At 43.3% G+C, this 288,358-nt stretch overlaps 4 protein-coding genes and 2 pseudogenes across 20 annotated transcripts; 1 reads left to right on the top strand and 5 right to left on the bottom strand.

Annotated features, from left to right (window-relative positions):
* Positions 1–6,365: 6,365 nt before the first annotated feature.
* Positions 6,366–7,297, bottom strand: LOC101146232 (UDP-glucuronosyltransferase 1A10). The gene is given in 2 exon segments (XM_031008571.3): positions 6,366–6,409; positions 6,412–7,297. Coding segments are annotated over 2 exon segments (930 nt in total).
* An 11,506-nt stretch (positions 7,298–18,803) lies between these two features.
* On the bottom strand, positions 18,804–26,372 carry LOC101145885 (UDP-glucuronosyltransferase 1A8). Its single transcript, XM_019022567.3, is given in 4 exon segments — positions 18,804–18,896; positions 25,518–26,126; positions 26,128–26,198; positions 26,201–26,372. Coding segments are annotated over 4 exon segments (945 nt in total).
* A 10,171-nt stretch (positions 26,373–36,543) lies between these two features.
* On the bottom strand, positions 36,544–40,580 carry LOC101145511 (UDP-glucuronosyltransferase 1A9-like; annotated as a pseudogene).
* A 12,238-nt stretch (positions 40,581–52,818) lies between these two features.
* Positions 52,819–72,425, bottom strand: LOC101145157 (UDP-glucuronosyltransferase 1A7-like; annotated as a pseudogene).
* Positions 71,914–163,632, top strand: USP40 (ubiquitin specific peptidase 40). 15 transcript variants are annotated; one of them, XM_031008654.3, is made up of 32 exons: positions 71,944–72,057; positions 73,170–73,387; positions 75,942–76,009; positions 78,829–78,942; positions 81,733–81,897; positions 84,223–84,369; positions 87,245–87,388; positions 89,529–89,657; positions 96,400–96,495; positions 97,997–98,104; positions 104,995–105,295; positions 109,384–109,465; positions 111,320–111,491; positions 113,335–113,419; positions 114,337–114,407; positions 115,410–115,729; positions 117,785–117,908; positions 119,216–119,273; positions 126,279–126,332; positions 127,103–127,191; positions 128,761–128,847; positions 138,978–139,014; positions 140,289–140,353; positions 142,076–142,150; positions 145,640–145,766; positions 147,922–148,016; positions 149,688–149,806; positions 150,863–150,928; positions 153,182–153,392; positions 153,533–153,628; positions 157,844–157,938; positions 161,661–163,632. In XM_031008654.3, exons 2-32 carry the CDS (start codon positions 73,189–73,191, stop codon positions 161,770–161,772), a joined length of 3,711 nt encoding a protein of 1,236 aa, XP_030864514.2. In that variant the 5' UTR covers positions 71,944–72,057; positions 73,170–73,188; the 3' UTR covers positions 161,773–163,632. The 15 variants fall into 15 exon arrangements, 12 of the variants coding, with proteins under 12 accessions (XP_063551366.1, XP_030864515.2, XP_030864514.2 ...); XR_010129725.1 differs by lacking the exon at positions 71,944–72,057 and having other exon boundaries at positions 73,154–73,387; positions 161,661–161,826; positions 162,070–163,632; XM_055379825.1 differs by lacking the exon at positions 150,863–150,928 and having other exon boundaries at positions 71,959–72,057.
* A 3,723-nt stretch (positions 163,633–167,355) lies between these two features.
* Positions 167,356–287,628, bottom strand: DGKD (diacylglycerol kinase delta). Of its 3 annotated transcripts, none has more exons than XM_031008643.2 (30): positions 287,444–287,628; positions 253,833–253,943; positions 251,722–251,802; positions 207,851–207,955; positions 207,434–207,566; positions 206,407–206,513; positions 205,890–206,015; positions 204,880–204,982; positions 204,050–204,212; positions 200,387–200,495; positions 196,622–196,761; positions 195,588–195,672; positions 194,208–194,302; positions 194,014–194,113; positions 193,013–193,286; positions 192,261–192,410; positions 191,348–191,476; positions 190,332–190,428; positions 187,515–187,625; positions 185,391–185,487; positions 185,073–185,180; positions 184,004–184,117; positions 182,490–182,624; positions 182,033–182,184; positions 179,913–180,024; positions 179,637–179,729; positions 175,131–175,250; positions 172,235–172,352; positions 170,890–171,020; positions 167,356–170,090 (listed from the first exon to the last, which is right to left on the bottom strand). In XM_031008643.2, the coding sequence occupies exons 1-30, from the start codon at positions 287,597–287,599 to the stop codon at positions 170,001–170,003; spliced, it is 3,645 nt and encodes a 1,214-aa protein (XP_030864503.2). In that variant the 5' UTR covers positions 287,600–287,628; the 3' UTR covers positions 167,356–170,000. The 3 variants fall into 3 exon arrangements, with proteins under 3 accessions (XP_030864503.2, XP_018877826.3, XP_055235805.1); XM_019022281.4 differs by lacking the exon at positions 287,444–287,628 and adding an exon at positions 286,465–286,991; XM_055379830.2 differs by lacking the exons at positions 251,722–251,802; positions 253,833–253,943; positions 287,444–287,628 and adding an exon at positions 222,932–223,620.
* Between the last annotated feature and the right edge of the window lie 730 nt (positions 287,629–288,358).

Genomic DNA, 288,358 nt, shown 5'->3' with positions numbered 1-288,358 from the left:
CTGGGCTAGAAGGGAACCTGCTGCCTTAAAAGAAAGGACCCAGTCCTGCCAGCGTTCATCGCCTGCTAACTGAAGAGACCTTGGAACCTGAATACCAGCAGTGAACCCTCGTACTACGTCAAGGGCCTTGGTGAGCCTCTGAGACTTACTGGCTCTAGGTGAGATTCAGCACATTCCCAGCTGTGATGGCTATGGCGCAAAACTCATTCTGCTTGAGGAAAGCACAAGGAAAGGTAAAGGGGACTTTGCCTTATAACTTAGGTACCAACACTGCTGCAGGGGGATAGAGCATCAAGAGGGCTTTTGGGGTCCCTGATTCCAGGACTTGACTCGGACGGCATTTCTGGAGCTGCCCTGGGATAGAGGGGAGCCCACTGCCTTGAAGGGCAAGTCTCAGGCCAGGCAGCATTCACCACAAGTTGACTTAAGACCTTGGGCCTTAAGGGAACACCAGCAGAAGTCTGGCAGTACTGTCCATGGCCAGGGGTGGCAGTGGCTACAAGGTGAGGCTCCTCTGTCTTTGCAAATAAGAGGGAAGAATGGGAAGGACTGCATCTTGTGGTTTGAGTGCCAGCTCAGCTGCAATACAATAGAATACCAGGTGGAATGCTAAGGTTTTTGACTCTAGTCCCTGACTCCTAGATGGCACTTCTGGACCCACCCAGGGCCTGGGGGACCTTGCCATTCTGAAGGGAGGGACGCAGGTCTGGCTGGCTGTATCACCTGCTGATTGTAAAGCCCAAGGGCGTTGAGCAAACATAGGCAGTAGCCAGGAGGTGGTTACAGCAGGCCTTGAGCGAGACCCAGAGCTGTGCTGGTTTCAGATCTGATCCAGCACAGTCATAGTGGTGATGGCCACAAGGATGCTTGTGTCACTCCACCCCCAGCTTGAGGTGGCTCAGAACAGAAAGACAGAGAGAGAGAGAGAGAGTGAGAGAGAGAGAGAGAGACTCTGTATTTTTGGGAGGAAGTAAGGGAAGAAAACAAGAGTATGTGCTGGAATCCAGAGAAGTATCTTGGATCTTGTCCAAGACCATCAAGGCAATACATCTACAAGTCTGCAAGAACCACAGCGTTACTAGGCTTGGGGTGCCCCCTAAAGCAGAAACAGCTTAGATTACAACACCTAAGTCCTTTCAAATATCTGGAAAGCCTTTCCAAGAAGGACGGCTACAAATAAGCCCAGACAATGAAGACTACAATAAATACCTAACTCTTCAATGCCCAGACACTGAAGAATGTCTGCTAGCATCAACGCCATTCAGGAAAACCATGACCTCATCAAATGAATTAAATAAGGTGCCAGGGACTAACGCTGGAGAAACAGATATATGCGACCTTTCAGACAGAGAATTCAAAATAGCTGTGTTGAGGAAACTCAAAGAAATTCCAAATAACACAGAGGAGGAATTCAGAATTCCAGCATATAAATTTAACAAAGAGATTGAAATCATTAGAAAGAATCAAGCAGAAATTCTGGAGCTGAAAAATGCAATCGGCATAATGAAGAATGCATCAAAGTCCTTTAATAGCAGAACGGACCAAACACAAGAAATAATTACTGAGCTTGAAGACAGGCCATTTGAAAATACATGGTCAGAGGAGACAAAAGAAAAAAGAATAAACAACAATGAAGCATGCTTATAGGATCTAGAAAATAGCCTCAAAGGGGCAAATCTAATAGTTTTTGCCCATAAAGTGGAGGTAGAGAAAGAGATAGGAGTAGAAAGTTTATTCAAAGGGATAATAACAGAAAACTTTCCAAACCTAGAGAAAGATACCAATATTCAAGTATGAGAAGGCTAGAGAACACCAAGCACATTTAACCCAAAGAAAACTACCTCAAGGCATTTAATAATCAAACTCCCAAAGGTCAAGGATAAAGAAAAGATTCTAAAAGCAGCAAGAGAAGAGATAAATAACAAACAATGGAGTTCCAATACATCTGGCAGCAGCCTTTTCAGTGGAACCCTTACAGGCCAGGAGAGAGTGGCATGACATATTTAAAGTGCTGAAGGAAAAAAAACCTTTTACCCCAGAATAGTATATCTGGTGAAAATATCCTTCAAACAGGAAGGAGAAATAAAGACTTTCCAAGACAAAAGTTGAGGAATTTTATCAATTCCAGACCGATCCTACAAGAAATGCTACAGGGAGTACTTCAATCAGAAAGAAAAGGAAGCTCATGAGCAAGAAGAAATCATCTGAAGGTACAAAACTCACTGGTAATAGTAAGTACACAGAAATACACAGAATATTATAACATTGTAACTGTGTGTGCAAACTACTGTTATCCTACGCATAAAGACTAAACAATGAACAAATCAAAAATAATAACTAAACAACTTTTTAAGATATAGGCAGTACAACAAGATATAAATGAAAATCACAAAGAGTTAAAAAGTAGGGAGCAAAGTTAAGACTAGTTTCTATTAGTTTTCTTCTTGCTGTGTGTTTGTTGATGCAAATAGTGTTAAGTTGTTATCAGGTTAAAATAAGGTTTATAAGATAGTATTTGCAAGCCTTATGGTAACTGTCATGGGTGGCAACTCTCTGAGACTGGTGTGGCATGGGAGGTAAAAAGAATTTACCAAGATACTTGTAGGTAAAGAAAGGCAGATTTATTAGAGAAAGTAGGAAAATATGTTGCAAGATAGTCAGCAAGAGAAGAGCTGGCTGCAAGGAGACAAAGGCTTGCTGAGGATTTTGTAGGATGGTGCTTGTGCTGCAGAGAGCTAGGTGCAGTACTGATAATGCCAAGGTTGCAGTGAGATAACTTGCATTTTTCTATCAGCTGAGGGTCTGGTGATCGCTGGGTGCAGGAAGATTATGTTATTTTTGCAGGAGGGCTATGTGTCCTAGACCATGAAGAAAGGGAGACTTATAGCTTATCTGCTTTTTCTTTTTGCTTTCCCCTGGTCCTGCCAGCCTAGCTTTTTTTTCCTAATTAGGGCTCCACATTTCCCCCCTGACATAGCAACAATGACAAATCTTTGGCATGTGAGTGAAGGTCTCATCTTCCAACTGCTTCCTACTCACCAGGGGTATAGAGTTGGCCATACCTAAGATTATTGGCCTATCAGGAGGTTACATGGACCTAGATCCCTGGGTTGGTACCTAAATTGGGCAGGGTCACTGTTGGACTATGGGAGAACAGCATTTGCAGCCTAAAAAAGAGACTATTCTCTCCCATTTGAATGGTCTTGACACCCTCATAAAATTTGGAACCTACTCAATTGACCAAGGATGTATGGGTTTATTTCTGAATTCTCTGTTCCATAGATCAACATAAAAAGATGTCATATGAGGCAATTGGAGGTAAATTAATTATGGGCTAGAAATGAGATAATATTAAAGTATTATTATTGTGTTAGGTGTGATAATGATATTGTGGCCGTGTAACAAATTTTACTTATTTTTTATATTTAATAAAATATTCAATGATGGAATGACAAGCCAAGAATTTCCATTAAAAAATGACAGCCAAAAAGTTTCTTTAAAAGGTCAGAATAAGGGGATAGATGAATTAACACAGCAAAATACTGAAAATTATTTAGCCTAAGGATTGATATACAGGTGCACAATACACTATAGTCTTTTCATTTTGTATGTTTGAAAACTTTGAAAATAAAAACTTGAAGTAAATAATTTTAGTGGGAGGCCTTAGTCTTGTCAACCAAAAGCTAACTTTCAATTTGGATCTTGGACTATAGCCAGAATCTTAGAGCAATGGGGAAAGCACAGATCTTTTCTTGCTCTGTAACCACATTCTATCCCCAGGTCTGCAGAGCTGCACCTACCATGGATGGTATAGATGAAGCCTGAATTCTTTTCCCCTAAAACCAGTCATCAATTCTGTTGGAACTCACCAAAAATTCAAAGAGACTAAGAGTGACTTCCTCTTTTTCTCATTAAAACTATTTCAGTGTTCTGCTGAATTATTTACACATCATTAATCAACACACACACATTAGAATACTGAAATGTAAAAGAATGACCATACCAATTGATAGAGTTTAAAAGTTTGTCCCCTCCAAATCTCATGTTGAAATTGGAGATGGGGCCATCTGCCATCATTGTTAAAGTATTTAATTACATCCCTGGATGTAATTCTCCTGGATAGACTCAAGGAGATTTTGTTACAGGAGATCTTCAAGAAATCCCCCGTGCAGGGTCTGGGACACTGCACGCAAACACACCTGCACATACACAAACACATACATGTGCAAAAACATACTCTATCATCAAGTAATGCTTCCTTCTCATCAGACAGATGAGACTCAGACTCGGAATCCTGTTTCCCAGCAACATGTAACCAACTGCATGCTTTTCCCAGACACATCCTGGCATCTGAAACAAGGAAAGAGCAATATGCAGTGTTCATCGTTCTTTTGATGACAATTTACTTTTACTTTTGTGGTTGGGCCATATCCAAGGCTCTTTGACAGAAAGCCCTCTTTGAGATCGAATTCCTCTGTGAGAATTCTGCTGCCTTTACAGGTATAATCATAAAAATATACATTAATATACATAACCCTCTGCAAACTATAAAAACTTTCATACATGTGTATATTCTTTAATAGATATAGAAACACATTTATTTCATATCTCATAAAAGATATTTACAATCAAAATAAATGAAACCATATATAGTTTAATGTTTCATTTTTTATAGATATCCCTCTATCACAGGTGATATAAAATCATATATAGGTTTTTATATCTTTAAAGGCCTCTAGGTGACCCTGTGAGCCACAATAAACTCAGCGTGGGTTCAGGAAGTGGCAGATCCTCAACTCGGCCGAAGGCTGTGGGGTGTAGGCAACACATGGGTGGTGCTTGGTACTGTAATTAATGGAGGATAATGAGGAGAAAAGTGCTTTGATAAGTCCAACCTCTTAGAGTCCTGCAACTTGCATCTCCTTGCCTGGTCTTGCCATGAGCTGAAAGTCATGCCTAATTTTGAAAGGCCTACAACTGTAGTCTTCCTGCTTTTTAGAAAGAGCATTATTTCACTTTCCTATGAGATGGCTGAACGGTCACTCTTTGACCAACCATCTGCCAATGACAGACATAACTGTGTTACAAAGTCTACTGAATCTTGTAAGAAACCAGAACAATACATAAAAATGTGTACTCCACCCCTAATAAAATAATATAATGAGATGAGACACCAGGTGTTTCATCTGGATTTAGCAACTATGCGTTTGCCAAGAATCTTATTCTGGTATTTTTCAAGGATTTTTCAGTCAAAAGCAACGGAATCCCTATTTAAACTGGCTACTCTAACAATATTACTCAATAATGTTTTGGAAGTATATGATCCAGCAAAGCAAAAGAAGCAGTATAAATATCAGACAAGGGAATTACTTGCAGATGGTATTGTATATTGTACATCAGTGCATACTACAAAATAATAAGAAAAGTTAGTGATGTGGCTAGATACAAGATACATATGCAAAAACCAAAATTTTAATTACTAGTAATCAGTTAAATGTAGAAATGGAAACATTGCCCTGTACAAAATAGTTTCAAAAGTAATAAAATGCCAAGGAATAAATGTTAAAAACAAACATAAAATGCTTATATAGTGAAAATTTTTATTTATGTATATAAAACAAGATCTGAATAAATAGTGAGACATATATGTTCCTGAACAGGGATACTTAATAGCAAAAAGAGGCCAGTCTTCTCAATTCAGGAAAACCCTGTAACCCTACGTGTAGGACTCTAGTCTACTAAGATAAAAGCAAGAATATAGAAATATATTCACGCAAGGAAAGTATTGAAGGGTGTTTACACAGCCTTATTCACAAAAGGAAAGAGAGGAAAATGGCTATATATATATCAATATTAATTGGTTAAAAAACTACATTGCATCCAAAGTAAAGAATTTTATGCAATTATTAAAAGAACTTGTCAAATCTGTCTGTATTGGTCTATAAAGGTACCCATAATTTATTGGCAAGTGAAAAATGCAAGATAAAGAAGAATATGTTCAGCCCAATACTAGATTTTATTTTTACTAAATAGGTATGGGAACTTACATGAGATATTGCATATGCCTAAAATACTTTTTTTCAATGAAAAGAATGTACACAAAACTGTTAAGAGCATTTCAACTACGGGGTCACATAGAATTAACAAAAAACGGAAGTTTCATTTCTTGCTGTGGTTTTTGGTACTTTTCTAAACATGGTATTTTAAAATGTAGCCTGAATATGATCTATAATTTTTAAATTATTACATATACTTTCATGAAGGGCAGTTTTATAAAATTTGATAATTGATGAGTACATGAATTCGCACAAAATAATTTGTTAAACTGGAAAGAAATTTGAAATGCAACAAACGAAAATGTCAAATCACAATTCAGTAAGGAATCCTTTTTTAATTTCCAAAGCCAGATTATTCTTAATGTGCTAAAGGGGAGATAACTTACCTTAGGCACTGGCTTTCCCTGATGGCAGTTGATACCACCAATGAAGATCATGTTGGGCATCACGGGTTTGGGATAGTCCAAAACAAAGTCCGTTCGCAACAACCAAATTGATGTGTGACTGTAGAGATCATATGCCGTGACAGGGGTTTGGAGAATTTCAGAGGCTATTTCTAGGGCATTTCTAAAAAGATACTGGCAAAATAAATGGTCCTCCAAGTGCACGATGTGGTTCCATACTCTCTCCTTGAAAGTCATGGCATCTGAGAACCCTAAGAGATCATTGGGGACATAGGAAAGAGGAGCAGGGCACTGTGCACCTTCTTCAAGATGGTGGCAAAATATTCCCCTGGTGAAGACCACAGAGGGGAGGGAGAAATATTTGGCAACAATTAAGCCACAGGTATCAAAAGGATCCAGAAACACTGCATCAAAAGAACGCTCCTTTAAGTATTCTACTAATTTTCGGTCATTAAACAAACTCCTGCAATGCGAAAAAAATAAGTCAAGAAAATCACTGGATGAACTCATTAATAGAGAAAATATACTTTGTGCCTGTGCTTTCCACTGAGCATGGGCGAAAACCATGAATTCCCGGTTCTGATCTTCCAGAGTGTACGAGGTTGAGTAAGTCTTCACTGTGCAATTCAGTGATCTTTCCAGTTGCCAACTCACCTCTGGCATAACTACAACCACCTCATGCCCCCTGAGGATAAGTTTCTCCACCACCGACTGCATGGTGAACCAGTGACTCCCATCCATGGGCACTACCAGCAGCTTCCCTGCCTCGGCAAAGCCACAGGTCAGCAGTAGACACACACATAAAGGAACGGGGCTGGTCCACCCTGCGCGAGCCATGAGAGAACTGCAGCCCGAGCCAGCAGCTGGGATTCTAAGCTGCTGTGATACAGTAGGCGGAAGAAGTACAGGCACAAAACCTGACCCCAATAGAGGGCGTGTATTTATCCTTTCATAAAAAAAAAAAAAAAATCACACTCACTGCCAATGATTTACTCATAAGAACAATAACACACGAGTATCATTTGCTGAGATATCTACTTGTATGATTTCCAGACAAGAGTAGATTATGGTCTTCGCCTTGGAAGGAGAGCACGCTGCAAGTGAGTTTAGAAACAGAATCATTCAGCAATGCTTTCGGACCTTGAAGATTCGGAAAGATAAAGTGAAAGTAAATTTGAATAATGCTAATATTTTTGGAATTTATCCCAAAGCAAAATTTAGATTTTGACTTTAGCCAACCAAATACTCTCTGTCCAGAAAGAAATTGGCATCTCATGTTCCAAGGAAAGACAGCAAGGCTCTTAGCACTGACCTCCCTACTGGCAAGAAACTGGGGCTCACCTGCATCTCTGCAATGCATAATCATTGCTGGTTGTCTTCTTCCATATCCAAACCCTGAGAGGCCTCTGAAATGCCAAAATGAGATTGACAACCCTGCCTCCATGGACCATACCAGGGACTTGATGGAAAGTGACCATCACCTATTTTAATGACTTTCCTCAGATAACGTTGCATGCAGTGGGGAGTTGCTGCTGGCCCAGTCCTTGTGCGAACACTCTGCTGGGCTGCCTCTCTGTGACTGCTCTACTTCTATATTCTAAACACACCATCACTCCAGTGACCTCTTTCAGGAAAATATGTACTTGTCTCCCTCAGTCTGCTGAGGACTCCTGGAAGTCAGAGGTGATGCCATCTTTGTGTTTTTACCCTCCTTTCACAGTAGCCATGCTTTGCCTTTGATGTAGTTTGTATGTTTCTCCCCTCCATATATCATGGTCAAATATAATCCCCAGTGTTGGAGATGAAGCATGGTGGGAGGTGTTTGGGTCATGGGCATGGATCCCTCATGAATGGCTTGGCACTGTCCTCCCAATAGTGAGTGATTTCTCATGAGATTTGATTGTTTAAAAGTATATGACAGTACATGTATCCCAGAACTCTTAAAGTATAATTTTTTTAAAAATGCCAAAAACCCTCTTCAGAATATTATTCAGGAGAACTTCCCCAGCCTAGCAAGACAGGCCAACATTCAAATTCAGGAAACACAGAGAACACCATAAAGATACTCCTCGAGAAAAGCAACCCCAAGACACATAATCATCAGATTCACCAAGGTTGAAATGAAGGAAAAATGTTAAGGGTAACCAGAGAGAAAGGTCCTGTTACACACGAAAAGAAGTTCATCAGACTAACAGCAGACCTCTCTTTAGAGACCCAACAAACCAGAAGACAGTGGGGGCCAATACTCAACATTCCTAAAGGAAAGAATTTTCAATCCAGAATTTCATATCCAGCCAAACTAAGCTTCATAAGTGAAGGAGAAATAAAACCCTTTACAGACAAGCAAATGCTGAGAGATTTTGTCCCCACCAGGCCTGCCTTACAAGAGCTCCTGAAGGAAGCACTAAATATGGAAAGAAAAAACCGGTACCAGCCACTGCACAAACATACCCAATTGTCAGGACAATTGACACTATAAAGAAACTGCATCAACTAATAGGCAAAATAAACAGCTAGCATCATAATGACAGGATCAAGTTCACACATAATATTAATCTTAAATGTAAATGGGCTAAATGCCCCAATTAAAAGACACAGACTGGCAAATTGGATAAACAGTCAAGACCCATCAGTGTGCTGCATTCAGAAGACCCATTTCACGTGTAAAGACATATAGGCTCAAAATAAAGAGATAGAGGAATATTTACAAAGCAAATGGAAAGCAAAAAAAATCAGGGGTTGCAATCTAGTCTCTGATAAAAACAGACTTTAAATCAACAAAGATCAAAAAAGACAAAGAAGGGCATTATATAATGGAAAAGGGATCAATGTAACAAGAAGAGCTAACCATCCTAAATACATATGCGCCCAATACAGGAGCACCCATAAAGCAAGTTCTTAGACACCTACAAAGAGACTTAGGCTCCCATACAATAATAGTGGGAGACTTTAACACTCCATTGTCAATATTAGACAGATCAACGAGACAGAAAATTCACAAGGAAATTCAGGACTTGAACTCAGTTCTGGACCAAGCAAACCTAATACACATGTATAGAACTCTCCAACCCAAATCAACAGAATATATATTCTTCTCAGCACCACACTGCACTTATTCTAAAATTGACCACATAATTGGAAGCAAAACACTCCTCAGAAAACGCAAAAGAACAGAAATCATAACAAACAGTCTCTTAGATCACAGTGCAATCAAATTAGAACTCGGGATTAAGAAACTCACTCAAAACTGCACAACTACATGGAAACTGAACAACCTGCTCATGCATTACTACTGGGTAAATAATGAAATTAAGGCAGAAATAAATAAGTTCTTTGAAACCAATGAGAACAAAGACACAACCTACCAGAATCTCTGGGACACAGCTAAATCTGTGTTTAGAGGGAAATTTATAGCACTAAATGCCCACAGCAGAAAGCAGGAAAGATCTAAAATCAAAACCCTAACATCACAATTAAAAGAACTAGAGAAGCAAGAGCAAACAAATCCAAAAGCTAGCAGAAGACAAGAAAAAACTAAGATCAGAGCAGAACTGAAGGAGATAGAGACACAAAAAACCCTTCAAAAAATCAATAAATCCAGGAGCTGGTTTTTTGAAAAGATTAACAAAATAGATAGACCACTAGCCAGACTAATAAAGAAGAAAAGAGAGAAGAATCAATAGACACAATAAAAAATGATAAAGGGGAGATAACCACTGAGCCCACAGAAATACAAACTACCATCAGAGAATACTATCAACACCTCTACACAAATAAACTAGACATTCTAGGAGAAATGGATAAATTCCTGGACACGTATATCCTCCCAAGACTAAACCAGGAAGAAGCAGAATTCCTGAATAGACCAATAACAGGTTTTGAAATTGAGGCAGTAATTAATAGCCTACCCACCAAAAACACCCAGGACCAGATGAGTTCACAGCCGAACTCTACCAGAGGTACAAAGAGGACCTGGTATCATTCCTTCTGAAACTATTCCAAACAATAGAAAAAGAGGGACTCCTCCATAACTCATTTTATGAGGCCAGCATCATCCTGATACCAGGATGTGGCAGAGACACAACAAAAAAAGAAAATTTCAGGCCAATATCTCTGATGAACATTGATGGCAAATATCCTCAATAAAGTACTGGCAAACTGAGTCCAGTAGTACATCAAAAAGCTTATCCACCATGATCAAGTCGGCTTCATCCCTGGGATGCAAGGCTGTCCAACATACACAAATCAATAAACATAATCCATCACATAAACAGAACCAATGACAAAAACCACATGATTACCTCAATAGATGCAGAAAAAGCCTTCGATAAAATTCAACAGCACTTCATGCCAAAAATTCTTGATGAACTAGTTATTGATGGAACGTACCTCAAAATAATAAAAGTTATTTATGACAAACCGACAGCCAATATCATACTGAATGGGCAAAAGCTGGAAGCATTCCCTTTGAAAACTGGCACAAGATAAGGATGCCCTCTCTCACCACTCCTATTCAACATAGTATTGGAAGTTCTGGCCAGGGCAATCAAGCAAGAGAAAGAAATATAGGGTATTCAAATAGGAAGAGAGAAAGTCAAATTGTCTCTGTTTGCAGATGACATGATTGTATATTTAGAAAACCCCATCATCTCAGTCCAAAAACTCCTTAAGCTGATAAGCAACTTCAGAAAAGTCTCAGCTGACAAAATCAATATGCAAAAATCACAAGCATTCCTATACACCAATAATGGAAAAACAGAGAGCCAAATTGTAAACTCCCATTCACAATTGCTACAAAAAGAATAAAATACCTAGGAATACAACTTACAAGGGATGGGAAGGACCTCTTCAAGGAGAACTACAAACCACTGCTCAAGTAAATAAGAGAGGACACAAACAAATGGAAAATCATTCCATGCTCATGGATAGGAAGAATCAATATCACAAAAATGGCCATACTGCTCAAGGTAATTTATAGATTGAATGCTATCCACATCAAGCTACCATTGACTTTCTTCACAGAATAGGAAAAAACTACTTTAAAGTTCATATGGAGCTAAAAAATAGCCTGTATATCCAAGACAATCCTAAGCTAAAAGAACAAAGCTGGAGGCATCATGCTACCTGACTTCAAATTATACTACAAGGCTACAGTAACCAAAACAGCATGGTACTTGTACCCAAACAGATATATAGACCAATGGAACCGAACAGAGGCCTCAGAAATTATGCCACACATCTACAACCATCTGACCTTTGACAAACCTGACAAAAACAAGCAATGGGGAAAGGATTTCCTATTTAATAAATGGTGTTGGGAAAACTGGCTAGCCATATGTAGAAAACTGAATCTGGACCCCTTCCTTACACCTTATACAAAAATTAACTCAAGATGGATTAAAGACTTAAACATAAGACCTAAAATCATGAAAACTCTAGAAAAAAACCTAGGCAATACCATTCAGGACATAGGCATGGGCAAAGACTTCATAACTAAAACACCAAAAGCAATGACAACCAAAAGCCAAAATTGACAAATGGGATCTAATTAAACTAAACAGCGTCTGCACAGCAAAAGAAACTATCATCAGACTGAACAGGCAACTTACAGAATGGGAGAAAAATTTTGCAATCTATCCATCTGACAAAGGGCTAATATCCTGAATCTACAAGGAACTTAAACCAATTTACGAGAAAAAAAAAACCCATCAAAAAGCGGTCAAAGGATATGAACAGACACTTCACAAAAGAAGACATTTATACAACCAACAAGCATATCAAAAAAAGCCCATCATCACTGGTCATTAGAGAAATGCAAATCAAAACCACAATGAGATATCATCTCATGCCAGTTAGAACAGCAATCATTAAAACTCAGGAAAGAATGTATGCTGGAGAGGATATGGAGAAATAGGAACGCTTTTACACTGTTGGTGGGAGTGTAAATTAGTTCAACCATTGTGGAAGACAGTGTGGTGATTCATCAAGGATCTAGAACCAGAAATACCATTTGACCCAGCAATCCCATTACTAGGTATATACCCAAAGGATTATAAATCATTCTATTATAAAGCACATGCGCATGTATTTTATTGCAGCACTATTCACAATAGCAAAGACTTGGAACCAACTCAAATGCCCATCAATGATAGCCTGGATAAAGAAAATGTGGCACATATACACCATGGAATACTATGCAGCCATTAAAAAGGATGAGTCCATGTCTTTTGCAGGGACATGGATGAAGCTGGAAACTATCATTCTTAGCAAACTAACACAAGAACAGAGAACAAAACACTGCATGTTGGAGTTGGAGTTGCAAGTAGGAGTTGGACAATGAGAACACATGGACACAGGGAGGGGAACATCACACACCAGGGCCTGTCGGGGGGTGAGGGCCTAGGGGAGGGAAAGCATTAGGAGAAATACCTAATGTAGATGACGGGATGATGGGTGCAGCAAACCACCGTGGCACGTGTATACCTATGTAACAAACCTGCACATTCTGCACATGTATCCTAGAACTTAAAGTATATAAAAAAAAAAAAAGAGTTTTAGAGCAGGAAAAAAAAAAGTATGTGCTACCATGGCATATGTTTACCTATGTAACAAACCTGAACATCTTCCACATGTACCCCAGAAATAAAAATTAAAATTAAAATAAAAAGTATGTGCCATCTCCCCTGTCTCTCTCTTGCTCCTGCTCTTGCCATGTGACATGCCAGCTCTCCAACACCTTCTGTCATGATTGTAAGCTTCCTGAGGCCTCACCAGAAGCAGATGCTAGCACTCTGTTTCGTATAAAGGCTGCAAAACTGTGAGCCAATTAAACCTCTTTTCTTTATAAATTACCCAGCCTCAGGTATCCTTTACAGCAATCCAAACAGACAAATACAGCCCTGCACAAAGAAAATCAACCGGAATATTTGTTGCACTGGACAGAATTATATTCTGCAGGTTTTCTTGATACCTTCATGGACGAGCTAAGCAGTGTGTGTCAGGCAACATCTTAAAGAACATTTAGTGAGAGATTCTGCAAACAACCTTGGGGTATAATCCTTGTAGGAGCACAAGATGGCTCCTTTCGGGACACCCTAACTGGTACTAGACATTTGCTTAGTCACCTTTTCTTTTGGTGACTGGGGCACTTGCAGATGACTGTCCTTGAAAAATAAACATGACGGTCAGTGATCTACCTTCCCTGGAGGCTTACTTCAGAATAGAAATCAATGAAATGGAAAATGCATTTAAAAAACAGGCAAAATTAATGAAACCAAAGCTGGTTTGTTGAGAAAATTAATGCAACCAAAGCTGGTTTGTTGAGATCAATTAATTTGGTAAAGCTCTAGCCACCTTGATCTGAAAAAAAAAGAGAGAAGAAATAAATTATCAATATTAGGAATGAGAGAGGTGGTATCACCATAGATTCTACAGATGTTAAAATGTTAAGAGAATAACACAAACAAGTTTATGCCAAAAAAAGTCTACAACTTAGATAGAATGGACACATTTTGTTAAAGACACAAACTGCCAGACTTTTCACAAGAATAAATGCATAACCCCAATAGAAGTAACCTGTATCTTTTAAATTGAATTTGTATTTGTAATTCAAACCTTCCCACACAAAACAAAGTGAAGCTCAGATGACATCACTGATGAATCCAGCAAACATTGAAGAATAAATAATACCAATTATTCACAAACTAGTCCCAAAAACTGAAGCCTAGGGGATTTCCTAATTCATTTTATGAGACCAGCATTATCACAGTACCAAAACCAGATAAAGACATTAAAAGATAGGAAAATTACAGACCCTCATGAGCTTAGATGCAAAAATTTTAAACAAAATATTGGCAAGTCAAAGTCTGTAATATTTTAAAATAGGTACTACACAAAAAGATTAGACACCATAACCAAGTGGGGTTTATCCTAGGAATGCAAGGCTGGTTTGACATTAGAAAATGAATCAAGGTTGTGCCACCATGTTCATAGCAGCATAACTCACAACAGACAAGAAGTGGAAACAACCCAAGCAAAAATGTGGTGTATGTATACAGCATGAAATATTATTCAGCCTTAGAAAGGAAGAAAATTCTGACATATGCTAACATGAATGAAACTTAAGGGCATTGTGCAGAGTGAACTAAGCTAATCACAAAATGACAAATGCTGTATGATTCTACTTATATGAAGTATCTAAAATAGTCAAATACATAGAATAAAAGAGTGGAATGCTGGTTGGCAAGGGCTGAGAGGAGGGGAGAATGGAGTATTCTTTTTTAATGGGTCCAAAGTTTCAGTTTGGGAAGATGAAGCGAGTTCTAGAGATGAATGGTGGTGTTGGTTGCACAGCAAAGTGAACGTACTCAATACTGAACTGTGCACCTAAAGTGATGAAGATGATATATTTTATGCTATGTGTTTTCACCACAATTAATGATTAAATAAATAATTTTATAAATCAATTAAAGTAACATACCATATAAATAAACTAAAAAAGTATAAGCATATAATTATCTCAATAGGTATGGAAAAAGTGTTTGACAAAAATCCAAAATCCATTTGTGATAAAAAATTCTCAACAAACTCGGAAAATAAAGGGAAGTATCTTAAACTAATGAAGGACATCTTGGAGGAACCCACAGTTAATATCATCCTTGATGGTAAGACTGAATGCTCCACTCCTCAAGGCAAACACATGCCGAGGACAGGGGCCCTCCCCACTTCTACTCAACATTGTTCTTCAGGTTCCAGCCAGTGCAATCAGGGAGGAAATAGAAGTAAAAAGTGTCCAGATTGTAAAGAAAAAATAAAAAATGTCTCATTCACAGACAATAAGTTTATCTATGTAGGAATAATAACAAACTCTACAAAAATCTCCTAGAACAAATACGTAAGTTTAGCATGGTTGCAAGATACAATACTTAAAAACTAATCTTCTTTCTGTATACAGTTGACATTGAACAGTAGGGTTTTGAGCTGTGTGGATCCACTTATATGCAGATTTTTAAAAATAAATACATTGCAAAAATTTTAAGAAATTTCTAACAGTTTGAAAATATATATATATATAAACCACATAAACTAGAAATATCTAAAAATTTTTAAAGTTATGCCATGACTGCAGAAACCATGTGCAGATACCATGTTATTATTTATTACTTTAAAATATGCACAAATCTATAAAAAATTTATTAAACCACACACAAACACTTCCAGAGTGTACATTGCATCATTAGCACAGGAAAGAAATACAAACATAGAGAGGCAGCATTAAATCTTAACTGCATAAAATTACCTATAGTATATACTACACTACTGTAATAATTTTGTAGCTACCTCCTGTTGCTATTCCAGTGAGCTGAAGTGTGGCTTAAGTGCATGTGATATAACACTTATACTCTCTGTTTGAGCATTTCATCTCTCCAATAAATTGCATGTCAGAGTAAAAAGTGATCTCTCATGGATCTACTGTATTTTTCATCGTGTTTGGTGCAATATTGTAAACCTTGAATACCGTCATGGGACTACAGAGTGCCACTAATGATGCTGGAATTACTCCCAAGAAGCAAAAAGAAATCATGACGTAACCAAAAAAGTCGAACTGCTTGATTGGGACCATAGGCTGAGCTCTACCGTGGTGATTGCCTGCCATTTCAAAATAAATGAAGCTAGATAAGGACAGTGGAAAAGAAAGAAAGAAAGAAAGAAAGAAGGAAGGAAGGAAGGAAGGAAGGAAGGAAGGAAGGAAGGAAGGAAGGAAGGGAGATTCATGAAGACATTGCTGCAGCTATGCCAGCAGGAGCCAAACCTTGCATTTTTTTCTGAAATACGTTTTTGTCTCATATTGAAAATGCAGCTTTAACGTGGGTGTAGCATTGCTATAAGAAAGGCGTATTTATAGATGCCAATGTGATTTGAGAAAATGCAAAGTCATTATATGACAACTTAAAGCAAAAGAGAGGTGAAGAATCTAAAACTGGAAAATTTAATGGCAGCAAAGGATGGTTTGCTAGTTTTAGAAAGGGGTTCAGCTTTAAAATTGTCAAGATAACAGGAGAAGCAGCCTCTGCCAAGCAAAAGGAGACAAATGAGTTCCCAGATGCCATGAAGATAATTATTGAGGGGAAAGCATATCTGCCTGAACAGGGTTTTAATACAGATGACAGTGCCCTTTTCTGGAAAAAAACAAAAACAAAAACAAGATGACACAAAAGACATTTATTAGCAAGGAAGTAAACCAAGCACCAGAATGCAAGGCAGGAAGGGATAGGCTAACTCTACTGTTTTGTGTAAATGCAGTCAAGTTTACACTCAGGACTGACCTCATGTGTAGAACTGCCAAATCTTAAGCCTTGAGGGGACAAGATCAACACCCACTGACAGTTTTTTGGTTGTACAACAAGAAGGCCTAGACAACAAGAACACTTTTTCTGGATTGGTTCCATCAACGCTTTGTCCCTGAAGGCAGAAAATGCATTGCCAGTAAGGGACTGTCTTCTAAAATTCTTTTGATATTGGACCATTCCCTAGCCACCCAGAACCCATGAGTTCAACACTGAAGGTGTCAAAGTGGTCTACCTGCTTCCAAACCCAACATCTCTAATTCAGTCTCTCAATCAGGGGTCATAAGGAACTTTAGAACTCATTACACACAGTTTTCTATGGAAAAGATTGTCAATACTAGGAAAGAGAATCTGGATAGAGAATGTCATGAAAGTCCAGAAGGATTACACCATTGAAGATGCCATTGTTGTTATAGAAAGAGCTGTGAAAGCCACCAAGCCCCAAACAATTCATTTCTTCTGGAGAAAACTGTGACCAGATGTTGCGAATGACTTCACAGGATTTAAGACAGAGCCAATCAAGGAAGTCATGAAAGGGATTATGGATACAGCAACATAAGGTGGGGGATAAAGTGCCTCAAAATATGAATCTTGGAGAAATTCAAGAGTCAATAGACACCACACTCGAGGAATTAATAGATGACCTGATAGAGATGAGTGCTTTCCAATCAGTACTTGATGAGAAAGAAGATGTAGAAGAAGCAGTGCCAGAAAAAAAAATGGCCTTACACAATACAAGCCTCATAGAAAGCCTTCCAGTTATTTAAGACTGCTATTGACTTCTATTACAACATGAACCCTTATGGGAACTGAAACTAAAGCAAATGGGGAAGAAGGATTAGTACTGTATAAAAGCATTTTTAAATACATCAAAGAGAAAAAAACAGACAGTAATTATGATGTATTTCCATAAATTTACACCAAGTGCACCTGCCTCTCCTGCCTCCACTTCCACCTCCTCTACCTCTTCTGCCTCTGCCACCCTAAGACAGTAAGACCAACATCTACTCCTCCTCCTCCACAGCCCACTCAATGGAAGACGATAAGGATGGAGACCTTTATGATGATTCACTTCCACTTATACATACTCAACTTTTATTTTAGTTTCAGGAGTACATGTGCAGCTTACCTGAGTATATTGTGTGATGCTGATGTTTGGGGCATGATTGCTCCCATCACCCAAGTACTGAGCATATTACCCAATAGTTTTTCAACTCCTGCATCCCTTCCTCTCCCCTTTAGTAGTCCATAGTGTCTATTGTTGCCATCTTTATGCCCATGAGTACCCACTATTTAGCTTTCACTTCTAAGTGAGAACACATGGTATTTGGTGTTCTGTGCCTGTATATATATTCCCTTAGGATAATGACCTCCAGCTGCATCCATGTTGTTACAAAGGACATGATTTCATTCTTTTTTTATGACTGCATATTCCATGGTGTATATATACCACATTTTCTTCATCGAATCCACTGTTGACAGGCACCTAGGTTGATTTCATGTCTTTTCTATTCTGAATAGAGCTGCAATGAACATACCAGTGCGTGTGTTTCTTGGTAAAATGATTTTTTAAATATATATATCCAGTAATGTAATGAGATTGCTGGGTCGAATGACAGTTCTGTTTTAACTTCTTTGTCAAATCTCCAAACTACTTCCCACAGGGGATGAACTAATTTGCGTTCCCACCACCAACAGTGTACAAGTGGTCCTTTTTCTCAGCAGCTTCGCAAGCATCTATTGTTTCTTGACTTTTTAATAACAGCCATTCTAACTGGTGTGAGATGATATCTCATTGTGGTTTTGACTTTCATTTCTCTGATGATTAGTGATGTTGGGCATTTTTTCATATGTTATGTTTTTAAATAACATTTTCCTTTCTCTAGCTTGCTTTATTGTAATAATACAGGATATAATACTAATAACATCCAAAATATGTGTTAATTGACTGTTTATATTATTGGTAAGGCTTTTGGTAAATAGTTGGTTGTTAGTAGTTATGTTTTTCGAGAATCAAAAGATCTGTGTGGATTTTCTACTTCACACGGGTTGGTCCCCTTCATTCCCACATTGTTCGGGGGTCGTTTATACTAGCAATGAACAATTAAAAATTGGAATAAAAATATCACTTAAATAGCATCAAAAACGTGAAATACTTAGGAATATATCTGACAAAAATTATGAAAGACTGTACACTGAAAACTACAGAACACTGATGAGGCACTTAACATAAATAGATATGTTAATGAATTGGAAAATTCAAAATTGCTAAGATGTTGTTTCTCCCCAGTTGATCTATAATTTCAATACAATCCCAATCAAAATCAAACTAACAAACTTATTCTAAAATCCATGTGGTAATGTAGCAGACCTACAATAGCAAAAACAATTTAAAAAAATAGGTAACACTACCTCATTTCAAGATTATTACACAGCTATAGTAATCAAATATTTCACAAATATTTCAGTGGAGCAGAATACAAAGTCTAGAAATACATGCACAGATGTATGAACAGCCAAGTTTTTACAAAGGTACAAGAAGTGCATTGGAGAAAAGGCCACTCTTTTCTACAGTTGAATATTCACATGCAAGAAAACAAGAAAAGACCTCCGCATCTTCGTACCAAAAACCTATAACCCCAGTTTAACCATGATAAAAACGTCAGGCAAACACAACTGACATTCTAGAGGAACATTCTACAGGACATCTGACCAGGACTGCTCAAAACTGCCCAAGTCACCAAAAACAAGGAAAGTCTGAGAAACCGTCACAGGCTGGAGGAGACTAAGGAGACATGATGACTACATTTCAGGTGGTATCAATGGGATCCCATAAAAGAACAGGGATATTAAGTAAAAATCAATGAAATCTGAAGGAAACAGACTTTAGCTCATCATAATGTGTCATATTGGTGAATGAGTTGTGATGGATGTGCCATAGAAACATAACATTTAACAATGGGGGAAACCAGATACAGGGTAGATAAGAATTCTCTGAACTATTTGTTGCAACCTTGCTATAAACCTCTATTTATTCTAAAACAGAGTATTTGTAAGAAAAGTCACTCAACAGACTGTGAGAAAATATTTGCAGGACCCCTGTCGATGCACATGGTGAAGGATTCATCAGAGGCATGATGGGAGCTGTCTGGATGATCTCTGCAAATGGTCTTGGAGTCTGATGCTGGAGATTAAGGACCCCAGGGTGGGTCTTCTGTTGAAGAGACTATTCTTTCCCATTTGAATGATCTTGACACCCTTATCAAAATTTGACATCTTGTCAATTGGCCAAGAATGTATGGGTTTATTTCTGAATTCTCCATTCTATTCCATTGATCTATATGGAAAGATGTTGTTCAAGAAAATGGGGGGAAATTTAATTATGAACTGGAAATGAGATAATATAAAAAAATTTTTACTGTCATAAATATGATAATGATATTGTGGCTATGTAACAAATGTTTCTTATTTTTTATATTTAATTAAGTATTCGGTGATGGAATGACATGCCAAGAATTTCTTTTTAAAATGACTAGATGGCATTCACAATTACTACAAAGAGAATAAAACACCTAGGAATCCAACTTACAAAGGATGCGAAGACCTCTTCAAGGAGAACTACAAACCACTGTTCAACGAAATAAAAGAGGACACAAAGAAATGGAAGAACATTCCATGCTCATGGATAGGAAGAATCAATATCACAAAAATGGCCATAATGCCCAAGGTAATTTATAGATTCAATGCTATCCCCATCAAGCCACCATTGACTTTCTTCACAGAATTGGAAAAAACTACTTTAAATTTCATATGGAACTAAAAAAGAGCCCATATAGCCAAGACAATCCTAAGCAAAAAGAACAAAGCTGGAGGCATCACGCTACCTGACTTCAAACTAAATCACAAGGCTACAGTAACCAAAACAGCATCATATTGGTACCCAAACAGATATATAGACCAATGGAACAGAACAGAGGCCTCAGGAATAACACCACATATCTACAATCTTCTGATCTTTGACAAACCTGACAAAAACAAGAAATGGGGAAAATATTCCCTATTTAATAAATGGTGCTGGGAAAACTGGCTAACCATATGTAGAAGGCTGAAACTGGATCCCTTCCTTACACCTTATAGAAAAATTAACTCAAGATGGATTAAAGATTTAAATGTAAGACCTAAAACCATAAAAACCCTAGAAGAAAACCTAGGCAATACCATTCAGGACATAGGCATGGTCAAACACTTCATGACTAAAACACCAAAAGCAATGGCAACAAAAGCCAAAATTGACAAATGGGATCTAATTAAACCAAAGAGCTTCTGCACAGCAAAAGAAACTATCATCAGAGTGAAAAGGCAACCTATGAAATGGGAGAACATTTTTGCAATCTATCCACCTGACAAAGGGCTCATATCCAGAATCTACAAAGAACTCAAAAAAATTTACAAGAATAAAACAACCCCATCAAAAGTGGGCAAAGGATATAAACAGGCACTTCTCAAAAGAAGACATTTATGCAGCCAACAGACATATGAAAAAATGCTCATCATCACTGGTCATCACAGAAATGCAAATCAAAACCACAATGAGATATCATCTCATGCCAGTTAGAATGGCGATCATTAAAAATTCAGGAAAGAACAGATGCTGGAGAGGATGTGGAGAAATAGGAACGCTTTTACCCTGTTGGTGGGAGTGTAAATTAGTTCAACCATTGTGGAAGACAGTGTGGCAATTCCTCAAGGATCTAGAACTAGAAATACCATTTGACTCAGTGATCCCATTACTGGGTATATACCCAAAGAATTATAAATCATGGTACTATAAAGACACATGCACACGTATGTTTATTGCAGCACTATTCACAATAGCAAAGACTTGGAACCAACCCAAATGTTCATCAATGATAGACTGGATTAAGAAAATGTGGCACATATACACCATGGAATACTATGCAGCCATAAAAAAGGATGAGTTCTCCTGGCTAACACGGTGAAACCCCGTCTCTACTAAAAATACTAAAAATTAGCCGGGCGTGGTGGCGGGCGCCTGTAGTCCCAGCTACTCGGGAGGCTGAGGCAGGAGAATGGCGTGAACTCAGGAGGCGGAGCTTGCAGTGAGCCGAGATCGCGCCACTGCACTCCAGCCTGGGCGACAGACCGAGACTCCGTCTCAAAAAAAAAAAAAAAAAAAAAAAAAAGGATGAGTTCATGTCCTTTGCAGGGACATAGACGAAGCTGGAAACTATCGTTCTCAGCAAACTATCACAAGGACAGAAAATCCAACAGCGCATATTCTCACTCATAAGTAGGAGTTGAACAATGAGAACTCATGGACACAGGGAGGGGAACATCACACACTGGGGCCTGTCGTGGGGTGGGGGACTGGGGAAGGGATAGCATTAGGAGAAATACCTAATGTAAATGACCAGTTGATGGGTGCAGCAAACCAACATGACACATGTGTACCTATGTAACAAACCTGCACGTTGTGCACATGTACCCTAGAACTTAAAGTATAATTAAAAAAAAGATTGACACAAATTTCTCTTTAAAAGTTTTCTTTAAAAAGACAGAAAAAAGGGATAGATGAATCCGTTCAGCAAAATAGTGAAAATTATTTAACCTAAGATTGATATATGGGTGGTCATGACACTAAGTCTCTCCGTTGTATAGGTTGGAAAACTTTGAAAATAAATACTTGAAGTAAACAATTTTAGTGGGAGGCCTTAGTCTTGTCCACCAAAAGCTAACTTTCAATTTGGATCTTAAACTGGAGCCAGAAACTTAGAGGAATGGGGGAAGCACAGATCTTTTCTTGCTCTGTAACCATATCCCATCCCCAGGTCTGCAGAGCTGAACCTACCATGGATGGTATAGATGAAGCCTGAATTCTTTTCACCTAAAACCAGTCATCAATTCTGTTGGAACTCACCAAAAATTCAAAGAGACTAGGAGTGACTTCCTCTTTTTCTCATTAAAACTATTTCACTGTTCTGCTGAATTATTTACACATCTTTAATCAACACACACACATTGGAATACTGAAATGTAAAAGAATGACCATACCAAAAGATAAAGTTTAAAAGTTTGTCCCCTCCAAATCTCACGTTGAAATTTGATCCCTGACGTTGGAGATGGGGCCATCTGCCATCTTTGTTAAAGTATTTAATTACATCCCTGGATGTAATTCTCCTGGATAGACTCAAGGAGATTTTGTTACAGGAGATCTTCAAGAAATCCCCTGTGCAGGGTCTGGGACACTGCACACAAACACACCTGCACATACACAAACACATACATGTGCAAACACATACTCTATCACTAAGTAATGCTTCCTTCTCATCAGGCAGATGAGACTCAGACTCTGAATCTTGTTTCCCAGCAAGATGTAACCAACTGCATGCTTTTCCCAGACACATCCTGGCATGTGAAACAAGGAAGGAGCAATACGCAGTGTCCATCCTTCTTTCGACGACAGTTGACTTTTACTTTTGTGGTTGGGCCATATCCAAGGCTCTTTGACAGAAAGCCCTCTTTCAGATCTGAATTCCTCTGTGAGAATTCTGCTGGCTTTACGCATATAATCATAAATATATACATTAATATACATAACCTTCTGCAAGTATAAAAACTTTCATACATATATATTCTTTAATAGATATAGAAACACATTTATTTCATATCTCATAAAAGATTTATAATCAAAATAAGTGAAACCATGTAGAGTTTAATGTTTCATTTTTTTATGGATATCTCCCTATTGCAGGTGATATAAAATCATATATAGGTTTTTATATCTCTAAAGGCCTCTGGGTGACCCCTTGGGCCACAATAAACTCAGTGTGGGTTCAGGAAGTGGCAGAGCCTCACACTCGGCCAAAGGGTGTAGGGTGCAGGCAACACATGGGTGGTGCTTGGTACTGTAATTAATGGAGGATAATGAGGAGAAAAGTGCTTTGATAAGTCCAACCTCTTAGAGTCCTGCAACTTGCATCTCCTTGCCTGGTCTTGCCATGAGCTGAAAGTCATGCCTAATTTTGAAAGGCCTACAACTGTAGTCTTCCTGCTTTTTAGAAAGAGCATTATTTTACTTTCCTGTGAGATGGCTGAACGGTCACTCTTTCACCAACCATCTGCCAATGACAGATATGACTGTTACAAAGTCTACTGAACCTTATAAGAAGCCAGGACAATAGACAAAAATGTATATTCCATCCCTAATAAAATAATATAATGAGATGAGACACCAGGTGTTTCATCTGGATTTAGCAACTATGCATTTGCCAAGAATCTTATTCTGGTATTTTTCAAGGATTTTTCAGTCACAAGCGACCAAATCCCTATTTAAACTGGCTACTCTAACAATATTACTCAATAATGTTTTGGAAGTATATGCTCCAGCAAAGCAAAAGAAGCAGTATAAATATCAGAAAAGGGAATTACTTGCAGATGGTATTGCATATTGTACATCTAATGCATACTACAAAATAATAAGAAAAGTTAGTAATGTGGCTGGATACAAGATACATACGCAAAAACCAAAACTTTAATTACCAATAGTCAGTTAATTGTAGAAATGGAAAAATTGCCCTGTAAAAAAGTAGTTTCAAAAATAATAAAATGCCAAGGAATAAATGTTAATAACAAACATAAAATGCTTATATAGTGAAAATTTTTATTTATGTATATAAAATAAGACCTGAATAAATAGTGAGACATACATATTCCTGAACAGGAAGATATAATAGCAAAAAGATGCCAATCTTCTCAATTCAGGAAAACCCTCTAACCCTACATGTAGGACTCTAGTCTACTAAGATAAAAGCAAGAATATAGAAATATATTCACACAAGGAAATTATTAAAGAATGTTTACACAGCCTTATTCATAAAAGCAAAAATGGAAAATGCCTAAACATATATCAATATTAATTGGTTAAAAAAACTACATAGCATCCAAAGTAAAGACTTTTATGCAATTATTAAAAGAATTTGTCAAATCTGTCTGTATTGGTGTATAAAGGAATCTACAATTTATTGGCAAATGAAAAATGCAAGGTAAAGAAGAATATGTCCAGCACAGCACAAGATTTTATTTTAACAAAATAAGTATGAGAATTTACATTAGATATTGCACATAAATGAAACACTTTTTTTTATACTGAAAAGAATATACACAAAACTGATAAGAGCATTTCCTCTAGGGGTCAGAAAACTTAGGAAAAAGGGGAGTTTCATTTCTTGCTGTGGTTTTTGGTACTTTTCTAAACACAGTACTCAAAAATGTGGGCTAAATATGATCTATAATTTTTAAATTAAATATATACACCTAAAATACTTTTTTTAATGAAAAGAATGTATGCAAAACTGCTAAGAGCATTTGCTCTAGGGGGTCACATAGAATTAGCAAAAAAGGAAAGTTCAATTTCTTACTGTGGTTTTTGGTACTTTTCTAAACATGGTACTCAAAAATGTAAGCTGAATATGATCTACGATTTTTAAATTATATACACACACCTTCAAGAAGGGCAGTTTTATAAAATTTGATAACTGATGAGTACATAAATTGGCACAAAATAATTTGTTAAACTGGAAAGAAATTTGAAATGCAACAAATGAAAATGTCAAATCACAATTCAGTAAGGAATCTTTTTTTAATTTCCAAAGCCAGATTATTCTTAATGTGCTAAAGGAGAGATAACTTACCATAGGCAATGGCTTTCCCTGATGACAGTTGATACCACCAATGAAGATCATATTGGGCATCACGGGTTTGGGATAGTCCAAAACAAAGTCCGTTCGCAACAACCAAATTGATGTGTGGCTGTAGAGATCATATGCTGTGACAGGTGTTTGGAGAATTTCAGAGGCTATTTCTAGGGCATTTTTGAAAAAATACTGGCAAAATAAATGTTCCTCCAAGTGCATGATGTGGTTCCGTACTCTCTCCTTGAAAGTCATGGCATCTGAGAACCCTAAGAGAATTCTGGGGACATAGGAAAGAGGAGCAGGGCACTGTGCACCTTCTTCAAGATAGTGGCAAGCTATTCCCCTGGCGAAGACCACAGAGGGGAGGGAGAAATATTTGGCAACAATTAAGCCACAGGCATCAAAAGGATCAAGAAACACCGCATCAAAAGAACTCTCCTTTAAGTATTCTACTAATTTTCGGTCATTAAACAAACTCCTGCAATGCGAAAAAAATAAGTCAAAAAAACCATTGGATGAACTCAGAAATAGAGAAAACAAACTTTGTATTTGTGCTTTCCATTGAGCATCGGCGAAATCCATGAATTCCCGGTCCAGATCCTCCAGAGTGTATGAGGTTGAGTAAGTCTTCACTGTGCAATTCAGTGATTTTCCCAGTTGCCAACTCACCTCTGGCATAACTACAACCACCTCATGCCCCCTGAGGATAAGTTTCTCCACCACCGACTGCATGGTGAACCAGTGACTCCCATCCATGGGCACTACTAGCAGCTTCCCTGCCTCAGCAAAGCCACAGGTCAGCAGCAGAGAAACACATAGGGGAAGGGGGCTGGTCCACCCTGTGCGAGCCATGAGAGAACTGCAGCCCGAGCCAGCAGCTGGGATTCTAAGCTGCTATGATACAGTAGGCGGAAGAAGTACAGGCACAAAACCTGACCCCAATAGAGGGCGTGTATTTATCCTGTCATTAAAAAAAAAAAAAAATCGCACTCACTGCCAATGATTTACTCATAAGAACAGGAATACATGAGTATCATTTTTTGAGATACCTACTTGTATGTATCTCATAACAGTACTATAAGAGTAGCTTATGGTCTCTGCCTTGGACAGATCAAGCCCAGTGCTGTAATGTGAGTTTAGAAACAGAATTACTAAGCAATGCTTTAGGACCTTGAAGATTCAGAAAGATAAAGTGAAAGTAAATTTGAATAAAGCTAATATTTTTGGAATTCATCCCAAAGCAAAATTTAGATTTTAACTTAAGCCAACAAAATACTCTCTGTCCAGAAAGAAATTGGCATCCTATATTCCAAGGAAAGACAGCAAGGCCCCTTAGCACCGACCTCCCAACTGGCAAGAAATTGGGGCTCACCTGCGTCTCTGCAATGCATAATCATTGCTGGTTGTCTTCTGCCATATCCAAACCCTGAGAGGCCTCTGAAACGCCGAAATGACATTGACAACCCTGCCTCCACGGACCACACCAGGGACTTGATGGAAAGTGGTGACCATCACCTATTTTAATGACTTTCCTCAGATACATCACATGCAGTGGGGAGTCTCTACCCAGTCCTTGTGCGAGCACTCTGCCGGGCTGCCTTTCTGTGGCCGCTCTACTTCCACATTCTAAACATGCCATCACTCCAGTGCCCTCCTTCAGGAAAATATGTACTTGTCTCCCTCAGTCTACTGGGCACTCCCTGAGGTCAGTGGTGATGTCATCTTTGTGTTTTTACCCTCCTTTCACAGTAGCCATGCTATGCCTTTGATATAATTTGTATGTTTGTCCCCTCCATATATCACGGTCAAATATAATCCCCAGTGTTGAAGGTGAAGCATGGTGGGAGGTGTTTGGATCATGGGCGTGGTTCCCTCATGAATGGCTTGGCACTGTCCTCCCAATAGTGAGTGATTTCTCAGGAGATCTGGTTGTTTAAACGTATGTACCGAAAACACTCTTTAGGATATTATCCAGGAGAACTTCTCCAGGCTAGCAAGACAGGCCAACATTCAAATTCAGGAAAAACAGAGAACACCACAAAGATACTCCTCGAGAAGAACAACTCCAAGACACATAATTGTCAGATTCATTAAGGTTAAAATGAAGAAAAAATGTTAAGGGCAACCAGAGAGAAAGGTCTGGTTACCCACAAAGGGAAGCCCATCAGGCTAAAAGCAGATATCTCTGCAGAAACCCCACAAGCCAGAAGACAGTGGGGGCCAATATTCAACATTCTTAAAGAGACGAATTTTCAACCCAGAATTTCATATCCAGCCAAACTAAGCTTCATAAGCGAAGGAGAAATAAAATCCTTTACAGATCAGCAAATGCTGAGATATTTTGTCACCACCAGGCCTGCCTTAAACAAGAGCTCCTGAAGGAAGCACTAAATATGGAAAGGAAAAATGAGTACCAGCCACTGCAAAAACATACCCAATTGTAAGGACAATTGACACTATAAAGAAACTGCATCAACCAATGGGCAATATAACCAGCTAGCATCATAATGACAGGATCAAATTCACACATAACAATATTAACCCTAAATGTAAATGGGCTAAATGCCCCAATTAAAAGACACAGACTGGCAAATTGGATAAACAGTCAAGACCCATCGGTGTGCTGCACTCAGGAGACCCATCTCACATGCAAGACACACATAGGCTCAAAATAAAGAGATGGAGGAATATTTACCAAGCAAATGGAAAGAAAAAAAAAGCAGGGGTTGCAATCTTAGTCTCTGATAAAATAGACTTTAAATGAACAAAGATCAAAAAAGACAAAGAAGGGCATTACATAATGGTAAAGAGATCAATGCAACAAGAAGTGCTACCCATCCTAAATACATGTGCACCCAATACAGGAGCACCCAGATTCATAAAGCAAGTTCTTACAGACCTACAAAGAGACTTAGACTCCCATACAATAACAGTGGAAGACTTTAACACCCCACTGTCAATATTAGATAGATCAATGAGACAGAAAAGTAGCAAGGATACTGAGGACCTGAACTCAGCTCTGGATCAAGCAGACCTAATAGACATCTACAGAATTCTTCACCCCAAATCAACAGAATATGCATTCTTCTCAGCACCACATTGCACTTATTCTAAAATTGACCACATAATTGGAAGTAAAACAGTCTCTCAGACCACAGTGCAATCAAATTAGAACTCAGGATTAAGAAACTCACTCATAACCGCACAACTGCATGGAAACTGAACAACTTGCTCCTGAATAACTACTGGGTAAATAATGAAATTAAGGCAGAAATAAATAAGTTCTTTGAAACCAAGGAGAACAAAGACACAACGTACCAGAATCTCTGGGACATGGCTAAAGCAGTGTTTAGAGGGAAATTTATAGCACTAAATGCCCACAGGAGAAAGCAGAAAAGATCTAAAATCAAAACCCTAACATCACAATTAAAAGAACTAGAGAAGCAAGAGCAAACAAATTCAAAAGCTAGCAGAAGACAAGAAAAAACTAAGATCAGAGCAGAACTGAAGAAGATAGAGACACAAAATATTTTCAAAAAATCAATGAATCCAGGAGCTGGTTTTTTGAAAAGATTAACAAAAATAGATAGACCACTAGCCAGACTAATACAGAAGAAAAGAGAGAAGAATCAAATAGACACAATAAAAAATGATGAAAGGGAGATCACCACTGATCTGAGAGAAATACAAACTACCATCAGAGAATACTATAAACACCTCTATGCAAATAAACTAAAAAATCTTGGAGAAATGGATAAATTCCCGGACTTATACACCCTCCCAAGGCTAAACCAGGAAGAAGTCAAATCCCTGACTAAACCAATAACAGGTTCTGAAATTGAGGCAGTAATTAATAGCCTACCAACCAAAAAAAGCCCAGGACCAGATGGATTCACAGCCTAATTCTACCAGAGGTACAAAAAGGAGCTGGTTCCATTCCTTCTGAAACTATTCCAAACAATAGAAAAACAGAGACTCCTCCATAACTCATTTTATGAGGCCAGCATCATCTTGATACCAAAACCTGGCAGAGACACAACAACAACAAAAAAAAAGTTCAGACCAATATCCCTGATGAACATTGACAGTGAAAATCCTCAATAAAATACTGCCAAACCGAATCCAGCAGCACATCAACAAGCTTATCCACCATGATGAAGTTGGCTTCATCTCTGGGATGCAAGGCTGGTCCAACATATGCAAACCAATAAACGTAATCCATCACATAAACAGAACCAATGACAAAAAACACATGATTATGCCCATAGATGCAGAAAAGACCTTCAACAAAATTCAACAGCCCTTCATGCTAAAACCTCTCAATAAACTAGGTATTGATTGAACATATCTCAAAATAATAGGAGTATTTTATGACAAACACACAGCCAATATCATACTGAATGGGCAAAAGCTGGAAGCATTCCCTTTGAAAACTGGCACAAGACAAGGATGCCCTCTCTCACCACTCCTATTCAACATAGTATTGGAAGTTCTGGCCAAGGTAATCAGGCAAGAGAAAGCAATATAGGGATTCAAATAGGAAGAGAGGAAGTCAGATTGTCTCTGTTTGCAGATGACATGATTGTATATTTAGAAAACCCCATCATCTCAGCCCAAAATCTCCTTAAGCTGATAAGCAACTTCAGAAAAGTCTCAAGATACAAAAATCAATGTGCAAATATCACAGGCATTCCTATACACCAATAAAAGAAAAACAGAGCCAAATCATGAGTAAACTCCCATTCACAATTGCTACAAAGAGAATAAAATACCTAGGAATACAACTTACAAGGGATGGGAAGGACCTCTTCAAGGAGAACTACAAACCACTGCTCAAGTAAATAAGAGAGGACACAAACAAATGGAAAAACATTCCATGCTCATGGATAGGAAGAATCAATATCGTGAAAATGGTCATACTGTCCAAGGTAATTTATACATTCAGTGCTATCCCCATCAAGATACCATTGAATTTCTTCACAGAATTGGAAAAAAACTACTTTAAAGTTCATATGGAACTAAAAAAGAGCCAGTATAGCCAAGACAATCCTAAGCAAAAAGAACAAAGCTGGAGGCATCACGCTACCTGACTTCAAACTATACTACAAGACTACAGTAACCAAAACAGCATGGTACTTGTACCCAAACAGATATATAGACCAATGGAACAGAACAGAGGCCTCAGAAATTATGCCACACATCTACAACCATCTGACCTTTGACAAACCTGAGAAAAACAAGCAATGGGGAAACGTTTCCCTATTTAATAAATGGTGTTGGGAAAACTGGCTAGCCATTTGTAGAAAACTGAATCTGGACCCCTTCGTTACACCTTATACAAAAATTAACTCGAGATGGATTAAAGCCTTAAACATAAGACCTAAAACCATGAAAACCCTAGAAGAAAACCTAGGCAATTAACTCAAGATGGATTAAAGACTTAAACATAAGACCTAAAACCATGAAAACTCTAGAAAAAAACCTAGGCAATACCATTCAGGACATAGGCATGGGCAAAGACTTCATAACTAAAACACCAAAAGCAATGGCAACCAAAAGCCAAAATTGACAAATGGGATCTAATTAAACTAAAGAGCTTCTGCACAGCAAAAGAAACTATCATCAGATGGAACAGGCAACTTAAAGAATTGGAGAAAAGTTTTGCAATCTATCCATCTGACAAAGGGCTAATATCCAGAATCTAAAAGGAACTTAAACCAATTTACAAGAAAAAAACAACCCCATCAAAAAGTGGGCAAAGGATATGAACAGACACTTCACAAAAGAAGACATTTATATGACCAGCAAACATATCAAAAACAGCTCGTCATCACTGGTCATTAGAGAAATGCAAATCAAATCCACAGTGAGATACCATCTCATGCCAGTTAGAATGGCGATCATTAAAACTCAGGAAAGAACAGACGCTGGAGAGGATGTGGAGAAATAGGAACACTTTTACACTGTTGGTAGGAGTGTAAATTAGTTCAACCATTGTGGAACACAGTGTGGCGATTCCTCAAGGATCTAGAACCAGAAATATCATTTGACACAGCAATCCCATTACTGGGTATATACCAAAGGGCTTATAAATTATTCTGCTATAAAGACACATGCACACGTGTGTTTATTGCAACACTATTCACAACAGCAAGGATGTGGAACCAACTCAAATGCCCATCAATGATAGACTGGATAAAGAAAATGTGACACATATACAACATGAAATACTATGCAGCCATAAAAAAGGATGAGTTCATGTCCTTTGCAGAAACATGGATGAAGCTGGAAACCATAATTCTCAGCAAACTAATACAGGAACACAAAACCAAACACCGCATGCTCTCACACATAAGTGGGAGTTGAACAATGAGAACGCATGGACACAGGGAGGGGAAAATCGCACACCAGGGCCTGTCAGGGGGTGGGGGGTCTAGGGGAGGGATAGCTTAGGAGAAACACCTAATGTAGATGTCAGGTTGATGGGTGTAGCAAACCACCATGGCATGTGTATACCTGTGTAACAATGTTCTGCACATATATCCCAGAACTTAAGGCATTTAAAAAGAAAGAAAAGTGTAAGAGCAGGAAAAAAAAAAATGCATGTGGCACCAGGGCATATGTTTACCTATGTAACAAACCTGAACATCTTCCACATGTACCCCAGAAATAAAAATTAAAATTAAAAAGAAAGTATGTGCCATCTCTCCTGTCTCTCTCTTGCTCCTGCTCTTGCCATGTGACACGCCAGCTCCCCATCACCTTCTGTCATGATTGTAAGCTTCCTGAGGCCTCACCAGAAGCAGATGCTAGCACTCTGTTTCGTATAAAGGCTGCAAAACTGTGAGCCAATTAAACCTCTTTTCTTTATAAATTACCCAGCCTCAGGTATCTTTTACAGCAATCTAAACAGACAAATACAGCCTTGCACAAAGAAAATCAACCAGAATATTTGTTGCACTGGACAGAATTATATTCTGCAGGTTTTCTTGATACCTTCATGGACGAGCTAAGCAGTGTGTGTCAGGCAACACCTTAAAGAACATTTAGTGAGAGATTCCACAGACAACCTCAGGGTATAATCCTTGTAGGAGCACAAGATGGCTCCTTTCGGGACACCCTAACTGGTACTAGACATTTGCTTAGTCACCTTTTCTTTTGGTGACTGGGGCACTTGCAGATGACTGTCCTTGAAAAATAAACATGACGGTCAGTGATCTACCTTCCCTGGAGGCTTACTTCAGAATAGAAATCAATGAAATGGAAAATGCATTTAAAAAATGGCAAAATTAATGAAACCAAAGCTGGTTTGTTGAGAAAATTAATGAAACCAAAGCTGGTTTGTTGAGATCAATTAATTTGGTAAAGCTCTAGCCACCTTGATCTGAAAAAAAAAGAGAGAAGAAATAAATTATCAATATCAGGAATGAGAGAGGTGGTATCACCATAGATTCTACAGATATTAAAATGCTAAGAGACTATCATGAACAAATTTATGCCCAAAAAATCTACAACTTAGATGAAATGGGCACATTTTGTTAAAGAGACAAACCGCTAGACTATTCACAAGAATAAATACATAACCCCAATAGAACTAACCTGTATCTGTCGAATTGAATTTGTATTTGTAATTCAAACCTTCCCACACAAAACAAAGTGAAGCTCAGATGACATCACTGATGAATCCAGCAAACATTGAAGGAACAAATAATACCAATTATTCACAAACTAGTCCCAAAAACTGAAGCCTAGGGGATTTCCTAATACATTTTATGGGACCAGCATTATCACAGTACCAAAACCAGACAAAGACATTATGAGACAAAAAAATTACAGACCTTCATGGCCTTAGATTCAAAAATTTTAAACAATATATTATTAAGTCAAATTCTGTAATATTTTAAAATAGTTACTACATAAAAAAAATTATACACCATAACCAAATGGGGTTTATCCTAGGAATGCAAGGCTGGTTTGACATGGTACCACTATGTTCATAGCAACATAACTCACAACAGCCTATAAGTGGAAACAACCCAAGCAAAAATGTGGTGTATATATACGGTATGCAATATTATTAGCCTTAGAAAGGAAGAAAATTCTGACATATGCTAACATGAATGAACCTTAAGGACATTGTGCAGAGTGAACTAAGCTAGTCACAAAACGACAAATGCTTTATGATTCTACTTATATGAGGTATCTAAAATAGTCAAATTCATAGAATAAAAGAGTTGAATGCTTGTTGACAAGGGCGGAGAGGTGGGGGGAACAGAGAATTATTTTTTAAGGGGTCCAAAATTTCAGTTTGGGAAGATGAAGAGAGTTCTGGAGATGAATGGTGGTGTTGGTTGCACAGCAATGTGAATGTACTCAATACTGAACTGTGCACCTAAAGTGGTGAAGATGATATATCTTATGCTATGTGTATTTCACCACAATTAATGATAAAATAAATAATTTTTATAAATCATTTAAAGTAACATACCATATAAATAAACTAAAAATGTATAAGCATATAATTACCTCAATAGGTATGGAAAAAGTGCTTGACAAAAATCCAAAATCCATTTCCAATAAAAAAAAAATTCTCAACAAACTAGGGGAAAAAAAGGGAAGTATCTTAAACTAATGAAGGGCATCTTGGAGGAACCCACAGCTAACATCATCTTTAATAGTGAAAGACTGAATGCTCACTCCTCAGATCATGCCAAGGACTGAGGGGCTGTTACCGCTTCTATTCAACATTGTTTCTGCAGGCTACTAACCATAACCCTAATCTAAGGAAGAGAGGCAAACACAAGGATTCAGGGCAAGAAGGGATAAACTAACTCTACTGCTTTGCGTAAATGCCATTGCTTTTACAAATAGCACTGCCCGCATCTATAAACCTGCTAGCCTCCACACCTTGAAGGGAAAAAATCAATACCCACTACCAGTTTTTTTGTTGTACAAGAAAGCCTCGACAAGAACACTTCTTCTGGATTGGTTCTACATTGCTTTGTCTTGCCAGTAAGAGACTGTCTTTGAAAGTTCTTTTGATTTTGGACAACGCCCCTAGCCGCCCAGAACCCACGAGTTCGACACTGAAGGTTTCAAAGTGGTCTACCTGCCTGCAAACCCAACATCTCTAATTCAGCAACAAAAGTTGGGGGATATGGTCTTTCAAGATATAGATCTGTGAAAAATTCAAGAACGAATAGACACCACACCAGAGGAATCAGCAGAAGATGACTTGAAGGAGATTGGTGCTTTTGAATCTGTACCAGGTACTAAAGAAGCCATAGAAGAAGCAGTGCCAGTAAACAAACTGCTATCAAAACCAAGGAAGGCCAGAAGCGGTGGCTCACGCCTGTAATCCCAGCACTTTGGGAGGCCGAGGCCGGCGGATCACAAGGTCAGGAGATCGAGACCATGGTGAAACCCCGTCTCTACTAAAAATACAAAAAAAATTAGCCAGGCGCAGTGGCGGGCGCCTGTAGTCCCAGCTACTCGGGAGGCTGCGCCAGAGAATGGCTTGAAGCCGGGAGGCGGAGCTTGCAGTGAGCTGAGACCGCGCCACTGCACTCCAGCCTGGGCGACAGAGCAAGACTCCATCTCAAAAACAAAACAAAACAAAACAAAACAAAACAAAAAACAAGGAAAGTCTGAAAAACTGTCACAGGCTAGAGGAGATGAAACAAATGTGATGAGTAAATGTCATGTGGTATCCTGGATGGGATCCCAGAAAAGAACAAGGACATTAGGTGAAAATTAATGACATCTGAAGAAAACATAGACCTTAGTTCATCATAATATGTTAATGTTGGTTAATGAGTTGTGATAAATGTGCATAGTAATCCAAGATTTATCAATAGGGGAAACTGGCAAAGGATATACGGGAATTCTCAGTGCTGTTTTTTGCACCATTGCTTTAAATCTAAATTTATTGTAAAATAAAAAGTCTATTTTTAAAAAGACATCTATGTTTTTTCATGAGCAAAGATTTCAAAAGACAGTAACCAAAGAAGGTACACAGACGGCAAACAGGCACATGTAAGGATGTTCAACATAATTAATGATTAGGGAAATCAAACTAAAACTGAGGTTTAATCCACATCCCGTTAAAATAGTTGCAATGAAAAAAACTGACCATATCAAATGATATAGCTGAGTTATCTGTCCCTCCCAAATCAAGTGTTGAAATTTGATCTCTAATATTGAAAGTGGGGCTTAGTGGGAGGTGTTTGGGTGGATCCCTGATGAATGACCTAGTGCCCCCTCCCAGTAAGGAGTGAATTTCCCATCTATTAGTTTCAGCAAGAACTGATTATTAAAAAGAGCCTGGCACCTGCCTCCTTTTTCTCTTGCTTCTCTCTCGCCATGTGATCAGCACCCTCCACCCTCACCTTCTGCCATGAGTGGAAGTAGCCTGAGTCTCTTGCCAGATGCGGATGCTGGTGCCATGCTTCTTGTATCGCCTGAATGAACCACAAGCCAAATAAACATGTTTTCTTCATAAATTAACCAACCTCAGGTATTCCTTTATCGCAATGCAAACGGACTAAGACATCCAGTGTTGGTGAGTGTGAACAGCTGGACCTCTCATATGCTTGTGGTGGGAGGGCACCTTGGTCTGGCCGCTTGTAAATATTGTCTGGCAAATTCTCAAAAAGGTAACCATACACCTACCATAGGTCACAGCTATTCCACTGTTGGGTATTTATCCATAAGAATAAAATACTTCCTGTATTGTGTGTATTGTTTAATTTTCTGTATATTATGATATTTTCACATCTTAAAAATCCCTATCTGGTAGGGATGCAGTGCACCTCCCTGGGTCAGCCAATTATTAGAGATAGCAAAAGGCCTGCCCTTAGAGCTTAGAGCCCACTGAAATTATTCAAACCAACCAATGCTAAACTGTTTCTCCTGCCCTATCTTGCCTTTCCTGAAGAAACTCCAGTAGAGCTATGGTCTAGCCTCTACCCTTATTCCTATTCCTTCTGCCTCCTGTATTTCAAGTCAAAAAGTGTACAAGGTACTACTTTGCCACAGCCACTACTTCCATTCTATAGCAGTCAGGATTCAATGAGAGAAGTAAAGCTGCTGGGGATCCACATGATGAAGAATTCATCAGAGCCTACGAATATGGAAATATAGTAATGTAAAGAAAGTATTAAAGAGTGTTTACACACTAATGTGCATAAAGACAAATTTGGAAAATGCCTAAATCTATCTCAACATTAATTGGTTGAAAAAACTACATTAAACCCAAAGTAAAGACTTTTATGCAATTACTAAAAGAACTTATCAAATCAGTCTGCATCAGCCTCTAAAGATGTCTATAATTTATTGGCAAATGAAAAATGCAAAGTAAAGAACAATATGTTCAGCCTGCTACTAGATTTTATTTTAACAAAATAGGTGTGAGAATATACATTAGATATCTGCATATACATAAAATAATTTCAAAAAATGAAAATGATGCACACAAAACTGCTAAGAGCATTTTCTATACAATTAGCAATAAAGGGAAGTTTCATTTCTCACTGTGGTTTTTGGTATTTTCCCAAAAAGAGTATGTTTAAATGCAACCCGGATATGACCTACAAATAAAAAATTGCTAACTGAGAGGTCCATGAAATGGCACAAACTGATTTACATAACTGGAAAAAAATTCCAAATGTGACAAATGAAAATGTTAACTCACAGTTCAGTAAGTGTTATAGTTTGGATATTTGTCCCCACCCAAATCTCATGTTGAAATATAATACGCAATGTTGGAGGTGGGGCCTGATGGGAGGTGTTTGGATCATAGCGGTGGATCCCTCACAGCTTGGTGCTGTCCTTGCAGTAGTCGGTGAGTATTCACAAGATATGGTTGTTTAAGTGTGCAGACCACCCCCATCGACCCTCTTTCTCCTGCTTTTGTCATGTGATGTGCTCCTGCCTCACCTTCTGCCATGAGTAAGTGCTCCCTGAGGCTTCCCCACAATATGAACAGATGCCAGCACCGTGCTTGTACAGCCTGCAAAATCTTGCGTCAATTAAACCTCTTTTATTTACCAGTTACCCAGTCTCAAGCATTTCTTCATGGCTACACAATGAAGAATAGAAAATTGGTACCAACAGAAAATAGCACCAATAGAAAATTGGTACTGAGAGTGGGACATTGCTATAAAGATACTGAAAATGTGGAAGTGACTTTGGAACTTAGTAACAGGCAGAGGTTTGAAGAGTTTAGAGGACTCAGAAGAAGACAGGAAGATGAAGGGAAAGTTTGCACCTTCTTAGAGACTGGTTAAATGATTTTAACCAAAACGCTGATAAAAATATGGGCTATGAGCACCAGGTTGATGAGGTCTCATGTGAAAATGAGAAAGTTATTGGTAACTGGAGTAAAGGTCACCCTTGTTGTGCCTTAACAAAGAACTTGGCTATACTGTGTTCACGCCCTAGGGACCTGTGGAAGTTTGAACTTGAGAGTGATGACCTAGCGTATCCGGCAGAAGAAATTTCTAAGCAGCAAAGCATTCAAGATGTGGCCTGGCTTCTTGTAACAACCTACACTTAGATGCAGGAACAAAGAAAGGACTTCAAGTTGGAAATTATATTTAAAGGGGAAGCAGTGCATAAAAGTTTGGAAAATGTGCAGCTTCGTCATGTGGCAGAGAAAGAAAAAGCTTTTTCAGGAGAGCAATTCAGGCAGGACATGGAGCCACCACTTGTTAGAGAGATGTGCATAACTAAAAAGGAGCCAAATGCTAAGGCCTCAAAAGCATATCAGAGATCTCCAAGGCAGCCCCTCCCATCACAAGCCTTGAGGTCTATGAGGACTGAATGATTTTGTGGGCCAGGCCCAGGGCCCTGATACCCTGTGCAGCCTCAGGACACTGCTCCCCACATCCCAGCCACTCCAGCTCTAGCCTCAGCTCAAAGGGCCCCAGATACAGCTTGGGCTGCTGCCTCAGATGGTGCAAGTCATAAGCCTTGATGGCTTCCATGTGGTGTTAAGCCTGTGGGTGAGCAGAATGCAAGAGTGAAGGAGGCTTGGCACCTTCCACCTAGATTTCAGAGGATGCATGGGAAAGTCTGGGTGTGCAGGCAAAAAGCCTGCTACAGGAGTGGAGCCCTCACAGCAAATCTCTACTAGGGCAGAGTGGAAATGTGGGGTTGGAGCCCCCACACAGAATCCACAATAAGGTATCGCTTAGTGGAGCTATGAGAAAGAGGACCACCATCCTCCAGACCCCAGAATGGTATACCTTCTGGCAGCTTGCACCCTGCTCCTGGAAAAGCTGCAGGCACTCAACAATCTGTGAGAGCAGCTATGAGGCCTGAATCCTGCAAAGCCACAGGGTCATAGTTGTCCAAGACTATGGGAGCCCACCCCTTGCACCAGTGTGTCCTGGATGTGAGACATGGAATCAAAGGAGATTATTTTGGAGCTTTAAGATTTAATGATTGCACTGATGGGTTTCAAACTCACATGGGGCCTGTAGCCCCTTTCTTTTGGCTGATTTCTTCCTTTTGGAATGGGAGCACCCAATGCCTGTACGCCCATTGTAACTTGGAAGTAAATAACTGTTTTTTATTACAGGCTGATAGGTGGAAGAGACTTGCCTTGTCTCTGATGAGACTTTGGACTTTGGAATTTTGAGCAAGTGATGTAATGAGTTAGATTTTGGGGGACTATTGGAAAGGCATTATTGTAGTTCGCAATATGAGAAGAACATAAGATTTGGGGGAATAGGCAGGGGAGAAATGATACAGTTTGGATATTTGTCCCGTCCAAATCTCATGTTGAAATGTAATTCCCAGTGTTGGAGGTGCGGCCTGGTGGGAGGTGTTTGGGTCACAAGGGCAGATCTCTCATGAATTGATGCTGCCCTTGTAATAGTGAGTACTCACAAGATTTGGTTGTTTAAGTACGTGGCACATCTTCTCACTCTCTCTTGCTCTTGCTTTTGCTATGTGACATGTCTGCTTCTACTTCACCTTCTACCACAAGTAAAAGCTCCCTGAGCCCTCCCCCAGAAGGTTTACTTGGCTCATGGTTCTGCAGGCTGTACAAGCACATACTGGCAACATGCTAGTACAGCCTGCAGAATCATAAGCCAATTGAACCCATTTTCTTTATAAATTATCCAGTCTCAGGTATTTTCTATAGCAATTCAAGAATGGCCTAACACAATGCAAAATCTTTTTTTATGATCCAAAGCCAGATTTTTCTTACTACACTAAAGGAGAGATGACTTACCTTAGGCAATGGCTTTCCCTGATGGCAGCTGGTACCACTGATGAAGACTGTGTTGGGCATCCCAGGTTTGGGATAGTCCAAAACAAAGTCAGTTCACAACAACCAAATTGATGTGTGGCTGTAAAGATCATATACGGTGACAGGTATTTGGAGAATTTCAGAGACTATTTCTAGGGCATTTTTGAAAAAATGGTGGCAAAATAAATGTTCCTTAAAGTGCATGATGTGGTTCTGCACTCTCTCCTTGAAAGTCATGGCATCTGAGAACCCTAAGAGACCTCTGGGGACATAGGAAAGAGGAGCAGGGCACAGTGCACCTTCTTCAAGATAGTGGCAAAATATTCCCCTGGCGAAGACCACAGAGGGGAGGGAGAAATATTTGGCAACAATAAAGCCACAGGCATTAAAAGGATCCAGAAATACTGCATCAAAAGAACTCTCATTTGAGTATCCTACTAATTTTTTGTCCTTAAACAAACTTCTACAATTTGAATAAAATAAGTCCAAAATACCACTGGATGAACGTGTCACTAGAGGATATAGACTTTGTACTTGTGATTTCCAGTGAGAATCAGCGAAAACCATGAACTTCGGTCCAGATCCTCCAGAATGTATGAGGTTGAGTAAGTCTTCACTGTGCAATTCAGTGATCTTTCCAGTTGCCAAGTCACCTCTGGCCTGACTACGACCACCTCATGCCCCTGAGAATGAGTTTCTCCACCACTGACCTCATGGTGAACCAGTGGCTCCCATCCATGGGCACTACCAGCAGCTTCCCTGCCTGGGCAAAGCCACAGGTCAGCAGCAGACACACACATAGGGGAAGGGGGCCATTCCGCCCAGCAGGAGCCATCAGAGAACTTCAGCCAAGAGTGAGCCAGCAGCTGGAATTCTAAGCTCCTATAATATTTGTAGGCAGGAGAAATACAGGCAAAACTTGCCCCCAAAAAGAGGCCATGTATTTTCCTGTTGATCCCCCCCAAAAAAAAAATCACACATACTGCCAATGATTTACTCATAAGGATAAGAACACATGAGTAGCATTTGCTGAGATACCAACTGTTAAAATTTATCAAAACTTATACACACAAACACAGACTATACATGACACCATTTCTAGTCAACAGAAAAGTAAAAAAAGAAAGGTTGCAGCATTAAGTCATAAGTGCATAGAGTTAACTGTGCCTACTGTACTATTGCGATAGTTTCATAGCCACCCCCTGTTGCTATTGCAGGGAGCTCAAGTGTTGTAGGTATGCACTCAGAACGCCACGTGAGGCTGATCATCTCCATGTGTGCAGTTCATCCCTCCAGTAAATTGTGTATCACAGTAAACACTGATCTCACAGTTCTCATGCGTTGTTTGTCATGTTTGCTGCATATCAGAAACCCTAAATGATACCATGGGGCCCATACAAAGTGTCGCTAGTGATGCCTCAAGTGCTCCCATGAAGCAAAGAAATTCACGATATTATAATGAAAGTTGAATTGCTTGACATGTACCACAGGTTGAGGACTGCAGCTGTGGTTGGCCATCATTTAAAAAAAAAAAAACGAAACCAGATAAGGACCATTGTTAAAAAAAGAAAAGAAAATTCACTAAGCCATCACTGCAGTGAGGCCAGCAGGCTTCAAACCTTGCACTTTTTCCAAAATACCTTTTTATCTCATATTAAAAATGCAGCTTTTCAATCTCAGTAGACTCCACTGCCAAGGTAGAAACAAGGATATTCAAAGAGTTAACGGATAAAAATATCTAGGATTCCATCCATGGGTTAAAGATTAATAGTGACAAAGGTCTTTCTGAGAAACTGGCAGATTTTTTTAACCAAGTGAAAACTCTCATATATCCTAAGTGTTTAAGAAGTCTCTTGGTGGTAACAGTAATGACAGCACCGTGGTGTGCACAGTCCACACGGAGGAGTAAGTTCTTTACAGCCCCATGGGAAGTCCTCTGGGCCCTATCAACAAATCCAAGAGCAAAAGTAGAATATTAAGGTAGGAAAACAGACCAGATTGTTGGGGAAAGCTCACATATTTCAGAAGAAAAAGACTGAAACTAGAGTCATTATATCCATAGATAAGTTGTCAAAGAGTAATTCTGTATCATGCTTATCTAAATAAAATTTTATTATAAAAATGCAGCTTTTATGTGGGCGCAGGCTTGTTACAAGAAAGGCATACCTACATTCTCTACTATTACCTGAGAAAAACAAAGCCATTATATAACAACACAAAGCTAAATAAAGGTGAAGAATATAAAGCTGGAGAATTTAATGGCAGCAAAGAATGGTTTGCTAGTTTTAGGAAGAGGTTTGGCTTTAAAAATGTCAAGATAACAGAAGCCATATGCAGCAGATAAGTTCCCAGAATTCATGAGGAAAAGCTTCGAGAAGAAAGAATACCTGCCCAAACTGGTTTTTAATTCATGCTAAAGTGCCCTATCTAGAAAAAAAATGCCACAAAGGACATTTATTAGTAAGGAAGAGAAGTGGGCACCAGGATTTAAGCCAGGAAGGGATAGGCTAACTCTATTGTCTTATGCAGATGTTGGTTCCATGCTGCTTGTACAGCCTGCAGAACTGAAGGCTAAACATCTCTTCTTTATACATTAGCCAGTCTCAGGTATTCATTCATAGTAACACAAACAGACTAAAACACCAGGTGCTTGTGAGCAGGAAGAGCTGGTCCTTTCATATCCTGGTGGTGGGATGGCATAGCTACTTGAGAATATTGTTTGGCAGTTTCTTAAAAAGGTAAACATATACCTATCATAAAGCACAGCTATTCTATTGCTAGGTATTTATCCATGAGAAAAAAAAAGAGCATACTTCCTGTATTGTATGTATTTGTTAATTTTCTGTATATTATGATGTTTCCACATCTTAAAATCCCTTTCTGACTGAGAATGGAGTCCGTCCCCAAGCCAGCCAATTATTAGAGAGAGCAAAGGGCCCAGCCTTATAGCTCAGAGCCCACTGAGATTATCCAAACCAGCCAGTCCTAAACTGTTTCTCCTGCCCTGCCTGTCTTTCCCACAGAAACTGTAATAGGCCATGGTCTAGGCTCTCCTCTTGCTCCTGTCCCTTCTGCCTCTTGCATTTCAAGTCAAAAAGTGTACAAGATGCCATGGTGCCACAGCCCTTACTTCCTACCTATAGCAGTCAGGGTTCAGTGAGAGAAGCAGAGCTGCTATGCATACCCATGGTGAGGGATTGGCCAGATGCACGGTGGTAGCTGACTAGACAATCTCTGCAAACGGCCTTGGTGTCTGATGCTGGAACTTAAGGACCCCAGGGTGGGTCTTCAGGCAGGGCAGATGGATGTAAAGTGGGGACAGCGAGGGGAAGCTAGGTCCCACAGAAGGGACTGGAACTCGGGTTGTTTTCACTGCCTCCAACCTTGATGAAGAAGCTGACCTTTCTTGATGACTCCTGTTATTAGTTCGTTTTCACACTGCTAATAAAGACATACTTGAGGTGGGGTAAATTATTTTTTTAAAAGAGATTTAATGCATCCTGGGCCCAGCCCAGGAAACCATTTTTTCCTCCTAAGCTTCTAAGCCTATGGTGGGAGGGGCTGCCATGAAAACCTCTGATGTGCCCTGGAGACATTTTCCCCATTGTATTAGGGATTAACATTTGGCTCCTTATTACTTATGCAAATTCTGCAGCCTGCTTGACTGCAAACTTTCTGAACCTTTATGTCTGCTTCCCTTTTAAAACTGAATGCCTTTAACAGCACCAAGTCACCTCTTGAATACTTTGCTGCTTAGATACTCACAGCTCCACGTGGCTGGGGAGGCCTCACAATCCTGGCAGAAGGCAAAAGGCATATCTTATGTGGTGGCAGGCAAGAGAGAAAATGAGAGCCAAGTGAAAGGGGAAACCCCTTATAAAATCAGATCCCGTGAGACTTATTCACTATGAGGAGAACAGTATGGGGAAAACCACCCCCTTGATTAAATTATCTCCTACTGGGTCCCTCCCACAACACACAGGAATTAGGGAGCTCAAATTAAAGATGAGATTTGGGTGGGAACACAGCCAAACCATATCATTCCACTTCTGGCTCCTCCCAAATCTCATGTCCTCATATTTGAAAACAAATCATGCCTTCCCAACAGTCCCCTAAATCTTAACTCATTTCAGCACTAACTCAAAAGGCCACAGTTCAAAGTCTCATTCCAGACAAGGCAAGTCCCTTTTGCCTATGAGCCTGTAAACTCAAAAGCAAGTTAGTTATTTCCTGGATACAAGGAGGGTATAGGCATTGGGTAAATGCTCCCATTCCAAATGGGAGAAATTGGCCAAAACAAAGGGGCCACAGGCCCCATGCAAGTCAGAAATCCAACAGGGCGGTCGTTAAACCTTAAAGCTCCAAAATGATCTCCTTTGACTCCATGTCTCACATCCAGGTCATGTTGATGCAAGAGGTGGGTTCCCATGGTCTTGGGCAGCTCCGCCCCTGTGGCTTTGCAGAGTACAGCCTCCCTCCCAGCTGCTTTCACAGGCTGGTGTCACGTGTCTACAGCTTTTCCAGGTGCAAGCAGTCATTGGATCTCCAGTTTTGGAGTCTGCAAGATGGTGGCCCTCTTCTCACAGCTCCACTAAGCACTGCCCCAGTGGGGACTCTGTGTGGGGGCTTCAACTCCACATTTTGCTTCTGCACTGCCCTGGCAGAGGTTCTCCATGAGGGGGCCACCCCTGTAGCAAACTTCTGCCTGGATATTCAGGTGTTTCCATACATCCTCTGAAATCTAGGCAGAGTTTACCAAACCTCTGTGCACCCGCAGGCTCAACACCACGTGGAAGCTGCCAGGGACTTGCACCATCTGAAGCCAGGGACTGAGATGCACCAGTGGCTGGGACACAGGGCACTAAGTCCCTAGGCTACACACACCAGGGGTGTCCTGGGCCCAGCCCAGGAAACCATTTTTTCCTCCTAAGTGTCTAGGCTTATGGTGGGAGTGGCTGACATGAAGACCTCTGATGTGCCCTGGAGACATTTTCCCCATTGTATTAGAGATTAATATTTGACTCCCTATTACTTATGCAAATTTCTGCAGCCTGCTTGACTGCAAACTTTCTGAACCTTTATGTCTGTTTCCCTTTTAAAACTGAATGCCTTTAACAGTACCCAAGTCACCTCTTGAATACTTTGCTGCTTAAAAATTTCTTCTGCTGGCCAGGCACAGTGGCTCATGCCTGTAATCCCAGCAATTTTGGAGGCCAAGGCAGGCAGATCACAAGGTCAGGAGTTTGAGACCAGCTTGACCAACATGGTGAAACCCATCTCTACTAAAAATACAAAAATTAGCTGGGCGTGGTGGCACGCACCTGTAATCCCAGCTATTCAGGAGGCTGAGGCAGGAGAATTGCTTGAACCTGGGAGGCAGAGGTTGCAGTGAGCCAAGATTGCACCACTGCACTCCAGCCTGGGCGACACAGCGACACTCCATCTTAAAAAAAAAAGAAAAAAAAAGGACATTTCTTCTGCCAGATACCTTAAGTCATCTCCCTCAAGTGCAAAGTCCCACGAATCTCTGGGGCAGGGGCAAAATGCTGCCAATCATTTTGCTAAAACATAACAAGAGTCACCTTTGCTCCAATTCACAACAAGTTTCTCATCCCATTGTCCATATCATTATCAGCATTTTGGTCAAAGCCATTCAACAAGTCTCTAGAAAGTTCCCAACTTTCCCACATTTTCCTGTTTCTTTCTGAGCCCTCCAAACCCTTCCAACTTCTGCCAGTTATCCAGTTCCAAAGTTGCTTCCACATTTTCAGGTATCTTTACAGCAGCACACCACTCTACTGGTATCAATTTACCATATTAGTCTGTTTTCACACTGCTGATAAAGAGATACAAGACTGGATAAATTACTTTTTTGAAAAGAGGTTTAATGGACTCACAGTTCCACATGGCTGGGGAGGCCTCACAATCAAGGCTGAAGGTGAAAGGCATGTCTACGTGGCAGCAGGCAGGGGAGAGAATGAGAGCCAAGGGAAAGGGGAAATCCCTTATAAAATTCTCAGATCTCATGAGATGAATTCACTACCATGAGAACAGTATGGGGAAAACTGCCCCCATGATTCAATTATCTCCCACTGGGTCCCTCCTACAACACGTGGGAATTATGGGAGCTAGAAGTCAAGAGGAGATTTGAGTGGGGAAACAGCCAAACCATATCATCCTATACCTCTGGAACAGGGATCACGCTGAGGAAGTGACAGAGGGAAAGAAATTGGTGGGGAAGGAAACAGAGAAAAGGAAGAAGGAGAGAAAAGGAAAAGGGGAGCTGCACAGAGGAGGGATGAAGAGTGGCATAAAATAAAGCCTGTGAGCCAGGGAAGGCAAGACGATGGGGACCGTGATAGCTGGTGGGGGCCTGCAGGCCACAGGGCATCACCAAAATGCCCCCTTGAGTGGGCCAAAGAGGCAGTGTATCCTGTGGGGTATCACATTGTCAGGACAGACTGAAGGAAAGGAGAAGACGGTGAGGGGAAGCAGCAGTAATCCACACTTGACCTGTGACACCAGGGATTCCAGAAAGCCACAGAAAGGTTAGGTCCTAACACCGGCAGAGGCTCCACCTGGGCTCACTTGTTCAGGAAGTCTCATAGGAAAGGAAAAAAAAAAATGTTTAACCAAGGGAGCTGCCACATGAAGCATATGCGTGTTTATCTGCACATCTTTTTTTTTTTAAATTATCATACTTCAAGTTTTAGGGTACATGTGCACAATGTGCAGGTTAGTTACATATGTATACATGTGCCATGCTGGTGTATCTGCACATCTTAATGCGGATGCCCAGGAAGGTGTAAACTGAAAAGAAAATACTAAGTGCCGCCCGTCTCCCACAACAAGTGAATGCACCCCTCCTGGCCAGAAAGACCCCAGAGAAACCAAAACTGAGTCACAGCCACGACGGGACAGAAGCCTGGACACGCCTCGTCAAACTCCTTCCCGTTTGTGGTATAAACACAACTGACCCGCTTTAATGTTAAAATAGAGATGAGACAGACACAATGGACTTTTTGTGGCCATCAGATACCAAACTACACACAAGACCTCAAGCCACACCAGGCAAGAGTTGAGTCATGGGCACCTACACTTAAAGAATCAACTATGTTCCGACTGCCACAGAGTTTTTCTTTTTCTCTAGCAGCTAAATAAGCACAGGTCTAGAGAAAAACAATGTTAAACAAGTGCAGCTCCACCAGATGCTAACTGATGCCCATCCTTTGTTCCATAAGCCACAAATACAGCTTTCGTTGGACAAGAGGCTGATTTCAGTAACTTTCTCCTGGTAAGAAGACCAGTGACTGGTGACCACAGACTGGTTCTGGCCAATTTACGGAGACTGTGAATTTGAGTGCCTTTGTGCCCTGAAAAGACCTTTTGATGTATTGGGCCTAATTGTAATCCATTTAAATATGATGTCTCCACCCCAGGGTGAACACGGGTCATATGTAACATGCATGTGTGTTCAATACACATGAGTCAGCACGGCCTTCATAAATATTCATAGCTCCTCCTGTAACCTGGTGAATATATATGTTTAGCCAGTTTGTTCAGCATAAAGCTCCTACCCCATCCCTTCTCCTTTCAAGGGCCTGTGTCTGGTATTTGCCAGAGGTCATGCTTCCCAGCCAGCTAGATGGCCGCCTTGAAGGCTGTAACCTTTTCCAAGAAATACAGACTCCTTTTCCAAACTTATAATTCTGTAATTTTTCAGTGATCAGAGGTGTAAAAGTGAAAGTGAGAAAACTGATCATAGCAAGAGGCAAAAAATGCTGGAGTGAGGGGATGGGGGAACTGATACTTAACTAAAAGAATTGTTAAGAGAATGGCTGGGGCTCAAAGCCAACCCCACTTAGCATTGCTCTTGCAGGGATGTGGCTCTGTGAACCTCCAGGGACAGGAGAGACTTGCCTGACAGGCACCCTGAGGCCAGAGAGGCGTCCTTGCTTCAGGGAGACCAGGACAGTGATCATCCACCCCCATATCCCCAATAAGATAAGAGTCTGTGAAACTCTTTTGGCGAAACACACTAGACAGTTTCCCTTCTTTCTAACAGTTTTTCTAGGACAAGATGACTTTATCTCCTGGCCTGGCTTCTGCATGGAAGGAACTTGTCACCCATTGGAAATGACAGCAGAAAGCAGAAGATAACAGAAGCATGAGCCTCCTTAAGTCATGCCCCTTCTGAATCTCCTAGTGATGTGGCCAGCTTCCAGTGCTCCAGTGACAGTGACCTGCTGTCGCTGCTCCTTGGGGAACAAGGAGTCTCCCGGGACATGAGACTTCCAGTGTTAAACTGGGAATATTCTGGGCAAACCTGCATGAGTTATCACTTTAGTGAGCAGAACGGTTGCTAGGTTCCCAAAACACAAGGTTATAAGGAAAACTGGTAGCTGATGATAGACTTTGCCCTGGTGATCACTAATTATTCAGTGTTTGTGACAATGTATTTAGCACCTTAACAAAACAGAAAGTATTCTGTTTAGTTTTTATTTTTATTTATTTATTTATTTATTTTTTGAGTCAGAGTCTTGCTCTCTCACCCAGGCTGGAGTGCAGTGGTGAGATCTCGGCTCACTGCAACCTCCGCCTCCCAGATGCAAGTGATTCTCCTGCCTCAGCCTCCTGAGTAGCTGGGATTACAGGTGACTGCCACCACACCTGGCAAATTTTTGTATTTTTATTAAAGACAGGGTTTCACCATGTTGGCCAAGCTGATCTCAAACTCCTGACCTCAGGCTCACAGGCGTGAGCCACTGCACCCAGCCTTATTTCTGATTAAACACTACTCACATAGCACCATTGGATTCGGTCTAAAACAGTGCTGCTCAAGGTAGGGTTTCCAGCTCATTGTGTTACCCGCCCATCTCAGCACAGGTGCAGACCCTGCAGGAAATACTTAGAAATTCCTGTAGCAATTGGTGTTGCTGTCAGCCAAGCAATCCTCCGTAGTTTTGCATTTTATAGTCTGATTTCATTTCACTTTGTAGCATTTTATTTTTTTTATATGTTACAGAAAAACATGGATCTGTAATGAATTGCAGAAAACTTTTTGTGTTATTCCTTAGTCACAGATAGGTTAAGAAGCTGTGCTGTAAACTACTCAATTTCGTGATGCTCTGCTGGGGTGCAGAGATGTATCTAAAATTTGTACACGTTATGCTAACAAACAAGATGCTATAGGGTTTGGATCATAATCCTGAAAGACATAATCCCAAAACCCGTAATTCTGAATGTTGAATTCCAAAATATCAATTCCCTAAGGATCCAAATCCCAAAGGTCTAACTCCCTAAAATCTAAACTCTCTAACAGTTAAAATCCCAAAAATCACAATCACAGGATAGGTTAATTTGGAGTTTTTTCCTTTTACTTTTTCTTCTTTTTAGGTTTTTTCACAAGATTAAATTGTCAGCATTCTTTTTGCAATTTGCTATGCTATATGTATTTCATCTGCACATCATTTCCAATACCAAAGGCAGAAAGTGTGTGGAGACTTTTAGAGAATTCTAATTCATTTTATGCTCACAAATTTGACTCCATGAAAGTGCGTTATCAAAGGGTTAACCGTGTGTAAGCATTAGGCATGTATGTAAAAACGTTGTAACGTCCTCAATAAATGAAGAGATGTCCCTTTTGTACATCTGTATTTGTGAAAGATAAAATTTCTCAGCCGGCCGTGATGGCTCATGCCTGTAATCACAGTACTTTGTGAGGCCGAGGTGGGCAGATCACCTGAGGTCAGGAGTTCAAGACCAAGCTGGCCAACATGGCTAAACCCCATTCTACTAAAACTATAAAAATTTGCCAGGTGTGGTGGTGGATGCCTGTAATCCCAGCTACGTGTGAGGGTGAGGCTCTCAAGACTTGGGCACTTTGAGCAACTGTGTATGTGGTGGCGACCCATAGAGGTTTTTGACTGACCTCATGAAAAGTCTCTGTTCATTTTTCAAGGTATGTCAGATGATCAGAGCTGTAAAGCTCAGTGCACACAATTACCAACCACAATGATATATGTTTATACTTTTCTTTTTTTGACCTGTTATTCTATGAATATGATTCATCTGCTCACAAGTGATACACCTATGTGACAGTCATTAGTACACCTGAGGGTTTACGCTTGCAAAAATATGTATTATTATTATATATTTTAGGGTGTAAAGTGGCCTATGAAGTGTTCTGTCCTGTTTTTATATATTTTTCAAATAAATCCCCATTTAAAATATAAACAGATATCTTTTAAAGAATTTTTAAAGTTATTTTTTCTGGAATTATATTTGTGGGACCTTGATCTTTCAGGATCTTAACATTCAAGATTTTGGGACTTCAGGTCATTGAGGATTGTGATCGCCTCCCAGGAGCCTCCATGTCAAGCATGTATACGTTTGTTTGCACATCTTAGCGAGGGAAGCCATGTGAGTTGTCTTTTCACTCTCGTGATAGTGTCCCTTGATGCACGAAAGTTTTTTATTTTGATGTCAAATATGTCTGTGTTGTTTTTGTTGGTGTTTCTGATACTTTTGGTGTCACATCCCAGAAATCTAGGTCATTAATACTTGCCCAAATGTTTCCTTCTAAGTTTTACATTTCTAGCTTTTCTATTTAGCTATTTGATCCATTTCAAGTTAGTTTTTGCATATAAGGGTGCAACTTCATTCTTTTGCATGTGGATATGCAGCTGTCGCAGCGACCTCTGTTGAAGAGATTATTCTTTCCCATTTGAACAGTCTTGGCACCACAGTAAAAATCAATTGGCCAAGGATGTATGGGTTTATTTCTGGATTCTCAACTCCATTCTACTGATCTGCATGTAAAAGACATTTTTGAGACAATTAGGGGAAATTTCATTATGGATTATGAGTGAGACAATATTAAAGAGGTATTGATTCTGTGAGGAATGATAATGATATTGTGGCTATGTAACAAAATTTCCTTATTTTTCATATTTAGTGAAGTATTTGGGGATAGAATGATATGTACAGCATTTCCATTAAAAAATTATAGCCAGAAGTTTTTTTAAAAAAGAAACAAAAGAGCAGATACATGAATCAGTATAATAAAATGTTGAAAATTATGTAACACAAAGATGGATATATAGGTGTTCATCACACTATAGTCTCTCCTTGCCATATGTTTGAAAACTTTGATTAAAAAAAAAAAGAAGTTGAATTGAATAATCTTGGTGGGAGGCCTTGGGCTTGCCCACTAACAGCTTACTCTGAATTTGAATCTGGAATGGAACCAGATCTTAGAGCAATGGGGGAAGCCCAGATCTTTCCTTGCTGTGAAGTCACTTCCCACCCGCAGTTCTTCAGAGCTACACTCACCCTGGATGGTACAGAGTAATCCTGAATTCCTTCCTACTGGACCTAGTCATCAATTCTGCTGGAACTCACCAAAAACTAAAAAACCCTGGGAGTGATTCCTTTTTTTTTTTTTTCAATTAAAATTATCCTGATGTTCTCTTGAATGATGATCTGCCATCTTCATTAAAGTATTTAATTATGGCATTGGATGTAATTCCCCTGTATAGACTCAATGAGTTTTTGCTACTGGAGACCTTCAGGAAAAACCCCTATGTAGGATCTGAGACACTGCATGCAGACACATGTGTGCATGCACACACACAAACACACGTGCACATACAGGGGCACAGATGCACACTCCATCAAGTGATGCTTCCTTCTCATCAGACACTTCAGACTATGACTCCTGTTGTCCAGCAAGATACAACAAACTGTATGCTTTTCCAAGACACAGCCTGCCCTTCTAAATAAGGAAAGAGAAATCCAGTGTCCATAGGTCTTTCAATGACAGTTCACTTTTGTAGGTATGTTGTAACCAAGGCTCTTGGTCAAAGGGCACTGTTTGATATCTGAATTCCTCTTTGAGAATTTTCCTTCCTTTATTCTTAAATTTGTAAAGATACGTATAAATATATAATTTTACACATCTATAAAACCTCTTATACATACTTATCCTTTAATACATACATGAAACAATATATTTTTGACACATAAAACCATAAATATATAAAATGATAAGTGGTTAATATGTTTCCTATTTTATAAATATATCTTCATATGATAGGTGATATAAAATCACATATATCTTTCTGTATCTCTACAGCCCTCTGGGTGACCCTGTGAACCACAAGGAACTCAGTGTGGGTTAAGGAAGTGGCAGGATCCCACAACCAGGTAGAGAGTGAGGCTGCAGGTAACACCTCGGTGGTGCTTGGTGCTGTAACTGAAGGAGGGTGAAGGGGAGAGAAGCACTTTGAAAAGCCTAGCCTCTTAGAGTCCTACAACTTGCATCTCCTTGCCTGTTCTTGCCAAGAGCTGAAAGCCATGCCTCACTTGAAAGGCCTAAAACTGTATTCTTCCTGTTTTTTACATTATTTCACTTTCCCATCAGTTGGCTGAAAAGTCAATCCTTTACCAAACATCTGCCAATCTGTGAGAGACACAACTGTGTTACAAAGTCTACTGAAACTTGTAAGAAGCCAGAACAATGAACAAAAATGCATGGCCCATCCCTATAAAAGTAATAGATGAGGGATCATCACACGATTAATGAAAATGCATATTATGAAAAACTTATGCATGGATTTCAAATTTCTTTGCACCAAAACAAACTTATGCTAACTTGTTAAAACATGTCTGAGTAGGATCTAGTTTGAGGCACTAAGAAGGATAAGACATCAGTTGGAAAGAAGTCCCCATCAAAACAACACGAATTCTGCTACAATTGAAGCAATAGCCTAAAATTTATGCTGAGGCATGAGGGAAGAATGGTGAAATCACTGATGCTTTACAGAAAGTTAATGGGGAAAATGCTCCAAAAAATTAGCAGTTTACAAATGGGTAATTCCTTTTAAGAAGGGACAAGATGATGGTGAAGATGAAGCCCACACCAGCAGACCATCCACACATCATTTCACAAGGAAACAATTAATCTTGCTCATACTCTAACTGAAAAGGACTGACAATTAACAGCAGAAACAATAGCCAACACAACAGAAATTTCAATCAGATCAGTTTACACAATTCTGACAAAAATTTCAGTTGAACAAATTTTCCACTTGTTGGGTGCCAAAACTGTTGCAGCCAGATCATCTGCAGACAAGAACAGACCCCTCAATGGAAATTATAAACAAGTGGGATCCAGACCTTGAAGCATCTCTTCAAAGAATTGTAACAGGAGATGAAACATAGCTTTACCAGTAAGACCCTGAAGACAAAGCACAATCAAAGCAATGGCTACCAAGAAATGAAAGTGACCCAGTCAAATCAAAAGCAGACTGGACGAGACCAAACGTCATGGTAACACTGTTTTGGGTGGCTAAAGGCATTTTGCTTTATACTTTCTTCAGGGTCAAAGAAAGACAACATCTGTCCATTATTGTTGTTTTGAAGAAGTTAGCCAAATCTTTAGCAGAAAAACATCTGGGAAAGCTTGCAACTATGTTGCATCCAAAGTAAAGACTTTTATGCAATTATTAAAAGAACATATCAAATCTGTAAAGTTGTCTCTGACTTACTGGCAAGTAAAAAATCATGGTAAAGACAACATGTCCAGCCTGATAGATTTGATTTTCATAAAATAAGTGTAAACATTTACATATATGCTTATATATAAAGTAATTTCAATAAATGGAAACACATGCTTACAAAACTGCAAAGAGCATTTTACTGTAGCAGGTATTACAGGATTAGCTAAAATGAAAGTTTCATTTCTTATTGTGTTTTTAAGTATTTTTCCAAAAATACTAAAAAGGTCATAATTGCTTGGAAGGCTTACATAGGAGGATCACTTGAGCCCACGAGTTTGAGTCTAGCCAGGGCACCATAGCAAAACTGTGTTTCTAAAAAAAAAAAAAAAAAAAAAAAAAAAAAAATGCAGTGGAAATTATGAACGATTAACCAACTGTATAGACATACATATTAATGAGGCCATTATATAAAAGTTGCTAACTAACAAGCATGTGGATGGCACAAAATAATTTTTTACATAGAAAAGAAATTTTAGATGCAATAAACACAAATGTCAAATCCCAGTTCAGTAACAAATCTTTTTAAATATTGAAAGCCAGAATACTTTTAATGTGCTAAAGGAGCAACGACTTACCATAGGCACTGGCTTTCCCTGATTGCAGTTGATACCACCAATGAAGATCATACTGGGCATCACAGGTTTGGGATACTCCAAAACAAAGTCCATTCACAACAACCAAATTGATGTGTGGCTGTAGAGATCATATGCCGTGACAGGTGCTTGGAGAATTTCAGAGGCTACTTTTAAGGCATTTTTGAAAAAATATGGGCAAAATAAATGCTCCTTTAAGAAGATGTGGTTCCATACTCTCTCCTTAAAAGTCATGGCAAGTGAAAATCCTGAGACATATCTAGGGCTGTAGGAAAGAGAAGCAGGGCTCTGTGCACCTTCTTCAAGATAATGACAAAGTATTCCTCTGGTGAAGACCACAGAGGGGAGAGAGAAATATTTGGCAACAATTAAGCCACACATAGCTAAAGGATCCAGAAACACCGCATCAAAAGAACTCTCCTTTAAGTATTCTACTAATTTTCAGTCATTAAACAAACTCCTGCAATGTGAAAAATTAAATTCTAAACATTTGGATGAACTCATTAATAGAGAAAATAAGCTTCATACTTCTGCTTCCCATTGAGCATTGGCAAAAGCCATGAACTCCCGGTCCAGATCCTCCAGGGTGTATAAGGTTGAATAAGTCTTCACTGTGCAATTCAGTGATCTTCCCAGTTGCCAACTCACCTCTGGCCTGACTACAACCACCTCATGCCCCCTGAGAATGAGTTTCTCCACCACCGACCACATGGTGAACCAGTGGCTCCCATCCATGGGCACTACCAGCAGCCTCCCAGCCTCAGCAAAGCCACAGGTCAGCAGTAGACACACACATAGGGGGAAGGAGGCCAGTCCACCCTGCAGAAGCCATCAGAGAACTTCAGCCCAGAGTGAGCAGCTGTGATTCTAAGCTACTGTGATACAGTAGGTAGCATTTGCTGAGATACCTACTTGTAGGTTTTCCACACAAGAGTACCTTATGTTCTTTGCCCTGGGGACAGATCATGCCCTGTGCTGCAATGGGGGTTTAGAAGCAGAATTATTCAGCAATGCTTTTGGACCTTAAGAATTCAGAAAGATAAAAGGAAAGTAAATTTGAATAAAGTTCATATTTTTGAAATGTGTTTCAAAGCAAAATTTGTATCTTATCCTCAGACAACCAAAAGCTCTCTGCCCAGAAAGGAACTGGCATCTCATGTGCCAAGGACAGACAGTAAGGCCCTCAGCACTGACTTCCTAACTGGCAGGAAATGAGGGCTCACCTGCATCTCTGCAATGCACAGACATTGACGCTTCCATTTCCAAACCCTGAGAGGCCTTTGAAAGGCTGAAATAAGATTGAAAACCCCGCCTCCATGAACCCTTCCAGAGATTTGATGGAATGTGACAGTCACCTATTGTAAATGGCTTTCCTCAGATATGTTGCCTGCAGTGGGGAGTTGTGGCCCTATCCTTGCCTAAGCACTCTGCTGAGCTGCCTCTCTCAGCCTGCTCTGATTCCTCATTCTAAACAGAGCTGTAGGCCTCTGCTGTGGGCTCACCCCATCGGTCTGGTGCCTTCTTTAAGGAATATGTATCGGTCACCCCCAGTATCCTGAGCACCCCTTGAAGACAGAGGTTATGTCTTCTTCCTATTTTCATCCTCCTTCCACAGCACCCATGCTATACCTGGCATAGAGGAAGTTCACGGAATTCTTGTTGCATTGGGCTGAATTACATCATGGAGATTTCCATGGATTAGCCCAGCAGTGCGTGTCAGGTAACACCCTGAGGAACATTTAGTGAGGGAATCAGCAGCCAACCTCAGGGCATAATTCTTGTAGGAGCACAAGATGGCTCCCTCCAGGACGCATTAATGGGTACTAGACATTGTTTAGTCACCTGTCTCTTGGTGACTGGCGCACTGGCAGATGACTGTCCTTGAAAAACAAATATGACAGTGAGTGATCTACCTTCCCTGGAGGCTAACTTCAGTGTAGAAATCAATGAAATAGGAAATAGAAAAACAATGGAGAAAACCAATGACACCAAAGCTCGCTTTTGGGGCAGATCAATTAACCTGACCAATGTCTAGCCAGGCTGATTGGAAAAAAAAGACAGAAGATATAAATTACCAATACCGGGAATGGGAGAGGTAGTATCACCATAGATTCTACAGGTATTAAAATGATAAGAGAACATGGACAAATTCATGCCAATAAAATCTACAGCTTAGATGAAATGGACAAATTTCTTAAAAGACACAAGCTGTCAGACTTTACACAAGAAGAAATTAATAACACAAATGACATAATCTGTACCTTTTAAATTCAAATTGAATTTTGAGTTCAAATGTTCCCACAAACAAAAAGGTAAAGTTCAGATGACTTCACTGATAAATTCTACCAAACACTGAAGGAAGAAATAATACCAGTTTCTCACAATCTAGTCCAGAAAACAGAGGGAGGAGCCAAGATGGCCGAATAGGAACAGCTCCAGTCTACAGCTCCCAGCGTGAGCGACGACGCAGAAGACAGATGATTTCTGCATTTCCATCTGAGGTACCCGGTTCATCTCACTAGGGAGTGCCAGACAGTGGGCACAGGTCAGTGGGTGCGCGCACCGTGCGCGAGCCGAAGCAGGGCGAGGCATTGCCTCACTTGGGAAGCGCAAGGGGTCAGGGAGTTCCCTTTCCGAGTCAAAGAAAGGGGTGACGGTCGGCACCTGGAAAATCGGGTCACTCCCACCCGAATACTGCGCTTTTCCGATGGGCTTAAAAAACGGCGCCTCACGAGATTATATCCCACACCTGGCTCGGAGGGTCCTAAGCCCACGGAGTCTCGCTGATTGCTAGCACAGCAGTCTGAGATCAAACTGCAAGGCGGCGGTGAGGCTGGGGGAGGGGCGCCCGCCATTGCCCAGGCTTGATTAGGTAAACAAAGCAGCCGGGAAGCTCGAACTGGGTGGAGCCCACCACAGCTCAAGGAGGCCTGCCTGCCTCTGTAGGCTCCACCTCTGGGGGCAGGGCACAGACAAACAAAAAGACAGCAGTAACCTCTGCAGACTTAAATGTCCCTGTCTGACAGCTTTGAAGAGAGCAGTGGTTCTCCCAGCACGCAGCTGGAGATCTGAGAACGGGCAGACTGCCTCCTCAAGTGGGTCCCTGACCCCTAACCCCCGAGCAGCCTAACTGGGAGGCACCCCCCAGCAGGGGCACACTGACACCTCACACGGCCCGGTACTCCAACAGACCTGCAGCTGAGGGTCCTGTCTGTTAGAAGGAAAACTAACAAACAGAAAGGACATCCACACCAAAAACCCATCTGTACATCACCATCATCAAAGACCAAAAGTAGATAAAACCACAAAGATGGGGAAAAAACAGAACAGAAAAACTGGAAACTCTAAAAAGCAGAGCGCGTCTCCTCCTCCAAAGGAACGCAGTTCCTCACCAGCAACGGAACAAAGCTGGAGGGAGAATGACTTTGACGAGCTGAGAGAAGAAGGCTTCAGACGATCAAATTACTCCGAGCTACGGGAGGACATTCAAACCAAAGGCAAAGAAGTTGAAAACTTTGAAAAAAATTTAGAAGAATGTATAACTAGAATAACCAATACAGAGAAGTGCTTAAAGGAGCTGATGGAGCTGAAAACCAAGGCTCGAGAACTACATAAAGAATGCAGAAGCCTCAGGAGCCGATGCGATCAACTGGAAGAAAGGGTATCAGCAATGGAAGATGAAATGAATGAAATGAAGCGAGAAGGGAAGTTAAGAGAAAAAAGAATAAAAAGAAATGAATAAAGCCTCCAAGAAATATGGGACTATGTGAAAAGACCAAATCTACGTCTGATTGGTGTACCTGAAAGTGATGGGGAGAATGGAACCAAGTTGGAAAACACTCTGCAGGATATTATCCAGGAGAACTTCCCCAATCTAGCAAGGCAGGCCAACGTTCAGATTCAGGAAATACAGAGAACGCCACAAAGATACTCCTCGAGAAGAGCAACTCCAAGACACATAATTGTCAGATTCACCAAAGTTGAAATGAAGGAAGAAATGTTAAGGGCAGCCAGAGAGAAAGGTTGGGTTACCCTCAAAGGGAAGCCCATCAGACTAACAGCAGATCTCTCGGCAGAAACCCTACAAGCCAGAAGAGAGTGGGGGCCAATATTCAACATTCTTAAAGAAAAGAATTTTCAACCCAGAATTTCATATCCAGCCAAACTAAGCTTCATAAGTGAAGGAGAAATAAAATACTTTACAGACAAGCAAATGCTGAGAGATTTTGTCACCACCAGGCCTGCCCTAAAAGAGCTCCTGAAGGAAGCACTAAACATGGAAAGGAACAACCAGTACCAGCCACTGCAAAATCATGCCAAAATGTAAAGACCATCGAGACTAGGAAGAAACTGCATCAATTAACGAGCAAAATAACCAGCTAACATCATAATGAGAGGATCAAATTCACACATAACAATATTAACTTTAAATGTAAATGGACTAAATGCTCCAATTAAAAGACACAGACTGGCAAATTGGATAAAGAGTCAAGACCCATCAGTGTGCTGTATTCAGGAAACCCATCTCACGTGCAGAGACACACATAGGCTCAAAATAAAAGGATGGAGGAAGATCTACCAAGCAAATGGAAAACAAAAAAAGGCAGGGGTTGCAATCCTAGTCTCTGATAAAACAGACTTTAAACCAACAAAGATCAAAAGAGACAAAGAAGGCCATTACATAACGGTAAAGGGATCAATTCAACAAGAAGAGCTAACTATCCTAAATATATATGCACCCAATACAGGAGCACCAAGATTCATAAAGCAAGTCCTGAGTGACCTACAAAGAGACTTAGACTCCCACACATTAATAATGGGAGACTTTAATACCCCGCTGTCAACATTAGACAGATTAACGAGACAGAAAGTCAACAAGGATATCCAGGCATTGAACTCAGCTCTGCACCACGTGGACCTAATAGACATCTACAGAACTCTCCACCCCAAATCAACAGAATATACATTTTTTTCAGCACCACAACACACCTATTCCAAAATTGACCACATACTTGGAAGTAAAGCTCTCCTCAGCAAATGTAAAAGAACAGAAATTATAACAAACTATCTCTCAGACCACAGTGCAATCAAACTAGAACTCAGGATTAAGAATCTCACTCAAAACCGCTCAACTACATGGAAACTCAACAACCTGCTCCTGAATGACTACTGGGTACATAACGAAATGAAGGCAGAAATAAAGATGTTCTTTGAAACCAATGAGAACAAAGACACAACATACCAGAATCTCTGGGATGCATTCAAAGCAGTGTGTAGAGGGAAATTTATAGCACTAAATGCCCACAAGAGAAAGCAGGAAAGATCCAAAATTGACACCCTAACATCACAATTAAAAGAACTAGAAAAGCAAGAGCAAACACATTCAAAAGCTAGCAGAAGGCAAGAAATAACTAAGATCAGAGCAGAACTGAAGGAAATAGAGACACAAAAAACCCTTCAAAAAATTAATGAATCCAGGAGCTGGTTTTTTGAAAGGATCAACAAAATTGATAGACCGCTAGCAAGACTAATAAAGAAAAAAAGAGAGAAGAATCAAATAGACGCAATAAAAAATGATAAAGGGGATATCACCACCAATCCCACAGAAATACAAACTACCATCAGAGAATGCTACAAACACCTCTACGCAAATAAACTAGAAAATCTAGAAGAAACGGATAAATTCCTCAACACATACACTCTCCCAAGACTAAACCAGGAAGAAGTTGAATCTCTGAATAGACCAATAACAGGAGCTGAAATTGTGGCAATAATCAATAGTTTACCAACCAAAAAGAGTCCAGGACCAGATGGATTCACAGCCGAATTCTACCAGAGGTACAAGGAGGAACTGGTACCATTCCTTCTGAAACTATTCCAATCATTAGAAAAAGAGGGAATCCTCCCTAACTCATTTTATGAGGCCAGCATCATTCTGATACCAAAGCCAGGCAGAGACACAACAAAAAAAGAGAATTTTAGACCAATATCCTTGATGAATATTGATGCAAAAATCCTCAATAAAATACTGGCAAAACAAATCCAGCAGCACATCAAAAAGCTTATCCACCATGATCAAGTGGACTTCATCCCTGGGATGCAAGGCTGGTTCAATATACGCAAATCAATAAATGTAATCCAGCATATAAACAGAGCCAAAGACAAAAACCACATGATTATCTCAATAGATGCAGAAAAAGCCTTTGATAAAAGTCAACAACCCTTCATGCTAAAAACTCTCAATAAATTAGGTATTGATGGGATGTATTTCAAAATAATAAGAGCTATCTATGACAAACCCACAGCCAATATCATACTGAATGGGCAAAAACTGGAAGCATTCCCTTTGAAAACTGGCACAAGACAGGGATGCCCTCTCTCACCACTCCTATTCAACATAGTGTTGGAAGTTCTGGCCAGGGCAATTAGGCAGGAGAAGGAAATAAAGGGTATTCAATTAGGAAAAGAGGAAGTCAAATTGTCCCTGTTTGCAGACGACATGATTGCATATCTAGAAAACCCCATTGTCTCAGCCCAAAATCTCCTTAAGCTGATAAGCAACTTCAGCAAAGTCTCAGGATACAAAATCAATGTACAAAAATCACAAGCATTCTTATACACCAACAACAGACAAACAGAGAGCCAAATCATGAGTGAACTCCCATTCACAATTGCTTCAGAGAGAATAAAATACCTAGGAATCCAACTTACAAGGGATGTGAAGGACCTCTTCAAGGAGAACTACAAACCACTGCTCAAGGAAATAAAAGAGGATACAAACAAATGGAAGAACATTCCATGCTCATGGGTAGGAAGAATCAATATCGTGAAAATGGCCATACTGCCCAAGGTAATTTACAGATTCAATGCCATCCCCATCAAGCTACCAATGCCTTTCTTCACAGAACTGGAAAAAACTACTTTAAAGTTCATATGGAACCAAAAAAGAGCCCGCATCGCCAAGGCAATCCTAAGCCAAAAGAAGAAAGCTGGAGGCATCACACTACCTGACTTCAAACTATACTACAAGGCTACAGTAACCAAAACAGCATGATACTGGTACCAAAACAGAGATATAGATCAATGAAACAGAACAGAGCCCTCACAAATAACGCCGCATATCTACAACTATCTGATCTTTGACAAACCTGACAAAAACAAGCAATGGGGAAAGGATTCCCTATTTAATAAATGGTGCTGGGAAAACTGGCTAGCCATATGTAGAAAGCTGAAACTGGATCCCTTCCTTACACCTTATACAAAAATCAATTCAAGATGGATTAAAGACTTAAACGTTAGACCTAAAACCATAAAAACCCTAGAAGAAAACCTAGGCATTACCATTCAGGACATAGGCATGGGCAAGGACTTCATGTCTAAAACACCAAAAGCAATGGCAACAAAAGCCAAAATTGACAAATGGGATCTCATTAAACTAAAGAGCTTCTGCACAGCAAAAGAAACTACCATCAGAGTGAACAGGCAACCTACAAAATGGGAGAAAATTTTCGCAACCTACTCATCTGACAAAGGGCTAATATCCAGAATCTACAATGAACTCAAACAAATTTACAAGAAAAAATCAAACAACCCCCTCAAAAAGTGGGCGAAGGACATGAACAGACACTTCTCAAAAGAAGACATTTATGCAGCCAAAAAACACATGAAAAAATGCTCATCATCACTGGCCATCAGAGAAATGCAAATCAAAACCACAATGAGATACCATCTCACACCAGTTAGAATGGCAATCATTAAAAAGTCAGGAAACAACAGGTGCTGGAGAGGATGTGGAGAAATAGGAACACTTTTACACTGTTGGTGGGACTGTAAACTAGTTCAACCATTGTGGAAGTCAGTGTGGCGATTCCTCAGGGATCTAGAACTGGAAATACCATTTGACCCAGCCATCCCATTACTGGGTATATACCCAAAGGATTAGAAATCATGCTGCTATAAAGACACATGCACACGTATGTTTATTGCGGCATTATTCACAATAGCAAAGACTTGGAACCAACCCAAATGTCCAACAATGATAGACTGGATTAAGAAAATGTGGCACATATACACCATGGAATACTATGCAGCCATAAAAAATGATGGGTTCATGTCCTTTGTAGGGACATGGACGAAATTGGAAATCATCATTCTCAGTAAACTATTGCAAGAACAAAAAACCAAACACCGCATATTCTCACTTGTAGGTGGGAATTGAACAATGAGAACACATGGACACAGGAAGGGGAACATCACACTCTGGGGACTGTTGTGGGTTGGGGGGAGGGGGGAGGGATAGCATTGGGAGATATACCTAATGCTAGATGACGAGTTGGTGGGTGCAGTGCACCAGCATGGCACATGTATACATATGTAACTAACCTGCACAATGTGCACATGTACCCTAAAACTTAAAGTATAATAAAAATAATAAAAAAAGAAAAATAAATAAAATAAAATAAAATATAATTCAGATGGAAAAAAAAAACAGAAGCATGTGAAATATCCTGATTCATTCTGTGAAACCAACATTACCACAATACCAAAACAAGATAAAGATGTGACAATATAGAAAAACTACAGACCCTCATGACCTTAGATACAAAAATGTAAAACAATATTTTAGCAAATCAAATTCAATAATGATATGGTTTGGCTGTGTCCCCACCCAAAGCTCATCTTGAATTGGAACTCTCACAATTCCCACGTGGCGTAGGAGGAACCTGGAAGGAAGTAGTTGAATCATGGGGGCGGGTCTTTCCCATGCTGTTCTCATGATTGTGAGTAAGTCTCACGAGATCTGGTGGTTTTAAAAATAAAAGTTTTCCTGCACAGGCACTCTTTCTTTGCCTGCTGCCATCCATTAAGATGTGACTTGCTCCTCCTTGCCTTCTGCCGTGATTGTGAGGCCTCCCCAGCCATGTGGAACTCTAAGTCAATTAAACCTCTTTCTTTTGTAAATTCCCCAGTCTCAGGCATGTCTTTATCAGCAGCATGAAAACAGACTAATACAGTCAATTTGTACCAGTAGAGTGGGTTGCTACTGAAAAGATACCTAAAAATGTGGAAGCGACTTTAGAACTGGGTAACAGGCAGAGGTTGGCACAGTTTGGAGGGCTCAGAAGAAGACAGGAAAATGTGGGAAAGTTTGGAACTCCCTAGAGATTTGTTGAATAGCTTTGCCCAAAATGCTAATAGCAATATGGACAATAAAGTCCAGGCTGAGGTAGTTTCAGATGGAGATGAGGAACTTGTTGGGAACTGGAGGAAATGTGATTCTTGTTATGTTTTAGCAAAGAGACTGGCAGCATTTTGCCCTGACCTAGGGATTTGTGGAACTTGAACCTTAGAGAGATGATTTAGCGTATCTGGTGTGAGAAATTTCTAAGCAGCAAAGCATTCAAGAGGTGACTTAGGTGCTGCTAAAGGCATTCAGTTTTAAAAGGGAAACAGAGCATAAAAGCTTGGAAAATTTGCAGTCTGACTATGTGATAGAAAAGAAAATCCCATTTTCTGAGGAGAAATCCAAGCCGGCTGCAAAAATTTCCATAAGTAATGAGGAGCCGAATGTTAATCCCCAAAACCATGGGGAAAATGTCTCCAGGGCATGTCAGAGGTCTTCATGGCAGTCCCTCCCCACCACAGGCCGGAGGCCTAGGAGGAAACAATGGTTTTGTGTGCCAGGCCCAGGGCCCCCTGCTGTGTGCAGCCTAGGGACTTGGTGCCTTGCATCCCAACTGCTCCAAAAGGAGCCAAAGTACAGCTCACACCATGGCTTCAGAAGGTGCAAGTGCCAAGCCTTGGCAGCTTCCATGTGGGGTTGAGCCTGTGGGTGCACAGAAGGCAAGAATTGAGGTTTGGGAACCTCCCCCTAGATTTTAGAGGCTGTATGGATATGCCTGGATGTCCAGGAAGAAGTTTGCTCCAGGGGCAGGACCCTCACAGAGAACCTCTGCTAGGACAGTGCAGAAGGGAAATGTGGGTTTGAAGCCCCCACAAAAAGTAACGACTGGGGGACTGCCTAATGAAACTGTGAGAAGAGGGCCACCATCCCTCCACCCCAGAATGTTAAGTCCACTAGTAGTTTGCACCATGCACCTGGAAAAGCCACAGACACTCAATGCCAGTCTGTAAAAGCAGCCAGGAGGGAGGTTGTACCCTGCAAAGCCACAGGGGCAGAGCTGCCTAAGACCATGGGAACCCACCTGTTGCAACAGCATGACCTGGATGTGAGACATGGAGTCAAAGGAGATCATTTTGGAGTTTTAAGATTTGACTGCCCCACTGGATTTTGGACTTAATGTAGTCCCATTATTTTGGCCAATTTCTCCAAGTTGAAATGGCTGTATTTACCCAATGCCTGTACCCTCACTGTACCTAGGAAGTAACTAACTTGCTTTTGACTTTACAGGCCCATAGGTGGAAGGGACTTGCCTTGTCTCAGATGAGACTTTGAACTGTGGACTTTTGAGTTAATTCTGAGACTTTGCGGGACTGTTGTTAGGGCATGCTTGGTTTTGAAATGTGAGGACATGAGATTTGGGAGGGGTCAGGGTGGAATCATATGGTTTGGCTGTGTCCCTGCCCAAATCTCATCTGAATTATAACTCCCACAATTCCCACATGTTGTGGGAGGATCCTGGTGGGAAGTAATTGAATCATGGGGGTGCGTCTTTCTCATGCTGTTGTCTTGATAGTGAATAAGTCTCACAAGTTCTGATGGTTTTAAAACAGGAGTTTCCCTGAACAAGCTCTCTTTCTTTTCCTGCTGCCATCCACATAACATGTTACTTGCTCCTCCTTGCCTTCTGCCGTGATTGTAAGGCCTTCCCAGCCATGTGGAACTGTTAAGTCCATTAAACTTCTTTCTTTTGTAAATTGCCCAGTCTGTGGTAGGTCTTTATAAGCAGCATGAAAATGGACTAATACAAATAATATTTTAAAATATGTAATACATAAAAAATCATAAACCACAAGCAAATGAGATTTATCCCTGGGATGTAAAGCTGGTTTTAACTTTAGAAAATTAATCAAGGTTGTACAGTCATGTTCACAGCAGCTTAACTCACAACAGCCAAGAGGTGAATGCAACCCAAGTGCCCATCTCCATATGAGTGCATAAGCAAAATCTGTTAACAATGGAATAAAATTCAGTCTTAGAGAAGGAAATTCTGACACATCCTACAACATAGATAAACCTTGGGAACTTTGTGCTAAGTTAAATAAGCCAGTCACAAAACGACAACTGGTTTAATCATTCTATTTGTATAAGGCACCTAAAACAGTCAAATTCACAGAAGCAAAGAGAGGAATGGTAGTTGCCAAGGGCTGGGAGGAGGGAGAATGAGGAATTATTGTTTCATAGACCCCAAGCTTCAGTCTAGGAAGATGAAAAGAGTTCTAGAGATAAATGGTGATATCGGTTGCACAGCAATGCGTATGTCCTCAATACTGCACTGTGCACTTAAAATGGTTAACATGATAAATTTTATGCTATGTGTATTTCACCACAATTAATGATAAGATAAAGAATTTTTGTAATAATTGGTCAGGCATGGTGGCTCACACCTGTAATCCCAACACTTTGGGAGGCCAAGGTGGTTGGATAGCTTGAGTCCAGGAGTTCAAGACTAGCCTGGGGAATGTGGTGAAACCCCATCTCTACAAAAAATACAAAAATTAGCCGGGTGTGATGATGTGTGCCTGTAATCCCAGCTACTAGGGAAGCTGAGGTGGGAGGATTGATTGAGCCCATGAGGTCTAGACTGCAGTGAGCCATGATTGCCCCACTGTACTCCAGCCTGGGTGACAGAGCAAGACCCTGTCTCAAAAACATACATACATACATAAATATAACAAAAAATTATTCAATGTAAGACACTAAATAAATAAACCGGAAAAGAAAACCAGGTAGTCATCTCAGTAGGCGTAGGAAAAGTGTTTGACCAAATTCAACATCCATTCTACATTTTTGCTTTTCTTTTTCTTTTCTTTTCTTTTTTTTTTAAGACAGGGTCTCACTCTGTCACCCAGGCTAGAGTGCAGTAGCACAATCACAACTCACTGCAGCCTTGGCTTCTGAACTCAAGCAGTCCTCCCACTTCAGCCTCGCAAGTAGCTGGGACTACAGGTACGTGACACCATGTACAGCTGATTTTTAAATTTTTTTGTAGATGGGGGTCTCACCATGATGTCCATGCTGGTCTGTAACTCCTGGTCTCCATTGATCCTCCTGCCTCAGCCTCCCATGAGCCACTGTGCCCAGCCTATTCTTGTTCTGTTTTGTTTTGAATGCGGAAGTTCAGGACAGGCCCTTTTGGAGTTCATAAATGTTGTCACCTGTCTCATGTCACCTCTCTGCTTCATGACCCTCATAGGCACAAGGCAGCAGCTGAATCTACAGCTGCTCCACCTTTCTCATGCTCCTCTGTCAGCTTCTCCCATACCTGAGACAGGTATGTGATTAGCTCTGTGAGGAAGGGTGCCAGCTTCTTCTGAAAGCCATCCACATTTTCAAGGTAGGCAGCATTGAGAACTGTCCAAGTTCCAGTCCCTTCTGTGGGTCCTGGATTCTCCTCACTGTCCCCACTTTACATCCGTCTACCCTTCCTGAAGACCCACCCTGGGGTCCTTAAGCTCCAGCATCAGACACCAAGACCATTTGCAGCGATCGTCCAGCCAGCTCCCACCATGCCTGTGGCCAATCCCTCACCATGTATATGCATAGCGGCTCTGCTTCTCTCACTAAACCCTGACTGCTATAGACTGGAAGCAGGGGCTGTGGCAAAGTAACACCTTGTACAATTCTTGACTCGAAATACAAGGGGCAGAAGGGAGAGGGGCAAGGGTAGAGTCTAGACTACAGCTCTATTGCAGTTTCTGCAGGAAAGACAGGGCAGGAGAAACAGTTTAGGACAGGCTAGTTTGAATAATTTCAGTGGGCTCTGAGCTACAAGGGTGGGCCCTTTGCCGTCTCTAAGAATTAACTGACCTGCAGAGGGACACTGCATCCCCAGTAAGAAAGTGACTTTAAGACGCAGAAACATTACAACATACAGAAAATGTGAAAATGCAAATAATATAGCAAGTATGCTTTCTTTTCTCATGACTAAATACCTAGCAATGGAATAGCTAGGTTCTATGGTAGGTGTATGTTTACCTTTTTTTTTTTTTTTTTTTTTTGAGATGGAGTCTCGCTCTGTCGCCAGGCTGGAGTGCAGTGGCACGAATCTTGGCTCACTGCAACCTCTGCCTCCTGGGTTGAAATGATTCTCCTGCCTCAGCCTCCCGAATAGCTGGGACTACAGGCATGTGCCACCATACCCAGCTAATTTTTGTATTTTTAGTAGAGATGGGGTTTCACCGTGTTGGCCAGGATGGTCGGTCTCGATCTCTTGACCTCATGATCCACTTGCCTCTGCCTCCCAAAGTGCTGGGATTACAGGCATAAGCCACTGTGCCTGGTTGGTGTATGTTTACCTTTTAAAGAATCTGCCAAATAATATTCCAAAGTGGCTGGACCCTTGTCCCCTCCCACCACCAGGATCTCTTCACACTCACCAGCACCTGGTGTCTTAGTTTATTTGTATTGCTATAAAGGAATATCTGAGGCTAGGTAATCTACAAAGAAAACATGTTCCTTGACTCATGGTCCTGGAGGCTGAATAAGACACATGGCGCTAGCACCTGCATCTGGTGAGAGACTCGGGCTACTTCCACTCATGGCAGAAGGTGCCGATCACATGGTGAGAGAGAAGCAAGAGAAAAAGAAGGGAGGTGCCAGGCTCTTTTAAACAATCAGCTCTTACTGAAAGTAATAGAGGGAGAACTCACCCATTACCGAGAGGAAGGCACCAAGACATTAATGCAGGATTCACCCCCATGACCCAAACACCTCCCACTAAGCCTGACCTCCAACACTGGGGATTAAATTTCATCATGAGATTTGGAAGGGACAAATATCTAAACTGTATAATTTGGTATTGTCAGTCTTTTTCCTCTCGGCCATTCTAATGGGTGTGCAAATTAAATTGTGGTTTTAATTTGATTTCTCTAATCACTACTGGTGTTGAATGTCTTTACATGTGCCTGCTTCCCATCTGTATACCTTATTTGGTAAATGTCTGTTCAAATCTTTGCACATTTTTAAAAAAAATTGGTTTATTTTCTTTTCTCTTCATTGAATTTTAAAGGTTCTTTATACATTTTGGATATTTCTTCTTTACCACATGCATGCGCTGCAAATATTTTTCCCAGTCTGTGGATTTTTTTTCCATTCAACTTTTTACTTTGGAATAAATTTAGATTTACAGCAAGTTTGCAACAAATAGCACAGAAAATCCCCAAATATCCTGTACGGGTTTCCCCTATTGTTAAATGTTATGTTACTGTAGCATATTTATCACAACTCATTAACCAACATTTGATACATTATGATGAACTAAAGTCTATGTTTTATTCAGATGTCATTAATGTTTACCTAATGTCCTTTTCCATTTCTGGGATCCCATCCAGGATACCACATGACATTTAATCATTTAATCATATGTCTCCTTCACCTCCTTTAGCCTGTGACAGTTTCTTAGACTTTCCTTGTTTTTGATGACTTTGACACTTTTGAGAAGTTCTGGTCACTTTTTCTGTAGAACGTTCCTCGGTTTGAGTTTGTCTAATGTTTTCATCATAGACTGGGGTTATGGTTTTTGGAAAGAAGACTACAGATGTAATGTCTTTTCTTGCTTTCTTGGGTATGGATATCCAACTGCTGAAAAGACTCTTCTTCTCTCTACTGAATTGCCTTTGCACCTTTGTAAAAACTTGGTTATTCATACAACTGTGTATTTCTGGACTTTCTATTCCGTTCCATTGATATATTTATGAAATATTTGATTACTATCCTTTGTAGGAGGTCTTGAAATGAGTCAGTGTTCGCTCTCTTTTTTTTCTTGTTTTCCATTGTTGTTTTTGCTATTGTAGGTCCTTTACATTTCCATAAGAATTTTACAATCAGTTTGCCAATTTGCACAAAAAAAGCCTGCTGGGATTTGGTTGGGACTGTATTGAATTTATAGATGAACTGGGAGAACTGACATCTTAAATATTTTGAGTTTTTCAATTCATGAACATGTCTGTTTATTTAGGTCACTCATTAAAGTTTTGTAGTTTTTAGTGTACAGTCTTTCACATCTTTTGTCAGATTTAGCCCTAAGTATTTCATATTTTTATGCTGTTTTAAGTGGTATTTTCATTCCAATTTTCAATTGTTCATTGCTGCTACAGCTGACCCTTGAATAAAACGAGGATTAGGGGCACCAACTTCGTGCAGTCAAAAATGAGCATAGAACTTTTGACTACCCTAAAACATAACTACAGTAGCCTACTGTTTGCTGGAAGCCTTGCCAATAACATAAAGTCAATTAATAAATATTTTGTGTAATATATGTATTATATGCTGTATTTTTCTTACAACAAAGTCTGCTAGAGAAAAGAAAATGTTAAAATTCATAAGGAAGAGAAAAGATCTTTACTGCCGGGCGCGGTGGTTCACGCCTGTAATCCCAGCACTTTGGGAGGCCAAGGCGGGCAGATCACCTGAGGTCAGGAGTTCGAGACTAGCCTTAACATGGTGAAATCCCGTCTCTACTAAAAACACAAAAAATTAGCCGGGCGTGGTGTTGCATGCCTGTAATCCCAGCTACTCGGGAGGCTGAGCCAGGAGAACTGCTTGAACCTGGGAGGCAGAGGTTGCAGTGAGCCGAGATCGCGCCATTGCACTCCAGCCTGGGCAACAAGAGCGAAACTCCATCTCAAAAAAAAAAAAAAAAAAAGAAAGAAAGAAAAATAAAAGATCTTTACTATTCATTAAGTGAAAGTGTATCACCATAAAGGTCTCCATGCTCACTGTCTCCCATTGAGTGGGCTGTTGAGGAGGGGTGGGGGTGGGGGGAGGTTGGTCTTGCTGTTTCAGGAGTGGCAGAGGGGGAATTGGTGGAGGAGGTGGAAGGGGAAGCAGGAGAGACAGGCACACTCAGTTTAACTTTATGGAAATACATCATAATTACTGTCTGATAGTTTTGCTTTTTCAATTCTTTAAAAATGCTTGAGCTGGGCGCAGTGGCTCACGCCTGTAATCTCCGCACTTTGGGAAGTTGAGGTGGGTGGATCATGAGGTCAGGTGTTTGAGACCAGCCTGGTCAACACAGTGAAACCCCATCTCTACTAAAACTACAAAAAATTAGCCGGGCGTGGTGGCGGGCACCTGTAATCCCAGCTACTTAGGAGGCTGAGGCAGGAGAATCACTTGAACCTGGGAGGCAGAGGTTGCAGTAAGCCAAGATCGCACCACTGCACTCCAGCCCAGGTGACAGTGCAAGACTCTGTCTCAAAATAAATAAATAAATAAATAAATAAATAAATAAATAAATAAAAATGCTTGCATACAGTACTAATCCTTCTTCTACTATTTGCTTTAGTTTCAATGCCCGTATCATAGAAGGGTCCAAGTTGTAAAAGAAGTCAAAAGCAGTCTTAAATAATCAGAACCCTTCTGCAAGACTGTCTAATGTCAATTCGTTTTCTGACAGTGCTTCTATATCTTCTTTCTCATTGTCTGGTACTGATTCAAAAGCACTCATCTCCATCAAGTCATCTTCTGTTAATTCCTCAGATGTGGTATCTATTAACTCTTGAATTTCCCCAAGATCTAGATCTTCAAACACTTTATGCCTATCTTTTTTTTTTTTTTTTTTTTTTGGTGCCATATCCACAATCTCTTCCGTGACTTCCTTGATAGGCTGTTGTAAATCCTGTGAACTCACACACAACATCTGGAATCTGGACACAGTTTTCTTCAGCACTAATGTATTGTTTGGGGCTTGATGGCTTTCACAGCTTTTTCTGTAACAACATGGGCTTCTTCAATGGTGTAATCCTTCTGGACTTTCACGATATTCTCCCTGTTGAGATTCTCTTCCATAGTGTTGACACCCCTTTCCATAGAAAACCGTACGTAATGAGCCTTAAAGTTCCTTATGACCCCTTGATCTAAGGGCTGAATTAGACATGTTGTGTTTAGGGGCAAGGAGGCCACTTTGGTGCTCTCATTGCAGAATCTATGGGGTTCTGGGTGGCCAGGGACATTGTCAAATATCAAAAGCAATTTAAAAGGAAGTCCCTTACTGGCAAGGTACTTCCTGACTTCAGGGACAGAGCATTGGTTTTCATGGAACCAAACCAGAAAACGTGTTTTCGTTGTACAGGGCTTCTTATCATAAAACAAAAAGACTTGCAGCTGGTGTTTATCTTTTCCCTTAAATGCTCAGGGATTAGCAGCTTTATAGATGGCACATTTGAAAGCACTTTGGTAAATAGGTGTGTAGTGAGAAATACAGTATGAAAAGAATGTTGGGACCATCAGTGAACTAAGAATCAAAATAAAGAGTTTCCACAGTGGATGTTGAGGAATCGTGGAAGCTTCTTTAGCAGAGAGGTTTGAGCTCAAAGTGCACCTTAGATGGATAGTGCATCTTATAGTGATGTGCAGGAAGGGGTGTGTAAAACGGGAGTCCACTGAAAAGGCTATCATCCTAATGCAGGTGAGATTTCATGGGGATCTGATAGGAGGAGAGGAAGCTATGGAATGAAAGGATTGTCCGGACAATACTTTGACATGTCACTAGTTTGATTCACAGAAGAAAGACAAAGATATAAGATTATATAAATATAATCTTATATCTTTATAAATGTGACCACTCATTCTTTATATAGTTATATAAGATTATATAACTATAATCTCATATGAGATTATATAACTATAATCTTATAAATGTGAACGAATGAGTGGTCCGCTGGCCGAGTGGACCCGCGAACTCACCAGCGGACTTGTAAGCGAGCTCACCTTGCCCGCTCCCGCTCCAGTTCCCAAACTCTTGGAGCAGAAGAGTTACATTTCCCATAAGGCCCCGTGCGAGGGGCCGGCGCTCCAGCGGGGCATCCTGGGAAGCATAGTCCACGGTCCATAAATCACTTTCTGGAGACCCGCCCTCGCCAACATGGCGGCGCCCAGTTGGGGCGGGTTCGTTCGCTTCGCGTTTTGGCCAGGGCGGGGGTCTGGGCTTTAGGCAGTAAGTGCGGCTGGCGGCCGGGGATCCTGGGAGGGACGTGGGAAGCGTAGGGACAGTGTTGGTGGCCCAGTCTGAGGAGGGCGAGGCGAGAGGCGGCCCAGGCCTGCCTGAGGACGCGGCGCACTCCTGGAGTCGGGGCAGTGGTTTCGGGCCATGGGGACCTCTGCCTTTTTGCGCCCCTGGGCCTGTGGTGGCTTGGAGGGCCTCGGCCGGCCGTAGGAGTTGGGAATTCAGGAATGCAGACAACGAGCTCGAGGCTAGACCCTCGAGTTGTGTTTTTTTAGTTTTCTTCTGAGGAAAAGAACAATAATTGCATTTCAGCGCTTCCTGTCACTTGGTACCTATGCTAGGCGCTTTACGTTTCTCATCTCCAAGTGACCCTCCGCCACACTCGATGTGAAACCTTGGGGAAGTCACCTAGGCCCCCAGGGCTAACGATGGGATTAGTGGATACATACTGGAAGGCCTTTAGGCTTGATAATTGTAATGGCAGTCTTCCCCGCCCTCCGCTCCCCTTCCCCCCTCCCTCCCCGGTGAACTAACTTCCGGCCCAACAGCTTCGGGACTATGTTCTAAAGTGCTCTAAAAAAAGTTAACTTGATCCGTTTAATTTAAATGTCATTATCTGGTATATAGTACTGAAGGATGTGACAAGCAGAGATTTTAGTGAGTTGATTCTCAGAATCTAGGGTTGGCTTTGCCATCCCAGCAGTGGATTAGTTGTGGCGACAGGTTTTCTTTTTTAAAAAAATTAGTGATGTGAACGTGCCTTTTTAAAAACAGCTGTTACTTATCGTGGGCCAAACCCTGTACACTAAGTGCCCTAATTTCGTTATGTCATTTGATAGTTTAAATGACCCGAAGAGACAAATGGTATCCTATTTTACACATAAGAAAACAGATTAACATATCCAGGGTCACACAGGTAGTTAGGATCCTGATAGGGATGAAAAAAATCTAGATCTTGCTGCCTCCAAAACCCAACTACTGTACATAGAAACAGTAGTCCTGTGTTCTAAGAAACAACAGAATCGACTCCCAAGTGTAAGGTAGGGGGATTTGGGGAAAATTTATTTTAAAAATAAAAGCATTTATATGTCACTTTTTTTAAGGGTAGTATTTAGTTTCACAATGTTTGGGGACCTATTTGAAGAGGAGTATTCCACTGTGTCTAATAATCAATATGGAAAAGGGAAGAAATTAAAGACTAAAGCTTTGGAGCCACCTGCTCCTAGAGAATTCACCAATTTAAGCGGAATCAGAAATCAGGGTGGAACCTGTTACCTCAATTCCCTTCTTCAGACTCTTCATTTCACACCTGAATTCAGAGGTATGCTATGTTACGTACATTTAACTAGCAATATGTACCATCTTCTTTACATGTAATTAATTATGCAAAATCACAAATAGACCAATTATCTTAAAGATATATTCTACAGTATGTGTTTATTGTTGCACATATAAGATATAAATTGGTAATTCCCTCTGCAGAGAAATGTGAAGCTTAATCTTAAATATATCCTGGGTGATGACAATAATGTTTAGTAAAAAAATAAAGCAATATATTTCTTTTTTAATTCCTGTAATTTAAAGTACAACGTAAACACAATTGTCATAAGTATCAGTCTTCATTATTGTTACACTGTTTGAGTTTTAAAATTTCTCTAGAATAACAAACACTTAAGCCAGAGTTATCCAACCAATTATATCTACCTTTTGGAGTGGGGAAGGGTGTCATATTATTTATATGGGTGTACAGTTGTTCATACGCATTTCTGAAATCTGGAAAGCTCACACCCTCATCTGATCTCACCTGAGCTTGTTTGGCTTCAGAACCAGACCTGGTGTGAGGCTATTTACAGTTTTTAGTTATCTCATGTGGGTGAATGTTCATACATTCATTACAGGAATATTAATCTGCTTGATTAATGGAAGCTGGCCCAGACCCTGCTGGGAATGTAACATTTTATATATATATAAAAAACACTTTTTTCATATTATCTTTATAAACTCTGGAAATTCTGAATTCCAAAGACCCAGAGATTTTAGGTAAGGGATTGTGTGCAAGAAACAGACCCACCACCCAAATTAGCTAAATTTAAAAGGGGGGTTATTGTAAGAATATAGGGGATCTCAGAAATCAACTGCAAGAAGCCAGCCTGACCTTACTGGACCCTTGATTTCTTGCCCCTGTTTCTCTCTATATATTTCTCCCATATCCCATCTCTGCAAACCAGCTTCCTCCACAAGGGTCCTAGGAGCTGTGTTCCCATGAGCTCAGTGTGAACATTACTTTGCCTTCACCTGGCCCTGATTGGGGTCCCCAGCACTACATGGCTTTGTATCTCAGCTCTCCACAGTGTCTCCATATTAGGAGGACAGACAGCCTGACTCATCCTATCTGGTTTGCCATGTTCCTCTTCCCGACTGCCACCACATTTATCAAATCTTTGTGGTTCTTCTGTTGCTTCTAAGCTTAGAAAGACTTGCTGCCTCCAGAGATTTAGTAAATATTTACCACTGTTACCTTCCCAGGAGCAATTTAATGGGTTGGATTGCATGTGGGATTTAAGTGGTACCTCTTAGCCTTGACTCGATCCCCTCCATAAAAATATCTCCCTGATGCAATCAGTAATTCCACCAGTAAAAATTTCCAGCACTAATAAGTACATTTCTAATAGGGATAACACTTTTCCAGGTTTTAATATAGTTGAAGTTAAAGGACAACTCGAAGTAGAAACGTAGCCTCAAAGGGACTGAGGAAGATGGTGAAGTGTAGGGCGGGTCATGGAGCGTACCATTAGGCAAGAGTAGTACTGAGAGTCCCAGGCCAACTTCCTCTCCAGCAGAGGGGATTGCTGGCCAAGCACATGATTTGACATCTTAGTGCACAATGTGCACTGCTTGTATAGCTTAGCCTGAATCCTGATGGTGATTGACAGGGAGGTATAATTTGGAAAGAATAAGGACTGTCAGAGAACTGGGGTGGGGGGAAATTTTGGAATAGTATTTTAAATAATAGGGCTACATTGGGTTCCATTGTACTCCATTACAATGTAGCTGAGAGTACTGGGAGATTATTATAAAAGTTTTTGTATGGTTTTATGCTTTAACTTGTAGATTTGTAGTTCATTTTTGCCGAGTCCCAGCACTTAGAAAGAATATAACATTCATTAACAGTAAGCACTAGGGTAGCAATAGTTTTTCAATAGGGAGACACATTTATCCCATTCCTTGTATCCCTAGAGTATATCAGAGTTTCCCAGTAAGAGTTCCTACCTAGGCTCGGATACAGACTTCTCAAAAGATTCAGGTATGCCCCATTGGGTGGCACATCACCTAGATGTTGGGTGATAAAGAAATTCTGGAGACTCGCATGGGGTTGCCAACTTCTTTTTCCAGATAAGACCACTGCCATCTGTTATTACCTTCAACACGGAAAAGACATTTTCACACCAAAAAAAAGGGCATCTCAGAGTAAAAGGGGATCCTTCCCATGAAAGGATGTTTGTTAGCCTTACATGTGGCAGGAAAACTGCAACACTACTGTATTTCCTGAGATTCCTGGGCTTTTGGGACCTGATGCCATAGACAGTGGGAAGCCATGAAAGATTTCTGATGTTACTGTTTTTAGTTTTATGCATAAAGATTATTTTCCTTTCCTAGAATTAGGAAATGCTGAAGCCTTAGCATGACACTATTTTCTTAGAGTCACTGGTTAAAAATGTTACAAGAAGTAAAGTGTATAGAGTAAGGTATAAATATTGCCACAATCATATTTCTGAATCTACTTGATTTTACTTAAAGGTGGTCTTGGCTTTCTAAAACAATTTTTTAAAATGAAATGATGTCATTTGCATCTCTGATTCTACCTTTTTCTTTAGAAGCTCTATTTTCTCTTGGCCCAGAAGAGCTTGGTTTGTTTGAAGATAAGGATAAACCCGATGCAAAGGTATTTTTATTATTATTATTATTATACTTTAAGTTTTAGGGTACATGTGCACATTGTGCAGGTTAGTTACGTATGTATACATGTGCCATGCTGGTGCGCTGCACCCACTAACTCGTCATCCAGCATTAGGTATATCTCCCAGTGCTATCCCTCCCCCCTCCCCCCAACCCACAACAGTCCCCAGAGTGTGATGTTCCCCTTCCTGTGTCCATGTGTTCTCATTGTTCAATTCCCACCTATGAGTGAGAATATGCGGTGTTTGGTTTTTTGTTCTTGCAATAGTTTACTGAGAATGATGATTTCCAATTTCGTCCATGTCCCTACAAAGGACATGAACTCATCATTTTTTATGGCTGCATAGTATTCCATGGTGTATATGTGCCACATTTTCTTAATCCAGTCTATCATTGTTGGACATTTGGGTTGGTTCCAAGTCTTTGCTATTGTGAATAATGCCGCAATAAACATACGTGTGCATGTGTCTTTATAGCAGCATGATTTCTAATCCTTTGGGTATATACCCAGTAATGGGATGGCTGGGTCAAATGGTATTTCTAGTTCTAGATCCCTGAGGAATCGCCACACTGACTTCCACAATGGTTGAACTAGTTTACAGTCCCACCAACAGTGTAAAAGTGTTCCTATTTCTCCACATCCTCTCCAGCACCTGTTGTTTCCTGACTTTTTAATGATTGCCATTCTAACTGGTGTGAGATGGTATCTCATTGTGGTTTTGATTTGCATTTCTCTGATGGCCAGTGATGGTGAGCATTTTTTCATGTGTTTTTTGGCTGCATAAATGCCTTCTTTTGAGAAGTGTCTGTTCATGTCCTTTGCCTACTTTTTGAGGGGGTTGTTTGTTTTTTTCTTGTAAATTTGTTTGAGTTCATTGTAGATTCTGGATATTAGCCCTTTTGTCAGATGAGTAGGTTGCGAAAATTTTCTCCCATTTTGTAGGTTGCCTGTTCACTCTGATGGTAGTTTTTTTGCTGTGCAGAAGCTCTTTAGTTTAATGAGATCCCATTTGTCAATTTTGGCTTTTGTTGCCATTGCTTTTGGTGTTTTAGACATGAAGTCCTTGCCCATGCCTATGTCCTGAATGGTAATGCCTAGGTTTTCTTCTAGGGTTTTTATGGTTTAGGTCTAACGTTTAAGTCTTTAATCCATCTTGAATTGATTTTTGTATAAGGTGTAAGGAAGGGATCCAGTTTCAGCTTTCTACATATGGCTAGCCAGTTTTCCCAGCACCATTTATTAAATAGGGAATCCTTTCCCCATTGCTTGTTTTTGTCAGGTTTGTCAAAGATCAGATAGTTGTAGATATGTGGCGTTATTTCTGAGGGCTCTGTTCTGTTCCATTGATCTATATCTCTGTTTTGGTACCAGTACCATGCTGTTTTGGTTGCTGTAGCCTTGTAGTATAGTTTGAAGTCAGGTAGTGTGATGCCTCCAGCTTTGTTCCTTTGGCTTAGGATTGACTTGGCGATGCGGGCTCTTTTTTGGTTCCATATGAACTTTATTTTCTCTTGGCCCAGAAGAGCTTGGTTTGTTTGAAGATAAGGATAAACCCGATGCAAAGGTATTACATCTGTGATTTACTGAGGTGTTTTAGCGTATTCAGAAAATTTTTTTTTAAAGAAGGAATTAAGTGGCTTGTTCACAAAGCAATAATTTTATTAATTGTCAAATATGCTCTTTATTTCCAGAAAGTGACTTGGCCTATACCCTATGGGTAATGGAATTTGCCTTCTGAGAAAGAATCAGTTTTCCAAGTACAGTACTGCTACTGCTTTATAAACATGTAACACTCTTTACTATGCTTATTCTTTCTTCTGGTGAAGGAAATATTTGCAGAACATCCACATTAGCTTCCCCCAGAAGTCTATTTAAAGCACTTTTTTTGCAACAATACCGACCTCTCCACCCCACACAAAAAAAAATAGAGGCTAGTATTCTTTCAATTTGGTACTTTGGAAATAAATTGAATAATGAGTTAATTAATTATTTTGTTTGTTACTGTGGTGATATTTAAAGTGCATATCTAATCATGTTCCTCCCTGCTTAAACGTAACTCAAAAGTTTCTTACCATGTTCAGGCTCAAATTTGTACTTCTTAGGAGTCTTTCATGATCTAGCCCAGTACTTCTCAGGCTACCTGTGTGGCAAAGGACCTGTTTTTGTGTGTTTCTTTTTATTCCCAATCTGTTGCAGATTAGCACTTTTCTAGTATATAATAAAAATGCCATGGGAATGTCAAATTGCCATTACAATTTCTAAATGCTTATTCTCCTTTCAATACTTAAAGTCTAGCCTACAGACCAGACTCTGAGCAACATTGCTCAGTCTGCCCCAGCCCTCACCACATCAAGTAAGGCAGGAACTCGCTTGGAGCCAGGAGAAAGTGAGGCAGGGTGTGCTGAGAACTCCAGAGCGAAATACAGTATTGTGCCTGGAAAATTTCTACGGAGGGGAAATTATGTGTATCAGAGGTATTTTAGAGAAATAATGGACTATTAGAAGAGATTCAAATTACTGTCAATCTGTAATCAGTTGAGTGGTTTATTAAGGCCTATTTGAGTTTTAATGTTTATCTGAACCATATCAAGGTAGAAAACTCCAAATAACTATTATTTTTTAGATTGAATTATAATTTTCACAGAAGAACTGAATCATAATTAGTTTTTCCCTTATAATAGGATATTTATAAACTTTCTCCTGAATGAACTGGGAGATATAAAAAAGCTAGTATGCAGTTGTTTTCAAAAGCCTCAGTCAACACTTAAAGAATTCATTTAGAAATGTGTTTGTTTCTCATGCAGGTTCGAATCATCCCTTTACAGTTACAGCGCTTGTTTGCTCAGCTTCTGCTCTTAGACCAGGAAGCTGCATCCACAACAGACCTCACTGACAGCTTCGGGTGGACCAGTAATGAGGTACGAGGATCAGCTCTTTAAGGAAGAGTTACCAGCAATAGAGGAAAGAATAAGGCTGGTTTAATGTTATCTAACTTCCTTTAATTTTGTCTTAGGGTCTCAACATATTGTTTGAATGTTTCCTTCTCACATTAAAAAATTACAAGCCAGAAATACATATTTTTAGACACTTGCTGTATACAGGATTTTATGAATGGCTGTGATTTGGGGCTGGGGAGAAGATTGGAAAAACGGGGAGAAGTACAAGAGCTGATTTTTACAATTTCTACCCTAAGAGTCTTTATGTAGTCTAGTTGAGATACAACACCTATTACATGGAGATTACCTACCATTTATATAGGAAACTGTTGATCAGTTTTTAGTCTTTGACCAACAATAATGGATCAATTACATTGTAAGTAAATTTTTAAAAATTCTTTGTTTGTTATGTGCTTTGTGTTTGAATCCACATGTTCTGATTTGAAGGTTTGCTTCAGTCAAAAAAGTGAAATGGTTCTTGGCAGGTCTTTTTATTCCTGTCCTGACTTTCTCCTGACCTTCTCCATTTTCTTTATGAATCTTGTTGTATGTGGGCTTTCTCTCACTTTCCTGTTTGAGTTCTAAAAGGCATTCTACTGTATACAAACACTACACACTTGTCAGCAATGAGTAAAGGTGCTTGTTGCATGTATTGATGAGCTGTTATAGCTATACAAATCCAAACAAATCCCAGTCTACCATTTTTATATGGAATAGATGGATGTAATCCTGCAAAGACAGGTATAGGCAACTGTCACAGAAGTTAAAGAGCAAACGATAGGAATACTGTTATATTGCCTTTAATGGTAAACTCTGAAGGGTAGTCTTCTAACCAGGAACACTTCTTAACTAGGTGATACTAACTATGTGATTAAGGAGGTAAGGCATGGACTTTGAAGCAAAATGGGGTAATAATACATTCCCTAAACAAGTGTGTTAAATTTCTGGTGTAGGGCTGGTATTTGGCGTTAATCCGATTAACAACAAAAACAAACAAACAAACAAAACACTGTATTGAGATATAATTTACATGCCACAAAATTCACTCTTTTAAGTGGTACAGTTCAGTGGTGCTTTTTAGCATATTCATAGAGTTGTTCAACCATCACTACAATCAATTTTAGAAAATTTTTACCACCCCAAAAAGAAACTCCATACCCGTTAGCAGTAACTTTCCATCCCCCTCAACTCAGCCGCTGGCAACCACTGACCTCCTTTCTGTCTCTATGAATTTGCCTATTCTGGACATTTCATAGAAATGGAGTGATCCAATAGGTGGTCTCGTAACAGTCTTCTTTCACTTAAAGTACTGTTCTCAGGGTTCATTCATGTTGTAGTATGTGTCGATACTTCATTCCATTTTATTGCCAAATGAGATTCTATTAGATGGATATGCCACATGTTTTTTGTTTTTTTTTTAATCTAGTCATTGGTTGATAGATTTTTCTTTGTTTTTGATAATGAGCTTCACTAAGTTGCTGGTTTCTTCTTAATGCTGTGAAAATTTTTTTTGTTTTTTGTCTAAATAAGATCTTGCAGAAAACCCTCTAGGACTGGACCTGAAGTGGTAGGAGAAGGTCTCTGTGGTACCTCTGCGAAGTGTAGGATTGTTTAGGAACAGAGCTTGAAAACTTCCACAAGTTTTCTATCCCATCATAGCCAGTGATATTAGATAAATTACATCCTTGAGGGTCTTGTATTTTAAAAGGCAAGATAGAAGTCCTCCAGCTTTCATCCACTTTATCTGCTGCTCTTCACACAAAACTTTTTTTTTTTTTTTTTTTTTTTTTGAGATGAGGTCTCACTGTCACCAGCCTGGAGTGCAATGGCATGATCATAGCTCACTGCAGCCCTGGGTTCAAGGCATCCTGCTGCCTCGGCCTCCCAGGTAGCTGAGATTTTAGGCATGAGCTATTGCTCTTGGTTGAAACTTATTTTTGAAATTGTCTTCCCTTATTGCCTCTGCTTCTGAACTCTCCATTTGTTCCTCTCCTTCCTTTCTACTTTTTTGGTTGAAGTCAACAGTGACATCCCTGTGCCAAGTCCAGAAGACACTTCTCTGTTCTCAGCAGAAGGAGCTCTCAGCAGCACTCACCACCCTCCTTAAAGCCTCAGCTCCTCCTGCTTCCTGGGCCCTCACTGTCCTGGCCCTCCCCACAGCTGCTGTTCCTCCTCTTCTCCACTTCTCAGTCTTGGTGTGCCCCTTGGTTTGGTTATAAATTTTTCTTAAGCACAAGTTCACACACAACTGCGTGACTCATAATGGATTAAAGCAAGTTCCATCAGGATTTTTTTCTCAGTAACACTGTGTTAGTCTTGTTTTAGTTGTTTTTACTTCAAAGCAGTACATTCTAGTTCTTTTCTATTGTTGATAATTCGGACTATTCACATGTGCTCTGATCTCAGTGAGGTGTTCCTGTGCAGACACTGCCAGCTCTTAGACACTGGTCTGTGCCTGGTATATCCCTCTCTGCTTTCTGTGGCATGGCCATGTGTGTGGTTTCCCACAAGAATAAATGCACATTCTGGGTGTCAAAGGAATTGAGTTATATGTACACACTGAACCCAGCCTGTTCATATTTTCATTTTTTAGTATAAATAAAAATAGGTGGTAATCTCTTAACCAGCTCAGCTTGTTTTGCTGAGTCATTCTTATATCTGATCTTCGGATTGCTTGATAAATCTTGAGTTTTTATTGACTAATGTTTGTTTTTTTAATGTTTTAAAAAACCTGAAGCCCGGAATTACATCTAAAAGTTACCTGTTTTGTAGGAAATGAGGCAACATGATGTGCAGGAACTGAATCGAATCCTCTTCAGCGCTTTGGAAACTTCTTTAGTTGGGACCTCCGGTCATGACCTCATCAATCGTCTGTATCATGGAACCATTGTTAACCAGATTGTTTGTAAAGAATGTAAGAACGTTAGCGAGAGGCAGGTAAATATGCCAGAGTATTTTAGTAATAAGTTATGTTGTAAATTATAATCCATGTAATTAAATATATGATATATAATACCACACAAGGATTAAAGTGTTTATTACTAAAAGTAATTTATTGAGTTTTTTTTTCTTCTAACTACACCTAAATCATGAGCCTATAATCCAGATTTCTCCATGTAGATTGAAAGAAGCAAATATCTTGAAACTTAATCTTTTATTCAGTACCCTAATATTTGGAAAATAGATTTGGGGGATATTTACAAATAGAAGACTATGGCCTCATGTGAGAAGCCAGTGTCATCATGGTTGGAATATTGTAAAGAAAGTTAATTAGGGAGGTAATAAAAATAGATAATACTGAGGACCGAGGAGTGTTTAATTTGACAAACATTTGTAATTAAATATGGGATTTAGTTTATTAATATTCTTCAGAAAGTTCATTTATATATGTGTGCTTATGTTTATATATTATATATAAAGCTATTGTAATCCTGTGTTAATTAGTATAACCTTCAGTTCTTTGTAATGACACATATTGCCCATTTAATCTAATTGGAAATTAGAAATTGGAAATTTGCTCATGTAAATGTAATCCTGTTTGCCCTACAAATCTTATATAATCAATTATCACTGAATTCATCACTGATCCTTTAATAAAAGGCTTCCTTTGTTATTTATGCCAAGGAAGTTTGTGTATTTGTATGAGGACAAAATTACCATTTTCTTTTCTTTTTTTTGAGATGGAGTCTTGCTTTGTCGCCCAGGCTGGAGTGCAGTGGCACGATCTCGGCTCACTGCAAGTTCCACCTCCCAGGTTCACGCCATTCTCCTGCCTTAGCCTCCCGAGTAGCTGGGACTACAGGTGCCCGCCACCATGCCTGGCTAATTTTTTGTATTTTTTTAGTAGAGACGGGGTTTAACCATGTTAGCCAGGATGGTCTCAATCTCCTTACCTCATGATCTGCCCACCTTGGCCTCCCAAAGTGCTGGGATTACAGGCATGAGCCACCGCGCCTGGCCCAAAATTACCATTTTCAAATGTGTTAATTGCTTTTTTGAAAATAGATGTGTATATAAAAATATGTGATTTTCAGGATGCTGAGGCAGGAGAATCGCTTGAACCCGGGAGGTGGAGGTTGCAGTGACCCGAGATTGCGCCACTGTGCTCCAGCCTGGCGGCAGAGCAAGGCTCCATCTCAAAAAAAAAAAAAAAAGTGATTTTTTAAGTTTGGAAATAATTAAGATGTTGTGTGTGTCTTTGAATTACTACATGCTTGACTTAGCTATGATGTAGTAAATCAGAGTATTTTCAAAACAACATATGTAAGGCCATTATAAATTAAGGACATTAACTTTTCACATATATATTATAAACCATATACTGTATAAATGTTACTTTTAGTACTTGAAATCTTCACCATGAGTTAACAAGTGCCCTATTTTCATTCCCCAAAATCTCTTAAAATAAAGCTGTTGCACACACATACAGAACTATAAATATAAATTAAATTTGCCAAATTGTAAGTGCTTATTACTAGAAATATTGTGATTCAAATGTAGTTATAGCAGATTTCATAAACCCTCTTTTTACAGACTATTCTCTTGAATTTTCATAGGAAGACCTTCTTATCCTAGCTTAACGTAATTCTTTTTTTTGAGACGGAGTCTCACTCTGTTGCCCAGGCTGGAGTGCAGTGGCGCAATCTCGGCTCACTGCAACCTCCGCCTCCCAGGTTCAAGCAATTCTCCTGCCTCAGCCTCCCCAGTAGCTGGGACTACAGGCATGCACCACCACACCCAGCTAATTCTTTTTGTATTTTTAGTAGAGATAGGGTTTCACCATATTGGCCAGGCTGGTCATATAATTTTTTTTTCTTATAACTTCTTTAGTATATCTTAAGGCAACCCTAGCAAAAGAAAATAAAGAAATGGAGTTTACATTAGAAAATTCAACCCTGCCCTTGTTCTTATAGTCTAGTCTAAAACAGTACTGTATACCTTGTATATATGCACTTCTGAATTCAGATACGTGTCTTATTGTGGTTTATATTTCCTCATAAAACAGATTTTATTGTGTCTTTGGTAAATTCATAAACTTTTTTTATATTTTTCTGATAGATTTTAAGCTAAATTATAGTCCAATTTCAAAAGAAGGATAATTTAGTGTTATGAACTTCGCAACATCTAATCAGGAGATCGACATCTTTATTTGTAATGTTCTAGAAAACATATATCTGTTTATTCCCAATATATATGTGAGTTGATGATGTGTTTGTAAACCTCTGAAATTGTTTTTCAATATTATATTCATGTCTATTTCAGGAAGACTTCTTAGATCTAACAGTAGCAGTCAAAAATGTATCCGGTTTGGAAGATGCTCTCTGGAACATGTATGTAGAAGAGGAAGTTTTTGATTGTGACAACTTGTACCACTGTGGAACTTGTGACAGGCTGGTTAAAGCAGCAAAGGTAAAGACAGATAACTGCTTTTTCCCAGGGTCCCCACTTTGTAGTTAGTACAAGTCAACTTGTATGAAAAAGTCTCGAGGATATACTTGAAGCTGTTGACACTAAGGATTGAAAAGATATTTACATCATTTTCTGTATTTTAATTTTTTACAATAATGAATTTTTAAGGCTTTCAACCCAACAGTTCACCCAACTTCCTTTTCTCCGGGGAAAACTTTATTGTACCTCAGTGTTTCGTAAGTATCCCTCCTTTTTGCAATTACTGCTGTGAAAAAAGATGTATATATTTTTATTTCTGTCACTGAGAAGCTTGTTGAGCTTTGCTTTCTTTACTACTATGAAAATAGATGGCTGTCTTCATTTTCTTAATATACAGTTATTTTATAATCTTGACATATGTTCTTCCTCACTCTGGCAAATCCAGTATAGCCTTACCTCCTCCCGCAGGTGGGAGTACTTAACTTGCTAATTAAGGAATTTAACAGAATACTTCTGATTTTCTTTCTGTACAGTCAAGCAAAATATAAGACAAAAGAAAGTCAGGACTAAAGCAACTGATATCTTTTGCCATGTGAGAGCTAAGAGGGAAAAGTAAAACAAACCAATAAACAGAATTCTGACATTTCTCAAATTTATTCATCACATTCATATATCAGTAGCCATTCCTGTAGTATAATTCATAGTTATTTTCCATTCCACGAAAGAAGAGATACTTTGATAAGAGGAGAAATGAGAGGCAACTACTGTTTAGCTTAGTGGAACACCTCCCTGGTGTTATTTTCATGCATCTTAAGTTTTGCACATTCCAGCTCCTTTCTGATATGGCAGGGATTTATTATATCAGCACTTTGGCATTTCTGAAAATCCCTCTGCCACATATTGGTGTTTTATCCCAGTACTGATGTGAGGTCTGTCTCTGTGCTTTACTGTCCAAGCCCTTTGGGTCCAGGATATCTATTTGTTCTAAGGGAGACGGACATCTGAATAACTCTTTTTGGAGGACAGATTTTAAAAAAATGTTTTGTGGGTTTTTTTCCCACTTTATCTTCTAGCAGCCATTCATTTATATTTCCTTTTCACAATTCCCTGTGATTTCTCACTATGGAATTGTTCTTTAATGTATTTTTCACACACTTAATTTCCACCGAAAGCATTACCAATGCTAGTTAATTGCTAAATACTAGTAATTCATTAACATTAATATAAAAATGATTATTATAGATAAATGTATCTATGTCTATGTATGTATATTAATACCATTTCCTGTGGCCTGGATGTGCTGTCTCTAACCTTCTCTGTCCCTTCCTTCTCAGCTTCTTGTACCTATGGCCAATATGGCATCAACCCTGCTGCTGTCGTTATTATCTGCAGTGGTGACGTTCCCACTGCTGTGGGTGATGTGATGAGCTGTTCATAAACATCATCAACTTGAGCTCAGTTCACTCAGTGGGTTACTGAACATTGTCTTAAACAGCTACCACAAGAGACATATTTATGCGGTCACTTCATTATGACAGAGATAGCACTATTCCTATAGCTGACAATTATTGAATTTTTCCAGCAAATAAAATGAGCATTGATTTAGATAATACACAATACTGATTTTGTATCCTGGAGATTATAGATGAAAGTATAATAAAACCTTAAACCCTATGCCTATAGCTTTCACGGGAAGATTGAATTTTATACTGTTTCACATGTATTTCCATCCAGTTTTTGCCCCTTCATCAAACCCAAAGAGAGAGGTTTATCATTTGCTTATTTATTTTGTATTTCACTTTGGCGTATAAACTTCAGAGTTTGGAACAGTGTTGGAAAGATACCTACACATTCAGCTTTTGGTTAGACTTCATGTTCACATTACAAAATAAGAACCTTTTGCTAAACAAATGCAGTTTTTAAATATACCTTTTATCACATTTCTTTAATTCTTTTTCAGTGGAAGTTTTTTGATCTTGATACTTCTAAATTTATATTCTATTCTATGCATTGGATTTGTTGCATTCTAAGTTTATGTTTGGCTGTACTGCTAAATAAATGCAGATTTTCTTGTCCTAAGCAGTCTTTTCTCAGCCACATTATAGTTGAATTACCCAGTTTTTTTAGATGCGTTTTTAGAGCTTGTTTGAAAATCTACCATGTTGTTATATTGCTGGGGTTTTTTTTTTTTCATTCAACTTTTTTTTTTACCCACTAGATTTGTGAAACTGTTTTTTTAGATATATTTTTAGCACTGTTAGATATATAAGATTATGGGTAATTTTACATATCAAGGAGGATTTTTTTCTCCTCACAGACCAATAATCCAAGAGGTTGGGCACAGCTGATACTCTTAAAAAGCAGCTTAATCCCAATCAATAGATCTTAGCCCTTGGGGAAGTTAGAGGCCTTTTGCAAGTCTCATGAAAGCTATGAATCTTCTCCTCAGAAAAATACATATGCATATATAATTTTTGTATCATTTCAGATCCTTTAAAACAGGTTCCTAGGTCCCCAGGTTAAGAGCTCCAGTTCTTCACTGATTAAAAAGAACTGTAGACCTGCCAGGTAAAGTGGAGACACCAAGGATGAAGGTGAAAGGCCAGAAATTGGGCAGGAAATAGGCACCACTCATCAAATGGTATTTCAGGATATCAACATTAAAGATAAAACTGGCTTGTGAATTATTAATTGTAAGCACAAATGAGTGGCTCCACCTTTAGACCCATAAAATAGATGAGTTGACATCGAGTTATGTTGAATCCATGGTAATGAGTTTATGTAATATTTCTCTTAGAACTGTGTCATAGGTTGTTTTTTCAGACCTTAAGAAACATTATGTATCCTTTTATATAACCCTGTTTTTAAAAAGCTTTGTAAATTTTTCTTTTAACAGTCGGCCAAATTACGTAAGCTGCCTCCTTTTCTTACTGTTTCATTACTAAGATTTAATTTTGATTTTGTGAAATGCGAGCGCTACAAGGAAACTAGCTGTTACACATTCCCTCTCCGGATCAATCTCAAGCCCTTTTGTGAACAGGTTTGAACTATTTTATTTTTAAATTCTTTCTTTTCCCCTCTCAAGATTGAATTTATTATTGACCTGATTTTCAGTTGGTTTATTGTGAGAATCTCTAAACCTTGGCACTATTGACATTTTTAGTTAAATCATTCTTTGTTGTGGGAGACTGTCTCATGCATTAGGGTGTTTAGCAGCATCCCTGCCCTCTACCTATTGGATGACAGTAGCATCCTCACTCCCCCTCTCTCAGTTGTGACAATCAAAACTGTCTTCAGACAAAGCCAAATATGTCTCCTGGGAGGACAGCATGGGCAAGATTGACCCTGTTTGAGAACCACTGATTTATTTAGAGTCATTTTGAATTTCCAAAGTATAGATTTGTTCCCAGTTCTTTTTATTAAACCCTTCTTTAAAATATTTGAAATGAAAATTTAAGAACAAAATTAGAAGTTTACCCTGCATTTAGAAAACTCACCATTAATTGGTACCACTAATTTGGATTTAGTTTATTTTATATGTAATGATGAATTTATGCATCTAGAAAGTCAAGAGGCAAATGGAAATTCACTAGTCTAGAATCTGTAATCCTTAAGACATAGGGAAAGAAAAGGTTTTGAAAACAAATTAATTACAAAATCAACTTACTTTATAAGCCATTTAAAAATGTTTTTTATAACATTGCTGTACATACCAAGGTCTGGGTGAAAAGAGTAATTATTTCTTATCACAAATCATTCTTATATGTTTATTCAGAATAGAACATTTATTAGCTAGCTATTGAGTTTCTGTGTAAAAAAAGTAATCTTTTTCTAGACATTCTTAAATTCAGGATCTTCACAAATGGGCCTTCCTTTACTTCAAGCCAAATTGCTGAGCTTTTTGGGGTTTTTTTTGTTGTTGTTTGAATTACCACTCAAAGGTTCTAATATTCTGTTGCCCCTGAGGCTATTATTGACGTAACCAAATAAATAATTTTCCCAGAATTAGTTAATATAATTGTTTCTTGTTTTATAAAAGATAGTTTGTCAGATGATTTTAACATACTTTGATGTAACAAAACTGAAATAATTGAAGAAATTGAGCACTTATCTAGGAAGTCCACATTCATTTTACTTTTGGATTTCTGTATTAATGGAAAAAAGTCACTGGCATCTTTGTGTACACCTTGTCTTTTGCCTGTACTAGACATTTTAAAATGCTGCCCACTTAAAAAGTTTAATATTTTAAGCAAATAAATTATTAACTGACACCCATCAAGCGGCCACCATATGTACATCTGAACATCACAGATGAGCACTGACTTGAGTTTAGACGTCAAAGCCAGAAGAGAGCTTATATCATGTAGTTTTAGAGCCCTCAGATGTGAAAAAGGCTTCTTTTTTCTTCTGCATCAGAAATTTAAATAAACATCTTTAAAGTACCTCTTAATCTAAATTAGCTTTTTATTTTATTTTGTTTCTAATTGCTAGTGTAGGAGTACATCTGTTTGATCACTCATGATTATGGAGCATATTAATTATAGAAAATGTTGATCATAGAATTAATAAAACAAGAAAGAACCTCTTCCACTAAACTGCCTCTAAACAAAAACAGTTGATAGTCATAATTAGTAAGTTCCTATTCTGTACAGAGGACTGTAGTGTCAGGAGGGGTGATAGTTGATCTGGCTTTGACTTTGAGGCACATGACAACCTAGTTGAAATAGAGGACAGTTTCAACTAGATATATATCAATAAAAAAAAGGGGATGCATTTTAAAAGAAGAGTGCATCTATAAAGCAGCATAAATAGGTATTGTACAAAGATGGGTTTCTCTTGCTAAAAATTTCTACAACAGACTCACTGATAGGGTAACATATTTCATTGTTTTATTGGCTTACATGATCTTAGCCAAAGTACATAAAAGTAACGTATTTTTCAGGTACATGTGTTCATGGTCAACTAAGAGGCAGAATTTGATTGGTGTAGTGTGACTGGCCATTAGAGCAATTAATTTAAAATTTTTAAATTTAAAGCCAATTACTTGAATTCATCTTTACTCTTAAATAACAAACAGTGAAGTTTCTTATTAATTTCAGTAGTTGAAATTATTTCTTCTTTTGATTATTATCAGCATTTTATGAAAACTATATCAATATTTTTGTTCTTTTTTCTTTTAGAGTGAATTGGATGACTTAGAATACACATATGACCTCTTCTCAGTTATTATACACAAAGGTGGCTGCTACGGAGGCCATTACCATGTATATATTAAAGATGTTGATCATTTGGGAAACTGGCAGTTTCAAGTACGTATAGAAATTCGTTTAGAAATATCTTTGCAATTTCTTTTCTATTCCTATTATTTTGTTGAGGATATTTTGTTTACCATTTATTATATATCCACTCTATAGAAAACTTTGATAGGCACTGAAAGTTAATACAGATACAAGTTTTAAATTTTTATTTCTAAATAATTTCACACATACAGAAAAATTACCAGAATAGTAAAAACACCTCCTGTATACCCTTTACCTAGATTCTCTAATTGTTAATATTTTGCCACATTTGCGCATGTGCATACACAGACACACATTATTAACGTTATCATTATTAGTGCGAACCGTTTGAAATTAAGTTGAAGACACCAGGTCCCTTTACCACTGAATACTTGAGTGTTTATCTTCTAAAACCAAGGATGTTATCTTACATGAGCATTGATTAAAATAAGGAACTTCTAACATTGATATAATACTGTTGTCTAATAGTTATGTTCAGATTCCACCAGTTTTCCAGTTCACATCCTTCATGGCAATTTTTCCCCCACTTTAGTGTCAAATCCAGTGTCAAGTGTGGTATTTAGTTAGCTAACTCTCCTGTAATCTGGAACCATTCCTTAGCTATACAGTTACTCCATTATCATAAAGAGACAGCACAATTCCTATAGCTGACAATTATTGAATTTTTTCTGAAAAATAAAATGAGCATTGGTTTAGATAACACACAATATTAATTTTGTATCCTGCAGATGGTAGGTGAACATGTGATAAAAAGAATAAATCCCGTGTCTATAGCTTTCACAATAGGATTTAAAACCAGGGTGAATTTTGTCCTGTTTATTATACGTAGTCATGTCTTTCATGGTTGCTCTTTGAAACAGTGCTCAATAACCACTGATTGAATTACATTTAAAACTTTGATCTTCCTAGAATGGTTTCCTATGAGAGGTATAAGAAGGATTTTTTTCCACTTGAAAAAATTACCTATTTCTATTTATTGAGTAATCAATTTTTCTCTACCAATCTACTATGCCAGTTCTGTTATGTCTACTCTTCATTTTTGTGTGAGTCTGTTTTTCAGCTCTCTATTCTATTTCATTGTTCATTTTTTTCTATTCCTGGGCAAATACCACATTGTCAATTTCCACAGCTTTGTAATAAGTCTTGATCTCTGGCAGGACAAGTCTCCCTACATGCTGTCATTCTTCAGGAGTGTGGGACCTGTCTTCATTTTTTATGCTTCTGTGTACATTTCTAGAATCACCTTGTCAGTAATCTCACAGATGCACACGTGTGTGCACATACACATATACACACACATACTCAGTGGGATTTCGTGTCTTCATATGTGTACAAGATATACATTTTCATTTTCTAAAGTCCCTTTAATGTCTTATTAAAAAGTTTTATAATATTTCTCAAAAAAAGAATTTTCAGATGTTCTGAGGGAAAGTGCTAACCGGTGTCTAGTTCCCAGGAAATTATAATCTATTACACATCAACCCCAGACACAGTAAAACGTCTATAAGTAAGTCACAAACCGTAATGTTAGGATGTAAAATGCTTAAAGCATAGCTTCCTGTTATCAGAAAGTTAATGCTGTTGTTGACGAATACTTGCTCCACATTTACTTGTAATACGGCATCTCGTGGTGCCAGCAGTATCCAAGATGCACAGTCCCTTTGATGACACTCAGCCAGCTTTTCAAAGTGTTCATCTGTATTTCTGACATTCTATCAGTTGTATTTGGAACGTATTGAGAGATATATGTTCTGTAAAGTTTGGATATGAAAAAAGTCAAACTGTGTTCTACCAGGAACATGTTTACCAGGGAGATGATCTATGCCTAAATTTTGTGTTTTCTGGAGTGTTTGTGGCTGGTGTATTGAAATGCAACTTTCTTTAGTATGTTGATTTTATATACTAAAATATATAAAATATTAAACAATTTATACGCTAACAACCAATAATCTTGCTAAACACTCATGTTGAAGTCATCTATGGAAAAAGACAGTTTTGTTTTACCTGTCCAAATCCTTTGCCTTCCATTTCTTTTGCTTACTGCAGTGAATGGAACTCCCATTCTGGCTTGGGAAAGCTGTACAAGCATTGCTCTCAAATGCTTGTGTCACATTTGCCAAGATACCAGCTTGTCGGACACCTTCCCAATTAGAGGAAGTTAAACACTTGTTATCCTCATCTACTGTGTTTCGGCCCTTAATGTTACCATGTTTAATTTGAGCCAATCCTTATTGTGTTATTATACCTTCCCTCGAACTACTTTCTTGTATTTTTAGTTTCCCACAGTAGAGAATCCTTAAGAAAGTGGCCTTCTCACTCCGCCTTAAACTCCCCTTATCTTATCAAATAGGCTTTATTTTGCTCTCTCTTTAAGATGAAGCCTTTCATTAGATTCTGATCGAAGCTTGTCCATGTCTGGTAAGTGTTTATTATGGTGTTCATTTTTTTTGCCTTGCCCATTCCCATTGCAGTTCGTGGCTCTTTTCTTCCAGTTGTGCCTCCACCTTTTGTGACCTTTTTCAGTATTGCCGTGTCTCTCTTCAGTCTTAGGAAGTGCTCCCAGCCTCTGTGCCAGCCCAGGTTCCACCTCAGGGAGTGTGCCCCTACATTCCTCGATGCCTGCTACAGTTTTTGCTCAGCCAGTTTGAAGATTTGAGGTATTTTTCTAGCTGGCAATATTTATCCTCAGTTTTTTGGTGCATAAAATATCTGTTTGCAATTTCATCTTCAGGTTTATCACTGAGGTCATGTACAAAGGCAGCTTCGCACTCTGGTGAGGCAGCATGTTTTGAGAGTAGTGATTCTCTCTTCCTTGAATTTCTTTTGGGTTGTGGTTTCCTGGACGTCTCTTTTGCAGTTTTGTGCTCATTTCTTCAGAATTGATCAGCTTCTTTCTAGCAGCATCAGGATCTCTTCCCAGTTCTCTGACATGACTCAAAGGGCAGGCAGGCATTCCTTCATGTGGCTTCAGTCTCTGCACTGCCTGTCCATTTTTGAAGCTCTAACACCTTAGCAAGGTCTTCCTCAGGACTTAGAGAACAATAGAATATTGTGCTTGGTTATGTTTTCTTGTTAATGGCTATCAAGCATCCCATTTGTTATTTTTTTTTTCCTATTGTTCTGTTGTTTAAGAATCACTAGCTTTTCATCCAGAACTTCATGATGTTCAGATAATGATTTTGTGCTTTAAGAATTTCACCTGCAGTAGATATATCTGGTGGACACTGTGCTTGTCTCTTTACTACCATTATCCTGACAGATCCCCTGTGCCCACAGACAAAGGGTCCCAAATATTCTAATCATAGCCAGGTAGTGTTCTTTCCACTTACAGTTCAGCAATTACTTCTTCCCTTTGAAGGAGCTGTGCCCTGCATACATGGAGTTCTTTAGTAGGTACTGCCTGTAAGGAGTAGTTTTCAGGACCAATCTCGTGTAATTTTCTCTGGGTTAAAGCCAACATTTTAGTCTCTTTTAGTGTGCCTGGAAGATGATCCCTTTCTTCTAGCATGGAGGCCACTAACTGCAAAATGTGAATGTAGATCTGGCTATAAAGAGGAGCCTGATCCATGCCACCAGCTTCCTGGGGGGACTTTGGCTTCACAGATGGTTGGCATCATTTGGAACATCATCTTGCACATTTGAGGAAGTGGGGCAAAGAAGGCTCCATGGCAGCACCCAATTGGCAGCTCTATGACTGGACCAGCCTGTCCCAACATGGCCAGGGTCAGACACTGGCAGAGTGGAGGAGGACTGGGCCCACCCTATATGTCATCTGGATCAACTTGTCATATGTTGGGCTCATAGGCTCAAGCATCATCTCTACAATGCCGGTTTGCCTCTTCCCTCCTGTCATTTTTAAATCTCTTATTCCATTGTCATAAATTTCTTCAAGCACCTTAAACATACTTATTTTATTATTTTCTTTCTGATAATTGCAGCATCTGAAGACTTTGTAGGTCTGACTTGGATATCTTCTGATGTTGCTGATTGTATTTCCTTGTGATTTTGGTATTGTGGACTGTAGGCTTCTTGCTTTGCTTGTTTGTTTGCTTTTTAAGAACTTGATTTACGGGAGTAATTTGAGGACTGAATTAAAAGTGCCTTCTTCCAAGAAAGATTTGTGTTTGTCTCTAACACAAGCCTGGGATCACTACCAGCCCTTAACAACATCAATTTGATGGTTTTAGAGCAATACAGCTAGTATGAATTTGGGACACAAACCCACATGAGGACCTACTTGTGATTATTAAAGGACATTTTTCCCCCTTCATCCAGTATCAAGGTCAAGGCAAGCCAGTTCCTCATTGTCCTTTATTGTAAGGTGGATTTTTTTTCCAGGTCGTGGTTATATTGAAGGTATAGCCATTTAAGGATTCCAACTTTTTGCCGGATTTTGTCATTGTGATATATTAAGAAGTATATATTTGGTCATCCTTTCCAGTTCCTGTTCCTAGCACAGAGCTCCTTGGAACTTCCTGAGTGATAGGAGTGTCCTTTGCTATTCATAATGGGCCCCTTTCCACCAAACCTGAGTTGATGTTAATGAAGTCACTCTTAGATGCCTCAGGATGGAGGCTGGTTGCCAGAGAAGCCAGTCCCATTATTAGAGGGTTGAAACTTTCAGCCCTGCTTCCCTGACCTTGGGGAGGGGAGAGAGACAGGAAATTGAGTTCAGTCACCAGTGACGAGTGATTTATTTAATCGGTCATGCCTCTGTAATGAAACTTCAGTGAAACCTCTTGAAAAATTAGGTTTGGGGCATTTCTGGGTTGGTGAACACATTTTCATGCTGGGAGGGTGGCCACCGCGACTCCACGGAAACAAGAGTTTCCTGAACTCTGGGCCCTTCTGGACCTTGCCCTATGTCTGTCTCCATCTGGCTATGCATTTATATCCTTTGTAATAAAGTGTAGTATAAGTTCCTGAGTTCTTACTGTTGTTCCAGAAAATTATGAACCTCAGTTGGGGTGATGGGAACCCTAGAATTTGTAATCAGCCAGGCAGAAGTGTGAGTACCCTAGGGACTCCGTATGTGGTTGGTGTTTGAAGTAGGGGACAGTCTTACGGGACTGAGTCCTCAACTTACGGAGTCTGTGCTATCACCTGATAGTGTCAGAATTGAATACAATTGTGTGACACCTAGTTGATGTCAGAGAATTGGAGAATTGATTGTTGTTTGAAAGACCAGTCCCTCTACTCCCTCCTTTGGGTAGGCCTAGGCTTTCTCTCCCCAACTCTGTCCTGTATGGGCATCAAAATGGAAGTTCAGTGTCAGCAAGATCGGTGTCTTAGTCCATTCAGGTTCAGGCTGCTCTATCACAACACTTAGGCTGGGTAATTTGTAAACAACAGAAATTTATTGCTCACAGTTCTGGAGGCTGGGAAGTCAAGATTAAGGCACCAGCAGATTTTGTGTCTGTGAGGACTTGCTCTGCTTCATAGATGACACTTTCTTGCTGTGTCCTCACATGGCAGAAAGGACACACAAAACTCCTTCAGGCCTTTTTTATAAAGGCGCTACTCCCATTCATGAGGGCTCATCTTTTGTGACCTAATTATCTCCTGAAGACCCCACCTCTTAATACTATTGCATTGGTGATTAGGTTTCAACGTATGAATTTTGGGGGAACCTAACTACTCTGGCCATAGCAGTTGCACATCTGGAGGCCTCATCTTTGGATTTCTTCCCCACATTCCCATTTCACTTTTTGACCTCAGAAGAGTTTTCCCTGATGTTCTTGCAAGCTCATGGTGTGTTTAAGATGTTTTTATTTGTTTTGGTTTTACTTTATCTAGCATTTTTAGTAATTTTGTAGCAGGATGGTTGTATCTGGCCTGCCATATTTTTCCATCACTTATTGATTATTTATTTTTGGCTTGCATTGTTTAGGACTATCTGTATTTCTGGTTTTAAGTCCATTTAAAATACTTCTGCAAGATGGCATGTATGGAAATAAAAGGCAATGAAAATAACTTACTGGGGAATTTTGACATGTTCCCCAATACCTTCATAAAATGGGGTGAAAACTTGGATGATCAGGAAATAGAAAGGAGTATTTAAGCTGAGCCTGGCCTGCAAAGATGAGTAGAATTTCCTTAGGTCAACACAAGTGAATGAGACCATATGGGATGAAGACCAGAAAATACTTTGAACTGAATTTGAATGAAAACTCAACATATCAAATTATGTAAAATGTAGCTAAAGTAGTGCTAAGCTGGAAAATATTGGAACCCACTGTATGTATTGTGCTAGAAGCTTTACTTGTTTCATATTCCCAATGTACAACTAAAGCCAGAGAGATGAAGTAAATTGTCCAGGATTGCTCAACCAGGAGCTGGAATTCAAAGCCAGGTCTGCCTCATTCCAAGCATGTGCAGATTATTGTGATGTTTTTACCACCGTTTCATCATCTTGAAACCTTTTTTTTTTTTTTTTTGACAACGTCTTGCTCTGTGTCATCCATGCTGAAGTGCAGTGGCGCAATCATGGCCTACTGCAGCCTTGACCTCCTGGGCTCAAGCAGTCCTCCTGCCTCAACTTCCTGGCTAATTTTTTTTATCTTTTTGTAGAGTGTCCTGGTCTCTCTATGTTGCCCAGGCTGGTCTTGAACTCCTGGCTCAAGCAGTCCCTCTGCCTCGGCCTCCCAAATTGCTGGGATTACAGGTGTGAGCTACTGTGCCTGGCCAACATTCCTATTTTGTTACTTTTTAAGGGGTTAGTGATAGAAACTCATACTGTTTTCCTTCCTAGGAGGAAAAAAGTAAACCAGATGTGAATCTGAAAGATCTCCAGAGTGAAGAAGAGATTGATCATCCACTGATGATTCTAAAAGCAATCTTATTAGAGGTATAGTATGTGTGTGTATGTATTTGTATGTATGGTATGTATTGTGTGTATGTGTGCATGTGTGTATATATGTAAGAATATATGCGGTTTAATTGCTAGATGTGATATTATTACCATTCATAGTCTTTCCTTAAGGACATTCTCTGTATCTATATTTTAATGATTTTTGTGGGGATTTTCTGGTTATGAATGAAATACATATTCATGGTAGAAAATTCAAGAAAAAAACAGAAAATATATAAAAAAGATAAAAAGTATAAGTAGGCCAGATACTGACAGTTATTGTTAACACTTTGATATATATTCTTTGTGTTCTGTTTTCTTTATGTTTGTATATGTATATTGGAATTGGGTTATGACTTTTTTGGCTATTATTGTCATTTTAAACCAAATTGAGCTTTACTAAATGCTATTTTGCAATTTATTGCATTTCCGTATTATCGTTTTAATGTCTATGTGACCTGAAAGTGTGTCCCCTTTTTCATTCCTAGCACTCACTGATAATATCTCAAGTAGATGACTTTTAAAGTTTGTTTAATATGCTGTTTTAAAGATGTGAGGTCTTCTTTCATTTATTCATTCATCCTTAATAAATGATTTGTTATAATTCCTGCTAGGGACCTGGGTCGAGTACTTTAATTATATTGATCTATGACTATTGTATGAATTTACTAGGGCTGCCATGACAAAATGCCACAGACTGCATGGCTTAGATGAGAGAAATGTATTTTCTGACAGTTTTGAAGGCTGGAAGTCCAAGATTAAGGTGTTGGCAGTTTTGGTTTCTTCTGAGGCCTCTCTCCTTGGCTTGTAGATGGCTGTCTTCTTCCTGTGTCCTCACATGGTGTTTCTTCTGTGTGTGTGCTTCCCTGGTGTCACTTTGTCCAAACTTCGTCTTCTTATGATAATGCCAATCAGATTTACTTAGGGCCTACTCTAAAATGGAAAACAGCCTCGTTTTACCTTAATCACCTCTTTAAAGGTCTAATCTCCAAATGTGGTCACATTCTGAAATATTGTAGGTTAAGAATTCAACATGTGAATTTTGGGGAGATACAATTCAGTCTGTCACCGCTACATCTCACCCCCTTTTAGAACTTGTTTATACTTCAAAACATTTAGATAAGACATTAATCATCTTTGTTTTTGCACTTACGTATTTCTTCCAAAAGTCTTGTTTAATATCAGTAATTTACACATTTAAATGGAAAATTCCTTTTTAATGTTGGGAATTTACAAAACCTTGAGCTACTTTTGATATTGCTCTTCAAATGGTTAAACTGTGGCACATAGAAAATGGCAAAAATCCAAGTTTTCTCAACTGAGGCTTAACCAGTTTTTAAAAAACTTTTTATAATAAAATAATTATGATGGAATCAACTTACGTGTTTGCTGTTCTAGGCATATTTAATTAGGTATAATCCTGTTGGTCTCTTTGAATTTGTAAGTATGCAATTATTTCTCATCAGATTTTCTTGAGTGACTGTGTTTCTCTCATAAGGAGGAGAATAATCTAATTCCTGTTGATCAGCTGGGCCAGAAACTTTTGAAAAAGATAGGAATATCTTGGAACAAGAAGTACAGAAAACAGCATGGACCACTGCGGAAGGTAATACATGGCATCGTTTTGGGAAGTCCTAGTCCCAAGAAATTTCATTATGATCCCAACAACATGAATTCCTTTGCAGAAGGATATTTAAAATAGGTGAAAATAAAATCACCGTATTTGTATAATGGCTAGAATCCTACTAAGTTACTTATTAAGTATTACTTACTGAGTTATTTATCATAGAAACAAGAAGTAAGCAAAAATAGTGGGGAGTGACTCCTAAAAAATGTCAGAGTTCATACCCTAAAGCTTATCATTTTACTTAGAGAAATGTCTTCAGGTATTCACCCAGATTTCACTTGATTTTTTACACAAAATTCTAGTAAGGGAATTTGCCTTTTTATCTATGGTATCAAATTTATTGGCATAAACTTGTTCAAAATATCTCATTATCCTTTTAGTGTCTGTAGAACCTGAAGCTATGCTCCATTTTCATTTCTGATGTTAATAATTTTTATTTTCTCACCTTTTTTCATCAGTGTTGCTTGGGGGTTATCAAGTTTTTTTGTTTTTTTTTTGTTTTGTTTTTTTTTTTTGAGTTGAGGTCCACTCTGTTGCCCAGGCTGGAGTGCAGCGGCATGACCTCAGCTCACTGCAACCTCCACCTCCCAGGCTCCAGTGATTCTCCTGCCTCAGCCTCCTGAGTAGCTGGGACTACAGGCATGTGATACTGCACCTAGCTAATTTTTGTAGAGACAGGGTTTTGCCATGTCACCCAGGCTGGTCTCAAACTCCTGGACTCAAGTGATCCGCCTGGCCATCAAGTTAATTTTTTCCTTTTCAAGAAACCAGCTTTTGCCTTAGATATAATTTGATGCAATGCTATTTATTTTCTCTATTGCTTTTCTATTTTCTATTTCATTGATATCTGTTCTTATTTTAAAGTATTTTCTTCTACTTCTTGGGACTTAATTTGGTCATCTTTTTCTAGCTACTTGGGTTGGTAACTCAGTTTTTTTTTTAAACCTTCTAATACTTTTAAAGCTATAAATTTTCTTCCAAGCACTAGTTATATTCAACAAATTATATTGTTGATTATAGTTATATTGTTGAATATAGTCAGTTATATTCAACAGGCTTTCATTTTCATTCAGTTTGAAATATTTTCTAATTTCTCTTATTTTTTCTTTGGCTCTTGAGTTATTTGGAGGTGTGTTGGTCAATTTCCAAATATTTAGGGGGTTTCTAGTTATCTTTTTGTTATGTCAGTAAATTGATTTCTAATTAATTTCATTGTACTTTGAGAACATACTCTATATGAGTTCAGTTCTTTTGAATTTCTTAGCACTTATTTTACGGTTCAGAGTGTTGTCTATCCTGCTCAGTGTTCTGTGTTCACTAAAGAAGTTGTTTTCTGCAGTTATTGGATGTAGCATTTCACAAGTGACAACTAGGTCAAATTGATTGTGTTCTTTGTTTTTTCTCTATTCTTATTATTATTTTTTTTTTTTGCCTTTTCTGTTAATTACTGAGGAGTTTTTAAATCGCCCAACTATAATTGTGGATTTGTCTCATTTTTTTTAAAAAAAAGTTTTGACAGTTTTTGCTTCATGTATCTTCTGGAAGCTATATTATTAGGTACATACACATTTAGGATTGTTATTGCCTCCTGGCGTGAAATGCTTGCCTTTTTTTTGAGACAGAGTTTTGCTCTGTCACTCAGACTGAAGCGTAGGAGCACAGTCACAGCTCACTGCAGCCTTGACCTCCTGGGCCCACGTGATCCTCCTGGCTCAACCTCCTGAGTAATTGCGACCACAGGCACACCTGGCCACATCTGGCTATGTGTTCTTTTTTTTATTTTTCATTTTGTGGAGATGGTGTCTCCGTATGTTGCCCAGGCTGGTCTCGAACTTCTGGCCTCAAGAGATCCTCCCACCTTGGCCTCCCAAAGTGCTGGGATTACAGGCATGAGCCACCACGCCAGAAATGCTTGTCTTTATCTCTGCTAATATTCCTTGTCTTGAAATCTACCTTGTCTGGTATTAATGTAGCCATATAAGCTTTCTTATACATGTGTGTCTCAGTATGAAGTTGGATCTTGTTTATTTTGGAAAATTATGGTTTTTAAGGAATTTGTTCATTTATCTGAGGTGTCAAATTTGTTGGCATAAAGTTGTTTAAAATCTCACCTTATTATCCGTTTAGTGTCTGTAGAATATAAACTTATGTTTCCTTTTTCATTTCTGATATTGATAATTTGTCTTTTTTTAGCTTTCTTTTTCATTGCTGGGGTTTATCAAGTTTATTAAACTTTTCAAGAAAACGACTTTGCCTGTGTTGATTTTCTCTGCTCTTCTGTTTTCTGTCAGATGACAGAGAGTTTGACAGTCTCTTCCTTTTTATTAGAATGTTTAGTTATTTACATTAACATAATTGATATGGCTGGGTTTGAATCTCTCATCTGGCTATTTGTTTTCTATTTCTCCTCTATTCTTTGTTATTTTCTTCTTCCTTTCCTGCCTTCTTTTGGATTAATAAATTTTTAGTGTCCCATTTTTAGCTTTTTTGTTGGCTTTTTAATCTATTTATTTAATTTCATCTAGCGATTACACTATATATAAATTAACATGATAAATTACAAATTAATATTATACCACTTTATGTATACTGTAAGATGCTTACAATAGTATAATTTCATTTTCCCATTCCCATTTTTCCTACTATTGCCTTCTTATATTTTACCATTACATATAATGTAAATTCCACTATATGTTACTACTTCTGCTTAAACACTTTAGTGACTTTTAAAGGAATTAAGGAAAGAATAGTGTTTCGTATTTATCTTTTCTGGAGTTTACTGCTCATTATTTATCCAGGTTTGCATTTAATATCATTTCCCTTCAACCTAGAGAGTTTCCTTTAGCATTTCTTGAAGTTCAGAATTGCAGGTGAAAAATGCTTTCAGATTTTGTCTGAAAATATTTATTTTACCTCCATTTTTTAGTGATATTTTTGATAGATACAGAATTATAAGTTAATCATTTTTGTGTTTTTCTCAGTGTTTTAAAGAGGCCCATTGTGTTCTGGCTTCCAGTATGTTGGATGAGAAGCCAACTGTCATTTTTTATTTCATTCTCTTAAATGTAATGTTTCTTTTTCTTGGTCTACTTTTAAGATTTTCTTTTTATCTTTGGTTTTCAGCAGTTTGACAATAATGTATTTAGGTATTGTGTTCCTTGTGTTTATTTTCATTCTATTGCTAAGTATTTTTAATATCTGTGGTCCAAAGTCTTTTTTAAAATTTTGGAAAAATTTTGGCCATTATTTCTTCAATTTCTTTTTCTGCCTCATCTCTCTTTCTTTTTCTGGGAGTCTAACTATATCCTTCCATATCTATGGGGGATTGGTTCTAGAATCCCCAGATGACACCCAAATCTGCAGATGCTCAAGTCTCTTTCATGAAATGGCATAGTATTTGCATACGGCCTAGTCACATCCTCCTCTGTTCTTTAAACTATCACTAGATTATGTGTAATACCTAACATAGGCTGGACGTGGTGGCTCACACCTGTAATCCCAGCAAAAGGGAGGTCTAGGCAAGAGGATTGCTTGAGCCCAGGAATTTAAGACCAGTCCTGGCAACATAGCAAGACCCCATCTGTACAAAAAATGTAAAAATTAGCTGGAGGCGGTGGTGCGCACATGTAGTCCCAGCTATTTGGGAAGCTGGGGTGGAGGATTGCTTAAGCCCAAGAGTCTGAGGCTGCAGTGAGCTATGATCATGCACTGCACTGCACTGCAGACTGGGCAACAGGATGAGACCCTGTCTCCAAAAGAAAAAAAAGGAAACAAAAAAACCTAATACAATATAAATGCTATGTAAATAGTTGTTGTACTGTATTTTTAAGTTTTTATTATTTTTCACTATTATACTGTTGTTTATTTATTTTAATGTTTTTGATTCATGGTTGGTTGAATCTGTGGATTTGGAAACTGCAGATACTGAGGACCAACTGTATGTATTCGACCATTTGATATTTCCTCTCAGGTCTTGGATGTTCTGGGGGCTTTTGTTTTGTTTTGTTTGAGACAGGATCTCACTCTGTTGCCCAGGCTGAAGTGAAGTGGCACAATCTCAGCTCACTGCAATCTCTGCCTCTCAGGCTCAAGCAGTCCTCCAGCCTCAGCCTCAGCCTCCCGAGTAGCTGAGATTACTGGCATGTTTCACCATACCCAGCTAATTTTTTGTATTTTTTTGTAGAGATGAGGGTTTTGCCATGTTGGCCACACTGGTGTTTTGTTCTTTAATTTTTTTCTTCTCCTATTTCAATTTGGACAATTTCCAGTGATCTGTCCTCAGCTTTGCTAATTTTTTCTTCCACTGAGCCACTCTTCTGTTAAGACCAACAAATGAGCTATACGTTTCAGATATCATACTTTTTAGTTGCAGTCTTTCCACTTAGCTCTTATTTAAAGTGTACATTTCTCTGCTGAAATTCCCCTTCTCTTTACCCATTCTATTCATCTTTTCCTTTAAATTCTTTAACATATTTATAATAGCTGTTTGCTATTATAGTAGCTAGATTAATTCTGAATTTGATTCTGTTGACTCTTATTCTCTTTTGAATTGACCATTCCATCTGTTGATTATGAATAACATTGTCCTGTTTCTTTGCATGTCATATAATCTTTTCAATATAAATTTTTATTTTTTAATTACAAATTGATAAATTTTAGTTGTATATATTTATAAGGGTACAGATTGATGTTTTAATTTGCAAATACAATACAGAAAAATCTAATGAACATATCCATCATCTCAAATACTTATTTTTTGTGGTGAAGTTTATTCTCAGCAATTTTGAAATGTATAGTATGTTATTATTTTCTGTATTTACCATACTGTGCAATAGATTTTTTAAGAAAAACAACTTATTCCTACCATTGAATTGAGGCTTTCTATCCTTTGACCATCATCTCCCCATGTCTTGCCCCCCTGCTCCATATAATCTCATATTGTGGATGATGTGTTGTGGAGAGTCTAGATTATGTTATTTTTCTCTGAAGAGCTTTGCATTGCATTCTAACAAGCCCTCAAATTACCTTTGAATCTTTTAGATTCTGTGGAAGTTAAATTTTGGGCTTTAGGGTGGGTCTGTTACAATTTTGGCTTTAGTTCTAGGGAATAGCTTAGCCCTGGGTCATGGTCCTTTCTCTTACAGTAGGGCTCAGCCTGTGGGCAAAATGTGGCCTGCTGCCTGTTCTTATAGTCTTGAGCTAAGAACATGCCTTACATTTTTAAATGGTTACTTTTTAAAAGGTGAAGTGAGTACTAAGTAATGTTCTCAGTTTTGCTTCTAAAATATTTACCATCTGGCTCTTTAAGAAAAAGTTTGCTATCTCTTTCTAATTTGGTAGGACTTGAACTCCTTGCTCTTTCTTCTTGGCATCAGGCAGCCCTGCTCAGATATCTAACCTCCTAACTGATACTCTCTGCTGGGCTCTTTGAGCTGTCCATTCTACCATTTAGGAGTTAGCCAAGGATTTAGGGGGATTTGATACAGAACTGGGGCTTGTTCGTGGGATCTCGCCTCTCTGGTATTCTCAGATTCTGTCCCCTCAGCCCAGTAAGACTCTTGCCTTTTCTTGAAATCTGTTCCATCATGCACTGCTACAAACTGGGTAGTAGGTAGGTGAGTGCAGAACTCACCTGGTTTGCTTCCCTTCTTTGAAGTATTATATCTTCACTTTATGCCTACTTTGGGTTCCTTTGCCAACAGTTGTTTTCCTTTTTTGCCTAGAGTTTATCATTTTTATTAGGAAGATTAGTCGAAGAAAATTTCTTTGTCATTAATGGGACTAGACTGCACTGATGTTTGAGGCTTAAAAGAGTTAATTCTCAACTATCAAACAAAGAAAAACGTGGCTGTATAGAAAGTTCATTACTTAAAAACCCAAAGAACAAAAAATGAAAAGAAAGTTCATTACTCAAAGCTTTCAAGTTGTTGATACTTTTTTGTACCTTAAACAAATTAGCTACAAGGCTATTTTACCCTCTGTTCTCATACACAATGTTAACAATGTTGTCTTTGGGTTATGCCCTACACTCTTCTGTTTGTTGATAAAATAATACTTTTGATTAGAGAGTTGACATTACCACAGATTACTTTCTTTCCAAGAGAAAAATTAGCAAATCACCTTTCCAGGGTGATTGATGAAGTACCCAAGTGTCAAATTTAACTCCCAAGTAATTTTCTATATAAAGTAAATTAGGCTGAGAGAAAAGAAAGAGACTCAAGGCCAGACAGAGGTTAAAGAGTGAGAGGATAGGGGCCTAGGGGATGGGGAGGTAGAGACAGGCAATGGAGAAAGAGATTTTTTTCTTCTTAATCCTTTAGCAAGAACTTTGGGATTGTGACTTAACCCTTACTATGCTTTGATTTTCTGAGCTTGTCTGCCAGCTTTTAGAACAGACAACATTCACTTTAGTTCAGGTTAAAAGATAATTTAGGTTGATAATTACTACCTTATCCCAACAGAGTCTGTCTGGGTTTTCAAATTATCTTTTATGGTGGTACACTGTGTGATTGCCTTTGTTTTGTGCCTTGTTTAGATTGCTTTTAAATATTTCAAAAGTGTTTGTTCTACCTAATCTGTTCCAGTTAAATACTTTTTTAAACAGCACTAGTGAGGTGTAATCAAAATGCTTTTTAGATTGTGGCATAGCGACCTCCTCCCTGGATGTCACTATCAGACTATTTAACAGAGCACTGTGGTTTTATTAAATGTTTTATGATACCAGATGGATTTTCCCCCGTAGCTGGCCAGGTCAGAAATAAAGATGAAGTTAAATGATCTAATCACAGAAAGGAAGAAAACATTTTTTAATCACATCTGATTTTTGTTTAAATAATTAACTTAGCATTTGTTTTTTTGTTTCTGTGTAGTTCTTACAGCTCCATTCTCAGATATTTCTACTCAGTTCAGATGAAAGTACAGTTCGTCTCTTGAAGAATAGTTCTCTCCAGGCTGAGTCTGATTTCCAAAGGAATGACCAGCAAATTTTCAAGATGCTTCCTCCAGAATCCCCAGGTTTAAACAATAGCATCTCCTGTCCCCACTGGTTTGATATAAATGATTCTAAAGTCCAGCCAATCAGGGAAAAGGATATTGAACAGCAATTCCAGGGTAAAGAAAGTGCCTACATGTTGTTTTATCGGAAATCCCAGTTGCAGAGACCCCCTGAAGGTATGGAAAGAAAAATGTTCCCATTTGTTTCAGTTAATGGCTTTAGAAGATAAACATGGAATGCTGTTTGAATTTTTATTCTTTTAAAAAAAGGTTTACTCTTGGAACATTTTTAAATATTTTAAAGCTAACAAGAACTATATTATGCCAAATGAAATCTAATAATTTGACATTTTATAAAGATTATATACTTCTCTTTAATTTTCTACCCTGTAATAATGTAAGATCATCATTACATTTTCAAAATTGGATTTCCTTGGATAGCATAAAACCTTCTTGTGTTGGCAAACTTGAGTGCGATTGCCATGTGCTCAGACTTGGCTCTGTCATTCAGCCATATGTTGCCTTTGAATTTTAAGTGGCCCTGGTCTTATTTTTATATCTTCTCCTTTATTTTCCTGATTCTTTTATAACTTCTCCTTTATTTTCTGCTTATTTATATCTTTTATTTCTATTATTTATCCTTTATTTATATCTTTTCATATCTTCTCCTTTATTTTCCTGTTTCTCAATAAGACTTTTTGTTTATTTATTCATTTATTTATTTTTAGAGATGCAGCCTCACTCTCTCGTCCAGGCTGGAGTGCAGTGGCATGATTGTTCACTGCAGCCTCTAATTCCTGGGCTCAAGTGATTCTCTTCCCTTAGTAGCTAGGCCTACAAGTACATGCTGCCACACCTGGCTAATTTTTTTCATTTTTTTAGAGACAGGGTCTCGCTGTATTGCCCAGGTTGGTCTTGGCCTCAGATGATGCTCACACCTCAGCCTCCCAAAATGCTGGTGTCATCGGTAGAGGGTCATGAGTGCAAGTTGTCCAGGTTCTTGGCATTTCGAACAAAGAATTAGAGAAAACGCCCAGCAAAGCAAAGAATGAAGCAACAAAAGACCAAAAGCAGAGATGTATGGAAAACAAAAGTACACTCCACAGTGTGGGAGCAGCCTGAGCAGCAGCTCAAGGGCCCAGATACAGAATCTTCTCCGGTCCAAATATCCCCTAGAAGTTTCCCATTGGCCACTTCATGCTCACCTCATGTAAATGAATTGGTAGCCCGCAATCAGTCTGATTGGTTGCAGAAAGCAGCCAACCAGAGGCTGAAGTGAAGTCACAAAGGTCACTCTCATGTGCAAACATCTGATTGGTTGCAGAAAGCAACCAATCAGAGGCTAGGGTGAAATTACAACGTTATACTTATTTGCAAACGAAGACATAGCTGGCAATCAGTCTGATTGGCTGAGGCAACACCCATTCAGAGGCTGGAGTGAAGTTGCAAAGATGCAAACGAAGACCCTACCGGCAATCAGTCTGATTTGTTGCTCAGTCTTATTTGTTGCCAACAGCAACCATTCAGAGGCTGAAATTGTTACAGAGTTGCAAACGAAGACTCCACCCACTGTCTGATTCGTTGGGGTCAGCCAGTTTCCTATGTGTGCGCAGAAAAGGTCAAAGGAAGTAGCTTCTGGTCCTTCTGTTACTTAGGCATGGAAAGTTAGGGTGTTCCTTTCAATTTAGTTCTAGGAAGTCGGTGTGAAACAACAGCCTTAGGTTCCCTGTCTCCAGACCCTATTCTCCTGCCTCACTGGGATTACAGGCATGAGGCCTAGTAAGATTTTTCGATCACTTCTCAAAGTCCGCTCAAAAGTTAAAAACTCCAATGAGAAAAGCTTTATAGATTGAGACATATCTATTATTAGAGATGAGAATATTGTTCTTAGAGATGAGAATAGCCATCATTTTTATAAAGAATAAGAATAAAGCAGTTACTAATTTGCATGTGAATCAAAGGAAATTAACTTTCCAGATCTAAAACAGTTACATAACTATGCTGTTAATGAAAAAGGCTTTGTATTTTTCTGGGAGGAAAAAAAGATATGGAAATGGTTCTGGTAAAAATATTGTGTATCAGAATTCACAGTTATAGAAATATATACTATCAGAAAAAATATCTTCAAATGGAATATTAGTCTTTTTCACAGAATTGAATTTTAGTGTGTACGTAATTGGAATATGTACTCAATGACAGTTTTCTTGTTAGCTTAGGAATTGAACAAAGATCCAACAAAAAATCTAGGTGTACTCTTTTGGGAATGAAGGGATAGAATTTATAAAATGATTCTAAAACTCACCTGGAGAAATAAAGTAATAAAAACCGAAGAAGAGATGACTGAGGGAGAATTTGCTGTATCAGTAAAAACATATTTATAAAGTTATAGCAATGAAGACAGTGTAGCGGTAATGCAAAAAGGTAGACAGATCATTGAAAAAGAGCAGTAAACCCAGGAGTTGATCTAAGCATATTTGTGTTTTAATCCATTGTAAGGTAGCTCTTCAGATATTTTGGGGAAGGAAGGGAATGAATTACTCAATAAATACAACTGGGAAGTTGGTTATTTGCTAGGGAAATAACTAAGCCATTTTTCTTTGTTATACAAATCACTTAAATGAAATTATAGTTCCTTTAATATTTGTGTAAAAAAGGAATCGTAAAATGTGTAAAATATAAATATTTGATCTTAAGGTAAAGAAAACCTTTCCGAGCATAAAAGCAAAGAAAGAAAAAACTAGGGCAAAGTGATATAACCCTTAAAACAGAATTAAAAGGCAAATGACAAGCTAATGGAAAACAGTAAAACATATGACAAATTAATTTCCCCTATCTGTAGAGTGCACTTACATATATTTCATTGTGCTCAGTAGTAAATTGGGGAAATGATATAAATAAGCAATTTACAAGAAGAAGATTCCTGTGTTTCAAAAAATTTTCAATTTAACCTGTAATCAAAAAAAAAGAAGAAGAAGAATGGCAATGAGATGAACATTAGTGAGATGCCCCACCAAATCAGATACTATTTCTATGACTCTTGGGTTCCAACAATTGACATTTCCTCCAGAGCTGGTAGGTATGGAATACGATCAGTTTGAGTATGTGTATTTGAAAGCCTTGAAACTGTCATACCCTTTAAACCAGTAATACTACTTTCACAAGTTTGGCTTAAAGTAATCAGAGCTGTATATGAATGTTGATGCTCAAAGATGTTTATTGTTCCTACTATTTTAAAATAGTGATTAATTGGAAATCACCTTAATGTCTAACAGAAAAAGATTGGTTAGGTTAATTATGCTCCTTATAGAATGGACTACTATGTAATCATTTATTTAAGACTTTGGAAAATACAGTGTATGAAATGAAAATAGATTTGTTGAATATGATCCCAGTTTTTAAAATTGTGTGTGTTTGTGTGTGTGCCTGTGTGTGTGTGTGTGTGTGTGTGTGTGTGTGTGTCTTGGGAGTGAAATTATGAGCAGTATCTATTTCTTTTACACTTAAAAAAATTCCAGAATTTTTACAGTAGTCATTTATTGTATTTGTAATCAAGATGAAAATCTGAGGCCAGGCGTGGTGGCTTATGCCTTTAATCTCAGCACTTTGGGAGGCTGAGGCGGGCAGATCACTTGAGGCCAGGAGTTCAAAACCAGCCTGGGCAACATGGCGAAACCCTGTCTCTGCTAAAAATACAAAAATTAGCCAGGCGTGGTGGCAGGAGCCTGTAATCCCAGCTACTCAGAGGCTGAGGCACGAGAATTGCTTGAACCTGGGAGGCAGAGTGAGCTGAGATTGCGCCACTGTGCTCCAGCCTGGGCGACAAAGTGAGACTCCGTCTCAAAAAAAAAAAAAAAAAAGGAAAAAAAAAAGATGAAAATCTGGGTGTTCTTTTTAAAAAGTATACTTTAAGTTTTAGGGTACATGTGCTCATTGTGCAGGTTAGTTACATAAAGTATAATAAAAAAATAAATAAATAAATAAATAAAAATAAAAAAAAAAAGAGACATGACAAAAAGTATACTTAAAAGAGTTGAAAAAATGGAATTCTTCTAGCTTGTCTTAAAGAAATATTTACTTTTCATTTGTTCTAACTTTTTCATTTTTCAGATGGGAAAACTGAGATCCTGAGAAAATTCGTATTCACACAGCTAATTAATAGCAGCTTTCCTAGCTCCCAGGACAGTCCTTTCTAGTCTTCATGCTACCTCTTCCAGCAACCAGATTTCATTTAGCCAACACAAGTTAATGAAAAATTTTGTTCACAGCTCGAGCTAATCCAAGATATGGGGTTCCATGTCATTTACTGAATGAAATGGATGCAGCTAACATTGAACTGCAAACCAAAAGGTAATTTTAAATTGCTTTTAGAGTTTGACTAGTATTCCGGAGAATAAAGATCTAATTTAGGCCTTAAGCATTCAATAATGAAAATTAAAAAGAAAAAAAATAGTCAACTTGTTAATGGAAGTGTCTGTTTGGCTGCTGAATTTTTATAGTGAGGGTAACTTTAACTCTGAAATTATCCCTTATGTGTGAGAGTGAATTAAATGGTGACATATAAAACAGCCATTGCTAAGTAGGGATCGAAGCCTAAGAAGAGTAGAGAAATCAGTGAGCACATAGTTGGGCTGAATGAATTGTATCCTGGCCTGGCCAGATTATTTCCTTGGGTCCAAAGAGAGCCTGCCATGAAAATCACCCCTCATAGGTAAGTAGTTGTAGCGAACTGGCATGTAGTGAGAGAGGATCAGTGGTGGGCAGATTTTCAAAAGGAGGGAAATATGGATGCTATAACCTATTGAATGCAATGCTCATCTTGGGGGAAAGCCTATAATGGATTCTTACTTAAAGAGATGGTTTGTGAGAACTTTATGATCTCAGCATTCTCTTTTGGGGCCTCACCTTTGACTCTGAACTGCTTCTTTATTTGTGCTTTGTTAGGGTCAATAGGGTATTGGGTTAGGAAAATGGATGTTACCGTGATCTCCTTGTGGACCCAAATGCCTGATTATATGACAGGGTGTGTTTGACATTTTTATCATTGGCTTGGAGCTGGGGAAAAAAGTACAGTGAATGACACGAGCAAAGAAACAACAAAAACCAAGATACCAAAAAGATTAAAACTTAACAGAGTGAAATATCTTAAGTCTAAAAAATAACCTGCATAAGTGGTCTGGACTAGCAGTTGTTATTTTAAAAAAATAAAAATAAAAAAATAAAAGGCAGAGCCTGAGGGGCTGTCGTCAACCCGCACTAAGGTCTTTCATGTGGTTGTGCTCTCTGACCATGTTCATTGAAGTGTCCTGAAGTACGTGAGTTGCGTGATAAGCCTCATTCCAGCTCCACATTGGTCAGACCCTACCTGTGTTTCGCGCTGGCTTCGAGTCAGCCGAGTGGATTCAGAGAAGAGCAGCCAACACCAGGCTGCTGCCAAGGACTTTTAGCCTGGATAACGTGGTCTCGGGAGGTTCATGCTACTGGCTTCAAATATTTCATGGGGCCGGTCGCAGTGGCTCACGCCTGTAATCCCAGCACTTTAGGAGGCTGAGGCAAATGGATCACCTGAGAGCAGGAGTTCAAGACCAGCCTGGTCAACATGGTGAAACCCCATCTCTACCAAAAATACAAAAATTAGCCAGGCATGGTGGCACACACATGTAATACCAGCTACTCAGGAGGCTGAGGCAGGAGAATCGCTTGAACCTAGGAGGTGGAGGTTGCAGTGAGCCAAGATCGCAGCACTGCACTCCAGCCTCGGCGACAGAGTAAGACTCTGTCTCAAAAAAAAAAAAAAAAAAATCATGGGAGAATGTGCAAAATCTAATGGAAATAAGGATGATAGATGACATGGAAGTAAATCTGCTACTTAACATAATGATGTAAGCATGTCTCTAGCATTTTGTTCATAAATATAATATAATCTCAGAATTAGAAGATTTCAAGTGTCAGCCTTTGTTCAGAGAAATGGAGTTAACATTGCAGCCTATGTTAAAACAGTTTTCTCTTGGAATTCATGGTGACAGAACTGAATTTTTGCTATTGACTGAAAAATTAAAGTGACTAATTGTGGCACATAGAAGAAAAATTGTTACTTTGGTGGGATGGAGAACTTTATTATAAGCCAGATATCTTTGGTTTGAGATAAAACACAGTGTCTGTTATAAAAACACAGTATTTATGTATTTTTGTGCCTCTTTAAAGGGCAGAATGTGATTCTGCAAGCAATACTTTTGAATTGCATCTTCACCTGGGCCCTCAGTATCATTTCTTCAATGGGGCTCTGCACCCAGTAGTCTCTCAAACAGAAAGCGTGTGGGATTTGACCTTTGATAAAAGAAAAACTTTAGGAGATCTCCGGCAGTCAATATTTCAGGTAATATTGCCTTACTTCCTCTTAATTCAGACATCAAGCACCATCTCCAGCTAGACTCTCCATTTCATTCTGTTTAGGATACAACTTTATTTTTCAAAGCTGCTTAGGAAGATCTGACATCTGCCACTTCATAGAGGGATGACCCAAATCTTCTCTCCTAAGTCTTTTAGAGAGGCTTTTCTCCACAGCTCCTACCAGCAGCTTTTCAGGTGGACAATCAGGCCTGGTACATTTTATTTGAGGGGAAGAAAGAGTATAAAGTTGTCTCTTTTTTAGAAAATAAATGAAAGCAAATTGCCTTTCAAAGAGAGTGAAAAGATAAAGATGAGCATGTTATGTAAAACTGAGAACTACTGAACAAATAAAAGCAACTAACTTTCTACCCTGTAGTATAGAACAGTATTTATTAATAATATTCTTAAGTGAAGGAAAGTATCTGCTAGTCTAGAGTAAAAACAGTGCTGTAGTCTCCAAGTCATTTTTCTAGGTATGTTTTAATGATGAGAGCAACAGCAGTGTTCTTTATTTTACTTACACTGCTTTCATATAAATCATGTGATTTCGTTCTTTAATCTCATGAAGACACATTAGCCCCATTTTGAAGACGAGGCAGTGTGATTTAAAGAGACTCAGTGTCTTGCCTGTGGTCCTAAATCTAGTTGATGGAGCTGGGACTCTGTCCCTGGTCTCCCTACTCTTCATCTAGGGTTTTTTTCTCCTAATCACCCTTCTGCTCCACACTACTTTCTGATCAAGGAAAAGGGAGATAGAAAATGTTAGCTTTTTGTGTTTTTTCCCAGAAATTAGTTAAATGAATTTTCTGAAAAATCCTATTACCAAAACTATTAGCTTTCTTTCAATTTTCTTCTGCTAAGAAAAGCAAAGCAATTTCCCTTTTAACCTTAGTTGATTTGAAGTTTTTTAAATACTAGATCAGTGTCAGGATTTCTAAAGTTGTCTAATATTTCTGAACTTTTTCATTAGAAATTTATTTCTGAGCCAATTCTGGCACTGTTGATACAGGCAGATATGGGAATCTGAACCTAGTCTAGGGGGATATTTTAAATGGAAAGGATCTTATTCGCTTTGTAAGTGTGAGGTACACTCCAGTCTGTGTGTTTTGGTGTTTTAAGTGTATATGCCTATTAACTATTCTCTTAGAAGGAAGCTGCTGACAAGAGGCTAGAAAACTTAATTCATAGCAAACTAATCACTTGTAAATAAGAAATTTCTTTTTAAGAAAATACCTTATGGTATTATAGAGAATGACTAGATAGGAATGACTTTTATGGTGATATTATTTTGGTGACCTTGCCACAGTGGTCAGACTTTCAGATCTAGAAACTTAAAGAGCAAAGCCGTGGTAATCTATTAAGTAAACTGGTAATGCACCTTTATAAATTTGCAATGGGAGACATTCCTTTCAAGCAACTAGAAGATGAGTGTGTGCTAGAGTCAGGGCTACATTTCCCTCAACATTGCTAATTCCGCAAATTAGTCTTGCTCTTTTGAGTAAAAATTCCTAGGCTGACATGCTCATCAACTTGCTTTCTGAGAAAAGTGCTCTTCATATATATTAAGCAGAATTGTTTAGATGGTTGTTGTGCCCTTTGTGTAGGCCAGAATTCTTCACTCAGGAATGGAGGAGATTAGCCGTCTTTGGCTTTGACTAATTTAACAAGTGATGCCTTCTTTTCAAGTTTTCGGTGTTGGGTGGGGGTGAGAGTATTCATTTGCTTGCTCTCTGTGTCATCTTCATATGTGAGTTGGCACAGTAACCTGGAAAGGTGATATGTATATGTCACTTTTCAACATTCTCTTTTCCTTCATTAATATTCTTCAGCTGTTAGAATTTTGGGAAGGAGACATGGTTCTTAGTGTTGCAAAGCTTGTACCAGCAGGACTTCACATTTACCAGTCACTTGGCGGTAAGATAAATATGAAAACATAGCAACTCACTCTATATATCTACATTTTTGTCCGGCTCACCTGTGATTTTCTACTCTTTGTCAGTCCTTCCCCACCTACTACTTTCTTAACTAAGTAGATTATCTTCACACTGTAAGTTTTCCAAAAGAAATAAAATATCCACGTTTTAATGTATCCAGTTTATATAATGTGTGAAATTCTTCTAACATGGAAACATTTTATTTTTTCTGAAATTAAGGCTACCTCTACTAAAAATTTCTTGAAAAGCTTTAGAATTTTTTATATTGACACATATTGTTGAACAACATAGTTTCAAACCATCTGAATCATATTTATTTGACTTGATTTTCTGCCCATTTCTCAGCTTCAGATTTTGTAGTAAAACAAGAAATACTTTGAGAGTTTGAAAGCATTTACTTCCTTTAAATAGCAGCAAAACAATGAGAATTAACAGTAGCGGCAGTAACATCTAATTTGGGCCAAAATCTGTAATAGGTGTTTCATGTTAATTATCTCACTTGATTTTCATAAAATTCTTTTATCTCCATTTCATAAATGAGAAAACTGAAGCTGAGAGACTTGAAGCACACAATACAGCTTGTGTTATGGACATATCGGTGGAGTTGGGACCATTCCATGCTTAAGCCTAACTCCTGTTTCCAATGTCATGTGCCTCAAGTACACTTGACCTTTGGATTATCTCTCTTGTCCTGCCACCATGCTCACAAAGCTTTTGTAACAACGTTTTAAAGAAAAATTACAATGAAATAATGTCAAAAGAATAAAAATAATTACTACTTTTTAAATTTTCCTTAGTGAAAATACTTTTTCAAACAAATATTTGTCTCAGCTCTTTCTTTAGCTCAGTCGTTTCTGATGGTCATGATGAATGGTCTCACTGGTAATCTCTTTCTAGGGGATGAACTGACACTGTGTGAAACTGAAATTGCTGATGGGGAAGACATCTTTGTGTGGAATGGGGTGGAGGTAAAAAAAATTACTGAAGAAATATTCGTGATAATTTTGGATGTTTTTAAAGTCTTCGTAATGGCCGGGCATGGTGTCTCATGCCTGTAATCCCAGCACTTTGGGAGGGCGAGGCAGGCAGATCACCTGAGGTCAGGAATTCAAGACCAGCCTGGCCATCATGGTGAAGCCCCATCTCTACTAAAAATACGAAAGTTAGTTAGGCATGGTAGCGTATGCCTGTAATCCCAGTGACTTGGGAGGCTGAGGCAGGCGAATCGCTCGAACCCGGAAAGTGGAGGTTGCAGTGAGCTGAGATTACACCACTGCACTCCAGCCTGGGTGACAGGGCAAGACTCCATCTCAAAAAAAAAGTCATTGTAATGAAATTTTATTCAGCCTATGTGAGGGCAATTAGATATTAGAAAACTGCTGAAATGCTTGATAAATGTTAGGGACAATCAGTGCTAGTTGTACGTCAAGGAGACATTTCTTGAGTGCCTCCGTTATACCAGGTTGTGTGTCAGATGCTAGGTCAAAGGCCAGTCAGTTGATCTGTGTCCTTTTAGGCCCTCGTCACGTGAAGAACTGCACCATACGTGCTGGAGTAGGGGGTCTGTGCGTAGTGCCTGTGGGAATTTAGAAGAGTGAGAATCTATACTGAGTTGGGGAGTGGGGGTGGTTTGGAGGTAGAGAGTGAATTTTCTACCTCTAAAAGGCGGCCAGGAGCACTTCAGCCACTCTGTGAACTGACCTTGGCCAATCTGGCTTCATCACCACCCATGATAACTCATAAATGTCTATCTCCAGTCTATCATAGATTTCTCCTAAAAAAATAAAAGATAAGAAAGTTTCAGAAGAAAAATCTGAAGTTGTTCCTCTGATGCTTAACAGACATTTGTGAAAATTTTATTTTACTTGGAAAAAATGAGGGTTGTTCTCTAAGAGTAATCTTTTACTATGTTATGTTGACGGTGTTGGCAAATATCAGCTGTACTAATGGTTGTCTTGGTATGATTGCAGGTTGGTGGAGTCCACATTCAAACTGGTATTGACTGCGAACCTCTGCTTTTAAATGTTCTTCATCTAGACACAATCAGTGACGGAGAAAAGTGTTGTCAGGTGATAGAATCTCCACATGTCTTTCCAGCTAATGCAGAAGTGGGCACTGTCCTCACAGCCTTAGCAATCCCAGCAGGTGTCATCTTCATCAACAGTGCTGGATGTCCTGGTGGGGAGGGTTGGATGGCCATCCCCAAGGAAGACATGAGGAAGACGTTCAGGGAACAAGGGCTCAGAAATGGAAGCTCAGTTTTAATTCAGGATTCTCATGATGATAACAGGTAACTCGCTAACAAGAGAAAAAGGATTTCTAAAAGTCATTTTAATTACAGTACCACCCAGAAGAACTCTAAAGCTTTATTTTAGTGACAAGAGTTGAATGTTTCTTTATTTCTAGACATTATGTTCTAAATATTGTATACAGGAATGTTTTAGGTTATGTAACTTAGAGAAAAACATGATGTTTTGTAAAGGGACTTTTTGGTAAATGTGGTGAGAAAATAATATAAGTATCCCTGATTTTCTAGACTGTATAGAGTATCAATTAGTTGGCTATAATGCAAAAGTTATCAAGTGAATTCTGATTAGCGCCAGTTATAAAACCGAAGGAAATTCTCACAGAGAAAACTGAAAATTTTCCTGAAGAAGGTATTAACATTATGGCTAAATTGTTTCTGGATATTTTGTTTCAGGAGACCCATAAGACAACTCATTGTTTCCTTATAATCCGTTCTGTGACTCTTGAGAACCCAGTTGCCCAAACAGAGCAGTTACCTGGCAAATTACCCCCATGAATCCTGTGGTCACATTTAAAGCTGCATCTCTTTGTCATCTATGTCTGTGACAGTACATTGCTGTAGTCAATGTGTCATACACTGTAACTGCAATATTTCCATATATTGAAGACTTCAAGCTCCCTGTTTTCTCAGTGCTACAGATTTACTTAGATTGCAGGATGTCTGTATCATTATTTATAGTGGCTTTGATGCAGAGAAGCAGAGCACTTGTGGACTGTTTCTTTCGTAGTACACTTACCACTATTACTCTTTTGGACAGGGGTTTTGCAGACATTCCCTACCTTGTTTATAAGAACTGTATTTCCTTTATAAAAGGCAGTATGCATTTATTGGGACTGGGGCAATACAAAAGTGAAGACAGAAGGGACCCAAAACAGTATCCGTCTTCTCAGCATGCAGTGTTAATCACTGTTAGCATTTGGGTGCCTTTCTTTTTAAACCTAATAATGATTATTTTGTAGATAAGTAGTTGTATCCTGCTTTCCATCACCCCTGCCCAACCTTGAGATTTGTAGACTCTTTATAAACTGCCTTGGATGGCTACATAGTAATCTATGTGACATTATAGTTTGCCTAACTGTGCTCCTAGGCAAGTCAGTAGGCTGTAGTGGGACCTTGGGCAAGGTATTTCGTCTTTCTCTGCTCAGTCTTCTTGTCTGTCAAATAGGGATAATAACTAGTGCCAACTTCATAGACTTGAGAGGATTGAAAGAGTTAAGTGCTTACAAAGTACACACAGTAAGTGCTAAATGTTTTAGTTAATATATTACGGTCATTGTCATGATTATCATACAGTTTTTCACTATTTTACGGTAGTCTTCACGGAGCATCTTGTGCTTCAAACTTTGTTTTATTTGGGATTGCTAGCTTAAGGTAGGAGCTCAGAATGGAATAACTGCAATAAAGAGTAGAATTATGTTTCAGAGCTCTAATGTACATTCCCAAAGAGGACTTCGGCAAGCCCATTAATGCTTCTGTGTGAATTAGAAAGAAGGCACCTCTTCAGGACCCTTTACTACTATCTGTGGGAAAATGTTAGAACAAGATACTCTACTGCCGGCTGCAATTATAAAACAAAACTCTATTTAGAAATGCAGTATACAATATATATGCCATGTGTGACACTCCTTAGATGTGGCCCTTTTGTGCAGTGTCAGTCTACAGACTGCACATGGCTGCCCTGTTGTTAAATGAAATCTAGATCCAGTGGGGTAGGCTCCTGGCATAGGTGCTCTTTTAAAGCTCCCCTAGTGATTTGCAGGGTGCAGGCAGAAGCCAGCAACTGTTTACTTACAGAAGTTCTCTGTGAAAAATGTGGCAACAAATTATGTGGGTAAGTCAAAGAATATTTGGAGTCATGAATATAGACTCTATAGACTACTGCCTAACATTACCCTGCAAAGGTAGCCCACTTATCATAGAGACGACTCAGTAGAACTTGGTCACCTCTAATTAGTCACATTAAGTGACACATGCAGAGTTTTGGAAGTGATGCCTAAGGAAAGGTATTAATTTCTGATCTTTTCTTTTTACCTACAGCTTGTTGACCAAGGAAGAGAAATGGGTCACTAGTATGAATGAGATTGACTGGCTCCACGTTAAAAATTTATGCCAGTTAGAATCTGAAGAGAAGCAAGTTAAAATATCAGCAACTGTTAACACAGTGAGTAGAATATAATTAAAGGTTGGCTGATAGATTTTCAGTTAACAGAATTTTATTTAGAAAACAATACCTTAATCTTTCAGAACAGTTGTCTCAATAGACTTCAGCTTTTAGGAAGTCAGCCTTTTATTTAACATTTGATTATTGCTTGTTTACCTATGTTAGCCCTTAGCATATTTCAAGAAAATACGTGCCTTTTAAAATTTCCTCCAAAGCCTAGAATTAGAATGTGGGAGTTACTCATTTAGTTAGTTCATGGAATTCTCTGGCTCCCACAAAATGAAATTCTTTGGCTTCCTTGAAAATACTATTTTCAAGGGTCTTTTCTGTATTTTTTTAAGCCAAGTATACATATGTTTTGGTTTTGTGTTGTGGACTTCTGTTTTTTAAATTTATCTTAAATTGTTTTACATTATACTCTGTTTTTCTGTAAAGCCAGGTGTTCTTAAAAGGAACTCTTTCAGTTCTCCATTTGAAGACTAGTTTCGTTAAACATCATCTCAGAAAATACCTTTTTATATTTATGTAGTCTCAATTCATTATGGGTTTTTTTTCTATAACAAGTTGAAACTTACTAGAATGTTGTTTTCTTTTATATAAATATTATAATTTCTTAAAGTGTGTTAATATTTACACTGTGTGATGAATACACTAAAGTTCAGAAGATCTAGTACCTTGACCCTAAGTGAGAGACTTTGGTGAAGTCCTTTATGACTCACTCTGTTTCTTCTTTTCACAGTGTGGGGTACTGTGGGAGGACAGATTGTCTGACATCGGTTTTACTCCTAAATTTACAAGATTTTGTATCCTAGAGGAAATTAGGTTAAACTGAAAAAGGGAAAGAATCTAAAATAAAGTCATTTAAACAGAAATTTTAAATAGTGCACTCGGGCTGATAGTATACATTTTTATTTATGCTTACTGGCCCCACATTCATCATTCCTGACATAGAGAAATGTGATTGCCTGCAGTTTATTTTGTTTGCTTTCATGAGAAAAGTTACTGGTTTGTCAGCTTATTGCCTTTCAGCTAGTTTCTGTAGTTTTCTACAGTTTCTGTAGTTTTCTGTAGGTGTCCTTTCTGTTCCAATTAACATCAATTTGGTAAAAACTTAACTATGAAGTCCTAAGTTTTTGCTTTTGATCTTATAAAAGAATTTCAGGGATGGAAAAATTTCCAGTGGGCAAAAACTATTAAATGTCAGGTAATTAATATCTCAAATAATTTGTTTATGCACACAGTGACAATCCTTATTTTCATCTCCTCCCATTTTTTACTACTTAGTCATTATTTTATCTCTGTTTTAGATGGTGTTTGATATTCGAATTAAAGCCATAAAGGAATTAAAATTAATGAAGGAACTAGGTAATCATTTACATTTGCTTTTCGGTTCTTAGTTTAGCTTAATTTTGGTCTTGAATTGAAGAAAATATAGGAGAATACAAAAAACAATTTAGGGAAAACTCACATACCTACCACCCAAAATGGACAAATATTAACATTTTGTCATATGTTTGTTTTTGTTTGAAACATTATAAATGAAGTTAAAGTCCCCTGTGTTCTCCTTCTCAGACCTATTCTTTCTCTTCTTCCCCAGATACAATGAGTATATCTGATGTGGGTGTGTATCTAGTCCATGTATTCATGTTGAACTATACTGAATGTATATTCTGCAAACTCACTATTCACTTACCATTAGGCTTTCTGTGACAGCCTTATTAAGATATAATCTACATACCATAAAATTCACTCAGTTTAAGTGTTTAATTCAGTAATCATCAGTAAATGTGTAGAGTTCTATAACCATCACCACAATCCAGTTTTAGAATACTTCCATTACTCCAAAAAGATCCCTGTACCCATCTGTATTCCAGCCCCTGGCAACCACTAATTTGCTTTCTGTCTCTATAGACTTTATTTTCTTAATGTTTAATATAATTGGAATCATAAAACATAGTCTTTTGTGTCTGGCTTCTTTCACATAGCATATCATTTTTGAGGTTCGTCCATGATTTAGTATGTATCAATAGCTTGTTCCTTTGCATTGCTGACTAGTCTAGTATTCCATTATATGGATAGTATCACATTTTGTTTATCCTGGACAAACATGAATTGATAGACATTTGGATTGTCTCTACTTTTGTGCTTTTATGAATAATGCCACTATGAACTTTTACACATAAGTCTTGGTGAGGAGATATGTTTTCATTTCTCTTGGGTTACATGTACCGGATTGGAATTGCTGGGTCATTTGCAAATTTATGTTTAACTTTATAAGAAACTCGTACTATTATCCAAAGTGACTGAACCATTTATACTCCCACTAGCAGTGTGTCAGGGTTGCAGTTTCTACATGTCCTTGTCAATCTGTGATTAATTGTGATTATCTTTTTTTTTTTTTTTTTTTGAGACAGAGTCTCACTCTGTCAGCCAGGCTGGAGTGCAGTGACACGATCTCTGCTCACTGCAACCTCCGTCTCCCAGGCTCAAGCAATTTTTCTGCCTCAGCCTCCGAAGTAGCTGGGATTACAGGCATGTGCCACCACGCCCAGCTAATTTTTGTGTTTTTAGTAGAGACAGGGTTTCACCATGTTGGCCAGGCTGGTCTCAAACTCCTGACCTCAGGTGATCTGCCCACCTCGGCCTCCCAAAGTGCTGGGATTACAGGCATGAGACACCGAGCCCAGCCATCTTTTTTTTTTTTTTTTAGAATCTGCTGTTACTGGTTTGGTTTTGACTTTAAAAAAAAAAAAAAAACATATTTTGAGCACATTTTTTATTGTTATTTTTTCCATAGGTTATTGGGGTACAGGTGGTGTTTGGTTACATGAGTAAATTCTTTAGTGGTGCTTTGTGAGATTTTGGTGCACCTATCACACGAGCAGTATACACTACACCCTATTTGTAGTCTTTTATCCCTCGTCCCCCTCCCATCCTTCCCCCCCAAGTCCCCAAAGTCCACTATATCATTCTTGTGCCTTTGTGTCCTCATAGCTTAGCTCCCACATATCAGTGAGAACATACAGTGTTTGGTTTTCCATTCCTGAGTTACTTCACTTATAATTATAGTTTCCAATCTCATCTAGGTCACGGCAAATGCCATTAATTCATTCCTTTTTATGGCTGAATGGTATTCCATCATACACACACACACACACACACCACAGTTTCTTTATCCACTCATTGATTGATGGGCATTTGGGTTGGTTCCATGATTTTGCAATTGCAAACTGTGCTGCTATAAACATGCATGTGCAGGCCGGGCACAGTGGCTCACGCCTGTAATCCCAGCACTTTGGGAGGCCGAGGTGGGGAGACCACAAGGTCAGGAGATCAAGACCATCCTGGCTAACATGGTGAAACCCTGTCTCTACTGAAAAATACAACAAAAATTGGCCAGGCGTGGTGGTGTACGCCTGTAGTCCCAGCTACTGGGGAGGCTGAGGCTGGAGAATGGCGTGAACCCGGGAGGCAGAGCTTGTAGTGAGCCGAGATTGCGCCACTGCACTCCAGCCTGGGTGACAGAGCGAGACTCCGTCTCAAAAAAGAAAAAAAAAAAAAAAAACCATGCATGTGCAAGTATCTTTTTTGTATAATGACTTCTTTTCTTCTGGGTAGATACCCAGTAGTGGGATTGCTGGATCAAATGGTAGTTCTACTTTTAGTTCTTTAAGGAATCTCCACACTGTTTTCCATAGTGGCTGTACTAGTTTACGTTCCCACCAGCAGTGTTGAAGTGTTCCCTAATCACCATATCCACACCAACATGGCCATTCTACTGAATGTGAATTAGTATCTTAATGCATGTAAATTTAGCAAGAACTCAAAATCACATACAGAAATTCATTGCCTTTTTACCTACCAGCAACAACAACAACAAAGTTGACATCAAAATTAAGAAAACGTTTATAATAGCATAAAATATTATGGGATACTTAGACATAAATGAACAAAATATGTGCAAGACCTGTACACTAAAAACTAGAAAATACTGCTGTGAGATATTTAAGAAGACCTGAATAAATAAAGCAATATACAACATTCACAAATCAGACAACACAATATTCTTTTTTTTTTTTTTTTTTCAATTCGAGACGGAGTCTTGCTCTGTCCCCAAGGCTGGAGTACAGGGCAGCAATCTTGGCTCACTACAACCTCTGTCTCCTGGGTTCAGGCAATTCTCTTGCCTCAGCCTCCCGAATATCTGGGTTACAGGCACCTGCCACCACGTCCAGCTAATTTTTTTTTTTTTTTTTTTTTTTTTTTGAGATGGAGTCTCGCTCTGTCACCCAGGCTAGAGTGCAGTGGTGCGATCTTGGCTCACTGCAACCTCTGCTTCCCGGGTTCACGCCATTCTCCTGCCTCAGCCTCTCGAGTAGCTGGGACTACAGGTGCCCGCCACCAGGCCCGGCTAATTTTTAGTGGAGACAGGGTTTCACCGTGTTAGCCAGGATGGTCTTGATCTGCTGACCTCGTGATCCGCCCGCCTAGGCCTTCCAAAGTGCTGGGATTACAGGTGTGAGCCACCGCACCTGGCCAGATGATGCAATATTCTTGAGAGGATAATTCTTCCCCAATTGATGTGTAGATTTAATATATTCTTACACAGAATCTTAACATTTTTTAAAGAAATTGACAAGCTGACTCTACAATTTTCATGGAAATACAAAGAATTTAAAGTGGCCACAACACTTTTGAAAACAAGAGAACAAAGTTGGAAAAGTTACACTATCTGATTTCAAGGCTTACTCTAGACAGTGTATATTGGCATACAGGTAGACATATAGAGAGGAGGTCAGCAAACTATGGCCTACAACCTGTTTTTTTTCAGCCAGGGGGCAAAGAATAGTTTTTGCACTAGTAAAGGGCTGTTTAAACAAGAAGCATGTGCAACAGAGATCACATGTGGCCTGTGAAGCCTAAAATATTTACAGTGGAACTCAGAGAATCTAGAAATAGGTCCGTAGTCATTGACTTTCAACAAAGGTGCCAAGGTATTTTCATGCAGAGAGATAGCATTTTTTCAACAAATAGTGCTGGGCCATTTAGATATTTGTATGTGCAGAAATGAACCTCAAGCTTTACTTCGCCTGATGCAAAAATTAAATGGTGGATCATACAACTAAAAGTTAAAACCTAAAACTACAAAATTTCTGGGAGAAAACATATGAGGAAATCTTTGTTACTTTATCATAAGGAAAGATTTTTGTATTCTTAAAGATAGGACTCAAAAAGCACAAACCATGGAAGAAAAGCCTAATTAATTTACATTAAAATTTTAAACTTCTACTCTTCAAAAAGCATTTGAAAAGGCAAGCCACAAACTGGGAGAAAATATTTATGAAACACATATTTGACAATCAACTTACATTCAGAATATTAAAAAAAAAAAAAAAAAAAAAACCCTTGTAACCTAACCCAGGTTTAGAATCTTGAACAGACACTTTACAAAAGAAGACGTACCTATGAATGACCAGTAAGTACAGGAAAAAATGCTCAGAATCATTAGCAATCAAATTAAAACCATAATGACACCCTACTGTGCACCCAGTGGAGTAAATAAAACTTAAAATGTTAAGTCAACCAAGTGTTAGCAAGGATGTGGAGCAACTGGAACTCCCATATGTTGCTGATGGGAGGGTAAAATGGGTAAGCCACTTTGGAAAAGTTAGCTTATTTCTTATAGATTTAAACATCCACTTACCAATTCTACGTCTAGGTATTTACTGAATAAGAGTTAAAACATATATCCTTATAAAGACATAAATGTTCCTAACCCCGAACTGGAAGCAATCCTAAAGCCCATGAGCAGGCGAATGGATGAACAAATGTTGGTGTATTTAAGCAATGGATACTGTTCGTCACTGAAGAGCAAGGCACTGCTAGTTCCACCACATACAACACATGAATGCATCTCAAAGTCATTTTGCCAAGAGAAAGAAAGTAGATGCAAAAGAGTACACATTGTGTGGTTCCATACATAGGACACTTTAGACAAATAAAATCTAAGCTGTAGTTACAGAAGGCAGATCAGGATTGGGAGGGAGGAAGAGGGATTGGCTGCAAATTGACACAGGGAGTTTTAGGGAGGGTGATGCAAACTATACCTCAGTTTGCTGGTGGTTACCAGATGTTTAGGTACTTATCAAACTATTAACTGTACATTTAAACCAGATGTATTTTATTATAAGAAAATTATAACTCAGTAAAGTCCATTAAAAGTCATTGGTTTATTAAATGCATAGTTTGCTGTCATCCGGTGAAACTTGTCTCCCTTCTTCCACTCTTGCCCCCCTCCAAACCATTTGATCATCGTCAATATGTGTGAATTAGATCCTGTCACTCCTCCGCACAAAGGCCTTTAGTGCTTTCCATTGCACTTAGGTTAATTCCTTAACCTAGCCTACAAGAACCTGAATAATTTGACCCCTGCTTAACTGTAACCTTGTTGTGATCTGCTTTTCTGCATACTCACAACTCACTTCCCATGCTGACTTTTCTGCGTTTCTCAGTGCACAAGCTCTCTTTAACCCCCAAGACTTCTTAGTGCTCAGTCTCTCTTTCAACTCTCTTCCCTTTGCTTTTAACTTCAGCTGTTTATTTGGTCTTATATGAAATGTTCCTTCTCCTTTCATCCCTGACCACACAATCCCAGTTAATCTTGCTGATGTACTCTCCTAACACCCTGTACTTTTCCTTCATAGCATTTATCACTGTAGCTGCCCTTTTATTTGTGTTTTTAATATCCACCTCCCCCGTTAGACAAGGTTCTGTGAGGACTGAGTTTACACTGCTTTGCTTACCACTGTATTTCCAGTTTCTAGCACAGTGCCTGGCACATAGCCAATACACAGTAAGTACCTGTTCAGTGAAAACCAACAGATTTTAAAGAGACAGTATTTTAAAAGCACTTTTTAAGTTGGGGAACTCTTTAAGTAAATTGTTTCCGTCGACAAGAGATTTATGTGAGAATTGTATGCTAGCCTCATATTACTGTAATACAAGATATTGAACTCAGGAATCTCAGAAAGGGATTCTGCTGTGGTCTAATAAAGTTAGAACTTCTAAGGCTCAGACCATTGTTGTCTATACAGAACACTCAACCTTCCCCCACCCCTCCAATTTATGTCCTACTTTTTAAGAATTCTGTTTGAACTGAAAACTTGGTATGCCCTTTCCAAGCACCAGGGGATCTTGAGGAAATATATTCTTCCAAAGCAAGAATCTGTATCCTCAAACATAGCATATGCTGGCCGATTTAATAAGCATAAAATCACCCAACATATTTTAAATATAGGCAGTCTGCTTGTACTGCTCTGACATGCACAAATTTCATTACTACCATTTAGTTATATAACATCAATCCCCCAGCAAGATGATTAAAATTTCAGCAACCATGGTATATGGTATATTAACTGTAACTGAATAAAGTACACACTTGACTGCCAGCTCTTCAGGGCACAATTCATCACATAAATAACACACGTGCACCACAAGCAGTAACCATTCACTTCACTTCTTTCAAGTCTGCTGGTGGTTTGTCACTGCATGTACACTTCATTACACAGACAGCAAAGCATGTAGTTGTGTTGCAGTGCTAAACCCACCATGACATTTTACAAGAATGCATAATCAAAAGAGGGAATTGACCAACAGAGAAGAAAGTACACAAAGAAACAACAGTATATGGAGTTATAGAAGCAGCAGCTACCTCTGGGAATGTTGACCCTGCAGTCACTCAAGAGACTCTAGATATTGGAAGCTGATCCAAACTTAGAAAGGAGTATGACAGTTTGCCACAGGACAGGAAAAATGTCACTCTATATTATAAGCTATGCAATGAGAAGAAACCAAGCCCTGCTTAAACTACTCTTTATATGTAATTTACAAAGACAGAAAACATTTTAATTCTCAAAGATTCTAGTATTTTAAATTATAGTATAAATATTGGTTTTACTGTTTTTTCCTTTCCCAATACATGTATAATATTAATAACAAAGAGGGTTTTAAATGCTGCAACAAAAATTTTTAAGTGTCATGGAACGATTGTAATTTTTCCATTGATTATTAAGATTGTTTTGCACAGTTTGACCTGGTACTTTTAGTCTTGCACTACTGCACAAAACAAAGACTGCCTGTACTTATTTTGGGGTTTTTTTCTTTGGTTGTTGGGGGGTTTTTGGTTTGTTTTTTTTTTTAGCTTTCTGTAGTTTTCTGCTAATTAACACAATAGAGCATCTCTCTTTTGTTTTCTGTGTTTGATGCTGTAACCAGCTTCCTTTTATTTTGATAATGGGATGAAGGTTATTAATTCCTAGCTCTCTAAGAAAAATAATATACTAAGAAAAATAATATTCCTTTTATATATAGCTGACAACAGCTGTTTGAGACCTATTGATAGAAATGGGAAGCTTCTTTGTCCAGGTAAATCTTTTTGATAACTTTCAAAAGGTGGCTTATACTCGTCTGTCTTTCTTGATAAATGGTGGCCTCCAATACCTAATATTTAAAAATTACCTTTTGGAAACTGATTTATAGGACATATTTTCTTCCAGGTATCTTACCCTTATATTGCAGAAATCCTTAACCAGAAACAAACACTTCTGTTTTCTAAATGAAACACCATTCTTTCTGATTATCTGATTCTCATTTTAGTCACGGGTTTGATCTAGTTATATTTTTTCCAGCTTTATTTTCAAAATTTTTCCATTTTTTTGCGAATTTTATTGTGATACCAATTATGAAATAAAATCTTCAGTTCTCATCTCTGTATCACCTCTTACCATTAGATTTAATTTAGTCATGGATGAGCCTAATTATTGATGGTAATAACAATCTCAACTTTAAACTTCGAAGAAGCTACTTCTTCATTTATGGATTGATTTGGATTATCTGGCTTTTAATCCATATAAACAACAGCTCTTTGAACAAGTCATTTTTATTAAGTAGGAAACTAGACATTCATAGCTTCCATTTAGCATTGTTACATAGAAAACAGGAAGAAAATATCTTAGAGTATGGAAATTGAAAATCAAACCTAATCTTAGTGCATGTAATCCTTTTGTCTAAAGTGCAACTCATTTTTCTTCTTTCTTGATATTCTTGATTTTCAAAGAAATACTGATTTCAGCATTTATTTTTCTTAGAGAGCTAGGAATTAATAACCTTCATCATATTATCAAAATTTTTTTAAGTGCCGGACAGCTATACTTTGAAGGAAGCAGAATTGAAGATGGGGAGTTCATTGGGACTGTGTCTTGGAAAAGCACCAAGTTCGTCTCAGGTAAAATAAGGTCACCTGTTTCAAAACAAAATCAACCCTTCCATAACCAGAATGATAACTAGTACCTTAGCTACTCCAGTAATATTGTTTTTCTCTAAAAGTTTTTTCTTAAATCATACATTTTATTTTAGGAATATATCCTTATAGTTCTAGATGTTTAAATATAAAATATTATGCCAAAGCATATTTATGTTTCTTTTTCTGTGAAGATTTTGTGGTTAAAAGGAATCTTTAATGCTGAGTGGCCACCACTTTCAACCACTATATTTCCTAAGTTCTAAGATACACCTTCTTTTTCTCACATTTTTACATCTGTGAGATTAGGTTGCATCTTACAGTCAGGGACGTTCTGCACTTATAGCTGGCACTGGTACAGAAAATAGTAAGTCTAACACTCAGTAGCACTTTAGGTTGAATGAAACACAGTTTATTAATTTTGGACTTAATTACTCTCTGCACTAATATAATAGTCTCAGAGCAGCCTCCCTTTCCCCTTGTCTTTAACAGTGTCCATTTTCAGTATAAAACACCATCAGGTTTGACCTTTGCCAGAAGCCATACCCAGCTAATCAGCTTATTACAGTGCAGAAATCATAAGGATATTCTTATTGTGAATACCCTGTAGCAGGGTAATCTGGACTCAAATCAGGTTGCCCATGGTTCCCAAATTCACTTCATTACTTTCCCAACCACTTCCCCCTTAACTTGCTTTCCCCTGAACCCTAGCAAATAGTAGTGCATGACAAGATGATAGGAGGGAAAACATGACAAGTGAGGTTGAGTTAGAAAGGAAAAGCAGGGCTATGAGGAACTGAATAAGAGATCAGATTTGTATTTTTCCTTTGGAGTCTTGAGAATTGTAATATTTGAATCCGTTGGCAGAAAATAAAATCATAACCAAGTGACTCAGAAAAAACATACTAATGCTAACTGTGTGTAGTAATTACAAATTCCTTTTGGAAGTGATCGAGACGGAGATGGAGATCATAGTAGAAGAAATAGTGTACGTTGGCCGGGCGCGGTGGCTCACGTCTGTAATCCCAACCCTTTGGGAGGCTGAGGCGGGTGGATCACCTGAAGTCAGGAGTTCAACACCAGCCTGGCCAACATGGTGAAACCCTGCCTCTATTAAAAATACAAAAAATTAGCCGGGCGTAGTGGCATGCACCTGGAATCCCAGCTACATGGGAGGCTGAGGTAGGAGAATCACTTGAACTTGGGAGGCAGAGGTTGCAGTGAGCCAAGATCGCTCCACTGCACTCCAGCCTGGGCAACAAGAGCAAAACTCCATCTCAAAAAAAAAAAAAAGAAAGAAAGAAAAAGAAGTAGTGTATGTGGGAGACGTTTATTAGGAGTAAAAAACATTGATGATGAAGCAATTTATACTTCTGGGTAGGCATAATTATTGCTTAAATTGTAACATTAATCATAGTCGTATTTTCATATAAATTGAGATTTTTTGTTAAAGTTTCATGGGCCATTGGCTTTACATTTTTGAAAGTAAATAATACATTTATTGGATTTTTAAATTCAGATTAAATTGCATTTACACATCTGTCTTGTTATTAGTTGTTCCTGTTTTTTGCAATGGGGAGTGACGTTCAACCTGGGACAGAAATGGAAATCATAGTAGAAGAAACAATATCTGTGAGAGATGTAAGTAATTTTACCTTTTGTTTTCAGAGGCTGTGTGTGTTTGTATGTTTGCTGTGAGGAACAGTGGTATCCTGTGTTAAGATTTGGAGGTCCTAAACTAGGCCTGATATGGTATACTTCAGAGAATTATATGTACTCACTAGAGGAATTATTTTGGGAGCTTGAAAATTGGTGAACCAACTGGATTTTTTTTTTTTTTTTTTTTTTTTAGAGAGTCTCAACTCTGTCACCCAGGCTGGAGTGCAGTGGCATGATCTCAGCTCACTGCAACCTCTGCCTCCCGGGTTCAAGTGATTCTCCTGCCTCAGCCTCCTGAGTAGCTGGGATTACAGTTACCTACTACCACACCCAGCTAATTTTTGTATTTTTAGTAGAGATGGGGTTTCTCCATGTTAGCCAGGCTGGTCTCAAACTCCTGACCTCGAGTGATCCACCCGCCTCGGCCTCCCAAAGTGCTGGGATTACAGGCATGAGCCATTCCACTCGGCCTCAACTGGAAATTTTAAATAAGATTACAATTTTTTTCTTTCTATCAATAATAGTTTTTTATTATAGAAATGTTGAATGTGCAGAAATTGATTAAAAGAAAAAAATGAAAACCTATCATTATTCTTTATCCTACCAATATTAACATTTTGGCATATTTTTTCTAGTATTTATATACACACACAGTGGTATGAATGTTTGTATATATGTGTGTATGTGATAAAGTAAATAATTATATTGCTGTTATTGAGAACTGAGACCTTTAGTATTGGAAAACAGAGAGACAAATAAAATCAGCGTGGTTTAAAAAAACCTGTTCTCCTGAGTTTGAAATAGAAAAATCTGAATGAGCTTCATATATTTTTTCTTAAAAAATTTTTTTTCCAGCTCTGTCCCCTGATACAGGTTGGAAAGAGTGACCAACCTGGTAGCAGCAGAGTACCCCTGGCACCCAGATTATGGCTGCCAAATACCATTTTCTACAAACAGGAACCAGGGCATCTTAGAATAATGGCTGGTTACATATCTAGGTCAGGAAATAAGATGAGCCTGAAACATCTTACCATCACAGAAAGCAGTGAAGCTGCTATCAAAGACTATTGGAATCATCAAAGAGATTGAGGAGCCCACTAGTCAAAGATGAGACAATTTGAACATGAGTGAGAAAAATAATAAAAATTAATTGAAACAAGTACATAAAATCTGTAAATCTGTGAGTTCATAATGATCCTATACAAAAATATGCAGTTACCTATAATGGATGCTAGGCAATCATAAAGGTAAAAAATAAAGCATTTTTTTTCCTGTTTTTCCCTTGCAAACTATATCCCAGGGTAGCTAAGCAGATAATGATAAGATTTATTTATAAACATATTCCAACTAATAAATGAAGGCATTTTAGAATTTCACATTTTTTCAACTCCTAATAAATTAATGAACCTAGGCAATGATCCTCAAAGATTGCTAGCCCCAAAAAAGAGCAACACTCAGACAACATAGAAATTCAGAACAGTACCCATGCCCTTATTGCAAAAAACCAAACAACTGGACCTGAATCTGAATAAGCCTCTAGGTCTAACTACCAATTTATAGGAAATACAGGAGGCATAGGAACAGGTTAAATTCATCACAGGTCTGCAATTAGCCAAATGTAGATCAGAAAACTCTTCTACAAAAGATAAATTGCAGGGGACAGGGACAACCTATAGGTCAAAAGAGGCTTAAAAGACATAGCAACCAGTTGCAATGTATGGACTTCTTTGGACCCTAACTCAAGCCAAAGGAACTTTAGTAATAATTTAAGAGAAAGTAGAGAAATGTGAACATTAGTTGGATATTTGCTGGTATTAAGGAATTCTTAATTTTTTAGCTGTCATAATCATTTTAGGTTTTTAAAAATACCTTTTAGAGATGCATAATAAATATTTACAGATGAAATTATATATCTGGCATTTGCTTCAAAAAACTCTGGGTCAAGGGCAGGGAAAGTGAGTGGGTTATTGACACATAAAACTGGCCATGGCAATACGAGTTGAGCATCCCTGATCCCAAAATCCAAAATCCAAAATGCTCCAAAATCTGAAACTATTTAAAAAAAAATTAAATTGACACGTATTTATGGGGTACATTTTAATATTCTGGTACATATATGTGTTGTATAATGATTAAATCAGGGTATTTAGCATACTCATTACCTCATGCACTTAGCATTTCTTGATGGTGAGAACATTCAAGAGCTTTTCTAACTATTTTTTAATATACAATCCTTACTGTTAACCATCATCACCATACTGTACAATAGAACACTAGAGCTTATTCCTCCTATTAGATTGTAACTTTGTACCTGTTGACCACCCTCTCCCATCCTCCCCTTACATCTCCCCCTCAGTCACTAGTAACTGCTGTTTTACTCTCTGCTTCTATGATGTCAACTCTTTTTTTTTTTTAAGATTCCACATATGAGTGAGGTCATATTACCGATCAGCCTTTCTGTGCCTGGCTTCGTTCACTTAACATGATGTTTTCCAGGTTCATCCATGTTGTCACAAATAACAGGATTTTATTCTTCTTTATGGCTGAATAGTACCCTGTTGTGTATATATACCACATTTTCCTTACCTATTCATCCACTGTTGGATGCTTAGGTTGATTCGATATCTTGGCGATTGTAAATAATGCTCCAGTAAACATGGGAGTGCAGATATCTCTTTGACACACTGATTTCATACCCTTTGGACACATACCCAGTAATGGGATTGGTGAATCACATGATAGTTCTATGTTTAATTTTGTGAGGAACATCTGTACTGTTTTCTATAATGGCCGTACTAATTTACAGTCTCACCAACAGTGCATAAATGTTCCCTTTTCACCACATTCTTGTAAATACATGTTTTCTCTTGTTTTTTTGATAGTAGCCGTTCTAACTGGAGTGAGATGGTACTTCATTGTGGTTTTGATTTACGTTTCCTTTATGATTTGTGATGTTGAGCATTTTTTGTGTGCGTACCTGTTGGCCATTTGTGTGTCTTTTGAGAAATGTTTACTAAAGTCTTTTGCCAATTTTTAAATCAGGTACTTTTTTTTTTTGCTGTTGAATTGTTTAAGTTCCTTATATAATATATTCCGGATATTAACTCTTTGTTAGATTTTTTTTTTAAGATAGTCTTGCTCTGTCACCCAGGCTGGCATGCAGTGGGGTGATCTCAGCTCACTGCAACCTCCGCCCCCAGGGCTCAAGTGATCCTTCCATCTCAGCCTCCGAAGTAGCTGGGATCGCAGGTATATGCCACTATGCCCAGCTATTTTTTTTTTTTTTCGGTAGAGGCAGTGTCTCACCATGTTGCCCAGGCTGGTCTTGAACGCCTGAACTCAAGTGATCTGCCAATCTCGGCCTCCCAAAGTGCTGGTATTACAGGCGTGAGCAGCCCTGCCCAGCCCCCTTTGTTAGATTTATACTTTTCAAACATTTTCTCCCATTCTGTAGGTTGTCTCTTTACTCTGTTGTTTCTTTTGCTGTACAAAAGCTTTTTAGTTTGCTATAATCCCATTTGTCTATGTTCTTTTGTTGCCTGTGCCTTTGAGGCAACCAAAGCTTATTTTAAAAATTCTTGCCTAATCCAGTGTCATAGTGTTCCCCCTATGTTTTCCTTTAGTAGTTTCATTGTTTTGGGTTTTACATTTAAGCATTTAAACCATTTTGAGTTGATTTTTGTATTTAGTGAGAGTTAGGGAATCTAGTCTCATTATTCTGCATGTGGAGATCCAATTTTCCCAGAACCATTTGTTGAAGAGACTATCATTTTCCCAATGTGTGTTCTTGGCACATCTATCAAAAATTAGTTGGCTGTCAAGTTTGTGAATTTATTTCTGGGCTCTTTATTCTGGTGCTTTGGCCTATGTGTCAGACTTTTTGCCAGTACCCTGCTGTTTTGGTTACTTTTGCTTTGTAGTATATTTTGAAGTAAGGCAGTATGGTGCCTCCAGCTCTGTTCTTTTTGCTCACAATTGCTTTGACTATTTGGGTTTTTTTTGTGGTTCCTTATGAATTTTTTCATCCTTGGGATGAATACCACTTGATAATTGTGAATGGTCTTTTTAACGTGCTTGTTAAATTCAGTTTGCTAATACCTTGTTGACAGTTTTTCATCTACGTTCATCAGGGATATTGGCCTATAGTTTTCTTTTTTTGTTGTTGAATCTACATCTGGTTTTGGAATCAGGATAATGCTGGCCTCATAAAATGAGTTTGGAAATATTCACAACTTTTCAATTTTCTGGAGTAGTTTGAGGAGAATTGATATTCTTTAAATGTTTGGTAGAATTCAGCAGTGAAGCCATTAGGTCCTCAGCTTTTCTTTGATGAAAGACTTTATTACTGAAAGCATTTTCTCACTTGTTGGCCTGTTCAGATTTTCTATTTCTTCATCATTTAATGTTAGTATATTGTATATGTCCAGGAATTTATCCATTTCTTCTATGTTTTTAAATTTATTGGCAAGTAGTTGTTCATAATAGTCTCTTATGATCCTTTGTATGTCTGTGGTATCAATTGTAATGTCTCATTTTCATCTCTGACTTTATTTGAGTCTTCACTCTTTTTTTCTTAGTCTAGCTAAAGGTTTGCCAATTTTATCTATTAAAAGAACCAGTTTTTAATTTTGTTTCTCTTTTGAATTGTTTTGTTAGTTCCTACTTTGTTTATTTCTGCTCTGAGCTTTATTATTCCCTTCTGCTTCTTTTGGGTTTAGTTTGTCCTTATGTTTCTAGTTCCTTGAGGTTCATGGTTAGGTTGTTTAGTAGAAATCTTTCTTCATTTTTGATCTAGGCATCTATTGCTGTGAACTTCCCTCTTAGAACTGTTTTTGCTGTATCCCATGGGTTTTGGTATAATATGTTTCTATTTTAGTCTCAAGGCATTTTAAAATTTCCCTTTTACTTTCTTCGTTGACTTATTGGTTCTTTGGAAGCGTGTTTAATTTCCATGTATTTGTAAGGTTTTCAAAGTTTTTCTTTTTGATTTCTAGTTTTATCGTGGTTAGAAAAAATACTTGATATGATCTCTGTCTTGTTAAATGTATTAAGACTTGTTTTGTGGTCTAATGTATGCTCTATCATGGATAATATTCTCTGTGCAGTTGACAAGAATATGTATCCTGCAGTTGTTGATGGACTGTTCTATAAATATCTGTTAGCTCCGTTTGGTCTATGGTGAAGTTTAAGTTTAATGTTTCTTTGTTGATTTTCTGTCTCGATGATCTTTCCATTATTGAAAGTGAGGTGTTGAAGTCCCTACTATTATTGTATTGCAGTCTTGTTCCCCTAGAGGTCTAATAATATTTGCTTTATATATTTGGGTGTTCTGGTGGTGTTTGCATATATATTTACAATTGTTATATTCTCTCATTGAATCCCTTTATATCATTATAAATGATATAATAATGATATATAATGATCATATAACAAGTTATTATATAATGACCTTCTTCTACAATGACCATTATCAATTATAATGACCTTTTACAGTTTTTGAGTTAAAGTCTATTTTATCTGACATAAATGTGGCTACTCTTGCTCACTTTTGGTTTCTATTTGCATGGACTATCTTTTTCCATCCCTTCACTTTCAGTCTATGTTTGTCTTTAACAGTGAGGTGAGTCTTTTTTAGGCAACATATAGTTGGGTCTTCTTTTTTTTAACCCATTCAGTCACTCTTATATCTTTTAATTGAAGAATTTAATCAAGGTTATTATTGATAAGTAAGAACTTACTCCTGCCGTTTTGTTTATCGTTTTCTGGTTGTTTTGTAGATCTTTTTCTTCCTTTCTGGTTGTTTACTTCTGTGATTTGATGGTTGTCTATGGTGCTAAGCTTTGTTTCTTTTTCTTATTTGTGTATTTTCTGTCATTTCTTTCTTTGTGGTTACTGTTGCACTAAGATAGAGAGTCTTGTACTTATAATAGACTATTTTAAGCTGTATCCAACTCACCTTTGGTCATATAAAAACAGTCTAGAATTTTTTCCCTTCCCTCTACAATTTATATTTTTGTTGCCTTAATTTACATCTTTATTGTGTCCTTAGCCACTAATAGTAACTGTTGTTGTTTTTGGCTATTTTGACTTTAAACCTTCATGGAAGAGGATTGATAAATTTATATAGCACCATTGCAACACTGGGGTATTCCAAGTATGATTATGAATTTACCTATACTTGTGAGTTTTATACTTTCATGTGTTTTCATGATAGTAATTATCATCCTTTTGTTTCCAGTTGTAGTGCTCCCTTAAGTATTTTCTTGTAAGATTGGTCTAGTGGTGATAAATTCCTTTAGCTTTTTGCTTATCTGAGATTTATATCTCGCCTTTATTTCTGAAGGATAGCTTTGCTGGATATGATATTCTTGGCCGACAGTGTTTTTTTCTTTCCTATATTACCCTCATTTTCTTCTGGCCTGCAAGGTTTCTGCTAAGAAATCCACTGATAGTCTACTGGGGATTTCCTTATATGTGACTTAATGCTTTTATCTTGTAGCTTTCAGAATTCTCTTTTTGTCTTTAACTTTTGAGAGTCTTATTATAAAGTGCCCAAAGAGGATCTTTTTGTGTTGAATCTAATTGGGGAACCTGTGAGCTTTCTGGATCTGGATGTCCATATCTCTCCTGGACTTGGGAATTTTTCACCTATTATTTAATTAAATAGATATGCTGTGTCTTTTGTCATTTATTCTCCCCCTGGCACTTCTACAATGAGAAAACTTGTTCATTTAATGGTGTCTTGTTGGTCCTGTAGGCTTTCTTCATTCTTTTTAAATTGTTAATTCTTTTTATTCTTCTGACTGGGTTATTTCAAAAGACCTGTCTTCAAGTTCAGAAATTCTTTCTCTGATGAATTTCTAATTCAGATTATGAATGAATTTTTCTGATTTTGTTGAATTTTGGATTGTTTGTCTGCATTCTCTTGTTTATGAGTTTCCTTAAGATCATTGTTTTGAATTTCTCTTCAGGCATTTCATAAATATACTTTTCTTCGGGGTTTGTTACTGGAGACTTATTGTGTTCCTTTCAGAATATCATCTTTCCTTGGCCCTTCATATTTCTTGTCTTCTTATGTTGATATCTTCACATTTACTTGAACACTTACTTTTTCCAATTTTATGGAGTAGCTATTGTAGGAAGGAGCTTTTTCCTATAGATGGATTCTAGGGTGTCTGTTGGAAATGATGTGTTGTTGGTTTTGGTTCTTGGTGGGCTCAGTAGCATGATCCCTACACCAGTTCTTCAGCTGTAATCCTCATTAATGATGTGTGCAGTTGCCTCAATTTCCTAGGTTACGGGTGTTTGTGACAGAGGTGACATGGTTTGGTGGAGGAAAGGGTGCTGGTTTGTGCTGCGACCAAGCACAACCTGAGCATAGCTGTGTGTTGGTCTCTCTGGGGAGGGGGATACTGCCACACTTGCTATTGGGCTGGGTGCAGACATGTGTGGGTCAGGCAGCTGTGCAGCGCTCTCTCTGGGGAGGCAGGGCCACTGCCAGATTGCAAAATCCAAAACTTTTTGAGCACTTTTTGACCCTTTGACATGAAACTCAAAGAAAATATTCATTGGAGCATTTCATATTTAGATTTTTGGATTGAGGTTACTTAGCTGGTAAGTATAATGCAGATATTCCAAAAATTTTTTTTAAATCCAACACTTCTAGTCCTAAATATTTCAAATAAGGGATACTCAGCCTGTAATTGGGACTGGGTGATGGGTATTTGAGGATCATTTTACTGTTTTCTGCAGGTATTTTCCCAGTTTTTTACTGGCCTTTTTAACTTTACATTTTTTAATTTCAAGGAAAGAAACCACAAAACTTTTCAAAAGTGATGTATCTTCCTTTCTGTACTCTGTTGAACCCCTTGCAGGCAGACTTGTTCCTTGCTATGTCACTGAAACAGCTTATGCCAGGGTCATTAGTGGCCTCCACATTACTATGTCCAGTGAGCAGTTTTTACTCTTCATGTTACTTGCTCTATCACCAACATTTGATGTACCTGATGACTCTATTCTTTGAAACACTTTTGTCACTGGGCTCCAGAAGACCACAACTCCGGGTTTTCCTTATATCCCACTGGCCTACCCTTCTCAGTTTGCTGTCTCCTCCTCTTCTCTATCTTTGAGCATTCTGCTGCCCAGTTCTTAGATTGGAACTCGGCCCAGAACATCCAGCTGCCACTTGGTTGTCTAACAATCATCCAAACCTAGAACATATTCACAGTAAAACTCTTCTTATTCTCCCTGAAACATAACCCGCTCATATTTTTCTCTTTTTCAGTTAATGGCAACTCCATTTTTACTTGCTTAGGCTGAAAGCCTTGAAGTCATCCTTGATTCTTCTCTTTCTTACTTCACATTCAGTTTCACAAGGACATCTTTTGGTTCTACCATCAAAATGCATCTAGGATCTGACCACATCTCATTCTGTTCATTACTACCACCCTGTCAAACCTGTCATCTTTTTCATCTGAAATGAATTTCATCCATCAGCTTCCTAACTGATCTCCTTCCTTATAGCCTTGCACTTCCCAGGGTCTGTTCTTATAAAAAAGTTGAGTGATCCTTTAAAATGTAAGAGAGATTAGTCACTCCTATACTCACAACCCTCCTGTGGTTTCCCATTTTACCCAGAGTAAGAGGTGAAGTCTTGAATGTCTGCACAAGGGCCTATGTGATCTGGTTCTCTGGTACCATTTTTGTTATATTTTCAAACCTCCAACCATTTCCCCCTCTTACTCACTGTGCTTCAGCCACACTGGCCTTCTTGCTGTTTCTGAAATAAGGCTTTTATGCTCTCTGTTTCCCCTTCCTAAAACACAATTAAGTTGATTGCTCCATTGTTTGATTGTTTTTCTTAAATACAATGTTTAAGACTTTAAGTTTTCTTAGAATATAAGCTTGCTTTCATTCATCCACCATATTTTAGTATACTGTGTTTTTATCATCATTTTCTAAACAATCTATAATTATATTTTAAAGCCTTATTTTTTGTCATACAAGTAATCTTGGATTTCTTCTCACTTTTTAAACTTCTAGGGGATTAACAATCCCCCTTGGTTACCACTCTATTCTAGTCCTTTCTCTAGAAGTCACTGTTGCAATCAGATAACATCATCTTATCCACATCAGCAGAGTGTGTGTCCCTCCAGACCTTTGCTGTGCCTATACCAGCATGTGTCTATATACATACATATAGAAATGAAGAGTGTGCTTTGCTTCTGTGATTTCTTTTAAATTATAAATGGGATCACTTTGCATGTATTATACTAGAACTTTGTTTCACTTAAAATATTTTAAAGATCTTTTAAGACCAATATATATGAATCTGTTTTTTTCTTTGAACTGCTTTAAGACATTTCCTACTTTTTAAAAAATCTCCCATTAATGTGTATTTTGGTGGGGTTTTTTTTTTGCCGTTTTTCTTTTATTACAAACAGTACAGCAGTGACTGTCCTTATTTTTGCTCTCTTTTGCTCTAGTGTAATAGAAATCAAATTGTATTTGCTCGCTTGTCCAAGATTTAATTAGCAATGTTTTTCCCTCAAGAAATTGTTTTAATTACTATTTTTGTTTTATTTAAACTTTTGTTAATATTGTCTCATTTTTGCATTATGCCATGACATCACAGCTTGCACAATTCTTGTGAGTTTTTATATTTAGGGAAAATGGGGAAATTCAGACAGTCATAAAGAGAAGAGAGAAGGGAGAACTTTGCCCAAATGCTATCAATCTCGCCTTTTATAGGATTCAGAGTTTAATGTCTATGAAATTAGCTTGATTAATCATATCTGGCCAAAGACACACAGTTAATCCTTACAGGAAGAAAGTCATGGTTCAAACCTGGGAGTTGGTGGATGAAACTTTGAACTAAGTCCTGTTTGCAAACACCAGAAACTGCTTTTTCCTCTTCCTGAATTGGCCCCATCTAGCCTTTAGAAAGGAAAGCTGACTCGTGTATTATCTTCTTAACTATGTCTATCCTTGCCTATTCAAGAATCATTAAATATAGTCAGACTTAAATAGGCCTAGGGTCCAAAAAGGGTGTTTGTCCTAGAACTGTAACTCAGAAACAGAAAACTAACATTGGACATTGTTTTTCTTTACAGTGTTTAAAGTTAATGCTGAAGAAATCTGGCCTACAAGGTAAGTTACTTACCATGATGACATATTACTTAAAAGCCTAATAAAAATTTTTTTGACTTTTTTTTCCTCCAGGGTTGTAGGAAAAAAAAATTTATAGGGTGTAGAGAAATAAAAAGTAGTTTACACTTCCATATGTACATAATGAATTCTCCTGGTTCTTGTTGGCATGCTGAAAGAAAACTAATGGTATAGCTCTGAGTAGAGAACTTAGATAGGATCTAGCAAAAGTACAAAGTAGGAATGTTTTACGGTGTTGGTGGGAATGTAAATTAGGTCAACCATTGTGGAAGACAGTGTGGCAACTCCTCAAAGACCTAGAACCAGAAATGCCATTGATCCAGCAATCCCATTACTGGGTATATACCCAAAGGAATATAAATTATTCTATTATAAAGATACATGCACATGTATGTTCATTGCAGCACTATTCACAATAGCAAAGACATGGAATCAACCCAAATGCCCATCAGTAATAGACTGGATAAAGAAAATATGGTACATATATACCATGGAATACTGTGCAGCCATAGAAAGGAATGAGATCATGTCCTTTGCAGGGTCATGGATGGAGCTGGAAGTCATTATCCTCAGCAAACTAATGCAGGAACAGAAAACTAGACACCACATGTTCTTACTTATAAGTGGGAGCCAAACAATGAGAACACATGGACACAGGGAGGGGAATAACACACATTGGAGCCTGTTGGTGTGTGGGGGGGTGGGAGTGGGGGAGGGAGAGCATCAGGAAAAATTGCTAATACATTCTGGGCTTAATACCTAGGTGATGAGTTGATAGGTGCAGCAAACCACCATGGCACACGTTTACCTGTGTAACAGACCTGCACATCCTGCACATGTACCCCAGAACTTAAAATATAAAAAGAAATAACGCTAAGACGTATACCACCTGGAGCCACGCAGGTCTTCCACTGATTCCTTTCAATTTCATTGATTCCAAATTTCAGTGCATTCTGTTTCATGTCAGTATTTTTGTGGTATAGATGACGGAATGTAAAATGAATGAAAAAAAATAAATCTAAGATAACTGAAGCAACTTTCCAGGTGAGATCATGTCAGTGAGCTTGATGAGACCTCATTCTGATTTCAGTAGCACACTTTGCTGTTCTCAGCCTTCATTAACATGGAGGCCCATAGCTTTATTATCTGGAAAGGAAGTTAAGGTGCTCTGGGTGCAAGACATTCTTCTAGAAGTTACACGCAACGTCTCACCTAACTTTGAATTTTTTTTTATCCCAATTTTGACTCCTTTATAGGAGATGCCTGGCATTTACGAAAAATGGATTGGTGCTATGAAGCTGGAGAGCCTTTATGTGAAGAAGTAAGATGATTTCTATACATTGTACTTTCGTATGATTACATTTATGTCGTATTTTCATACAAGGTACCCATTCCACTCATGAGAAAGCTTTAATTACTTTCTATAGGATACAAATATCTATGAATGGGTCTATTTTACTTTTTTCTTACTATAGTTTTTTGATAAAGGGGAAGTCACAGTGCAGTGGGAACATTTCTGACATCTGTGGTAAACCCCCTTGCCATGAGAGTATGCCTCTAGGAGGAGCAGTTCATGAGAAGGCAGAGAACTTCACAGAACAAATGACATTGGAGCTCATGAAGGAATTTTATAGATACACTCTGAAGTTTTGGCCCCTGAATGTTTTGATCTCAGAGTTTCTCTGTAAGGTAATAGTGGCAGAATTTCTTACTAACCATTCCTAAGTTAAGCTTTGGTCCACACTCTCGATCCAGCCAAACTCTTAGGGTAGCCTTAGGAATAATTTTATCACAGGAGAGTTGGAATCTAGTTGGTCATCTTGTTGGTCCAAATAGCATGATATTTCCCAGTTCAAATGGTAGCCTTAGAAGTAGACCCAAAATAAAGCTCTGTGGGGGAGTCTGAGGGAGCTGTGGTCAGCCGCCCTTTCCCCAGTCTTCACCTGCCTGCTTCCTGTTCTTTAAGAAGGGACACTGAATGCCAGCAGAAGGTTGATTTAGGGAGGTATGCTGGGGCCTTGCCCTGGAATGCTCTTTGCTGTTTAGCAGTCAGTAAGTCAATAGCGAGAGGCCCCTCTTGGGGCCTGGGCAGGAGTTTGACTGCCTGGAGTAAGAAGTGGACCTCAAAGCATCTTTAGGACATAAAATTTGGATGTCAAAAGAATATATTTACCCAAATAGCTTCAGCATTTTCTTCTCTATTAATTCCCAAATTGGCATCAAAGAATTCAGCCAGAAGCCAACTCATTACCCTTGGAACTGGCTTCTCGTTCCAGCCTTGCCAGGTATCTTTCCCATCCTAATCTTCAAGAGTAAAATATGGTTTACCCTCCTTATCTTTCATTCTTCATGTTTCCTCTCAGCCTCCAAACTGTCAGCTTTTCCACCCCTTCCCTGACCATTCCCATGCTTGGCTCCAGGTCCAAGCCTTCGTATGCCTCTCACCTAAATTATTATGGCTTTCCTGGGCCCAGGCGTTCCCTGCTTCAATGTCATGCATACTGCAGCCAGATTGATCTGGAAAATCTCCTCAGAAATCTTGTGTGGCTCCTTTATTTCTATTCCATGTCCTGTGGTTAGTGCCTGCCCTTCCAGTCCGGTGTGACCTCCTGGTACTTTCCACTCGAATCAGTGTGGCTTTAGCGCTTTACCAAAACAAGCCATATTTACTATCAACCTTAACTTAGCCCTTGTCCTTTTTTTCATGAGAAATTCCTTCTGCTATTTTCTCTAGCTTTCCAAATCCAACCCATCTTTTTAGGATTAATTAAAATTTCATCTTTTGTAAATCAGTTTCTCATTTCTCATCTCATCTAACTCCCTTGCCTCAGATCTTCTGTCAAACTTACAGCTTATGCCCCACAATTTAACAAATAATGCTGTACTGATTTTATAGTCTTAGCTTATTTCCTGTGTCTTCCATATCTGCTTTATTATTCATTTAATTTTTGAAAAGATAATAGAGGCATGGGGTTTTAAAAAGATCAATGATCTGCTCCTTTCAGAAGTCATAAGTGACAAAAAAGCATTTTTGTCTTCCCAGGATGCAACGCTGAAAGAACTTCTGATATGTTCTGGAGATACTTTGCTTTTAATTGAAGGACAACTTCCTCCTCCGGTAAGATTTTACTTCTGAATAGACAACTCGTAAGTAATAATTATTGTTATCTGATTACAGAGATGATACAGCCTCATTTAGGGAAAATGGGGAAATTCAGACAGTCATAAAGAGAAGGGAGAACTTTCCCCAAATGCTATCAATCAGATATGTTTCCTAACTTGTAAATATTCTCACACAAAATTAAAATCAATTATATATAACATTTTTATTTCCTACTTTTTATATTTGACATTTTAACCTTCTCATAAAATCCAAAAATAATCATCATATCCAAGGTAATGTTTTACTAATTTAATTGATCTATATCCTCATTGTTGGAAACTTACCTTGTTTTTAACATTTTGTTTTTATAAATAGTACTGAAATAAGTCCTTCAGAAAATAGTTCTAAATGTGGAATTCCTAAGTCCAAAGGTGTGACCTCTTTAAAGCCTTGATGTTCTATGCAGTAGCATATGAGAGGACTCATTTCACTGCCCTTTCGTAAGCATTGCATAGCACTACTTTCTGAAACCAGTATCGTTTCTTTTAAACTGAGGATGCACGTAAAAGTGAACCCAAAAGAGAAACAAATGGCCCCAAACTCCAAGACTCAGATAACTGTTTGCTTATGATTAGAAAAGTCAGACAGTACAGAAAGCTGTGAAATGAAAAGCAGAAATCACTCCTACACCTTTTCTCTGCAGAGAGAGCCACAGTTAGCTGATTTTTCCTCCTGTATCCTTCTAAGAAAAACATTACACATATTTGTTCGCTGAAGGCAAATATGTGCATATCCTTTTTAATGTATTTGCTACATTGTTTTACACTTGTTTTGTTTGCTTTTATTCACTTACTGTATCTTGCGGAGCTCCTCATATCAGCACATACACACCTACCTTATTCATTTTCGTAACTTTGTAGAATTCTATTATATTTTGTACAATGATCTTTAAAGTTAATTTTTGAATAGGCAATACTCATGATACAAAATTCCAGGTGTTATGAAAAGCTGGGCCAGGAAAAGCAAGTGTCCCTACTGTCTCTGGGTCCAGCCACCCAGCGTCCTCTCCCCGACAGGCAGCTGCTTTTCTCTGCATCCTTCCAAAGGCCTTTGCTTTTTAATATAGACACACACTTGCACACACTGAAGTGTGCTAGCTTTTCCCACCTCATTTTTTGTTACTGAAGAATTTTAATAGGTTTATTAAGAGATAAAAGGTAGGCTAGGCGCGGTGCCTGATGCCTGTAATTCCAGTACTTTAGGAGGCCAATGCAGGCAAATCGCTTGAGCTCAGGAATTCAAGACCAGCCTTGGCAACATGGTGAAACCCTGTCTCTTTTCAATAAAAATTTAAAAAGTAAAAAAAAAAAACAAGAAGAGAGATAAAAGATGTTACTGTTACAACACTTAATTTCAAACAATAGACAATGACAATGTGAAGACTAACCATGTAAAATATTTTAAATACATAGTTCAATGTGTATATACATAGCATATATATCCACACATACACAGATTTATTCCTTTTTATTTGCACAAAAGATTATTTGCTAGGCAACCTATTCTGTACCTAGATTTTTTTCATTAATATTTTATCTCCTAGTGTATGCTGTAAAGCTATCTCATTCAATTTAGTAGCTTCATAATATTCCATTGTTTGGAGGACTATAATTTATTTAACCAGTCTCTTTTTGAAGAATATTTAGGTCATTTCCAGTCTTTTGTTGATACAAGTAACAATGTAAAAAATATATTTATTTTATATATTTATTTATTTATTTATTTTATATATATATATATATATATATATATATAAATGCCATTTTGCTTGTATATGAGTATATCTACAGGATAAATTCCTAGAACTGAAATTGCACAGTTTTTTTTGTTTTGTTTTTTTTTTTTTTTTTTTTTAGAAAGGGTCTGGCTCGGCCGGGCACGGTGGCTCACGCCTGTAATCCCAGCACTTTGGGAGGCCGAGGCGGGTGGATCACGAGGTCAGGAGATCGAGACCATCCTGGCTAACACGGTGAAACCCCGTCTCTACTAAAAATACTAAAAATTAGCCGGGCGTGGTGGCGGGCGCCTGTAGTCCCAGCTACTCGGGAGGCTGAGGCAGGAGAATGGCGTGAACCCAGGAGGCGGAGCTTGCAGTGAGCCGAGATCGCGCCACTGCACTCCAGCCTGGGCGACAGAGCGAGACTCCACCTCAAAAAAAAAAAAAAAAAAAAAGAAAGGGTCTGGCTCTTGTCACCTGGGCTGAAGTACAGTGGCATGATCATAGCTCACTGCAAGCTCGATCTCCTGGGCTGGGACTGCAGGCACACTGTGCCTGGCTAATTTTTAAACATTTTTTTATTTTTGTCTTGCTTTGTTGCCCACACTGATCTTGAACTCCTGGGCTTAATCGATCCTCCCACCTCAGCCTCCCCAAAGTACTGGGGTTACAGCTGTGAGCCACCAAGCCCAGCCAAAAATCTTTTAAAGAGGGTCCTTGAAGTTGGTTCATGGTTTTTGGTCCCATAAACAATTTGTAAGAATATTCTTGCATATGTGGGTTTCTATGCATGCACTAGTATATCAGAATGTAAATTCCTAAACGTGGAATGGCTGGGTCAAAGGACTTGCACATTTTAAAATACGACAGGTACAGGCAAATTATTCTACAGAAACTTCTCAGCAGTTTATATTCCTGCTACCAACTTACAAGAGTTCAAGTTTACCCATATTTTCACCAACATAATTTTCTGGTTTTTGACAGTCTGCTAGGTGAAAAAAAAATGGAATTTTGTTGTTCTGATTTACATTTATTTAATCGAATGAAGGTCAAATATTTGTTAATCTTCACTAATCTGATAAACAGAAAAATATTCTAGTGCACATTTCTTGAACTATCTGTTTAAAATGTTTTAGGTGGTTAATTTTTATTCTCATCTTCTATTGTTGGAAATTAAGTGCTGCAACAATAGCACCTTTTATCTCTTAATAAACCTGTTAAAATTCTTCACTAACAAAAAATGAGGTGGGAAGAATTAGCTAAATAAGTAAAACTGAAATTACAGGGTATGTATAAGACAATGGGTTTATTTCCTTTAGTTTGTATCAGAAACCCAACTTAGATCAATGGGCTCTTGCATCTGTGTGATAAACGGCACTGCTGGGACTGGTATCCTGGGCCAGCAGTGCTTGGACAGCGCCTGGAAACGCTGGTATAGTGTGTTCAAGCAAATGCACTGTTCTTGTTTATGCTTCTCATTTATATTATCTACTAAGATACCTTTAAGCAAGGGATATTTAGTCCAGTCACCCCAAAGTCTGATTTTTATGATTTTAAATTTTTGATTGTATAAACAAGTATAATTTATGACAGTTAATAAATCTAAAAGGAAAAATGATAAGTTCAAGAACATCTTAGGTTATCAAGATGTTTCTTTCTATGGAAGTAAAAGTAGAGTTTCACTTAATCTTTGTAATCACAGCAGTTAAACATGCTCCATTCTTCAGGGTTTCCTGAAGGTGCCCATCTGGTGGTACCAGCTTCAGGGTCCCTCAGGACACTGGGAGAGTCATCAGGACCAGACCAACTGTACTTCGTCTCGGGGCAGAGTTTGGAGAGCCACTTCCAGCCAAGGTGAGAACAGAATGGGATTTCAGCAGCCAGTGCATCATAAAGAGAAGTAAATTGACTGCCTGTGCTCTGAGAGTCAATTGATATATTTATTTTTAAAACGTAAGATCTTGAAAATCAAGACCTATTAATTTCATAAGTCATTCCAGACATCACATAATAATAACACTGTGCCATTTCTGTACGTGCTCTGTAACCTCTGTAAAGCACTATATATCTTGTTGTTTATTATTATATCAATATATTACACTTTCCAAAGACTTTTATGTATCATCTCTCAAGATCCTCAGGGCAACAGGGGCCCCATTTATCACCACGTACCAGAATATTGAGACTTCAACCAATTCTAATGATGTCATTTTAGCCCACAGGGGCAGAGACCAGGAGTCCACATCCTACATGTCTTCCAATCTTTCTGCCTCAAAACCCTCAGGAACTGCTTCTAGGGCATTTGATATCATCTCACTGACTTCTGAGAAGGAACATAGACAAGTACAAGCATGTTGTCTTACTCAGCACTCAGCTGCACACATCATGATGGGCAGAAGTCACTATCAGTGAGTTCTGTTGCCCTTGTACAAAGAGGAGTTCCACTTCATTATAAAGAAATGGAGCGAGTATATTTTTAATAGGCCCAACTCTTTAGCTATGTTTTTCTTTTTATCATGCTTTACTTATTTAGTTTTTCTAGTGCCTTGAAGTATATTACTTACATTTCTTTTTAATCTTTTCAGCCTCAGTAATAAAATTAATATAAATGAGTCAAATTCTTATCTCCTTATTCTTTGAAGTTAAGATTGTATAGAGAGAGTAATGTTGAATGAGCTATAAAATTGGCATAAAGTTACTTTTTAGTTGGGTTACAGTAGTTCATGTTAATAATGCTAAAAATGCCTTGGTGATAGAATTCTAGTTACATATAGAATTGGATATAGATTGTAAAAGCATGTTTAATCAGTATGTTTCTACGTGAAAAGTAAATAAAAGGTTCTTTTTTTGGTAATACATCTGTACACAACACATGGGAAATGCACTCATGTGTCACTTAACATGAATATGTTTTGAGAAATGCATCGTCAGATGATTTCATCATTATGTGAACATGGTAGAGTGATTTACACAAACCTAGATGGTAGAGCCTCCTACACACCTAGGCTATGTGGTGTATCCTCTTGCTCGTAGGCTACAGACCTGTACAGCAGCTTACTGTATTGAATACTGAAGGCGAATCATAACACAGTGGCAAGTGTTTGTGTATCTAAACAGAAAAAGGTACAGTGAAAATACAGTATTGTAATCTTATAGGATCACATCACATGTGTGGTCTTTGACCAAATCATTATGTAGCAGGTGATTATATATTTCATTCTTTAGAATTTCCTAAAATTATCTTTCCGGTAGTGTCAGCCTGTAATTTCCTTAAGACACAAGAGGAACTTCTCATGCACTTAGTTGACTTCTAATCCCTCTGTAATTTCTTGCTATGCATTAGTGGCATGCTCAGCAGTAAAGACAGTTAAGGCAAAAATAAGTGAAGACAGTCTAAATTTAGTTGCCAGCTTTTATATTGTTTTTGATGAGAAAGCATTGTGTTTTTCCCTTTTTTTAAACAAACTTGGAAAGGCCTTCTTATTGTCAAGATTTCCTTATAAATAAACATTTATTGGGCATTTACTATGTGGCATCCATTGTACCAGGAACTGGGGAGACAAGATAGATGGCCTGCCTCCTCTTGAAAACTCTGTTGTTTTGAGGAGGCAGATTAAACACCTGCACACAGACAGACAGACAGACAGACACACACACACACACACACGAGGAACAGGTTGGGATGAGTGTTACGAGGAGGAAACAGGAAGCTAACATACAGAATGCAGCCAGCGTATCCTACCCAAAAAGTCCTCTTTGAGGAAGGAGAGAATGTGGAAAAGTACATTCAAGGTAGGGGCATAAGTGTCACAGACCTCTTGGGAGTCTGCCGACAACATGTCCCTGCCTGCTCACCTGCCAGACAGGGCCTCCTCATAAGACTTGGATGCAGAGGCTCTTGAGTGGAATTTTAATAACCTATTTACAATATCAAAACATGGCAATGTATTTCAGAAACACAAAATAAGTTTCAAGTTCCTTGTAAACATCCCGCTCTGTCCTTTGGAAGGTGCTTCTGGGAACGAGCCTGCGCAAGTTTCTCTCCTCTACTTGGGAGACATAGAGATCTCAGAAGATGCCACGCTGGCGGAGCTGAAGTCTCAGGTCAGACTTCTTCCTGCACCATAACTTAGTGGTAATGTGGCTTCTTCCAGTGAGATATTAATATATTCTTCTATCTCCTTTTCCCTCAATTACAGTCTGTTCTGATATGGCATTTGTCATATGCCATGTTCAGTGGTAAGTACCCGCAGGCAATACACACCCATGGTGCAGACGGCTCCTCGTGGCCTCACTGGTCCCTCCTCTGACAGGCATGCTGTGCTTTTGTTTCAATCTATCCTCAGTGACTTGCAGCTTTTGTTCATTTTTATTTTTTTAGGGAAACATGGTTTCTTGGAACATTTGTAAAGCATTCACTTTATCCCTTTATTTACATTGTTTGTGTACCATTGTGACCCATATGTTAAATGTTGTTATGAAAAGCTGTGTTACCAGTTTTCCAGGAGGTTAGAACTCCAGCTTTTATGTTAGGATGCTAAACTAGATATTCTAGGTATTGTGTTGTTTCTTATGCATTAACATTCACAGAGAAGGAGGGTTTTATCCAAATGGAAAGGCTGGATTAACTACAATGCAGTGTTGAAGAAGCATCCGCCTACTGTTGGACTGAAATGAGCATTCCTTTCTTCTCTTAGAGGAGAAAATGTGGGGCCTATATATGACTAGTGGTTGTTGATGTTTGGCTTTTGTGCGCCCTCAGTATATGAAATACCCTTCCTCGAGAAAAAGCAGACGTTGGCTGGGTGTGGTGGCTCATGCCTATAATCCCAGCACTTTAGGAGTCTGAGGCAGGAGGATCACTTGAGGTCAGGAGTTTGGGACCAACCTGGCCAACATGGTAGAACCCCATCTCTGCTAAAAGTACAAAAAAAAAAAATTCACCTGGCACGGTGGCAGGCACCTGTAATCCCAGCTACTCGGAGGCTGAGGCAGGAGAATCACTTGAACCCAGGACAGGGAGGTTGCAATGAGCTGAGATTGCGCCACTGCACTTCAGGCTAGGTGACAGAGTGAGACTCCGTCTCAAAAAAAAAAAAAAAAAGAAAAGAAAAAGCAGACAGCCTTATTCTCATGAGAACAAATGGGAAGATAATTTTTTTTCTCATATTAAGTTGAAAGATATAAAATTGCTGTTTTTAGGTCAAAAAATGGATGAATATTGGTAATTTTAGAGGCTCCAACCTAAGTATATCAGTAGGGGCTTAAAGTGATCCCTTCAGAATTAGAACAAGCAGTTTGGGCCTACTGATTGCAGCCAAAGATTTTGAAATACTTCAGAATCAAAAGCTGATTCATCGGCAGAGCAAACACTGGTGGAGAATTGCCCGGGCACGGAAGAAGGCTGTTGTGTCCCTCGTTGTACTGTTAGAGCGGGCTCTGCCCTGGTGAATTCTACTCACATGGAAGTTAATTCCAAAGTTTCATTTTTTAAACATGATGATTAAAAAGAAGCTTTTGACTCAGATTTAGAGATAGGGAGCTCACTTGTTTCTCAAGCTGATTTCAGTGCAGAGGAATATGAAGACCGCTCAGGGTTAGTGTCATTTAAGAGAGAGAGAGATTCCTGTGACTTTTAAAATGATGTTATCATTACTTGAGATACTCTTTCCTTGAGATGCCACTGTGTAGTGCTTCATTTTTTTTTTTGTAAAACAGTATGTTTTGAAGAGTGCTTTTTAAAACCGTTGGAGAAATGTCTGTTTCTTTTTCTAGGCCATGACCTTGCCTCCTTTCCTGGAGTTCGGTGTCCCGTCCCCAGCCCACCTCAGAGCCTGGACGGTGGAGAGGAAGCGCCCAGGCAGGCTTTTACGAACTGACCGGCAGCCGCTCAGGTAGGTTCCTTGCTGGACACAACACTGTCCCTCTCTGCTGCTGACGCACTGGCTGGTGTGAGGGATGGAGGAGGAATCCGTCTTCTGAGCTGAGTGACAACAAAGCCCATTCCTGGTCATGCCACGCTTGTGACTTGGGTGACACTTTTCATCATAAACTCCAGCAGGCCTTCAGTTTTCCATGTTAAGTATAAATGTAGTGTTGTATATTTTTTCTGTGCTCCAATGACTGTGACATTATATAACTTAAAAGCATTTGGAGTGAGATGGAAAGTAGGAGTGGCTGTTTCTCACTCAGAAATGTTGGATTCAGCTGATCCTCCTCCTGAAACTTTGAACTTAAAGAGCAGGTTTGGGTCATTTCCTTTGCAAAAAGCAGCCTTGAGGCTTTTTGTTTCTTTCTCTTGTTTCTTTCTTTTCTTTCTTTCCTTTCTTTCCTTTTCTTTCTTTTTTTAATAGACAGGGTCTGGCTCTGTCGCCCAGGCTGGAGTGCAGTGGCGTGATCATGGCTCAACTACAGCCTCAACCTTCTGGGCTCAAGTGATCCTCCCACCTCAGCCTCCTGTGTAGCTGGGACCTCAGGCATGTGCCACGACACCAGGCTAATTTTTTGTTTTGACGAGGTCTCCCTATGTTGCCCAGTCTGGTCGCGAACTCCTAGCCTCAAGCAATCCTTCCACCTTGGCCTCCCAAAGTGCTGGGTTACTGGCGTGAGCCACTGTGCCTGGCCAAGGCTGCTTTTAATCAGTTCTGATTACCACCCCAAAGTGACTGGCATGAGAATCTTAACCCCGGCTGAACAGAGGAAATTTCTTTGGCAGTTTGGCCATCTTCCCAGAGCCAGACCTACACGTTTAGTAAGAAATGACTCAAGTATCTAAATAATCACCACAGCAAGGATTCTCATTTTTTCCCCTTTTCCAAAAGTTTGGGTGTTCTTATAAGTACTCAGAAAACAATCCTTTGCTTAAGAAAAAAGCTTAAAATTGGGGGAAAAAAATTCAAGAAAATTAAATGTTATGTCACTCAATATTATCTTGTTTCACTTATTATCAGGGAATATAAACTAGGACGGAGAATTGAGATCTGCTTAGAGCCCCTTCAGAAAGGCGAAAACTTGGGGTAAGAAATTCTCCTGTGCATCTGAAGTGACACACATATCTTAACCTAGTTTGCCTTTTGAAGCTTTAACAACTTCATAGTGTAGCATTTTTTCACTGCTTCTAAGTAGCCTAGCAACTTGAAACAGAGTGTGTGCTAGAAATATGTTTGTATGTCTGGCGTCTAAAACTTGGGACTTATTGTCCCATAAAAACAGTAAGGGAGAATTAATTTTTCAGTAATCACCAGATGCATATTGACCCCATGATGGCCCTGAAGTGTCAGCAAGAGGCCCACCCGCAGCTGTTGTCAGTGTGTTCGGACAGTCTGCCATCCAACGGATTCATCATCGCTCCCGTCGCTCTGCCCCCTTATTCTACTTTCTTCATCCTAGTATCACCTGACATATCTGTACTTACTGATTTATTTGTTAGTATCTGTCTCCCACTACTAGAATATAAGTACTTGGTTTATTCATTGCTATATCCTTAATACCTAGAATAGTAATTGTGCCCATGTCATAGTCAATAATTATTTATTAAATAAAGATACACCCAAAATTGTCTACAATCAAACCATCTTGTTCTTTTTTCGCTGTAGGAAAATATTTTACAAGTCCTTTTGTAAATATCATGAACTATTAAGATTTGCTCTACCTATTATGATATGAGTATCCTTCTTGTGGTCTGCTTGTTATATGAGAAAGTTATCTTTCAACCATGTCTAACATGTATTTAATTTTAGTGTTTTTATAAAAACACATTCTTAATACAAGTTGTACAACCAGAAATAGTTTCCTGGAGGGGAATTCCAGGATCAAATGGTGTGGACATTTTAAACCTCTTAAAATAGTTAAATATTTCTTCAGGCAAGTTGTTCCAGAATATGAGTATTTATTTTACCTCACCCACAAACCAGCATTGACTATTTCATCGTCTAGGTGTTTCCTAAATTGATAAATGAAAGATGATTATCTTGTTCTCAGATTCTCCAGTGCTTTGATGACTAATAAGTTCAGGCATTTTTGCAAACTGTATTTTGTGAGTGCATGAATGAGTTATTTCGTGTATTTTGACTGCTTCTGTAATGAAGTCTAAAGGAAAAGCTCTCTTGGAATTTGTGTGAGCTCTTTATGATTTTGACCCTTTGTCACAATGGTTGTAAGCTGTGTCAGGTTTTGATAGACACAGTGCCTTTTGCCCTTTTGAAGAGCAGCTGTGTGTCTCCTCAGGCCCCTTCGATGGGCTCTTCTGTCCTTGACCAACTTCCAGGGCACTCCTGCTCTCAAGGAGGCCTCTAGTCCCTCCTGTTTCTCTCCAGCAGCCTCTGTCCCCTCCTTGGCAACTTCAGCATCTGTGCCGATGCCCTTTCTGTCCTCTGGCCGCACTGTGCTGGGCTCCAGGCCTTGGCCTCACTCCCTGGCCAACAGCCCCCTCCCCCATGGGGACATGGGGCTGTGCAGCCTTTGCTCTTGCGCTCTGCACTCCCCTGATTCCATGGGCCCACATCTTCCCATGAGCTCTCTTTCTTCCAGTCATTTCATTTCTCATTGCGTGACCTCTTTTGATGGTAAAAACACTTAATAGAAGTACATCTAAAACTCATTCATTGTCTCAGCATCCTAAGAACCAGCCTTCATTTCCCCTTGCTGCCTTCCAGTTCTTATCTATAGCTTTTCCTCCATGGCCTGCGCTGACCTCTGCACGTTCCTGTTCCTCCTGCCTTGCTGAGTGTTGTTCTTTCTGCTCCTCCTGCTAAGGTTTCCCATCTCCCACAGCTGCAGCCTTGTGTCTCACCCGCCCTGTGTCTCTCTTCCCAATTCCAACCCTCAGGTTCTTCTCCCTGGCTACCTCATAGCAGCTCACATTTACAGCCCCCAGAGTCAAGGGCATAACTGCCTACCTCGAGCCCGCTCTCCTCCTGCCAGCTGCCGGGCTATCAAGCCAGGCCCCTCTCACCCTGTCCCTGTCCGCCGCATCGTACCTGCTCAGGCCGCCACCTCTTTCCTTTTCTCCCGCACTGAGGAAGTTCCCTACCATGTCTGGAGGGCTCTGCTGTGTACCGAGAATGGGATCTTCACTTCCGCTCTTCATTCCAAGATTGAAGGAAATTGAAGTGCGGAATAAGAGTTTGCCACTAGCATCCAGCATTTAGGGAAAAATCTCTCCTTAAAAAAACCAGAAAAGCTGGAGGAGAAGCTTTGTCCATTATGCCTCAAGTTACGTGGTTTTGTTTGTTTGTTTGGATCTGGCACTTGACAGTTTTCTGGTGCAGCCCCCAGGACGTGCTGCTGAGGACACAGGTGCGCATCCCTGGTGAGAGGACCTACACCCCTGCCCTGGACCTGGTGTGGAACGCGGCCCAGGGTGGAACTGCCGGCTCCCTGAGGCAGAGAGTTGCCGATTTCTATTGTCTTCCCGTGGAGAAGATTGAAATTGCCAAATACTTTCCCGAAAAGTTCGAGTGGCTTCCGATATCTAGCTGGGTAAAGTTGTGGGGCTGTCTCAGAGAAATTGGGGCTTACCGGCATAGCAATGAGGTTATGCAATTTTTCACAGTGATAGAGAATTTAGTGAGAACTTGAGGTTGAGTTTTGCTTATTTAAGATGTTTGATTTTCCCATAGAACCAACAAATAACCAAGAGGAAAAAGAAAAAAAAACAAGATTATTTGCAAGGGGCACCGTATTACTTGAAAGACGGAGATACTATTGGTGTTAAGGTAAGTTGTTTAACAGCAAATTTACCACTTTGAGAAGACACGAGGGTCACATGATTTTATAGAGACGTTTTATTGAATCTTCAAGACACAGATTATCCCATTTTATACAAATTGTTTCAGAGAATGGATAAAAAAGAGGGAAAACTGGACAACTGACTTTACAAGGCCACTGAAACCTCAGTATCCAAACTGCCAAGGACAGTAAAATAAAATACAGACCAGTTTCACTTCTGACCATACGTGGAAAATTCTAAGTAAAATACTAGCAAGTTCAGCCCAGCAAGTATGTTTTTAAAAACACTACTGTGTGACACGACGTCACAGTAAAGGTTATCCAAGGAATGCGAGGAGGGCAGCGTGAAGAATAGATTATGTAAGAAATAATCCTGCCAGACTCAAGAGATGCAGAAAAAGCATAAAATAAAACTTATTATTAAAAACCCAGTGTTCATGACTTTAAAAAAGAACTTAGAGCAAACTAGGAGTAGAAGGAAACGCCTTAACCTGATGCACATATCTACCCAAAACCTCTAGCAGCAACACTGTGCCAGCTTCAAAAGCTTCCATTTTAATTAAAGTGGGACCCAAAGTAAGGATTCCCCTAACCGCCCCTTCTGTTTAACACTGTACTAAACAACACGGGCAATGAATTCCCTCCCTCGCTGCCAAAAGAAAAGTAAATAAAAATTGAAAGAGCAGTAAAAGAAATTTGAAAAGGAAAATATAAAACCGTTCTTACAAAGGAGATTCAAGGCCGGGCACGGTGGCTCATGCCTGTAATCCCAACACTTTGGGAGGCTGAGATGGGTGGATCACTTGAGCCCAGGAGTTCGAGACCAGCCTGGACAACATAGTGAAGCCTGGTCTCTACAAAAAAATACAGAAATTAGCCGGGTGTGGTAGCACACACCTGTAGTCCCAGCTACTCAGGAGGCTGAGGTAGGAGGATCGCTTGAGCTAGGGAGGTGGATGTTGCAGTGAGCCGAGATCGTGCCACTGCACTGCGGCCCAGGCAACAGAGATCCTGTCTCCAAAAAACAAGAAAAAAAAAAAGGAGATTCAAAAGACTACACAGATAAATGATTAGATCTGATAGAGGAGTTTGAAAGGGTCCAAGATCAGTATAAAACCTTCTGGAGAATATACAAAAACATACTTAGCAGTGTTAAAGAAAGCTTCTGTTAGAGCCACGTCATGTTCTTGGAAGGCAAACCTCACAATAGTAAAGGTATCAGTTCTTCCCAAGTCTGTAAATTCAGTGAAATTCCAATGAAAATCCATATAGATTAGATTAAATAAAATTAATAGCATAAATTCGTACACTAGAGCAAAGGGCCAAAGAGCTAAGATTTTCTTTTTTTGTTGTTGTTGAGACAGTATCTCGCTCTGTTGCCCAGGCTGGAGTGCAGTGGTACAGTCTTGGCTCACTGTGAGAAGAAAAAGGACAGGGTCCTTGCCTCACCAAGTGTTGACTGATCACAGCTGTGGCGACAGTGTAGCATGGAGGCATGGGTAGACAAACAGGCTCATGGACAGGGTGGAAAGCCCAGAAACAGAATCACACGTGAGGAAATGTGACAGATACTTGAGGCAACATTAAAAAATGGGTTATTCAATGAATGGTGCTGGAAAATTAGTTATCTATGTAGGAAAATCATATTCATTAATTTTCATAACCCTAAAATTAATTTTATACAAGTTGAGTATCTATGATTCAAGATGCTTGGGACCAGAACTGTCTCAGATTTCAGGTTTTTTCGGGTTTTGGAATATTTGCATTATACTTAACGGTCGAGCCTCCCTAATCCAAAAATTTGAAATCTGAAATGCTCCATTGAGTTTTGGATTTCTGGATTAGGGATGCTTGACTTGAGTCAGCGTCAGACCCCATAAAACCTGTACTTACCTCTGCTCACACCATAGTCAACAGGCAATCCAGTTGAAGACTTAAATGTGAAAAGCACTCATTTTCAATCTTTAGAAGACATAAGAAAATCTTTGACTTCAGGTTAAGGATTTCTTTTTTTTATTTTTTGAGATGGGGTCTCACTCTGTCACCCAGGTTGGAGTGCAGCAGCGTGATTTCTACTCACTGTAACTTCTGCCTTATGGGCTCAAGCGATCCTCCCACGTTAGCCTCCCAAGTAGCTGGGACCACAGGCACGTGCCATTATGCCCGGCTAATTTTTTGTATTTTTGGTAGAGACGGGGTTATGCCGTGTTGCCCAGGCCGGTCTTGAACAGGAGGGTTCAGGCAGTTCACCTGCCTCAGCCTCCCAAAGAGCTGGGATTACAGGCGTGAGCCACCATGCCTGGCAAGACGGATTTCTTAAACAGAAAGTGCAAACCATGAAAGAATCAGTAAATTTCATTACATTAGAAGTGAGAACTTTTGTTCGTCAAAGGAAATCATAAAAAACAGTGAAAAGGGAAGTCACAAACAGGGGAGCGACATATGCAGTAACACAGCAGAGGGTTATTCTCCAGCATAGACAGCAGATCTTCTGCAAATCTGTTATCAAAAAATAACCCAATAGAGAAGTGGGCCAAGGTTATCACTGGCAGTTCACAGAGGAGAACAGAATGGCCAGGAAACACATGAAAAGAGAATCAGCTTGCCAATTGCAGGGAGCTGCAGAATCCAGCAGGGAGCTGCCCTTGCTAGTGAGACCGTGGGAACTCCCACACACATGGCCAGGCGCAGTGGCTCATGCCTGTAATCCCAACGCTCTGGGAGGCCAAGGCAGGCAGATCACTTGCACTCGGGAGTTTGAGACCAGCCAGGGCAACGTGGCAAAACCCAGCTTCTTGGGTGGCTAAGGCAGGAGGATCACTTGACCCCAGGAGGTGGAGGTTGTAGTGAGCTGAGATCATGCCACTGCACTCCAGCCAGGGTGGCAGAGTCAGACCGTGTGTCAAAAAAAAAAAAAAAAAACTCCAGTGGGAGCACAAGTTGGTACAGCTACTCTGGAGAGCAGTTTGGTGTTAGTTTAGTACACAGATGCCCATCAATACAACCAAAGAGTCCCACTCCTAGCTGTATTCCCTAGAATAACTCACCCATAGGTGGGTGGAGACACACGGATATGCTCACTGAAGCATTACAGGTAATAGAATGAAGTGGAAAGAAATTGACAGATTTTTTTTTTTTTTTTTGAGACAGTCTCACTCTGTCACCCAGGCTGAAGTACAGTGGCGCAATCTTGACTCACTGGAACCTCCACCTCCCGAGTTCAAGTGACTCTTCTGCCTCAGTCTCCCATTCCCCAGCCTCAGCCTCCCCACAATCTTTAAAACTTGTGTCATGTGCAATTTACTGGAACAGAAATTATAATATTGGCTTATCATATGAGTGTATTAGAATAGAGATTATAATACTTGACACGACATGTTCCTAGCAGAGGCGGGGCACTGAGAAGTAGCCAGACCCTCCTGCAGAGCTTGGTTAATCTCTCAGTCATTGAAGAGTTTAACTGTGATGTCTAGCCAGAGCCAGCTCCCCACCTCCACACCTGAGAATGCAGCCAGCAACCTGGGCAACCCCCAGCACGAACCCCGCAGGCCCTGCGCTGTGTCTTTCCTGACACGCACTTCCCTTCCTGGGTGCGCCCCTGAGGCGTCCTCCCTGTGGGCAGCATTTACGGAAATAACATGCGTGTGGAAAACGACCTCCGAGTTCTGGGAAAGGGAGGAGGCTTGCCCAGTCACGGGAACGCAGGGAGCAGCCTGTGTTTGTGAAACCCTGCAGTTAAGGCTTGCAGGAGATGCCAAGGAAGTAAAGCCAAGTTCATGCCTCTCAGAAGCTGGGGCTGGCTATAGAAATACAGAGGCGAGAACAGACTGACGGTGTCTATAAAGCAAACAGCTGTGCTTCTGGCACGGCGATGAGAGATCCGTGTGCTGATGTGGATGATCTCTGTCTTCATGTTGCCTGGTAGCCCTTTAAAGTCCCCGTTTGGCCACTCGCAGTGGAAGCTTCTGGAGCTGAAGGGAAAGGTCAGATGGCTGGAAATTAATTTCCCTTGTGGAGCTCTTGCCACCCCCGAGTTTGTTTTCATCGAGCAAGAGGATTTTTTTTAATCAGTTATTCACCTAGTTTATGTAAATTTGAATCTGTTCTTTTGTCACTATAGGTAGTTTTTTAGACATGCCGCTTTTAAATGTAGGCTAAAAAGATGTCAGAAAACACTGCTCATTACTTCTTTTGAAATGTAGAATCTCCTGATTGACGACGATGATGATTTCAGTACAATCAGAGATGACACTGGAAAAGAAAAGCAGAAACAACAGGCCCTGGGGAGAAGGAAAAGGTAATTGCTGGGGTCTGCACAGATGTGCAGCTGACAGAGCCCTCTCTGACTCTCTCTTACTCCTGCTTGGAAACTGAGAGGGACCGGAAACTCTTGTTGATTCAGAGTGCACACAAAGCACACCAGTGTGGCGGGTCCTTCTCCGCCCCCTGAGTTCTTTCCTCTCCTTGAGTGCCTCCTCCTGGAGCTTTCTGTGGAACAGGTGAAGTCCACGTGGACTGCAGAGGCACGATGAGGAGCCCGCAGATCCATGGCCCCCCGGTCCCCCTCCTTCCTCCTCACCCGCAGCCTCACCCTCTGCCTGGCTCTTGGCTTTCCCTTCAGGTTCCCACACCCTCAGGTCTCCAGAACCACCCCGTCTTGCTGCCACCTCAGCCCTGCTGCGGGCTCCCTGTCCTTCTCCCACTCTCTCCAAGGTTCCCGAGAGCCTGCCCACTCCTCCAGGGGACGCTGCTGTGGCTTCAGGGCTGCTACCCCCCTTCCTCCAGGACACTGCCTGACCCCTGGCCGCCAGGACTCCGCTGCCACAGGCCATCTTCTACCTCTGCTCAGGACTCCTTGCCTCTCTCCCTCCTCCCGGCTCTGGCGCCGCCTGCCGTTGTCTGGCTCTGCGCTTACTGCCACCAGAGGAAGCAGGTGCTGCTTGCAGTCAGGCCAAGCCACAGGCTCTGTGCCCAGCCGGCTCTCTTCAGGCCTCCAGGCCACACACCCGGAACTGGGGCGTGAGGCTCAGTTCGCACTGCTCAGCTCACCACCACCACAAGTCCCAGGACCTGCCTGTGGCATCAGCTCCGTGCAGGCCTCACCAGAGGCCCCCAGGCGTCCTCATCTTCCCCCACTCCCCGACTCATGGACTCTGGGTCTCTCCTAAATCTGCCTTTTGTCCTATTCTGACTGCTTCTGCCCTGGTGGATTTCATCTTTTCCTCCCCAAATGACTGCAGGAGCCTGATCTGGCCCCGCTCACCCTAATCCCCCTCTCCTCCCCCTCAGTATCTTGGCTGCCCGTGTGCCAGGGACTGCATGCCCTCTGCCACTGGGGGCATCTGGGGAAGAGAGGTCCCAGGTGGAGGTGGCAGGGCAGGTGAGCGTGACCTCGTGACCATGGCAGAAGTGAGGGTTCGAGCGTGGTTAGAGGCTGCTGGAGGGTGTGCAGGGGGACGCGTTGACATGATCACTGGCTGCTTTGTGGTGAGTGGATTCTAGGAGGTAGAAGTAGAATCAGGGAGCCGAGCGAGGAGACTCCCTGAGTGAAGATGGAGGTGGGTAGGGACTGTGTGAGCTCCACGAGCAGCACGGCCCCTGGGCCAGGGCCCCTTCCTCTCTGCTCTCCGGGGTCTGGGCTGCTTTCCGGACAGCACTGTCCCGTGGCCTTTGCTGACTCCCTAAGGGCCCTGGGAGCCCCAGGATAGCAAAGGACCTGTGCCTGGCCTCACCCCCATTCGCAGCTCTGCAGCCCTCAGGTCCCGGTGCCCTCAGAGACCTGGGATATGGGAGAGGGGCCGCAGCGCTGGCTGCTTCGGGATTTTCCTGTTTAAAGGTCAGACACACACACACACACACGTAAAATTCTATACGTGTCTAATACATAGACACTAAAATATTGTTTTCCACATTTTTTTTTTTTTGCGACGGAGTTCCCACCTTGTCGCCAGGCTGGAGTGCAGTGGCACGATCTCAACCCACTTCAACCTCCGCCTCCCAGGTTCAAGCGATTCTCCTGCCTCAGTCTCCCAAGTAGCTGGTACTACAGGCGTGCACCACTATGCCCAGCTAATTTTTGTATTTTTAGTAGAGACGGGGTTTCACCATGTTGGCCAGGATGGTCTCAATCTCTTGACCTTGTGATCCGCCCACCTTGGCCTCCCAAAGTACTGGGATTACAGGCGTGAGCCACCGCATCTGGCTCTGTTTCCACATTTAAATGTGATGCCACTGACTTCATCAGACTTCTCCACGCATCCTCTCTGTCAAAGCCTTAGTTGTCACCAGGGCTGTTATTTGGAGACATCCAACAGTTCCCCAGGCCCTGGGGGCTCCATTGTCATCTGTGCTGTTTGAGATAGCACATTTTAAAAATTCATGTTGCTGTCACTGAAAAGCTCATCTGAAGCCTCACACGTGCTGTTTGCACAACAGGAGACCACTGGTGTCTTCTGAACACCATGATGTAACCACTTACTATATTGTTTTTCATTTATTTTTTGGAGTTAATAGTGTCACATGCTTTCAAAAGCCACCAAAGAGGTTCACTGAGAAATCTCTGCACCTCCCTCCCCAGGTACACAGCCTCTCCCAGATGGGCCAGCGTGACCGTCACCTGCATGTCCTTTCAGAGACCTGTGTATAGGGGCAGAGGAGCTTCCCCTTCTCTTTTGACCAGAACTTTCTTGGTAACCTTGCTGTTTTCATGTACCAGTGTGTACTCAGCTGCCCCGTCTCATGGTGGGAGCGTGGTGTCCTGATGCATGGGTAGACCACAGCTTAGGTAACTTATGCCCACCTCACACACTTCCAGGCTGTCACCAATCTGTCACCATCACAGTGAATAACCTTGTATATTCACCATTTTGCAGCACAGATGTGGATATATCTGTAGGACAGATTTCTGCAATGGAATTGCTAGGTCAGAGGGTATGGCTGTAAACATTATCTGCAAATAAGAAAAAGACAACCAATCCAATAAAAATGTAGGTAAAGGGTATATACAGTTCATAGAAAAGGAGCTGCAAATCGCTTGCCAGCATATAAAAATATGCTCAGCCATTCACTCATGATAAAAGAGGTATAAATTCAAGCTACTCCGAGACAGTGCCACATGCCTATCGGCAACACTAAAGTGGGAAAGACTCATGTGTTGAGGACGCAGAGTCACTGGGGCTCTCATCCCGTGTGTGGGGGTGTGGAATTGGCACAGACACTTTGGAACTCAGGACAGTACCTCCTGCTGCATCTGCTGTGCACTTCCCGGTACCCAGCCTTCTACTCCTCAAAAACATGGACATGTGCCTACCAGGATATCCCCAAAATTACACGGCAGCTTCATTCACCATGGCCAGATTCTGGCCGTATTGAAGGAAAGGCTGCTCAGCAGTGGGATGGCGGGTGGGCCGCGGAGGCTTTCTGTCGGGGACTGTGCAGCGTGGGTGGGCCACACACATCAGGCTGGGCCAAAGCACCCAGCCGCAGAGCACCTGCTGCACGGTGACATGGGCCAGGGGGCGGGGGAGGAGGGTCACAGCGAAAGCCAGTCTCTTGAGTGGGATGCCAAGTGGCCTTTCTCTCCGGGCAAGACTGAAGGGGCAGAGGCAGCCTCTGCATCATGTCACACAGGTGTGCGTGATTGTGACGAGTCATGCAGCGGTGTGTGTGCCGTGTTGTGTGTTGTGTGTGTGCAGTCCGGATGTTATTCTTCCATTTAAAAAGTAAGGAAAGGAAGGTTTCTCAGCTGTGAGGCATTTTCACTGAGCAGACTGAGAAAGCCCCAGAGCCTGAACCATGCCGTGCCGCCAATGCAAAGCAGGGGAAGGCAGCTGGCCTGGCACAGGGCTGGTGGCAGGGCAAAATGGGGCCCTCTGGCAGGTGGCTGAGATCTATCTGTCCAATTGCAAATGCACGTCCCTGTGGCCTATAAAATTGGAGTGTATTTTGGGGTCTCCGTGAACCCCTCGCCCTGGCACCCACTGCATCCATGAGTCAATGACAGTCTCTGTGTCTCCGCAGCCAAGAAGCCCTCCACGAGCACAGCAGCTACATCCTCTCCAGTGCAGAGACGCCTGCCCGGCCCCGAGCCCCGGAAACTTCTCTCTCCATCCACGTGGGGAGCTTCAGATAACCGCGCCGCTGCACAGCTCCACTCCCGATGAACTCTCCAGCTGATGCCACAAACGTGGGTTTCCTGGGCATGGGGACTGGCTGCCTGGCGCCTCCAATCCCAAATCCTCTGCTTGCTTTGAGCACAGGGACGGCTCCTCTGAGGCCTGGCCAGTGCATGTAGTCACTTAGCTCTGCAACACGTGGCAGCCACGGGGGCTGGTGCAGCTCTGGATGTCGCCCACCCAGCTGCCAGTAGGTGCTGGGCTCTCTCACACAGCACCTGGCCCCAGCTGCCTTTTTTTTTTCTTTTAACCAGAAAATGCACAACGTGTGCACAAACCGCAGGTATGGAGGCAGCGGCATGCCGTCGCTCCGCTGTGGGAGGTGTGTGGAGTCAGCCCAGCCACTTTCCTCCGTGTTCAGATGACTCTCGTTCGCCCTGACGGGGTTCTCACAGCGTCTCAGGCCACTGCGCCACCGCGCTGGTGCTGAGCAGAAGCGGCGTCTGCTTTCAGGACTTCATCTCCCCCACTCGTTCTGGCCCCACATGCTCCATGTCTGCCCTTTGGTCTGAGTTAAAACTGCGATGCCGAAAAGTGCGAGCTCTTTCCACGAGGCGGAGCCAACAGGGCGGCCTCCGAGGGTGGGTCGCTCTGCTAAGCAAGGGCGGCCGTGGTGCGTCAGCCCGCAGGCCGAGGGTCCAGCTTATCCTGGGTGCTCTGTGATCAGAAGGTCCTTGGATCCCGAGGACTGCGGCTGCTGCCGTCCACAGCGCCTCAGCCTCTCTTCCTGTGTGGAAGCGGGGCAGGCAGGGCTGTGGCAGACAGGCCTGGCATAGCCCAGGTTCCAGGTGTCCTGGGCAGCCTGACCGGGTTCCTGAGTAGCCTCAATGAAAACACCTGAGAAAAAGAAAACCTAAATTAAGCAAGGGTTTTTCCACTTAATCCAACCCAGATTTCTATTCAACTTAAAAGGATTTAATTGGCATTTGTGAGAAATAATAGCACCTGTGTCACTGAGTTGATTGATTTGGGACATAGACGGTTGACTTTCCCAGGCAGCAGCTTAGCGGAAAGCAGCATCCTGAAGATGGTGTCGCATGTCCTGAGCCTGCTTGTCACCTGGGCCTCACGGTTTCTCGTCAGCCCCGTCACTGATGGGAAGCAGCACTGAAGTGTGAGGGCAGAAAGGACACCGCTGGAGTCAGGCGCTCCCCTGCCTGTGACCCTTTTCCAACAAGCTGATGCTGAGCCAGCGGCCTGCTCTGTCCCGCATACTCCTCCCAACAGTCCAAACCACTACCAGACAGAATCCACGTCGCTTCTGCACACGTGTCTGAGAGCGTCTGCCATAGATGTCTGTGCGTTTCCGTGAAGCACTGCGCCGTAAGGACCGAACTCTGACTAGCAGCTGCCTCCCACTCCCAAACACTAACCCCGCTCAGGAGACTCGCACTGGGTGTAGACTGCATCTTTGCAGAGGGAGATGATAGAGGTTTCTGATGACGCCAGAGCTGTAAGTGTCGTGACGAGCTGGGCGCCCAGCCCTTCTTAAGCTGTTCTGTTTCTGTGGCTTTAACTGACATATTTCTGTAGCATCCGCCTTCATCTCATCATCTCAGCGTAATGAAATATTAATGAAATCGCTGAAAAGCTTTGCCTTCGAGAGGCCAGAAACCTCGCGGAATGTCTGCAAGTCCAAAGACGCGTGTGGGTCGTGCCTTGAAGTGCCGTCCAGCAGGCGCGTGCGGCCGGGCCGGCCTATGCGTGTGGCCTTTGCCTTCTTCCCTTTCTTCTGTTTTCTGTTTTTTTAATTTTTGGGGATTGAGAAAGCTGTACGATTTTGTTAAAGAAAAAATAAACCATTTTTTAAAGTTGTAGCCCTTAGCTGCTTTTGGTTGCTGGCTACTTCGTGCCCAGCTTGCTTAAGAGAGGAACTTTTGGCCGGGCGCGGTGGCTCACGCCTGTAATCCCAGCATTTTGGGAGGCCAAGGCGGGTGGATCACCTGAGGTCAGGAGTTCGAGACCAGGCTGACCAACATGGAGAAACCCTGTCTCTACCAAAAATAAAAAAAAAAACAAAAACCGGGCATGGTGGCACGTGCCTGTAATCCCAGCTACTTGGGAGGCTGAGGCAGGAGAATTGCTTGAACCCGGGAGTTGTAGGTTACAGTGAGCCGAGGTAGATTGTACCATGACGGAGTGAGACTCTGTCTCAAAAAAAAAAAGAACTTCTGGCTGGGCTCAGTGGCTCACGCCTGTACTCCCTGCACTTTGGGAGGCCAAGGTGGGTGGATCATTTGAGGTCAGGAGTGTAAAATCAGCCTGGCTGACATGGCGAAACCCTGTCTGTCTCTCCTAAAAGTATAAAAAATTATCTGGGCATGGTGGCGGGCGCCTGTAGTCCCAGCCACTCGGGAGGTTGAGGCAGGAGAATCGTCTGAACCCAGGAAGCAGAGGTTGCAGCACGCCAAGATCATGCCACTGCACTCCAGCCTGGGTGACAAAGGGAGACTCCGTCTCAAAAAAAATACATAAATAAAATAAGGAACTTTTGTGGCCCTTCTTCCCAAGCCTGCTTCAGATGCTAAATAAACAGAGTTTATATTTAGAAATACTGCAGCAGTGCTGCTTTAGAAATAACAAGTTTGCTTTGGTTTTAAAAAGTTCAGACTCATGGGAAAAATGCACTGGAAGAAACTGGATGTAATCTGGTTTTATTTTCCTTCTATGGAAATACGTAATGGTGGTGTCGTCACAGAAAACATACTTACCTATTCAACAGTGACTTTTTCTAGCCAAAAGGAGGGGCAAGAATTCCCTTGCAAATCATTTTGGCGCCATCGATGTGAGTTTAACCTGCAGAACAGACTTCACAGTGAGGGACCAACTTACAGCAGCCCTTTCACCCTACAGGCCCATCATTCTGTTCTGTTCTGGATAACGCACCCACCCAAAGCATGGCCATACCAGGGTTCAATAAAATCCATAACAAACACATTCTGGGTGAAGCGGTGACCTCAGTATCCAAGTAAAGAGAGGAGAATGCTTCCAGCTCCCTCTGGCCGCTGCCCTCCCCCACCCCCACCACACATGCCCACGTGCTGCCATGTGTCCAGGTCCCTGTGGCAATGGCTGCAGAGTGTGGCAGACAGGGCCCTTCATCTGCAGGTCCTTGCCCCCACTTGGGGTGGCAGGAGCAGACACGGCAATCTCCCGGCTCAGGAAACAAGAGCCCACCAATGAGCTCACACCAGGCTGGGGCGGGGCCAGGCGAGTGCTCAGGGGACAGTGGTGCCTCTGCCGCGCCCCAGTGTGCTGCTCTGAGGTGGTTCTGTCTCCGCAGGCACCTCCCCAGGTGCCGAGACGCCACCAGCAGCTCCATCACACGAGGCAGCCACCAAGTGCCTCTTCCTACAAACCAGTGAAAGCTCTGGGCTCTAAGTGGGTGATGTCCATGGGCTCCATGGAATGACAGTTGGGGGAGAGGGGAAGGTGCATTGCCCAGAGCTTCCACGTGCCCATGTCCTTCACACGCATGTGCTTCAAAGATGGCAGCACCCTCGTGTTGGTGTGGCTATTGTTGCACCTCCCTCCCAGCCACACCGCCCCCACCCCAGAGGGGCAACTCCGAGTTGCACCCGCTCCTAGCCCAGGTCTAAGAGCTCTGGGTGGGGTCCAGTAACCTACAGCCAAGGAACGCACGTGAGCCCACCTGGAGCCAGGGCACAAAGGGGTGGGGGGACCACAGCAAAACTTCCGGCAAACAACAGAGGCCACAAATCCAGGGTTCAGTTAACATTACTGGACCAAGCACCCAGTTTGTTTTTCTAAGTGGTTGGGGAATTCTGAAGAGGATCAGTTTAAAAACAGTATAGACCCTGCTTGCATTTTCTCCACTCAACTCTACTGTCCCGTCTCGCGATCATGCTACACTTGCAGCCCCGTCCACTCTAGATCGCTGCCCGGCCTCCCCACGCTGTCAGATGCTGTCTCTGTGAGAAGCCGCCTCCTCACTGCTTTCCCACACAATGGAGCCATGCCCCATGTGAGATGAGCCACGCGGGCACAGGAGTGAGGCTGGCAGAGCGCACACCAGCCTCCCCCCAGGTCTGCCCCTGCCCGGGCATCTGGTGCCCCCAGCACATGAGGCGCCCCGGCTGCTGTGCTGGAAAGCATGCCTGTCACTTGGGCCCAATTTCCTCACCTGTCATGTGGGCTGGGCTTGCTATGAGGCTTGGGACACGGGAGAGCACGGCTGTCAAAAAGATATGCCCTCTGCCTCCCATGTCAGCCACGTGCTGGCTGTGCCTCATGGGGCAAGTTGTGTCGCCTCTCTGAGCCTGTCCCTCGCCTGTAAAATGCAGATAACCCACCATGTAGGGCTGTGAGGGGAATTGGAGGAGTTCGTAGGTTCAAGGTACTTAGACCAATACCTGCACAAATTATAAAGTGTCAGCCGTCAGCATCCCGATCACCGCCATAGCTCGTACCCTTCGCACTGATTGGTTTAGTCATGAGTGCGTGAGGTAGTTCTAGCCAAGACATTAGAGGAGGTCGGCTGAAGCCAGAGCTTCGGAAAGGGCTCCCTTTATCTTAAAAAAGAGACACACATAGGATCACTTAATGCCAGGAGTTCAAAACCAGCCTAGGAAGCAAGCGAGACCCAGTTTCTACAAAAAATTTTACAAACTAGCTGGGTATGTTGTCATGCCCCTGTACTCTCAGCTACAAGGGAGGCTGAGGTGGGAGGATCACTTGAGCCCAGGATATGGAGGCTGCAGTGATCTACGATTATGCCACAGTACTCCAGACCAGAAGACAGAGCAAGACCTCATCTTCAACAGCAGCAGCAACAAAAAGAGCAGGTGACACATAAAAGAGGCAGCCATTTGTCCCCAAACACCTTACACTGGTGTGATGCCTGGAGCTGTGGTGGCCATCTTGCAACCATGAGGCCTGAAGTCCTGAATGGCCAGAGATGAGAATATACACCAGGAAAAAAAAAACAGGGGGGGTTGTTACCATGGAAGGAGTGAGGAAGAGCTGCTAGGGAGGCAGCCAACACTCCCGGAGCGCATGCGGCCCTTCTGTACCCGACCAGCCTGATGGTGTCTTCCATGAACGCAGTCCCCATCCCTCACTCCAGGAAACTGGCGAAGACAATTCAAGTGGCCTTGATCTTAGACAGTTCCCTTGGAAATAAAAGTACCAAGACAAAGCAGAGAAGTCGGAGAGCTTCAGGTTTGCAGTTTTATAGAAATGATTTAAGAGGGTTAAAATATTCGTTAAAATGGCCCTCAGTCTCCCGGGCCAAGGCTGTGTGGTCACACCTGAGAGCCTCAGCACTGCCCAGTACCCCCTCTCCCCTTGCAGAATTTTTAGTCCAACTGATCACAGAACCCACACCCTAAAAAATACAACAGCATTCTAACGGCATGCTAATGGCATGCTAATGGCATTCTGTTTTGCTTTTTAGCCACCAACAACTCAACCTATTTTCAGAGCAGGTGAAAAACAATTCTGAATCCAGTTTGGAAAGACTCCGGCAACCAACACTTTATGTCAAAGCACAAGGAATGATGACAAAGTCTCTGGCGATGGAAGATCAAAAACAGGCTTGTTTTATTTATACACAGAACAACTTATGTACAGCACTCAGGTATGGACTATGTACATAACAATACAAGAGGCATTTGTTTCCACGGTGGTCACTATATAAATTAAGATTATAAATACGAGGGGGTAAGCCCCACCTGAGGGCACAGAACCTTTTCTCCAAGACTCTTCAGGGATCCTTCCTGCCTCTCTCTGCACAGCAGACCATGAGGCCCGTCTGGTAACACCACAAGGGGACCTGGGCCAGGGCAGCAGAGCAGCCCCCAGACAGCGAGGACACCCCAGTGCGGGACGCCAGCCCAGCACCAAAGGGCAGGTTCCTAAACACTCGTGTTCATTCCTTCCTCACATTCTAACTTGTTAGAATTAGAAAAATGGTTTTTATGTAAACAGTGTTGTTCTAATCACTGACAACATATTAATTTTAAACACTTTTGATCCAAACCCAACTCCTTGCCAGGAGTAGGACACTGAGGACTTGGGGTGGCCCTGACGTCCTTGAAGCCACAGTCAGCTGTTTATCCTCCTCATGTCCCCTCCTCACCCAAGTTCCAGCTTGCCTGGGGCTTGTTCTGGGACCCTAAGAGCCCCAGGATGCCCACACCGCCAGGCCAGCAGGGCCAATGGTCATGCAGGGACTGCGGGACAGGTTCCCATCATCTCCTGTGTTAGCCCATTCCACCTGGGAAACCAAGCGACTGCCGTGGCTGGCTTATTTCTCCCTCTGCCAACCCCCATCTAAAATGTTCTGGGGAAAACAATGAGAGGTGGAAAAGGTAACATACAAGCACCTTCCACCCACATCACTTCCAGTGAGGCAGCTAAGTCCACCAACAGAGCGTGGGAGTCTTTCATCCAAAAATCCCAACACGTCGCATGCAGGGACAGGAGGCTGCGCTGGGGAAACCCAAGGCCTGGCTCAGCCTCCATACTCTAAGGGCCTCGGCCCAGAACGACCACGAGAGGGGAGCACCCCAAGGCACGCAGAGGGGCCCACCTGGGCGCACTGCAGAGGGGACAGAGGGGCTGTGAGTGAGAGGTGGGCCAGTGCTGTTCACTGCCGCCTGCTCAGGACCAGGGGCTGCCGCAGATCCAGCCCGGTCTATGCCCACCCCCGCAGGTGCAGCCCAGCTTCTGCACATCAGATGGAGTGATGCTGACTAAAGGACCCGGACGGCGCCGGCAGACACTCCCAACACTGTCCTTCTCTTTGGGAGCCAAAGAGAAGCCATGGCCAGGCAGCCAGGCCAGAGCCATTTCCTCCTCACACCAGGGCAGGGGTTACAGAAACCTCTTCCCAAGACATTTACAAGCACCTCTGAGCCATGACTATCAACGGGAAAAAAGGGCAAAGTCAGTGCCCTGGAGGACCAGGGGCATCCTTCACCTGGGCACTGTCCCTACGGGGCACAGCACTCTCCCCAGGGGAGCTCCCTGCCCTCTGGCACCATCATCTACTAGTTCAGAGCCAGGACAGAGGCAGGGCAGGGGCAGCGCGGACCATCAAATCAGAGTCCCTGCCAGCACCTCCAGTGACATCACGCTCGGCAGCAGGCGACAAGAAGCCACTGCAGGGGCAGACACTCAGGAGAGCCTCCGGCCTCCAGACCACCGGACGGGCTGAAGAGGTCAAACCACCCCTGGCCCACCAGGGCCACGCTCCCTGGGAACCACAGAATGGGCAGAAAGAGTTTCCCAGAGCCAGGAAGCATTTCCCACACAGAAACACTCATGTGGACACACATCCCCTGTCTGCAGGGATGCAGCTGGCGAGCTGTCTCGCTCACACCCCAAGCTGAACTCACCTAGAGCGTCCGGAGACAGAAGGGCAGGCGTCCCCAGCCCACAGTGGGGGAGGGAGGAGCGGGAGGAGAGAGGATGGAGGAGGGAGGAGCACAGGCTCTGTGACACCCAGGGAGGGGCTCCCCGCCTGGGAAACAGCACCCGCTGCCTTGGCTCACGCAGGAGGAATTTTTTTTTCTCTTCACATCAAATTACAATCAACAAGACTGGAAACATCCATGCTACTTTCAAACCAGGAAAGAGCATGATTTTTGTTCAACAAAAGCTGCATCAACAAACAGGGGCCCTTGCAGGCTGCTGTGAAGCCACAGGGTGGCTGGGCCCCAGCCACGTTTCTGAGAACAGGCTGGGGGCCAGGAGGCGGAGCCACACGGTGCGGCCACAGAAGGACACACGGAGAGGAGCCCCCGGGACAATCCAAGCACGAGGCCAGGCAAGCAGTGCCCAGGAGGCCAGATGCCGCTGGATTCCCTGGCCCACAGCACAGGCGGGCGAGAGCTGAGTGGCCGTGACACATGTGCCCCAGGTGACTCTGAGCTGGAGAAAGTGTTGTTTCAAAGGTAGCTGTGTTGTTATGTTCGAGACCCAGAGCTCTGGTGGACAGTGTCACGGAGGCTTTCTGTAGCTGACAGAGGAAGTAGCACCATGAGAAGGGGGCGGGCTGCAGCATCCGCCCAGGGCCTCAGTGGCAGGAGGCGCAGAGGCCACAGGCTGAGAGGGCGGAGGCTAGGCCTCGGCGGCGGGGATGTGGAGGCCGCAGGCTGAGAGGACAGAGGCTAGGCCTCGGCGGCGGGGATGTGGAGGCCACAGGCTGAGAGGACAGAGGCTAGGCCTCGGTGGCGGGGGCGCTGCGGCTCAGCTCCTTGATGCCACACAGGATCCTCTTCATGTGGCCCACCTTGGTCACGCCCAGGTCCTGCAACAGAAAGGACACCGCCATGGATGCCGAGAAGACAGCCAGGGCCAGAGGGCTCCACAGCAGGCCTGCCACAATGGCCCTTCCCATTCGGCTTGTGAACACAAATGAGAGCCAAAATGACAAAAACGGTAGAACAAGATGGAAACGGCTTAAAAGTAACAACCATACAGACGCCTGGCCCATTGTTCCTGCATTCGAGTCACTACCATCAGCAAGGACAAATCCAAGACAAAGACAAAACACAGGCCTGAAAGCAAGTGGATGACAAGTGACCTCATGAGAGCCACTGTCCAGGACACCCACAGTGGCCTTTTGCCCTCTCGGGACTCAGCCAGTGATTCAACACCCAGGGGTTGGCCCGTTGAGGCCAACCTGGGCAGGGGCATGGGCCTGCAAGATGTGGCGTGAGGCCTGGTACCCAACCACCCCTCCCAATGCTCCCTGCAGACGAGTGGCAGCAACCGCCCAGGAGCAGCATGGGGACAGTCGTGTGTGACTGTGCGTCAGGGTCTGTGTCCCCTCATAGGGTTTTTAACACGAAGACAGTCCTTGTCTAAGTAGCCTAAGATAACCAAGGCTCTGCCCCCATTATGTCTGCTCCTGGCTTCCTCTGGTTGTGGTGGGTGGAGCCATCACTGCCTAGATGAGGGCCACAGCCGCCCCCACCTGAGGTATACACGAAGGCCTGAGAAGAATCGTGATGCTGAGACATGGCCAGATCGGGGGAGAGGATGGAAGAGAAGGGAGCTGCGTGCAAGCCCAAGTGCAGGTTCCAGGGAGACGCCTATGGAAGTACCTTGAGGTCCCTCCGCTCCAGGTGCAGGAGCTCAGAGCCCCGGATGTCGTGCCGCGTGAAGATGTCCTTATACTCACAGAGACTGAGGTGCTCCAGCCAGGCAGCAACCTCCTCTGTCCCCCAGAGGTGAACTGTCGGAGATGGAAAAGCACGAGTGCAGTGAGTGCCCAGAGCCCAGTGCGAGGTAGGCAGCAGCTGGCACCCAGCACCCGAGAGCCCAGTGCCAGGACAGGAGATGTCCCAACAGCCAGCACCCGAGACAGCCCAGCAGCAGCCAGCGCCTGAGATAGCCCAGCAGCCAGCACCCGAGATAGCCCAGCAGCCAGTGCCTAAGATAGCCCAGCAGCCGGCACCTGAGCCATCTCTGGCAGCCGGCATCCATCACCCAGCCAACAGCACCACCCACCAGCAGTGCAGAAAGAGGCAGAGAGCCACCCGCTCAAGGGGCGATGGCTGCAGCAGAGCTGGCATCTGTTCCTGCCAGGTGGGCCGCCAGCCTCTGGTCATTTCCCCGTGTCCCAGGAGAGATTTACCACCACCAAATATGAGGGAAATGTCCTCATGATTGTGGCCAAAGCCAGCTTTTCCTCCAGCTTCTAGAAGGGTTAAATTTCACTTCTGGACCATAGCAGGAAGGGAGACGAGCAGAGATTTCAATTCACATAGTCAGAGCCACCATCATTAACAGAAACCCCATTTCTGGACAAACATGCAAAGAAGAAAAACCCACAGGAGCTGCCCTGACTGGCGGCAAACACCAGTCCCAATATCCAGGCTTGGAGGCCTCTCCAGCCCCTGACAGCACTGGATATGGCCTGGGTATTCAGGGCTGATCCTTCAGACAGAGAGTTTAGCTCCAATTTACTGACCCAAAGGAACAATGTCCTTTAGGACCATATTCGATTGATTTCATCACCCACAATCTCTGGTGGCCTGGGCTTCCCAGCACAGGAACCTCGGCCAATGCATCGATTTATCAGGAACCAGCAGCCCAGGAGGGAGCAGGCAGGGCATGCCCCAGCGCGGCCTGAGTCCAGAGCTTTGTGTCTCCAAGTTTGTCTTGTCACCACTGCTGTCTTCCTCCCCACCTCGAATCCCCCAACTCAGGGCAGGCAGAAAGCCAGAGAGCACGTCAGGGCCGGGTGTGACAACGGTCAGAGGGGAAGCAGGCAGGGTGGAGGGCTGCAGCTACCAACAGACAAGTGTGGTCACGGGACCGGGGGTTACAGCACAGGGACCAAGAGGGAGGAGCTGCAAGGCCAAGGGAGAAAGCAGAGACCAGGGGAACGAGGCCGAGCCAGCAGGCGTGGATGGCCAGAAACACAAGCGGGAGAGAGGCAGGTACCCGGGGCTCCCAGGCTACTGTGAGCTTCTTTGTTCTTGTTGTTTTTCTCCTTTTTAAACTTGGTCACGAGGCGGAATTTACCACTGCGACTGCGCTTGGCAAGATCCAGCATCACACTCTGTTGGGGAGAATGAGAAATACTGAGAATCAGGCTGCAACTGGTCACGGCCTCATGCCCATCTCCACCAGAGAGGCTGGGAGGGCAGGCAGGGCTGAGACGAGGCGGAGATGAAAAGACCTCTTGTGCCTGAAAGGGCTTCTCTCCCTTATTGATTCTTGTATTTACTGTTGATTTTGGTGACTGTTAAAGTGGTTTCCAAGTGATCATAGTGTCTATTTTTATCATATTCTACTTCCTGCACTTGACATGTGCATTTCTCATGAGATTTTAAAACTGTCTGAAAATATCATAAATATCAGCATCTCAACAAACATGATTAAAATAACCTCTTTAGCCAATCTTCTAGCGTTGGATTGCTGGGCTTCGATTCTTAGTATTGCGAGCATCTGTCTAATGAAAACTCTTCCTGCACTTTGCATTCTTTCCTTGCGATCCACTCCCTGAGGCAGAAGAGCAGAGGAAGGGTGAAGAGCGGAGCCACACAGGGGCTCGGCCTCTGCTCTTGATGGCCATCGGCGGCGGCAGCCTCTCCACAGAGCACTCCCAGAGATGCACGGAGGTAACACTGCCTCACTCTGTGATGTGCTCTTTATAAGAGACACTCCAAATAAAGCTTGAAAGTCAAACTATGAAAAAAATATAGCAAGCAAGTAGACTTGAAGATAAAAAGAATTACTAAAGATAAAAGGATCATTATATAATGATAAAACCTATGGGTACCCAATAACATAGCTTCAAAATACATGAAGCAAAAATACACATAACCACAAAGATAAACTGAGACATCTACACTTATGGTATTAGAGTTAACTGGTCTATCAAGAAGACAAAAAAAATTTCAGTAGGAACTTAATGATGTAAACACAACTGCATACAAGATACATTTACAAAAACCACCTATTGGGCAAGTCTCACCTCAATACATTTCAAAGGACTAGTAACATACAGACCATTGCTTGGAGCATAGTAAAATGAAGTTAGGAAATAAAAAACATAGTCTTGAATAGCTAATTTAGATGCTTAGTATTTGGCACAGTTTCGTGACTATTAGAACTGTCGTAAGTTGATGACTATACATAACAATTATTGTATTTTACCAATATAACGTGATCCTCTTTTTATCATTTATTGTCTTACATATGCCATTTTATTTTTATATTACTTTGGATTTTTTATGGTGTTTTAATTATTTTTAATCTTTCTGTATCATAAATTTTTATTAGGAGTATGAGAAAAAAAAACAGGGCTCTTGTGAGCAATATATGGTTAGGTTTCTTTTAAAACACAACCTAAGAATTTACTTTTGAGAGAAAGCCATGTCATTTTTCTGTTATCTTATTTTCATGCTGTTAGCGATACCCTTGCTGGTCCTTTATTTTCTTTTACAATATAAATTGTATTTTATTTTTGTCCTTGGTGGCAATTTGGAAGATATAAATCTTTTCAGCTCTATTAGAAATTACCTTTAAGTTTAAAAAAAATTTTTTTTTAAGAGACAGGATCTCACTATGTTGCCGAGCCTGGTCTTGAACTCCTCAGCTAACGTGATCCTCCCACCTTGGCCTTCCAAAGTGCTGGGATTACAGGTGCGAGCCACCACTCTTGACCCTAAAAACATTACTGACTCTACATTTCTCCAAGTATGAAAGTCAAGAATGTTGTTTGTAACGTTCTTCCACTGTAAGAGGAGGAATTTAACATGCTTTCCTTCCCCCGTCCATGTCCTCTTCCCAGCCTCTCACCTCACTGCCAACTTTACTGGCCTTAATTTAATCTGGTATTATAGGGCTATGTCACTGTTACATCTGTTGAATCGCTGTATATTATTATTTTTGTAATTTTGGGTAAAATTTTTTAATCACCTTTACAATGAATTATTTAATGGATTTTGAGGAGCTTGCCCTGTCCTTTTATACCCAAGTGCCCTCACTGAGAAGCTGCTGAGTTTCATCCATCGGCTGGAGTGCCTGAGTCAGTTTCCCATGAAAGGACTGCATGCGTCAAAAAACGCTCCAGGGCCCCGGAAAGAGGGTGCTGTTGTGCAGCTGCCCACCTCTGTCCCCTCGCCTTACTGCTGCCCACATGTCTCAAAAACCCCACTGGGCAGGGGTGCCCAGGTTTGGCGTCTTCCAGTTATTTGCCTTCTGCAACTGTACTGCCCAAAATGAGCTTTCCTCATGGCCCCTTTGTGTTCTATGTCTGAAGCAGGGAAGCCAAGAGACAGGCTGGGGTTTGTCCTTGTCCAGACACGGCCCTCTCCAGGGCTCCTTCAGCCAGCACTCCCTGCAGAAGAATGTGACTCCACCCCAGGGTCCGCTACGCCCTGGGTCCTCGGGTCCCTCCCAGACCTGCGACGAGCTGGAGTCTTTCTGTTCACACAGGAAGAGAGTGTGAGTGGGAAGTGGCGCACACCAACCGCGCCCTGTCCACAGCAGGATCCCAAAAGGCTGCCATTTATCCCATGATACATCTCCACCCTCGGGGGAGGCTGTGGGGCTGGGCTCAGCCTTCCTTCTACCCACTGTCCAAGAAGAGGACAACAGGTCCCTGGTCCTCAAGGGGCACTCTTAATCCCAGCCCAGAACTCCTTCCTACCTGCTGTCCCTCCCTGCCTTAAAGGGCATTTTAATAGCGAAGTCTGGAGAAGGCCCCTCAGGGGCTGCCAGAGGGACACCATCTTGATCCCAGAGCCACACGGGTCACAAGGAACACAGGCACTGCAGGCGAGAGCCACCATGTCCGGGAGACCCAGGCACAGCCCTATGAGCCACATACCTCTTCGTCGCCGGGCTCTGCAGACTGGCAGAGCCACGGGGTGTCCGCCAGCCTCCTGAGCTGTCGGTCCATCTCGGCAAGAGCACTCCCCAGCTGCTCCTTCTGAGGCGGATCCAGCTGCTGCTCCAGGCGGAGGGAGGGAGAGAGAAATGGAGAGTGTGCGCTGCTGATCAGCGCGAGGCCCAGGGGGGTGAGGTCTGCTCCAGGGCTCTGCTCTGCTCTGATCAGGGAGCTCACTTTCCAGAAATGGAGTCCCAGAGCACCAGAAAAGGAACCAAACCCAGAACCTCACTTTCTAAGTAGTGCTGGTGAGAGAATAAAACTGTCCATGGGTCAACGATGAATTCACATAGAGCAAGGCTGACAACTGACCTGCTTGTGTCCCTCTGTCAGAAATGGGGTCGGAGCCATTCACCTGTGTCAAGCAGTGGAAATGCCATGGGAAGCAAAGTCAGCAGTCGAACCTTGCAGGAGGCAGCAGGAGGTGTGCAGTGACGACATGCGTGTGACCACGGGACATGTGGGACGAGGGGAGGCGTGGGACAAGGAGATGCGTGGAGTGAGGATTTCTGTGGAGTGAGGACGTGTGTGGAGTGAGATGTGTGGAGTGAGGAGATGCGTGGAGTGAGGAGATGCGTGGAGTGAGGAGACGCGTGCAGTGAGGAGACGCGTGCAGTGAGGAGACGCGTGCAGTGAGGAGATGCGTGGTGAGGAGATGCGTGGTGAGGAGATGCGTGGAGTGAGGAGATGCGTGCAGTGAGGAGACGCGTGGTGAGGAGATGCGTGGAGTGAGGAGATGCGTGGAGTGAGGAGATGCGTGGAGGGAGGAGACGCGTGGAGGGAGGAGATGCGTGGAGGGAGGAGATGCGTGGAGTGAGGAGATGCGTGGAGGGAGGAGACGCGTGGAGGGAGGAGATGCGTGGAGGGAGGAGATGCGTGGAGGGAGGAGACGCGTGGTGAGGAGACGCGTGGAGTGAGGAGACGCGTGGAGTGAGGAGATGCGTGGAGGGAGGAGACGCGTGGTGAGGAGACGCGTGGAGGGAGGAGACGCGTGGAGGGAGGAGACGCGTGGAGTGAGGAGACGCGTGGAGTGAGGAGACGCGTGGAGTGAGGAGACGCGTGGAGGGAGGAGACGCGTGGAGGGAGGAGACGCGTGGAGGGAGGAGACGCGTGGAGTGAGGAGATGCGTGGAGGGAGGAGATGCGTGGAGTGAGGAGATGCGTGGAGTGAGGAGATGCGTGGAGGGAGGAGATGCGTGGAGTGAGGAGATGCGTGGAGTGAGGAGATGCGTGGAGTGAGGAGATGCGTGCAGTGAGGAGATGCGTGGAGTGAGGAGATGCGTGGAGGGAGGAGATGCGTGGAGTGAGGAGATGCGTGGAGTGAGGAGATGCGTGGAGGGAGGAGATGCGTGGAGTGAGGAGATGCGTGGAGTGAGGAGATGCGTGCAGTGAGGAGATGCGTGGAGTGAGGAGATGCGTGGAGGGAGGAGACGCGTGGTGAGGAGATGCGTGGAGGGAGGAGATGCGTGGAGTGAGGAGATGCGTGGAGGGAGGAGATGCGTGGAGGGAGGAGATGCGTGGAGTGAGGAGATGCGTGGAGGGAGGAGATGCGTGGAGTGAGGAGATGCGTGGTGAGGAGATGCGTGGAGTGAGGAGATGCGTGGAGGGAGGAGATGCGTGGAGGGAGGAGATGCGTGGAGTGAGGAGATGCGTGGAGTGAGGAGATGCGTGGAGGGAAGAGATGCGTGGAGTGAGGAGATGCGTGGTGAGGAGATGCGTGGAGTGAGGAGATGCGTGGAGGGAGGAGACGCGTGGTGAGGAGATGCGTGGAGGGAGGAGATGCGTGGAGTGAGGAGATGCGTGGAGTGAGGAGATGCGTGGAGGGAGGAGACGCGTGGTGAGGAGATGCGTGGAGGGAGGAGATGCGTGGAGTGAGGAGATGCGTGCAGTGAGGAGATGCGTGGAGTGAGGAGATGCGTGGTGAGGAGATGCGTGGAGTGAGGAGACGCGTGGAGTGAGGAGACGCGTGGAGTGAGGAGATGCGTGGAGTGAGGAGACGCGTGGAGTGAGGAGACGCGTGGAGTGAGGAGATGCGTGGAGTGAGGAGATGCGTGGAGGGAGGAGATGCGTGGAGTGAGGAGATGCGTGGAGGGAGGAGATGCGTGGAGTGAGGAGATGCGTGCAGTGAGGAGATGCGTGGAGTGAGGAGATGCGTGGTGAGGAGACGCGTGGAGTGAGGAGACGCGTGGAGTGAGGAGACGCGTGGAGTGAGGAGACGCGTGGAGGGAGGAGACGCGTGGAGGGAGGAGACGCGTGGAGGGAGGAGACGCGTGGAGGGAGGAGACGCGTGGAGTGAGGAGATGCGTGGAGTGAGGAGATGCGTGGTGAGGAGATGCGTGGAGTGAGGAGATGCGTGGAGTGAGGAGATGCGTGGAGGGAGGAGACGCGTGGAGGGAGGAGACGCGTGGAGGGAGGAGACGCGTGGAGTGAGGAGATGCGTGGAGTGAGGAGATGCGTGGAGGGAGGAGATGCGTGGAGGGAGGAGATGCGTGGTGAGGAGATGCGTGGAGGGAGGAGACGCGTGGAGGGAGGAGATGCGTGGAGTGAGGAGACGCGTGGTGAGGAGATGCGTGGAGGGAGGAGATGCGTGGAGGGAGGAGATGCGTGGAGTGAGGAGATGCGTGGAGTGAGGAGATGCGTGGAGGGAAGAGATGCGTGGAGTGAGGAGATGCGTGGTGAGGAGATGCGTGGAGTGAGGAGATGCGTGGAGGGAGGAGACGCGTGGTGAGGAGATGCGTGGAGGGAGGAGATGCGTGGAGTGAGGAGATGCGTGGAGTGAGGAGATGCGTGGAGGGAGGAGACGCGTGGTGAGGAGATGCGTGGAGGGAGGAGATGCGTGGAGTGAGGAGATGCGTGCAGTGAGGAGATGCGTGGAGTGAGGAGATGCGTGGTGAGGAGATGCGTGGAGTGAGGAGATGCGTGGAGTGAGGAGACGCGTGGAGTGAGGAGATGCGTGGTGAGGAGATGCGTGGAGGGAGGAGACGCGTGGAGGGAGGAGACGCGTGGAGGGAGGAGACGCGTGGAGGGAGGAGACGCGTGGAGTGAGGAGACGCGTGGAGTGAGGAGATGCGTGGTGAGGAGATGCGTGGAGTGAGGAGATGCGTGGAGTGAGGAGATGCGTGGAGGGAGGAGACGCGTGGAGGGAGGAGACGCGTGGAGGGAGGAGACGCGTGGAGTGAGGAGATGCGTGGAGTGAGGAGATGCGTGGAGGGAGGAGATGCGTGGAGTGAGGAGATGCGTGGTGAGGAGATGCGTGGAGGGAGGAGACGCGTGGAGGGAGGAGATGCGTGGAGTGAGGAGACGCGTGGTGAGGAGATGCGTGGAGGGAGGAGATGCGTGGAGGGAGGAGATGCATGGAGTGAGGAGATGCGTGCAGTGAGGAGATGCGTGCAGTGAGGAGACGCGTGGTGAGGAGATGCGTGGAGGGAGGAGATGCGTGGAGGGAGGAGACGCGTGGTGAGGAGATGCATGGAGTGAGGAGATGCGTGCAGTGAGGAGATGCGTGCAGTGAGGAGACGCGTGGTGAGGAGATGCGTGGAGGGAGGAGATGCGTGGAGGGAGGAGATGCGTGGAGTGAGGAGATGCGTGGAGTGAGGAGATGCGTGGAGGGAGGAGATGCGTGCAGTGAGGAGATGCGTGCAGTGAGGAGACGCGTGGTGAGGAGATGCGTGGAGGGAGGAGATGCGTGGAGTGAGGAGACGCGTGGAGTGAGGAGACGCGTGGAGTGAGGAGATGCGTGGAGGGAGGAGACGCGTGGAGGGAGGAGACGCGTGCAGTGAGGAGACGCGTGCAGTGAGGAGACGCGTGCAGTGAGGAGACGCGTGCAGTGAGGAGACGCGTGCAGTGAGGAGATGCGTGCAGTGAGGAGATGCGTGCAGTGAGATGCGTGCAGTGAGGAGATGCGTGGAGTGAGAAGATGCGTGCGGTGAGGAGGTGAGTGGGGTGCGGAGTGGAGGGCTGGGAAACCACACCTGGGGCGGTTCTCTGGTTGCCCAATCTTTATCAAGCCCCTTCCTCCTCATGTTTAAAACCAGAAGGCTGGCCAGTCCGTCTCTCAGGCCTCTGCCTGTTCTAGCCCCTGTGATTCAGTAACAGCCCCACGGCTGCCATATCAGCCGGTTTTGCAGGGCTGAGCGAGAGTGTGGCCAGCTCTCGGCAGGAGCAGGACTCTGCACTACAGGCTTCTAAGGCAGAAAAGCATCTTCTGTCCACGACGACAAGGGTGTTTCTGCTGCAAGCGCTTCTTGCATGCTTGAGACAGCTTGACTGAGTGGTTGCCAGCAGGGGTGGGCACCAGCCGCACAACAAACCAAATGGCCTCTGCGGCCCATTCCTTAAGACCGGGAACTCTGGACTAAAGTGTGCTGCCCTGTGTGCCCAGCAACCTGGCGACAGCAGTCGCTTCACACACAGCCCGAGCCCTGCTGTCCCTGGGGCACCAGCTTACCAGGGCCATCTTCCCAGACAGCAGCAGCTCCGTCTCACTGCGCAGAGCTCTGAAGTTATTCACCATTTCCAGGACGAAGCTGCAGTTGAGCCCCTAGAAGAAACCAAGGCAAATATGCATGGGGGCGGGGGGCCGAACATGTACAGGGTGGGGAGGGAACAAGCACTGGGAGGGCCGAACATGCACCGGGGAGGCGGGGGAATGAACATGCACGGGGAGGGCCGAGGGCGGCAGACACTGAGAAGAAGCCAGGACTGAAAAGGCCAGAATAGCTACCTCTGTGGTTCTGGGCTTGCCATACACACGGTCCATGGACTTGGAGCTGGCATTGACGGCGTGGGCCAGTTCCTGCTCCATGTCCCGGTGAGACTGAGCTATTTCTCGGATACTAGAGAGGAAGAGAAGCACGGGCAGATGTCAGGCCAAATGGAAGGGCAGCCTTTCACAATATGCATCTGAACACGGCCCAGGTACCACCTGGAGGGCTGATGTGGAGGGCAGGCCCAGCAGGACGACAGGGATCGTGGCTCAGCCCAGCGACCGTTCAGTCACAAGCGTGGGCACAAGATGACCAACAGCAAATGGGAGGGCTTCCACGAGAAATCTGATGTCAAAATCCAAGATTTTCCAGGGAGAGAAATGTACAAAATGAGGCTTACAACCTGTAAAACGGCCAGTGGGCAAGTGGCAGTGTGCACTGGCCCACTGCAGAGACTGCTGCAGTAAGGCACAATCCCCACAGCCTTGCTGGAACCTGTAACTGGCCGGTCTGTCCCTGGGGACAAAAGGACCCTCATCTGAACAGGACAATCCTGGTGCAGTGATGGGCTCTGAGCCAGATCCCAGATAGCAGCCCTCATAGGGAAGACGGTGAGAGCACAAGTCACACCAGGTCCCAGGGAGGCTGAGATGTGGCTCAGGCAGGTGAGATCGGGGGACAGAGACTATAGGAGCAGTGCAAGCAAAGGCAGTGGGGCCAACCTGTCCTGACCCTGTGGAAACAGGCCACTGCCAGCAGCTTCCTGCAGTGCTGTGCAAGTGCACCTTCCAGGCAGGCCAGAGGGGCCACCGTGGGCTTTGAGGGGACAGGGTAATGGCTTTCCGGGGAGGCCACCAGAAGCCCACTGCACGGCAAGGAATTAGCTGAACTGAAGTCCTCCAGCCCCATCGCTGATCTGGGTGGGGTGGGGGAGAGACGAGGACAGGGGCCGCAGTGGCACCAACTCCTGGGGCAGAGAATGCAGCGCCAGGAAGGACTGCAGCCGGTATGGAAGTGCAGAGCGAGGAACGCCGGTGATGACTGGGACAGCGACCACCTGCTCGACAAGAGCCGAAGGCTGGCACAGATGATCCATCTGCACGCCAGGGCTGGGCAGGCTGCCTGGAAGGGCACACAGCATGCCGGGCACAGAACCGATGGGTGCACCTGTCCACAGCCAGGAGAAGGAGGAGCCCAGGGGAAACAAGAAAGGGACACCAGGGCACCAGCCAGCGTGCGGCCACGGGGAGGAGAATGCAGGCAGGAAGGCCCTGCACCGGTGAAGAACCACAGTGCCAGCTGGAAGGGACTCACAGGCGGCACCCGCACAGGGCAGGTGAGGAGCAGGAATGGCAGACAATGCTGACCACCAGCCACGAGGGACACAGTGGCTCCAGGGGTGTTTCTAGAAGGCAGGTGAGAGGAAATGCCCCAGCAGTTGTCTTTTTTTTTTTTTTTTTTTAAAGTAAACTTGAGAACAAAGAGCAAGCCTGTTCTCAGGGTAAAACGAGGGCAAAGTGAAGGCGGCTGTCAGCGGGCTGCCCTCGGGAGCCAGGGCAGGGTTTTTTTGTTTTGTTTTGTTTGTTTTTGAGGCAGAGTCTTGCTCTGTCGTCCAAGTTGGAGTGCAGTGGCGCTATCTCGGCTCACTGCAACCTCCGCCTCTGGGGTTCAACTGATTCTGCTGCTTCAGCCTCCACAGTAGCTGGGACTACAGGCGCCCGCCACCACACCCAGCTAATTGTTTTTGTATTTTTAGTAGAGACGGGTTTTCACCATGTTAGCCAGAATGGTCTCAATCTCTTGACCTTGTGATCTGCCCACCTTGGCCTCCCAAAGTGCTGGGATTACAGGTGTGAGCCACCGCACTCGGCTGAGCCCAGGCAGGTTTTAAATGAGTGGCCCTGAAAATCACAGTGGGCTTTAGGTTCCAGCCATGTAAACTCCAGGCGAGTTCTGAAAGACCACTGGGGAAATGAGCCAGAGCTGAGGGCACATGGAAACAGGCTCGGCCCTCATGGGTAATGCAGACCCCACAAAAGTCAGGAGCAGCAGCTCCACACCCCAGGGGCCTTGGAAGAGTGCAGTCCCAGGGACCCCGGGGGAGGCTCATGCGCAATGCAGAGGGGTAGGAGCCCACCTGTGAATGAGGACCCCTGCCGCCTGCCCAAACTGGTCCATCTGGGTGGCCTCCTCCTCGGACAGCATTTCCGGGTGCAGGGAACAGGATGGAGGGCGGGGCAGCTCGCACTTCTGCTTGTCTTCCCAGGACTTCAGGGTGCTCTCAAATGCCTACAGACCCGAAAGCCCGATTACACCTGCTGCTCTGAAGCATATATCTGACTGCGACAGACACTATGGGGATGCCAACGAGATCACAACTAGAAAGGGACAAATGGGACTTTTTTTTTTTTTTAACATTAGGGGAAGGAGATGGTCCTAGAAATTACTGCCCTATTAGCTTAATCGTTGTGTCTTAAAAAAAAAAAAAAAAATCCTAGAACAAAACACAAAAAGCTCCAGCTCTTAACACTGCACACAAGAGCCCACAGGTGAGCCCTGTACCCCACCCAGGTACCGCGGGCAGCCGCTCTTACCCTGTCTCTGGTCAGTGTCTGTGCCCGGTTCTTGTGGACAATCCGAATGTACCCTGGCGGCTGGACCCAGGCCTCTCCGTCCACCTGCACAGGCACGCCCTCATCCCCAAGGATGGAGATCTTCACCGTGCGACACTGAGCAGACATCATAGCCATTACTCACGCTGAGCCAAAACCCCCAGGGGTTTAAAAGTGCTATCAGCACCACCATGACCTTCCTGCTCCACACACCCATCCCTGCCTTGCGGGACACCCCACCTCCGCCTCTGGGATGGTGCTCCGCCTGCAGCTAGCCTTCTGCTGTTGTGTCACTCAGTCGAGGGTCTGTTCTCCCACTGTCCCGCCCCATCCCGCCCCATCCCCTCACTGAGCAGTCAGTGCAGGAGACCTTGGTGCTGAGACAACAGGTGTCAGAACCCAGGGGCGGGGGTGTTGTAGCTCCCAGAAGCCACTGGGCCCCTGCCACGTGAAAACACCCCCAGAAAAGAGCAGATGGCACAGTGGATGACGACGAGCCATCCATCATCATCCCGTTCCTCCTTTTCAACAACAAACATTGCCAAAGAGTGAAAATTGTGAACTTCAAGCAGCCTACAGCTAAGGGTAGACAGAGTGCTGGAAGAGACCAGACAGTCGCAGGGTGGGGTTCAGCCAGTGGGTGTCATCAGCACCCTCCCCCGCCCCAGTGCCTGTGCCTGGGTACAGAGTCCTGCCCCATCCTCACAGAAAGACCGCCCTCAGCCCATCGCTGCTGTCAGAAATAAGCCATGGGTGCACCCCCAGCCCTTCACCACTCGGCCTCAGAACCATGATCGAGGGCCCCAGCTGGAAATCCCCCCACACCCCACACCAGAGCCATGGGCTCCGTGCCCACTGCGGCTTTGACAGCTGCAGACACGGGCAGAGTTCAGCCTGGGTCTGCTCTATCTCATCCCACCTCAGAGGGGACAGGCAAGGCTGCGGTTCAAGCAGGATACACATTTTGAAAGAGTTATCTTGGCCGTGTGCAGTGGCTCACACCTGTAATCCCAACACTTTGGGAGGCCAAGGTGGGTGGATCATTTGAGGTCAGGAGTTCGAGACCAGCCTGGCCAACATGGTGAAACCCTGCCTCTACTAAAAATACAAAAATTAGCTGGGAATGGTGGTGGGCACCTGTAGTCCCAGCTACTCGGAAAGCAGAGGCGGGGGAATCACTTGAACCAGGGAGGTGGAGGTTGCAGCAAGCCGAGATTGCACCACTGCACTCCAGCCTGGGCAACAGAGCAAGACTCTGTCTCGAAAAAAAAAAAAAAAAAATTAAAAAGAGTTACCTTGAGAATTTAACTGTCAAGCATAGCACAAGGAAAGGGCTCTGGCCCAGGAAGCGGGGCCACGAGCTGTCCAGGACAGGACATGAGGCAGCCACATGGCCCTGGAAAGCGCCCACCCTCCCAGGCTCCATGCACTGCCCCGGAATTTAGCACACTCCGGGCTGGGGACTCAGCCAGACACCCCAGGACCATGGCCACTACCTGGGCGATCCGATGATGCTGCAGCCTGATGACTCGAGAGACGGCCATCTGCATGCTGCCAAACACGGCGACCACCTCCAGAATCTTGTCATCGAATGATGGAGCTGCGAAAGTCTGCAAGGGACACGTTAGAGCTGACCACCACTCCACACATCCCCGCGCACAGGCCGCCCCTACCCTCACTCCCTCCTTCTGGGGGTCAGCCCCTCCTAGCTGGCGGGAAGTTACCAGGTAACTGCACTCCTGAGGGGCTTCATGTTGCAGGCCCTGAAACCAGCTGCCTGGGACCAAATCCCAGCTCTCACCTCGGCAAAGTTACCGAATCTCTCTCTCCCCCATTTCCTCATGTGTAAAATGGGGAAACTAACGGCACGCTCCTCCAGGGCCATCAGTAGGGCCAAGTGAGTTAACGCTGCAGAGTGCCAGGACTGGGGCCAGCACACACCACGTGTGCAGGAAGCGCTGAATACTTCTATTCGCTATTACGTACAAAGGAAGGTTTAAACCAGGTTTAAACCTATCAACACCTTCCCACAGTTCTTAACACAAATTCCAAACTTCTTCCCCAGCTCACACAGCCCAGTGTGACCCAGGCCCTGCAGCCCTCTCCTGTCTCTCCATGCCCCTGCTGCCCACTGCAGTCAGGGCACCTCTCCCCCATCCTCCATGTGCCTGCCCTGTCTTGACTCTGAGCCTTCATCTGTGCAATTCTCTCTGCCTGAAACAGCCTCCCCCTCTCCTCTGCCCACCTAACTTAGCCAACTCCAAGTCATCCTTCAGGTCTTGGCCTCCCAGACACCTTCCCTGACCCTCCTTCCACGTCACACCCGCTGACCACATCTGCTGACCACAGACCCTCACTGACCACCTTCACTGACACATCTGCTCTGCTCAGCCCTCTAGACGATGAGCTGGGTGGGGGACCCTGTCTATCTTGTTCTCCACGGCAGCCCCACTGCTGGCACAACAGAAGAGCTGGATCCACCCCAGCCACAGCAGAACACCCCCCTGCTCTCAGACAGCTCTTCCCCACTGAGCTCAGGCCCACCCGCTCACACCCCATACATACATCATCTTCCTTGGTCCCCCCCCAGAAGTTGGTTCCTCCGGCATAGCTGGGAATGTTAAGGACAGCAATTCCCTGAAGACTGGGGAGTGGGATGGGTCGCCCGTCACACTGAGCAGCAGAGACACAGAACAAAAGAAAAGAGAAAGGCATGAGTCAGCCCCTCCTTCTCTACCAGCTTCCCACCGCCAGGGGCTCAGGAGCACAGCCCCAGGCAAGTCCCTGTGCACGGAGGAAATGGTCAACAGGAGAAGCAACGGGCCTGGCAGTCTGCTGATGGATGGAGGCCAGCCTGCAGGTGACAAGGACCCTCCCACTCACCTCCAGCAAGACCTTTTGCTCCAGGTTCTTGTAGGTTCTGTGCAGCAACTCTTTGGTTCCAAGAACTCCATACCACATCATGTTCTTGGTTCGGCTCCTAGAAACAGAAGCAAAGACTTGCCATAGGTCTGGGCTTTCTTCGTACAGTTAACCAGAGTCATTTCTGTGAAAGCTGGGAACAGCATCTGACCCACAAATCAGCTACATTTAGCAATTATTTACAGCAGTAACATCTGAAGGACACATTTTTGTTTTTGCAGATATGCATAAAAAGATACGTTTACCAATAGGAAATTTTGCTCAATAGTAACATTTTGCCAAGAAAGTAATCATACCCTGAAAGGTAAATACATAAAGTTAAAACATTATAGAACCCTATAAAAAAACTTCTACACATCCTGATTTTTTTTCTGGCTAAAAAATTATGCTTACCATACAAAAACTGGAAAATATAGAAAAGCACCAAGGAGAAGACACTCCTCATAATCCTCCATGCATAATCCAGCACCTGTATGCACCCTCCACACGTGCTAATGACAAATGCCAAGTGCTGCTATGTATTTCCTCAGTCTTCTTTGCATATTAATTTCCAGTTGCAGTAACTTGTTTACAGTTTCACGACCTACTTGGTCCACTTTACCCTGCGCCGGCAATGCTTCCTTCTGTGGCCACACGCTCTCTGCAGACGTGGCCATCCTCAGCCGGGCACTGCTCTACCACAGCTTATCGAACCAATCCCCTTGATTACACTCCTCTGCCCCATGCCTGAGCTCTGGAAATGACACGCTAGGAGTCCCTTCGTACCTATGTCAACCAACATTTCCAACGACTTCTGCAGAAATTTCCAATGACATTTGTAGAAGTGGAATTTTTCTCAGGAGAACTTTTCAAGGCTCTCAATATAAACTCAAGAGAGGTTTGACCAGGGTTCCAAGGCTCTAGAAATGTATTATGCATGCCCCTGTTCCTCAACTACTTATTTTACCCTGCTAAAGTATGTGTATTTTAATACTTTTCCCAGTGATTTTTGGACTAACAGGGATTTTTAAATGATCTGACGTCACCATCCTGTGCTGTACAGGGATATGTCCCTGGGGCCCCTGAGCCATTTTCTCCTGCATGGAAGAGCCTCAGAGTCAAAAGTTCTTTCAGTTCTGATGCTTTTGTTTTCCTAGAAATTTCCAACTACATGTAACCTGAGCAATGACTAAAGCTGGCCCCTCAGGTGTCAGCATGGCTCCCCGCAAGGTGGCAGTGACGCCATAAGGAGGGCGAGGCCACAGGGGGCCACGTGGCTTGGTTCATTCAAGCCCATCCTGACTCAGCGGACGAAGACTCCAGCAAGGGTCTCCCAGCTTCTGGGTCAAGGGCTGTTCTCTGCACAAACACCGTCAACCCCCACACTCATTTCTCCCTCTCTGTAGTTCTAATCATGTCAAAGCTGAACGGCCTCTCTGATTATTACTGTGGGGTGGGGAGGGAGACATTTCTCCCTCACTTCTTGTGTTTCACAGACAAGAGGGAATTCTACATCAGCCCAGGAAGAAAAGCTTGAGAAGAGGGACCCTTCTCATTTTTCTCCATCCTCTCTTCAGGCTAGGACTGAGTATCCAGTAATTTTAGAGGAAAAAAACTGAAACCCCCAGTGGTGCCCCTTGGGGCTCCCACGCTGCCGTCTTCCTGCAGAGGCTGGACTCAAGGGCCTTGTGGGCAGGCTCGGGTGTGATGGGGGAGGGCCAGCTAGGGTGGTGATGAACACACAGACCCTCCCACAAACAATGCTGGGCACTTACGCAATAGGTCCAATAGCTTCTTGGCACACCTGCCGCTTTTCTGTAGTATCACGGACTCGGGGCTCTCATTAAGAGACGCCGCCATTCCAATGACCACCATCACTGGCTTTCCGATGTTGAATTTCCCTTGACCTGGCCAGCCCGAGAGGTGCTTCCCTTCCATCTCTGAAAGCACCCGTGCTTCTGACAAGACGATCTGGGCTCCATTTCTGCCCCCCGCCTTAGCATTCTGCACGTTCTTTAACCTGCTGACTCCAGAAATCTGCTACTGTCTGGAAGGAGAAGCCACAAAGACGCAAAAGACAGACGTGCTCCTGAGCCTGTTACCTACCTGCACTTCTCTGGGTGCTCATCGCGCTTGTTGTTAAAGTCCAGGGATATCTTCGCATCCAGGCCAATGCCAAAATAGTTGTTCATGACACATTTCTCCGTGTAATACTCTCTGCAAAGGTGAGTTTTAAATCAATTACAACAGCCCTGCTGAGCAGTCTTATTTCAGACTCCCAACCTCTCAGCATTTCTCTTCCTTGGGGAAAACTGGTAACTTTTTCTTTTCTGTCTGATAAGAGATTTATTAAGATATACACTAGATAATTTACCAATTTAAAATGTACAATTCAATTATTTTTAGTATATTCAGAGTCATTTAACCATCACTAGATAATCGATTTTAGAGTATTTCATCCCCCTAAAGAGAAAGCCTGTACTCCTGCCATCAGCAACTAACTCTCCATCCTCACCAACCCTGGCGCCTCTCGTCTACTTTCCACCTCCACGGAGGCCTCTTCTGGGCAGTTCACAGGAATGGGATCATGCAGTCGTGGGCTCTGTGTCTGGCTCCTTTCTCTTCCTCAGGACGATGTTTTCAAAGTTCATCCATGTTATGACATGTGTTAGCGCTTCATTTTTATTACCAAATAATACTCCACTGCGTGGCTAACCCGCATCTATTGACCTGCTCATCAGCAGACGGACACTGGGATGTTCCACGTTTTGGTTATCATTTAGGAACATTTGCATACAGCTTCTAGCGTGGACATGTTTTCAGTTCAATCCCACATGGCCCGGCAGTTCTGCGCCTGCTGGTCACACAGCAGCTCTGGGCTGAACCTCCGGCAGAGCTGCTGGACTATTCCCCACAGCAGCTGCCCATCTTACACTCCACCAGCAGCACCAAACCTGAAGATATGTTTATGGCACAGAAACTCACACATTTCAACTCTGGATCTCAAAACATTTCTCAAACATCCCTAGTTACAAGCAAAGCTGTTGCCAAATTAAAAAGGAAAATGACTTGAAAACATCCATCCCAGCCCCACAGCACAAGGCTTCCCTTTCCCCATGTGTGGCAGACGAGAAGAGACTCATCTCATTCAAGTTTCTTCTCCCCACCCAGCTGGAAGTCCTGCACCTGCAGCTCCCCCAGCTGCTGGGAAAGCCCAGCCTGGCCTTCACCCTCCCCAGCCCCAGGGTCACACTGGGGTTTCCCCCCGAGGGCAAGCGGATGAAGGGAGGAACCCCTGTTCCTCCACCCAGAGGCTGCAGCCAGGAGAAGAGGATGTTCTGGAAGTTCCCAAAGAAACTCAATGGGTGGATGGGCTTGGGAACATTGCTCGGGCCAGAATTCTCACACACTTTAGCTTACTGAGCCAGTGCCGCCGGATCTGAGAACAACCAGCACGTGTCAGTGTATTTATGATCCATCTAATTCAAGGGCCTGACAGCTGAGCCAGAGCAAAGCTCCGGGACAAAACTGTTTACCAGGCGGAAGACCAAGTGCCTGGCCAGCATGTATAGGTCCCGGGAAAAGAGAGAGATCCAATGGAGAGAAACAGGACAAAGAGATGAGGGAAGGCAGCAGAGAGACTGGGCTCAGGGGCCTGGAGCAGGAGGGGCGGCAGTGGCTGGGGCAGTGAGAGATGACAGGGTACCGGGGCCTGCTCAGGCCCAGCTACAATGGGGCCCACACAATACGGCCCAGGCACACACCACGGCAGGAAGGCAGCAAAGCACAGCTTTGTCTCCCCAGGTGAAAAGAAGAGATGAGACCACCCAGCTGAGCAACAGAAGTGGAAGTTCCAGTCTCAGATGAAGGAGACAAAGGAGACATCCAGTTCAGGGGCCTCTAGGGACAGTGCTCACTATAGGACTACAGCTCTGGCCTCCCCAAGGAAAAAAGCCTCAGGAGGGCTGAGAACTGGAGCTCCATGCAGCCCCAGGGGAGGAGTAGACCAGGCCAGGAACAGGGACACTGAAGTGCTGTACCAGGCCAGCACCTGGAATCTAGGGGTCCACTTTCCCAAACCCAGAGCCTCTGTGAACCGCACATTTCTTCCTGTCACTGTCCGTAACCACTCCAGAAAAATGGCTGGCCACATTTAACCAACTGCCACCAGCTGCCCAGAACCTGCAATCAGCCAGCAGAAAGATGAGTGCAGAAAAACAGGTTTTCAAAACACCACTTGTCTCCACAATGGACTCCAATACCTAGGAAGACTGCATTAAACTGCTACATACATGTCCTCACTGCCTTACAGGCCAGCAGAGGAAGAAGGCCTTGTCCCCCAAGGAGTAGCAGTATCAGCACGCAGGCACGCAGCAGCCCTTATAAGCCTCAGCACAGGCTAGTGTCTCCCTAAGGTGCTCGGAGACACGAGGGAGACACACAGAGGACCCTCCAGCTCAGAGTCTGTGGTTCTGCATCACCAACAAGGAGAGCAGGTGTTAGACGAAAGCAGAGGAAGGGATGGCAAGAGGAAGATGGCAGGCTGTAAGCAGAAGTCAGTGAGGTCCAGCCAAGGTCATGGGAGAGTGACCACGAAGAGCAGCACAAGGGCAGCTCCTGGCAGGGGTAGCTGAGCCTGTGAAAAGCCTCGGAAGGGTATGCAGGCTCAGGGGACGTCAAGCAAGCACCGTGGGACCTTGGGAAGGAGATGGGAGGCGTGCGCTTTGCCTCTGCAGCAGATGTGCAGCAGTGGTTTCCAGCTCCACTCCTTAAGTGGAATCTCCACGACTTCTCAGCCTTCCTTATCAGCTACCACCAGCTGGGCAACTGCTCACTAATTTCTCTTGTTAATCCTGAGATCTGTTTTCTATGCACTAGCAGCCATGTAACAATATGCCCACTTGGTTTATCCCTCATACTCACAGGGTTTCTGGTTCAGAGTTGAAGGGATCAGCATTAATTAACAGGCGACTGATGACTGAGCCACCGGGTAAGGAACCAGACATTCCAGCCCGGACATCTGTAAAGGAGATACAAGAAAGAGGTGGTGCTGGTCAGGAGCTACAGCCTTAGGAGAAGCTCGTGTCTCTGAAGCTGGTGGACCGGTATTCTGCAGAACGTTATTATAATTAAATGTTTCTAAAATTATGTATAACCATGTCCAAATTTTGCCAATAGTCTTAGGTCAAAAATCACTGGAACAAAGAAACCATATGGGGTGGCAGAAACCAACACCTACAAAACACACAAAAAAATGGCTTCTAAGGTGTGTGCCTGTGGTCCCAGATATTTGGGAGGCTGAGTGGGGAGGATCACTTGAGTCCAGGAGGTCAAGCTGCAGTGTGCCATGACCACATCACTGCACTCCAGCCTGGGCAATAGAGAGAGAGAGAGACCCTCTTTAAAAAAAAAAAAAAAGGCTTATAGAGTCAGTTTTCATGTTCTCATTAAATGTAAGCCACTCCACCAAAATGATCTCTGAGAGTTGAGGCTTAAGGCTTTATAAGGCTGCCTTCCTAAGGAATGAATATCAAGGAATGCTCCAGGCGGCCAGGACCTCACCCTCCCTGCACCTCCCGCGACCACGCTAGAAGCACGGGACGGTCCCTCGGGTTCCCTCATCAGGCCGGCCACCTCCCTTTTCCACTCAGATAATTCCTTAATTCTTCCAACCCCGACTTGAGCATCACCTCCTCAATGGCGCCTCCTGGGCTCCTTGGGTGGTTATTTGGGTACTATCTGGCTTTTGTTTTTTTGTTTTTTTTGTTTTTAAAAAAAAAAAAAGCACTTTTCATACAGTCGTGTAAATTTTTAAATTCCACCTATCTTTCTCAGGGGCCTGTAAACTCTCCGAGGGCAGCAAGCCCATCTCTTTCAGTTTGACGGGACCAGTGTTGTGCTAGGGCCCCCACCGGTCCCTCCTGCTGGCCGCCACTCACTTGGGTACAGGATCTTGGTGTTGAGCGCAGGCAGGCCGTCCCGGCTTCCCGGCTGGGGCGGAAGGGAAGCAGAACTGCCTAGGGACAGACTCCCTTTGCTGATCAGCTTTTCACACGGAGATTTCGACACTGTAACAACACAGCAGAAAACCTTACAGCTGTGTGGAATACAGACTGTGAAATCCTGGGGGGTCCTTAGCGACACAAGCAGGTGGGAGGGCTGAGGAGGGAGGGCTACAAACCACAGGCAGTTGTGTGAAGTGTGTGGGACAAAGAAGGGGGCGGAGGACCGAGTGGGTGCACATGTCTGGGGGGCTGGGCTCATGGAGAGGGTAACACAGGCCACAGGTGGCAGCGCTGGAGGGAGGGGTGAGCCCAGTCAGTCCGGGCTGTGGGAGGCGGAGCACACACACAGCAGAGCTCTGAGTGGTGGCCATGCAGTGGCCGTGGGTCAGTTCTGAGCACGGGCCTCCCAGCAGCCTGCACAGGCTGGGGGTGCCCTCCACCAGGGCCTGCGCTGTGGGCTGTTCCAGGAGGGGCAAGGACAAAGAAGGCCCACCCTCACCACCCGCCTTCCCTCTGCCAGACACAGCCCCTTCTGAGCAGTTCTGGGGCCCAGTGTGGTTCCAAGGAAGCAGTGAGGGCAGGACGCAAGTGCTCCTCAGGGAGGCAGTCCTCGCCCTGATGGAGGGGGTCTCGCGGGTTCTACTGCTGTCCACCAAGACAGACCGCACACACCTCAAGGGCGCGCACAGGAGATGCACAGAAACAGGCCTTGGGCGCTGAATTTTTATGTAACCAAGTGGCCAAAGCAACTATGAGAAAGCGCCCTAAAACCTCCCCGGCAAGCCCGCTACGTCTCACCAAAACCAAGCACACGACGGTGCGCAGAGGCAGGTGGAGCCACACATACCTTTGCGCTGGCTCCTCCCCTTGGGGACCCCGAAGCTCTCGCTGTGGGACAGTGGTGGGCACACTCTGTGGTCCATCTTCTCCTCTGACTCAGAGAGGCCCAGGACGAAGCCCTCCTGCTCCTGGGTCTGGGCATTCTGCTCATCGACAGCTGTGCAAGGAGAGTGTGTGCGGCTGAGCACGCGGGTGCAAAGCCAAGGGCACTGTCAGGCTGGGTGGAGGGCCCCTCCTCACCCCACGGCCTGATCTTCCTCAAACAACCTCTGGCTAAAGGCTTGGACTCCGAACCCCCACCCCCACCCATCTTCCCCCTGGTCCTGGCACTGGGGCAGGGCATCCCTGCTAACAGGCTGGGAGGCCTGGAACCCTTGCAAGGGAAGGCAAGGGATGCAGAGGAGCCTGGCGCAGGCTGGAGGGCTGCAAGTGGGAAGAGCGGCTGCATGGACACGCAGGTGTGCGGGTGTGAGGCCGTGACCTCAAGGCTCTCACAGGAGTGAGACGCTTATAGTGAAGCCAATGAGGGCCAGGAAAGAGGTCGAGGGGAGGCAGCATGAAGGGGTCTGAGGGTGTGAGAGGAGGGGTGGAGGGAGGGCAAGCGAACTCGCTGGGGGTCTGGTGCCTGGACATGGGTGGAGAGGGCCGCAGTGGAGGTTTTCTCAACGTGCACCCTTCTGTCATCTCCGTGTTCAGGGGATGCTGGGCATGCCCAGTGCTGGCCTGAGGAAAGCCCCTCCTCATCACAAGGCCAGTTACCTTTTTCTGTGTGTTCTATGATCTGACGAATCGCTTTCTTCAGGCTGTTGGCTCTCAGCATGAGCTGTTCTCGAGGCCGGAATATCTGCGGCCGGGCCGGGCAAGCTGATGCCACCAAGCGGTCTCCAGTGGAACCGCAGATGCTGCCCGACCCATCTCCATCTTCAGCCTCCTCGGCAATGGTGGGGGGCGGGTTGGGCAGAGAGGACGAGGCCTGGGACTCATCGTCCAAGGTCTTGAGAAGGGAATCCAGCTTCTCTTTCAGGACAGAGCACTGAACAAGGAAAGGAAATGGCATGCAGAGCTGAGGCAGGAGAACAGGGTCTGGAGGCAGGGAACCTCAGGCCATTTCACCCAGACTTCCTAGAACTCGATCAAAAGGAAAATCCTAACTCTCCACGCCTAAGTAACAAAAGGACCAGAGGCTACTCCCTTTGCAAATCCCCACCTTTTCCGCCCTGGCAGGTGGGAAATTGGGGAAATTGGCTGTCCACAACCAACCAAACTGATTGCGAGCTGAGTCTTAGTCTGCACAGAAATGCAACTTTGTAACTTCACCTTAGCCTCTGATTGGTTGCTTTTTGCAACCAATCAGATGTTTGCACAGGAGTGTGACCTCTGTAACCACTTCGGCCTCTGGTTGGCTGCTTTCTGCCACCAATCAGACTGACTGCAAGCTACCACTTCATTTACATGAGGTGAGCATGAAGTGGCCAATGGGATACTTCTAGGGGGTATTTGGACCCAAGAAGATTCTGTGTCTGGACCCTTGAGCCGCTGCTCGGGCAGCTCCCACAGTGTGGAGTGTACTTTCATTTTCAATAAATCCCTGCCTTCATTCTTTGTTGCTTCATTCTTGTCTTCCTTTACTGTGTGTTTTGTCTAATTCTTTGTTCAAATCACCAAGAACCTGGACAACCTGCAGTCACGGCCCTCTGCTGGTGACAGAGCAAGCTTCTCACTGCCTCAATGCCCCTCCCACCCAGGGCACGGGAACAGACCTTCTTGGCCATGACCTCTGACTCCTCCGAGCTCTCGGTCGTCTTCTCATAGGCCTTCCCCACCCGTGCCACGAAGTCCTTCACCGTCTCACAGAGCACTCTGTGGGAAGAAAAACAGAAAGACCCTTCTAGAGAGGCAGCTCCAGGCTGGGGGCCAGGGCACCATGCCCTCCCCAGGGCCACCAGGCACTCACTTGGCCGAGGAGATGACCACCGAGTGCTGGTCCGAGGTGAGGATTTTAGAAAGGTGGGCTGCAACCGAGTCTTCATAGAAGAGAATCTGCTGTACCTGCAATCACCCCAAATGGCCAGGACTGTTGGTCTCTGTGACAGCAAGCTCCATGACAGTCCCAGTGACTCTGTCAGCCACTTCCTTGCCAGCACAGGCTGGGAAAGATGAGTCTCTCCTAACAGACACTGTCTGACCCAGCCAAGCCTCAACTCACTTCTAACGCTAATCTGGGACTCACCTAGTGCTAGGTGAGAGATTTTAAAAGCTTCATCAAGCTGCAGGCAAACTGCAAATCAATCTCCTTCAGTCTGTGATCCCAGCACGGCCTGTGCTAGGAGCTTCCGTCCTGACCCCTACTCATCCTGACAGCAGGATGCTGGCGGGTCGGCTCCAGGTTTGGGTCCGTTTGCAGCAGAGGCTGTTTCCACCTGGCTGTGAGCCCCATCTGGACACACGCTCTTGCCCCCACCATCTGTTCTGGCTGTCAGAAGGGCAGCCCTATCCCTGTGAGATCCGTGCTGTCCTTAGGACCCAGCCCCAGGGTCGCAAACTTCACTACTGGCCAGACAGCGAATATTCTGGGCTTCCCACACACACTCTTCCTCTCAAAAAAATTTTTTTTAAAAAAAAGGAAAAATAAAAAATGTACAAACCAGTCTTCGCTTGCAAGGCTGTGGGCCCAGGCACATCTGGCCTGCAGGCTTTGTTTGCTGACCGTTGCCCTAGCCCCTGACAAAAGCTCACCTCTTTGTACTACCCCACCCAGCACTGCACCAGCACAAAATAGAAACTAAAGACAAAGTCTGTTCTCTGAGGAAAACTGTAGGAGCGTTAAACACAACAGTAACAATCACCAAATGAAAAGAACCACCAGCTGGACTAGAGGAGGCTGAGCAAAGGGCAGCTGCAGACGCCACAGAGAGGTGGGACGGGGCAGGAGCCGGGGGCTAGGGGACAGCCACGGCAGAGCCGGCTAGAGCATTCCAGGCACGTGGGCACCGCAGCGGGGGAGGGAACGGGCGCACACCGTTTGGGGCTCACTGTGCAGCTGAGGAGATGCACGGACAGGGTGGGAAGGCCATTAGGAGGACCACCCCACCACCCGGCAGGGCCTATGACAACCCCAGGAAGCCCCTAGAGGGTCACAAGCCCAAAAGGCCCCTGCCAAGGGGAGTGAGAATCCTCTCAGCCATGGGTTCACCCTGCGCCTCCGCAGGCCTGACTGTGACACCCCAACACCAAAGGGGAGGCGTCTCTGCAAGGGAGGTGATGCAAACCGCTGACAGGACAGTTCTGATCACATCAGCATGCGAGCAGGGTGTGAAGAACAGGCCAGCAATACCTCGGAATCCTCGCTGAAGTCTTCGGTGACGGTAGAGGAGGAGGCCTGCCGGGGGAGCTTGGCCTCGTATGCCATGACGCTCCACCTGCACACACAAGGTCAGCTGCACAGGCGGCAAGACGTGCAGGCCCACAAGGGTGGACCCTACGCCGTCCGCTTTCACGGCTGGCAGCCTTGATCTTTACACTGTTTCTGACTTCATTTTTCGGCCCTTGGTCTTGACTCTGTCCCATAACTTGGCTGAGAACAAATGTCTGCACTCCACAACTAACGGCAGTACAGCTCCATGAAAGAGAGGAAGGTCTCCCATAAATGGCTGCCTTGAGATAAGATGCTGCTTCTGGGAGAAATGGATTTACCCTCCTCAAGAGAGCTGCAAATGGCTCAGCCAGCTGGCCCAGTGAGATGAGCATTTCACAGGCCCCAAGGCACACAGAGGAGGCCTGAAATGGTGGGGGCATTGCAAAACCACAACTGTGCTCAGAACTCCAGGCTTCTGGGAGCAACTAGGAAGGCTAGGAGGCATCTCATCAGCGCCCCATGTGCCACAGGCATGTGGTCAGTGAGTGCCAAGTGTGTCACTTGGAATAACAGTACCTTACTCACGGAAGGTGTCATAGTGGCTTTAGGCACTAGAGGATAATTTCCCAAAACTTCTTCTGGGAACAGAATATGGGAAAATGAAACTGTTCAAGTAAACGACAAGGAGCATTCTTCCGATGGGTATTAGATCTCGGGCTGAAGCAGCCAAAGATGGCACAGCCGCCTTCTCCACGGCCCTGACACACTCAGGCTTGGCCTTCTGGGAAGACTGGATCATTCTAGGGCACGGCTGGTTCTTAACCTGTTTTGTTTTTATCCTTGTCATAATCTGACCAAATATCAAAGACTATCAGAATATATACTCAGTCAAATCTTTACAAATAATTTCAGAGGGCCCATGTTTTCCACAGACCCCAGGTTAAGAACACCTGGTCAAAGGGACCTGTCTCTCAAAGTCTCCTCATACGGCACCGGAGCACATCCCCACTCACCTGTCCAGCATCTTGGTGCTGGCTCTCTCCAACTTCTCCAAGATCTGGGGGAGCTGGGTGTCGTCATCGCAGGCTGAGCCCCAGCCCAGCACTCGGGCCAAGTCGTTCCCTGTGCCGAGCGGCAGCACTCCCAACTGACACTAAGGAAACATGGGGGACGATGTGCAGGCACACACCTGGGGGCAGGGGCCACCTCCCAGCCCGCAGCCCTTCTTGTCCCCCACCGTGAGGGTTACATTAGCAATGTGGGGACATGACCTAAAACCATGCAGCTTACACATTACAGGCAGAGCCCACTGGAGGGGACAGATGGCATTTTCCTTGGCAATGAGACAGAAACATGACTGCCCTTGAGATAAGATGCTGCTTCTGGGAGAAATGGATGAGCCACAGGTCCATCTCTCAGCTGTCATCACATCTTGATGGTCAGCCCCTCACACCCTCTCTGATCTGTCTCCCAAATCCCTCTGCTTCCCATTTTCACCACCGTGACCACAGCCCCAAGGAATCACTCTGATGCCTCGCCACCCGTCCCTCCATCCACTACAGCATCTCATTCACTAATGCCAAATTCTTCTTCCAAAAACATCACTAGTATCACTTCTCTCCTCTAAATCCTATCCAAAAAAGGTGCCAGGACCATCCTCAGTCTGGAGGCCACCCTGGAGCCTTGCCAGAGCTCAGCCTCTGCCCGCCTGCCTGCTGTTCCACGAAGAGACCTCATGCTTTACTCAGGCCTCACCCTCCACCTGGATTCCCATCTCAGAGCTCCAATGAGATCCCACTACACCATTCCATTGCTTAGGAGGCCTCTTAAAATGCCCACTGCCCAGAGCTCACCAGCCTTTGACTCTGACAACGGAGTGACCAGGGCCATGAAGGCCTGCGGTGGAGTGTGTGGGGAGGAGTTACTGTCCTTGAGGCAGGAAACCTGCCGTGGTCCAGCCTACAGCACCGTACAGCCCTCTGCCCACCAGGTGGAAGTGACCATGCTTGAGGCCCTGCCGCCTGTGGGGACAGCAAACACCAGGGAAGGTCCTGCCTCACCAAGGGGACATTTGGCAGCAGGGGAGGCAGGAGCGAGCAGGCCAGGACACCGGAGCCGACACACTAGATGGAGAGAACCCAGTGCTGAAGGGTGCCCAGAGGGTCTGAGGACTCCGCGAGGGCTTCCTGGAGCCTTAAAGGAAAAGGAGAGCAGCGCACAGCAGGCATGGATGGTGCTCCAGGCAGGGAGACACCACACTGGGAGGGGCAAGGCAGAGCTCAGTGAAGAGGAGGACAGCGAGGAAACAGGAGGCAGACAGGCAGAGGAGCAAGCAGGAGGCAAAGCTGGGACTCTTAAAGGTCTGGACTTTTCCCAGAAGCATCGTGCTTGGGGGGTGCACAGGCAGAAGTGCCCCGGGAAAGGTCGCCTGGGTGAGCTGCAGATGGACAGAGGCCAGGGTACTGTGGGTGGCAGGACTGAGGGCACAATTAGTGAGAAACAGGCAGGAGGAAGAGATGGACGAACCAAGAACAACTGTCCGATTTCCTGGCTCAGACATCTAGATGGATGATGTTTTCAGATTCGAAGGAAAGGAACGCAGGGTGGGGGCTGAACGTGGTGTAGTGTTGGAAACTCAAGGCACTAGGAGACATCCAGAGAGGCCCAAGGCTCAGCTATCAATTGAGGCGCCCCCAGGAGAGAGACGACAGCAGAAGCCCTGCAAGTCGCTGAGTGTTCAAAAGTGAAGGAGGAGAGGCCCCAGCAAGGCTCTGAGGACACAGCGTTAAGGGAAGGGTAAGGAGGGAGAGGCCACCATGGAGCAGTAGCAGCCAGGAAGACAAGAAACCCCGAGGCGGCAGGGGCCCAGCGAGGGCATGGCCACCACATCAGGTGTCAAAGAGACGCAGGGGAGAGAAATGTGTGCTGACCTTGGCTGAACGTATGAAAATCAGCCACAAGGTTCCACTGTCTTCCTAACTAGTGACAGTGAACTTGCAAGTAATACACAAAATCAAAAATTAGAGTAGTCTATGCTAATCCACCAGCAGGCGGCACCACTTCTCCTCCTGAGCCACTGGCCTCACGGCCCGAGCTGTCAAAGTCCACCCACCTGGAAATACTACCAAGTGAGCAGAGCTGGGTAGGCACCACAGAATCACTGAAAAATACATCCACGTCACACAGAAGACTGAATTTTTAAAAAATGGGGCCATAATAAACATAAGAAAATACAGATGCAAATCTTCTTAATCTTGGGGTGTAGGCAGCTGCAAATATGACAGACGTTGACAAAAATCATGAAAGAAAAGACCACCCCCCAAAAAGGATGTTGAACTGACAAACGACAAACCGGGAAAAAAATATCTGCAGTGACAGATAAGAAGTTAATGTAACAATAATCCTCACACACCCATTTTTAAAGGAAAAAAAGGTGAATGCTCAAAGAGAAAATGAGGCAAAAAAAATATGAACAGGTGATTTATTTAAAACTTCATAACCAACTGAGGAGGCGTTCAGCTTCACCAGGAATTAAAGAAGTAAAGGTCAGACATTTTTTGGTCTACTTAGCTGGACAAAAACTAAAGAGATGAACAGCTTGGACGGTGCACGGGGAAAGACAGCTTTAAGAGGCATCAGGCATGGAAGCTGGCACAGCCCTGAGGAAAGAGTTTGTCAGCACATTTCAATACTTAAGCTTGGGTGTGCTCAGAGAGGAGACCACTGGGAAGTGATCTCCGTGCTCACACATGGAGGTGAGCTGGCCCTGGGCTCCCGGGTGTGTCCAGTGGAAAACGACACACAGATGCCTACTTACAGACACCTTGTGCCTGTAACATCTTAATTAGTGGTTTTTTAAAAGCAGTAACAGGCCGGGCGCGGTGGCTCATGCCTGTAATCCCAGCACTTTGGGAGGCCGAGGTGGGCGGATCACGAGGTCAAGAGATCCAGACCATCCTGGCCAACATGGAGAAACCCTGTCTCTACTAAAAATACAAAAATTAGCTGGGCATGGTAGCGTGCGCCTGTAATCCCAGCTATTTAGGAGGCTGAGGCAGAAGAATCACTTGAACCAGGGAGGCAGAGGTTGTAGTGAGCCAAGATCGCACCACTGCACTCCAGCCCAGCAACAGAGCAAGACTCCACCTCAAAAAAACAAAAACAAAAACAACAACAACAAAAGCAGTAACAGAATAGCCCGTTTAAATTACAAGTGCATTGTGCATTGCATGTACTGTGATCAAGAGAGGTCAGAGACAGCAAAACATTGGCACTGGCTGATCACCTGGGGAGGCCGTGGCTTGGTGTGGAAATTAAATGACTATATGAACATTTTTATATACAATCAGGAAAATCTATTTTTATTTTAATACAAAAAACTAAGTCCAATGAACCATGACTCTGACTTGAGAAATTCAAGTATACTGCCGTCCCCTTCTCACAAGCAAGAGGCCTCAAGACAAAAATTACCCAGTAAAGCAACAGCCCCACCCAGCCCTGCTCCCCATGTGGGTCCTTTGTGGGCAATTCTTTTCGTAGCTCCCTTCAGGTCCCCCTCATACATCATGGCCAGAGCCCCCGGGCCTCCACGATGCCAGGGGGTGGCCCAGGCTCTCCCCTCTCTGCCCTGGCCACCAAAGTGCACACTCCCCAAAACCACCAATGGTTTCTGGCCTGAGAACAGGTGCTCCGAGATGAACAGGAGCTGAGACTGCATGATTTCCCTCTAACCTCCGCACCCTCTCTGCTCCTGGCTGGGCTCCCTCCTGTCCAGGTACCTGTTTATGAAGGTTGAGGCTGTCGATTTCGGAGAGGACCCAGCCAACACTTCCATCCCCGCCACAAACCAGAATCCGGAATGTGTCAAACTTCTGGAATAACCGTAAGCTGCAGAGAAAAGAGAAAGGCCGTGAAATGACGTCCATTCCACAGGACAAATGACAGGCTTGTCAGTACGGGGCTGAGGGGCCACCTGTGCTCCTCATGGCTGACCTGCACCAGAGGCAGAGCACGCACAGGCCCTGCCATGTGACACCAGCCGCCTCCACTCAGGGTCCACTTTGTCAAAGGGACGACAGCAGCACTGGGGTCCAGCCAACTGCTCCCACCAGCCACGCCCCACCCAGCAACAAGATCACTCAGCTTGGTGAGCCACTGCACCCTCTGCAGACATCACAGGCAAAGTGGTGGGCTAAAACTGCATCCCCTGCCAGGCTCACGGGCACAGCCTTCCATGGCCCCTGCCCATGTGAGCCCACCCTGCATCACTGTCCCTGCCCCATCCACATGTGGCCCCTGCCAGCCTTCCCAGCATGCCCTCTGGGCTGCCTGCATCACCCTGCACCCTCAGCCTTGGCACTCCCCGGCCCTGGGCCACAGTCTGGCTTCTGCCCTGGCCCTTGTTCTGGTCACCCTGGAGCCCCAGGCTGCCTGACCTACTGCGGGCTGCGTGTCCCCACTGCAGCACATATGCCTGGGCCCACTCAGTCCTCCGGTGATGTGACCCACGTCCCCTACCCTCCTAACTCCTTGGTTTCCTTCCTTCCTGGGCTCCCCCTGCCCCTGCCCAGCAGCGTCCCCACTCAGGAGACCAGTGCCGCTTCTGCTCACTCCTCATCCTCTTCCTGTGTGACCACATCCAGTTTCAAGGACCACACAGGTGACTCTGGATCAACAGCCCCCAGGCCACTCCTGAAAGCCAACACTTGCACCTGTCCTCCAGAACACACCACTCTGGTATCCCAGGGCACATCCAACAGGACACATCCCTACTCGGAGAATGGTAGCTCGACCACCAACCCAGTCCAGAGGCCAGACCCGCCTCCTCTCAGCCTGCAGCCGACCCAGCCCCTCCTGGCAGCCTCTCCTCCACACCCACCCCAGCCACCCGCTCAGGTCACCACCATGCTCTCACAGAGTCCCACAGGAGCCTCAGTCACCTTGACACCCTTCCTGAAAGCTCCCCACGAGTTCCAGGAAGACCTTTCTAAACACGAGCCTGGCCACGGGCCTTGCTTTATGAGGCTGCCCCTCGTTTGCAGGAAGGAGTCGAACCTCTTGGCCAGCACCCGCAGCCCTCCCTGACGGCAGGTGCCACCTTTCTGCTGCTGCCTGGCCTGGCCCCACTGCATTCCCTCTTGCCTCGCCTCTGCACAAGCGGTGCCCTCAGCCCAGAAGCCTCCCGCCTCCCTGCAGCCTTCAGAACACTAGAGCTCCTCGGATGCCAGCTCGGGGAGACGTGGAAGGACGCCCAGTTTGACTTGCGACCCCGCCCCTGCCAGGTTCCCAAAGAAGCTGTGTCACCCCCTCTGAAGTGCCGGGGGACCCTGCGTGTGCTCCTACCCATTCCCTGCATCTGCACTCCCCGCCTGGCTCACCTGCGCACCCTGCCTCGAGCTCAGTGTCTGACCCAGAATGAATGCTCAGAAGACAGACAGGCATAGGTGATGCGGCACCAAGCCCAGGCTCCACACAGAACACTGACACCTGTAAGGCCCCCTGCTCTCAGGAGAAGAGGTGACAGGTCAAGGCCAGGAACTGGAACATGAAGCAGTAGCTCCAGATTCTGCTGTGAGCTGTGTGAGATGAGCTGCTTCCAGAAATGGTAAATGACGACAACTCCCTTTACGCCGCTGTCGGGGCTTCCTAAATCATCCCATCTCATACTTAACTCCCACTACGAAACATGGGGTTTTGCTTGCACACCAAAATGAATATTTCGTTATTCTCGAGTTCAGCTGTGTAGCCTGCTCTGCCCACAGCCATTTCAAAGCATTCCTCCAACACCCCTGGTACCATGTTTAATAACAACCTCAGCCTGCTTGGTGCATTGTGATAACAGATGTATTATACCTCCACTTTCCCCACTTTTTAACTAAAATTATTTCTTTGCCAGGCAGTGTAATCCAACACTTTGAGAGGCTGAGGCAAGAGGATCACTTGGCTCCAGGAGTTTGAAACCAACCTGGACAACACAGTGAGACCACTCTACAAAACATTTTAAAAGTTTTGTGAGGCTCAACAAAACATTAAAAAAAAAAATTAGCTGGGCATAGTGGTACACACCTGTAGTCCCAGCTACTCAGGAGGCTAAGGCAGGAGGGTGGTTTGAGCCCAGGAGGTTGAGGCTGCTGTGAGCCAGGATTGCACCACTGTACTCAGCCTGGGTAACTTAGCAAGACTCTTGTCTCAAAAAATAGTAAAATTAAAATTAAAATATCTTGATCAGCCTACTAGTGAATGCAATCCTCCACCATTCAGATAAGAAGTCTTTCCACAGAAAATGTGGGAGTACTGCCTTTGCGGAAGCAGGCTGGAATGCTGCCATCTGTGACTGCTCTCCAACTGCGCCTGGCTGTGAGTGGGGATGAGCAACACAGAAGACACCCAGAGGACCAACGATGAGCAGCGTGTTCCTCTTACCCTGGCATGTACGCCAAGGACACGCAGGGAGCTGGCCGAGGTTCACATCAGAGTAGCCCCTGGCTCCTAATACACAGACCGCACTGACTCCTCCCGGAGAAATACAGGCCAGAGTAGCCCCTGGCTCCTAATACACAGACCCCACTGACTCCTCCCGGAGAAATACAGGCCAGACCACAGGCTCTGCAGGCACTTCCCACTACGAGTATCCTGGACATCTCCAGCAGTGCTAGCAAGTCCTCTTAGAGCTCCGACCTGGAACTGATGCTTCCAGAGGAAGAAATTCATTCAAATGGCAAAATTCACAAAGGCAAATGTTTTCTACAAACTTATGAAAAGTAAAAAACTACAAAGAACACACATGGCTCTCCAGCAAGCAGAGGAACAGTCTAATCTCTGTGCTGCTGATGCACAGTGGAAATCGCTCTGGCCCAACGCCGCCCTTGCGTGTTCCTGCCTTACAGCACCTGCACACCGAGCGGCCTCCTGTGCCTCTCAGCAAACACTCCTCCCGGCCTCGCTGCAGGACAGCTTCTTCCTCAACGTTAGGCAGCTGTTACAAAGAACGAGGCACGCCAGGAAAATACACCCACAGATAGATAGATAGATAGATAGATAGATAGATAGATAGATAGATAGATAGATAAACAAATAAAAATTAAAAAATTATACAATGAAAGAAAATACACCCACAACGTTGTATGCAGACACGTACAGAAGGCATTTGTGCAACGGCAGGTAAAGAAGAATCCTGATTGGCTCAAAAGATGCATGTGCATGGGTGTGTGTACATGGATGTATGTACGTGTGTGCACACGCGCACTGTGTTCAAAGTTGGAAGGCCATGCACCTCTATTAAGAGTGGGCACCTCTGCAAGTGCAATTTGGGAAGGAAGCAGTTCAACTTTTCTTTCCTATTTAAAGCTTTGTGTCTTTGATCTTTTTTTTTTTTTAACAAGCACACACTATCTACACAATTTTTAAAACTCCAAGAAAGATATATTTTACAAGCTTCCTACCCGAGGTGTGGGCCTCCGTTCATGAGGTCGAAGACCTGGGCGGGGTTTAGTAGCTGTTTGAATCTTCTGAGGAACTTCACACCCTGGTTGTCCCCACTTTTTGAATTGACGAAGACCAACAGTGGGCTTGTGCAAGACGGAGGACAGCTGGCCTTCCAGAACCCTGGACGCAAGAACGAACAGAAGAAAATATATAGGCCACGGAAGACGCTGAGGGCACCACTGATGGAATCAGCAGCAGCAGACCCCCCCAAAGGACACACACCTGACACATGCACACCTATAAGTCAGGAGGAGGTCAGTGAACAGTTCCCCACAGCCGGTCTCCATGTGTGAGGCCGGGAGCCCCATCAATCTGACCTCCATATTCACAAGATGTCCAAATGCCACCTTTCTGCTGTCTTCTCTTCTTGATCTCCTCTGAGCCATGTACCCCACATCCCCCTTTCCACCAGTACTTGTCAACAGGTGCCACCATGTCCCAGCCAGACATGAGAGCAGCTGCAAGCCAGTGTGCCAGCATGTGCTAGGCAGAGATGGGGCACAGCTTCAACGGCTCATGATGGAGAAGGCCCCAGACCTGGGTTGCACTCAACAGCATCACCTCCACGTCAAGTGCCAGGCTTGGGTCTCTGGCCCATCTAAGGGCAATGCCGCAGCATCAGGGCGCCGTGTGCCGCTCTGTGCAACTCCTCCAGCACGCCCCACAGCTGTGCCTGACCTCTTGCTGACATCTCACCAAGATAACCAACTCCAGAGCTGGAGAAGAGAAAGTGCGTGGAGAAGGAAGCGTGTGGGCGTGCATGAGGATAGGCATGTGTGGTACCCACCATCAGAGTCGATGCTGTTGAGAGCCGTGGGTGGGATGACTGACACTTTGCACAGGCCAAGTGGGCACTTGGTCAGCAAGGATTCTTTACACGATGTGTGAACCTGAAACAAGAGTCCCCGCGTCACCAAGGGTCACTGGCATCCTTCACACACACCAGAAATCCTCCTGCCCTGTAGCTGATGAGCTGGCCTCGGGGTAGGCAGGCGATTTCAGAGCTGGGCTGGCCTGCTACCATCGGGGGACCTGGGCCCTGGCTTTGCACTTGAGAAGGCATAACACGGAAATACCTGGCAGGAGCCAGTCATGCTTCACACTGTGTGAGCTACAGTCCTGTACCCAACCTTCTGGCCCTTCGACCACAGCTACCTCAAACTTTCAGGACGAGGGTGAGGGCTCCTGGGGCCATGTGTCTCTATGTGTCCCCTGTGTCTTGGCTTCCTCCTGGCAGCCAGATGTGCTAGGCAAGTGACTGCAGCAGCCACTTCACAATGACCAACCCAGAAGCAAGTACATGGAGGCTCCCTGAGTCTCTCCCTGGAAGCACATCTCACCACCCAGAGCAACGAAGAGACCCAGGACCTGGCAGGAGGCCACTGGGCTGCACCCCTTCCACATGGCTGTGCTCACTGTCAACACTGCCCAGAGCCAACACCGCTCCAAATGGCCTCTACAGCTTTCCTGCTTCCACACCACAGGGGCGGCCAGCTCAATTGTCCCAGGTGACCCCTCACAACCCGACTACAGTGCCGCATGATGCAGGGTGACATCTGTCATAACAATACACATCTGCATGTGTCTAAAGACATGAATAAATGCAAAAGGAAGAAATACCCCAAAACATAGCTAAGAAGGAGAATGACCCAACAGTTCAAAAACCCACTCTCAGCCGGAGGGGCCTCTGGGATTAATTTACCAGGATCCAGCAAATCATGCGGAGCCACAAGGCCCGCATGGGCACGGTAGGGAGCAGGCCCTCCCCTCCAGCCCAGGCGCAGGGCCCACACTCACCATGGCCTTGCACCAGAGGCAGCGCCAGTCCTGCAGGCGCAGCACACTGCCACAGGTCTTGTCGCACACAGTGCACTTGGCGCTCACAGGTAGATTTCCTTCCAACCACTGGTGAGGCATTGCAATCTGCAACCAAACAGAGGCACGCACTAGGGACGCTCCCAAGGCTCCACGTCCAGGGCAGCCAGGAAATGCTCGTTGTGAACTCAGCCAAGGCATTCTTCCCAGAACAAGCTCCTTCCCTGATGGCCAGTGAGGGAAGGGATGGCAGGGCCTGTGAAGTACCATCTATCCATAGCACCTGTCGGAGGTGCAAACAAGACTCACAGGGACAGGATGGAGCTCGGGGGTGCGACAACCACACGGAGACCGCATATAATTTCCACTGTGCCACCCAATGCCAGTGTGACCATCTCAAATGAAACAGTGGCAGGGAGGGCAGGGAGGAGGCTTGCATGGGGCTGTGCAAGTGGGGGACCCTGGCTCAGGGCCCCACAGGTGGTATTTCTTAACATACCCCATCTGCATCTTCAATGATGTCCTTCCCGATCGAGGCCAGTGTGGTCCACTTGCAGTTATTGGTTGCACGCACAGCACAGCGCTTGTGGGCCTTAAATTTGCACACTGTGAGAGAAGGGGCACATGAGCCTACAAGCTGTGTCTGTGCCAGGAGCTTCCCATGCTGAGCAGTGCTGTGAGAACCGTCCAGCTCCAGAAAAGTCAAGGAAGGAACCAATGGCACTCCCATTTTATAAGTGAACTACTGTGATACGCTTAGAGGCTGATGGCGGTGGGACCGGCGGTGGCAGGGAAAGCTGGGGATCAGTAAGCTTTCTGTAACAGGCCAGAGAGTGAGCAGTGGAGACTCTGCAGGTCGCAACCAGCTTCCGTCACCACTAATCAACTCTGTCATGTAGCATAAAAGCAGCCAGAGACAATGTTTTTTTATGGACACAAATTTGAATTTCATGTAATTTTCATGTGTCACAAAATATGATTCTTCTTTTGATTTTTTCCAATCATTTAAAAATTTAAAAGCCCGTCTGAAGCGTGGGAGCTGTACAAAAACAGGCAGAGGCAGGGTGTGGTCCAGGCTATAGCTAACAAGCCCTGCTCTAGCCCATTGCTTTTGCCACCAGACTGGATGCCCTTGCCCAAACCCTGCAGCCCTGACCTCTAAGTCTGTAACACACTTTCAGTCCATATATGCACAGCCCCGTTTCCCCGGCTGCAGAGTGTGAGACACAGGGGCCGACCACTGTTCCTTCAGTGCCTTTCCCTCTGTGTGCTCTAGGTTTCCCGTTTCTCCTTTTGCGACCCACCACTTCCCTTCTTTTCACTCTGAGCACTATAAAAAATGATTTATCAAGGACTCTTTGGCAGGTAAAATAAACAAGAATGGCATCACAGAAATCGCTGTGCCCTTGACTGACCACATGGGTGACAAAGGCTTATTTATGGTGACTGGGTTTGGATTTCCAAGGCTTTATCAAGTAAAATGCCAGGCCACCTTTCCTGACAGAATAAGAAACGCACATCCGTACCCTCGCAGGACAGCCCGTGCGACGTGACCCCAGACAGAGCCTCGCGGCACACATTGCAGTAGGTCGGCCTCGCGTGGGAACAGGCGTACCAATTGTGCATCCCTGAGAAGTGGTCCATGCTGTACTGGGTGGGCTGGAAGAACGAAACCAAGACGGCAAAGATAAGACTTCTCTTTTAAATTGTTAAATGCAGTAACTTGGACAAGATTAAACAAAGTATCCAAGAGAGGAGAGGAGGAAGGTTTATAAAGGACAGGTCTGCTGAGAGGACAAGCAATAAGCTTTAATTGTATAAAGAACATGCTAAGAAAGTGAGCTCCAGACTGTGGGTCTGCACGTGGGAGACACTCAGACAGCAGACACTGGGGTGAGGGAGGCAACAGGAGGCATTTGGAGAAGGGTATTTTCTTTTTTAACCTCAAAGTGCTCCCTGTTCTGCACAGTCTTTAATGCTGCAATCCAATCTTCCATTTCTTTTCTGTTATCAGCACACAAGATGAGCTTCCTGCATGGAGTTATGACCTGGAGAAAGAAACAGGTTCAACAGATCCATGAACAAAAGGCAAGTGCTGATAGCTATGAACGCTTTCTTAAAACCGACCTCACACAGACATAAAAATTACTATTTCATTCAGGTATTCACACTGAACCGAAAACAAAAATGGTTATCAAGGATCACTAAAAATTAAAAATAAGAATGATCTCAAACCAAAAAGACAGTGAAATTTAGTTTTTATATATTCATCAGCAATCAATTTAAGTGGACAAAGTGGACATTTATAATTGCTTGCTACTTAGACACAGTAGTAAACCCTAGGAAATAAAAAAAGAAGTAACAACTGTTGTTTTCCGAACAGTGGAAGACACAGTTGCTACTGCTTCAGGGAGCCCACAGTGATGGCCAGCATTTGAACAGTTGAGGGAAGTCTGCTCAGCTGTAAGTCTAGAATACCATGAGCAGGCATCACATATAAATGTTCTTGTAGAAAACCTCAATATCAGACTATGCAGGACCTGAACAACTTGACTGGAAATAAAGTTGTGACTTGGTAATAATCAACAAATGAAAATGATATCCATAATATATAAAGGGTTCCTATCAATCAGTAGAAAAAAATCTTCCTGATATAAAAAAAGCTATGAACTTGCATTTCACAAAAGAAATACATCAACATTCTTTTTAATTTTTTTTGTGGGTACATGGTAGGTATATGTATTTATGGGGCATATGAGACACTCTAATACAGGCACAGAACAATCACAGAGTAAATGGGGTATCCATTGCCTCAAGGATTTATCCTTTCTCTGTGTTATAAACAATCCAAGTATACTCTGAGTTATTTTTAAATGTACAGCAAATTATTAACTGTTGTCACCCCATTGTGCTATCAAATACTAGATCTCGTTTATTCTAACTACATTTTTGTACCTATTAACCATCCCCCCAGCCCCACTACCCTTCCCAGCCTCTGGTAACCATCAATCTACTGCCTATCTCCATTAGTTCAACTGTTTTCTTTTTTTTTTTTTTTTTTTTTAGCTCCCACAAATAAGTAAGAACATGTGAAGTTTGTCTTTCTGTGCTTGGCTTACTTCACTTAACATTAAGCGTCCTCCTGTTCCGTCCATGTTGTTGCAAATGACAGGATCTCATTCTTTTTCATGGCTGAATAGTACTCCATGTGTATATGTACCACATTTTCTTTATCCATGTGTCTGTTGATGAACACTTAGGTTGCTTCCAAATCTTGGCTATTGCGAATAGTGCTGCTATAATCACACGAGTGCAGACATCTCTTCGATACACTGATTTCCTTTCTTTTTGGTATATATCTAGCAGTGGGATTGCTGGATAGCACGGTAATTGTATTTTGACTTTTTTGAGGAACCTCCAAACTGTTCTCCATAGTGGTTGTACTAATTTACAATCCTACCAGCAGTGTACGGTTCCCTTTTCTCCACATCCTCGCCAGCATTTGTTACTGCCTGTCTTTTGGATAAAAGTCATTGTAACTGGGGTAAGACATTATCTCATTGTAATTTTTATTTGCATTTCTCTGATGATCAATGATATTGAGCACTTTTTCACATACCTACTTGCCATATGTATGTCTTCTTTTGAGAAATGTCTACTTTTCCTATTTTTTAACTGGATGATTAGATTTTTTCCCTTTTGAATTATTTGAGCTCCCGATTTATTCTGGTTATAATCCCTTGTCGGAGGAATAGTTTGCAATTTTTGTTTTGTTTTGTTTTGTTTTTTTTGAGACAGAGCCTCACTCTGTCGCCCAGGCTGGAGTGCAGTGGCGCAATCTCCACTCACTGCAAACTCCGCCTCTTGGGTTCACGCCATTCTCCTGCCTCAGCCTCCCGAGTAGCTGGGACTACAGGTGCCCGCCACCACACCCAGCTAATTTTTTGTATTTTTAGTAGAGACGAGGTTTCACTGTGTTAGCCAGGATGGTCACGATCTCCTCACCTCATGATCTGCCCACCTTGGCCTCCCAAAGTGCTGGGATTACAGGCGTGAGCAACCACGCCCGGCTAATTTTTTGTATTTTTAGTAGAGACAAGGTTTCACCATGTTAGCCAGGAGGGTCACAATCTCCTGACCTCATGATCCGCCCACCTTGGCCTCCCAAAGTGCTGGGATTACAGGCGTGAGCAACCACACCTGGCTAATTTTTTGTATTTTTAATAGAGACGAGGTTTCACCGTGTTAACCAGGATGGTCACGATCTCCTGACCTCGTGATCCGCCCACCTTGGCCTCCCAAAGTGCTGGGATTACAGGCATGAGCCACCGCACCTGGCAGTTTGCAAATATTTTCTCCCATTCTGTGGGCTGTCTCCTCACTTTGTTGACTGTTTCCTTTGCTGTGCAGGAACTTTTTAACTTGTTAAAAACAGGAGCTTTTTTCACTGCTTTTTTCCTGCATTGCTAATGCAGGAGCTTTAACCATTTGTCCACTTTTTGCTTTGGCTGCCTGTGCTTGTGGGAATTACTCAAGAAACCTTTGCCCAGTCCAACGTCCTAGAAAGTTTCCCCAGTGTTTTCACAGTTTCATAGTTTGAGGTCTTAAAGTCTTTAATCCATTTTGATTTGATATTTGCATATGGCAAGAAATGGGAGTCTAGTTTCATTCTTCTGCATATGGATATCCAGTTTTCCCAGCACCATTTATTGAAGAGACTGTCCTTTCCTCAGTATATGTTCTTGGTACGTTTGTCAAAAATGTGTTCACTGTGGATGTATGAATTTATTTCTGGGTTCTCTATTCTGTTCCATTGTTCTGTGTCTGTTTTTATGCCAGTACCACGCCGTTTGGGTTAGTATAGCTCTGTAGTATAATGTGAAGTCAGAAAATGTGATTCCTCCAATTTTTCATCATGAGAATTTTGGCTATTCTGGGTCTTTTGGCTATTCTGGATCCATATAAATTTTAGAATTATTTTTTCCATTTCTGTGAAGAATGTCATTGGTATTTTAATTGGAATTGCATTGAATCTGTAGATTGCTTTGGGTAATACGAACATTTTCACAATCTTGATTCTTCCAGTCCATGAACGCGGAGTATCTTTCCATTTTTTGTGTGTTCTCTTCCATTTCTTGCATCAATGTTTTGTAGTATTCATTGTAGAAATCTCTCACTTCTTCGGTTAATTCTTAGGTATTTTATTTTATTTGCAACTACTGTAAATGGGATTACTTTCTTGATTTCTTTTCCAGATTGTGCACTGTTGGTACATACAGAAATGCTACTGAGTTCTGCATATTGATTTTGGATCCTGCAACTCTACTGAATTTATCAGTTTTAATAGTTTTTTTGGTGGGGTCTTCAGGTTTTTCCAAATATAAGATCACATCATCTGCAAACAGGGATAATTTGACTTCTTCCTTTCCAATTTGGATGCCCTTTATTTCTTTTTTTGTTGTTGTTTGATTGCTCTAGCTTGGACTTCCTCACAGAAGAAATACAAAATGGATAATAAGCAAGTAAAAAGCTGCTTAATCACTGTAGTCATCAGAGAATGCAAATGAAAATAGCAATCTATTTTTTGCCCATGGGATTGGCAAAGTTTTAAAAGATGACTATCCAGTACTGACAAACGTGGGGGAAAAAGAGTTCTCCTCAAGTACTGACAGGAGGTAAACAGGGTATAAACTTTTTAGAGAAAAAATTGATAGTGTATATCAAAATTTTCAAGGGTCATAACCTTTTACTTAATTTTGTTTTATAATGATTATAATATAGCGATGGAATTCCAAAGTCAAATCTACAAACAAGGTAGATTCAGAAATCTAGCTTTTATATCTCTCCCCTCTATCTTGGTTCCCATAGGCTGCTTTACCAAAAAAGAGAGAGAGAGAGAAAGTAAGGTTTCTCCTTCCATTTTTAAGATACGTGCAAACATGTATATCACATTGTCCCCTTTGTCAACAGTAGCATGGACACTTTTCTCCACCTTTGCCTTTCCATTTAATTACATATCCCGGCCATCACTCCTTAGCAATATCCAGGGCTTCCTCATTCTTTCAACAGTGGCACAGTACTCCACTGTATAGGACTCAGCCAGCGCCCTATGAATGGGAATTTTGGGCTGTTTAAAATTCTTTTGTGATTTCTCATAGTGTTGCCATGAATTATCTTTACAAGGATCTTTTCCTGTTTTTACCAGTGTATCTCTAGGGTAAATTCCTAGAAGTAGAATTGCCCTGACAAAGAGTAAATGCACATGTAATTTTGCTAGGTATTGCCAAATTATTCCCACAGGGGTTGTACCATTTTGCATTCTCACCAAGTGTTAGGAAAATGCTTGCTTCCCCATGGATTCAAAAACAAAATATGTTATTTAACTTTTAGATTTCAGCACATCTCATAGCTTTAATTTACATTAAGAAGACCCAATTTAGGAATACCCAATTTAAATTATTAAATGACCATGTTTCTGGCTCAGAAACCATAGAAAGTGCTTTACAGGGAGATTCTCCAGTGACTAAGTTTCACCGCAGAGGGGATAAATGGAACTGGGTCGCCAGTGCATGGTTCGCTTCTTCTTCCACATATCCTGGGTTGGTGGGAGAAGAACACCTGGGGCCAGGCTAGGCGTGGGAAGCAGCAGAGCTGGGAGAGAGTGAGGGCGAAGGAGAGACAGCAAAGGCAGGCCCGGAGGGGCCGTCTGCCTTCTGCCCTGCTGCTGTTCAAGCTTGAGAGCACCATAAACAGCCCCTCTCCCTCCAGAGGACACCCCCTGGCTCAGCAGATGCTTGCTAGGTGTCTCCTCTAGACTGGGGATTCTAACAACATGGTGAGCAAAGTTCCACCCCTCACAGAACCCACAGTGTGGAGAGGCAGGCAGATAACTATTTCCCACACTTACGCAGCCGTGAAGACGACAAAGTGGGCCCTGAGAGTGGGACTCAGGGAGTCTCTGGACAGCCACTGAGGGATGGTCATGGGAGACTGGGAGCTGCCAAGGCCGAGTGGGTGCATGTCATCGGCACCGTCCCTGTCTACCTATCAAGTCTGAGCACACGTCCCTAACTGTTCACCCTGGGTGAGTTTTAATATTTGAACACTTTTGTCAGCATAGTAAATATAGTAAGAGAAAGATAATATACCTTACTTTGCATAACTCGGGGATTATATTAGGAGTCATGCAACAGGATATTTATAGAAGACAACAAGGAGATGTTTTAGGTCCTGAGTCTACTACTCCCACGGCAGCCTTTACGAGCTGAAGTGCCAACCTTGCTCCAGAACTCAGCCTCAGTGTTTGAGAAGATGGATCTTTGGGCCCACCTGACCCACACACTGAAGGAGAGGGTGTACTAGAATTGCTTTGTGGGTATTGGGCACTACTAGACAGCAAATTATAGACAAAAGCATTAGGTTTAAAGACAGTGAGTTACGATACAAGTGACCAATGGCATCATTGCCTTCACCTGTGCTGTTGTTTGCAGACAATAAACACTGAGCAACAGATAAATGTCAGAGAACCTGGGTTTTGGCTTCTAAGGAAAAAACAGAACAACAACAACAAAAAACCTCTTATTTGTGCCTGTTCTGTTGTGAAGAAGCCTGAGAGAGACCCAGATCTGAATCCTACCTGGCCACTGATAAATTTGGGAAATGGGGGCAGACCCTCTTTGCTTCTCGTCAAGAAAGGTGATGCTAGAAGCAACCTGCAGGGCTGTGGTGGGACTGAACAGGACCAAATGTGCACAGGGCCTGGCACATTCCCTGAGTCTGAAGCCCTTGCTAGCTGTGTAACTTAGAGCAGGTGCTTCTCCGCCCTGTGCCTCCACTGCCCCATCTGAAAACCGGAGCTATTAAGAGCAGTGTCGCATCCTAGCCTTGTTGTTGTGAGGTGCCAGTTGGTGCAACCTGATAATGTTCTGGGCACTGTCACTATCGGTGCTACCTCGGGGTCGAAGCCCTCAGCTTTGATGTCATCATTTGACACTGCTGAGACCTCTTTCCCATGTGAGCATCTTTCTTGAGACTGCTCTGGTGTCAACGGTCCACTCTTCCAAACCACAAGAAATGTCACAGGAGAGTCCCACCAAGTAAGTCAGAATCCATCCTTCTTAGCTGCCCACAGAGGGGACACAACTGGGCCTTCCTTCTCTGTGTCGGTCCCCAGCTGCACACAGGAGATTTGCCACGACTCACACTTCCATGCCATGCCTCCATCTTCTCAGCACACCCCTCCTGGCGAGCTCCAGCCCCCACACCAGCCAGCAGGCACCCCTTAGGCAAGGGCCCGCCTCCTCCTCCTCTGGCTCCCCTCCTACTCCTGCTCCCCTAACACCAGCCACAGCCCAACCTCTGGTAGGGGAGGGTGAGTCTCTTCGGGAGGCTGATTCTGGGGGATGTTCTGAGCAGCACTTCCTATTCAATCCCTTGATTTGGGAGACAGCGTGGGTAGGAAGGACCCAGGCGAGAAAGCAGGGACTAGATACGGGCCCTCAGGCTATGCCTTCCTGGCTGCTCACCCTGCCCACCAGGGCAGGTGGCAGGGTGCAGGGAGATGCTCTAAGGAATACTAAGAGCATCCCTATGTCTGGACTGCAGCCAGTATCATAACTACTGGCAACCAAGGAATGGTGTAAAAAAGCTGAAACTATCTCCAAAATCCAGCCTTCACAAAGAAAAGTCTTTGGAGACTAAAAGATGGCTCATATTTTTCAAGCAAATGTATTAAGTAAGAAACAGTTCACACCCCTGAATCAACTTAAAAGATAATTGCAAATCAGAAGCAGGGCAATAAGGCTGGGCGCAGTGGCTTATGCCTGTAATCTCAGCACTTTGGGAGGCCAAGGCAGGTAGATCACTTGAGGTTAGGAGTTCGAGACCAGCCTGGCCAACATGGTAAAACCCCATCTCTAACTAAATACAAAAAATAGCTGGACGTGGTGGCGTGTACCTGTAATCCCAGCTACTTGGGAGGCTGAGTTGGGAGGATCACTTGAACCTGGGAGGCGGAGGTTGCAGTGAGCCAAGATTGCACCACTGCACTCCAGCCTGGGTGACAAAGTGAGACCCTGTCTCAAAAAAAAAAAAAAAAAAACGGCAGGGCAATAAACTGAACTCAACAGGACAAATGAATGACATCCCAGGGATTCAAAAGGCCAGGCTGCAGGACGTCCCACCAAGAGAAGGAGCAGAACTGCATCAGAGGTGACTGCATGGAAACCTACACACTGGAGAGAGAAAATATCCTCAGATCTTGATGCTTGATGACTGGAGAAAGAAACGTGATGTCACAGAGGAGGAGTGGATAAAATGGTGGATGCATTTCTCACAGAATCTTGAGGAAGGCTAGAACAGCCATAGACAGATGTGAATTTTTACACACCTGCTGGAATTCTCTTGAGGGTAACAGAACTTAAAAATCAGTAAGAGCAGACAAACTAATAGTAAAATGGACGAAAGACTTGAATAGCTATTTCACAAATGGCCAATAAAGCACACGACCCGGTGCTCAATTTGATTAGTCATCAGGGAAGTACAAATTAAAGCTACAGGGTGATGCATCTCTCACAATGGCTGAGCTGTAACAGACAGTATCAAGTGCTGGTGACAGTGCAATTTGGTGCAACTACTTCAGAAAACAGCTGAACTTGTATATACCCTGTGACTCAGCAATTCCACCCACGCATCCCACAGAAATGCGAACGCATACCTTCCTCATCAAGGCATACGAGAACGTTCATAGTATCACTACTCTAAACAGGCCTACAGTGAATACACTGTAGTATACTCATACATTGGGAGACAAGCAATAATGTAATGAATCTTACAACAGCGAAAGAAATAAGCCTGACACAAGACGACATATACTCTGTGTAATTTCCTTATGCATTACATAAAGTTAAAAAAACAGACATAACTAATCTATGGTATTAGATGCTAGCTTCTCCTAGCAGCTGCTTTGACAGGAGGGGCACACAGGAGGGATTCCGGGGGCTGCAGTGTTCTCCCTGGTCAGGAACATGCATCAAGCTGTGCGTCTGTAACGAGTACACTCCTCCATGTGAATGCTGCACCTCAGTCAAAAAGGATACAGAACTTGGGATTTCTCAAAAACACATAACCACATAACTCAAAAGAAAAGTGTGCAGAGCTGCCCAGACTCCTGCATAAAATCTGGTTAGAAAATAACTGTACAAGAGACAGGGAGAGAAAGGTGGAAACATGAATATGAATATGAAATATGAAGCATGAATATGAGAGTCTGGCAGCACTATGTTAAAACAGTGTTAGAAATGGATTTTCAACGTTTATGGAAAAACGCTGTCTTATAAGGCAAATGCAAGCTAAAATTAGGAGATCCCATTTTTTAACCTACCAGATTCACAGAGATCAAATGTTTTATAATATGGTCTACTGATTCTCATACACTGGGGCAAAAATTAATACAACCTCTATGGAAACCATTTGGTAAAATCTGTCAGACTTGAAAATATACACCTGTGTCTCAACAACCATGCTTCTATAAATTTATCCTCTCCTGTATCTTCATGAGAAATCACATACTGTATATACAAGGTTATTTGTGGCGGCATTCACTATAAAGACAAAATATTTGAAACCAAACAAATACTGATCAATATAAGGCTGGTAGAGACTGGCTACAGTAATGACAGTACATTCATATAACAGAAAACTATGCAGCCACTAAAACCCCTGAAGCTACTCTACATGTTCTTATATGGAACAACCTCTAAGACACACTGTTAATAGATAAAAGCCAATTGCAGGAAGAGTATGGGTACAGAGAAAACACTAATATTAGTCACCTCTAACTGAGAGGACCTCTGAGTGGCTGGGAAACACTTTATATCTTTTTAGCCTTAAGATTTCTGTACCACGTGCATGTGTTGCCAATCCAAAAATGAGCTATTAAAAAAGAATAAAGTCGGCCGGGCACAGTGGCCCACGCCTGTAATCCCAGCACTTTGGGAGGCCAAGGCGGGCAAATCACGAGGTCAGGAGATCGAGACCATCCTGGCTAACACAGTGAAACCCTGTCTCTATTAAAAATACAAAAAAATTAGCCAGGCGTGGTGGCGGGCGCCTGTGGTCCCAGCTACTCAGGAGGCTGAGGCAGGAGAATGGCGTGAACCCAGCAGGTGGAATTTGCAGTGAGCCGAGATTACGCCACTGCACTCCAGCCTGGGCGACAGGGTGTGACTCCATCTTAAAAATAAATAAATAAATAAAAATAAAGTCTTACGTTTATATGTTAAGGATTTTTTAAAAAGCTTTAGAATTCTATTTGAAAGAACAACTTTGGCTTCTATTCTTGATTCAAGTACATGATTTTCCAAGAGAAATGAGAAAATACCTTGCTACTCTAAATGAGTTGCCAAGCCAGACAAAATGTCCTCCCATGTCCTGGGAAGAATTAGCCCAGGGGGTTATTAAACCGCACGGAGTGATCTCTGAGAAATCATGGTGAAAAAGGAGACATACTGGAGACATGCAGACGTGATTTCTCAAATGGAAAAGAGGGTGGACTCTGGCTTACACACACATGGCAGCTGATAGAACAAGGGACAGTTTGGCTAACATGGGCGAGGCGCAAAGAATGTCTCGGCAATCCACCGGGTGTTTTCCAGGTTATCTGCTCCATTCAGCTTCTCCACAACCTGACGAACCCGGCTGAGGGGCCTGCTCACAGTCCCACAGCAAATGAGCTGCTGTGGCCAGGACACCAGGCAGGGGGGCTCCAGGCAGAGCCCTGGACCTCCATCCCGCAGCCTCTCCTCATCTGGGTGGTGCCTCACACAAGGGCCAGTGGGCAGGAGGCAGGGAAGCAACTGGCACTCACCACGAGCTCTCCCAAGCTCACTCAGTACAAGCGGTGTCTGGCATATTTCATTTCCGTTTTGGCAGGGTGACTGGCTTGGAGGATCAGCACAAGGACGATACCAACATCTCATTAAGTCATCTGACTAGTTGCCCCTCCCACTCTGACCAGGTTTCCCAAGAGTTCAAAATAGAAGGTGGAGAAATAAGATCTGGAGGATAATGACAAAGGCAGTTCACTGATTGACATCAGGCTGAATCACAGCACCCAAATGGCCATGTCCTGTCCAACCATTTCTAACCATGAATTTGGACATGCAGGGATCTGGACGTGGATCTCATTCATAAATGACACTTTAAATGACAAAAAAGATCAAAGTCCAGCAAACTGTGTCACGCTGAAACCACAGGCCAAACCAAAAGGGCCTAAGAGTAATTAATGTGAGGCCCGGGGACCACAACGGTCCAACGGTCATGATGAGCGAGCAGGGATGGGTAGAGGCACAACACTCTGAATGGACCCCTCTTCACTTTTCACGGGTCCAAATTCAGATGACATGGAGGTACTTTTCCCCACTCCTCTCACTGAGAACTGAAAACCATGGGCATTAGAAAATCAACACAAAAAGACCCTGAAAGGTAGAGAGAAGATGGCAGCCTGACAAGGGTCTTGTCCGAAGGGATGACACTGTGGTGGCCCTCTGGGTTTTCTTTTTACCTGGTATACCCTAGACTTGGAGCTAAAGAAGCAGCAGCCGAAAACAGTGATGGATACTGGGGGGTGGGTGGAAAGCCCCAACAAAAGCCTGCTCTTCCAAGCCAAGGATCCAGGAATGGGGCAGTCAGACAAGACAGAAATTGACAACGGCAGTAACACCCACCTTACTCTAGCCAGCGCCACAAGAAAAAACCATGCCCACCCCACTCCCAGGCCGCAGCTAGGTGCTCCAGCACTCACCTAACAGAGTATCCAGAGGAGGCCAAGCAGAGAGCCGGGATGTCTCCTGCACCACGTGGAAATGAGTCCTCACCCCCGACAGCACAAGAGGATATGCAAGCGGCAAAGAAGCACACAGAAGATACTCAACATCCTTAGCCATCAGAGAAACACACTGAAACCACAACCAGACAGCCCTACGCACTATCATGATGGCTACAACAGAAACTAGTGCCAACACCACCTGCTGGAGAGAATATGGAGAAAGTGGATCTTACTGTTGGGTGGGATGTAAAATGTTACGGCCACTCTGCAAAAACGGTTTGGCAGTTTCTTAAAAAACCAAGCATGCGACTAGCATATGACCCAGCAATTACACTCTTCAGCATTTATCCCAGAGAAATGGAGATTCATGTTTGCACAGAAACCTGCCCAGGAATGTTTACAGCAGCTTTATTCATGATCACCAAAAGCTGGAAACTATTCGGATGCCCTTCAGGGGGTAAATGATTAACAAACTGTGGTACACCCGTGGAATACTACTCAGTAATAAAAAGGAACAACCACTGATAAGACTCATCAACCTCAATGAGGCTCCAGGGAATTACGCTGAGTGAAAAATCCAACCCCAAAGGTTACATACTATAAGATTCCATTTATATCACATCTTGAAAAGACCAAATTATAGAAATGGAGACCAGATGAGTGTTTGCCAGGGGTTACAGAGGGACATGTGTGAAGCTGTAAAAGGGCACAAGGAAAATCTCTGCGGCTTGGAGGCTACCCATCTCCACCGTAACGAGGTTAGTATCCTGGGTGTGACATTGTACTGGAGTTGTGCAAGAGGTTACCACTGCACGCAACTGGGTAAAGGGTACAAAGAATCTCAAAATAAAAGCTTTAATTAAAAATAAGTAACCACCATCAACAATATTTAAGTTTAAACTGGGAAAACCAAGGAGTAACTCCAGAACAATGCTGTGTTTCTTAAGGACAAGGGCGTATGTGGGCAGTGCAAGTTAAAAGTGTAATCTTATCTAAAGTCCTGTATTTGTAGTTAGTGCAACCCATGAAACATCTGACGCCAAGAAAATATTATGTGGACACAGCCGACACACCTTCGGTACACATTCTCAAAGAAAAGGACCGGGTCCTCTATGTCAGGAGGGGTGGGTAGAAATGCCAGCTGCCCCGCCTGTCCCTGCGCCTGAGTCCAAGCACACGCAGGAGTGTCATGGACCACGCCCTCTGGTTGAGCTGCTCATTTTGCTATGGGTTCTGACACGTGGCCTGGGTACTTGAGCCTGCACAAGGCAGGGCCCTGGAAACGGAAGGTTTCATTTCTAAACACAACAGTGCTTGAGGAATCAGTGGAGCTATGTAACCTGAGGAGCTCAGCCATGAAGAAAGGATGTCAGAACCACAGGCTCCTGCCCTCAAACAGTAGTGCACTTCCCGGGTGGGGTGGGCCAGCCCAGCACCCACTACGGCAATACCAATGCATGCTCTGGGAGTGGCCGAGATGGTGCCAAGACAGGGCCCCTAAAGAAGCTGCCTCTGCAGCCCCACAGCCCGCTGGCCATGCCCCTCGGGGGTCCTACTACACACTTAGGGGGCCTCAAGGTCCTTCTGCCACTGCCTCCCAGAGACCAGAGATTGTCCCATCCCCCCAACCTCCCAAGTCAGAAACTGCTCCCTCAACTTCACCTCCTCTCTCCTGTGCTATCTTCATCATTGGGTTCCAAATTCTTTCTTTCTTCCTCAGAAATAAATTCAGGCAGTCTTTCACTTGAGCAAACAGAAAAGATTCCTGCTCCTGCGGAGGTTACATTTGAATGCAGGCAGTAAATTAAAGACTTATTAAAGAAGTGAATTACACAGCATGGAGAGTAGTAGCTGGTGACGAGCCCTATGGAAAAACGGGAGACCAGAAAAGACAGGTCTGGGGGCCAGGGGACTCCACAGCAAAAACGGGGAGGAGGCGAGGAAGGAGCCAGAGACTGGGAGGAAGCAAGGAAGGAGGTGGGAAGGGCTGAGCAGAAGCAGGCGCGTGGCGTGTGGCTGGGGCTGGCATCAGGAAGGGGGCCAGGGGCCAACCTGCAAGCATCAGGACCACAGAGGGCCATGCAGGTGTAAGAACTTTGGCTTTTACTCCACGTAAAATAAGAAGCCATGCAAGCTCAAGTTTTGAAAGCATCATTCTGGTTGCTTTACTGAAAGCTGACAGTAAGATGCAGGAAAGAAGGCAGGAAACCTTTTGGGAGGCTCCTCAGTAACCCCATCACGAGATGATGGTGAGGAGAGTGGGCAGGCTCTGGATGTGCTCTGAGGACAGCAGACGGGACAGGGTGAGACAGAGAGGAGTCCACAGTGACCTCCGAGCAGCTGGCTGGGTGCTGCTCCCATCCCAGGAAGGGGACGCTGTGGGTGGAAGCAAGCTTTACAGCTGGGGTGGCGGCAGGGCCAGCAGGTCCGTGTGGACATGCTGAGGGCACGGTGTCGATTAAAGTCTCAGCAGTGTCCAATGTCTTATCTCACTCATGAGGTCTTCATCTTGCCACCAGTTTGGTATGTTAAAAAAGAAAAACTTAAAGACACTATAGAAATGAGATCACTCATACGTGACCACTGCTGCTGATAGTTCTGGAGGTAATTTGACGATCACCAGTCAAGCTGAAGATGCACACACCTGGCAATTCTATCCTTAGAAACACATTCTAGAGAAACTCTTGCCCATGTGCCAAGAAGACAAGGATAAGCACATTCACAGCAGCACTATTGATCACAGGGAATCTGGGAAAGTGTACATCCACAACAGGACGTCTTAGGTACTGGAACACTACAGAGGCCACGAAAACCAGCATCATGGGCCTCAACTCAGGCCGCGCCTGTCAGGAGCTCTGCGGTTCATGCCTCGTTCCCCAGAAATTCTGATTTAACTCCAGGAATCAGGAATCAGTTGTATTAAACCTTGAACCATTTAACTAAAGCTAGATGTAGCCACAGGGATAAATCCAGGAAGCGTAATGCTGTGGCTGTCCAGTCTGATAATATTTATTCAACATTTCAGAACCAGTTCAACAATGCTATATACTGTTTATGCCTACACACACTTATCAAAAAAGTATACAAACATGAAAACAAATGACAAACACCAAAGTTAGGATGGAGGCGACCCCCAGGGAAGGGGGAGCAGGAAGAAACGAGGATAGGAAAGAGAATTCCAAGTGCCTCTGTTATATCTATTATGTTTATTTCTCAGGCTGGAAGCAGTCATAGCTGGGTTCATGTGTTACTTTTTGAATGTTTTAAATGTTTTGGCACAAAAATATGCTAACATGCCCAAGCCAGAACTAGAGACACACACAATATAGCCATGCCCTATATTTGTAGTTTAGCCATACGGAAGGTTAACAGGTCAGCCTGAAACCATGCCAGTAGCCAGACTCTGCTGAGGGAACTGGGGGAGGGGAATCTCCTGAGCACCTGAGCCTGGAATTCACTCCTTTACCATCCCAACCCCTCTATGCAGGGTTCCCAGGGCTTTTATACACCCCACCAGGCCCCTGCTGACTGCCACGCGTCTCATGGCAGACACAACTGTTCCTAATTTGTCTCTCAAATTTCTCATCCCAGAGTCAATTCCCGAATCCCAAATAGCTCGAATGTCTGAAAACAAGGTGGATGCTTCATGAAGGGAGGAAAGGGAGGTCCTGGCGGGACCACTCAGAAGGGAGCTTTTAGAGGAGACCAGCAAAAACACCTTCCCTCCCAACACACACCCCTCCACAAACCACAAACCAACATCACACCCTAGAAACCTCAAAGCACACAGGGACAGGTCCTGCACCGTTGACAGACAAGGTGAAAATCCACCCACACCCAAAGCAGAACAAATCTGGGCTCTGTAGTGCTTGCTTTGGGGGACTGGAGGGAAATTTTCCCGTGACAAAGCTCAGACAGTAGGAATTCACCACACACAAGCTTCTTCCACCTGTAGGCTTTCTGTCTGGCCAGGTGAGAACCACAGAATGTTTCTAGCATATGAGTGAAGTCACACCACAAAGCCTATACCTTTAAAAATTCCAGCCTTCCATTTCTAAGACATACAAGCCAAGAAGCAACCCTCTGGAGCATCTTACAAGGAAGCTCAATTCCTTCCACTTAATTTCAAACCCTGACCTTGAACTCACCACCCAACAGCCTCCCAGTATGAAGGCACACTGTCCCCTGGGGCTCTTACCTGCTGCCCTTCCTGCTCAGAACAGTTTCCAACTGCTCCACGTGTATCAAAATTGAAGTGACCCAGCACAAACAAAAACTGGGTGTTAAAGTCAATGGTCAAGAGCCTACAGATCACGAAGTAGAGCAGGAACGCTGGAGCAGCAAATCAGTACCGTGCAATCAGCCACCAACCGAAAGAGGGGCAAAGGGACGGTGCTGGGGGCAGGATGAGGCACTCGGAAATACTCTGCTAAATATAGCTCCTGAGCTGCAGCGCTTGGAAAGGTGGCCGAAAATAAGCATCTGGCGCCCTGGGTCATTTCTGTCACTTCCTGTTACTCACATCCTGCTGTTCCGACGCTGCCCGAATCCTGGATTCCCCGTACACAATTCCCTACCTGGAAGCCCCCAGAGACAGACCATTCAAAGCAGCTGGGATGTGCGTAGACAACAGACTTCCTCACAGAGCATCACACAAAACACAAAAATAGACACCACCACACAAACAAGCTCTTGGAGTTCCCCATATAGAAACAGCCTGAGTGCCCAGGTCCGGGTGAGCTCCGCACAGCACTGTGTCAGACCCCGCCCAGCTCACCAGCTCTGCACGCTGCCCTGTCTGCAACCTAAAAGGGAACGCGGGCCCAAACAGCTGTCATGCACTTCCTCTCCTGGGCTGCATCTCACCTGCAGCCTCAGAGCAGCTTTGGGGGGAAGGAGGGGGTCCCCAGCATGACGACTGACAGGTGCCACCCACAGCACAGTCAGAGCAAGGCATCCTCCATCTGACCCACTCCTGCCTCCCCAGGAACTCAGGAAGCCCCAGGCATGGAGCAAAGCCAACTTGGCAAGAAGTTAAAGTCACATGTAACCTACCAGAAGATAGGTTGTTTTAATTTATTTATTTTTTTAAGAAACCCATAAAGTAAAATGAAGCAAAAAGTGAAAGTTCTACTTAAAAATGAAACGTGACAGAAATATTCTGTGTTACTTACCTATTCACTATTTCAACAGTACTTCATTAAGCTTGAGTTATGTTCAACTGTGAGAAAACTAGAGATTGGGGACTGCCATGGTTGGCGGGGGGGCCTCTAGCAGGAAGGGAATATTATTACCCATGAAAGGCACCTCAGATGTAGAGCTGGTGCCCCAACATGGGCTGGCCATAGTCAACCAGCATGCAGAAGGCAAAATACAAACAAACGTGGTTCCAATAGCAAAACGCTGGCAGCACCTCAGTCTCCAGACAGGGGGCTGGTGAAGTAAGCTCCAACATGCTCACACAATGGTATGTCACAGGCCCATAGTCATGGACACAGAAAGATGTTCATAAAGTAATAAGTTTTAAAAGCAGGTCATAAACTAGTCTGTATAAATAATCCAAATTTTTGTAAAACTAAAGTGTATTTAATAATATTCACAGAAAAAGGCCCCATAACTATCTGTCCATATCAGGGTTTCTCAACCTCAGCACTATTGACATTTTGAGCCAAATAATTCTTTGTTGTGAGGCTGTCGCACAACACTGTTGTGCCTCTGGGGACACTGAGCAGCTTCCCTGGACTTTACCAACTAGGTGTCAGCAGCACGTACCCCTGCTCTCCATACCCACAACTGTGACAAACCAGTGTGTCCCCAAATGTCCTCTTCAGGCCAATCTCACCTCCCCCACTGCCTTATCCCTACCCATGTTTGAGAATCGCAGGTCTATATAATAGTGTTTAATCTAGAATCTCAGTGATAAGACTTTTGAGTGGTTTTTGTTTGTTTGGGTTATCTGCACTTAATTATCTATAATGATACATGTTATTTGTATTAAAAGGGGAATTAAAAAGAATCTTAGCATCAGGAAAACCTTCCAGGTATTTTTGCTATAATGCAATTTTTGAGTTCCTAGAAACCCTCATACTCTACAAAAGTGCACAATAAAAGTAAAAAGAAGTCTCATGGGAATAGGTAAGCTGGGGCAGGCCACTGAGAACTTATGCAAATTTGTAACCAAGCATTAATGGAATAGCAATATTAAATGTTTTTAAATGAACAAATTTTACCACATAAACACTACAGTAAATATAGAACTTCACCTTTTAAAAAATGCACAAGGGGGGCTAGGCACAGGGGCTCATGACTGTAATCCCAGCACTCTGGGAGGCTGAGGTGGGCAAATCACCTGAGATCAGGAGTTCAAGACCAGTCTGGCCAACATGGTGAAATCCCATCTCTACTAAAAATACAAAAATTAGCCAGGCGTGGTGGCGGGTGCCTCTAGTCCCAGCTACTTAGGAGGCTGAGGAGGGAGAATCAGTTGAACCCAGGAGGCAGAGGTTGCAATGAGCTGTGATCGCACAACTGCACTCCAGCCTGGATGACAGAGCAAGACTGTCTCAAAAAAAATAAAAAATAAAAAAATGCACACAGGAACTAAGACACAGTAAGCAATTCCAAGGCAGAGCTTGCGGCCGCAATGCACACCGTAGCAGGAAGGTGGGAGAAGTAAGACCAGAGGCTTCATGTCCAGGGCTGTGCTCCTCCTGGGCTGACTGCATCCTGCATTAGTGACCTTGGCTTTCAGTCACTGGGCTGCTGGACTTCTCGCTAGAGAAACAAACCACAGCAGGAGGGCAGAGTACCTGCATCCTTCAGCTACTGCACAGAAGAAACAAGGAGCTGAAAGACCTTGGAGTCCTGGTGACAAGGAAAGGCAAACAAAAGGTCCCTGGTAGTAAGTCTGGAAGGGATGGGGTGGAGGGAGAGAAATGGGAATGCTTTGGCATTCTTAAGTCTGACAGCCACTACGCTGTCATAATTTATCCATTTTTCTCTGGAATTAACTAATGGTAAATCTGCATATACCCAAAGGCGTCTATAGTAACACTGTAGTTAACAAGTAAGTATCAAGAGGAAAGTAACAAGATGAGAAGGAAAAAGAGTTTCATAAGCTAACCGAAGCCCTTGACACTACCATCCACTTTTTTGGTCACTGAAGGTCAACCTGACTAAGCAATACAATTTCCCAGAGCAAGGTGGCCAAGGTAGAACAATCACATCTGCTGGCTGGGCCAGGTGTCACCCTTAGGACAAAGTCTTGTCCACACCTTTTCAAATGAATTGATTCAAGCCTGTTTGTGTGTTCAATACTTAGAGTGGTTAAGTAAACCACAGAATGGCTACCACACAGAAAACAAAGCCACACAAGGAGAGAAAAACAAGTAATTTATAAAAGGGCATATTTATACTGTACTCTTAAAAATGGTTAAGATGCTAAATTTTATGTTATGTGTATTCTACCACAATAAAACAGTATTCTACCACAATAAAACATAAATGAGGGAAAGGGGGACATACTGATGTCATCGTGTTGTGTTTAAAAAAGGCAGGACACAAGCAGCCGGGAAAACTGGAGGTTCACACATCAAGTGGTAGGACTGAGAGATTTTTTTTTTCTTTTCCCTCTGGTTTTCTCTATTTTCCAAATTGTCTACAGTAAAAGGTGTCTTTAAATTTATCTATGCCTGGTTGGGCGCAGCAGCTCATGCCTGCCAATCAGTGCTTTGGGAGGCCAAAGCAAGAGGATCCCTTGAGGCCAGGTGTTCAAGACCAGCCTGGGCAACACAGTGAGACCCTGTTTCTACAAAAAAATTTATAAATTAGCTGGGAATGGTGGTGCCTGCCTGTGGTCCCAGCTACTCAGTAGGCTAAGGTGCGGGAATCACTTGAGCCCAGGAGGTCAAAGCTGCAATGAACCTTGATCACGCCATTGCACTTCAGACAGGGCGACAGAGTGAAACCTCATCTCTAATTAATTAATTAATGTATCTATGCCTTTTCAAATTTATCTATGCCTTAATCTATGCCTATTCCCTACAAAAATCAAGATCAGAGATAATTACTCCCATTTGCCTATACAACCTCCTTCATCCATTGACCTGCTATCCCAATGGCCTCTGGCGAGGCCTAGCTAAAATACTGGGTCTCCAACCACCCCTGCAGCTAGAGACAGCAATGGAGGTGAAGGAGCTGACATCACCGGGGAGAGTGGTTCCAGGAAAGCTCTTTGAGGGAGATGACTCAGCTGGCAGCCACCCTGATGGCACTTGCTGCAGGCATCTCATAACCAAGATGCCCTACCCTAACATACCCTACTCCTATTTCACATGGAAAATTAAAATAGAGTTTCTTTTGTGGGCTAAGGAGTCCCATGTCCTCCAGCTTTTCTGTGCTTTAGTCTGAAAGCTCAGCTGTCTGGGAAAACAGCCATGTCTCCTGACAAGGTCTGTTACCTGTGTGAGGGTGCTCTCAAGTTTTGCTCTTGGCAAAGAACTAGGCCAGCAGGGACAGAGTCCAAAGTGTGGGTCCAGCATGTACCTGCAGTCTCAGCTACTCGGAAGGCCAAGGCAAGAGGATTGCTTGAACTCAGGATCTCCAGACCGGCCCAGGCAACACAGCAAGACCCCGTCTCTAAAAAACACCCACACACACAAAGAATGGGCCCTTCCAGCCCCTTACCAACTTCCTCAGACTGGAAGGTCAGGATGCCAAATCAGCCCCAGGTCGGTGTACAGACAAAAATGGTTCACTGCTCACTCTGAAAAGAGATGGCCTCATTCCCCAGCCAATCCACCTGCAGGATGGAAGGGTAGTCATCTTCTCTTCCCCAAAACTAACTCTAAGGAAAACATCTATAAACACACTACTATTGCACTTCTTGAAAAAACATACCTGAAACAACCTGAAGCTTTCAATTCTTCTAATTGTGAAGCAAAAGTACAGGACCGCAGAGACAAGGTCCTGTACCACAGGACCCAGGACCACGATACCTGAGACATTTCTCTTCCAAGTGTCACAGTCATCACATGGTAATGTCAGGAGCTGGGGCCACAAGACAGTTGGCCAAGTCACCTCATCCAAGGCATGCCATGGTCTCCCCCTGGAGGGAGGGATGGAGTGCCTGCCTGGTGACCCTGTGGTCTGGCAGAGCTGCGTTTGCTATCACATGAACTCAGCACTCTGCTTAACAGGAGAGACTACAGGTCCATGAGTGGCACAGCTGTTGTTCTAAGTTTCCCAGCTTTGATAAGGGAGCCCCTGATTCCCAAGCCCAACCTCTACAGCTGCTGCTGGTGCACAAAGACCCAGTCCCCTTAGGATGCAAAGGATAAGTGGGCACAGACTCCTTCCAGATGCTGGGGACCTGAATGTAGTCTGTAGCCACAGCAGTCATGTCCTCAAAGAGAGAGGCCCAGTCCAAACTACCCTGTTCTTTTTTAACTCCCTGGCTGATTCATGTGTTTGCTCCAGGGGCTGTCATTTGTAATCTGTCCAGGAAAGGGCATCTCAGACCACATTCCCAGTCAGGGAATCATATACAAGGTCAAGAGCCTGCTGGAATTGTCCTCCCTCATCTAGAACCCCCGCTTCCTAATTTTATTTGGATGCTCAGAGGTGGTTTATCCCTTTCCACTAACCAAGTTTACAATGGCCTTCCTTATTCCTCTGATACTTCAAGTACATTGTAAAAATGAAAAGAAGTAATTCCAACTATAGGTTTTAATATTTTAAAAGACCAAAAAAGGTTGAAAATATTTTTTCCATTGGCAAGCCCTGACTCAAAGGGTCTGTGTACCAGTGCTGGGCACATGGCCAAGAATTTGAAGAGCCACCGTGGGAGGGCACGGCATGCAGGGCAGCCACAGCCTGCCAGCCTGACTCGGCCAGCTCCCGTCACAGCACAGTGACGACACAGTCCCACGTGGACGGGGGGAGACAAAAATGCTTCCCAGAGGTGCCAAGGAATAGAGATACAGCAACAACAAATCAATTAACCCCACAGGTATTTACAGTGTGGCTATTTGGTGCCAGGCATGGTTCAGGGGCGCTGGGATGAAAACAGATCAACAAGCCCCATGATATCCCTTCTCTCATAAAGTTTCTACTTCTCCATCCAACAGACATAAATCAGAGGGAAAAGGAAGAGAATGCAGAAAATGTCACTGCAGACACAAGAAACAAAAAATCTGAACATTAAAAAAAAAAATCACAGGGTATTATCAAAAACTTTCCCCCAAAAAAACTGCATACCTACATCATTTCACTGGTAAACTCTAGCAAATATTTCAGAAAGAACACCAAACTTACACAAACTTTATCAGAAAACAGAGGCGGGTAACACTGACTCACTACATATATATGTATTTTTAGTAGGGATGAGGTTTCACCATGTTGGCCAGGCCAGTCTTGAACTCCTAGCCTCAAGTGATCCACCTGCTTCGGCCTCCCAAAATGCAGGGATTACGGACGTGAGCCACCACATCTGGCCTGACTCTCTATTTTTTAAAGTACCAAAACCTGACAAAGGCAGAAAGGAAGAAATGAGGGAAGAAAGGGAGAGAAATAAATTACAGATCAATACCTTCATGAATATTGGTGCAACAATCCTTAACAAAATAATGGCAAATTGAATCCAACAATAAATAAAAAACATATTATGAGCAAATAGGGTTTAACCCAAGAATGCAAAGTTGTCTTAAATTTGAAAATCAACCAATTTAATTTGCCCTTTTAACAACATAAAGGAGAAAAAACCATGTGTTCACTTCAATAAATGCAGAAAAGCATCTGACAAAATTCAACACCCATTAATAATTAAAACTGTCAGCGATCAAGTAAAGAACATCCTCAAACTGATAAAGGATACCTACAAAAAGCCTACAGCTAACATCACATTTAATGATGAAAACCGAACTGTTTCATGTTAAGACTGGAAAAGGTGGAAGGATTCCTGCCTTCGCTACTCCTATTCAACACTGTACTGGAATCTTAGCCTTTGCAATGAAGCAAGAAAAATAAATAAAACGCATGTGAGTCAGAAAGGAAGAAGTAAAGCTGTCCCTATTTGCAAATGATACAACTTTATATAGAACTTTCTAGGGAATCTACACAATGACTACTAGAATTAAACAAGCAGTATTTTGCAAGGTCACAAAATCCACTGTATTCTTATATATTAGCAGCAAACAATTAGATATAAAATGTTTATAAATTCCATTTAGTTAATAAAAATAAAAACATATATTACATTGAAATGAATCTAACAAAAGACGTTAAAGACAGCTACACTGAAAACTACAAAGCACTGCTGAGATAAATTTAAAGCACCTAAATAAAGAGAGAGAGATTGTGTTAATGTACTGGAAAACTCAACATCATTAAAGATTCAATGTTATTAAGATAGCAATTCTCCCCAAATTGATCTACAGATTTAATACAATCTCAAACAAAATTCTAGCAGGCCTCACTTATAGAAATTGACAAACTAATATTAAAATTTACATGAAAATGCTAAGTACTTAGAATAACTAAAGCTATGTTAGAAAAGAACAAAGATGACTCTAATTTCAACACTTCCTATAAAACTACAGTAATCAACAAAGGGTAGAATTATTTGAGTAAAGGCAGACATAATATAGTTCAATAAAACAAAATAGAAAATCTGGAAAGAGACTCAAAAATAAAAGGTTAATTGACTTTTGAAAAAAGGCAGCAAAGGTAATTAAATGAGGAATGGAATGTATCTTCAATAAACGCTGCCACAAAAACTGAATATCCATATGGGGGTCGGGGGAAGAACATCAATAATAATCCCAACTGTAAAACCTAAAACTACAAAACTTATAGAAGAAAATCTTTGCAAGCCGAGGTAGACAAGGGTTTTCTGGATAGAATACTAGAAGAACGAGCCATTTAAAAAACTGATAAGTTGAATTTCACCAAAAAGAAAGACTTCTGTTCTAAAAGTGTCATTAAAGAAAACACAAGCCACAGACTGAGAAAAATATTCACAACACATGTATCAGACAAAGGACTTACATCCAAAATACATAAAGAAGTCTTACAACTCAATAAGAATCCAATTAAAAAAATGGATAAATGTCCTAGCACCCATTTCACAAAAGACATACAAATGACCAACAAACACATGAAAAGATGTTGACATCATTAGTCATCAGGGAAACGGAAATTAAAGCCACAATGGGATAACACTACATAACTATTAGTACACACAAAATTAAAAAGACTGATCACACCAAGTGTTGGTGAGGATGTGGAGCAACTGGAACTCTCTATATACTGCTGGTGGGAATATAAAATTGGATCACCACTTCAGAAAACAGTTTAGCACCCTCTGAAGAAGTTAAACATATACCTACTATATGATCCAGCGATTCCACTTCAAGGTGTTTACCCAAGAGAAATGAAAATATGTCCACACAAAGACTTGTATACAAATGTTCATAGTTTTATTAGTAATAACCCAAAACTAGAAACTACCTAAATGCCCACCAACAGAATAGACAAATGCTGGAATATGCACACAATGGACTACTGATATTCGTAACATGAAAAATCTCAAAACCATTATGCTGAGTGAAAGAAGCCAGACATTAAAAAAAAAAAGAAGTACATGCTGCATTACTCAATTTATATAGCATTCTTTTAAAAATGCAGAGTAATCTACAGTGACAGAAAACAAATCCATCCATGTTTGCCTGTGAAGAGGCAGAGAAGGATTACAAGGAAATCCTCAGGGCGATGGAAATGTTATCCTGACTATGGTGACAGCTTCAGTGTATATATGAGAGAGAGAGAGAAAGTGTGTGTGTATAAAAACTATCAAACTGTACACCTTAAATACTGCAGTTTATTGTACATCAATTATGTCTCAAGTCACAAAAAATGGTTTTCATGTATTAGAATAGTCATTAAAGAACACTATGAACCTTTCTCTGAATAAGCATGGTGACCATATAGCTTATCATCCAAGCCAGGAAACTTAAGCAAGTCAAAGTGAGTGCTAAAGATAAGAGGTTGTATACTGCCCTGGAGAAATCAGCACTTAGGGATTTGGGAAAAACAAATACCCAATCTCTTCATTGGTGTGATTAGATATCACCCCAAGGTATCTAGTGATACCTTAAAGCAAACCATCAAGTTTTCACAGGAAGCAAACCATCAAGTTCCTCAGAAGGCAGAGCAGAGCTGGCAGCAGCCTTGACAAGTCAGCTGCGCCCATGACCTTGATTTACAGAAAAGGAAGTGATCCCGGTCAATGACGGGCGCAGGACAAACCCCAAGGCTCCTGCCTCCAAGGTCAGTGTCCCTTGAGCCCCTCTTTCTTCAAAGAGAAAAAAAATCAAAGAATGAGGTGGAAGCCAATCCCCCTCTTAACTATTTTCCAAACATCTAATTATCTTGACCCACCCTCTATAGCTTTGCAGCCAATGAACAATTCAGCTACAAAGAAAACAGCATTGGGCCGGGCGCGGTGGCTCACGCCTGTAATCCCAGCACTTTGGGAGGCCGAGGCGGGTGGATCACGAGGTCAGGAGATCGAGACCATCCTGGCTAACACGGTGAAACCCCGTCTCTACTAAAAATACTAAAAATTAGCCGGGCGTGGTGGCGGGCGCCTGTAGTCCCAGCTACTCGGGAGGCTGAGGCAGGAGAATGGCGTGAACCCAGGAGGCGGAGCTTGCAGTGAGCCGAGATCGCGCCACTGCACTCCAGCCTGGGCGACAGAGCGAGACTCCGCCTCAAAAAAAAAAAAAAAAAAAAAGAAAACAGCATTGGCCAGGCACAGTGGCTCACACCTGTAATCCCAGCACTTTGGGAGGCCAAGGCAGGAGGATTGGACCATGTTGACCAGCCTGGACAACATGGTGAGACCCCATCTCTACCAAATTTAAAAAAAGATAAAGAAAAGAAAACAGCATCGACTTTTCTGTATAAAGTCCAGCACTGATTAACACACCCAGCCACAGGCCTGGAGGCAGCTCCCACAGGGAACATTCTACACCAGACCCAGTCTGCAGGGCCAACCCTTCTGCACAGATCTACTGATAACCACTCCCACAGTCCTCCTCCTGTCTTAAAAAAAAAAAAAAAATGGTATGGGGGGATCACATGTTTTTTAGGTTTACACTTCAAACCAGGTTCTTCAATTGTGTGGTGAGGAGGAAGGACTGGGTCAATAAACAGCAGTCTCCCTACCACAGAGCACGAAATTATCTTAATTTGATAACAAGTTGTTTCAAGGAAATAAAAAGATCCTACCACTATGTACTGTGAAACACCAGGTTATTCTGGGACAGGAACGTGGGGGTTTTTTTTAACATCATTTCCTAGAGAATGATACCATTTTTGTAACTTTCAAGGAAAAAAAAAACCAGACAGACGGGACTTGGCTCAATCACACCCTGACATATTTAAAAGCATACTGAGTAAAGATGGCTAAAAATTATTCATTGCCTAGGCGCCCTAGGAAAAAATTCAATCAAATCCATGTATCTTCCCCCCAGGTCTTTTCTCAAAGAACTCTTTCCCTTACTAAATTACTATAATCCAATGACAGTCTCTCAACTATCCACTTTGTTTTCTCTGCCATTTGTATAAATAAAGACAATTAACAAGTATGCTACACTTATTCATAACAATTAACAAGTATAACAAGTGTTAACACAAATACTTTTTCAAACACACACAATCATAAGGTGAAAATGGCTTAGATTTCACAAATGCAAACCCCACTGATAATCTAAACAAACAGCCCAGACGAGTAACTGCGTCTTCTCCCACCCCAAACTCTAAAGAAGAGACACCACAATTGGTTCCACTGCTCACCAGCCAGGCTGCCAGAAGAGGACAACAGCATCTTCTCCCTGTGCCTGCTTGGAGTGACTGTTAAAACCGACCCCTAAGCCCTCACAAGGAGCAACCTGGCTTTTCAGACCAGCTGTGCTGCAGAAGCAGGTGCTGCCTTCAGTAAAACCCCACACTTAGCAAACAGCCACCAATTTGACTCAACGCCTGCTTCTTCCTGCTTCTTTAACCTGAGAACACAGTGTGGATTACCAGGTGTGGAATTCACTGGGTTAACTTCCTTCTGCACCTGATCCCGCAGGCCTGCACTGCTGTCCATGGCATGTGTTAATAATTACAGCATTTCATTCACTGAGCACCTACTCTGCCCGGTGCTTGACTGCCCCACCATTGCTGTGCTAGGTAGGACCACCCTCGTTGGCAGATGGGAGAATGAAGCTACAGGTGGCCAAGAACCCACCACTGAGAGCTGGCAGAGCTGGGACATGCAGTCAGGTTCTCCTGGAACACTGCACTTGAGCAGAAATAGAGGCAGGCTTGCTTTGCAGAAGTGAGCCCAGGGGGGCAGGAGCTGCTAACGAACATGGGGCTTCCCAACAGGAAGAGCAAAGACACTTCATACTCAAGAGGACTTTTGGGACCCACAAATACAATTCTCCCTGTCCCAGACTTGGGCCAGCAGTTGCAGCAATTAGGAAGAGTCTTTTATGCAGAGACATTTGCCAATTATATACAGTTTCTCTGGCTGGGCGCAGTGGCTCACGCCTGTAATCCCAACACTTTGGGAGGATGAGGTGGGTGGATCACCTGAGGTCAGGAGTTCGAGACCAGCCTGGCCAACATGGTGAATCCCTGTCTCTACTAAAAATACAAAGTTTGCCAGGTGTAGTGGTACATGCCTGTAGTCCCAGCTACTTGGAAGGCTGAGGCAGGAGAACTGCGTGAACCCGGGAGGCGGAGGTTGCAGTGAGCTGAGAGCGCAGCACGGCACTCCAGCCTGGGCAACAGAGTGAGACTCATCTCAAAAAAAAAAAAAAAAAAAAAAACAGTTTTTCCTCTCTCTGAGCCAAAGTTAACTGGCTTAGGAATTTTGCCCAGAAAATATCTGAAATCCAAACATGCTAAAAAGGAAAACTGATGTTGAAATCTGGATAAAGATCATGGTTCCTCACCCAAGAAGCAGTCCTAACCATCCTCTGGGCTGATGTCTGTTAGAAACAGCTGAGAAACTCAGCCACAGTTTCACGCTAGGTAGGCCTACTAGGGAACTTTCATTCACCCAACAAATATGAATGCCACATGGACAAGATTTATTTTATTTTTTGAGACACGATCTCTCTCTCTGTTGCCCAGGCTGGAGTGCAGTGGTGCAATCACAGCTCACTGCAACCTAGAACTCCTGGGCTCAAGTGATCCTCCCGCCTCAGCCTCCCAAGTAGCTGGGACTACAGGTGCATGCCTCCATACCTGGATAATTTTTTTATTTTTTGTAGAGACAGGATCTTGTTATGCTGCCCAGGCTGGTCTTAAACTCCTAGCCTCAAGTGATTCTCCTGCCTTGGTCTCCCAAAATGCTGGGATTACAGGCATGAGCCACCGTGCTCTGCCATGACAAGATTTAAATGCAATATTCTGATCCATCACATAGCTTCCTTTTTATTTAGCTACCAATTAAAGGCATCTTATATGTTAGATTATACTTGGTTTTCCCTTAACTTTTATTTTTCCTGTTTGTATTGATTATACCCCGAAAACTTTTAAGGATAACTTTTTCCGGATATCTACTCTTCTGCTACAAAAGCTATTTTTTAATATATCTGTAAAGTTGGCCTCGTTTGAAATCCTTTGAAACTCCTATAAATCAGAATAACTGCTACATGTTAGCAAGTTAAACCCTATTACTTTCCTACTAGTAGAGATGACTGGTGGTGGAGATTAGAAACTAGGAAACATTCAGAACGCACTTCTGTGCCAATCCAATGACCTTTGAGATACAGTCCAGTATTATCCCATTTCACAGATGAGAAAATTGAGTCTTAGAAAGATGAAGTATCTGCCCTAGGTGACACAGCTAACAAGGAAGACCTTCTTTATGATATAGTTCATCAAACTTGATACCATAAACTATTCAAAAATATTACTTGGCGAAAAGGAAGTCATAAATACAGACATGAAAAATCACCCTTCTCTGCATAACATGGTTATTCTGATATGATTATTTCAGGGCAAGCATCCTGAGAGCTATACGGTATGAGCACATAACTAAAGATCAACTGGGAGGATGTCCGCAGAAGTGCCATGTCACACTTTGGAGAAGTCATACAAGAGCTCCTCGTCTGTTCTGTGCCATGGACCCCTTCTGGCAGTCTGCTGAGGCCTATGAACTCCTTCTCAGAATTTCTCTAAGTGCCAAAAATAAAATACTTATGATTACAATGGAAGCCAATTTTAATACAATATAGTCATATCCACAGACCGCTTTGAGGGGGCCATGAATCCTGGTTATGAACTCCTACCAGGCAACACACTTTCTCCTCTCCTCGTCTCCCCGTCCAGCAACAGGAGACACAGTGGTGACTAGCGCCTCATAGCCTCTTAGACTAGAAGACTCACATTCTGGAAGGGCTCGGTTGACCTTGCAGAATGACCATACTGACCAAGGACTACTTTCTTTGGTGTGAAAGAATAAAACCTTGCCTGTTCACACCATTCTTATTTGTAGCTACAGGGCATCGAATGATGGCCTCCAAAAAGGTATGTCCATGTTCTAATCTCTGGAACCTGTGAATGTGACCTTATCTAGAAAAACAGTCTTTGCAGATGTAATCAAGTTAAGGATCTTGAGACGAGATCATCCTGGATTATCTGAGTGGGCCCTAAATCCAAGGACAGGGGACAGGTGTCTGTTTAAGAAAACAGAGGAGAAGACACAGAAGAAGGAAGAAAAGGCTGTGTGGAGACAGAGGCAGATCTTGAAGCGATGCAGCCACAAGCCAGAGAATGCCTGGAGTTACCAGGAGCTGGGCAAAGCAAGTCACAGAGTCTCTCCTAGGACCCCAGCCCTGCCAACACCATGATTTCAGATGTCTGGCCTCCAGGAATGTGACAGAATTACATTTCTTTTGTTTCATGTTATCTGATAATTTGCTATGGAAGCCATGAGAAACTAATACAGTAGCTAAACCTAATTCTAACATACACTACCTTCATGATATTCTACCAGCATTAAATATAAACTGCCCTTTATATATGCAGTATTATATAGCTATTACACATAAGCAGCCCTCTAGACATGTGTCTTAGTCTGTTTTGCGCTGCTATAACAGAATACCACAGACTAGATAATTTTAAATGAACAGAAGTTTATTTGCCTCATAGTTCGAAAGTCTAAGAGCATGGTGCAGCATCTGGTGAGGGGCTTCATGCTGCGTCAAAGGTGACAGTGAGAGCAAGGGGGAGGAGATGAACTCATCCCTTTATTAGGAACTCACCCTTATAATAACAGCATTAATCCATCCCCAGAGCAGAGCCCTCCTGGCCTGATCACCTCTTTTTTTTCTTTTTTTTTTTTTTAGACAGAGTTTCACTCTTGTTGCCCAGGCTGGAGTGCAATGGCACAATCTCGGCTCACTGCAACCTCCGCCTCCTGGGTTCAAGTGATTCTCCTGCCTCAGCCTCCTGAGTAGCTGGGATTACAGGCATGTGCCACCACACCCAGCTAATTTTGTATTTTTAGTAGAGACAGGGTTTCTCCATGTTGATCAGGCTGATCTCAAACTCCCGACCTCAGGTGATCTGCCCGCCTTGGCCTCCCAAAGTGCTGGGATTACAGGCGTGAGCCACTGCACCCGGCACTGATCACCTCTTAAAGTTTCTACCTCTCAATACTGTTGCACTGGTGATTCGGTTTCCAACACATGAACTTTGGAGGACACAATCAAACCATAACAACATACATATCTTAAATTTAATTTTCACTTGGCTTATAATAAAAACACCCTTTATTTTCGATCCCCATTATTTGGCCAATCCATTTCCCTGAAATTTAAAAATAAACCAAGGGCCAGCCTGTCCTTTTCTTCACTCTGTTCTTACATGATACCAACAAGTATTCACTTCTCACCTTCTGTCTTCTTTCCAAGCTGGTTCCATTCCTGTAAACCAGCCCCATACCTCACGTAAGTGTGTACTCAACTCTTCTTCTACCACCTTCCATACCTGGGGCAGCTCTCTACCTACCCTCCACCCAACCTCATTCCAGGATGTGCCACTGGGACAGCAGACGTTCACCCAATGTCTGCTCACATGCCTTCCTCCACCAGCTTAGCCATATAAGCCAGAGTCCCCTGATCTGTCCACTTCAACAAACCCAACCTCTTCTTGATATTGCTTTTTTAAAGTTATGTGACATGCCAATCCTCTAGAGATTCTGGAGGCTTAGGATATCTGAAAGTTCAAATTATGATCCATCTAAAATGGTGTAAAGTAAATAGAAGCTGAAATACAGAAATACTCAAAAATAAAGCTGTAAACCAGAACCAAACTAGAATCACCCAAAGCAGGAGGAAGTTTTGTCTTCTCAACTCTCAGGGCAGGTAACAAAAAGGGACCCAAGACCAAACCAAAGCAGCTCCTGAAGGGCAAACTGCACCCTCTCCTGGGCAAACAGGGCTCAGCATGGAAGCTGCTCTGCAGGGGAGAACAAACTCACCTCCCTAAATGTCCCTCCTGTGATCTGAAATGCACATTCTAGCATTATCTCCAACAGGAAAAACTGAAACATTCTCAGTTCCTAATGCTGCAAGAGTGAGCAAATAAAGTTTAACTGATCAGTGATGACACATCTACACAATGAAATATCTGCCACTGTAAAAAACGATCATTACAGAGACTCATGATATGGGGAATCTTATGATAAAACAGCAAATAAAGCCAAAATACAAAATTATACATGTATATAACACATGTAAATTATACATGTATATAACACATGTAAACAAAAATTATACATGTATATAACACATGTAAAATGTAATTTTGTAACACAAAACACAAAATTTAACTTTGTAACACAAAACACAAAATTATACACGTATATAACACATGTAAAATTTAATGTTTGCCTATTAAAAAGTCTGAAGGGAGGAAAGGCGCAGTGGCTCACGCCTGTAAACCCAGCACTTTGGGAATCCAAGGTGGGCGGATCACGAGGTCAGGAGTTCGAGACCGGCCTGGCCAGCATGGTGAAGCCCCGTCTCTACTAAAAATACAAAAAAATTAGCCGGGTGTGGTGGCACACGCCTATAATCCCAGCTACTCAGGAGGCTGAGGCAGGAGAATTGCTTGAACCCGGGAGGCAGAGGTTGCAATGAGCCTAAATCGCGCCACTACACTCCGGCCTGGGCAACAGAGCGAGACTCCATCTAAAAAAAAAAAAAAGTCTGAAGAGAAACAAGAAAAAAGAAAACAACTGCAGAGCTACTGTGGGAACATTTTCTCCCTATTTTACTTTTATTTTTATTTTTGAGATGGAGTCTTGTTCTGTCGCCCAGGCTGGAGTGCAATGGTGCGATCTTGGCTCACTGCAACCTCCACCTCCTGGGTTGAAGCAATTCTCCCTGCCTCAGCCTCCTGAGTAGCTGGGATTACAGGCGCCCACCACCACATCCAGCTAATTTTTGTATTTTTGGTAGAGACAGGGTTTCACCATGTTGGCTAGGCTGGTCTTGAACTCCTGACCTCAGGTGATCCGCCTGCCTCGGCCTCCCAAAGTGCTGGGATTACGGGCGTGAGCCATCACACCCAGCCCATTTTCTCCCTATTTTAAATTTCCTTTAAAATCATTACTAAGATCAAACACTTTAAGAACTAAGTTAACAAATGAATCCACACAGGAGGACTTGTACCTGGAAAGCAGGCACTGCTAGTGTGTCACATGAACAGACACTCCTACCACCTATTCCCTGGATGCACCCGACTCCCTGACTCTTCCCCAGTCCTCTCTGCAAAAGGGACCCGTCCCCACATCCAGCTCTCATGCCGCTCCTCAGAGAAGCTTACCTCCCCTCCCAAGGCTAACCACCACCACTCTAACTGTACTTTGCACCTTCTTCCACTCTACTTATGACAGGGCACTAGAACTACTTCTTTATGTACTGTTAGAAGTCTCCCAGAGTAGGGAACACACTTACCTACCCCGTACACCCTCAGGCACTCAGTAGACAGTTTGCCATGATACAGGATAGTTCAAATAAGGAATAACAAGTTCCAAAACTTGCATCTTTTCCAACTGATTTGAAATTAGGTGGCCAGGGTAATGCCTTACTTGTCAAATGACTCCTCCATTCTCTGGGATAAACAAGTTTTCCAGCTGGCAAACTCGCTAAAAGCGCACACACAGAGCACAGGGGCTAACCCTGTCCCCAAGCTGCCGGCCGGACATGAGCTGGGAAATTGTAAAAGGGGGAGCCTGGCCCACAGAGGGGTCCACAATAGTGAGCACCTCTTCAGCGGGGCTTGCCAAGGAAGCGGTGAGTCAACATTCTCTCTGTTGTGCTAACAAAAAGAAGCAACAGAACCTGCTTCTTCCAGCTCATATTCATACACATAGTCACCCCAAAGGGCAGAGCACTGGGGACCCTAAGCTGCCAAGAGACTCCATGGCCTTGAGCTCAAGGTGTGGCCAAGTACACATTACTAGGGAGCTTGTGCTAATGTAGCATCACATGAGTGACACAAAGTACCCTCAAGAAGGGGGTCCCAAAGTGGTTGTACCCTAAGATTTTGGAAAGCTTTGAAAAAGCACCCACTTGCAAATTTCTGGGGAAAGTTCCAAAAGGTGTTCGGGCATGGCCAAGTTTGAGAACCACAGTCCCACAGAAGCATATGGCAGTTTCCTGAGCACCGTGTAAACAGGAAGGCTTCCCTGAGGAGGAAACGGACAGGGTCGGTGAGGAGAATTTGGGGAAACAGACCCCCAGAGACCAGGGCCAGCAGGTGACCCGTACACACAGGGAGCTCCCTAAGAAGCACTGGGCTTGGCTGGGGAGAGGCCAGGCTGGGAGGGCACATGAGGACCAGACCCTGAACTTCATTAGGTAAGAAACGAGGGGCCCCTCGATGGTTTATAGTGCTTTTTTTTTTTTTTTTTTTTTTTTTTGAGACAGAGTCTCACTCTGTCGCCCAGGCTGGAGTGAAATGATGCGATCTCAGCTCACTGCAACCTCTGCCTCCCGGGTTCAAGTGATTCTTGTGCCTCAGCCTCCTGAGTAGCTGGGATTACAGGCGCCCGCCACCATGTCTGTCTAATTTTTATATTTTTAGTAGAGACGGGGTTTCATCATGTTGGTCAGGCTGGTCTTGAACTCCTGTCCTCAGGTGAATCACCGCCTCAGCTTCCCAAAGCACTGGGATTACAGGTGTTAGCCACCATGCCCAGCCTTAGTTCACAGCGCTTTTAACAATGGGCAGAATATGACCCTTCTAAATGGCTCTGTATTTCAGGCATATTCCAGTAAAACTTGTCTTTCCTCTCTAAGGTTCACCTCAGCTACAGTTGCCATGACCCAGGGAGTAGTAATAATACAGCCAGACTAACTGAAGCCCAGTGAAATCCGGACTAATTAGTAGTGATTTTGTTCAATTAAAGTTATTATTCAGTAAACAGAGAAAGTATGAAACGTTAAGTACACCAAACTAGAAGAAAATTTTCCACATACCAAATGATATAATAAATGAATTTGGTTTATTGCTTTCAGTTCATTCACTGAATAATCAGTAAGTGCCTATAATCACAGTGTTAATAGGCACAAATACATATATCATGCCTACATTCATTAACTCATTTAGTCCTTACAACCAAACCACCCCACAAGGCAGGTTACTAGCCCCATTTCTCAGATGAGAAAATGGAGGCTTCGAGCTGTCCTGTGACTCGCCCCCGGTCATCTGCTCGGAAGAAGCTGAGCTGGGATTCACACTCTGGCTTGCCTTAAAGCATGAAGTTACCTTGCAGAGTCCCGTACTTTCAGAGATCAGAAGAAGAGAAGGAGCCCAGTCCTGCTGCCTTGGGTCTTCTATCTGGTAGAGGATACACAGACCCTGGACATTCAAAGACAGAGTCCCTGATTCCTCTGGGGAGCTCACACTTTGGAAACACCACGTAGCATAAAACTTCCCTCATAAAGGAAGTAAAAGGCAACTGAACATGTAGCATCAGGAGGCCACACACACTCAGCTGGAACAACTGAGGAAGGATCAGCCTTTCCACGGGCCTCCTGGGCAGTCCAGGCCTGTCGAGCTCTAGCTATCCGGGAACAGCAGCTCAGGCCTTGCCCTCCAGCTGTACAAGCAGCCCTGCCCATGAGAGGTGACCAGGGCTACCCGAGAGAGCTCAGGGAGCTCAGGTCTGCACACTCCACCACCCACTGAGGGAGTCAAATGTGTGCTTCATAAAACCAGCACCCGAGATGGACTCAAACTATATCCCACCCACATCCCGCCCAAGGTAGGGGGCATGGAAGGAGAGCCGTGAGAGAAGAGGCAGTTAGGAAGTGGCACCCCCACAAATGGGAGAGGCCATGCCAGCAGGTGGCCAGGGAGGCCCAGGCCAGGACAGCATGAGGCGTCTCAGACAGGGCAGTGGGCACTGGGTGTGAAGGGCAAAGGGCCCTGTGGGAGTGGAAATGGCCACCCTGCATCACCACTCTCTCCTAGCTCCAGGCTCCCTGCCCTCCGAGGGACCTGGCCAGGGCTCAGGCCTTGACTGCCTCCCGCTGTCCTGTAGACAAAGCCTGGCTATGGGGAGCACCCACGCCCACTTCAGGTGATGAGCCCTCTTCCTACTTAGTCTAGAAAATCTTTGCTAAATTGAATTTAGCTCTGATTCTGCCTCCTTCACAAGGGACACAGACTCTGACACCAGCCACCATGAAGTCAGTCTCCAAGGGGACATTTCTAGAACTGGAAAGGCCAGCAATACCAAAACACTCTCGGTGAGGAGAAGAAACTGAGCATCTGGAGTCCTGCAGGGGTGCTGTGATTGTGTCACTGTGTACAGCGCTGCTTTCTAGGAGGCATGCATCATGGCCAATGATACAGTATGTTCCTTCAATACTGTTATTAATACTTAATTCCAGAGTCACCCAAAACAAATAAAAGTACCAACAACAGCAGAAGCATGGACCCTGCCCGCCTGCAGTGCATGGCTCTCCTCAGGCCCCATCTCTCACCTCCATAAGCACATCCAGGCTGTCCACATCCTCATGTTGGGGGAAATGCCCCTCTGCACCCCTTCTCATCCACCTAGCCAACTCTTCCCTGCAGATCTCGCCTCCAGCAGCAGACAGACTCTTCTAACAAAAACCCAACTTTACCACCCTGCTTTAAAATCTTAATGGCTTCCCACAGCCCTGACAAAAAAGCCCAAACCCACTCCAGCCTGGGAAGCACTTCCTGCCTCAGAGGCTGCTCACCCAGCGCACGTCCCACGCCCACTCCCTCTGGCAAGAAACACCCCTTCCACCCCACAGCCACGCACCCCCTTCCCCCACCACAGGCAGGGAACCCCCATGCCCTGCCCAGAGAAGCAACCCACATCAGTTCCTCCCCAGCCCTGCCGTGGCTGCTGGGATGCACATGGACTGTGCCCTGCAGGAAGGAAGACCTGATCTTGCAGCCAGGCCCAGCATCTGGTCCCAGGAAGCTTCCTGCAGAGCCGAATAATGAGAGGCAGGGCCCAAATCATTCTGGAACTGGAGGTGACCAAGCCACTCTTCAACAAAGAGTTATGTGCACCTACTGTGTGCTGGGCACTTGGTGTAAAGCCATGAACAAAACAGACAAAAATCCTTGCTCTCATGTAGCATACATTATAAATAAATAAGACCAAATGGAATACAGGTAGGAATGACTCTCCAGGAGGGTCAGAATAAAGCCCATTGCTTTTATTCCTTTTTGCTGCATTTTGAAATTTCAAAAACTAAGTGAGGCAATAAAAATTAATCCTTCATCAAAAGAGAACATGGGTTTAAAAATGACGAAAAACGCTGACTTGGAGAAATAAGTAAATAAAAGCATAAAACTCGAATGGACCCTACAGTCTTGTAGTGTTCCACAGCTCTAGGCTGCTAAGGGAAGATGATAAAACTGGGCATGGTGGCTCACACCTGTAATCCTAGCACTTTGGGAGGCTGAAGCGGGCAGATCACTTGAGCTCAGGAGTTCAAGACCAGCCTGGCCAACATGGTGAAACCCATCTCTACTAAAAATACAAAAATTAGCCGGGTGTGGTGGCGGGAGCCTGTAATCCCAGCTACTCAGAAGGCTGAGGCACAAGAATCACTTGAACCCAGAAGGTGGAAGTTGCAGTGAGCTGAGAGCGCATCACTGCACTCCAGCCTGGGCGACACAGTGAGACTGTCTCAAAAAAAGCAAACAAGCGTAGGACTTGAAGACAACAACTAAAATTACTATAACACACTCAAAGTTTAATAAATCAGGGGAGAAATCCTAAGTCAATGAAAACATGTGAAAACCCAAGAGAAAATGGAGAAGATCAAAGGAAAATCTTTCCCTGGAGGGAATGACTTTGTTAAACAGAAAACTTTTAAAAAATATTTTACCTATTGGCCGGGCGCGGTGGCTCACGCCTTTAATCCCAGCACTTTGGGAGGCTGAGGCGGGCAGATCACGAGGTCAGGAGATCGAGACCATCCTGGCTAACGCTGTGAAACCCCATCTCTACTAAAAATACAAAAAAAAAAATTAGCCGGGCATGGCGGCGGCACCTGTACTCCCAGCCACTCAGGAGGCTGAGGCAGGAGAATGGCGTGAACCCAGGAGGCGGAGCTTGCAGTAAGCCGAGATCGCACCACTGCACTCCAGCCTGGGCAACAGAGCGAGACTCCATCTCAAAAAAAAAAAAAAAAATTTTACCTATCAAACAAGAATAAGCCAGGATAAAAACAAAGTATGCCAAAATCGGGGGTGGGGGGTGGGAGCTGGGAGGGGAGGTTGCAAATAAATGTAGTAACAAACAATATAAAAACTAAAATAAGGCTAAAGAATGTGACAGACATGGAAGATAAAGAAGCCTCCCCCACCACCCCACAGCCCCTCTTCTGGACTCCTGAGCTCACTTAACCAGCCTGCTGCTGTACTCAGCAGAAGCCCTGACACCTTCATCTACTCCACCCCCTTTTGACCTGATCACTAGCCTGCCCACTGCCCCCAGACACCTCCGCACTCTCCACTCCACTCTCTCCTAACAATCCTACAAACCTCCCTCCCCTTCCAGTTCACCCTCCACCCTACAGCCAGAGTAGAACTTTCTGACACCTGCAAATCTGAGAATTTCACCAAATAAAACTATTCAACAGCAGCCCAAGTCCTGAGGAGTAAGTCCCAAGCTCTGCCCTGGTCCCCTCTGGAGTCCTCTCACTCTGGCCTCTGCCAGCCACCCTGGTCCCCTCTGGAGTCCTCTCACTCTGGCCCCCCCCAGCCACCCTGGTCCCCTCTGGTGTCCTCTCACTCTGGCCCCCCCCAGCCACCCTGGTCCCCTCTGGTGTCCTCTCGCTCTGGCCTCTGCCAGCCACCCTGGTCCCCTCCGGTGTCCTCTCGCTCTGGCCCCCCCCCCAGCCACCCTGGTCCCCTCTGGTGTCCTCTCGCTCTGGCCCCCCCCCCCCCCCCCAGCCACCCTGGTCCCCTCTGGTGTCCTCTTGCTCTGGCCTCCATCAGCCACCCTGGCCCTTCCACCACTTTGCACACTCCACATGGTGTCCCCATCCCAAGGTCTTCGCACTGCTGGTCCCTCCACCTGCCCCATTCCCAAGGTGCCTATTTGCACAAGAAACACACAGACACACATACAGAAACACACAGACACACACCAACACACAGACACACACACCCTCTCAGGCTCATGCTTCCCTCAGTGGATTTACCACTATCATTCTTCATTTCTCAGCTATGAGACCTCACTTCCTCTGAGAAGACTGCCCAGCCCCTCCCCAAGGCCAGGTGGGGTCTTCCACATATCAGGCACCATGTAGTGCTCTTCCATCGGAGTTTGTCTCAGCCTTTAACTAAGGCTCTATGTATGTGCTTATCTGATCTCCCACGAGAATATAAGCTTGATGCAGAGTGGCTCCTCTCCATTTCTACCCACCATTGAAACTTTGGCACTCAGCATGGTGCGTGGCCCAGGGTAGACCCCAAAAAAAATGCTTGCCAAAACAATGACTAAATAAACAAGCCAAATTCCCAAAGAACAAGACAAAGCACATGAACCAGAATTCGTTTTTTCAAGTGTAAGAGAAAAGAAGGAAAAAACAGTGTTTCAAAGCTGGAAAGCCCAAACTGGAGTCAGGAAGAAATCAGGCTTGCTCTATCCCAGACCAACCAGTTAGCAAACCCGCATTGCACAAGAGAGAAGGCAACTCTGAGTCTCCGAGCAGAAATGCCTTCAAAGACAGCAACAGCATCGAGCCTGCTCTCGACAACCCCCTGCAACACCAACACTGGGATATACTATGTTCTCGGAGCTCACTAATAAAATACCGTATTTGATTCCTTTCTGGAAAACAGACCATTTTGCATTATTTTTCTTCCATGTTCTTCAGTCCTTTTTCATTTTCATGGTTTGGTATGAATCGAATAAGAGCTAATGAAACAAAGCACTGAGTAGCATGTTCTCTGTGACTAAACCCTCAGTAATACACAAAGCTTGACCAAAAAAAGGATGTCACCATATGGGCTGGCTACAAACAGGTCTAGCATAATAAAATTTGTGAACTTGGCCAGGCATGGTGGCTCATGCCCGTAATCTGAACATTTTGGGAGGCTGAGGCCGGTGGATCGCTAGAGCCTGAGATTTCAAGGCTGCAGTAAAATGGTGATCATGCCACTGCACTCCAGCCCGGGCGACAGAGTAAGACCTGTCTCTTAAATTTAAATTAAAAAAAAAAAAGGAAAAGGGAAAGAAAGGAAGATAGACAAAGAGAGAAGCGGGGAGGAGAGGGGAAAGGAGAGGAGGGGAGGGGAGGAGAAAAAAGAAAAGAAAAGAAAGGAAAAAGAAAATCTGTGAACTGTAAATGTTTAAGAGACAACACAGAAGAGAAGTAGAAGAGAGGTACCAAGAGACCATTAAAATAAGAAAGCATGGCTGGGTGTGGTGGCTCATGCCTGTAACCTCAGCACTTCAGGAGGCCAAGGTGGGTGGACTACTTGCACCCCAAAGTTCAAGAATAGCCTAGGTGACATGGTGAAACTCCTTCTCTACAAAAAAACAAAAATTATCTGGGTATGGTCACATGTGCCTGGAGTCCCAGCTACCCAGAAGGCTGAAGTGGGAAGATTACTTGAGCCTAGGAGGTCGAAGCTGCAGTGAGCCATAACTGCACCACTGTACTCCAGCCTGGGTGACAGAGCAAGACCTTGTCTCAAAAATAAATAAACAAACAAACAAACAAGAAAGCACAATACATTCAGCCACAAAACACAGGCATCAGATATGCAAGAATCCTGACAGCAGAAAATGGCTGAAGCACAATATTTACAAGGCAAAGGGTTTCTGACTAAAATAAAACAGATTCTAACAACATACTGTTTACAAGAATTAAATCTAGGCAAGGCACATTGGCTCATGCCTGTAATACCAACACTTTAGGACACCAAGACAGATCACTTGGGGCCAGAAGTTAGAGACCAGCCAAGGCAACATAGTTAGACCCCATCTCTACAAAAAATAAAAAATCAGCTGGGTGTGGTGACAATGCCTGTGGTTCCAGCTACTGGGGAGGGTGAGGCAGGAAGATCTCTTGAGACCAGGAGTTTGAGGCTGCAGTGAGCTAACACTGTACCACCGCACTCCAGCCTGAGCAACACAGCAAGAGCCTATCTCTAAAAAAATAAAATAAAATAAAAATAAAAATAAAAAAAGAATTAAATTCAAAATAATAAGGAAAACTAAAGATAAAAGTTAGGATGGAAAAGGGTGGGGGGGTATGTATATCAAGTAAATTCTGAACAAAGAAAAGAAGACTTAGAAATACTAATATATATGAGAGAACAGTTAATGACACAAACTACTCATTGTGAAAAAGATCTTCTTTAATCCCAGCACTTTGGGAGGCCAAGGCAGGAGGATCACTTGATGCCAGGAGTTTGAGACCAGTCTGAGCAACATAGCAAGACCTTGCTTCTACAAAAAAATGTAAAAATTAGCCAGGCATGGTGTTAAGCACCTGTAGTCCCAGCTAACTGGGAGGCTGAGGCAGGAAGACCACTTGAGCCCAGGAGTTTAAGGCTGCAGTGAGTCATAATTGTGCCACTTCACTCCAACCCAGGTGATAGAGCAAGACCTTGTCTAGGAAAGAAGAAAAAAAAAAGCTACTACTTTATTAATCTTTATTAACAAATGATTACTCAATATTGAAGGTATTATCTTTTTAAATATTTACATGCTTAACAAAGCTTCAAAATGGAGAAGGTGAAAACTGTTAGAAATACATGAACAAAGTGTTAAATGTAACTGGCCTGAAAGAGATTCTAACTCCTCATTAACAGCCTATGGAAGCTCAAGCGATAAAAAACAAGATCATAAGAGGACTAGAACAACATATTTCGTAAGTTACAACAGATAAAAACTAATACACAGCCAGGCAAGGTGGCTCACACCTGTAATCCCAGCATTTTGGGTGGCCGAGGCGGGCGCTGAGGTCAGGAGTTCGAGAGCAGCCTAGCCAACATGGTGAAACCCCATCTCCACTAAAAATAAAAAAATTAGCTGGGCATGGTGGCGTGTGTCTGTAATCCCAGCTACCCAAGGCTGAGGCAGGAGAATCACTGGAACCCAGGAGGCGGAGGCTGCAGAGAGCCGAGACCACACCACTACACTCCCGCCTGGGCAACAGAGCAAGAATCCATCTAAAAAAAAAAAAAACCCAATACACATAAATACAGACACTGAATTAGAAAACAGAAAAGTAGGGCCCAGCATGGTGCCTTACACCTGTAATCCCAGCACTTTGGAAGGCTGAGGCAGGAGGATCACTTGAGGTCAGGAGGTCAAGACCAGCCTGGACAACATGGCGAAAACCCATCTCTAACTAAAAATACAAAAATCAGCCAGGCATGGTGGGACACGCCTGTAATCCCAGCTACTCAGGAGGCTGAAGCAGGAGAATCACTTTAACCAAGGAAGAAGAGGTTGCCATGAGCCGAGATCACAGCACTATACTCCAGCCTGGGCAACAGAGCAAGACCCTGTCTCAAAAAAAAAAAAAAAAAAAGAAAAGGAAACAGGCCAGGCGTGGTGGCTCACACCTGTAAACCCAGCACTTTGGGAAGCTGAGGCAGGCAGATCACTCAAGGTCAGGAGTTTGAGAACAGCCTGGCCAACATGGCGAAACCCCGTCTCTAACTAAAAATATAAAAAAATTAGCTGGGCGTGGTGGCAGGTGCCTGTAATCCCAGCTACTCAGGAGGCTGAGGCAGAAGAATGGCTTGAACACAGGAGGTGGAGGTTGCAGTGAGCCAAGATCACATCATTGCACTCCAGCCTTCCAGCCTGGGCAACAGAGCAAGATTCCGTCTCAAAAAAATTAAAAAATAAAAAAGGAAACAGAAAAGGAGAATTGTTCAATGATCTAAGAACTAGTTCTCTTTAAAAACAAAGAAAACAAAAATGCTAGAGTTTACGAAATCTGACAAGAAAAGCAAACTAAACTAATAAAATTAGAAATGCAAAGGAGATTCAACCAGAGACACAGGTGTTTAAACTACACAACAGTACACACTACTAACTTTGAAGGTGTGAAATTAGTGGGAAAGTAAATTACAGATGTGGACTCAAAAAGTGAAAAGCCTCAAATGATCAAAATGCAAGAAATAAATATTTTAGGATTTATTTCTATTACAGCCTTATCTCCCTAAAAAGTCTTCTTGACAAATAATTTAAAATAAATTCTCTCGAACTTAAGAAACAACCAATCCCAAAGCTACATAAAATGTTGCAGAAAACATAAACTCACAGAAAGTTACTAAATGAATTTTATGGGGTTGGTTTAACTCTGAAATCAAAACACAATATGTCCAACTATTATGTATCCATTAAAATTAAAAACAGAAAAAAGAATTGTTTAAAACTGCAACAAGGCTACATTCTCACCCAAAACAAACGCATACATACCAGTGGGAAAATTCTAAATTGCAAGATAAAGGAGTAAAATTCAACATTACCAAGAATAATTTTTTTATTAGGAAATACGCAAATAACTGAAACCAAAATGAACATCTAAATTAATGCCCAGGGCCAGGCACGGTGGTTCATGCCTGTAATCCCAGTACTTTGGAAGGCTCAGGTGGGTAGATCACTCCAGGCCAGGAGTTTGAGACCAGCCTGGCCAATATGGTGAAACCCCATCTCTACTAAAATTACGAAAATTATCTGGGCATAACGGTGCACGACTATAATCCCAGCTACTAGGGAGGCTGAGGCATGAGGATCCCTTGAACCTGGGAGACGGAGGTTGCAGTGAGCCGAGATCACACTACCGCACTTCAGCCTGGGTGACAAAGGGAGATAACATCTCAAAAAAATTCATTAATTAATTAACTGATGCTCAGAACACTCCAAAGAAATTCAACACCTACTCCTATTAAAGACTCTAAAAACCACGAATCAAAGAAAAATCTATTTATGTGGTTAAAAATGTCTCTTCCCAGCTGGTAAAAATAAATTAATAGAGAAAACTACAAATACTCCAAGTAAAATAAGAGCAGTTACATCAACACAAAATAAGCAGAGGTTTAGACAGAGGAAGGAAAATCCCATTTGTATTGGCAACATCAACAATGAATCCATCAATAAATAAAATAAAACAAAACTTGAAAGCACCTGAAACTAACACTAACCCAAAATATCAGATCCTAAACTGGAGGAAAATTACTCACCTTGACTGAATTATAAAAGAATAATTTTTTAAATTAGGGTGCACACTTTTTGTCTAGATGGGATGGCCTAATAACATAAAGAAAAACAGCTTTAAAAGTTCTAGTGCTGTTATTAGAGTCAAACCTTACACAGGCAGGTGCTAAAGTCAGCCCGTAAAGCCTAAATTATAAAATCCTACAAGAAAATGCTACTATAGCCATTAAATAATATCATGAACATTTAGATCAGCTGACATGAGCAACTCTCTACTATAAATTGTCCTGGGGGGAAAAAAACACAGGTGTAAACCAAAAGGTTCAGCATGATCTCATGGGTACACGTAGGTAAAGACATAAATATACAGAAATAAAGATAAACACTCTAGAGTAAGCAGCTGGCCACTTCCAAGTGGTGAGATCACATGATCTTGTGCATTTAGAACTTTTGCAGAAAGTCCTACATAACTTTTATAAAATTGGAAGGAAGAAAGTTTAAACATAAAAAAGGAAAAAAAAAAGAAATACACCAAAATATTAACATTCAATGTTTTTTGAGGTGGCTGAATTATGGCTGCTTTTTAATTGCTTTAACATACTTGTCTGCATTTTCCAAATTTTCTACATTAATCACAAAAAACAAAACTCTGTACAGAGCTAGTAAGACGTGAACCAGCAAAGCGTGGTGGCTCACACCTGTAATCCCAGGATTTTGGGAGGCCAAGGAGGGTGGATCACCTGAGGTTGGGAGTTCAAGACCACCCTGACCAACATGGAGAAACCCCGTCTCTACTAAAAATACAAAATTAGCCAGGTGTGGTGGCACATGCCTGTAATCCCAGCTACTCGGGAGGCTGAGGCAGGAGAATCGCTTGAACCCGGGAGGTGGAAGTTGCTGTGAGCTGAAGATCACGCCATTGCACTCCAGCCTGGGCAACAAGAGCCAAACTCCGTCTCAAAAAAAAACAAAACAGACGTGAACCAAAACACATATAAAAATTTTTCATTTGGTCCCTATTGTCCTTTTGTGCTTATGCATGCCAAATTCTTGGTTATTCTCCTACTACAGTATTACTTTCAGCATTAAATTCAAATTTTACCAGCAATCATTCCAATCAGTAAGAAAAGAATGAAAACGTTTGAACTGCTTGGACACATGTTCAGATCAAAAAGGAAAGCCAACTTCAGTGAAGAATCAAGAAAGGCATGACTCAGGAATCTTACCGTAAAACTGTTGTTGACGTTTTTGGTACTGGATTCAGCCACGCTGGCATCTGTCAGATCCACCTCATCAAATATGATTGACTGGAAAGAGACAAACACAGGGACTAAGGCACACAAAGACAGGTACATCCCTAAGCACTAGCCAGCGTTGCCCACCACACCCCAATGATCCCTAACAAGCACCCACAGAAGCCCCAGTACCTTGAAACTGTAGCATCCAATCAATAAGCCAATCCAAATTAACCCACCCACCTGCTTCTAACCAAAAGCTCGGGCTCACAGGTATAGTGCCGTGATTTTTTTAAAAAAATCTACAAACATTGTCATTGCATTAGTGAAGGAAGAAAGAGAGAGAACCAAAGCAAACAACCCAATGCTGGTATTTCTGTATTTACTACTGTCAATACCAGTGTTCACTTTTACATGTGAAGTATGTTCTCACACAGTGTTTTAGCTGAGGGAAGGCCGGGGTCTGGACTGAGGATTCCGTGTCCTCCTGGCTTGTTCCTCCAGCGAGCACATGGAGGGGGAAGGTCCTGGCTAAAACAAATTCTTCTGGGGAAGAGAGACAGGTCCAAATGGAAAGGGTCTGGCCATGAAAGGAAACAAGGGAGCAGAGCAGAAGGATCCTGGTCCTGGGGAGAAAGATGCTCCAGGGCAGGGCTGGGAGTCAGGCCTGGGGACCTCCCCCGTCTCCCTCTCCACTCCCTACAGGGTCCCCCGGCACAGCCCCTGCCTCCTGTTTCCCTTATACCATCCCCTCTATTCTACGATGGCTCTATGAGGATCCCTGGAGAAAATCAAACTAATAACTCAGAAAAGAAACTCAATCTTTTAAGTAACCTTCCCCCTCCCCTCACTCCCAGAACTAACTGTAAAAGGTTATTTTGTCGTGTTTTTTTTTTTTTTTAAGTGAGGGAAGTGGTCAGAACCCTTTCTAAACAAGCTGCTTTGTTCCATTTCAAATTTTAATGCGGTAACTTTCTAGGGATATGTCTCAAAATGTAAATGATTCAGACTCCAGATTTCTTAAATACCAAAATATTAGTACTGACACCAATCCTGATAAAAAACACAGGTATTCAGAATCCCAGCCAACACACTGGTGTCTGAATGTCTAACACCACATCCGCTTAAACATGGCAGTAATCTGTGACTTTCACTGGCTGCTCCTCCTCCAGCAGCACCCACCTGGTGCTTCTAGCTTTAAATCTACCTACAATAGGGCACACAGAAACAAGGTTAATTGCTAGAAAGCCTAAAAATAAAGAATTTCCCATTTCTGTTCACACATCAAGAAGCTCAGCTCCTTCTACTTTGGCTGGGCACAGTGGCTCACGCCTGTAATCCCAGCACCTTGGGAGGCCAAGGCGGGCAGATTACTTGAGGTCAGGAGTTCAAGACCAGCCTGGGCAATGTGGTGAAACCCCATCTCTAGGCTGGGCATGGTGGCTCACGCCTGTAATCCCAGCACTTTGGGAGGCAGAGGCAGGCGGATCATTTGAGGTCAGGAGTTCGAGACCAGCTTGACCTACATAGTGAAACCCCACCTCTACTCAAATATAAAAATATTAGCCAGGCGTGGTTGCAGGCACCTGTAATCCCAGCTACTTGGGAGGCTGAGGCAGGAGAATTGCTTGAACCCAGGAGGCGGAGGTTGTAATGAGCCGAGATCTCGCCACTGCACTCCAGCCTGGACGACAGAGCAAGACTCCCTCTCAAAAAAAAAAAAAAAAGAACTTCAATACACTTAAAGAATAAAGAATTATTTAATAATAAGAAGATGAAATTCATAACCCTGTGATTCCCTCCACCTTTCTGAAAGAAAGATATCCAACTGTAACGTGGCTGTTTCTGTGACCCTTTTTTTCCTTTTCCCCATTACTGATGACATTAAAGAAAAGGAAAATGAACAGAAATTAATTTTGATAAGAAATAAAACATGCCTTGAGACAAGTAAAACCTGACAGCGTGGAGTGTTACAAAACTCACTGGCAATAACAGATCTGAGAATTGAAGCTTTTCCCACACAAGGACACAGCACCCCCAGTTCCTCCCCTGGGACGGCTCCTGTGATGTCCTCGCGTGTGCTTTCCTGCATGGGGCCTCACCTTTGCCGTTTTGGCATAGTAAAGCGTTCGCCCTCGAAGCTTAAAGTATCTCCTTTTTGATCGCTGGAATGAATTGTTCTGTTTGGTCAGCATCCCCTCTTTGATGATGGTCTGAAAGTACAGAAACATATTCATAAACTTGCGTTTTCAAGGTGCCCTTTCACTCTTCCGGCTGAAACGCAGCCTGTTGCGGCTAAACATATTCGTGTCTCTAACAGAAAATATTTCTCACACTCTCAACAGACCTTGACCTATGCACAGGCCCAGCATGCTGCCGGGGGCATGGGGGGTTGCACCAATCCTGTCCTCTAAGGGGCAATGTGTGCCTGTGTGGGTGGGGGAGTCAAGAGGCCCAGGGTGTGCCCTGGACGCACTGGCAGACATGAAGAAGGGACACTGAGGCTCACAAGGCCACAGTACACAGCAGCTGGGAGGACACTGGGACGCGGGGCCAGTGCATTCTCCAACTTCAGCATTTGGTATTTTTCAGCTATTCTTGGCCCTGTCTCTGTGTTCTCTGGCCCCCTGCCATTTCTCAGGATGCTGCTGCCAAAGCTGTCTACGTCAGTGGCTCTGGGGCTCAGAAGCTCCAGGCCCGCGCCCTCAGCCCAACCCACCACTCACAGGCCTGGCGTGTGCATCTGCACACACCATGAGAGGAAAGTGCCTCGGCCACAGACACTAAAACTCCTCTCAACCCGAAAATCTGATGAGTTCACCCCAACACAAGACGTTCTCTTACGAGAATCCAGAAATGGATTATACAGTCCACTCACCTTGGCTCAATTAAAGCCAAGAATGAAGGGGGCTCTACTTCTCCCGGAGCTGCTCCCCCACCTTACGCAGCCCATGCCACCAAAACATCAAATGCGTAACTAACTACTTGGTCATGAGATGTTTTGACGTACTCGGAGCCATTAACACAGTCAAAAATAATAAACGACAAGCATGAAGACAAGAACCTGGCTCTCAGCGTTCGCACACTATGTTACATCCCACCTCACAGAAATGCCCAGTCCACAAGGAGCCTCAGCATGGAAATGGAGGGAGGCTTCCTAAAAATTCTGTTCAAAGACAAGCACATTGGTTCAGAGAAGCTTTTGCTTAACTACCTAATCCCATATAGCTCTGCACTTTACGTAAATGTTTCAAACAGTGCATGTACAAAGTTCTTAAGTATCCACAAACACTTAAAACTCCCTAAGATAAAACCAGCAAGAGCAAGACACAGGAGGCTCATGTCCCCCACCTATGCCAGAATGCAAGCACAGAACACTGCACTGCCTGGTCCATCCACCGGCATTCACAACAGGAGAGACAGTGGAACAGGGAAGGCTGCAGAAAGCCCCCAGCCCGACACGCCATCAACATGTGGACGGACACCAGGACCACACCCGGACAGCACAGGCCAATGCAAACTGCCTAGGGGTCTCTTCTCCTTATCCCGCAACCGGCCATCCTCACTGTGCCCTTCCTGGGTTGGGGGGAACTGGCTGCACTCACGACCACTTCCAAGAGCTTCTTGCTCACCAGCATGTGCCAATCATGGTGAACTCTGCTTTCAGCACTGACCCAGTGGCACAACAGCAGCCCTTTCCAACTCTAGAGGATCAGTGCAGGGCAGAGCTGCTGAAGAATCTACTGACTCATTCTTGGCTTATACATTCACCTCACACTTCTGAAGAAGGCACCCACCCTCTCCCCAGTAATTAAAGAGTGCCAGGAAGGAAAAAGAGAGGAGCCCAACATTATCCAACGATCAAGCATTCTGATGACGCTTGTTTGCCAGAAGTGACCTCCCCACCCCCACCCCCTCCCCTAGAGACAGCGGGGATCCCCAGCATACAGTTAGCATCTGAGGTCCCGTCCAAAACAGACCAAGGGTGATCCAAGGCAGACAGAAAGTCCCACCCCGATTCTGGTAGCGAGGATATAAACCAGTCTTCAGTGTGAAGGACTGGGAAATGGTATTTGTTTCCAAACATCCAAGTACACATGGATGACACTCATTTCAAATACATCTGCACAGAACAATGCCATCCATGGAAGCCTGAAACATATACCACGAGACCCTTTCTCTGTTGACCTCAAAGGCCTCACTGTGAAGACGTCTCTCCTGGCCCCCCATTCATCTTCCTTACCTTTGTGGGGAAAGCAATCACTTCCATCTCTTCGCTAAATGGGAAAAAAAAAAAGACAACAAAACCAACAAGCCGAAACCCAGAAAAGTTATAAGTTATCTTTAAAGGACAGATGCTGGAGTATTTTTTCTTGCATCTCCTGCTACACATCTCATACATAAAAGAAAAGCAAAATTAAAACACAACTCACTGCACCACATACTCTTACACACACACACACACACACACACGCACACACACAATCTTTCTGAGGGCGGATGAGAGTCTGCGATCTTGGGCTGCCCAAGGAGAGCTGCTGCTTTATTTATAGAACAAGAGTGCTCAGAAAAAGACTGGTGGGTTTCAGCGGAAAAGGCTGGGGAAAAGATAAAGACCATTATTTCTTTGAAGCCTTCTCAGAAACTGCATTTCTCCTCCTGATTTGCTGCTTGTGAGTACTATAGATATGCTGCAGAATATTTTTAAACATTTAGTCAAAAGCAATGAACCAAAAGTGGTCAAGAAAATAACACCCCAAAATAATGTGCTGTATTTTGCACGTGGCAGCTGTGAAAGGCACCCACAGGAAATGCTGCTAGGCTGACGAGGCCTCTCCTTGCCCCCTAGAGCAGAGTCAGGAGTGAAAGGGCCAGGCCCCTGCACAGTTCGCTCGGGCCATGCCGGGCCACCGGGCTCTTAGAGTCACTTTGTTGGGTTCTATGCACAAACAAAAGGGCCAACTGTCATTCAAGCCATCTAAGATACCCTTATTCCAATCAGAGACAAATTTGCAACACACACAGCACCGAGAAAACTCTTAAGCTCCAATCAGAGAGCAGCAGGTGGAAAGTGAACACGCGCCCACCAGCAAACACAGGCAAGACACCAATCCCAGTGCTGGGCTCCCCAGAGGAAGTTGGCGAGAGCACTGGGCCTGAGCTGGAGTGTGCTCCACGGCCACCCACTGACCCGACAGACATATGCCCAGCCCACAGGTCCAAGACTACCATGTGCAGCTGCTTGGGGGGAAGCGCAAGTCTCCAGTGGTCCTTGCTTAACAGTAAGACAGCTCTGAGAATGTCCTTGAAAAGGGCTTCAAACCAGGAGGCAGGGAAAGTCCAGAATGGACTCTGTATGAAAGGCACTAGCAGGCCCAAGCACAGGGTGAGGTTGCCCCCTCTCTGACACGTGGCTGCATCACCAGATGCTGGTCACTACACTGGGCTCTGAGGGCTGTATGGCCAGGAGCTCAGACCAGAGGAAGGCGGATGTGTACACACCAGAGTGCTCTGGGATGTGGGGCACAGGGCAGTGAGCAATGCCCCATAAGGGAGCTGCCTGAGACAACAGGTACCTGAGCAGGCCACGGAGGAGGGGCTGGGCAAGCAGAGGCCCGCAGCTGCTCCTTGGGGCTAGAGACAGAGCCCGGTGGTGGCTCAGAAATACACTCTGGAAAGCTGACTGTGGCCACAGTGTGGGAAAGAAGAGGGGTGAAATGTGGAGGCTGGCAGAACACTCCAGAAACTCGCATAAGGGGGGAGTTGATGACAAGAGTCTGGGGTGGCAGGGGAGAGATGGACACAGGCATGGGAATGTTCAGAAAGATGTGACAATCGACCGAGGTGAAGGGGAGGAGACAGGACAGAAATCCTGGATGCCTCCAAAGAGTGTGGCTCAGTGGGGGGATGTGGGTTTCATTCTGGATGTGCTGACTCTGCGGGCCTCGAAGACGTCAGGGGAGTTCAGTGTAAGGCGACAGCCAGCTCTGCAGGTCTGTGATGCAGAAGTTTTAACACAGGAGATGCCTTGCCAAGGGCCCCAAAGGAGAAAGCATGGAGTACACGGAGGCCCAGGGAAATGGGAACCCAGGGACGCCAATACCAAGGAAGGAAAGCCAGAAAGGAGAACAAGAAGGAAGTGGGCAGAAGCGGAGGAGAGCAGAGAGCACGTCGAGAAGATCGCACCAGTGATGTCCAATGCAGCAGCGAGGTCATAAATGAGAACTGAGCCGAGGATAAAGGAAGCAGCCACCAAGGGGTCACCGAGGACCTGCCAGAGCGGACATGGTGGCCTGATGGGGTCGAAGCCAGACTAAATCACCCTGAGTGTGACCAGGACAGGAGAAAGCAAGATAACAGGTTTTTTTCAACTTACAACTTTCTTTTTATGAACATGGAATCCATACTGTACATACTGTTATGTGACCTTGCTATTTTTTTGTCATGTATATTATCACCATATAGCCACATCAGCAAATGCATTTTTGCCGGCTACAGAGTATCTCACTGCACCTACACACCCTCCCCTCCATCATTCACCTGCTTCCCACTGCCAGAACATTTAGAATGCTTCCCGTTCCCTCAATGCTATCATCAGAACTTCAGTGGATATTCCCGTAAGTAAATATCTGCTTATGTCCTCAACTATCCTTAAAGCAAATTAAGAGAAGCGGAATTTGGGGACCAAAGATAGCCCAGAAACAGACCCTTGCAGATTTGGAAGCTTGATGTGTAACAGGTAGCACTGCAAACCAGGGTTTGGGAGGAAGGGGGATTTCAGCAAAGGGGCTGAGGTGGCAGGTTACCCAAGGACACCACACGCGTGAGCTCCTGGCAGACTCTGGGTGTGCTAAAGCAAAAGGCAGAAGAACTTCAAAACGTCCAGCAGACGATAGAGAACTTCCAATGACTTTGGAATTGGGAAGAGTTTCTTAAATATAATAGAAAAAAATATTAGATATAAGCTATGACTGCTAAACTCAACTATATTACAATTGAGAATTTCTGCTCATCAAAGACACCTCAAAAAGAGATAAAAGAAAAGCCAAGGTGGGAAAAAAAGGTACACTACTGCTGACAGCCAATCAGTAACCAGTAACCAGAATATAGCAGAAACTCCCATGGAACGGGCTGGGTGCGGTGGCTCACGCCTGTAATTCCAGCACTTTGGAAGGCCGAGGCAGGTGGATCACCTGAGGTCAGGAGTTCGAGACCAGCCTGGGCAACACAGCGAAACCCTGTCTCTACTAAAAATACAAAAATTAGCTGGGCATGGTGGTGGATACCTGTAATCCCAGCTACTTGGGCGGCTGGGACATAAGAATCGCTTGAACCCAGCAGACGGAGGTTGCAGTGGGCCGAGATCATGCCACTGCACTCCTGCCTGGGTGACAAGAGTGAAACTCCCTCTCAAAAAAAAAAAAAGAAAGAAAGAAAGAAAAAAAGAAACTCCCACGGAATGATAAAAAAGAAAAACCACCAAAGAGAAAATAGGTAAAAAGTGTGAACTGGCATTTACCAGAAGAGTAAGTCAAATGGAGACTAAGCCCCAAAGGATGCTTAACCCTGGAGGATGCCACAGAAGAGCACCCTGGCACTCAGCCGCGCAGGTGGGTCCACGTGCGCACAGTCCGTGACTGTGCTTCACAACTTATGTGTATACTCCATGTATTATTCTGCATGTCAAATGGTAAAGGGAAAAATATAGTTGATCAATATAAGGATAGAAGTAAAATCTCAGACTATTAGTGTTAATGTCTTGAGCATGTAAGGAGTGAGGATTTCCACATTTACGCAGTAAAAGACAAACAAATGAAAAACAGCTGCCACATGGGGGTGAAGAAAATGGAGGGGACTGACCAAGAGTCGTGTCCAGAGGCTGAGGGCAGCAAGCCACAGCCTGCCCAAGGTGACCTGGACAGAGGGGCTGCAGGCAGACAGCTGGGAAACTGGGAAGGGAAACAAAAAAAAAGTAGCAGAAAGGAATGAAAATTAGCCAAATGTCCACTTCAGCCACCTATCTGTCCTTTAGACTTCCCCGGTCCTTCAACAACAACAAAAAAGCAGGTAAAACAGAAACCTGACTATGGTTAATTAAGCAACATCACCCAAATTCACAAAGCCCCCCAAAAGTGGAAATACTGGCATAAAAAATTAACATACAAATGTTTCAGTGGAAAGAAGCTGGTAAACTTATTTCTATCAATTTGCATATCTCTTTGTTCGTTTGTTTTCTGAGACAAAGTCTTGCTCTGTCGCCCAGGCTGGAGTGCAGTGCCACAATCTTGGCTCACTGAACCTCCGCCTCCCAGGTTCAAGCAATTCTCCTGCCTCACCCTCCCGAGTAGCTAGGATTACAGGCGCGCACTACATGCCTGGTTAATTTTTTGTATTTTTAGTAGAGACAGGGTTTCACTATGTTGGCCAGGCTGGTCTCGAACTCCTGACTTTGGGTGATCCACCCACCTTGGCCTCCCAAAGTGCTGGGATCACAGGCGTGAGCCACTGCACCTGGCCCAATTTGCATATCACTTTAAATTTTCATGAGTATTTTTATATTTACTTGTCTTCTTAACAGAACAAACACTTCTGGTCTATGAGACAGAAACTAGTATTCCAGTTAACAAATAAGAAAACTGGTAAACAGAGAGACTGAGTAACTTGCCCGGTTGAACAACTAATGACAGGTCACAAAAGAAATCCCAGGCCTCTCCAATTCTATCTCAAAGCTTCATCTGTGGTTTGCAGTTTACAAGCACCATGATTCACATACAGGAAGCAATCAGAAAATAATTTGTTCACAAAACGTAAGGCATGCAAAACATATTCAAAGAGCTCCAGGTTATCTCCAACACTTCTTCACACATACCACATCCACTACCCGAGTAGGAGCCATTTTCATCTTTTAATCCTCACACCAATTTTGAAAGTGGTGGTAATATTCCCACTTTACACATTACGAAACTGAGGGCCAGAGGATTAAGTAATTCACCCAAGGCCACTTGGCTAATGAATGACACACCAGAGCCCAGACAATAATACTTGTTGGCAAAATAAAACTTCAGCATAAAAGTCTGCTGATAACGGATTTAAATCAATTAAGCAAAGGTAAATTCCTGTATCTACTCAAAACACTACCCACAGATTCATCCTCATTCAGGAACTACCTGCAACTTACCCACCACCTGTCTACCTATAAGCTGATCTTACCGCATCCTGGCAGAAGCTGAGGGAGTGTGCACACCCAAGGTGGCAACGGAATGTGTGCCACATAGGCGTCTTCATGACACCAACGGCCAGCAGGAGAGAGTGCACCAGGCAACTGCGGCGCTGCAGAACCCCGCTCAGCTCTGCAGAGCCAGGCCCTGAGTCTGGTGCTAACTCTGACAGAAAGGAACCCAACATAGGTTTTCTGAAGACTCCAAAACGCCAACTCATGGAAAAAGGACAGTCATCCTTCCCTTACCCATCAAGAGAATCCAATTTCCCCACTGCCACTACCCTGGTTTTCAATGCACTGCCACCAAGATTATTAAAAACGACCATGTCCCAAAGCTCCTATGCCAAAGCTTCCACTGACAGGAGGAGAGACACCTCATTCCTGCCCCCACTAATGTGAGGAAGGACCAAACCAAAAAAAGCCAAAAAGTGGCAACGATGTGTATGCCCAAACCCCCAGGAGAGCTGCTCCAGGTCTGCCCTTCATTTGGAGTTCAAACCCACTTCCCTAAAGCCAAGACGCTTCTCTTACTGTGGTATGCTGTGGTATGTGGTGTTAACACCCCCACACACATACACACACATCCTCACTGCTCACAGGACCTTGTTTCTGAACTGGGGGTGGTGGTCGCGGGGGACCTTTCATCATAGGGCTAATCCCCACTGCCCCAGTACTGGTCAAGGAGACCTAAGCAGTTCTGTTGGGGGTGGGGAGGTAGGCAAGTGCTTGGCCGGTATATGGGAACACGTGTAGTCTCAGTGCCACCTTTGCTTTAAATGAACATACAACATTTAGTGCTGCAGCAGCCATGTTGAGGCCACAAGGTAGCCAGTGTGGGTCCTGATGACATCAACCTACAGCCAAATGCATTCCTGTCTGATAACGATGGGTTGGCTGAGTTCACTCCCGCTCTGTCAGCATCACTGCTAATCCAACCTAGTCGTGCACACTGGTGTCCCCAGGGGCCGGGCCTCCACGCTGAAATGTACCTCATCTCACTGTTCACTGACCCCCACGTTTCCTCTTTAGTTAATATTAATAGCATCATCAAATCTAAAAGAAGTAGCAGGCGCTCAACTCTTTTCCTCCTTCACTCCCCATTTCTAATTGCCTACCTAGGATCATTGATTGTATTTGTTAAAATAATGGAAGATTCTGCCCCTCCTCTTCAGCTCCGCCTACCTCAGGCTTAAGTTGTTCTGCCTCTTGTCTCTGCCTCAGTGCCTCTCAACGTGTGACCCAGACCACCACATCAGAACCCCTGGAACGTTTGTTAAAAATGCAGGTTACCGCTGGCCTGAAGGCAGTGAGCTATCTCAAATGATGGTTCACAATCAGTGAACTCCTTGCTCTATTCTCTACCCCATTCTCACTACTTCACTGGACTACTCTAAAAACAAAATACAGGTTATTAAAATAATAATATAGAAATAAAATAAAAAAGTAAAGAAGAAGCAAGTTACTGCTCCACTCCCAACCTCCTGAGCCCTGGAAATACGAATTTTTGCCAAGAGCCCAGGTGGTTCCTAAGCACACCAAGTTTGTTCTCTGTCCATCCTTCCTCCAACCTGCTGTCACAATTCTCTCTCTCAACGGGAGGATTTCATCCCAACTGCCACTACAATTACCTGACAAGCTTTGAGAAACAGTGACCACTGGCCCCACCCCACCAGTGATGAGCATCAGTGTGGGAGGGGCAGGGAGCCACAGTGTTAAAAACTCCCAGGTGACTGGAAGAAGCATACAGTCTCAGAGCCAGGGCCCACTCCCAAACCTCTCCTTGCTTTCCTTGTCATCTAGGAAGGCTTCACGTGGCCCACCGGGCTCCTCCCAATCTGAGAGGCTCCTCTCTCACCCCTCCCAGAACCACCTGACCCAAACACAACCGACTCCTTTTATTTCCCCACTTTTTTGAATATACTCTTTCCTCCGCCTGGAAATCCTCAGCTCCTCTTCTCTTGGCTGGGAAATGACTAAGCTTTGAGACCCAAGTCAAACAGCACCACCTTCGGGAAGTCTTCCCAGACTCCCCCAAGGCAGAACTAGCTATCACCTCCCCCCAGGCAGAACTAGCTATCACCGCTTTGCAAGTACATGAACATCCATTATGAGGCTGCCTCCCTCCCCAGACCAACAGTCCCTCAGGTTCAGTGGGTTTATTTATCTTAATCACGCCAGTGCCTCAGGAAGTTTTGTTTTTGTTTGGAAACAGGTTCTCACACTGCCAACCAGGCTGGGCTACAGTGGCTCAATCACAGCTCACCGCAGCCTTGACCTCTTGGGCTCAAGCGATCCTCCCATCTCAGCCTCCCAAGTAGCTAGGACTACAGGTGCGCTTGTTTTGTTTTGTTTCGCTTTGCTTTGTAGAGGCAGGGTCTCACTATGTTGCTCAGGCACTCCTCAGGCCTTGGCCTCCCTTATTGCAGGCATAAGCCACTACACCTCACCAGGAAGTTTTACAAAATACTACAAAGGGCTAATATCCCTAATCTTTAAAGAAATTATAAAAATTGAGAACAGACTAACAATCTGGTAGAAAAAGGGGCAAAAAATATGAAAACATTTGACAGAAAAAAATGCAAAAGGCGCTTAAACAAAGGAAAAGATGCTCAACCTAGCTCAGAAGAGAAAAACAAAACTAAGTGAAAATACTATTTGCATCATCAGACTGACAAAAAACAAACAAGGCTGGGCACAGTGGATCATGCCTGTAATCCCAGAACTTCGGGAGGCTGAGGCGGGAGGATAGCTTGAGCCCAGGAGTTTGAGACCAGCCTAGGCAACGCAGCGAGGCCCCATCTCTACAAATTTTTTTTTTTTTTTTTGAGATGGAGTCTCACTCTATCGCCCAGGCTGGAGTGCAGTGGCACGATCTCAGCTCACTGCAACCTCTGCCTCCCCAGTTCAAGCAATTCTCTCGTCTCAGCCTCCTGAGTAGCTGGGACTACAGGCGCCCGCCACCACATCCAGCTAATTTTTGTATTTTAGTAAAGACGGGTTTCACCATGTTGCCCAGGCTAGTCTCGACCTCCTGAGCTCAGGCAATCCACCTGCCTTGGCCTCCCAAAGTGCTAGGATTACAGGCGTGAGCCACCACACCCGGCCTCAAATTTAAAAAAAAAAAAAAATAGCTGGGCGTGGTGGTGCACACCTGTGGTCCAAGCTACTTGGGAGGCTGAGGTGAGAGGATCACTTGAGACCAGGAGTTCAAGGCCAGCCTGAGCAACATAGAGAGACCCTGTCTCTACAAAAAATAATAATAATTATTTAAAAATTAGTGCACCTATAGTTCCAGCTACTTGAGAGGCTGAGGTGGGAGGATCACCTGAGCCCAAGAGGTCGAGGCTGCTGCGGTGAGCTGTGATCGCACCACTGTACTCCAACTTGGGTGACAGAGCAAGACTCTATCTCAAAACAAACAAACAAACAAACAAAAAAACCAAAGAGGCAACACATTCTGCTTCTATGGCAACGGGGAGACAGGCACTCAACACGACTGCAAAACGGGATGGCCCTGAAGACAAACATTTGGCAAAATCCAGAGCAGTTATTCATGCATTTACTCTTCTGATCTAGCAAGCCCACTCCTAGGAATCTATCCCAAAAGACACTTAGGCAAAATAGAAAAAAAAGTTTGTACAAGGCTATGTGCTACAAACTATTATAGCAGAACACTGAAAATAACCCAAATACCCACCAACAGGCTAGTGGTCAAATAAATTACGGTACATTCAAAATATGGAGTACCATATAACTATACAAGGATTGTGGAAGATATCTTTATACACTACGGAACCGTCTCCAAATCAGAGCAAGTAAAAAGATAACTGTGCAGAACATGCATAGAACATGCTATTAAGGGGCCAGGCGCAGTGGCTCACGCCTGTAATCCCAGCACTTTGGGAGGCCGAAGCGGGTGGATCACCTGAGGTTAGGAGTTCAAGACCAGCCTGGCCAACATGGTGAAACTCCGTCTCTACTAAAAATACAAAAAATTAGCTGGGCGTGGTGGCACACACCTGTAATCACAGCTACTCGGGAGGCTGAAGCAGGAGAAACGTTTGAACCCAGGAGGTGGAGGTTGAAGTGAGCCGAGATTGTGCCATTGCTCTCCTGCCTGGGTGACAAGAGTGAAACTCCATCTCCAAAAAAAAAAAAAAAAAGGAACATGCTATGCTATTAATATCTTTTTGTAAAAAGGAGGACATTGTGTGTGAAGAAGATAAACTTAGTTTTTTTTTTTCCAAAAAGAAACAATGGAAGGATTAACCAAAATAATAATAAAAATGGTTAACTGGTTACCTCTAGGGAAAGGGAACAGGGTAGATGAGACAGGGAAGGCACACACATGATTTTAAAAGGACTCCCAGGACAGGGGCAGCACCCGCAGCAGCACCCAGGAGGCTGAGCTCTGACTTGCTCCAGGCTCAGGTGTAAGCACTTTCCAAAGATTACTCATTTAATCCATACAACGTTCCCCTTCCTGTGTCCAAGTGTTCTCACTGTTCAATTCCCACCTAAGAGTGAGAACATGCGGTGTTTGGTTTTTTTGTCCTTGTGATAGTTTGCTGAGAATGATGGTTTCCAGCTTCATCCATGTCCCTACAAAGGACCCTAGAACTTAAAATATAATAAAAAATATATATATTAAAAAAAAAATCCATACAATGACCTCCTAAGGGAGGCCCAGGAAACATTCCCATTTCACAGAACCATGGGCAAGGAGAAGAAATAATCAGTATTTATGGAGTGCCTACTATGTGCCAGGAGCTTATGTAGAATCTGTATCTAATCTGCCCCATACAATAGTTATAGCCCCATTTTACTAATGAAGAAATTGGGGTCCAGAGAGGACAAAGACATCTACAGTGAAGTGACAGATGTGGACTTCAGACCCAGATCTGTCTGATTTCAACTCTCCATGCTTAGACAGCAAATGAAAAACATTTTTTATGTTTGGGGAAGATTTACTTTTCATTATTTTTGTCGTACAAGTTCAGACTAAATTATAGCCATAAGCAGTCACCCTATTTTTTCTGAAAGTGAATTTATGCACAAACCCATCTCCACTACACACCAAAGGCGAAACAAACCTTAACCCCCAGCAGCAGGTGCGACATCCCAAAATACACACATGCTATCTGTGGTTCATTAAGGCAGGGAAGATTCAGCTTCTGCGAAACCTACAGAACAAAATCCATCTCCCTATCGAGCTGTGGAATGAAAGCACTCTCTTTCAATAAATGTTTATTGAACACTTGAGTGCTGAGTGCGGCTTGCAATACTACAGTGAAAGGGACTCGACCCTTGACCTTTCAGGAAACTGCTCCATCAGAGGGATACTTGACAGTAGGAAGAACCAGAAGAATTTGCTTTAAAATGCTCAGGAGAAAAGTAGGGGTGTGGGTAGGGGGTGGAGACTGATGAAACAAGAAAGACACAGGCTGATGTGATTAATTCAACGGTCTCTACTTCGGTGTCTGTTTGGAAATTTCCATAAATTGTTTTCAAGTGTCATAAGAGGGGTGCAGACAGGGCGCTTTGGAAACTTGGAAGTCAGTGAAACACACCAGAGGCCTGAAGCTGGTGCTGCCTGGACTAGAGGCAGCCTCCCCAGCTTCCTGACCTATGGATCCCACCTCAGAGGGCAAGGCACCAAACAGAAAAGCACCTGAGAACAATGCGGCAGTGCTGCCACTATCAGCATTCAACCTCATCTCCCCTGGCATGTGCTCAACTAGCTGCTTCCTCACCTGTTTTCTGACATTTGGTGGAATAAAGTCCTGTGTTAAATGGCCCAACTCATGGCAGACTTGTTTGCTGGAGGTTACTTTTTATTTACTTAAGACCACCAAGAGCCCAGCCACGCTAACACCTACTATTCACATTCCGAGATAACATCCTTCCCATCTGTTTTCTTTCTTTCTTTTTTTTTTTTTTTTCCTTTTTTGAGACAGAGTCTCATTCTGTCGCCCAGGCTGGAGTGCAGTGGCACGATCTCGGCTCACTGCAACCTCCACCTCCCAGGTTCAAACGATTCTCCTGCCTCAGCCTCCCAAGTGGCTGGGACTACGGGCGTGTGCCATCACGCCCGGCTAATTTTTGTTATTTTTAGTAGAGACAGGATTTTACCATGTTGGCCAGGCTGGTCTCGAACTCCTGACATCGGGTGATCCACCGGACTTGGGCGCCCAAAGTGCTGGGATTACAGGCATGAGCCACCACGCCCGGCTCCATCTGTTTTCAAGTGTGTAAATAAAACAGAAAAGTGGGGCTGGGCATGGTATGTCACACCTGTAATCTCAGCACTTTGGGAGGACGGGGCAGGCAGATCACTTGAGCCCAGGAATTCAAGACCAGCCTGGGCAACATAGCATAGTAAAGTATCCCTCTGCTTTTATAGAGACTCTATCTCTATAAAAACTTTTAAAATTGGCTGGGTATGGTGGCATACGCCTGCAGTCCTAGCTACTAAGGAAACTGGGGCAGAAAAGTTGCTTGAACCCAGGAATTTAGGCTCCAGTGAGCTATGACTGAACCACTGCACTGCAGCCTGGATGACAGAACAAGACCGTGCCTCTAAAAAGAAAAATGTAAAAATAAAATTGCCAGGTGCTATGGCTCACACCTGTAATCTCAGCACTTTGGGAGAAAGAGGTGGGCAAATCACTTGTGCCCAGGAGTTCAAGACCAGCCTGGGCAACACGGTGAGATGCCATCTCTACAAAAAATTTAAAAATTAGCTGGGCATGGTGGCACATACCTGTAGTCCTAGCCTCTGGGGAGGCCAAGAAAGGAAAATCACCTGAGCCCAAGAGTCCAAGGCTGCAGTGAGTGGTGATGGCACCACTGCACTCCAGCCTGGGTGACAGGGAGAGACCCCGTGTCAAGGCCGGGCGCGGTGGCTCACGCCTGTAACCCCAGCACTTTGGGAGGCTGAGGCAGAAGGAACACTTGAGGTCAGGAGTTCGTAATCAGCCTGGCCAACATGGTGAAACCCTGTCTCTGCTGAAAATACAAAAACTAGCCAGGCGTCGTAGCAGGCACCTGTAATCCCAGCTACTCAGGAGGCTGAGGCAGGAGAATCGCTTGAACCCGGGAGGCGGAGGTTGCAGTGAGCCGAGATCACACCACTGCACTCCAGCCTGGGTGAGAGCGAGACTTCATCTCAGAAACAAACAAACAAACAAACAACAACAAAAAAAACCCTGTGTAAAAAAAAAAAAATTAAAAGACATAAAGGGGAGTTACGTGATGTACAAATTATTCAATAACTTGCTTTTCCAAACAACAATATACTGCAACTAGATGTGCTTTTACTTTGTGTATTATTCTTCTATATGCTATTTCTTTTTCATTTATTCAAATGTTTAGGGATGCTAATGTCATTATGAACATATCTAAAGAACTGATAATGTTGCACGCATCAAACAGTTTACATCTCAAGCTAAAATACATCCTATTCATATCAAGACCTTGAGCTCGCCGCTTAGGTAAGTGTAGATTGAATTTCAACACAGGAGTTGAAAGTTTAAACAAGGGGGAACATAATTAAGTTGTTCCATATAATGTACCCATTTATTAGGATATTATGAAACTTAAATCCTGTATTTTCACAAGCATGCCCCTTTGTATATTTGACTCCTGAAATTCAATCTGTTTTGATCCAACAGTACCGTTTCAGCTGTTTTAGGACATTCCAGATAAGGCTGAGGGCAGCTGCTTCTCCAATCTGAATCATCACCACATCACAACACAGCCCCTCTTACCATTAGCAGTCTTCCATTGACGGGAAGCATGTTATGCCTTTTTGTTTCCTTTGGTATAAAATAATATATGCTCATTTTAGAAAATGCAGGCAAGCAGATGTAAACATAAAAACAATACAAATCCCACCACCTAACCCGACCCACAATATCATGAGAAACTTCCTCCGTGTTATTTCCTATTCCGTCTTATTTCCAGTGTTTTACACACTGCTGAAACGCATTCTGTAAGCACAGCTTTGCCTCTTTATTTCTCCAACATCACACAGTACCGTCCCTGTTGCTGCCCTCCTCAATTACCTGGCTGGCAGCTTCAGGCATTGAGAGCCGTGCACACTGCCACTTTCCAGCTTTGTGACCTGGTGCAGCCACCATGAAGTTGTGAAGGTGAAGTGGGACAGCACGCGCACAGAGCACAGCACGGGACCCGCCCGCAGTACCCATTTTATCAGCTATTATCATTAACTCACTGAGTCATTACACTGGAGTGTTCTGGTGGAGTTTGTCCTAAGCTGGACTTGGACACTGGGGTGGTTTGCAACTTTTTATATTTAATGGTACAATAAACATGTTGTTCATGAGCTTCATATTTAAGATTATTTTCTCAGGATAGAGTCCCAGTGTTAGAATTCCGGACCAAGAGTCTCTTGGAGTTATTCAGACACTCACTAAGTCACTTTCCCAAATGGTTATACCCATTTCTGCTGCCAGAGGACAAAGAAGCTGCAGTTAACTACCAAGGAGTTTCTACAAACAGCAAATAATACAAAACACTAGTTAGATATAAAAACACAGACAATTGTGACTAATGGACAATAAAAATACACATTGGCCAGATCTCCCTTAAATGTAAGAAAAAAAATAAAAATTAAAAAAAAAAGACTTATGTCTTAATTCTTGACAAACCTGGTTCTACTTGCCCTCTTGAAGCACACAAAAATGTTCAGCAACCACAGAGAGAAAGGAGATAGAGAACAACTTCTCAGACTTCCCTTCTGCCCAGCTTCTGAGTACTAGTCCATTTTTATCAGAGTTCAAATACTGAGAATGTCAAATGAGACTGGATTTAATGAGATGAGTGTTATTTCAAGTTTACCAAACTATAAAAAGAACTGAATCAAGTCCATATTCTCAAACATAAAATGTAGAAGAGGCTGGGCTCAGTAGCTCACGCCTGTAATCCCAGCCACTTTGGGAGGCTGAAGCGGGCGGATTGCTTGAGCCCAGGAATTCGAGGACAGCCTAGGCAACATAGCAAGAACCCGTCTCTACAAAAAATACAAAAATCACCCAGGTGTGGTGGTGCATGCTTGTGGTCCCAGCTACTCAGGAGGCTGATTGGGAGGATCACTTGAGCTCGGGAGGTAGAGGCTCCAGTGAACGGAGATCATACCACTGCACTCCAGCCTGGGTGACAGTGAGATCCTGTCTGGAAAAAAATAAAATAAAACAAAATAAAATGTAGATGAGTTCCATGGCAGTAAAAATTCTGAAATGCAGATACTTCCTTTTAAACTCTTTAAATATGTAAATGTCTCATAACCATACATAAGAATGATTCTATTAAGAATCACTTTATGAACTCCATTGAGATTTCCAACCACTCCTGAGGAGCTCTGTGGCTGTTTTTCAATACTGCAGGGCTGTCTGCACAGCTGGAGAGGCAGACTCCAACTGGAGAGCGCTCCTCTTCAACAGATGGTGCTGGAGCAACTGCACATCCACACAGGAAGAATGAAGTTGGAACCTGACCTCACACCACATACAAAAAATAACTCAAAATGGATCAAAGACTAAATATATTAATAATAGCTGAAACTACAAAACTCGTGGAAGAACATAGGTATAAATCTTGACTTTGGATTAGGCAATGGTTTCTTAAGCATAACACCAAAAGCACGAGCAACAAAAGAAAAAAATTGGACTTCATCAAAATTCAAAACTTCTGTGCCTCAAAGGACACTATCAAGAGAGTGAAAACACAACTCACAGAATGAGAGGAAATATTTGCAAATCATGTATCTGATAAAGGTCTAGTACCCAAAATATATAAAAAGACTCTTACAATTCAACAACAAGAAGACAACCCGATTGGAAAATGGGCAATGGACCTGAATAGGTATTTCTTCAAAAAATACATACAAATGGTCAATAAACATATGAAATGATGCTCAACATTGTAGTCATTGAGGAACTGAATAATACAATATTCTTGAATTATTAAATATTATAACATTTATATTATAATAAGTGGAAAGTAACAAGAGTTGGCAAATGTGGAAACATCAGAACTCTCATGCACTGCTGGAGGGAACATACAATGGTGCAGCCTTTGTGGTTTAGCAGCTCCTCAATAAGATAAACATAGAATTATCCAGCAATTTAACTCACATGTATGTACCCAAAAGAAATGAAAACAGGTCAGCTGGGCGCAGTGGCTCACACCTGTAATCCCAGCACTCTGGGAGGCCAAGGCAAGAAGATCACTTGAGCCCGAGTGTTTGAGACCAACCTGGATAACACAGCAAGACCTCATCTCTACAAAAAATTAAAAAATTAGCCAGGCATGGTGGCACACATCTGTAGTCACAGCTACTTGGGAAGCTGAGGTGGGAGGACTGCTTGAGCCCAAGATGTGGAGGCTGCAGTGAGCCATGACTGCACCACTGCACTCCAGCCTGGGTGACAGAGACCCTGTCTCAAAAATTTAAAAAAAATATATAAAATAAATGAAAATAGGTATTTAAATAATAATTTGTACATGAATGTTCACAGCAGTTCTATTCACAATAGTCAAAAGGTAGAAGCAACCCAAATATCTGTCAACCGATGAATGAGCAAACAAAATGTGGTACACTGACAGAACAGAGTATTATTCACTCAAAAAAAAAAAAAAAAAAAAAAGAAGTTCTGAAACGTACAACGTAAATAAGCCTTGAAAACACAGTGCTCAGTGGCCGGGTGCAGTGGCTCACGCGTGTAATCCCAGGACTTTGGGAGGCCAGGGCGGTCAGATCACTTGAGGTCAGGAATTGGGAGACCAGCCTGGCCACAACATGGTGAAACCCCCTCTGTACTAAAAATACAAAAATTAGCCAGGCATGGTGGAGTGCAACTGTAATGCCAGCTACTGGGGGGGCTGAGGTGAGAGGATCGCTTGAACCTGGGAGGCAGAGATTGCAGTGAGCTGAGATTGGGCCACTGCACTCCACCCTGAGCGAAAGAGCAAGACTGTATCTAAAAAATAAATAAATAATAAATGAAATACCCAGAATAGGCAAATCCATAGAGATGGAAAGCAGATTAGTGGTTGTCAGCGGCTGGGAGGAGGGGGAAATGAGGAGTGACTCATGATGGGGAAGGGATTTCCATGTAGGGGATACAAAAGTTCCCAAACTAGATAGAGGTGATGGTTACACAATACCATTAATGTACTTAATGGCACTTAACTGTGCACTTTAAAATGGTTAAAATAGCAGGTTTAAAAGAAAAAGAGTGTCCCTCTTCCATCATTCTATAAGGACAAAGCACCATTCATCAGGGGATGAGAGTCCAGCCCTTCCTGCAGGGGAGAGGGAGGCAGACACCCTTTACCCTCAGACACAGAAGAGCAGAGCCAGCAGAGTGGGCAGCAGGTGATCGGCAAACACCCACTACTCAGGAACACACATGGACACGGAAAATGGGGCCATTGCACAGGAATTCAAGGTGAGGGGAGAGCCCGCCCAGAGCAGCAGGGACACAGCCTGGGCCCATGGCCGATCACCCCACGGCCAGTCCCAGATTGTGCCCAGCCAAGTCCCCAGGAAACAGCAATTCAAACCCGCAGTCTGGCAAACGCCATTCAAGGAACATCAAATCAGAACAGAAAGGGGGAGGGGAGAGGCTGATGGAAAAACATGCCATAAAGTACATGCACAAACCTGAAATGAATGATTGCAGAAAATGGAAGACCATCTTAGAAAAGATGTGATTCTTGTCGTAAGATGCAGGAAGACATGGCCTTTATTTAAAAAGTTAAAATTAAAATGTTTTTAAAAGACAGGGAGCACCAAAATGAGAACAGGTTGAAATTAAAAGACAACAAGCTAAGATGCTGACCAAGATTAGAAAACAAAAACAACCACACTACGGAAAAATTAAAATCCAACTGGAAGGAGTCAAAGGGAAAAATGTACATTACAGAAAATGTCACTGGTGGCAAGACAAAACTGAGGCCCCCAGAATGCTGATGGATACAGTGGACAGGGAAAAATACTGAGATGGACAGAGTGGTAAGGAGACAGATGGTCTAACCTACAGATGAGAACCACCCCCCAAAAAATAAAATAAATGGAGATGCAATATGAGAGGCAGAGACAAAAGCCTTCCTCACAGAAAGCTACCCAACTCACTTTATGAGGCTGAGACAACCCTAAACCTAAGCCAATCCAAAAAAGGAAAACAAAGACCTGTCAGCCTGAAATCTTGAGACTCCTAGGCACTCTCGTCCCAGGACTGGCAGGAAATGGGCAGCAATGCACGCTGTGGGCTGGCAGCCGCGGCCACAGGACGCACACTGTCCCTTCTACCTGAAACTGCAGCTCCAGGACTCCATCCAGAAGATGAAAACAGATCGCAACATAGCAAGCAAGCCTTTAAAGACCAAAGAGCCAGATGAAGGTGTGTTTCCAGGAAAATCAGGACAATTTTAGCATCAAAAAGAATGACTGTAACTGACTGTAAAACAGTGAATAAAAATTGCCATGAATCCATATAGTGATACTCAGGGTGGGTGTGGGGGTTTAGGGTTGGGGGGAGAGAAACATTTGCCTCTATTGGGGATGACTATTTACCAAATCCTTACCTCAAACATTGGTAATTAAACAAAGAATCCAGCAATTGACCCGCCTTTTTAGGAGGAACTGTGGTCCTTAACCCGGTTGAAGTGAGAAAATATCCTTTTATTTTCACTTTTTTGATGGAGTCTAGCTCTGTCGCCCAGCCTGGAGTGCAGTGGTGTGATCTCGGCTCACTGCAACCTCCGCCTCCTGGGTTCATGCGATTCTCCTGCCTCGGCCTCTGGAGTAGCTGGGATTACAGGTGTCCACCACAACCCCCGGCTAATTTTTTTGTATTTTTAGTGGAGATGGGGTTTTACCATCTCGGCCAGGCTGGTCTCGAACTCCTGACCTCAAGTGATTGCCCGAGCCTTGGCCTCCCAAAGTGCTGAGATTACAGGCATGAGCCACCGTGCCTGGCCCCAAGAAAATATCTTTACAGAATAACACCAACAGATAAATGTGGAATAAATGACGCAATGGGGGTGGCAGGAATCTCCATTTTAAAAACTCTTATAATAAAATTGATTCAGGCAAGTCCTGTATTGTGTATGAATGTGGAAACCATTTGGGGTAAAGGATATTTGCACAGTGCCCAGGAATCACCTATTACTTCCTAACTGTAAAGGGGAAATCACATCTCCAATGAAAAGATCTGGTCAGGCAAGGTGGCTCATGCCTGTAATCCCAGAACTTTGGGAGGCCAAGGCAGGAGGATCACTTTAGGTCAGGAGTTCAAGACCAGACTGGCTTAATGTAGGGAGATCCCACTTCTATTAAAAAAAAAAAAAAGAAAAAAAAGAGGAAGAAAAGACCTAGAAATCTGTAAACCAAGCGATGACACAGCAGAGGGGGACAGCCTGACAGGACACGCCCGCCTCCAAGTGGGATGCGGTAGAGCACAGAGCATTCCATATTTAGGGATATGCCCAAAATGTCAACCGAAATATAGAAGTGAGAGTCTTTGAAACTGCTTACTTCTACTTTATAGGAAATATAGGAGATAAAACAACGATGTAAAAGAATGATGGGAAAACAATCAGAAAAATCCAGAAAGATTATTACGTTGGTGCAAAAGTAATGGAGGTTTTTGCCATTAAAAGTCATTAATACAGCTGGGTGCGGTGGCTCATGCCTGTCATCCCAACAGTTTGGGAGGCCGAGGTGGGCAGATCACTTGAGGTCATGGGTTCGAGACCAGCCTGGCCAACATGGTGAAACCCCGTCTCTACTAAAAATAAAAAAATTAGCCTGGCATGGTGGTGGGCGCCTGTAGTCCCAGCTGCTTGGGAAGCTGAGGCAGGAGAATCATTTGAACCTGGGAGGCGGAGGTTGCAGTGAGCCGAGATCGCACCACTGCACTCCAGTCTGGGCGATAGAGTGAGACTCTGTCTCAAAAAAAAAAAAAAAAAGTCATTAATACAAGACAACTGCCCTTGTCTCTTGAAAAAGTTGATGTTATAGGCAGGTAGGGAACGGGAAGAGAGAACAGTGGAAGCTGTTCTAATTTAACAAACTAAAGAGATAACAACAACCAAAGATGATGCGTAAAACCTGATGGGTACCTGGTTCCCAAAAGGAAGGTCATAAATCGCATTTCTGGTTCAACTGGGGAAATTTGAAAATGATCTGGATATTAAATGTTAAAAAGTTTTTTCAGGTATAATGGTATTGTTATATAAGAAAATATCCTCATTTTGTGGAGACATACACTGAGGTATTTAGAGGTAAACTGTGCTGGTTCTGGGGCTTCTCTGCAGCCCCCTTTCTTTCTCCTCCCCTGCCAGTCCTTCCTTCTTTGACTAGTCCTCCTCTTCCTCTTCTGCCCACCTCCTAAAAGCCAACGGCCCCAGCATCCAATCGGGCCCTGACCCCGTCACACTGTCCTCACTCTCGGGCTCAGATGAACCATCCTCACTGCTGCTGCATGACTGGGGGCTGGGGAGGAAGGGACAAAGGAGGCCCTATCTGGGTTCAGTGAGACCTACATGGCTTCATGGCACACTAGCAAGCCACCTAACTGCTGAATCTATGTCGCTCATTGGCAAAACTGGGGTAGTGGAGAATAAGAGGTTTCAGGATAGCATGCAGCAGAGCCAGGTAACAGCAAAATCCCCAAAGCTGTCCTCAACCACAGCTCCTTATATCAGAGAAGAGTTCCATTATCCAGCTCATCACAGGAATCACAAACCTCCTCTCCCCCAACACCCACACCAAACCATCACTGAGTTCTCACAATGTCACCTCCTCAGCATCTCTCAGATCCAGCTACTTCCCCCATCGCCACAGCCACAGCACAGGCCCAGGCTGCCAGGATCTTTCACTGCATTGGGTCAGCCAGCATCCACTCAGGCAACCACAGCACAGCTAGAGCCATCTTTTCAACCACGATCCGATTAGGTCATGGTCCTTCCTAAAATCTTAAAGCAATAGTATCCCACTAATCTGGGGGAAAACAGGCAGAGCTCCCTAACACAGCCTCCAACCCTCTCCAGTGTCAGATCCCAACCAAAGGCTCCCGATGCTCACCAGCCCTAACCACCACAGCCTTCTTTCAGCCCCAAGATTTCCCCAAGCTCCCTCTTGCCACAGGGCCTTTGCATACCTCTTTGATCAGCAACCTCCTCCTCCTCATTCTTCTATAAATCCTTTAAAAAAATACTCTATTTCCTTTGAGTTTAATGTGTTGCTATTCTTCTAACTACCTGATTTTCAGCATGTCTTCTTTTCTAATATATGTATTTTAAGCTATAAATTTCCCTCTAAACATGACTTCAGCTGTACCCCATTTTATATATACATATTTGCTATTGTTCAACTCAAAATATTTAAGCTTTCTGTGACTCATAAGTTACTTAGAAATAGACATCTAAAATTTCCAAATACATTGAGATTTTCTTTTTATTGATCCTGGCTTAATTCTGTTGTTGTCAGAACATACTCTATAATTTCAACTCTTTTGAAAGCTGTTGAGACTTGCGTTATGGCCAGCATATAGTGAATTTCGACAAATGTGCCTGTGCATTGGAAAAAAACTTAGATTCTACAATTGTTAGGTACAGTGTTCTATACATTTCCATTAGGTCAAGTTTAGTACTTGTGGCAGGTGCAGTGGCTCACGCCTGTAATCCCAACACTTCAGGAGGCCGAGGCAGGTGGATCACCTGAGGTCAGGAGTTCGAGACCAGCCTAACCAAGACGGTGAGACCCCCCCCCCCCGCCCGTCTCTACTAAAAATACAAAAATTAGCCAAGCATGGTGGCATGGTGATGGACACCTGTAGTCCCAGCTACTCTGGAGGCTGAGGCAGGAGAATCACTTGAACCTGGGAGGTGGAGGTTGCAGTGAGCAGAGATTGCACCATTACACTCCAGTCTGGGCAACAGAGCGAAACTCCGTCTCCCAAAAAAAAAAAAGTTCAGTTCTTGTGTTGTTCAATTCTACACTTTTACAAATTTCTTTGTCTACTTGATGTATACAGCATGTAAGACAGGTGTGTTAAAACATCTCACTATGATTATGAATTTGTTTCCCTTACAATTGTGTTAATTTTTCTTCTATATATTTTGAAGTCATTACTTCCAAATTTTAAATTATTATATCCAAAATGAACTTTTTCTCATTTATCAGTAAATCTTTATCTCTATTAATAATTTTGCCCTTAAAATCTACTTTGATACTAAAATAGCTACACCAAGTTTCTTTTGGTTAGTGTTTGCATAGTATCTTTTCCTATTCTTTTACTTTCAATCTTTTAATATCCTTATGTTTTAAATGTATCTCTTTCAAATAGCCTAGTCAGGATTTGCTTTTGTATCCCATCTCAGAATCTCTGTACTTTAACCGGAGCATTTAAGTCCACTTAGATTTAATGTGATTACTGACATACTGGGATTTCAGTCTACTAACTTACTGTTTGCTTTCTCTTTGTCCCAATTGTTCAGTGTTTTCTCTCCTTTCTTGCCTTCTTTCAGATTTAGAATCTCTGATTCTATTTTTCTTGTTTAGCTTAGATATCACACACTATCACAATTTTGGTGGCCACCACACAGATTACATACAACATGCATCCCTGACTTGTCTAATATAATTGGATCTTTGTTCTTCTTCCTGGAAATGGAAAGACTTTAGAAAAGTTCTACTCTATTTGCCTCCTTTCTAACCTACAGGACATTGTTGTCATGTATTTTAATTCTATATAATTTAAACCCAAAGGCATAATTTTTATAGTTAATAATCATTTGGTCTTTCCCACGTAGAAACCCTTTTTAAGTCTCTATTCCTTCCTGTAACTCTAACGCTTAACTTGAGCATTTTCCTTTAGCCAAAACAAACAAAAAACACTTAATGTTTCCTTTAGTGTGGGTCTGCTGGCAAAAACATTGTTTTTGTTTATATGAAAGTATCTTTATTTCAACTGTATTTTCTGAAGGACATTTTTGCTGCATACAGAATTCTGGGTTCACAGTCACTTTCTTTGAGCACTTAAATTTCAATAGACTTTGGTTTCCATTATTTCTGTTAAGAACACAGCTGTCATTCTTTTTTTGTTTGGTTTTTGTTTTTAGAAGCAAAGTCTCGCTCTGCTGCCCAGGCTGGAGTGCAGTGGTGTGATCTCGACTCACTGCAACCTCCGCCTTTCTCTCTTTCTCTTCATCTATGGTTTTCAACGGTGCTACAGTTATCAGTTGCTTAACAATGAGCATATATTCTGAGAAATGTGTTATGAGGTGATTTCATCCTATGTGAACATCACAGAGTGTACTTTCACAAATCTAGATGGCACACACCTCATCTGCATGGCATGACCTATTGCTCCTGGACTACAAACCCGTAGAGCACATCACTGTGCTGACACTGTAGGCAACTATAACTCAACAGCAAGTATCTGCATATCTAAATATAACTAAACATAGAAACGGTACGGTAAAAATATGTCATAAAAGATTTTTAAGATGGTACAGCTGTATAGGGTACTTACCGTAACTGGAGCTTGCAGGGCTGGAAGTTGCTCTGGATGAGTGAGTGAATGACTGGTGAGTGAATGTGATGGCCTAAGACACTACTGACCAGTACTCTATGCTTTGTAAACACTGTACACTTAGGCTATACTACATTTATTTTTTGAAAGACTTTCTTTCTTCAATAACAAATTAACCTTAGCTTACTGTAATATTTTTACTTTATAAACTTTTAATTTTTTACTCTTTTGTAATAACATTTAGCTTGAAACACACACACACACTGTACACCTGTACAAAAGTATTTTCTTTATATCCTTATTCTATAACCTTTTTTTATTTTTAATTTTTTAAATTATTTTACTTCTTAAATATTTTTGTTAAAAACTAAGAAACAAACACACACATTAGCCTAGACCTACACAGAGTCAGGATCATCAGTATCATTGTCTTCCGCCTCCACATCCTATCCCACTGGAAGGTCTTCAGGGACAATGACGCGCATGGAGCTGTCACCTCCTATGATAACAATGCCTTCTTCTGGATACCTCCTGAAGAACCTGCTTGAGGCTGTTTTACAATTTGTTTTTCTTTTTACTATAAGTAGGAAGAATATACTCTAAAATAATAAAAAGTATAGATAGTAAATACATAAACCAGTAACATAGTTGTTTCTTATCATTATCAACTACTATGTACTGTATATACTTGTGTGTGCTATACTTTTCTACCACTTGCAGTGCAGTAGGTCTGTTTACACCAGCATCGCCACAAACACATAGGTAATTCATTGCCCTACAACATTATAACAGCTACCACGCCACTAGACAATCGGAATTTTTCAGCTTCATTATAATCTTATGGGACCACCTTTGTCCATGTGGATCATCATCCGGAAACATCATTATGCAGAGCACAAGGATGTACCAGGAATTGATTAGATATGGTTCTTTCAGTTCATACGGCTATCGAATCTGTGGATGGTACCTGTTATTTGTTGTAGAAAATTCTCAGGTATTACTTTTCTTTCTTTTTTTTTTCTATTTAATACAGAGTTTCGCTCTTGTCGCCCAGGCTGTAGTGTAACGGTGTGGTCTCAGCTCACTGCAACTTCCACTTCCCAGGTTCAAGCGATGCTCCTGCCTCAGCCTCCCGAGTAGCTGGGATTACAGGCATCTGTCACCACGCCCAGCTGATTTTTGTACTTTTAGTAGACACAGGGTTTCACCATGTTGGCCAAGCTGGTCTTGAACTCCTGACCTCAGGTGATCCGCCCACCTCAGCATCCAAAACCGCTGGGATTACAGTCGTGAGTCACTGCACCTGGCCACATTATCTTTTCAAATATTGTGTCTCCTCAATTTTCTCTCACTTCTCCTCTCTTGTGACAATTAAACACGAGTAAGACCTTCTTACTATATCTGTCTCCCACCCTCTCCAAATTTTTCCATTTTTTATGTCTCCAGGCTTCCTTGTGGGTATTTTCTTCTGAGCTATCTTCTGGGTCACACAATTTTTTCAGCCTGGGTCTAATCTGCTCTTTTTTTGGTTAGTTAATTTTGATCACTATGCTTTTTCAATTTTATAATTTTCTTTTATTGGCTGGGTGAGGTGGCTCACGCATGTAATCCCAGCACTTTGGGAGGCCGAGGCGGGCAGATCACCTGAGATTGGGAGTTCGAGACCAGCTTAGCTAACATGGTAAGACTCCGTCTCTATTAAAAATACCAAAAAATTAGCTGGGCGTGGTGATGGGCACCTGTAATCCTAGCTACTCAGGGGGCTGAGGCAGGAGAATTGCTTGAACCCAGGGGGCAAAGGTTGCAGTGAGCCGAGATCATGCCACTGCACTACAGCCTGGGTGACAAGAGTGAGACTCCGTCTTAAAAAAAAAAAAAAAAATGTCTAGTATCTTTAGTAGAGGCGGGATCTTGCCATGTTGGCCAGGCTGGTCTCAAACTCGTGACCTCCCATGATCCACCTGCCTCGGTCCAAAAGTGCTGAGATTATAGGTGTGAGCCATTGCGCCAGTGTGGACTAGAATTTTCATTTGGTTCTTTTCTATAGTTTCTAGTTCTCTGCCAAAACTCTCCATCTGATCCCGTATCTCCTCAAACACAATAAGCATAGTTGTTATAAAGTCTCTGTCTGGTGTCTGGAAGCCCTGTGGATCTGTCTACAGTCTGTAGTTTCTATTGGTTTTAGCTCAAGTGCCTTGCCTCCCTTAATGTCTATTTTTCTTACTTTATGCACAATAATGAATGTACAAACAGACTTGTGAAAGTCATTAGAGGCCTCCATTGATGTTATCTCCCTCTAGAGAGGATTAAAGTTTGTTTCTGTTGGGAATCTAGAGACACTAGTACACTGGGATTACTTTAATCTCAGAGGACTGAGGTGATTTGAAGCAGGGCTGCAGTCCTTCCAATACTTCTGGCTCCTGCGCATTCCTTGGAAGTGGCTTCTTTGGATCCCAATCCAAATTGTGAGGGGAGGGTGTCACCCAGGACTGTTGCCCTTTGGCAGAACCTGGCACCTCAGCCCTGCTAAGGCACTCGGACAGTCTCACAGGGCTCAGCCTCTCGGACAGCCTCACAGGCCTCAGCCTATCGGCTCCCATGTTCGTTTTGTTCAGGGCCCAGTGTTCATTCCCCAGGGCTGCCCTAGGGCTGCCATAAAACTTCAAGGCTTAAAACAAAACTTGAAAAAAAAAAAACAAACAAACAAACTTGACTGTCTCACTGCTCTGGGGGCTGGAAGTCGGAGATCAAGGGATCAGAAGGCCGCACTCCCTCTGAAGGCTCTAGGGGAGATTCCATCTGTTATCTCTTCCAGCTTCTGGTGGCCCCAGGCATTCCTTGGTTTGCATCAACGAACTCTAATCTCCGGCTCTATTTTCCCATAACCTTTTTCTCTACATGTCTTTCTGTCCAAATCTCCCTCCCCTTCCTCTTATAAAGAAACCAACACTGGATTTAGAGTTTCTCCTAAATTCACGATGATTTACTCTCAAAATCTTTAATTAGCCAGGCACAGTGGCTTGAGCCTACGCTCCCAGCTACTCAGAAGCCTGAAGCAGGAGGATCACTTGAGCCCAGGAGTTTGAGACCCCAAGCATGGGCAACATAGTGAGATCCTCGTCTCCACAAAAATGTGTTTTTAAATTAGCCAGGCGTCATGGAACGCATCTGGAGTCCCAGCTACTCAGGTGGCTGAGGCAGGAGGACTGCCTGAGCCCAGCCAGAGACTGCAGTATGCCACTGCACTCCAGCCTGGACGACCGAGCAAGACCCTGTCTCAAAAAAAAAGAAAAAAAAAAATTTTAAAGATATTTAACTAATATCTAATTATGTCGGCATCCTGAAGTTCTAGGTGGACCAAATTTGGTAGAGATGCCAAATCCACTACAGATGCCACTACAGATTCCAAGGTCAAAAGCAGCCCCAAATACCACACTCACTTCCACAGATCTTCAGCCACCCCAGATCCTAGTCCAGAAATTCAGCATCATCTCATTAGCAGACTGTGCTTGGAAGAGTGGCGCTGCAGTCACTCAGCTCACCACTGCCAGAAGCAGAAGGCACTGCTCCCTACTCACCTTCCAGACCCAGCCAGTCACTGCCTCAAGAAGCCCTCCTAGACCTCCCTGATATCAGGTCAAATTCACCTATGATGTCCTCTCAAAGTATTCTGGCCCTCTCCTCATCAGCACCCGTCCCCAAGACAACTTCATATTAACTGTGTGATTGTTTTATTAATGTCTTCTAGACTATCATCTCTAAAAATTTTTGTTGTTGCTGTTACTCAATAAGATACCCCTAGTGCCTCGCACAACAGTTAACAATGTTAAGATCTCAAATATTTGCTGTTAAACTGAACCAGTGAAATACAAAATGTAATACCTAGCCCATGGTATTCCCACTAGTACTCAATAAATTAACAATTTCTTTAAAAAATGGTCTGTGTTAATTTTCAGCCAGATTTGTTTGTATTTGCTCTTCTGGAGCCGAGAGATGGACACTCAGACCAGCTTGAGCTGGAGAAAAATGGAGTCAGGGAAATGATTCCTATCTGGGATTAAAAAAAAAAAAAAAAAATCAGAAAGACAAAAAATAACCAAAAGCAACCATTTAGTGATCATTTACTATACATCAGCCACTATGTTAGGTGTTCTACACAAATTATCCCATTTAATTCTACGAGTTAACATCCCCCCCATTCCTATTTTATGGATATAACAACTGTTATTTCTATTTTACAGACATGGAAACTGAGACTCACGAACACAGAGTTAACATTTACTGTCACTACAACCAACCCAAGAACTGATATTTTCCATGTTTACAGATGAGGAAACCACATCTTAAGGGAGGTTTAGACACCCTGTCCACAATCGCATGCTTCATAACTAGAAGCGCAGGATCTGAAGTGACTTCATCTGACACCAAAGTTTAGACTTTGAAATCCGACAATAAAATGGCATTAAAAACCTTTTACATTACTTCATCCCTACTAGGATGGCTAGTATCAAAAGAGAGATAATAACAGGTACTGACAAGGATGTGGAAAAATTGGAACCCTCCTCATACACAGCTGGTGGGAATGTAAAATGTTACAGCAGCTGTTTAGCTGGAAAATAGTCCGGTAGTATTACCATATGGCCCAGCACTTCCACTCCTAGGTGTATAGCCAAGATAAATGAAAACCTATGTCCACACAAAAACATGTACATGAATGTTCATAGCAGCATTATCCAGAATAGCCAAAAAGTAGAAATAACCCAAATGTCCATCAACTGATAAATGGATAAATAAAATACAGTGTGCCTGTAGAATGGAATATTACCCAGCAACAGAAAGAAATGAAGTACCGATACATGCTATGACATGGATGAACCTTGAAAATATTATGCTAAGTTAAAGAAGCCAGACCACATATTGTATGATTCCATTTACGTAAAATGACCAGAATCAGCAAACACAGAGACAGAAAGTAGATTCTTGTTGCCTATGGTTGAGGGAGTTGAGAGGAAACGGGGTGATGAAAATGTTCTAAAATTGACTGTGGCGATGGTTGCAAAACAGTGAATATACTAACAACCACTGAACTGTATGCTTTAAATGAGTGAACTGTATCCCATGTGAATTATATCTCATAAAACTGCGGTGCCATTTTTTTAAGTTTTTTACAACTTAAACCCTTTACCTAATTTTTACTAGTCTTCATTTCACAATGGAAAAAAATGCTTTGTTTCAATTTAAAATCAGGAATCCAAGCACTTTCATGCTCATATCCAAAAAATGTTAACTTTTTAGAAACTTTTAAATAAATTAAACTCTTTTAACTGATAGCTTTGCAGAATTACACAGTTCTTCACTGAAATTTCAAAATACCTTATAATGCGCTGGTGAATGTGCTGGTCGGAGTGTTAGCTCCATTTTCTTTCTTTCCATTCTAGCTATGCAGTTCTACAGAGTCATTACTGTGTACTGTAGTCAGGAAATACAAATGAAGTAATGTCTTTGCTGTGGACAGCTTCAACTCTAAAGAGCTCGAACGTATTAAAAAATCAGACATGCACGAAATACTAAACTGATAAACGGCCATCACAAATCTGCACACATCAAATTTTCAATATGCTAAAGATCTATAACCTGAAGAATTATTTGAAGTTTGGAGAGGCTTCTCTTTACATGTGTGCCATAAGGTCTTGTTTTTCAAAGTCTGGTCCATGGACCAGCAGCATCAGCATCTTCTGGGAGCTTGTTAGAAATGCATATTCTGCCAGGTGCATTGGCTCAAGCTTATAATCCCAGCACTTTGGGAGGCTGAGGTGGGTGTATTACTTGAGCTCAGGAGTTTGAGACCAGCCTGGGGAACATGGGGAAACTCCATCTCTACAACAAAATACAAAAATTAGCCAGCATGGTGGCATTTGCCTGTAGTCCCAGCTACTTGGGAGGCTGAGGCAGGAAAATCACTTAAGCCCAGGAAGCAAACGTTGCTGTAGCTGAGATCGCACCACTGCACTCCAGCCTGGGTGACAAAGTGAGACCTTGTCTCAAAAAAAAAAAGAAAGAAAGAAAGAAAGAAAAAGAAAAAGAAAAAGAAATGCACATTCTAAGGCCCCACCCACCCTAGACCTACTCAACCATAATCATCATTTTAACAGGATCCCTAGGAGATGTGTCTGCACATTAAAATTTGAGGAGCAATGCCCTAAGACATTCTCTTTTGTTTTTCTCTTAATTAAGACAGCTCTGACTTGCACTAGACTAATATTTTAAAAGCCTGACATACATACAGTTCTGGTCCTGGGCCAGCTTGTCCTCAGATCCATTCTTTGTCCTTCTGCTCCAGTCCAAGTTGTGGAGGAGGTGACCCCAGCAAGGCCAGGGTTCCCAGGCAGGAGGGGAACAGTACATCCGCAGCAGCAGCTGTGCCCTTGCAAGGCTCCAGCCACTGCCAGATGGACCCCTTGTGACCCCAGTTTTTGGTGGGTGACAGCTGTCCCTGGAGTCTGAAATGCCATCTCCTTCCTTCACCCTCCAACTTAGGGGTGGCAGCAGTTTCCTGCTTGTTGCCTCATCTCCGGCTTGCCTCATTGCAGCCTGCATTCTCAGTTCTCCCATCACCTGTGTGACCACTCCCCTAGATTACATTCCTTCTGTTCTAAATACTTAAGGTGAGTTCTGTTTTTCTTTTTAGACTCAGACTGCTACCCCATGCCATTTTTGATGTTTCTATTATGTACCATAGATACCAGAGGAATTTTGTGAATGGCTTATCTTCTGGGAAAAAAAAAATGGAGCTATTACATACAGTCAACCTCACATTCCCACATTCTGACAATCTCTTAACAACTCAGAAGAAAAATCAGCCTTAAGCTATCTGTACAGCAGATGTGACTGTATTCAGAAACTCTAAGTCCTCGGGGTGTATTTTTAACAGTCTACCCATCACTCCTCCTCAACCAGAACAGCTGGTATAGCAGCTATTGTTTTAGGAGAAAAAAGAAGGAAAGCAAAAACACCTCCTAACCAACAAAATTCTAAACACTGGAATCTCCCAGGAATCAAATCTCTCTCAACACAATCTTGATCTTAATCAACCTTGTAAATCACATGATCTACCCCACACTGGTCAGTACCTTGCCTGGGCAACAGGAGAAAGCAACTCCTATCAGTACCATTTAGGGCTATGTGGAGATCTTCCCAAAAGCACATCTGATCCATCACCCCCATACTTTGAACAATCCTCTGTGGCCACCTCTTGCCCAAGGCCAAAAAGCAAACCCCTCAAAGGACCACCCCTTCGAAATTCAGCCCTAACCAACCCTTCCAACTAATAAGTCTAATCAACGTGATCCACCTCTGGCCCAACTTCTGATCATTTCGCAGTTGTGCCTAAAGCTCTAGACGCACCGTTCAAATATGTAGAAGGCCATTTCTTACCCACTTAGCCTGGCGAATTCTTTATCCCTCAAGATCTCACCTTAAAGGAAACCACTCCTGCCTCCCCAGGGCAGGTCTCTGCCCCGAGTTTCCACGGCACTTACAATGCTATCATGTCAGGTGCACAGGTGTCCATCTCCCAACTAGACTGAGAATCCCTAGGTGTAGAAACTGCCTTCCATCTTACGGTCCTGACCATGGTTCCAACACACATCCACACTTACGACCTGTGACACCCTGGGCAAGTCATTTAACCTTGATTCTATTTCTATTCCAATTCCAAAAGACGGAGATGATAGCATCCAACTTATTGGGTTCTCACCAGTACTAATAAACTAACCACGTCAAGTGCTGTAAAGCTAACCCAAGAAAGTGCCTGGCACACAGAAGGCTTATTAAAGAATTGTTATTTGCTATTGCTATCATTATCATCACTACTGCTACTGTTATACCCGGAACAAAGCAGGTGTTCGGTACCTATTTGCTGAATAACTGGAGCACTTCACAACAAACCTGTTTGTAACATGTTAGGACCTCAGGTTCCCCCATCGCAGGTATCAAAGGCTGACAGAAGAGAAGGCTCCCACGGTGAAGGGAACGGCTGAACCTAATCCGCCCCGGAGGAAAAGCGCACTGCAGCAGGAGGAGAAAGTCCGTGCCAACCGGATCTGCCAGCGCTGCCCCAGGGACCCAGCCTGCTCGCAGCCACCTGTCCAGCCACCTGCCTGAGGAAGCAGTGTTCTAACCGGGCGGGCTCACCTGGAGCAAAAACCGTAAGCTGTTTTCAATAGAAAGCACAATGGGAAAACAAACGGTGCAACTTTCCTCCTGCAAAAAGGACGTGCGTCTTTATCTAACATTTAGCGTCAGGAGTTCTCCGTGGAGAGTTGGGTGCCAAGCGGGTGCGCGGTCCCGGCTTTGCTGAGAGAGACCGTCACTGAACGCGCATCCCTTCCTTCCCTTTTGGGATGAAGGGGTGATCCCTCGCACCCGGGTCCGAGCGGACTTCTGAGGGCACCACAGGGAAGTCTGCAGGGCACTCGGCGGGACACCACCCGACCGCTCCTGAGAAACGTGCAGAACCGCGGTTTGGGGACCGCGCACGCCCGCGGGGCGCAGCCGGGAGCCCCCGCGTGGGACCCGCTCGGTGGCACGAGCGCAGTCCCCTGCATCTAGGCCTCAGTTTCCTCCGGGTCCTCGCGGACCAACTCGGCGCGCGCCCCCCGCCCAGCGCGCGGCCCCCGGGGGCGCCCACCTGCGCGCCCCCCGCCCGGCCCCACAGCCGCCCGCCGTCCGTCGGGGGCCGCGCGCTCCGCCCGGGGCGCCGGCCCGTTACAGCGGCGGGGCACGCTCGACAGGGGCGGTGACGCCCGCGGGACCCCGGGCCGGGCCGAGCCGGGCCTGGGCGGCCGCTCGGGCAGGGCCACGGGCCTCGGCCGGGGCTGCCGCGGCGTGAGGGGCGCGCGCCCGGGCCGCCGCGCCGCGGGCTCACCTTCTGTCGGATCTGACCCGACGTGGACACCTTGCGGATGAGCTTCTGTGGCGAGCCGGGCTCCGCCTCGGGCTCGCTGTCGGACGACTCCTCGGGCGGCGGCGGCGGAGGCGGTTGCGGGGGACCCGGCGGAGGGGCGCCCGCCGCCGCCGCCATGCTGCCGGGCCAGCGCGCGCACCGCGGGCGGGGGCGGGGCGGGGCCGGCGGGAGGGGCGGGGCCGAGGGCGGGCCGGGCCGGGGGCGGTGGGGGCGGCCTCCCGCCTCTCCCCGCCGCGCCCCCTGCCGGCCATGCGCGCAGCTGCAGACGGCGCCGCGCGGCCCCTCCCCGCCCCCACCTGAAGCGTCCCGGGCCCCCCGCCCACCTCTCCGGGCCGTGGCTTCTGTGTGTTATTTCTGGAACGCCGTTTGTGTTCTTGTTTCTATATTCACTTCTTAAAACATCTCTACTCTTCCGCATCAGAATGTAGGTAACCTCAGGCAGGCTGGGGCTGTGTCCGTCCTGCCCAGCCTTGTGTTGCCGAGTTTGGGGCGAGCTCGAATGCGCGCGCGCGTGCTGGAAAGAGACCCCGGTACTGGGACGGGCCTCGGGACGCCAGAGCTGGGATGCACCGCTCCATCTGGGAAGGCTTCCTGGAGAAAACGGTTCTTAAGGAGAGATGGAAAATGTGAGCAGGAGTTGTGACTAGAGAGGGAACCATGTTCTAGGCAGAGACCAGATTTGTGCAAAGGCCTGGAGGCAAGAAAGAACGAGTGTCGGGCGAAGACGGGGGAAGAAAGGGAAGCTGGTGCTTAGAGCAAGGAAAATGGCATTAAGATATGAGCCTCGGGGCGGGCAGGTCGAAGCGGGCTTTGGAAACCAGATAAGGGGATGGAAGGCAACAGGAAGCCCTTGAGGGATTTAACCCTGGGCGGGGC

This window comes from Gorilla gorilla, chromosome 11, assembly GCF_029281585.2.
Source record: "Gorilla gorilla gorilla isolate KB3781 chromosome 11, NHGRI_mGorGor1-v2.1_pri, whole genome shotgun sequence".
Lineage (NCBI taxonomy): Eukaryota > Metazoa > Chordata > Mammalia > Primates > Hominidae > Gorilla > Gorilla gorilla.
The sequence above is the reverse complement of the archived record's forward strand: the minus strand, read 5'-3'. Positions and strand labels throughout refer to the sequence as shown.

Bases quoted from the DNA above. Each gene is read 5' to 3' on its own strand.
- USP40 (XM_031008654.3), top strand. From the start codon at position 73,189: ATGTTTGGGGACCTATTTGAAGAGGAGTATTCCACTGTGTCTAATAAT. The intron at 87,389-89,528 runs GTTTGAACTATT...TTTTTCTTTTAG, and splicing joins TCAAGCCCTTTTGTGAACAG to AGTGAATTGGATGACTTAGA. The intron at 111,492-113,334 runs GTAATATTGCCT...AATATTCTTCAG, and splicing joins TCCGGCAGTCAATATTTCAG to CTGTTAGAATTTTGGGAAGG.
- DGKD (XM_031008643.2), bottom strand. From the start codon at position 287,599: ATGGCGGCGGCGGCGGGCGCCCCTCCGCCGGGTCCCCCGCAACCGCCT. The intron at 251,803-253,832 runs GTGAGGCCCCAT...GTCTCTTTCCAG, and splicing joins ACTATGCCAAAACGGCAAAG to TCAATCATATTTGATGAGGT. The intron at 170,091-170,889 runs GTACTTCCATAG...TTTCTGTTGCAG, and splicing joins TGGAGCGGAGGGACCTCAAG to GACCTGGGCGTGACCAAGGT.